The sequence below is a fragment of the Balaenoptera borealis genome (genome assembly GCF_965194805.1).
Source record: "Balaenoptera borealis genome assembly, chromosome: 16".
NCBI classification, from domain to species: Eukaryota; Metazoa; Chordata; class Mammalia; order Artiodactyla; family Balaenopteridae; genus Balaenoptera; species Balaenoptera borealis.
The window spans coordinates 832,512-1,107,844 of record NC_138872.1 but is presented as its reverse complement, the minus strand read 5'-3'; the positions used below and the strand labels follow the sequence as shown (position 1 = coordinate 1,107,844).

At 61.6% G+C, this 275,333-nt stretch overlaps 8 protein-coding genes and 1 long non-coding RNA gene across 32 annotated transcripts; 4 read left to right on the top strand and 5 right to left on the bottom strand.

Moving 5' to 3' along the window:
- Positions 1 to 77,657: 77,657 nt before the first annotated feature.
- On the bottom strand, positions 77,658 to 92,815 carry YTHDF1 (YTH N6-methyladenosine RNA binding protein F1). Of its 2 annotated transcripts, XM_082359734.1 has the most exons (6): positions 92,462 to 92,815; positions 92,169 to 92,193; positions 91,036 to 91,115; positions 82,025 to 83,545; positions 78,905 to 78,942; positions 77,658 to 78,508 (listed from the first exon to the last, which is right to left on the bottom strand). In XM_082359734.1, the coding sequence occupies exons 1-5, from the start codon at positions 92,486 to 92,488 to the stop codon at positions 78,916 to 78,918; spliced, it is 1,680 nt and encodes a 559-aa protein (XP_082215860.1). In that variant the 5' UTR covers positions 92,489 to 92,815; the 3' UTR covers positions 77,658 to 78,508; positions 78,905 to 78,915. The 2 variants fall into 2 exon arrangements, with proteins under 2 accessions (XP_082215860.1, XP_082215859.1); XM_082359733.1 differs by having other exon boundaries at positions 77,658 to 78,942; positions 92,462 to 92,813.
- LOC309613191 lies at positions 86,768 to 90,902 on the bottom strand. The gene is made up of 2 exons (XR_014235546.1): positions 90,696 to 90,902; positions 86,768 to 88,255 (listed from the first exon to the last, which is right to left on the bottom strand). It is a non-coding gene; the product is annotated as an uncharacterized lncRNA (long non-coding RNA).
- Positions 92,816 to 99,804: 6,989 nt separating the features above from the next.
- Positions 99,805 to 106,932, top strand: BIRC7 (baculoviral IAP repeat containing 7; the record flags this gene model as incomplete). Its single annotated transcript, XM_082362334.1, has 9 exons — positions 99,805 to 99,876; positions 100,363 to 100,516; positions 102,568 to 102,957; positions 103,641 to 104,035; positions 104,067 to 104,141; positions 104,247 to 104,292; positions 105,091 to 105,468; positions 105,576 to 105,647; positions 105,789 to 106,932. 9 exons carry the CDS (start codon positions 99,805 to 99,807, stop codon positions 106,052 to 106,054), a joined length of 1,848 nt encoding a protein of 615 aa, XP_082218460.1. The 3' UTR covers positions 106,055 to 106,932.
- Positions 106,933 to 109,295: 2,363 nt separating this feature from the next.
- On the bottom strand, positions 109,296 to 121,452 carry NKAIN4 (sodium/potassium transporting ATPase interacting 4; the record flags this gene model as incomplete). 2 transcript variants are annotated; one of them, XM_082362654.1, is made up of 6 exons in its annotated part: positions 109,296 to 109,389; positions 109,829 to 109,889; positions 113,567 to 113,761; positions 114,819 to 114,899; positions 115,859 to 115,996; positions 121,399 to 121,452. In XM_082362654.1, 6 exons carry the CDS (start codon positions 121,450 to 121,452, stop codon positions 109,358 to 109,360), a joined length of 561 nt encoding a protein of 186 aa, XP_082218780.1. In that variant the 3' UTR covers positions 109,296 to 109,357. The 2 variants fall into 2 exon arrangements, with proteins under 2 accessions (XP_082218780.1, XP_082218779.1); XM_082362653.1 differs by having other exon boundaries at positions 109,321 to 109,889.
- Positions 121,453 to 132,638: 11,186 nt separating this feature from the next.
- Positions 132,639 to 144,570, top strand: ARFGAP1 (ARF GTPase activating protein 1). 10 transcript variants are annotated; one of them, XM_082360081.1, is made up of 14 exons: positions 132,639 to 132,802; positions 135,568 to 135,631; positions 135,838 to 135,947; positions 136,132 to 136,303; positions 136,745 to 136,845; positions 137,618 to 137,704; positions 138,193 to 138,289; positions 139,095 to 139,151; positions 140,264 to 140,296; positions 141,006 to 141,035; positions 141,735 to 141,791; positions 142,297 to 142,356; positions 142,919 to 142,989; positions 143,975 to 144,570. In XM_082360081.1, the coding sequence occupies exons 2-14, from the start codon at positions 135,572 to 135,574 to the stop codon at positions 144,321 to 144,323; spliced, it is 1,284 nt and encodes a 427-aa protein (XP_082216207.1). In that variant the 5' UTR covers positions 132,639 to 132,802; positions 135,568 to 135,571; the 3' UTR covers positions 144,324 to 144,570. The 10 variants fall into 10 exon arrangements, with proteins under 10 accessions (XP_082216207.1, XP_082216209.1, XP_082216210.1 ...); XM_082360079.1 differs by having other exon boundaries at positions 132,640 to 132,802; positions 142,913 to 142,989; XM_082360083.1 differs by lacking the exon at positions 139,095 to 139,151 and having other exon boundaries at positions 142,913 to 142,989.
- Positions 144,571 to 148,521: 3,951 nt separating this feature from the next.
- On the top strand, positions 148,522 to 176,189 carry COL20A1 (collagen type XX alpha 1 chain). Its single transcript, XM_082359860.1, has 37 exons — positions 148,522 to 148,566; positions 149,580 to 149,671; positions 151,645 to 151,752; positions 156,402 to 156,545; positions 156,805 to 156,972; positions 157,245 to 157,367; positions 158,331 to 158,489; positions 158,826 to 158,945; positions 159,515 to 159,679; positions 160,329 to 160,493; positions 160,676 to 160,845; positions 161,085 to 161,214; positions 161,995 to 162,140; positions 162,239 to 162,362; positions 162,522 to 162,661; positions 163,136 to 163,265; positions 163,460 to 163,602; positions 163,755 to 163,887; positions 164,195 to 164,337; positions 164,536 to 164,665; positions 165,704 to 165,742; positions 166,396 to 166,534; positions 167,759 to 167,901; positions 168,078 to 168,187; positions 168,638 to 168,796; positions 168,885 to 168,962; positions 169,501 to 169,587; positions 170,287 to 170,340; positions 172,063 to 172,158; positions 172,357 to 172,410; positions 172,536 to 172,589; positions 172,886 to 172,939; positions 173,765 to 173,836; positions 174,242 to 174,277; positions 174,383 to 174,449; positions 174,639 to 174,785; positions 176,019 to 176,189. Exons 2-37 carry the CDS (start codon positions 149,590 to 149,592, stop codon positions 176,042 to 176,044), a joined length of 4,038 nt encoding a protein of 1,345 aa, XP_082215986.1. The 5' UTR covers positions 148,522 to 148,566; positions 149,580 to 149,589; the 3' UTR covers positions 176,045 to 176,189.
- A 2,069-nt stretch (positions 176,190 to 178,258) lies between these two features.
- On the bottom strand, positions 178,259 to 194,164 carry CHRNA4 (cholinergic receptor nicotinic alpha 4 subunit). Of its 3 annotated transcripts, none has more exons than XM_082360526.1 (7): positions 193,950 to 194,164; positions 192,329 to 192,480; positions 188,872 to 188,916; positions 188,677 to 188,786; positions 183,962 to 185,306; positions 181,158 to 181,241; positions 178,259 to 178,480 (listed from the first exon to the last, which is right to left on the bottom strand). In XM_082360526.1, exons 1-7 carry the CDS (start codon positions 194,029 to 194,031, stop codon positions 178,304 to 178,306), a joined length of 1,995 nt encoding a protein of 664 aa, XP_082216652.1. In that variant the 5' UTR covers positions 194,032 to 194,164; the 3' UTR covers positions 178,259 to 178,303. The 3 variants fall into 3 exon arrangements, with proteins under 3 accessions (XP_082216652.1, XP_082216654.1, XP_082216653.1); XM_082360528.1 differs by having other exon boundaries at positions 181,225 to 181,241; XM_082360527.1 differs by having other exon boundaries at positions 178,388 to 181,241.
- A 26,702-nt stretch (positions 194,165 to 220,866) lies between these two features.
- LOC309613348 (uncharacterized protein) lies at positions 220,867 to 221,854 on the top strand (the record flags this gene model as incomplete). The annotated part of the gene is made up of 2 exons (XM_082360078.1): positions 220,867 to 221,496; positions 221,579 to 221,854. 2 exons carry the CDS (start codon positions 220,867 to 220,869, stop codon positions 221,852 to 221,854), a joined length of 906 nt encoding a protein of 301 aa, XP_082216204.1.
- Positions 221,855 to 223,319: 1,465 nt separating this feature from the next.
- KCNQ2 (potassium voltage-gated channel subfamily Q member 2) lies at positions 223,320 to 271,843 on the bottom strand. Of its 11 annotated transcripts, none has more exons than XM_082360070.1 (18): positions 271,482 to 271,843; positions 256,937 to 257,027; positions 255,994 to 256,120; positions 255,529 to 255,704; positions 254,524 to 254,649; positions 250,010 to 250,120; positions 249,235 to 249,330; positions 243,576 to 243,670; positions 242,448 to 242,477; positions 238,991 to 239,059; positions 238,074 to 238,103; positions 233,953 to 234,006; positions 230,366 to 230,589; positions 229,830 to 229,935; positions 229,295 to 229,426; positions 227,164 to 227,271; positions 224,520 to 224,643; positions 223,320 to 224,054 (listed from the first exon to the last, which is right to left on the bottom strand). In XM_082360070.1, the coding sequence occupies exons 1-18, from the start codon at positions 271,775 to 271,777 to the stop codon at positions 223,323 to 223,325; spliced, it is 2,727 nt and encodes a 908-aa protein (XP_082216196.1). In that variant the 5' UTR covers positions 271,778 to 271,843; the 3' UTR covers positions 223,320 to 223,322. The 11 variants fall into 11 exon arrangements, with proteins under 11 accessions (XP_082216196.1, XP_082216193.1, XP_082216199.1 ...); XM_082360067.1 differs by having other exon boundaries at positions 229,830 to 229,938; positions 271,482 to 271,842; XM_082360073.1 differs by lacking the exon at positions 227,164 to 227,271 and having other exon boundaries at positions 229,830 to 229,938; positions 271,482 to 271,842.
- Positions 271,844 to 275,333: the final 3,490 nt, after the last annotated feature.

Below are 275,333 nucleotides of genomic sequence, written 5' to 3'. Positions count from 1 at the left end.
GGCCACTCTCCATCCTCCGTCTGTTCTCGATGCCAGAGCAGCCCTGGGAATGGAGGCTGCGGGAGAGCTGGGGCGGGAAGGGCAACTTAATGACAGCCTTCGCTTCACAGTCACACTTAGGTTTGTTTCCGGAAATAAATCCGCGCTCAGTGCAGTAACAGCAAATTATGTTTTCTCAGTTTTCTGCTTTACTCTAAAGAGAACAGATCATTATCTGATCGTCTGGTTCCAAACAAATGGTCACAGGGGAGGGAGGCCAGTGGAGGGAGCTCAGAGGAGCGATAAAAGACACCGTTATGATCAGACCCGGGGTCCAGGGTGAGCCGAGGGGCCCTGCTGGCCAAAGGCTGTTAGTGGGGTGCAGAAATCGCCCCCGTGGTGCAGGGCGCCATCTCAGGTCCCACCACGGCAGAGTTAAATTGATGCAGATGCTGGGAGCCATCGACCTGCCAGAAAGGATGAATGGGGGCCTGGGTGCCAGCAGTCGTGTTTCCAAAGTCACCCCTGCCCGCCGGTGCTGACCCGCTCGGGGCTCCTCCTCCTCTGCCTTGCCCAGGTGAGGGACAAAGGGTGGATTCAGAGCCAGGTTTCTGGAGGGAAACCATCTCCCCATCACACATGTGAGTCTCTGAGCAATTGGACACAGAGCCTGGCGCATCTGCTTTTCAGAATCCGTGCATTCACTAAGCCCCACGGGGACTGTCCACACCTTGCCGGTCCCGAGGGAGGCTGGAGGGTTACACCACAACCTGTTTCTCCAGCAACTGCAGTCCCAGTAGCGACCCAGGAGAAACGACAACACAGGTCCACGCGGAAGCTTGTAGATGTGCATTCATAGCAGCCTTACTCCCAGTGACCAAAATGGAAACAACCCAGAGGTCCATTAACGGATGAAGGATAAGCAAGATGTGGTCCATTCACGCAGTGGGACATGATTCAGCCGTAAAAAGGATGAAGCGCCGACACAGGCTACACGTGAATGAGCCTCGAAAACACGATGCTGATTTAAGGAAGCCAGACGCATACTGTAGGATCCCGTTGATGGGAAACGTCCAGAACAGGCACGTCTGGAGAGACAGGGACTGGATCAGCTCGCTTAGCGCTGGGGGAGGAGGGTGATCGCTAAAGAGTGCAGGTTTCCTTACTGGGGTGACGAAATGTTCTAAAGTCGACTGTGCTGATGGGTGCACAACCCTGTGAATGGACTAGAAGCCACTGAATCATCCGCTTGAAATGGATGAATTACACGATATGTGAATTATTATCTCGGTAAAGCTGTTGAAGAGGAAGGATTCAATCCTCTATAAAAGGACGAAAAGAAACTACAACCTCACCAGTTGTGGGGCTGCTGGGGGAGTCCTGGACCTGTGAGGGGCTCTGCACAGCACCGGGGGCTTGGAGTGAGCCCCCCTGAGGAGATCGGTCCCCTTGCTGGCCTGGAGGGGCTTTCGCTCTTATTAGGGGCTGGGCTCAGACCTCAGCCAGCATCCCTGGTCCCTCCCCTCCCCCCAAGGAGACCCCTGGCCCCTCCCCTCCTCCAAGGAGACCCCTGGCCCCTCCCCTCCCCCAAGGAGACCCCCTGGCCCCTCCCTCCCCCCAAGGAGACCCCCGGCCCCTCCCCTCCCCTCCTCCAAGGAGACCCCCGGCCCCTCCCCTCCCCCAAGGAGACCCCCTGGCCCCTCCCTCTCCCAAGGAGACCCCCGGCCCCTCCCCTCCCCTCCTCCAAGGAGACCCCCGGCCCCTCCCCTCCCCTCCTCCAAGGAGACCCCCTGGCCCCTCCCTCCCGCCCCCAAGGAGACCCCTGGCCCCTCCCCTCCCCCCAAGGAGACCCCTCTCGCCCCTCCCCCTCCCCCAAGAAGACACCTGGCCCTTTACTGGGGGGGCGGGCTTGGCGCCCTCCTCCTGGCAGCTTCCTCAGGTTTGGGGCTGACATCTGCTCCCTCCCATGAGACTGGCCTTGTAGCTCATCCTTCTGTGTCCAGCCCAGATGGAGGGAGGTATTGCCCAAGCTGGATGGACGGACGCTGCCTGTGTGCGCACACCTTGGGTCACAGTGGGTGTTGGGGTGAGGCCAAGGACCCCCACATAGAGAGGGCAGTCAGAGCGAGGAGGGCGGGATCAGAGAGGGTGGGCAGGGGTGCGGGGCCTCTCCACCGCGTCCCAGCCAGGGAGCGGCTTCCTCCTCTCCTGACCCAGGGACCGTCTGAGAGCCAAACTCCGAGGGTCACTGGACCCGGGGGGAGGGGTCTGCCTGGCCCAGCCCCCCATGGGGAAAGGGGTCCCACAACCACAGAGACTCCCTGACAGCAGGGTGGCAGCACCTCCAACACCCGCCAGAGGGAGGCCCCTCCCGCCCCCCCAGCTGGGCAGAGGCACTCAGACTCCGAAATCGAAAGCGTACTTGTTAAACCTGGCCTATAACTCATGATTAGATTTTAATTTCAATACACTTTGTTAAAAATAGATCGGCTCTCACCAAGAGCAGGGCCGCAGGAAGGGGCTTTACATGGCTCGTCCCTGGAATATGAATAGCATGGAAAATGTTATTAGAATAATTTTTCATCATGAATAATAAATTAATAGAAGAATTTGGTAGTGCCATGTGACACCCCGGGTAAGAGTGGGCTTTGTTTTAGCAGAGTGGGGAGAGGGATTGGGGGTGTTGGTGGAGGATGGGGCAGGCGTTATCAGGGTGAGGTATCTGTAGGGACGAGGGCCCCCAGACGCATCCTGGGTGGAGGATGGGCTTTGGGACCAAATCCTGTGGAGATTTTGAGCTGAATGAGTGAGGCCTGGACAGACCAGCTCGGCCAGGTCCTTATTTCCTCAGAAATGTTGGAAAGAGGGTACAATCCGGAAGTTCCAGTAACACACTAGCCTGTCAGGTGGGGCGCGTGTTTTATTCTTCTCCACACCCCCTGCAAGTTTCCCTAATGCTTTTTTTCCTCCTAGGCAAAAGTCAGGAATTTTTCAAGTCACCAAAGATCTGGAGAAATTGTTAGACTGAGCACAGGGGGCTAATGAAAGAACGAGGGTACATCTCTGGGGCCCAGGGGTCTCCTCGGCCCTCTTTGCTGCTCAGACACCTGAGGTCAGACCCTTGCCATACGGCCCACAGGACCCACACGACGGTAGGTCACAGGCACAAGCGTGCAGGGTCCTGCTGCTGAACCAGAGCCCAGGACAGAGAGTCTCACTGGCTCAGCCGGGGTGAGGTGTCCCCTCCTGGCCAGTCAGCTATGGCCAAGGCAGATGTGGATGTGGGTCTGACCTTGAAGATGGAAGTGGGATGTGGGGTAGACCATGAAAATGGAGGTGGAATGTGGGGTTGACCTTGAAGTTGGAGGTGGGATGTGGGGTTGGCCTTGGCTGCCGCTCAGACCTCCTGACACCCTCTCGGTTTGGGGCTGCAGGCTGGGCGGAAGGGGGCTCCGACAACGCATCTTTGTGGGAGCCCAGCTTCCATGGCATCTGTGAGCACATAATCGCTCGCGCAGACGCGCACGCGCCCAGCCCCGGCTTTATCCCGCCCTCTCTCTTCTATAGTGTCTTCCCCTGCAACTGACAATTAATGTTGCAAAGAACACGAAAAGGAGGGGAAATTACAGCAATTCATCAACTGAAATTATAGGTGTAGACACATGTCAGCAGTGGGAACAGTTTCTATCAAAATTAAAGTACTTAGAGATTTTCCTTAAATTTCAAATTATGCAAATCCCATTTCCCGAGCCGCTGCAGGATTACCCAGAAGCACCACACACGCAGTCGTGACTGCGGGTCCCTCCCTCCCCGCGGCTGCTCCCTGCCTGCCCAGCTCACGACTGGCCCAGAGACCAGGCCCGGGAACCGGGCGGGTCCTTCCGCGAGGAGGACCTGGGGCTCAGAGGCCAGCAGAGCTGCGCCAACAGGCGGGGTGGAAACAGGCGCTCACTTAGTCACCGTCCCTGCTAAGTGTTTACCCACCGTGTCGCGGCTGTCGACCGGGAGGGACGGTCACTGGGGCACCCGGCCACCTCCTTGCACTGTGGCCGGGGCAGGTCCAGGGCGGCTGCGAGCAGACGGGTCCAGGTTCTCGCTATGAGCCAGGCTCCTCCGGCTCAATGTGCCCAAGAGCCCCCCTGGAACCCGTGTTAGTATGCAGATTCTGATGCCAAAGGTCCAGTTCTGCATCTCTAACCAGCTCCCAGGGGATATGGCAGGATCTCCGAGGCGTGACCGTGGCCTGAGGTCCCTCAGGGCTGGGCTATCCCTGGAGACCCACACGAACTAGGCACTGCTGCTGCCTGTGACCTCAGCTGGCTGCCCCCACGGAGGGGGAGGCCGGACAACCTCGGCCCCGAGTTCTGGGGCCCAGTCTTTCCTGCCTGGGAACCAGGCGTTGCGGTTGTCTTCTGGCCGTTACCTCTGGGAGGCGGACGTGGTCCCGCAGCTCTGTCCCCAGGCCTCGGGCACTGTCACTTAATTTCAATGTAATTGATGTCGAATTGGGTACCCAGGTCCCCTGTGAAATGCCTAATGAATTCACCGTGATTAATGGTATTCCAAGTTCAGGACGGTGGCCAATCAGAGCCGCCACTCCTGACGAGGTTAAGCGGGCCAGGGACGCCCGCAGACCCAGGGGGAGCAGGGAGGGGCGTCTTGGACGGCACCAGCCCCAGCCTCTCTGCGGCCCCCAACCCACAGACCACATAATTAGCTGTTCTGCAGGGCAGGGAGCTGGGGGAGCAGGTTTCTCGTAAGTAGGAGAGTGAACGCGAGGAGGGGGAGGGAGATGGGGGCTTTGTGGGCAGGGCTGGGGGCCTGGCGGGGAAGAGGGGAGGGCTGGCCCCCCACTCCTGCTCCTGAGTCTAGGGCACTGAGCGCCTTGCTGCTTGCTGAGGCCCCAAACCCTCTAAAATAGAGATTCCTAGCTTTGGGGCCAGAGGGCAACGGTGTTTGACTTATGCTTTCAAAGACCCCGCCAGGGGTCAGACACCAGCGCGGCCACACAACCCTAGTCCAGCGCACCCCTGCTCTGGGCGGTGGGAGCCTGCCTCTTGGGGTCCCACCCTCCTCTTTGTTAGACCCCACCTCTCCATGGAGGGGCAGAGGGGGCGGAGGGTCAGTGGTCACAGTGGGTACCGGTGCTTGACGGAAACTTCTCCCTCAAGGACAGTGTGGCCGAGAAGTGAGGGGACCAAGGGGGCCTCCAGTGAAACCGTTTCCCAAAAGGCCACCCCCTGGTACCCCAGTGGGGACATGGAAGCAGAGCCACCCCACCAGGTGAACCCGGCACTGCCCATGACCCTCAGAGTAGCCGGAGAGGCTCCCCCGGATCCTGCGTGTGTCCTGCTCAGGCCCAGTTCACACTCCAGCACCACAGAGACCAAAGGGCCCACGGCCACGGCCAGCTCTGCCAGCCAGAATCACCCCCACCTGTGGGACCAGAATGTAGGAGGCGGATGGGCAGGTCCACCGCCGTGCCTGGCCCTGGATGGGAGGGGCTCTGGCTGAGACGCCCCCGGGTCTGCGTAACTCCTCACTCACGCCATTAGGGGCAGACAGGGGCTTGGGTCATAACGTTCGCTGACGATGTGAAATCTTACATGTGTCATAACTTGGAGCTCCTCCCCAAGATCAACTGGTCAGCAACTGCTGGGTGATGAGTCCCCCCAAACTCAGCAGCCCACACAGTAACTTATCGCTGCCGCGTGTCTGGGTGTGTGGGGGGGTGGTTCTCCTCCTGTTCCTCTTCCTCCTGCCGGGGGGCTTCACGGAGGTGGTGGGAGTACACAGGGTGGGTGGGCCCACCGCACATGCCGGTCCCCGGCTGCCCTTGGCCACAGCGAGTGTGTGGCGGCACCTCACCACGGTTCTAACCTGTGTTTCCAGATGAGCAGTGGGGCTCAGCACATATTCCCGTGTCCGTTGCCTCTTCCCTGAGTTCACATGTTTTGCCCATTTCTCTGATGGGTGGTCTGGCTCCTCCTGGCTTGTAGATGCTGGACATAAATCCTTTGTCAGATTTGTGTCGCAAATTTCTTCACCTCTGTGGTTTGTCTTTCACCCTCTTGGTGGACAGACCTTTTTTTTTAAAGATTTTTTTTTGATCTGGACCATTTTTAAAGTCTTTATTGAATTTGTTACAATATTGCTTCTGTTTTATGTTTTGATTTTTTGGCCTCGAGGAATGTGGGATCTTTGCTCCCTGACCAGGGCTTGAACCCGCACCCCCTACACTGGAAGGCGAAATCCCAACCACTGGACCACCAGGGAAGTCCCGAACAGACCTTCCTAAGTGTAAAGTTTTCAACCTTTCCCCTCCTTCTGTGTCCTGAGAAATCTCTTACCGCCTGAAGGCCATGAAGATATTCTTCTACATTTTATTTTGGAAGCCTTATCGTTTTGCTTTTTTCATTGAGATCAGCAACCTTCTAGAACTAATTTCTGTGTATGTTGTGAGGAGAGACCAGACTCTTATTCAATGCACAATCAGTACAGGGAAACGGCAGCCGATGGGGAGTGGGGTCTCTCTGCTCGCTCCTGAAAGACCCTCTCTCTTCCTAACTGGTCCTCCCTTGTCCTGGAAAACTAAACTGTGAATTCTTGGTAACAATAAATGTTAATGTCTCAGCTGAAGAGAAAACAGAGGTCCTGCCTGTCCAGGCTCGGGGGCTCCTCAGAGGAGGTGGCGGAGGCACCGGGATAGTTTTCTGGGTGACGGTGTGAAGCCCCAGGCCTTCGTCCCTGAAATGGGAAGAGCAGGGCAGCCTCGACCCCCACAGGCCGCCATGGGGATGAAAATACACAGTCGATGCCCAAATGCTCCGGCAACATTTGTTGGAAAGGCTCCTTCCTCTGCGAATTGCTTTTGCATCTTGTAAAAGATCGTGTGGGCATGTTTGTCTGGGCCTGTTTCTGGGCTCTGGGCTTTGCTGCCTTGGTCTGTTCATCTGTCGCTCCTCTGTCTCCATCACTGTAGCTGTGTAGCTGCTGAATTCCTGCTATTTTTCCATCCTCTTCAAGGTTGGTTTAGCCGTTCTAGGGCCTGTGCTTATTCGTATGGATTTGAGAGTAAGCTTGTCCATGTCTACAAAAACCTTGCTGTGATCTTGGTAGGAATTGCATTTTTTTTCCTTTTTTTTTTTTTTGGCCACACCACGCAGCATGCAGGATATTAGTTTCCCGACCAGGGATCGAAGCTGTGCCCCCTGCAGTGGAAGCACTGAGTCCTAACCACTGGACCGCCAGGGAATTCCCAGGAATTTCATTTTTAAAGCCACATATGAATTTGGGAAGAATTGATATCTTTACTATGTAAAGATGAATCTTCCAATCCATGAACATAGCTTGTCTATCCATTTATTTACATCTTCTCTGATTGCTTTCATCAGCATTTTATAGTTTTTAGTACACAAGTCCTGCACATGTTTCATTGTATTTACACTTAGTATTTCATTTCTTTTTTTTAGCAATTGTAAGTGGTACTTTATGTTTAATTTTGGTGTCCACGTGTTCTTTGATATTATGTAGATACACAAATGGTTTTATATGCTTATCTTTTATCCTGTGACCATGCTAGACTCACTTATTAGTTCTAGAGGGTTTTTTTTCTTTTGTGGGTTCCTTGGAATTTTTTACATAGACAATTTTGTCATCTACAAATAGGGACAGTTTTATTTCTTCCTTTCCAATTTGTATGCCTTTTATTTCTTTTTCATACCTTATTGCACTGGCTAGAACTTCTAGTACAATGTTGAACAAAAATGGTGAGAGTAGGCATCCTTGTCTAGTTCTTAACCTTAGAAGGAAAGTATTCCATATTCACCATTAAGCACAATTCTAGTTGTAGGTTTTGTTGTAGGTGCTCTTTATCAAGTTGAGGACATTTCCCTCCACTCCTACATTGCTGAGAGTTTTTATCATGAATATGTATAGAACTCAAATGCTTTTTCTTCATCAACACATATTATCATATGATTTTTCTCCATTAATCTGCTACATGGTAGACAACATTGATTTTAAAATGGTGAAAAAGTCTTGCACATCTGGAATAAATCATACTTGGTCATGGTCTATAATTCTTTTATACATTGCTGGAGTCAATTTAGTAATATTTTGCTGATATTTTTGTGCCTAAGTTATTGAGAGATATTGGTCTTTTTCTTTATTTGTTTTGTTTTGTTTGTTTGGTATTGTCTTTGGTTTTTTTTTTTTTTTTTAAATAGGATAGAAGCTTTTTTTTTTTTTTTAATTTTACACTTTATTTATTTATTTTTGGCTGTGTTGGGTCTTCGTTTCTGTGCATGGGCTTTCTCTAGTTGCGGCGAGTGGGGGCCACTCTTCATTGCAGTGCGCGGGCCTCTCACTGTCGTGGCCTCTCTTGTTGCGGAGCACAGGCTCCAGACGCACAGGCTCAGTAGTTGTGGCTCACGGGCCTAGTTGCTCCGTGGCATGTGGGATCTTCCCAGACCAGGGCTCGAACCCGTGTCCCCTGCATTGGCAGGCAGATTCTCAACCACTGCACCACCAGGGAAGCCCTCTTTGTCTGGTTTTATTATCAGAGTAACATTGGCCTTATAAAATGAGAAATATTTCTTCATCTTCTATTTTCTGAAAGAGAATATGTAAAATTGGTGTTCGTAGTCTTTAAATGTTTGGTAGAATTTTCCAGTGAAACCATCTGGATCTGCAGATTTCTTTTTTTAAGTAGCTTTTAAATTACAAATTCATCTTTGATGGTTATTGGACTATTCGGGCTGTCTATTTCATCTTGGTCGAGTTTTGGTAATTTAGTATTTTGGCCCATTTCTTTTAAGTTATCAAATTTATGAGCATAGAGTTGTCCGTAGTATTCCCTTATTTTCCTTTTAGCTGTGGATGGGTAGTGATATCCCATGTTTCATTCCCGATATTGTGATTTTGGTCCTCTCTCCTTTCGTCCGTGTCAGTCTTTTTAGAAGTTTATCAAATTTGTTGATTTTTTTTTTTTTTGAGTAAACAGCTTTTTGTTTTGTTGACCTTCTTTATCATTTTCCTGTTTTCAGTATCATTGGGTTCATTTCCTATCTTCCTTGTTTCCTTCATTTTGCTGACTTTGGGCTTATTTTGTGCCTCTTTTCTCTAGTATCTTGAGATGGAAACTCAGATAATTGGTTTGGTACCTTTTTTTCTCTTCTAATTTAAACTATAATTTTAGAGCTATGAATCACCCTCTCAGCAATGCTTTAGCTGCATCCCACACACTTTGATATGTAGCATTCTCATTAAATTCGTTTTAAAAATTGAGGTGAAATTCACATAACATAAAATTAACCATTTAAAAGTGAACATTCAACTAGCATTTAGTACATGCAAATATGCAACTACCACCACCACTATTTAGTTCCAAAACACTTTTATCAGAGCAAAAGAAAATTCTGTACCCATCAAGCAACCCATTCTCCCTTCCCCGAAGGCCCTGGCAACTACCAATCATCTCTCTGTCTCTATGGGTTTACCTATTCTGGATATTTCATATAAGTAGAATCATATAATATGTGATATTTTGTGTCTGCCTTCTTTCACTTAGCATAATGTTTTTGAGGTTCATCTTATAAAGTTACATATAACTTGCCTGTAAAACTTGGGTTTAGAGGTGTTGGGGGGAAATGATGGGGGTGAAGTTCAATTATTTATTTAATTTCTTTAATGGTAATTTGTCTGTTCATTACTCTTGCTATTTTTGAGTCAACTTTGCCATGGTTTTCCTAGTAAAATTACTTCGACATTTTCAAATTTACTGGCATAAAAATTCTCAGTGCAATTTATGGTTTTTAAAATCTCTAGTGCATCTGCAAAGTTCAATATCTTAATTTTTCTATCCTATTTTTAGCATCTCTCTCCCCACTCCCTTTTTTTCTGTCTGATCAGTTTTGGAGGAATCAGTTCTGGGATTTGCTGGTCTCTACTGCTTCATCAGTCAATTAATTTTGCCCTTATTTCCCTCCTTCTACTTTCTGTAGGTATGCTCTTTGGTCCTCCTTTGGCTTCTTTTTGCTGTACCTTCTTGCTGCACCTATGAACAAAAATCATAGGAGCTTCATGGTTTTAAAGTTAATGTTTTAATTTTCCTCTAGGATTTCCTCCTAAATGCATATGATTTTAGAGTACATTATTAAATTTCTGCATGTTTCTTTCTGCTGATTTCTAACTTAGTGACTGGATTTGACTCCCTCGTGGAAAGATTTTGAAAGGCAAGTTTTCCCAGAAATTTGGACTGTGAGTGTCTTAAAGATGGGCCAACCCAGCAATCTCACTACTGGGCATATACCCAGAGAAAACCAAAATTCAAAAAGACACATGCACCCCAATGTTCATTGCAGCACTATTTACAATAGCCAGGTCATGGAAGCAACCTAAATGCCCATCAACAGCCGAATGGATAAAGAAGATGTGGTACATATATACAATGGAATATTACTCAGCCATGAAAAGGAATGAAATTGGGTCATTTGTAGAGACGTGGATGGACCTAGAGACTGTCATACAGAGTGAAGTAAGTCAGAAAGAGAAAAACAAATATTGTATATTAATGCATATATATGGAATCTAGAAAAATGGTACAGATGAACTGGTTTGCAAGGCAGAAATAGAGACACAAATGTAGAGAACAAACGTATGGACACCAAGCGGGGAAAGCAGGGCTGGTGGGGGGGGGGATGAACTGGGAGATTGGGATTGACATATATACTCTAATATGTATAAAATAGATAACTAATAAAAACCTGCTGTATAAAAAATAAATTAATTAAATTAAATTAAAAAAAAAAAAAACGACCGGCCTGAGGGCACTCCCTGAAGGGTCAAGATGACAACCAACATTACAGTTTAGATTTTAAAACAATGCTTGTTAGTTTCAAATCTATAGAATACATGAAATCAGGCTAACAAAACCCTAGCATGTTGGGTTAGGCCGTCGGCACATAAGTGGGAACTTCTAAAGTTCCTGGAAACAGGTTCTCTCAGTGGTTTTCCTGGCCCCTTTTTGTCTTGTTTGCCTCTCTAACTGAGAGAGGGCATGTGGGCTCTGCTGCCACCGTTACCACAAACTTCAGATTGGCGGGAGCTAGATTAATGTGATTTCACTGTAAAAAGTTGACCTTGGGGACCAAAGGGCCAGTGTAAGCTCTGTAAATATATCTCTGTGGAGGTTGCATCGACCCGTCTCTCAGAGATGAGCCCTACCGAGAAGCAGCTGCACATCCAGCATTTTTGAAGTATTTTTGAAGCCTTGGGATCTAGCTATAGGCATCAGATGGGGGAGGCAGGTTAGGACATTTCTGTGCTAAAGCCAGTCTGCGCCATCGTGGCAGCCCAGGCTGAAGTCCTCCAAAGACGCCCCTGCAGCCCCCAGGCCAGGAGTCGGGGAGGCCACACCCCCGCCAGCTGGTGCCTCCTGGACTCCAGTCTTTGCCACAAACTGTGGCCTGGTCGGGAGCCTCTCTTGGGCAGTGATTCTCCACTTTGGTGGGTCACAGCCTCAGGCTGCAGACCGTCCAGAGGACGGTCTTTAGGGACCCTCCCACCCCTTGTTACGTAGAACACAAGACTCATAATTACACCCCTAACCCCACAGTTGAAGGAAGACCCACAGAGGCCTCGAATATAAAAGGGTTTTATAAATTTCAGAGCAATGAGCGAAAGAGAGATATTGTGGCCTAAGTCTTCAACCCCACAGAGCCCGAGATTCTGAAGGAATTGCTTTGGGCTCAGACACACCTGGGGAACCAGGCCAGATGTTGGCATCCCCAAGGCCTATCCTCTGTCTCTTGATTTCAAAGGTCCTGCTCCTGGGCCTCTGCCGTCGTGCCCTGTAGCCCAGCCCTGACCGCCCTGAGTGAGTTCATCCCGAGCTGGGCCTGAACACAGTGGAAGTCAGGGAGGCGCCTGGGTGCCTCAGCCTCCCTTCAGGGCCTCTCCTCCCGGCCCCTCGGGGCACACCTGCTCCCTCCCCTCCCGTGGAGAATGGTCCTGCCCTGGTGCCGTGGCAGCAACAACCTTGCCGGTGGGAGGTCTGGGCCAGGTGGGGGTGGGGAGTGCAGAGTAGGGAGAGGACCAGTGTGAGGGCGGCACAAAGGCCGTGGGGACAGCAGACCAGGCCCAGGACAGCCTGGAGGCCATGTGGACCTCGTCAAGGGAGAGGACAGACCGGTAAGTGGGTTCCCAGTGCAATGACGGTGCAGAGGTAAGGCAGCAGGGGTGGGGCCAGAGGGGAGAAGCCAGAGGGGGGTGGGTGTCTTGGGAGCTGTAGGGGGGTCTGGTGGGCGTTTGTGGCCATGAGTAACAATTGTTCCACCCCTAGAGTTTACTAACACTCCCCTGGGCACTGGCTCAGCAGGTCCTCAGCACCGTGCAGGTAGCCTAGTGACCCATTCCCCAGACAGCAGGACTGAGGCTGGAGGTCGGGTGAGGTGGCTGGTGCCAGCCTGCCGCCCCAGAATTTGAACCCTGGCTCTGACTCCAGCTGCTGTCCTGCTCTGCCCTTCCCCTTGGGGCCTTGCTGCTCAGGAGGAGACCTGGCTTCTCTGAAGTGGCCCTTCCCCAGGGGAGCCAGGCTCAAGATGGAGCTGAGAGCCCCCAGGCAGGTGCCCCCTGAGTCCAGGTGAGTGTAGCAAGGCCAGGATCAGGCAGAGCATCGGGGCGCCCGAGACATCCCTGCCGACGCCACTCTGTGCAATCTGAGTGGCCGGGAATTTACAAGTTTCCATCAGACTGGGGGATTGCAGGGGGCGGGGGGAGGTGTCTCACAAACTCTCAGAATAATTGTCCCAAATCTCTGCTTCCCTCTGCATGCAAACGGGCTGTGCCAATCTTTTTTTTTTGTCTTGTTTTACCCAAGATACACTTGACCTCAGAAAGCCTGTCACCCATCTGTCAGAGAGCCTTTAAAAAAGTAATTACCTGTGAACCTAAAACGGCTCTAAAAGATAGTCTTTAAAAAAAGTGATTGAGAGAGAGGTAGATTTAAGAATTTTAATGTAATTAGTGAGCTGGCAATTTCTAGGTGAATTTCTGCATCTCTTTCCAATGGAATTTTTCTTTTCTCTTTCTCTCATTTTTAGCAGTTAAAGCAAGGTGTCATGATCACCCTTGAGATATTTTTGTTTAGGATGGCCGGAACTCTCACACTGGAATAATGAGACTTTGGAACATAAAACTGCTTCTGAACAAAAAGTCAAACATAAAACTGCTTCTGAACAAAAGTCAAACAAATGAGGCGTTAGCACTCAAGAGGCATTGAGTGTGTCTTTAGGAAGCAGAATGGGAACGAAATTCAGCAGGTAGCACTAAACCCACACGCTCGTTTGCTGCCAGAAGCTCTGTCATCACAAGAGCACCAGCGGGGTGTGAAGTGGGGTTGGGGGTCTCTGGGTCCTTGTGTTCTGCTCCTGGCAGGAATCCAGGCATGTGACTGCCCAGAATTGACGCCTGGGACCTGCCTCTCGGTTTGGGTCCCCCAGAGACAGATGTACACATACAAGTGCACAGACACGCGTGCGCACACCGGCTGCTCCTGGCCCCCCGCGGCTGTGGAGAAAGGCCCTGACCAGAGAGAAACAGAGGAGGCAGGTGGGCTCAGCTGCAGCATGTGAGGGGGCGGCCCAGGGGAGGGGTGGAGCTGACTGCATCTGCTCTGCTTAGATCTAAACCCGCTGTGACATTTCCCAGTATTTGCAGTTTGGGGAGCACTTTTATGTATACAAAGTAGCCACTAAGTGAATAAATGGGACCTTGTTTCTCCTTCAGTAAATGCGAGCTGAGCTCCCAGGCAGAGGCAGACCCAGTTCCCTGCCCGCCCTCGGGGGACTCTGGTGTGTGACCTTTGTCCTAATGCGCCAGGGTGCTGTCAAGGGGGCCTGAGGCACCGGCTCTGACTGTCCCACAGTGCTGACAGAACCGGGAGTGAGAAGCAAATGATCTGCTTTGGTTTTGCACGTTATCATGAATTCTCCAAGCAAGACTCCCCAAACAGATGTCTAAGAGTTAAGGGTGAAGCTTTCAGTCGTAACGCCAGGTAGGAGGTCTTACTCAACATCTTGGCAGTGCCAGGTGGATAGAGCCCCCTCCCCTCACACGCACACACAGTCACGTATACTCACACACACAGACACACACCACCTGCGTGCATACGTACGGGCACATATACAAATGCGCATGCACACACACAGAGACGGCAGAGAGACAGTGGGTGGGTGGCTTAGGAGCAGAGGACACTGGTCTGGTCCCAACCCTCTTCAAAGGCACTGGGACCTCCCCAGGACTCAGCTTCTTCATCTGTGAAATGGGGTTGATGGTTCCTGCACAGCCTACATCTTGAGAAGACGATGAAAAATCAAATGAGACAACAGACAGGAAGATCCGTTTGAGGGTGAGAGCTCCTTCTGGGCTTAAGGACCCGTTACCAATGCAAGGTTGCTAATATTGTCCCCTGACCTGTGAGCTGAGGACAGCTGAGGCTGAAGCAGACCTTGGCGGACTTTGGGCAGGTGCGGGTAGGGGCAGTCGGTAGTGAAGTGACCCCCGGCTTGGGAGCATGCGTGCACGAGGCAGGTGCCGAGGCGCCCTCCCCAGGACAAGGTAAGACCCGGTCTTCACGGAGGTGCCAGAGTCAATGGCTTAGATGCAGAGCCCAAAGGCAGCTACCTAGTGCCTGGCCAGGTTGAAAATTACAGACAGGGTAGGAGGACACAGGGGTCCCCTTCTCCCCCACTCCTTCTCTCCCTAACGTCTTTAATCGGTGCCGGAAAAGGTAGCATGCTAAAACCGAGGGCTTCTCACAGGGAGGTCTCCTCTGCCACCGCCTGCTCAGGGAGAGCTTCCCAGCACCCAGGCCAAGCCGGGCACCCCGTCTATGCCCTCATCATACAGCATGTTTCCTCTTTGTGGCCCTTACAACAGGTGTAATCACACGTCCATTCATGTAATAATAGGAGGTCTGTCTGTCCCACTGGGTTGTGAGATCCACGGGGGTGGGGGCCAAGCCTGGGTTTCCTCTCACCTGAACCCCCCATGTGGCCCAGAGCCAGGAACAGAGTACAGCAGCACCCGACCTTCGGCCTTTTAGCCGCTTGCCTCTTGTTTCATGAAATGCAGTGAAATGCCAGTGCACACGTCTTCCAGTGGGAAAAAGTAATTTACAAGTTCCTTGGAGTTCACTGCAATGAAACCTACTGTCCACGTGAGCACACCCGTGAGCAGCCAGATGGCTGTGCCGGTAGCAGCCACAGAGCTGCGCAATTGCAGGGTTATGTCCTGGAGAGAGCACGGTCGGGGGTGGAGGGACACCCAAGGGTCCGGTGGGCAGAGGGCGGGAGTTGAGAGGCTCCATCCAGCACCTTGGACAGCGCCTGCCCTCACAGCTCCAGCGTCCGGGTTTGCTGTTTTCTTGGGGCCCCAGGATTAGGATGGGTTGATTGCACAAAGCCATGATGGACGTAGTTTCTCTGGGACCAGAGTGTCTGCTTTACCCCTCAAATCATCCCCCTGACTCAGAACAAGAGGCACGTTCTAGCCCCAGGTCACCGCCAGCTCCTCTGCTGTGTGATCTGAGGGGAGTGGGGGGGGGGGGTCTCCTCACCACACCTCGGGGCCACAGTTCCACCAGCAGGATGAAGTCAATCTTGTCGAGGGTCCTTAGGTATTACCTGCTCTGTGTTACTGGGTCACGTTCCAGCATCTTCTCTACTCCCTGGTCAGAGCCTCTGTTTTTGGCTGTTTCGACAGCCAAGAAGTGGTCTGTTACTCGCTCCTGTACCTCCAAGGGGGCACAGTGCTGGCACATGGTTGGAGCTATACAGAATCGTTGACTGGGTGAAAAGAACACGACTTTCTGGTCTCCTTCCTGTAACCTCGATTGTGCAGATGTCAACAGAAGTCAGTTTAAATGTGAAAAGAGAAAAGCAAACAAACCTAACAACTGTGGGCCCTCCACGGAGTCAGCACTTTGCCAAATGCAGGTGTCCTGAGAGGGGAATGGGGGCTTGTTTTCTGGGTCCGCCTCTCACCAGCTGGAGGGAGTGAACTCGGTGTGCGGTATCACCTTCGGCCGGCCCACTAGTGACGTGTGTGCCCGTGGCTCACAGGTGGCGTCCACAGCGTTCTACCAGCGGCTCACGGCGGCTGACGACTCTCAAGGGGAGAAGCAGCCCACTCGCCCCGGGGCCCCTAAGCTCTCAGGGGACATGAGATATCCCCACACCCAAGCTCCCCGAGTGGCCGCCCAGCGAGCACACGGATGGGAAGCAGGCTGTACCCTGCACACCTGAGCACCTGTGAGCTCCCTGTGGCCGCAGTAACAGGGACCACAGACTGGGGGCTTCAAACAGCACAGGTGTATCCCTCACAGTTCTGGAGGCCAGACTCCACAATCACCCTGTCGGCAGGGTCCGTTCCCTCTGGGCGCTCTGAGGGGACCCTGTCTCGTGCCCCTCCCGGCTCCTGGCGTCTCCTCCGTCCTTGGGGCTCCTGGGCCTGTAGGTGCCTCCCCCCATCTCTGCCTCCATCTTCCCGTGGACTTCTCATCTGAGTCTGTGTGTCTCAAGCCTCCCTCTGCCCATCTCTTAAAAGGACACCCGTCGCTGGGTTTGGGGTCCATCCTAAATCCAGGGTGATCTCATTTAGAAATCCATAACTTAATTACCTCTGCAAAGACCCCTTTCCCAAATAAGGTCCCATTCACAAGTTCTGGGGGTCAGGCCGTGGGCAAAGCTTTTAGGGGCCGCTGCTCAGCCCACCCCCTCCTGATGGCAGAGGGGCCCGGGAAGGGATGCAGGGACTTCTAGCCACTGGTTCCAGGCCGTGTGTTTGGGGGCCGCCTGCAAAAGGGGGACCCTGAGAGCCAGCCCCCGCCACTGAGCGCCTTCAGTAACCCTGGCCATGCTGTGGATGGAGCTTGTGGGCCTGGGCCTGGAGCCGCTGCCTCCCACAGGCAACGTGGAAAGTGGGATGGGCTCTGTCTGTCTCTCCATCCCGCTGTGTCTCTGTCTCTGTCTCCACCCCTGCCTCCCTCCGGCCCAGGACTGTGGCCCTGGCTTCCCGCCCTGCCCGGCAGCGCCATGTGCATCATTTCTCCCTGAGCTGAGCAGGGCCCGGGTCTCTGCATGGCGGGAGACTCCTTCTGTACCCTGCATTCAGCCGTCCTCTTCAGATTCACGTAGGGGTTTGTGGATAAGACCCCATCCCCCGCCCTTTCTCGTAATTATGCACTAGGTGATGGGGACAGGGGCGGCCCACTCCCAGGAGGAGATGCAAGGGGGCGGGCCTGCAGGGGGCATCCTCTGAGCGGCCCGCCTGCCCCTCCAGCCCCAGCTCCCCCTCGGAGCCCTCGCAGCCCGAGTACACGCACGCACGTGCACCATGTACACGCACGCACACACATGTCCTCCGTGCCGCACAGCTACTGGTCTGAGGCCCCCATCCTTCGGGAGGAGCTGTGTGTGGCAGGTGCCGGCAAAGCCAGGACTGGGGAGACCACCAGTGCCCCCCTGCCCACCTCCCCGTGCACACGCCCGGGCCTCGCCCCTCCGGGTCCAGCGCCAGGGGCTGGGGACAGCGGGGGGCGGAGCCGGCACGCCCTCTCGCCCTACGCCTACCCCGGCCGAAGATGCGCCTGGCGACGCCCAGGAGGCGCCTCCCGCGGCCAAGGGTCGAGGGGGCGTCCTCCTCGGCACCTGCTCCACCGCTGCCCTGAGCCCACCCTTCCATCCCCACAGTCTCTCTCTAAAAGCCCCTTCAGTAAACCAAGACCCCACACACGCCTGCAAAGCCGCTCCACAGCTGAGTCTGTAACTGCCGAGAATTAATTCGCTAATTTCAGCGAACCTGCATCCCTTTTGTCTCATATCAATTAACAGAGAATTAAAAAAGCAATCTCCTCGGTGACTCCTCTCTGGCAGACGAGGCCGCAGAGCTAACGAGGCGAGGCTGCCCTTCCCAGCTCCCCGCGGCCCTGCCCTCCGCGGTGCCTCCTGCGAACTCCGTCCTCTGGCAGGATGTCCCTGAGGCGAGGAGGCTCCGGGGGGGCAGTGCCGGCCCGGGGGGTCCCATCGGAGCCTCCAGTGGACACAGCCCCCCACACCAGCTCGGGGGCTTTGGAGGGTTGGCAGTGCAAAGCCCCCCCCTCATCCCGGGCCAGCCTGGCGAGCTCTTCCCTGCCCACCCCACCTTCCTCTTCCACTAGACGGGCGGCTTTGTGTGTCTTTCAGGAGGAGCTTCAATAGCAAAACCCGTGCACACACACGTGTTCACGCGCCTGCATGCACGTGCACATGCCCACACCAGGCATTTCACGTACTTGCACACAGGCGGAGGCACACGCACACGCAAGCACACACACGTGTACACACAAAGCCCCAGAGAGGCTGCTGGACCTGGTGCTGCTGGGGGATGGGTCGGGGGCGGGGTCCTACTTTTGGGGACCAGGCAGCTGTGATGTAACCGCTTTTCCTAGAACACGTTTGCAGGTGGATGGCTCTGAAGCGGTGACAGTGCTGGGGCTTTTCTGCAGGAAAGGACACGGGCGATCGGTGTGTGTTTACTATGTGAGGCGGGACTTGGGGGCAGCTGGGGAGGGACGTTTCTGGCCCCTCTGTTTAGCGCTCATGAGAACCGCGCTCATCAGCGCCCGGCCTAGAGAGGGAGCCCCTGCCCCGGGTGCCCCCCAACGCCCCACGCTGGCTGCAGACGATCTACGGCCCGAACGACTCCACCACCCGGAACCAAACTGTTCGGCTTGTGTTTCAGTGAAGCCACTGCCTCAGCCCATCACAGCAGACGCCTTCCGTCCGCATCTTCCCCAGAAAGTCAGCTGCGCTGGGAATGTCACCCAAAGTTGGGCGTTCAAATCGTGACACTTGTTAGAGTTTATTTCAACCACAACCCTTGATCCGATGCTAATTATGGGGCTGCTTCAGGCACCTCTGGAAGCCTGGAGAGGCTTCTACAGGGCACTGTCAGTGAGGGCCCAGGAGGGGGATCTGTGTGTCTGGTTGGGATGCAGGCCCCACCCCGGCCACTGCCACCCTCCCTCCTGTCGGTAGCAGCTGAGCGGATGTGTCCCCTGCCCCACCCCACACGGTGCTGGTGAGGACATCATGTCTGCAGAGATGCCATCAGGGCATGGACACATGGACCTTTGCCTGGAACAAAGGAGGGATGGCCACAGCGGGTGCAGGGAGCGCGGTCAGCCTAGGGGCCCTTCAAGGGAGGGGCTACTGTGCCCACCAGGACCCTGGCCAGGCTGGGAGGAGGGCCTGGTGGTCTCAGGTGGCACCAGGCCCAAGGCCAGGGGTCCGCCACCAAGGCTGGGAAGCCGCCCGGCTCAGGGGCCCTCACCCAGGAGGGGAGGTCATGCCGGCCAAGGCTGGTGCGGCCTCTGGATGGGCCTGGGTCTGCATCCCCCACCGGGTCCCCCTCACTTGTCGTGCACACTCACATGCACATGCACACATGTGCACCTGCACAGCCTCTGTGCCAGGTCGGGGGTGGGGACCCACCGACAGCTGGGCTGAGCTGCAAACCTTCCTCCAACTCCGGAGTCCCCGACCACAGCTCTCCATCCAAATGGGGGTCCTTTCTGATGGTTCTGCAGCTAGAATCAGCGTCTTTTCAAAAACAATCAGGACACATATTCTGGAATCTCGGCTTCCCGTCTGTGCCGGGCTCAGCCACCCACGCGGGCCCCCAGGTCTGGCTCAGACCCAACTCTGAACTCCACCCCTGCAGCTGGCTTCTTGTTCCAGGGTCTCAGGGGAAGCCGGGTGCTGCTATACGGACACACCACCCCAGGCGATGCGCTCACAGATTCGGGGCCAGAATCCAAAATCAGGGTGTTCCAGGGCTGCGCTCCCTCCGGGGGCTCCAGGGGAGAGTGCGCCCTGCCTCTCCCAGCTTCGGGGGGCTCCAGGCGTCCTGGGCTTGTGGCCACATCCCTCCCGTCTCTGGCTCCATCTTCACGTGGACTTTCCCCTGTGTGTCCCTCTGTCCTCTCCTGTCCTTATAAAGGCTGGATTTAGAGCCCAGACTAACACAGGATGGTCTCATCTCAAAATCCTTAACTAATCACTTCTGCAAAGGCCCTGTGTGAACAAGGTCACATTCTGAGGCTCTGGGTGGATGTGAACTTGTGGGAACCCTGTTCACCAGATGCTGAGGTCCTTGGCCGGCGCCCCCTTCACTGGCCTCACCGTCAGGCTCAGAGGAGACCCCACCTTCAACCTGGGACCCCTCCCCTCCAGACCAGCTACCCTGTCCCAGTTCAATTGAAATGTTGGAAAAACAGGAAATACTTCCCAGTAGAACCTACCCAAATACTGCACGGGATGTCCGTACACCCCGCCTCCTGTTGTTTCTCTGAAACTACCATTTGACCAGGTGCCCTGTATTTCACGGGCCGCCTTAGACTCGGCTGGCATCCTCGCTCACAGCAGATGCAGAACCTTCACCCAGAAACACAGAGACGAACACAGAGTGCTTTGTTCCGGCGGTGCCAGCTCCCTGCCTCCTGCGGCCCCTCCTGCGGCCCCTCCTCCCTCCCAGGCATTTCTGGCCCCTAATTCCACACTTATTTACGGTGGTGGCTGTCCCCAGGCCAAGGTCACATCTCCAACACTGGGATTTGGGCGAGCAGAGCTCGGCGCGTGAGCTCCGTATGGGGTGAATCACGGACCGGCTCGTGGGGAATCGGGCAGGCGGGCCAACCTCTCCCTGAGGATTTAAATCCTTCTCGGCCAAAAGGAAGGCAGAGCCTCATGGGGACACGTGGGCCTTGGCAATGACCGCTCGCGTCCACGAGCCAGGCACTGACGCAGTGGGTGGGTGCGGCCAGGACGCCCATGCTGTGGATGGACAGCTGGACAGACCTCAGACACTCCTTGGGCCCCACCAGCCACATGCCCCCGGCCTGGGCGGTCAGGGGCTCTGTCTGCAGCCCGCCAGCCCCTCCCGGCCGCCGGCCCTCCTCATCCTCGGGGACAGGGAAGGACGGGAACCCGACTCCAGGTGAGCCCGTCCCCGCACAGGGGTTCCCCCCGGCACCCCTCGGTCCTCTCCCCCGGCCGCTGTCCTTGCCTGTACGTGTCTCCCGGGGTTCGGGTGCTCTCAGCAGGCTGGGGATGTGCCTACCCGTCCTCGTCCCCTCCCGATGCTCGAGGAGCCCCCAGGGACCGGGTGGCCCGGATGGAGACGCCCCGTCGTCCCGTGCCAGCCCCCAGGTCCAAGGGGCCTCCACGAGGTAAAGGAGCGCTCTGCTCTGCGCGGGCGAACCTCGTCTCCCCAAGCTCAGCGCTCCGCCCGGCGACGCCCACTGCCGGCTGCATGCCCTCCGCCCAGCGCCGTCCACTCTCAGCGGCGCCACCTGTCCCCTCGCCGGCCCCGCCTGGCGGACAGGACAGTGCCGGGAGGAGGGGTGGCCGTCAGGGGCCCGTCCCCGCAGTCCTCCCGCCAGACAGACAGCGCCCAGGCCCCGGCTCTCCCCCAAGGCCAGGAGCCCCCGGAAGGAACGCCCTCGAGGGAGGGCGTCTTGCTCTCAGGGCCAGTGCGTGCCGACTGCCGAGAGAAGAGGGGGACGTGCTGGGGGGTGGGGTATCGCCCAGAAGGGCTGTAGCCAGCAGGTGGCACTGCCCCCCACCTCCACTGCCCCGAACCCCAGGCAGGGCCAGCCTCACTCTCAAGAGGTGAAAAATGGCATTTCCTCCCCACAGAGGGGGGCTGGGATGGATGACCACATGTGCCAGCGACCTGGGGTCGGGGCGGGGGGGGGGCATGCACACACATCCTCATCTCCATGTTCACTTGAACTCATTACCATAGTCTCACAACTCCATCTCCATAGTCCCATTTCCATATTCACGAGTCTCATCTCCATACTCACGTGTCCTCATTTCCATAGTCAGGTGTCCTCCTCTCCACAGTAACGAGGCCCATTTCCATATTCACGAGTCTCATCTCCATACTCACGTGTCCTCATTTCCATAGTCAGGTGTCCTCCTCTCCACAGTAACGAGGCCCATTTCCATATTCACGAGTCTCATCTCCATACTCACGTGTCCTCATTTCCATACTCAGGTGTCCTCATCTCCATAGTCACGTGTCCTCATCTCCATACTCAGGTGTCCTCATCTCCATAGTCACGTGTCCTCATCTCCATACTCAGGTGTCCTCATCTCCATAGTCACGAGTCCCTTTTCCATATTTATGCGTCCTCATGTCTATCTTCATTCATTCTCATCTCTGTATTTGTGAATCCCCATCTTCACGATACTCATCTCCATATTCACATGTCCTCATCTCCATAGTCAGGTGTCCTCCTCTCCATAGTCACGAGTCCCATTTCCATATTCATAAGTCTCATTTCCATACTCACATGTCCTCATCTCCATAGTCAGGAGTCCCATTTCCATATTTATGCGTCCTCATATCTATCTTCATTCATTCTCATCTCCATATTTGTGAATCCCATCTTAACGATACTCATCTCCATAGTCAGGTGTTCTCATCTCCATACTCATGTGTCCTCATCTCCATAGTCAGGTGTCCTCATCTCCATAGTCACGTGTCCTCATCTCCATAGTCAGGTGTCCTCATCTCCATACTCACGTGTCCTCATCTCCATAGTCAGGTGTCCTCATCTCCATACTCATGTGTCCTCATCTCCATAGTCAGGTGTCCTCATCTCCATACTCACGTGTCCTCATCTCCATAGTCACGAGTCCCATGTCCATATTCATGAGTCTCATTTCCATATTCATGTGTCTCATCTCCATACTCACGTGTCCTCATCTCCATAGTCACGTGTCCTCATCTCCATATTCACGAGTCTCATCTCCATACTCACGTGTCCTCATCTCCATAGTCACAAGTCCCATCTCCATATTCATGAGTCTCATCTCCATACTCACGTGTCCTCATCTCCATATTCACGTGTCCTCATCTCCATAGTCAGGTGTCCTCATCTCCATAGTCAGGTGTCCTCATCTCCATACTCACGTGTCCTCATCTCCATACTCATGTGTCCTCATCTCCATAGTCAGGTGTCCTCATCTCCATAGTCAGGTGTCCTCATCTCCATACTCACGTGTCCTCATCTCCATAGTCACGAGTCCCATGTCCATATTCATGAGTCTCATTTTCATATTCATGTGTCTCATCTCCATACTCACGTGTCCTCATCTCCATAGTCGCGTGTCCTCATCTCCATATTCACGAGTCTCATCTCCATACTCACGTGTCCTCATCTCCATAGTCACGAGTCCCATCTCCATATTCATGAGTCTCATCTCCATACTCACGTGTCCTCATCTCCATACTCACGTGTCCTCATCTCCATAGTCAGGTGTCCTCATCTCCATAGTCACATGTCCTCATCTCCATAGTCAGGTGTCCTCATCTCCATACTCAGGTGTCCTCATCTCCATATTCACATGTCCTCATCTCCATATTCACGAGTCTCATCTCCATACTCATGTGTCCTCATGTCCATAGTCACGAGTCCCAATTCCATATTTATGCATCTCATGCCTATCTTCATTCATTCTCATCTCCATATCTGTGAATCCCCATCTTCATATCCTCACCTCGCAGCTCAGAGCCAGACCCCCCAAACTGCCTCCTGCAGAATCGCTGTGGGGCCCCGTCTGCTTGCAGCTGGTCTGGGCCACACCACCAAATGCAGAGGCTGGGGGTGAGGTGCGGAGGGGATGCAGGACCCTGCTCAGGTCTGGGTTTCTTCCCCACATGGCATTATCAGCAAAAAGTCCTGGGAAATCCCGGAGGCTGTCCTGGAAGGGGAGGCCCACACAGCACCGAGGGGTGGGGGTGGGGCTCGGACAGGCTGGAGGGAGGCCTGACCACGTCCGCTTCGTTGCCCCTGAAATTACACAACACAGCCAAGGAGACAGGAGAGCCGTTGGCTGGAGGCCGCGGGGACGCGGCGGAAACCAGGGGCCGCGCGGGGAGGCCACGGTGGCGAGCCCGCCAGCCCACCAGGCTTGGGTGAGGTGAGGACAGAGGTGTGCCCTGAGCTGCAGCGCCCAGAGGGGCCTGAGCTCAGCTGCTTTGCCAGCGACTACGCCCTCTCTGTGCTTTACAAAGGGCCCTGAGTCCTGGACGGCAGCAGCTGGGTGGTTCCTGCAGGAGAGCAGGCGAGCCTCGCCTCGCACGGGCCCCACCTTCCTCAGTGGAGCCTGGGCTCCTTGTTCAAAAGCTGAGCTGAGTGGGAGGGCAGGGGCCCTTGGAGGCCACACGGTTAGCAGGGGCCCAGCGGTTCCCTCGGTGCCTCTGCGTCCGCAGACAGGACGCCGGGCCGCAGGCGCGTCCCCACGGGCCCTGGAGGTGGCTCCCTCACTCCACAAAGTCCTGGAAATGGAGTCTCCCTCGGTACTTTGCGTTTATAGACGTTGCCCCAGGATAAGATATGCAATTCTCTGAAATGAAGAAATTCAATCATTACCCTCTTCACCCAGGCCTCTTTGTGGTGGAAAGTTAGTTTTGCATTTAATGAAGACGAGCTCCGTCTGTAATGAGAATGCGATGAGGATGTAATTGAAAACGTAACAGAGGAAGAAGGAGCCCATGGCAAGTCTGGGGGGAGGAGTTAATGTTTGCCTTTTAAAATGCGTATAAAAAAGAGGCGGGGGCACCACCCCTACTGGGACAGATCTGATCGCCCAGGGCCCCGGGGGCACACTTACTGGATCCTCCTTGCCTCCTCGGGCCTGAGCATCAGAGGATGCTTGTCCCCCATCACAGACAGGTGAGGTAGGTGCCTCACCCACCCAAGGATCCTCAGCCAGTGGCCATGGGGCTGGAGGACCCTCAGGCAGCAGAAAGACAGAGGCAAAATGTTTCTGCCCAAACACCCAAACAAAACGGGGCGGGCAGGGCCACCAAGAGGGAACCTGCCCTAGGGCTTCCATGCCAGGGGCTGTGAGTCCTCAGGGAAGTGAGTGCAGTGAGAAGACGGAGAAGGGCAGACCTTGGGCGTGGCTGGCCAGATTCGAGCCAGCCGGCTTGTCACCAAGCCTCATTTTGCTGGCGAAAACGGCACAGGAACAATGGAGTATTATTCAGCGCTGAAAAGAAATGGAGGAACCTTAAATGCATATTACTAGCGAAAGAAGCCATCTGAAAAGGCTATAGGCTGATTCCAACTACATGATATTCTGGAAAAGACAAAACTATGGAGACAGTAGAAAAAAAAATGTCAGGGGTTGCCAGGGATTAGGGCGGAGGGAGGGATGTCCAAGTAGAACACAGGGGATTTTTAGGGCAATGAAACTACTCTGTGTGATACCATAATGGTGGATACAGGTCATCATACATTTGTCCAAACCCACAGAATGTACAACACCAAGAGGTAAACTGTAGACTTTAGTTAATGATCTATCGATATTGGCTCATCACTTGTAACAGCGTCCTGCACCAGTGCAAGATGTTAATGATGGGAAACTGCACAGGAGAAAGGGGGTTTGTGGGAACTCCTTGTACTTTCTGCTCAATTTTCTGTAAACCTAAAACTGCTCTCAAAAATAGTCTATTGATACAAATAAATTTAAAGCATAGGAGACATTGCATAAATGAATGAATGACTGACGGGCAGAATTCCCGTGTCGGGTGAGACAGAAGCTGATAGTGGGAGAGCAGGGCCCGAGACCCAGCCTGTTTCCCGCGGCTGCCTCTGAACTACACTCACTTCTGAACCATACAAACTGTGTTCCCAGCAAACAGCGAGGCCTGGGCTGCAGACGCTGCCATATCCTCGGAGAAATATGTGGTCAAGTGAAAAATTGGAGAAATTAGCAGATTTTCCACGTCCAAGATTCCAAACCCAGCAAAGCGCTCTGATGGCCGCCTCTGGGGAGCCCCTGGCCCCTCCAATCCAGCTCCACCTGGGAGGGGTCCTCCTAAAGGTTGCCTGTTGGTCTCCAAAGAATTCACAGTGGACCGAATCCACTAAAGAACAGCCTGCCAGCAGGCGAAGGTGACACCGCTTGGCTTGCCTTAATTTTTCACGACTTTATTGTGAAATTTCATGTTACAGATGAGTGTGTAAAAAGTATGTGCTTTTAAACTCTACTCAACTTTCTGTAATAACCTATATAGGAAAAGAATCTGAAAAAGAATGAATATATGCAAATGTATAACTGAATCACTTTGCTGTACACCTGAAACTAATACAACATTGGAAATCAACTGTACTCCAATAAATTTTTTTTTTTTTAAAGTATGCTTTTGGGACTTCCCTGGTGGTCCAGTGGTTAAGAATTGGTCTTGCAATGCAGGGGATGCCGGTTCAATCCCTGGTCGGGGAACTAAGATCCCACATGCCACAGAGCAACTAAGCCCGCCTGCCACAACCAGAGAGAAACCCGCGTGCCACAACCAGAGAGAAACCCGCGTGCCACAGAGAAAGATCCCACATGCCGCAGCTAAGGCCCGATGCAGCCAAAAAATTTTAAAAAAAGAAAAATATATTTTTTTAAGTTACACAAAGTATATGCTTTTAACTGCTTACAAATCTAACATTCAGGATCAGAATAAGACGTTGCCAGCCCTTGAGAAGCCCACATATGTCCCTCCCTCTTGACGGAATCTCCATCCCTGTTCTAAAATCATTGCTCCCCATTTTTTTTTCTCAATTTAAAAAATTGTGGTAAATACACACAACATAAAATTTACCATCTTAACCACTTTAAAGTACAGTTCAGTGATATCAATACGTTTATTTTGCCCCAGCCAACAACCATCTCCAGAACTTTTTCATCTTTTCAACAGAAACCATCCCCATTATTTAATGTCCCCATTAAACACTAATTCCCCCCCCCACCAGCCCCAGGCACCCACCTTCTACTTTCTGCCTCTTTGGATTTGACTCCTCTAGGGACCTCTGATAAGGGGAATCACACAGTGTTTCTCTTTTTGTGACTGGTTTATTTCACAGAGCATAACGTCCTCAAGTTTCATCCATGTTGTAGCCTGTGTCACAATTCCCTTCCTTTTTAAGGCTGAGTAATATTCCATTGTGTGGCTGGACCGCATTCTGTTTATCCATCATCTGTGGATGGACACTGGGCTGCCTCCACGTTTTAGCTCCTGTGACTAGAGCTACTGTGAACATGGGTGAGCAAATACCTGAGTCCCTGCTTTCAGTTCTTTTGAGTAAACACCCAGCAGTGGAATTGCTGGATTCCCAGTTTCTTTTATTCTTTTACCACATTTACAGGCTTCCTAAATAAAACATTTTAGAATCCTGCCTGTTTTTGGGTCTGTGAACGGAATCGCTCTCAGCATGTGGTTCTGGGCTTCTCTGTCTGCAGCGCCGATGCCTGGGGTGGGCTCCGGGGGCTCCCAGGACCTCCCTGTTGACTGGGTGGTCTGGGGTCTCGAGCCCACTGCCCGCTCCCCGGGTCTGGACACTCTTGGGTGCTTCGCGCTACCCGTGCACGGAGGGTACCTCTCGTCGGTTCATGGGCGTCTGGTCCTCCTCTGGGTCCGACGCCTGATCAAGTGTTTCGCCCCCTCCCCCGGGGACCCGTCTTTTTCTTACTGACCTGCAGTTCTCCATGTTCTGGGTTTGAGTTCTTTGGCCCTGAGCCAACTTTATGAGCAAGTTGGTTTTGGGGATGAAAACACATGGGCCTGCGTCAAGCAGGCGTAAAGCCAGGCATGTGCTGATCGGCAAACGAGAGGCACCGAAAACCTCCTGGTAAAAAAATGTGATGTTTTATGAATCACAAGGGTCTTCACTCTTTGGTGTCTCCTGATGAACAAAGTTATTCATTTTATTTATTTATTTTTGAATTTTTGAATTTTATTTTATTTTATTTTATTTTTTATACAGCAGGTTCTTATTAGTAATCCATTTTTTAATGTAGGCAATTTTGTCAGCCTTTTCACGTGTGGTTAATGTTTCGGGGATCTTGTTGAAGAAAATCTTGTGTCCCTACCCTGAGGTCATTAAGATGCTCTTCCACATCGTCTCTAAATGGTTTATAATTTCCCTCTTCATTTGGGTTTATCATCCACCCAGAGCTGATTTGTGTGTGAAGTAGGTGACTTTTTTTCCCCATGTGTGGGCACCAGTTTCAAATAATCCAACCTTTCTCCATAACCTGCCCCCTCTGGCTCACATACGCGTGTCCGGGGACCCACCGCGTCCTTCCCCGAGGGTCTGCCTGCCCGTCCCGGCACCAGCTCCTCCCCACGCTGTCCCTATGTCGCTTTCAAACGAGTCTTGTCACCTGCGAGAGCGAGAGCTCCCGCTCCTCGGCAAAGCCCAGGCTTTTCTGGGCGTTTTTGTCCTTCTGTATACAGTTTAGAATCAGCCTGTAAAATCAGTCGACCTGCCGCTCTCCCTCTTACGCACACAAACACACCTTCCCCCGTGGGATTTTTACTGGCATTGATTTGAATCTACAGATAAATCCAGGAAAACTGTCACCTTTACAAGGTTGATTCCCTCCAGTGTAGGTATGTGGTTTCTCTGCCCGTAGAGCTGGATTATCTTTAATTCCTCAATTAAAATGTTGTGGTGTTTTTGTTTTTGTTTTTGTTTTTGTTTTAAACATCTTTGTTGGAGTATAATTGCTTTACAATGTTGTGTTAGTTGCTGCTGTATAACAAAGTGAATCAGCTATACTATACATATATCCCCATATCCCCTCCCTCTTGCGTTTCCCTCCCACCCTCCCTATCCCACCCCTCTAGGTGGTCACAGAGCACAAAGTTGATCTCCCTGTGCTATGCAGCTGCTTCCCACTAGCTATCTGTTTTACATTTGGTAGTGTATATATGTCCATGCTACTCTCCCACTTCATCCCAGTTTACCCTTCCCCCTCCCCCCATCCTCAAGTCCATTCTCTACGTCTGCGTCTTTATTCCTGTCCTGCCCCTAGGTTCAACAGAACCATTTTATTTTTAGATTCCATATACATGTGTTAGCATATGGTATTTGTTTTTCTCTTTCTGACTTACTTCATTCTGTATGACAGACTCTAGGTCCATCCACCTCACTGCAAATAGCTCAATTTCATTTCTTTTTATGGCTGAGTAATATTCCATTGTGTATATGTGCCACATCTTCTTTATCCATTCATCTGTCTATACTACAAAGCTACAGTAATCAAGACAGTATGGTACTGGCACAAAAACAGAAATATAGATCAATGGAACAGGATAGAAAGCCCAGAGATAAACCCACGCACATATGGTCACCTTATCTCTGATAAAGGAGGCAAGAATATACAATGGAGAAAAGACAGCCTCTTCAATAAGTGGTGCTGGGAAAACTGGACAGCTACATGTAAAAGAATGAAATTAGAACATTTCCTAACACCATACACTAAAATGGCGTAGTGTTTTCCATAAGTGAATTACATTTGTTTGTTGTACTTATCCTGGTATCGTTTGTGTTTTGATGTTATGGTAAATGGTGCTTCTTACGTTCATTTTCTTCCTTTTTGTTGTCAGTGTATAAAAATATGGTTGATTTCTGTAGATCGTCTTGAACCCAGAAATCTTGCAAATTCTCTTGTTAGAGCTAATAATATCCACAGGTCCTGCTGGGTCTCTGCATGCACCGTCCACCCTCCCCCATAGTTGGTGTGGGTCTGAGAGCCTCTACACCTGGCTCCTGATGGCTCCACAAACTGTGTCGTGTCTGCTGCCCTTGGTCAGGTTGAGAAGGTTCCTTTCTCTTCCAGGTTTGCTGCGAGGCTTTTTAAATATAAGTGGATGCTTAATTTCTTTTTTTTTTAAAGATATATTCTTTTTTTAAAAGTTTTTTTTTAATTTTAATTTTAATTTTTTTATTTTTGGCTGCGTTGGGTCTTCGTTGCTACATGCGGGCTTTCTGTAGTTGTGGTGAGCGGGGGCTACTCTTCGTTGTGGTGCACGGGCTTCTCATTGCGGTGGCTTCTCTGGTTTTGGAGCACGGGCTCTAGGTGCACGGGCTTCAGTATTGTGGCATGCGGGCTCAGTAGTTGTGGCGCACGGGCTTAGTTGCTCCGCAGCATGTGGGATCCTCCCGGACCAGGGATCGAACCTGTGTCCTCTACATTGGCAGGCGGATTCTTAACCACTGTGCCACCAGGGAAGTCCCTGGATGTTTAATTTCATCAAATCTCTTCTGCATCTGTGGAAGGAGGAGACACCCCCTCGGCGCTGCGCTGTGGCAAGTCCCCGGACGGATTTCATCTAAAGTCTTACCAATGACCTGACGTCCCTTGAGGTCCCGCTGCTGCTGTCCTGACCGCACCTCAAGGCGCCGGGATGGACGCCCAGCGCAGAGGCCTGGCCCCGTCGGTCGGGGCTGCCGCACCCAAGCCCCCGGCTCTGGGTCCCGAATCCCAGGAGGAGGATGAACAGAGGAGATTCCACTCTTAAATCACAGCCACAGTCAAGCCTAGACACTGTCACGGCCACTCCAGGCCCCTTCCCTCCCCACGTGACCGCTCGGCCAGCAGGGCGGGGCCCGCGGGGGTGCAGGGCGTCTCACCCTGGGCTGGGCACCGCCGGGCTGGGGCCTCCCTTCCCCGTGGGCCCCTCCTTACCTCTGGGCCCACCGCAGCCTCTTTCATTGTCTGTGTTGAGATTTTCGGGTTAGGGGTGGAGATTACTGTCCCACCCGTGACATCATAATAGGCTGCTGTCCCCGAAAACAAAAGGCTTTCGAGATGGCAAGGAGACACGTCGTATTTATGTCGTCACCAACCAGACAGTAGTGGGGGGGGGGAGGGGAAGAAACATCTGTACATTGAGAGGAACAATAACAGCCGTCCTCGCTTCTCTGCTGAAGCTGAAATTACGCCCATGCAGCACAGAAAGGGTTTTTTGTGTGTGTGCAGGTGGGTTCATAAAAACCCATTGAAATGCAAAACGAAGACCCCCCCTCCCGCCCCCACCCGGAGAGAGGGGGCTCCTCCTCCAGGATGAGGACCCAGACACAGAAGAGGCTGCATTTCCCTCGATCTTCTTGGCCAGCGCAGGGTGGCTGTCAGCCCCCAAAAACCCAGGGGGGGGGGTCCACGTCATAAAAGTGCAGATGTGCCAGAACCTGAGCCCAGCCCAGGGGGCTTGGCGTCACTTCTGTCCAGTCCAGAGCTGAGTGGGAAGGCCCCCGGCCAGCTCCCTGGGACTCCGAGGGAGCCCCTCTCATCCCAAGCCCATGGAGGCCTTTGCCAGAGGTGATGAGTATCTGGCCGCAGAGGGGCCGCTCGGAGCCGGGACGGGTGACGCACAGGACGCGCTTGGGCCCGAGATTTCCACTCCAAGGAGGGATGGGTCTCCAGCACGACCCATGCCCAGGTGGGCTCGGCCCCGGGCTCCCCCGCAGGCGGGGGGCCTCTAAGCACGTGCTCGGCACCTTGTCTTGCTCAGTGCGAAACGGCAGTGTGTGCTGGCCGCTCACCACCTGGTGGCCGCCGCCCAAGCCAGCCTGTGGCCTCCCGCACAGGCCATCCTGCTGCAGCCCGGCCCTGCCTGCGGTCCCTGGTCCCTGAGGCCGGGGGACTCCGGGGACAGGTCTTTCAGGGGCCGCGCCGTCAGCGCTGACCCCAGGGTCACTGGCCCCCTCGGGTCCCCCTGGAGGACATTCCTTGGACACTGGACAGCACAGAGGCTGGAGTTGAAGCTTTGAAGCCAGAAAGGCCTGGTCACGATCCCAGGCGCATCTCTCCAGCCGGGCGCCCGGACACGCCGTGAACCCCCTGGGCTTGGCTCTCCTCCTCCAGGGAGGCAGGCAGGCAGCCTTGGCCAGCCAAGGGGGCGTTAAGGTGGCGTCTGGAAAGCTCACAGGCCTGAGAAAGGCCAGGCGTGCAGCCACCAGACTCTGACCCAGGAGGCTGTCGGACCAGCGCCCAGCAAGGCTGCAGCACGGCTGAGGAGGGACGCGGCTTGGATTTGGAGCCCGAGCGAGCCCCGGCAGCCCATGACCCCACCGTGCACCAGTCCCCGGGGCCGTCCGTCCCGGGCTCTCCACCGTCTGGTGAGGTTAGGGCAGCGGCACCAGCTCCATCCTGGACATGAGGACCTGGGCTGAACTCAGAGTCTGAAAACTCACTGAAAGCAACACATCTTCCTCCCAGGAAGGGCGGCCTCGATGCTGCCTCTGGGTCGAGGATTCATGGGTCCCCGGGGGGCGACCCATGACTCTGTGTGCAGATGAAACCCCCAGGGCTAAGTCCCGGGAGAGGGGAGACGAGGTTGGGGGGCTCCTGGGGGCCCCGGGGAGACCCCAGACAGGAGCTTCGCTGGGCCCTGGTGTGGTGGGCCTGGACTCAAGAGGACCTTCTGCCGGGGCCGGCCACATGCTGCCTCTGCTGGACCAGTGAGGGGGCGAGAATCGGGCAGGGGCTTCAGGGTAAGAAACCCATGAAGATGCAGCCCCTCAGCTCACATCAGGGTCCTGGGAAGCAGCTCCCTTCCTGCAGGCAGGCAGGAAGGCAGGAAGGCAGGCAGGGCCAGGAGGAGTCCCCCGCTTTCCCCCCACCCCGGCACCCCCCCCGGAAGTCTCCACGCCCTGGAGCCAGAGGCCGAGGACGCACTCGGGTGATGGAAAAGCCTAACCAGGACTTGAAAACATGAATCCAAGAGGCACAATTTAATTAGGTTAATAGTGAATTAAAACACTGTTGAATGGATTTTTCGGAAAAATCATTTTCTGAGTTCAAGATTGGTGGCTCTGGATCAGCCTAGTTGATTTTGGACTTGCTGATTTGGGATTTGAAGGGGAGTTTAGTTCCTTCCTAACAGACTGTGTCACGTCCAGAGCGACTTCCCCAAGGGGGGGCCCAGAGTCCCACAGCCTCTCCTGACCGCTGGTGGTCCGCCCCACCCGGAATGGTGCACAAAGCCAGGAGGCGAAGGGGGACCCGGTGGGCTGGGCTGGGGAGGTTATCGAAGGCTCAGCTGTCACTCACCAGACACCAGCCCGGGGTCACAACACACCTTCCCAGGGCCTGTGGGGAGGGCCTCCCCAAAACTGAACGCCACTGGGTCGTTAAATAAAAGCCAGTAAGACTCAAGAGAGAGAAACAGCACAAATCTTACTCCGATCAATTAATACAACTGAGCCAGGCTGGTACCTGGGACCCTTTGCTGGGACCCGGACCCTTTGCTGCAGGGCTGCAATGCTTGCACCTGGACACACCTCTCCCCAAGCAGCAAAATACAAGGAAACTATAAGGGACTAAAAATAACCACGTGCATGCGCAGTTGGGGCACATTCTGGACCCAAGAGATACAAAGAGACCAAAAAACCTAACTGCCACTTTTGAAGAGCCTAGAGCAAAAACAGGGTGTCGGAGAAAAGCAGGGTACTGCTCAGCGCCCTGCACTCAACACCACCTAAGGGGCGGGCAGACCACATAAGTCACCCCTCTGGCCCGAGCCCTGGACACACCCCTATCCTCACCCCATATAAGGAACCAGCCCGCCCCCCTCAGGGAGCGAGCAAGCAAGGGAACCTGTTGTTTGTTCTCCCTCCCCCCTGCTGCAGGAGGGGCCCCAGTAAAGCCTTGCCTGAACTTCTTGTCTGGCCTTTAGTCAATTTCCATTGCCTGGGGAAGGCCAAGAACCCTGGTCTGTAACACAACTAGAAAATAAAAATAGAAATTAAAACCCCCTAATTAATTTAACTTTTTAAGTCAGGAGAGGAAGACCAAAAACAAAGGGAGGATCCGACCGTGTCTCATGACCCCTCAGGCCCTGTTTGCGGCAGGGAGGCCTGAGGTCTAGTTTCTAGCCTGGAGACAAATGATTCCGTCTGGGTGACCCGCCCTCTGTTCCCGAACTGACTCTGAACCTGCAAGTCCCATGGGGCTGCCGGCTGTGCCCTCGTGAGGCTGGGACCACTCAGCCCAGGCACCCCATCTCTGCACACCTGATACCTGTCGTCCTGCTGACACCCCGTGAGGTGCAGGGTGCAGGAAATGCCACGTGAGTTGCAGAAACCGAAGCCGGCGGCCACGTCCACAGATCCCACGTGTGATGTATGTGACTCCTTGTTCTGAATAAAGTCAACAGAAATGACCTTACGTAAACTTTTAAAACAGCTTTTTTGAGAGATAACTCACATGCCCTACAGTTCATTCATTTATAGGGCACGATGCAAGGGTTTGGGTATAATCGCAGAACCATGCAGCCATCACCACAACCAATTTTAGGACATTTCATCACCCCAGAGAGAAGCCTTGCACTGCCCCCCCGCCTCACCCCAGCCACTTTGTCTTTATGAACTTTTGCCTGTTCTGCATGTTTCATATAAACAGAATCACACAACATGTGGTCTTTTGTGACTTGTTTGTTTCGCCAAACATCCTGTTTTCCAGGTTCTCCCACACTGTAGCCTGTGTCAGTGCTTCACTCCTTTGATGGCTGAATAACATACAATTGTATGGGTGGACCATTCATCACAGATGGACGCTGGCTACTGTGAATTGTGCTGCCGCAAACATTCAGGTTAAAGCTTTGGTGTGAAGGTATGCTTTCGTTTCTCTTGGACTTATACCCAACAGTGGAACCTTAGACCAGGGGTCCCCAACCCCCGGGCCGCGGACCGATAGTGGTCTGCAGCCTGTTAGGAACAGGGCCCACAGCAGGAGGTGAGCGGTGGGCGAGCGAGCGAAGCTTCACCTGGCGCTCCCCATCGCCCCCCATCGCCCCCCATCGCCCCCCATCTCCCACGTTACCACCTGAACCACCGCCCCACCCCAGTTCGTGGAGAAACTGCCTTCCATGAAACTGGTCCCTGGTGCCAAAACAGTTGGGGACCGCTGCCTTAGATCACATGGTAATTCCATGTTTAACAATTTTGAGGATGCACCAAACTTTTCCGAAGCAACTGCAGCATTTTATGTTCCCACCAGCTATGCACGAGGGGTTCGATTTCTCTTCCCACAGACTTTCATTGTTAAAAAGAAATTGTTTAAAGAAGAAAAAGAAAGCTCCACTCAGCGTGATAGAACACAACTGCACTTGGGAACCCTCTCTGGCACGGACCTCCGTGTGCTGACGTGTGCTGCAGATCTGAGAATACGAGCCTGATCACACAGGGAGGAGGGCCCAGAGGCCAGGAGGGGGTGACCGGCCATCTGGGTCCCCTCTACCCGGCTGCTCCTAGAGATATGCCGCGGGCACACCATGGAGATGTGGCAGCCACTGGCCTTCGCCAGCGCTGTTGGGCAGTCGTGTTCCAAATGTGGACGTGCCCCTGTGGCTGCGGCGTGCGTGGCTCCTGTGGGTGCCCACGTCGTTGGCAGCCACGCGTGCACGGTTGCCTCCGGCCTCCGCAGGCAACAGCCCTGCCGTGGGTTCCTGCTTCCTCCCTGTCGCCATCTCTTGGCCAAAAACGGCGGCGGGGGGGGCGGGGGAGGCAGGTGGCAAATGCAGGGGGTATTTTCAAATCTCAACGTTTTCTCATCCAATAGCCCAGCTTATATCACTAAACAAACTCATCTGAGAAAACAATTGACTTTGAACTGAGCAAGCCGCCAGCTGCTTCAGACCAGTTTGGGCGCGTGGATTCCAGGTTCCTGGGGAGACCCCGCCGGAGGCCCCAGTATTGACACCCTCAACATCCACAGATTCATCAGATACAACAGTCAAAATTAACAAAAAGACAATCTACAGACTGGGGGAAAATATTTGCAAATAGCCAACCAAGGATCATATCTGGAATATGTAAAGAACACTCAAACTTCAACAGTGAAAAACTAATAATCCAGATACAAAATGGGCCAAAGATGTGAAGAGACATTTCGGCAAAGAGGACACGTGGGTGGGAAACAAGCCCTGGCAGAGATGCTGGACGTCACACATTGTCAGGGAAACGCAAACTGAGCACACGACGGGCTATCACCGCACCCACCAGCAGGGCTACATCAGGAACACTGACAACACCAAGTGCTGGTGAGGGTGTGGAGAAGCTGGACCATCGCCCACTGCTGGGGGCAGGGCGGGGGGGGGATGGAAAATGAGCAGCCACCTGGGGAAAGCGCCAGGCTGTCCTACACTTACAGCCCAGCAACTGGCCTCCTGGGCTTATCCCAGAGCAATGGAGACCCATCCACACTTACCTGGACACACACCTTGACTTGCAATAGCCAAGCCAGGAAAACCCAAAATCTCCTGCAACAGGTGAAAGGCTAAACAGACGTTCAAACCAAACACAGCCAAACCGTGGACCAGCCTTGGCCGTAGGAAGCAGCAGCGACGAGGCAGCACGTGGACGGATCGCCCGGGCCCCAGCCCAAGGGAAGGAAGCCGGTCCCAGGTCACACGCAGTACACTTCCATTCATAGGACGTTCTTCACATGACAAACTACAGAGAACAGACTTGTGGCTGCAGGGGTGAGCGATACTGTGGGCGGGGTGACGGTAAAGGGCCACAGGAGGAAGACTCTGTGATGGCACAGACCTGCATCTGCGTGTCCAGGGATCCACACACGTGATGGACACAGGGGAATGGCCACATGCTTTGCGCCGGCTGTGATGTCGAGCTGCGTCACGTAACATGTTGTACTGTACGTGTTACAGGTGAGGATCTGCACGGATGGACCCCTCTGCACTGTCTGTGCCACTTCCTGTGAATCTATAATTATTTCAAAATAAAAAAAAATTTTTGTTTTGAGATGACAGCAGGCACTGCTTTGTTTCAGGTGAGTCGGACCCCGGGCCCGTTTCAGTGTGTGTTGTAAAATGGCTCGTGCTGCCCGTCATCTAGGCTCGCTGTGGTCTGGCAGCTGCTATTCCAGTATCGCTGCATCTCACATTCAAAGTTATGAAAAGCCCTCATTGTCATAACAGCATTTTTTAAATCTGTTTGCCTAGCAAGACAGCAACCAACTGCAATAGCCTTGGGGAGACAGGAGGGCAGGGAGACGATGTGGTATCAGCCGCCAGGGTTTCTAGATGTCCTCTTTACAAAACCACACAATTGATCCAAAATAGACCACAAATACGGGGGCGGGGCGCTCAGTCTGTGAGGCCGGGATCCGGTGCCAGGAGCTGTGCCCCCGTGGAAGACGAGCTAGTTAGCGGTGGCGGAACTGTTGTTCAAGAGAGTTGAATTAACACACCCTTGGCCACGCTGGTGCTTTTATCTCTGTCCGTCAGGGGTGCCAGGGCTCCACTGTCAGGGCACCACTTTGTGTGCGGAGGACAAACATTCTGGGAACTGAGTCGTTACCAACTTTTAAACCTACGTGTTCAGTCACTGGGGCTGAAGCATCATTATCTTGCCGGAGCAGCTGCTAGGATATTAACGAGCCACAGTGGGGACACATGGAATGGAATCAGCTCCCCGTGTTCCGGCAAATTGGCAGATTTCACTGGGAACCCTTTGCGGTGCGTCTCCACGAGGCTGTAGTTCACTCAGCTGATGCACGCACAGCGCAGGGCCAGCCGGGACCGCAGCCTTGGCCGTGGGCTGGAAGCAGGGTCCCTCCGAGGCCCTTCAGGTGCCCCGTCTGCCAGGTGCCCCCCCACCGGCTCCGGCAAAACTTTCCGAACGCCCACCTGGTCCTGGTCACTCCGATCCCCCAGCAGCTCCTTCCACTCAATAGTTCACTCCAGTACTTTTCCAGCACCCGCAATGTGCCAGGCGGGACCCAACCTCCCCGTCCCCAGCCCTACACCAGGAAGCCTGCACACGGCCGCAGAGCAGCACGACCCAGCCGGCCTCACCCAGGGACAGTGTCTGAGCTTGCGGACAGGCGAGGCTGGAGCCTGGGCCAGGCGGGAGGTGCCAAGGGGCTGACACGCAGAGCAGGCTCTATTGTTGGTTTCCTGTTTCACTGATTTCTATTCTTATCACTATTACTCTCTTCCTTCTACTTGCTTCCGGTTTAATTTGTGATTTTCCTCTAGTTTTAGGTGAAAACTTAAAATAATTGATTTTAGACATTTAGACCTTTCTGCTTTCCTACTCTAAGCATTTGAAGCTTCCCTTTGAGCACGACTTTAGCTGTGGCCCACAAACTCTGATAGGTTGCATTATTACTTCATTTCACTACAAATACTTTCTGGTTTCCTTCATGACTTCTCCTTGTCCCCATGGGAAATTTAGAAATTTATTGCTTCATTTCCAAATATTGAGGACTTTTCTGAATATCATGTAGATCTCTAATTCTACTGTAATAACAGACATACTCTTAAAGATTTCAATCTTTTAAAATGTAGCGAGGATGACTTTAACGTCCAGCATATGGTCTGTCTAGGTGAACGCTCCAAGTACTTGAATGCAGTAGTTTGGCATTGCGCCTATTCCTGCCAACTAGGTCAGGTTGGTTGGTGGTATTGTTCAAATCTCATCCACCATTACTAACTTTTTGTCTACTTACTCTAAGACTGAGAGAACGGTATTAAAATCTCCAATGATGATTGTGTTTTGTCCATTCCTCCCTTCAGTTACATTGATTTTGCATCACGTATTTGAAGTTCTGTTGTTAGGTGCCACACGTGTGTGATTTATGTCTTCCTGGTGAAAGGAGCGCCCTTCACTGTGAAATCGACCCTTTATCCCTGGTGACGCTCCTTGTCTGATGTTGATGCAGCCACACCTGCTTTCTTATGCTGAGTGCACTGCAAACACTTTCTTTCCTTTCACTTTCAGCCTCTCTGGTCTCTATATTAAAGTGCATCTCTTGTATTCAGCATGGAGTGGGGTCTTGCCTTTTTGATTCAATTTAATAATTTCTGCCTCTAAACTGGAGAGTTCAGTCCATTTACATTTAGTGTGAAGATGATATGGTTGGGTTTAAGTCTACCATCTTGTTATTTGTTTCCCTTTTGTTCTACATGTTTTTGAACCTATATTTCTATATGAATTACATCTGGTTTCATTTCCTTGCAGCCTGGAGAACTTTAATATTTCTTAGAGTTCATATATCCTGGCAACAGATTTTCTCAGCTTAAAAATAATCTCAAATGTCTTTATTTCACTCTCGTTTTTGAAGGATAATTTTCACTGAATATAGAATTCTTGATTGACAGGCTTTTTAAAAACTAAACAGTTTTAAGATAAATTGTTCCATTGTCTTCAGAAATCCATTATTTAAAATGAGAATCAGCTGTTGTTACCCTGTGATTATGTGTCCTTTTTCTCTGACTGCTTTTAAGATTTTCTCTTTATCTCTTGTTTGTAGTAGTTTAATTATGATGTGCCTAAGTTTGGTTTTCTTTGTATTTGTCCTATTTCTTATATCAATGGGTTGATATTTTTCACCAAACTTGGAAAATATTTCACCATTTCTTCTTCAAATATTTTTTATACTTTATTGTCTCTCTTCCCTTTTTGGGATAACAATTACATATTTATTAGACTACTTGATATGTCACTTCCATACCTTAGCATGTAACATACATTAGTCCCAGGGGTCACTGAGGCTCTGTTTGTCTTCTCTATGTTCTCCCAACTGGATAATTTCACTCGATCTGTCCTTGATCTTTTCTTCTGCAGTTTTTAATCTGTGGTTAAGCCCATCCAGTGAATGATCTTACAGTTTCCATTTCCCTGCTGAGATTTCCCATCAGTTTACTCATTATGTCCATGTTTTCAGTTGCATCCTTGAAAATATTTATAACAGCCACTTTAAAGTCCTTGTCTGCTCACTTCCAACATCTGGGTCATCTCAAGTTCTGTTTCCATTGACTACGTTTTTTTTTTTTTTCTTTTTTTTTTTTTGGTACTTCAACATATTCATGTTTAATTTTTTAAAAACTTTATTGAGATATGTCACATGCTGTACAATGTGTTCATTTAAAGTGTATAATTAGTGGTTTGTAGTATATTTACAGAGTCATGTAACCATCCTTACAATCAATTTAAGAACATGGTTTTCACCCCCAAAAAGAAACCCCACACCCTTTGGCAGTCCCCCCAATCCCCATCCCCAGCTGTAGGCAACCGCTAATCTACTTTCTGTCTCTGTGGATTTGCCTGTTCTGGATGTTTCATTTCAATGGAATCGCACAACAAGTGATTTTTTGTGTGTAGCCTTGTTCACTTAGCGTGATGTGTTCAAGGCTCATCCATGTTGTAGCGTGTGTCAGAGCTTCACCTGTTTCATGGCTAATATCCCATTGTGTGGATGTAATGCACGCACCCATCCATCCTCAGCTGACGGATTGGGGTTGCTGGGACTGCTTGGTTTGCTTCTTCCTTAGGGCAGGTCCTGTTTGGTTTCGTCCTTCATCCTGGGGTGGTGCCCTTACTGTGGGGCATGGCCAGTACTCCTAAGGCATGGCCTTCCTAGAGCTTCCGCTAAGTGCTGCAGGTGTTCGGCCACGTCACTTCACTCTGCCTGGCGGGAACTTAGGGCACCCCCAGCCCCTGTGTCCCTGGCACCTCCATTCAGCTCATGGCTGCACAATAGTCACGCTCTGCTGGACCCCATGGTCTCCCACTGAGCACAGGCAGCCCAGCCCTCAGCCAAGGACCATGAACCCAAGGCAGACACCTCTGCCCCCTCCCGCAGGGTCCTCCCCCCTCTGGTATCCTGTCCCGGCAGCTCCAGCCCCGACCTCTGCCTCCCCAGCCTGGCGTGACCTCTGAACACTATTTGGGCTCCACCTCTCCCTGACTTGACCCAGGCAGGACCAGGGACAGCCTGGCGCTCACCCGGTGCCTCTCCTCCCCAGGACTTCAGTCCTGGGCTGCCTGCTGCCCGAGCCTGAGGTCACTTGTCCCCAGATTCTGCCTGGTTCTCAGCGGGAGGGAGCGGCAGGAGGCAAGTCCAGGCCAGGGGTTTCTTCATGGCTGGATGCAGAGGCCACCCTAGACACTGTGGTTTAGCGTTTTCTCCAGGCCCCTGCCCAGCATGGTGATTCTGCTGTAAGTGGTCCTGAGACCACTTTGAGACATTCTGGTGCTTGACATTAACCTAGGACCTACTAAGAAGGTCAAGGAAATGCCACACATACATGGCCTTGTCCAACCCTCTCAGAACTCAAGATGAGGCTGGACCATCGCTGGCCAGATGAGGAGACTAGGGGTGACAAGATTAGGTCACATCTTCAGGGTCACATGGCTAGTGAGGCGTAAGAGGCAAGATGCCCCAGCCAGCCGGACCTCAGAGCCCACCCTCCTGTGCCACAGTGGGAGCGGCCACCCCTCCTGCCTTCGGCTGCATCTTCAATTTCAGGTCCCAACCTGTGGCCACATCTCAAGACGAGACTGCGCATTTCTGCACTTTTCCCGGAACCCACAGCCCAGCACTGAGGACCCAGTGTCAGCCTCTCCTTCCCCAGCCTCCGTGTGCTGGTATTTGCTGTAATTGCACTCATATTCTGTTTGGTAGAAACCAGGTCTGCGCGATCCCAAGCAACCAATGAGAATATTTAATTTGTGTGTTTTCCTGGCAGCCCTCCAGAGACTTGGAAATTGCCAGAATGACTCATTTTTTATCTCAGCCCCTCGACACTGTGCAAAGCCAGCACAGGACTGATTTGAGACACCATCACAGATCCACCCTTAGATTTTTGGTCCCAGGGAGACTCTCGGTCAGGTCCATGGCCAGGCTCAGGCACTGTGGTCAGCCCTGTTTGGTCAGCTCAGATGTGTCCATCCAGGTGGCTTGGCACCCACCAGGAGGCCTCGAGTCCCCCTTTGGCCAGAACGTCCCTCCAGACACGTGTGGAACAAACAAGCTGAACTGAAAAAGGCGTGAGCACAAGGGATGAAGAGAACCCGGCTATTTTGGAGCGGGGTGTTTCTGTAACAAGATGAGCAGTGAGAGGCCCCCCCCGAGGGTGGAGAGGGGAGAGCACAAGCGGGTGCAGATGGGTGGGAGGAGGAGGCTGGGCTCCCTTTGCCACGGGCTGAATCATGTCCCCCAAAAGTTCTGTTCAAGGCCTGAACCCCAGTGCCTGTGAGCGGGACCTTATTTTGAAATAGGGACTTTGCAGGTGTAAAAAGATGAGGCCACAGTGGAGGGGGTGGCCCTGAATCCAATGACTATTGTCCTTATAAGGAGGGGGGATTCAGAGACACACATGCAGTGGAAAACTCCACGTGAAGACAGAGGCAGAGACTTGAGGGATCTGGTCACAAGCCCAGGGACGCCTGGGCCACCAGAAGTTGGAAGAAGCAGGAAGGACCCTCCCCTGGAGCCTCCGGAGGAAGCGCGGCCCTGGGACACCTGGATTCCACTCCGGCCTCCAGGCTGTGAGAGAACAACTTTCTGCTGTTCTAAGCCAGCAGGGTCGTGGTGCTTTGCTGTGGCCGCCCCAGGGACTCACACCACGTCTAAACCAAGCCTCTGGGGGTCCCTCTGCGTCTGCTGAGGCGGGTTCTTCAGGGCAGACACCCGGGGGCCTCCGGGATCCTGCCTGTGCCCCGCCCGCCTCAGGGCTGCCACACCCCCGCCTGGCCCGTTTCTAGGGGCTCCTGCAGCATCCAGCTCTGGGCACCAGTGTAGGGGGGCAGGTGGCTCCCCCCACCACCCATCCGACCACATTGGCCAAGCACTGGGCAGCCCAGGGCACTCAGGGCACTCAGGGCACAGGGCGTGGCCACCCCTGCCCTCGAGGAGCATCACAGGCTGGGCAGCAAGGCCTGCCTGCTCCCTCCCTGCTTCCTTCCACCCACGTGGGCTCCATGCAAAGTCAAGTGTGTGGCCTCGTACCTGAGTCTCCAAGAAGGAGGGCGGCGAGGCCCTCTCTGCGCTCTGTGGGCGCCCAGCGAGCTGTTCGGGGGCGGGGGAGGGTGGGCGCTCCCAGTGGCCACGAGCCCTTGCTCCTCACAAGGCAGGTCTCCTGCTCCCTCAGGGCGGGGGGGGGGAGGGGGAACGGGGAGCTACGGGACCGCAGGGGTGCCGGGGCAAGGTGGGGAGCAGTCACTCGGCCCCCCCAGGGAGCACAGTCGGGTCCCCTCCAGGATCCAGTGGACACACTTGTGCCGAGAATTCACTGGCCTGATGGTTAGATCTAGGAGATTTCCAACCCTGCTGTGCACACGCACACACACACTCCTTCACATCTCGTGCACACGCGCACACACACACGCGCATCACATTTCTGGCTTCATTTCACGTGCGCCTCCCAGCCCCGCACAGGCGCCGGGCCTGCTGCCCCCCGCCCACCATGTCACATAGGCCCCCCCCGGCCCACCTCACAAGCTGGTCCCACCAAGCGCCCACCTGGTCAGCCTGGGCCGGTGCTGACCTCCCCAGCTTCATACCTCCTACCCTGAAGTCGGGGGGCCCGGAAGCGGGGGAGGAGACATCCTGTCCGAGGCTGAGGCTGAGGGCAGCTCTCTGGGCCTAACCTTGCTGGCCTGGGCTCCCTACAAGGGCCTGTGGGGCTCCACACAGAGCACCTGGGCAGGAGGGGGGAGGGGGGGCGGGGGCAGAGGGGGAGGGCTCCGCTCCTGCACACCCAGAGCAGCAGGTGGAACCTTCCAGAGCTGCTCTGCACACAGTTGAGCCTTTGGATTTGCAAACCCTGAGCCAGCTGGCCACCGGGAGAGGCTGACTGGGGTCCTGTTCTGTTCCCCCAGGAGACCGGGCAGGAACCTTGCAGGGCACATCCTTTCGGAGATGCTTGCGGCCCATTTGACATTTCCCGTGGTGTGTCCCCTCGTGTGTCGCCGTTATCCTCTGAGCCCCGGCCCCTCCCGCCCCCTCCCCAACCTGCAGCCCACCGGCCACCAGTCTCAGTGCAAATGCCGCGTCCTCAGGCAGCCAGCACGCTGGCTTCTGCACAACACCGTCGACCCCCAGACTCCGCCCCGGGGGGCTGTGCCGTCTCGCCTGTACCCACCGTGCCTAGGACGGGGCCCACACACAGCCGGCGCTCAATAAACGAGTGGCCTGGACCAGCCTTTCTAACCTTCCCTCCCGTCTGCAGGGCAGGGGTGGCCTTCCTGGACGGGGTTTATCTGTTAAAAGCCGAGCGGCCTCAGTGGACGACTCCTTCGCCCCGTGGCCGTGCTGATGTGCGTGGGGCTGGTGTGGCCGGCGGGGGCGTGGCCTCAGCCTATGTGGACCTGGGGACGTGGCTTTCAGGGTCTTTCTCCACTGGCTGGGGGTCGGGCTCTGCGGTGAGCACTACAAGCCCCCGGACCCCGGGGCAGGGGGTTGACACGCTTCCAAGAGACCAGAACAGGCGGGCGCAGAGGCCGGGCAAGGGGGCCACGGAGGGTCGTCCCACAGGGTGGGCCCTGCAACTGTCTGTGGAGTGGGCAGGGCCCGGGGGCAGGTGTGAACAGGTGCGGGGCACCCCCGACCCGGCTGGGCTGGGACGTGCCCGTGGCCTGGCTCAGGGAGCCACTGTGACTGCGGTCCCAGCAAAGGCTGTGCCCCTACTTTGCCTTGCAGGATGGAGAGGAAGCAAGAGTGCACACAGATGGGGCATCTCGGGTGCACCGCTGCCCAGAAGACGCTTTCAGAGTCAAGCCCGAGGCCCCCGCGCTCCCAGCAGGAGAAACAGACAGAAGCTCAGGGTGCTCGGCCCCCAGGCCCCGGAGAACACGGCTCCTCGGACGGTCTCGGGTGAGCCCGGTCTCTACCAGCATGGGGGAGGTGTGCTGGCACCCTGGTCACGCCCGCCCCCCGTCGGGACAGACAGCACATCACCCCAAGCAGCTCAGCCTAAGGACGGCTTTGAAGAGGAGCATTTATTTTTAGAGTGTGAACTCGATCACAGCGACGCTGGTAAATTGCAATAAAAACAGTGCAATCCCACCAGCAAACAGCCCACTTGGCAAAGTGTCAATTTGTTCAAAATAAAGTGCAAAATGATTTTTGTAATAACACTAGCTTCAAAGGTCAGTGAGACCAGCCGAGGGGCAACCCCAGCGCGAGATGACGGACGCACACCTCAGCTCCGCGGCTGCCAAGCTGCCAGGGCTTTGCCTCAGGATCCCCTGTCCAGACAGATGCCCCGGGGTAGGAGGCCGGGGCTGGGTACCTGGAGACAGAGAGTAGCTCTCAGGCCCTCCTCCCAGGAGATCCAGATGGCACCCTCTGGTTCGCACTGGGACTTTCAGTGTCGTCACAGTTAATAGGGATTAACGAGCAAGGCCTCCTGTGTGACCTGGATGTGCTTGGGCTTCAGATTGCGGCCAAACCAGAGAACTACAACCTGAACATGCCGCTAAGAGGGGACAAAGGCACAGAGAGGCTGAGGGACTTGTCTGCGGTCACACAGCCAGTGTGCAGGGAGCGGCCATCTGGCTCCAGAGCGGGTCACCACAGGAGAAAGCATGAGGGCCCTCCCCCGTGGCCTCTCGGTGGGGACAGCGGGCCCGTTTCAGCCCTCCTGAGCCCCCGGGAGCTCAAGCTCTGGGGCAGGTTGTCTGGGCCGCCCTTCGTGGGGCTGAAAGGGAGCAAAGCCTGCAGCATGGGGACACCTCTGTGCCCATGTCTCCTCCACCACTTGGCAGAAGTCGTGCTGTGGGCGGGGCTGGCACAGAGCCAGGCCAGGTGAGGCTGCCCCCCGCCGAAGGTGCCGCCCGTGCCCACCGAGGCTGAGGTCACCCACAACCTGGGGCCTTGTCCCCACTTCCAAACCCTCCTCCAGTGTGGGCCCCCTCGGCAGCCGCCCCCCAGGACACAGCCCCTCCTCGGGAGGCCTTTGATTCACCGCTGCGTCCGGGGCTTTTCCAGGTGGTCACCAGAGGAGCTTCGGCTCATGACCCAGGAAAGCGAGTTTCTAAGCAGCTCCTTCCTCCTCGGGGTGGGGGGCGGGGGCTGAGGTGGACCCCAGTTCCCTGAGCTGCCCCATCTGGGAGCTGAACGAGGCTTGTCCTGGGGAAGGAAACGCCTGCGTTCTCTGGTGGACGAGGGTGAGGGGCAAGGCACACTTGCTCTGTGACCGTGGGCCAGCCGCTCAGCCTCTCTGTGCCTCAGTCTCCTCCTGGACGGAGAGCAGCTTGCAGAAGAGGGCATGTGGCATCGAGCAGGAGAAGGTGGGTGCCGCTGGCCCGGCCGGAGTCAGGGCTGCTCCACAGACGTCCCCGCCCCCCTCCACCCCGGCCCCTTGGGGCCTCGCAGACGTGGTCCTCGCTGCAAGCGCTATTTCCAGGGCTGAATTTAGTCGAGACACTCACCCCATTTTGCTAATGGGTGAAACTCTGTCTCATTTTTATTAATAATGGTCAGCAATGTGTTTATTATCCACTTGTCCTCTGCCCGCTGGGACTTCGCTCACAAACTGATTTTCCTAAACTGTGACCCAAGATGCCACGCGTGGTGGGGTCTCTGCGCTTGACACCCCAGCAGAGGCGAGGCCACCGCGAGACCGAGAGCCAGCGATGATTTAACTGAATATTTTGCCTTTAATTACAATAAACTAATAAAGATTTCAGAGATGCTCTCATTTTAACAGAATGCAGAGTTATAATTGGTGTCCTATTTTAAGCAATGTAATTTCCCATGACCTGTTTTCTAAATTAACAGAGTAATAAAGGTGTGGGCTGTCGGGGGGCCGGACTCTGCAAAGGTGCCGGGCCTGCGGCCTCATTTAAAGGGGAGTCTCTTACTCATGTGTTTGCGTACAGAGAGGCTGAATTCGATAAATTTCTCTCCTATCCCATCCAAGGAGCCCCGGATTTTAAATCAAAGAAAATGAACAAGGAATCGTGAAGATCTATAAAATCACTACTGAAAGCCGTAACCCACGACAAATCTGTTTGAAATCCTTCTCGTTTCTGGAATGCCTGGCAGGGCACATGACAGGAGCTGGACCACCCTCCTAGGACCCTCTGGTACCTGAGGGGCACCAACCCACGAATAGAATGGGGTCGGGGTGTTGCTCTTCCAGGGAGACCTCCACACACAGGCCATGTCCCCTTGGCGCCCTGGACCACCAAAGATGGGAGGGAGGAAGGCGGGGGAGGGGCAGGAGTGTCGGGGGTGGGAGGTGGGGGGAGGGCATCACCTGCCCTCCTGTCTGCTCTTTGGCTGGTTGGCCTGTTCCTGTTTGGGCAGTGGGCAGCCCGTGGGGAAAGAGCCTGGCTGGACAGAAAAGCTTGGGGTGCTGGTGGGGGCAGGGAGTGTCCGGCCTCAGCTTCCCCATCTGTAAAATGGGGGGGGGGGAGCAGGACCACTGACTGGAAGACTGTAGTGAGGAAACAGGGGAAACAGCAAGTGAAGTGCCCCTTCTCCCCTTTCCCCTTCCTTCTCTCCTCCCCCTTCTCTCCCTCCCCCTTCCCCTTCTCCCCCTCCCCCTTCTCTCTCCTCCCCTCTCCCTCCCTTTCCCCTCTCTCTTCTTCTATTTGCTTAGAGGCCCAACTCCAGCCACCATCCAAGAGTCTATTCTTTCCCACAAAGCTCCAACCTCTGCTTTTAAACAAGGACAGAAGGCAGTTTCCAAATAACACATACAGAACAAAAAAAAACTTTTGAGAATGGCAGAAGAACAGAACACAACCCTCTCCCAAGTTCACATAAGAGACTAAAGGCAGCCCCAATTTCCTCGGAAATGGGAGACCAGTCAGTCTTCACTCACGGGCACCTTCACCCCGTCCCCTGCCCCCAGGACGGCCCAAGACCCACGGAAACTCCTCACCCGACCCCGAACGTCCTTGGGTGGGTAGAAAGGGACCCAGCCTGGAGCCGCAGGGGAAGTGGGGGAGGACCATCAGGGGCTCCTTGGGGGCAGTTCCACCCAGACCCATCCAAGGAATCAGAGGGGTCACCATTAACCCAGCGCCACCTGAGTGCCCTGCCAGCGGTCCCCACTTGGAGCAGGGAGAGAAGGCTCTTGGCGGACTCAACCCCAAGGCCACTCTGGAGAGGAGCCCAGCTGCTGCAGAGGCCTGGTCTGTGAGCCCCCGCAGATTTGGGGGCGCCGAGTTCCGCCCTGGGGATCCCTGGCTCCTGAGTGGCAGGACCCCCACCACCTCCCACCTGCAGCCCCTCACCTGTTCCACCTGCACAGGGAGGCGTGCGGGCTGGGAAAGCCACCGGGGTCCCGCTGGCTTCGGGGCAGGACTCCTGTGAGCCCCACCCTGATCCACAGCCCCAGCCTCTCCTCTGTCCTCCCTCACCCCCTACTGCTCCCCCCAGAACTGCGCAGCCAGACTCCGCTCCCTCCACAATGTCTCCCTCCCCACCCCAGCTACCAGCCCCTCCGGCCCCCTCCCCCGTGGTGACCAGCAGCTCTACTTACAGGGAAATCAGGGCTCAGCGGCTCCCAGCTGGCCGCCGCCCAGCCCCTGCCCCCGTCCCCTGACCTTGGGCACCGCTGTCTAAAGGGATGTCCTGGTTAATCCTGCTCTGAGCTGGATTAATTTCCAGAGATAAGGCCTCCGATTCGATTCACATGCAGCACCGTTTGTGGTGGTGGTCAGGTGAGTGTGGCCGCAGGGGAGCGGGAGTTATTAAGGGCAGACCAGCTCCCTGGGGACGGCTGGAATTACTGGCCGTCCACTCCCCTCGCCTGCTGGCCTCCAGCTGCTGGAAGGAGCGTCTCCGCAGCCGGCTGCCCACGGCGGGCGGCACCTGCCCCATCAGAGCCCAGTACGATGAGCTCCAGCCCCCGGAGCTGACCTCCCGGGCAGCTCTTTCCTGGGCCCTCCCCAGCGGCATTCGGAGCTCCTGACCCCTTGGTGGCTCACAGGACCATGAGTGACTCCCTTGCTGGGAGTGGTCAAGGGTCCTTCCACAGCCCCCCAGACCTCTTCCTGCCAGACCTCTGGTCAAGCAGCGGGCAATGGTGACCGAGAGAGCCTGGGATGACCCTGGGCTTCCAGCTGGGGGCCTGTGAGGTGAGAATCCTGCCTCCAGGGAAGTTCGTCTGGCTGGATAACAGACCAGCAACACGACCTCACAAAGAGAGGGGAAACCACGGAAAACGCATGGTGCAGATGGGACGAGAATAGTACGGCTGCTCTCTGGGTCCAGACACCCTCCCCCTGGGAGCTTGTCAGGCCTCAGGCCCCACCCCACCCCTTAATCCTGCAGGTGATTCCAGCGCAGGTTTAAGTGTGAGAAGCACTGCTGCCCTTGAGCCTTCCGGGGTGGCTGGCCTGGCTGGGGGCCCTGCAGGATGGGTAGGGCCATGGAGGAGGCAGCAGTGGCCCCTGAACTAGAGCACTGTCCAGGGCCTGAAGTTCCACCTCTCATGTCAGGACACTGGTGCAGCCGCTGCCTCATCATACTCCTCTTCAAAAGCAAGAAAACCCTCCCAGAAGGTGCCCACTCGCCTGGGTATCAGGGCATGTGCCCACCGCTGTTGCTTCTCCAGTTTAAAGAGGGCAGGGAACCATGTCCCCACTGAATCCCTAGCTCATATGCCCAGGCCTGGGGTTCAGCAGGTGCTCAGGGATCTCATGGATGGATGGATGGATGGATGGTGGATGGAGGGATAGGTGGGTGGGTGGGTGGATGGAGGGATAGGTGGGTGGGTGGGTGGATGGATGGATGGATGGATAGGTGGGTGGATGGTTGGATGGGTGGATGGATGGATGGTGGATGGATGGGTGGATGGATGGATGGATGGATAGGTGGGTGGATGGGTGGATGGGTGGATGGATAGATGGGTGGATGGATGGATGGATGATGGATGGATGGATGGATGGATGGTGGATGGATGGTGGATGGATGGTGGATGGATGGTGGATGGATGGTGGATGGATGGGTGGGTGGATGGATGGGTGGATGGATGGATGGATGGATGGATGGATGGTGGATGGATGGATGGGTGGGTGGATGGGTGGGTAGGTGACGAATTGATAGCTTTAGTTTCCAGAGAGTAAGAAAAAGATGACATTAAAATGCAAGATGAGCCCTCCTACACTGCCAATGGGAATGTAAAATGCAGCCACTTGGGAAAATGGTTTGGCAGTTCCTCAAAAAGCTAAACACAGAATTACCCTATAACCCAGCAATTCCATCCCTAAGTGTATATCCAAGAGAAAGGAATACATACATCCACACAAAAACCTGTCCACCAATGTTTATCGCAGCTTTATCCATAATGGCCAAAAGTGGAAACAACCCAAATGTCTATTACATTATGAATAAATAAAATGTGGTCTATCTATACAAAGGAATATTATTCTGCCATGAAAAGGAATGACACACGTTACAACAGGGATGAGGCCTGAAAACATCATGAGAAATGAAAGAAGCCAGACAAGATTCCACCTGTTGTATGATCTTACCTTTATGAAATAGCCAGAATAAGCAAATCCTGAGAGACAGAAAGTAGATTAGTGGTTGCCAGTGGCTGAGGTAATGGGGGGATGGAGAGTGAGTTGGGGTGCAGGGTTTATTTGGGGGGTGATAAAAGTGTTACAAAATGGACTATGGGTTATGGCTGCACAACTCTGTGAATACACTAAAAAGGGTTTAATTGTACACCTTAAGTGAGTGAATTGTAGGGTACATGAATTATATCTCAGTAAAGCTGTTATAAAAAAAGCAAGAAAGTCGGAATTTCCTGGTGGTCCAGTGGTTAGGACTCTGTGCTTCTACTGCAAGGGGCCTGGGTTCAATCCCTGGTCGGGGAAGTAAGATCTAGCAAGGCCTGTGGCACGGCCCCCCGACAAAAAAACCAAAAACAACACACACCAAGGAAGGGAGGGAGGGAGGAAGGGAGGGAGGAAGGAAAGAAAGGGTTAAACCACAAAAAGCCTGCTGGTAAAGCCCCATCCCTCTTCCTCCCCAGGGGGTTGGGCTTGAGTCAGCCCTGGAGGACCTGGGCTGGGTCTTGGGTCGAGGGCCACGTATGCGGCCAGCTCTGCAGTCACCATGCTGCTGGCCAGGCCCAACCTCTCGGCCACGTTGCCTCCTGCTGGGCTTTGTGTCTGGGCCCAGATCACCTAGTGTCCCAGAGGCCAGGATGAGGGGCACCATGTGTCCAGTCCCTGCAGGCCCTCCCCTGCCCTCCCAGGGGCTCACCAGCTGCAGGGCCCCGTGTGCCTCAGGTGGGTTCGCCCAGCCCTGGGGTGCAGCTACCTGGCCTGTGTGCTTCAGAAACGCTCACTGGGAGCTGGGCTCTGACCTCTGGTTAGAAACTGGACGGCCGGAGCCACAGACTGGCCGCTGGACGAATTTCCCCCAGGCCTGGAGGCCCCCTGGCCGCGGCTGTGTGGTTAGGGGGCTGGGAGTGAGCAGGCATCCAGTCTGGTCCCTGCCCCGTGGAATTCTGCCCTCGCCAAGGACGTCCCAGGTACCTAGGAGGGTCGGCTCACCAAGGCTGTAGTCTCCGTAGGGACACTGCCCCTCCCTGAAAGTGGGCGAGAGCAGTGCTGGGCAGAGGGGCTGCTGGACTGGTCCCTAGGGCTGGCGGGCAGGCCTGGGGCCCGGCCACCGGGCCAGATGCCAGAGGGTGCAGGGCGCAGCTGTGGGAGGCCGGAGGGGCTGGGAGCTTGCAGAGGCGCCTCCCAGGGCCCATGGAGATGCTCTCGGGTCAGAGGTTTGGCTGCGGCTGTGGAAATGCCCCCACTCTGAGCGGGGCGGCGGGAGGAGGTGGTGTCTCTCCCTGGAGGAGCAGGAGGAGGGAGGAGGCCTGGCGTCCTGGTGTCACACATCCCTCCCAGGTGCACTCGGGACCCATCGCCACAGGCACTCGGGACGGCTGCCCCCAAAGCGGGCCCCCTCAGCCTTGCACACAGACCCTCCCATACCTGCCAGGGGAGGACACAGTGGCAGCTACAGAGCCTGGAAAAGCCAGCCCCGCCCATCCCCCAAAGCCGATCTGCCCCAACGCCCGAGAGGTCAGGAAACTAAAGCCAGAGGAGGCTTGGGAGACGCCTGGCGAGCGGCTGTTGGGGTCCAGATCAGGACCCCGTCCTGGCTGCCAGGCCCCCAGCACAGGCCCTTGTGGTGGTGGACAGACGTGCCCACCTGCGGGTCCATGAGCAGCTCCAGCTCCCCTAGCCCAGGACGCACCTCCCACCACCCCGACGCCTCCAGGAAGACAGGCCCCGGCACTGGCCAGCGCCCACCGTGCGGGAGCCCCGCCCACAAAGCTCCTCTGCAGCAGCTTCTTCCCAACACACCTCGTTTCCATGGCGACGCGTCTGGGTCTTCGCTGCCTCGTCCCTCAGTGTCCCGGCATCACATGGTGAGGCCCGGCCGGGCACAGCAGGAGGAGTGTGTGAAGTGACCGCGAGCCACACCCTGAACACACCGGCCATGTGGGGACACCTGACCGCCAGGCAGGGGTCCCCTCCCAGGCTCCACAACAAGCCACGCGGGTCCGGGGTCACTGCTTCCTCCCTGGAGGCCTTTGGGGAACCGGACAGGCCGGGTGCCACGGCTGGCTCTACACAGCCTGTCTGGCCAGCTGCTGGCCTCCCTCCGTACTCCTGACCCTCCCAGGCCCCTCGTTCTCTCCTTAATCTCCAAACACCACAGAGGGTCTCCCCAGTGGAGCACACGATTCTCCATCCCCCACTTCCAGGAGAAGAGGTCTCCGTGCAGACCGTCCACCCGGTGTCCTGGGGGTGGCCCTCAGGCCAGGGAACCAGCACCCGGGGGCAGACGCTGGGCCCCCCAGGGAGACGTGCATTCCACATCAGCCCCCGGCACCCCTGGCACGATGGGGTCCTCTTGATGACTCCGGCAATCCCGGGCCCTTCCTGCCTGCCTTTGCTCACACTCCCCTCTCTGGACACCCTGCCCCAGCCTCGCCGAATCTCCTGGGCTCTCCGGGACACCCGGCCACCCGCACGCGCACAGCTGCTGCCGAATCCAGCTGCGCCCGTGACTGCGGGTCCCTGGGCTGCTCCCAGGGACCCAACCTCAACCCCCGAGGTTCCTGAGGAGGTTCTGGGGGCTGCCCTCCAAGGGCTTTTCAGTGGAGCCCACCCCCCTTCTGTCCAGCCCTCCTTCCTCCCCAGGGCGAGCCCCTCAATACCAGGAACCTGGGCTGACACCGTCCCCAGCTGATGGAAAACCCCGCATCCCGTCATCCCAGTACCTGCTCAGACGCCCTCCACCTGCTGACCTCGGCCACTGTCTGGACGAGAGCGCAGCCCCTGCCGCCAGGATGGGGGTCTCAGGACACACGGGGCGGGGTGGAGGGAGGATTCCCAGGCCGAGCGCCCCGCGGGAACTGACCTGGGGCCTCCCCCTGCCCCAAGAGGATCCCCACGTTAATCACACCTCCACTTAGTTCTCAGTCGGCGCAGAGGAAGCGGGCTCCATCGCGCCCCTCTGCTCCTCTGTCTGTACCCTGTGCGTCTCCTCCCGCCCATGTCCCACGTCCGGAACAACTGCTACCGGCCACCCAGGCCCCAGGGAGCAGGTCTGGCTTCCTCTCCTCAGATGGGCTGAGATCAAGTCACTGTGTAGCTTTTCACGGAGATGCGCTTTGCTGTGTGGAAGCCAGAGGGGGCTCAGCGCAGGCACAAACGATTCTACCTCCGCAGCTCACAGTGTGTCTGTATCAGCTGGCGCCACGGCCTCTGAGGGCACCCCAGACGCACACATGGCTGTTCACGCACATGCACTCACACACGCTACTCATGAGGAGACGGGCGTCAGAAATGTCTGCTCTGTGCACACACAGGGGCTTTTCTCTACTCTTCTGCTTGGTGATGCTGAGTAGATGTCAGGGGTTGGCTTTGGGTCCAATGCCTTTGGTTTCTCGATCCTAACGGGACACTGAGTTAACAGCAAAGAGTTAAATTCTCTGATGTCCTGAAATAAAGGAGACTTAACAAATCTCCAGAACGTTTGTTGCAACTTCTCACCCACCTCCACCCACGAGGAAAATGGTGACCTTCACCCACGTCTTTTTGGAAATTAGAACCAGCCTCCCACCCGCATCCCCTGTGGCCAGTGGGCCTGTTGAGCCCCCCTGGGCTGCCCGCTCCAGCCGTGCTCTCCCAGCCTGTCCGGGGCAGGGCAAACGGGACCCCGGATCCCAGACGACCCCTGCCAGGCCCCCACATTGGTCCTGCCCCGCAAGACACGCTCGTCCAGGGACATAACGTCGGGGGTGGGGAGACGGTGCTGCTGGCGGGCATCACCACAGCCAGCTTTGGGGACAAGCCCAGGACCCCTCGTGGTCTCAGATCTGGACTCTGAAACTTATCTAGGTGCCACTGCCAACTTCTCTGGTTTGAAATTCTCCTTAAGTCTTTTTTAAAAATATGTATTTATTTATTTTGGCTGCTCCGGGTCTTAGTTGCAGCACGCGGGCTCTTTGTTGCAGCATGTGGACTCTTAGTTGCAGCATGCATGCGGAATCTAGTTCCCCAACCAGCGATCGAACCCCAGTCCCCAGCGTTGGGAGCACGGAGTCTTACCCACTGGACCACCAGGGAAGTCCCTCCTTAAGTCTTTTTTAAGCAAAAATAAACGCTGACACCAATCAGAGAGGGCCTTCCCACCACTTTCTTCCCGTGGAGGGGACTGGCCAGGCGCTGGCACAGCCTCAGCTCCCCACAGCCTGGCAGTGACACCAGACCCCTCACACCACGGGTCCACCCCAGTGCCATGGGCCTGACAGGCAGTCCACAACGTGGCAGAAGCCCAGCATCATGGCGCTGGACAAGCCTTGCCATTGACATCAAATTTGCTTCACTGACCAAGAACCCAGGGGCTGAAGACAAGCCCTGGTCCCTTGGGTCCATTGGGTTTCGGGACCCTGGTTGGCGGGTGATGCAGCGGGCATCCAATGACGTCCCAGCTGGGCTGCAGTCTGTGTCCCCACCATCGTCCCCCCCAAGCAAGGGGCACTCCCAGCCTGGGCTCAGGCAGGCGAGCCAGGGCAGTTACGTGTGCCGGCCTAGCGTGGGTCTGGGGTCTGCCGCGGGGGGGGTGGGGGGGGTGACAGCTGTTTCCAGTTCCCTGCTTGCACACACGCTCACAGATATTTGCACACCTGTGTGCACACACCCGGCACAAAGACATTTCCACCCTTACCTTAGGGATCACCAGCTTGGGCCTGATGGAAAAAAGGGAAGAAGGGGTGACTTGCCAAGCAACAAGCCAGGGGTTGCCATGGCATCTCGGAGACCGCCGCCGGGCCAATCGGGGTGGAGTGCGGGCTGGCATCTGTCAGCAGGCGGAAGAGGCGTGTGTGGCAAGCACCGCACACATGCACGCATGCACAGGCGCATGAGGCTGAACGTAGACCGCGGGCCTGATGAGGACAGCGCACCTCATGAATATTCATCGGGCTGATGGATGCAAAGCCAATTAACCACTTGGCAGCTGGATTTTTCCGGGATGCACTGTTGGCCGCCTTGGGGCAGGCTCCGAGGGCTCGCCACCCAGAGGGGAGAGGTCCACGTGGTTAGACCCCTTCGCTCTTGCCAGACCTGGCCCTGACCCAGGGCATCCCAGCGGTCCTGAAGTCGGCCACCTGGTCCCCCAACAGGATTCAAATTCCCACCCAGGGGCCAAGCACAGCACAGTGGGCTTCCCAAAGGACGCGTCCAATTGTCCACTCCCTCCCTTACTCCATGATCTCTGATTGAGGCAGTGACAGAGCAGTGACCCCAGCCTTAGCCAGCCTCTCCAATGTCACCCCAGCCACTTCCCAGAGCCCCAGCTTCTGTCTCAGCCCAGGTCCCTAGAAAGCAGAGCCTGAGGCAAGGGTTACTGCAGAGGAAGTCTGTAGGGCGGGGCGGGGGTGTGTGAGGGGGGGGGGGCCATCCCCTCAGGGTGTGCTGCCCGGAATCCCAGCTGCACACCCCCAGGGCAAGGACTCCTCCAGAAAGTTTGCAAAGAGAAGCTGCCCCTTGAGCGGCCCGCAGAGGAGGGTGGGTCTGTGTGCCTGGTTCCCTCCCGTCTCCCTTTCCCTCTGGTCCAGGTCCACCCTTCAGGAGCCCACCCCATGCATTCATGTGTGCCCTCTGGGGTCACTGGGGAAGCCAGGGCCCTCCTGCTCCCAGAGTCTGGGCAAGCTGCCCCCTGAGCTCACCAGATGTATGGAGCCCTGAGTCCTGCCCACTGCCCCGTGGGCTCTGAGCACAGAGGTGACCCACCAGCCTGCACGCTCCTTCCCATCCTGCCCAGGCCCCAACCTAGGCCAGAGCAGAGGTGGGTGCCCAGCACAGAGGTGGGCAGGAACCCACCCACATTGGCTAAAGGGCAGCTCAAGGGCAAAGGTGGCATCCAGAGGAGGCAGGCGGAGGGGAGGCCAAATGCGCCCTCTGCCCGCCACCAAGACGGAGGAAGAGGTCTCTGTGGGCTCTCAGGACCGTCCACACCAGGGAGAGGACCTCAGGCTCACTCTGGGGCTGAGTCCTGACCTCCCCAGACCCGCCACAGGCCCTGAGGGGTCACTGCAGCCTCTGAGCTTCAGTTTTCTCAGCAAGAGAAACTCACAGGCCCTTCCAGTGTGGTCCTTACTGTGCCCGGTACAGAGAAGAGAAAACAGGCATGGCCTCCACAAATGCTCTACCTGAGCCCTACCTCGGCCTGACCTGAGCCCCCGCCTGAGCCCCGCCTGAGCCCCGCCTGAGCTGGGTACTCTGCTTGCCCCTTCCCCATCCGCTGTCCTGCTGCAGCCGGGAGGCTGACCACTTCTCTGCTCCTTGGCCGCTGGGCCTCCAGCTGGGTCCAGGTGGGACGAGAGGCAGGGCTACGGTGGCCCCAAGCCCCCCCTGCCTGCCTGCTTCCTCCACCTCAGCCCCTCCCTTGGCAGCTGCCCACTCCCTGCCCTCCCTTGACCCTCAGGCCAGGGCTGGTCGCAGCTCGTGCAGCTCTGAGTCCCCTCGGAAATCAGCCCTTCACCTCTGGTCCCACAGGGCCCGACCCCCAAGGTGGAGGCTCAGGTGGCCCCCTTCTGAGGAGCCCATCGTGGAGGGTGAGGAAGGTGCTGGCAGGCAGACACAACCACGAACCTGCCTCGAACACCGGGATCAAGGGGGCCCAAGGGCGGGCACCAGTCCTGCAGTGCTGGGGGCCAGCTGCCAGCAGGTGGGGGGCTGAGAGGGTGGGGCCCCAGCACAGGGGGGGCAGGGGGTGGGCCTGCTGGGGGTCGCACTGCAGAGGACGGTGGACAGGCTCAGCGATGGGGCGGGGCAGGTGGAGAGGGCAGGGGATGTGGAGCCCGGTCCCGGCCAGCACTGCAGGGGCAGAAGCCCCAGGCCGGGGGCGGGGGTGGGGAGGCGGCAGGAGACCTGGGCCCAGCAGCCCAGGGCAGAGCGGGGACTTCCTGAAGCACAGGGCAGGCAGCGGGCCAGAACTACGCCGAAGCCCGCAGACACCATCACTGTTGGACTGAGGTGGGCGAGGGCTACAGTCCTGGGGGACTCCCCAGGTGTGTGGAAACCCGCCCCTCGCCAACGATCCCCCGAGTTCCCACTGCCCAGAGTACGGGGTGTGAGGCCAGCGTTTTGGACAAGGCAGAAAGGTGCCTCTCACAAGCCCAGGGCTGGGGTCTGGAGGCCCTGGCGTGTGTCCCCACACCTCACGGCTGGCTGTGACTGTGCTTGTGCCCCTCTCACAGGAGGGTGGGCCAATGACCGGAGGGTCCCCTTCACAAGAGACCCGGTGCTGCTGGGTGGGTGAAAGCTCCCTGGCGACCTGGGCAGCACCTCGGACAGCTCCCTGCCCTGTGAGGAGCCCCTGCCCACCAGGGCTGGGCGCACCTTCTGGGGCTCCCGCTTCCCCTCCTGCCCCTGGGGGTCCATCAGGATCGCTGACGGAGGAGCCAGGTTAAGCCAGCATCCCTGGGGAGGGCCTGACTGGGGGAAGAAAGCCAGCCCCCCGCACCCTGGAGGCCACGTCTGGGGGTCCGAGGGCAGCGACCCCCTCACCCCCAGATGCTCCTGTCCTGAGGCTGCCAGGCCTCTGACGGCCCACATTCTGGGGCCTCCACAGGCCCACTTTTGGTCGCCTCCTTTCTCCACGCTCCTCGCCCAGTCCTAGTGGAAACCAGGCACTCTTAGATGAGGTGGGGCCTTCCAGATGGGAGGAAACGGGGTTCTGAGCCCAGCTTCCCAGGACCGTCTTCCTTCAAAAGTGTGTGTTGGGATTTCCCTGGTGGCGCAGTGGTTAAGAATCCGCCTGCCAATGCAGGGGACACGGGTTCGAGCCCTGGTCCAAGAAGATTCCACATGCCGCGGAGCAACTAAGCCCATGCACCACAACTACTAAGCCCGCACGCTTAGAGCCCGTGCTCCGCAGCAAGAGAAGCCACCACAATGAGAAGCCTGCGCACTGCAACGAAAAGTAGCCCCCGCTCGCAGCAACCAGAGAAAGGCTGCGCGCAGCAACGAAGACCCAACGCAGCCAAAAAACAAAAAAGTGTGTGCTGTCGTTAACACGTTACTTTACGAATGAAACATCTGCCGTATCCTCATCCTCCCTAAGCTCTCTCACACGGCCCCGGGGGCAGGGCCGTCACTGGCCCCATTTCTCAGCTGAGGACAGTGAGGCTCAGGGTGGCTCAGGAGCCCTTGGAGAGGAGGCCCCAGGGGGTCTCACTGAGGCCTGTCGACTTCGGAACCCACTCTCCAGCCACGAGGCCAGGGCCTGCCTGTGCGTGGACACCAGCAGAGATGACCGAGACTGTCCCCAGAAGAACTCAGCTGGGTCCTGACCCACTCGTGGAGGCTATGTCCCTCCCAAGGGGCCAAATTCCAGTGGGGTGGGGTAAGGAGCACTTAGGGGGCCGGGCTGGGGGCAAGGCCAGGCCCCTGCAGGAAGGACCCGGAAGGCGAATAGGTACCAGGAGAAGCGAACGCAGGGGTGGGGAGGAGGAAGAGGGGGCAGGGAGGGCAGGGTGGGTCTGGGAGCCCCTGGCAGCAGGGTCTGCCCAGGTCACCTGAAACGGGGGGCAGGCCCAGCGCCCTCACCTACCAGCACAGTCTCTCGCCCATTATGCCCAGGAAGGATTCCACTTTCAAGAACGATTTACAAGGGCTTCCCTGGTGGCGCAGTGGTTAAGAACCCTCCTGCCAATGCAGGGGACACGGGTGCAAGCCCTCGTCCGGGACGATCCCACATGCCGCGGAGCAACTAAGCCCGTGCGCCACAACTACTGAGCCTGCAGTCTAGAGCCCGCGAGCCACAACTACTGAGCCTGCATGTTACAACTACTGAAGCCCGCGTGCCTAGAGCCTGTGCTCTGCAACAATAGAAGCCACCACAATGAGAAGCCCGTGCACTGCAACGAAGAGTAGCCCCCGCTCACCACAACTAGAGAAAAGCCCGCACACAGCAACAAAGACCCAACGCAGCCAAAAATAAATAAATAAACATAAAAAAAACAAGAACGATTTACAAGAAAATATTTTTGAAAAAGCAAGTTCAGTGTGCCCTCATTCTCTCCATGCTGGCAGTGGTTTGGACTGCTTTCATTAACATTAGCCCGGCCCTGTCAGCAGGACGGGCCAGGGCCATCTCCGAGGGCAGAAACCCAGGCAGCTGAGGTGTGTACCAGGGAGGGCCCATTCTCCCCGAGAGCGGCAGTCCCCCAGAGGCGGGGGTCTGGGTACAGTGCGGGGAGATGGCCTGGGGTACAGCCCGCTCTGCCAGAGCCATGGGCTCAGGATCTGGGAGGACGGCGGGGGGGCGTGGTGAGAGCTGGGGGGTTGGGGCCCAAGAGGGCTTCACCCGGACGGGCAGCCACGCGGGCCCCAGGCATACCCCTCCATCCGTGTGGAGAACAGAGCACAGCTCCCCTCCCTGCCCTCTCCTCTACACCTCTGACCTATTTTCAGGCACGCAGGGATCTTCCGAATTCCTCCTTCCCACAGCCAGCGGGGTAAAACCTCAGAGGCCGGCCTTGGGGCGGGGGCAGGGCAGCTCCAAGGGGCAAGCGAAAATGGTCATCCAGGTCGGCCCCTGGAGGAGGCAGCGTCCGGGGGCAGGATGAGGGCCACCGGGGCCTCTTCTCTCTTTAAGGCAAAGCCCAGGAGTCTGAGTCAAAAGCCAACTGGGAGCCAGAGGCACAGAGCCCACCGATGCAGCACCCAGGCGGCCGCCCAGAACACAGAGCCCAGAAAAGGGGATGGGTGCATGCTGGAGGAGAAACAGCAAGTCTTAGCAGTCATTCACACCTGAGTGAGAATTACTGTCTAAGAAATTCCAAAGGAAGGTATAGGGAGAAAGAAAGCTTAAAAAGACAATGAAAAACAGAGCTGCACAAAGTGGTCCAAGCCTGTGCCACTCCGCCCCTGGTCACCACCAGACCTCCCTCTCTCCAAGCAAGATCTGGGTGGAAACAACCACAAGTTAGGAAGCGAAAGCCAATACTTGATGTGAGCCTCTCATGCAGAACCAGGAAAACCCGGCGTGGAGGCCCCTGCGGCCGCCATTCCACAGGCCTCCATGTCCCTGCACCACTGGGCCACCGAGACCCCCTTGCTGCTCTTCCTGGCCTCGTATCACCCCACCCACTCTTCTTATTTAAGTAACTGTGTTTTAGAAAGAGCTTTAGAACTCCACTATTAGTGGGAAATCACAATCACTTGCCTCAAATAAACATTCACCCTGAAACGCACACAAAGCCAAAGAGCCTCCTGGACGCCGCGCCTGCCCGTGGCCGGCGGAAGGCTCTGAGTGACGCGGTGATGGGTGCTCCGCACCAGCGGCCCCTCCTCCCCCCGCCGGCTGCCAGGACAGCCCTACCAAGTCAAGCCCAGGCCTCTTAGTGTGGCCCCTGGCCTCCCAGTCTGGGCAGCCCTGTCCACCTGGCCCCCTGTTTCCCCCAGCACGCTCTGCCCTCCTCCCCGGGCACACGGCCCAGGCTCAGGGTCTGTCCCTGCAGCACACCCCCTCCCCCAACCTCCACCACCCCTGTGAACCCTGGGCTCTCGTGTCCCACCCCCCCCCCCCCGCCCAGGGTAACTGGTCGGACAGGAGGGTCGATCATCCTGGGGACCACGGCTTGTCCTCCCCTCCCTCCCCTCCTCCCCTTCCCCTCCTCCCCCTCCCCTCCTCCCCCTCCCCTCCCAAGGCCTGGCAGGAGGTTCCACCTGTTTCTCCCAGCAAAGGACACTCCCTGTGACGCTGCCTCGCAGGTGGCAGGCAGCCCTGAAGAGGACGGAGGAAAGTGCTCCTGTCCCTAAGCGCCCCTCCGAGGACCCCCTTTCCTGCTGGAATCACTCAGAGGTGGAGGGAGGTGGAGGGGACAGAGGCAGCGGGGGCAGGAGGGAGGAGGCAGGGAAGGAAGAGAAATGGGGGGAGTGGGCGAGACGGTGCTGAGAGGGATGGAGACACACAGACTGTGGACCAAAGGGGAAGAATTCACCCGGAGGCCGAAGTACAGTGACTAGAAAGACACAGACGAGGGCAGAGACCTGGGCCCAAGGCAGGAGTGCCCACCAGGAGGCCACTCTGGTCCCTCCCGTGGCCGAGGCTGCCAGAGGCCCAGTTCTGGCCCTGCGGCCAGCCGAGGAGGGTCCTGCGGCTCCCGTCCGAGTCAAGCCATTGCAGTCTTCTGGAATCCCGGTCTGGGCCGGCTCTGGCTCCGGTGCTGCCGCCGGGGTGGACCCCTTGCTGGGGCCTCTCGGAGCCGAGGGAGAAGGGGGCACACAGGGGGGCCTGGGGCAGGGCTGCCACCCTCGCCTCTGTTGGGGGAGGGCTGCTCCTCCCCCTGGCTGAAGCGGAAGAGGCAGGGGTGCAGCAGAGCCCCACCACTGCGGACTTGGGATAAAGAGCCTTGGCCCTGGGCCGGGCGGACCTCACCCTACCTTCACCCTGCCTGGCTGAGGAGACAGCCAGGTGTGGCAGGGGTCCCATGGAGGGAGACCCCAGGGCCAAAGGGGTCCCTGCCCCCAGCTCTGCAAAGCCCAGGTTCCAGAAGGAAAGTTCCTCTAAGTGGGCATCCTAGCCCATGGGGTCCTGCATGCCTGGGTGGGCTGGGCCCCTGCAGCTGGGCAGGAGGGGCTCAGGGCTGTTAAGGGGGACTCTGCAGGCCCTGGAGGAACTCCAGGGAGACCGGCCCCCAGGCCTGCCCCTGGCCCGGCCTCCTGTGTGCTTTCTGGAGGGCAGCAGTGGGGGTAAGCCCTCGCCCTCTCCTTCCCAGGGGTAATTTGCTGGCACTAGACCCCTAGGCAGGGCAAGTGGGGGGCCAGCCTGGGTCCCCTCCCCACAACACGCCCTCTGGGACCCGGGCTGGGCCTGGGGGCAACGGGGGCTGCTCCACTGCCAGGATGTGGATGCGGGGGGCGTGGGGATCAGCCAGCCCAGGGGAGGGGCTGGGCCACCGTCGGGGGAGGGTGACCGGGTGGCTGAGGAGGCTCCTGGAACCTCAGGGAAGTCAGGCAGGGTTGCGTGGGGAACAAAAGGCCTGTTCCCGCCACTGGCCAGGCATCCGGCCGGCCGGAGCCCCGCACAGCAGGCCCTGCCTGAGACTCTGCGCTGGCCTCTGCGCTCCCTGACTGCCCAGATGCACCACTTACCTTGCCTCCTGGTGAACACCTGGCAGCGTCCAAGGCCCGACGACCCGCAGGAGAGCTGCACCTCTGGGCCTGCTGGGTCCTAGCTCACCAGTCCTTCCTTGCGGGGCTGGGCTAGCTGGGGCCGGGGAGGAGGGAGAAGGGGGTGGGAACTTGGGAGAGGGGCTGCAGCCTCATTTCCATGCCGGGCCCCTGAGCGCCCCCGCCCATTGTGCGCCTGGCCGGCTCACAATCACAGCCTTTGTGGTGGCCTTGCTCCCGCCCTCGCCCTCGCCCTCGCCCTCTGCACTCAGGCATGGCGGGTGTCCCAACCCCCCACCTACTTCAAAGGGTGAGGGGAGGAACTCCTCCCGTCAGGCGCCCTCCAAATCTAAGCCAAGAGACAGGAACAGAGACCTGAGCCTCTGCGCTTGTGGGGGTCTTGCCGTGTTTGCACTCCGGCCTCCCTCCCCCGAGTCATACGGGGAGAAGCCATAGGTCGGTGTCCTTGGAGCACGTGGGAGTGGAAGAGGCCCCAGAAGGGTCCCAGCTGGGTGGGGTGGAGCCCCTCTTCCCATGGCATCAGGCACCTGCTCTGTCAGTCTCTGAGCTGTGGGAGGAATGGGGGGAATGGGCAGGACCCGGGTGCTTTCCTCGGGGGATGTTGGCGGGACCTGGGCCTCGCTGCAGGAGCATGTCTGTGCCTGGGGGCCTCTGAGGTCCCTGGACCACCCAAGCTGGAGCTTGGAAGCTGTGGACCTTTTTGAGGGTACAGGGGGCCCAGAGCAGGGCTTGCCTTGGAGCCCTGGGCCCATGCCAGCAAACTGCTCCCCGTCCCTTGGGCTGAAGCTCTCAGCTCCCCCCCCCCCAGGCTACATCTGCCCTGCAGGCCCCTGCCACTGGCCTCCGGCCTCTCCCCACTCCCTTCAGGTCCCAAGACCCCGTCCTCCATTCCTCCCCCACCTTGGAGCGAGGACAGTGTCAAGGGTCAAGAGGCCAAGAGCCAGCGGTTCCCAGATGTGCCGTGGCCCCTCCCCTTTCTAGAGGAATGACAGGCCTCGCACCCAGGAAGGCGGGCAGTGTGACGAGGCAGCAGGAGCGGAAAAGGCGGGGGTTCTTCCCCGGTTTCTGTGGATTTGCTTAATCCCACGCTATTCGCAAGCTTTCACAGTGGCGGAGGGGAGGGGAGAGGAGGAGGAAGGGGGTCTCGGCCGCATCCCTCGCTCCCTCCTCCCCGCCCCCGCCCCGCGAAGCCACCTGACCCATCTCCAAGTTGCCGGCCCAGGCTCGCGGGGCCTTTGTGCGTGCGTGCGGAGGCGGCTGGCCAGAACCCGGAGCCCTGAGCCACCGGCCGCGCCACCTCCCTGCGCCCTTCGCTCGGAGCCGGGGAGCCCCTGCCCCCATCCGTGGAGCTGGCAAATAAATGAATCCACAAACACAAATTCTCGGTGTGCTGGGTGGAAGCGGCAGCGTGGGCAGCGGCGGAGAGAAGGTTCGGGTGCAGCTGGGCTGGGGTTTGGTGAGGCTGGGCCGGGGCCCGAGGAGCCGCGGGGAGCACACATCCAAACGGGGGCCTGGCAGCAGTAAGTTGACTTTTATGGAAGCTTCAAAGGATTCAGGGCCACCAAGAAGGTCCTCACCGGGCTGGCACAGAAGGGCGGGCAGGGCAGAGGCTGCAGGTGTTCTCTCTTTCCCACCCAGCACCCACCCCCATGCCCAGGGAGGCCCTTCCTCCCGAGGGCCAGAGCTTGCTGGGAATGGAGGAAGGGGCGAGGCTCGGGCCCCGTGGGGACTCAGGATCCCAAGAGCAAATGCCGCAGGCTGTCCTGGGGATGCGCAGAAAGCCGGTCTGATCCAAGGCGAGGGGCGCAACCCCCCACCTGACCCGCCTGGGGAGAGATCTGCTCAGCAGGGAGGGGAGCAGGCCTGCAAGGGGCGGGATCCTCCCCTGGCCCTGGGTGGGGTCAGCGCGGTACGAAAGGGGATCCAAAGAAAGATTTGGGGTCTGTAAACCTGAGGAGCCCTCCCCCATAGAATGCAGACAAGCTCTAGAGAGCTGGAAGCCAGAGCCGTGCTGGACCTATCCACGAAGCCAAGGGTGGGGGGCAGGCGTGGGCCGCGACCCTTCGAGGGTGAGGACAGGAGTGGGGCCAGAAAAGTCCAGAGACGAGGCGGGAGAAGAGAGACTGGGGTTCAGGGTTCGGTTTCAACACCATGGACAGCGGCCCCCGCCTCTGTGGGGACCCGCCCCAGTCGCATTAGAGGCTGCAGGCGAACTGCCAGCTGGCCCACCTGCCCCGCCCTCCACCCCACCAGCCAGCGTCAGGCCTGGGCCCGGCTGTGGCTGTGAACCCGGCAGGCTTGGGATCTTACTGGGCGCTGGGCTGGGGGAGGTGAAGTTCAGCGTCCCTGCAGACAAGCAGGGGTTTTTCGCACCCCATGCAAGGGAGAAGGGCCACTCCTGACACCAGCAAAGGGCAAGGAACTGCAGCTGGGAAGCCTCCTAGGGAGGGCGGTCCTGGTGGGTTGAGGACCCACGGGGGTTGAGGGCAGAGCTTCTCCTAGTGCCACCCCCTTCCCAGTCGGCTTTGCTTCCCCAGGGCTCCCGCAGTGCTGGAGTGGGCCCAGAGGGAGGAACAGGACCGTATTCGCAAGGTGGGAGGGTCAGCGGGGTCTGCTCTGAGGGCAGATGGCGCAGGGGCTGGGTGGGCCTGGAGGGAAGGAGAGGGGACGGAGGCCTGCTGGCCTGGCCGGGCCTGCGGCTCCCTCGTCCTCTACACGGGAACAAAGGCCCGCGGGGGAGGCCTGAGGCGGTCTGGCTTAGGGAAGCCACTGGTCCTTGGCCCCAGTGGGACAATCAGTCTCAGCCCTCAGAAGGACTCCGAGGAGAGGGCCGAGCTCGGAGTCAGGCCGTGGGCCAGGATGGAGAACACCCACCCCAGTCAGGACACAGCGAGAAGGGCGCGCTTCGGTGGGGTGGCTACCTCCGTCCTCCAGATAACCGCCCAGTGGCCCGCGGCAAGTCCCCTTCCTTCCTCCGGGGGCTCGAGGGGCTGGGAGAGTGACGGTGCGGAGCAGGCGGGGAGCGTGTGACGGGGAGCGAACCGCGGGCTCGAACCTGCGGCGCAGGCCGAGTGCGGGGGTGCGTCTGCGGGCGAGACTAGGCTGCGCGCAGCTGAGGCGTGGCTGGTGGGTGTCAGGGTGCGCTCCGAGGGGCTGCGGCCGGTGGGCTGCAGGGGGAGCGTTCGCGTGGGTGCGGGAGGGGCGCGGGAGGGGTTGGCGTGCGTGTGTGAGAGAGGCGTTCCCGGGGGCAGACGTGTGGCCTTGGGGCGCCAGGGACGGTCGAGGGCGCTCGAGGGCGGCGTCCGTGTGAGCGGAGGAGCGCGCGGGGCGCGACGCGGCGAGAGTCCGCGGGAGGCACCGGGCGCGCAGTGCGTGTGTGCGCGTGTGCGCGGCGCGCGTGCCCCCGCAGTTCTCAAGGACACCTCGCGGAGGCGGCGGCGGAGCCGGTGTCCGGGTGACGTCACCGCGCGCCCCAGTGATAATCGCCCGGTGCCCGAGCCGGGCGCGGATACGCGCGGAGGCGGCGGCGGCGGCGGCGGCGGGCGGGGGACAGTCGCTCCCGGGCCGGCGCCGGCGAGCAGGAGCTGGGCACCCGCCGCGCGCTGAGCCCGAGGACAGTCGGCTCCCAACCGGCCCGCAGCGCTCGGGGACTTACTCGGCTCCTTTGGTGGCGTCCCCGCGCCCTCCTCCGCCCCGGGCAGCGGCGCGCGGGGCCCGAGGAGGAGGTGGAGGCGACGGCTGCAGCTCCCGCCCTGGACGGGTAACTGTGCTCAGGGCCGGGGCGGGGCGGGTCCCGCGAGCGGCTTCTCCGGGTCTCCCCGGCTTTCTCTCCACCAACAGCTCTCGCGGTTCCCGGCGCGTGGGCAGGGTGAGCTCGCTGGGCTGTGAAAAGAAACTGGCTTTCATTTCTGAGCATCGAGATTCTTTTTTTTAACCGCTTTCGTAGCGCGCTCGCGGGTCGGGCCGGGGAGGGGGGTACAGCGGGGGAGGCAGCTGCGGAGAAGCTCGCGCTGCGCTGTCGGAGCGGGCTCCGCGCCTCTCGGCGGCCCGCGGCAGGCGGCCGGGCGCGCACACGCTCGCTCACCCCTCGCCTCCAGCGCCTCCTCGCCGCGATGCCTCGGTGTGCCAGGTTCCGCCCGAGGGGCTTGCTTGGGCCCCCTCCCCGCTGCGAAAGGGGAAGAAGAGTGGGCTCTTCAGAGTTGGGGGCGGATCCGGGCTGGAGTCCGAGGAGAAACCGTCGGCGTGGCGCAGCGCCCCCGCCCCGCGCGCCCCGTGGCGAAGACGCCGGAGCGTTCGCGCCCTTCGGGCGAGGATCCCACGCGAGCGGGAGCCGCTGCCCCGACCCCGGCCCGGCCGCTCGCCGCCCGCCGCAGCCCTGAGGGCCCCTCTGCGTGTTCACAGCGGACCTTGATTTAATGTCTATACAATTAAGGCACGCGGTGAATGCCAAGAGAGGCGCCTCTGCCGCTCCTTTCTCATGGAAATGGCCCGCGAGCCCGGCCGGCGCGGTGCCCCTCCCGCGGGAGGAAGGCGAGCCGGCCCCCGGCGGCCCCTCGCGCCGCGAACAAATCCGGCGAACAATGCGCCCGCCCAGAGGGCGGCCCAGCTGCCGGGCCGGGGACCTGGCCGCGGGACACAAAGGGACCCGCACGCCGCGGGCGTCGCGGGGCGGGTGGGGGCGACCGCGGGGGAAGCCTGCGGCCCGGACGAGGCTGCGGCCACGTGTGTCCTCAGCACGGAGCGCCCAGAGGGCGGCGGGGACCGGGAGACAAAGGGAGGGTCCGCGGGGGGCGGCGGAATGGGAGGTGGGCGCCGGCGGCGGTGGTGGGGGACGCCTTGCGCGGGGGAGTTGGCCGCCGCGCGAGCTGGGTTTAGGGAAGTCGCGCCACCCGGCGGGCAGGTCGGAGCGCTGTCCGCGGTGCTGGCGGTGGGTGGCCCCACGGGACAGGAGCTCCGCGAGCGCGGGGCCAACAATGTCCCGAGGGCCACTCGCCCCAACCGCGGTGCGCCGGGCAGTTGCCATGGCTACGACGGAGGGGGTGGGGTAAGGCCTGAGGTCACTGCAAAGTCTGTCCTTCCTCAGTCCGCTGGGCCGCGGGGGGGGGGGGGGTGGCCCTCTCTGAGCTCCTGGAACTGCCCCTGTGCCTCGAGGACAAGGGTCAAAATGGGGAAGGGGGACGCGTTTACACCCAGGGCTAGGGTCCAAACAAGGGCAAGTAGATGTGCCTGACCACATCGTGCCCCAATCCTCCTCTGGACTATGCAGGACGGAGGCACGTGAGGCTCCGCAGCCCAGGGGAGAAGGCAAATCCCTCCCCCACCATCTGCAGCCGCAGTGACACCCACTCAGGTTTGCTGCAGGCATTTTTTTTCTGTCCTCGGAGCCAGCGCCACCTGCTGGCACCCTGGCCGGCACTCCCCCCGGGCTCCTTCTGTCCCCCTCTCACCCACCAGGCTCCATCCCCCCCCCCATCCCGACAGCATCTTGGGTCACCCTTGGGGCAGTCGGGCCTCTCTGACCAGGTCAGTGTGCCCTGCTTCCCCTCCAGCAAGCCCCCAGCCCTGACTCTGCAGCTGCATCCTTTCCTCTTAACTGGGATGAGGATGAGCCCCTCTGGCCAGGCTCCAAGCCTGGGCAGGGGCCTTAGTCTCCCTTATTCTCCCAGCCCTCGGGCCCCAGGCAGGGAGCAGAAAATCAGCACAAAAGGAACCACTTGGGTTTCCGGCTGTGGGCCCTCAATGCCCACCCCCTCCTGCAGCTGCAGGGCAAGGGCACCTGCCTCCCCCTCCCCCTCAGCTCAGCCCTCCAACCCCTCCCTGAGACGTGGGCTGCAGGCACAAGCAGAAGCCAAGGGCCTCCATCTGCCACCCCACCCCACATCGGGGTCACTGCAGAGCCCGAGGACAGAGTCCTCCAATCTCCTGCCCCCTGGAGGACAGGGGAGGCCAGAGAGCCGCAGCCCGACCATGGCGCAGCAAGGCTGGCCCCTTCTCCTTCCTTCCCCTGTGAGGGGGTGCAAACAGCGCCCCCAGGGGCACCTCTGGTCAAGGGGGGCAGGAGGAGCCCAGCAGGGGCCCCAGGGTCACTCTGGGCAGCCCTGGGTCTGGGTGTCCCCGCTGGGTGTGGACGGAGGTGGCCCTCGTCCCGTCTGAGCTTTCTCCAGGGGCCGGGCCAGCAGCACGGACCTTCTCTCCGAGGGCAGGGGGCCTCTGCACCCTGGCTCTCTGGACCAGGAATGGGGCTGGGCTCTGTGCTTGTCCACTTCCCTTCCTGAGGACTTGGCTCCTGACTGGAAGGGACCTTCCAAGTGGATAGCCAGGCGGGGGTTGGGGGACACCTAGGGTGGAGGAACAGCCCTCAGCACGTTTCCCAGGCTGGTCAGCCTCCCGTGGGAGTCCCTGGGAAGAAGCTGGGGGCTCTTCCCCCCTAGAACCCTCCCCCAAAGGAGGCCTGAGGTCACAGGTCACAGTCCCCCTAAGCCCCAGCCCCATCCAGCAGGTCCATGGCGCTGCGGGGTTCTCAGCGTCTCCACTGGGCTGGCGCCGCCGGGGCTGGGCTACAGCTGGATGACAGCCGCAGTGCAGGGAGGGCCCCGTGCCGCAGGACAGAGTCCAGACCTCAGGGCTGAGCCCAAACCTGCGCCCTGCATCCACCAGAGCCCTGCATGTCCGCGCTCGACCTCCCTCCTCACATGCCCACACACGGACCCCCAACCCCACTCCCAGGGAAGGGCTGGGCCCCCACAGGTCCTGGCCCACAGGACACTCCCTCTGGAGGTGCCAGGGAGTCATCCTGGGGACGGCCAGCCCTGGTGAGCACTCAGCACATGCCCTGAGATGGGGCTGGGTACCAAGCTGGGGTCCAGCCCAGCGCTCTCCAGCAGGGAGCACCCCCAGTGTGAGGCCAGAGTGGGGGACACCAGCAGACGGCAAGGGACGCCCCCCCCCCCGGGCCTGCCCAAGGAGCCAGCCCTGCGGAGAGAAATTCTCTGCTCTGAGTAAAACCGAATAAGCAGCAAGGCTGGTGCCACCTGCCTACAACCTCCTCCAAACACCCCCGGAGCCCCCAGCACTGCCCAATCCATCCGATGCGGCAGAAGAGGGAGGCACTGCAGGGCCGGGCAGCGGTCAGCTCAGGCCGGGACAGTCACCCCCCCCCCCATGACCTTGCCTCTTGGGCAGGGCGCCCTCAGGTCTAGGCCCGAAGCAGGCCTCCGACCAGCGCGGAGATGAGGAGCCAGGCTCTCGGCCGTCCCCCCAGCCGCCTCCCGGCCCGGCTCATGAGCCCGCACACTGGTGGTGGGCAACCCAGAGAGCGCAGCTCCTTGGCAGCCCCGCCTTCACCCCTGGGCCCCCAGCAGCCGGGTAGGGTGCAGGGTAATGACAGCTGGGGGGCAGTAACAGTCAAGAAGTGGAAGTGGTAAAGTGCGGCTCCCCCAGCTTGCCAGTGGGGAGAGGGGATGGTGAGGGGTCTGCCTCTGTGTGGGGTCCCCATTCCAGTGGGACTAAGAAGGTGGTGGGGTCTTCTCACGCACACCCCCAGCCTCATCCCCTCCACACCCCGCGGGGCTGCAAAGCAGAGGTCGTGGAATGGGGGAGCCAGAGCCCCCGCACTCGGCCCACCTCCCTCCTCAGCTTCACGTCCGTTTCTCTGCACAAAGAGCACGCACAGAACACGTGCATCTCCCAGGGGTAAACGAGACAGGCAGCCGTGGGGAACCTCGGCTCGGCTGACCCCCCAGCCCAGAGCTGGGGCCACGCTTCGGGGGGAGCACGGCCAGGTACCTCCCATCCCACCAACATTCCTACAGCCGTCCTTGTCCCCACACCGGGACACGCGCAGACTACCCGGCTCCCTCATGGGCGTCAGCAGCCCAGACAAGAATGGTCACAGAGATGGGCACACACCCGCCCTCCCCAACTCCACTCCTCACCCCAGCTGGCCGGCTGGTCCCCAAACACTCACCACCCAGGGAGCTTGCAGCAGGAAGGCCGGGGCAGGAATCACCCCTGTGCTGGGGAACAAAAGCCAGAAATGATTCTGATGAGGCCCCTCTACAAGCCATTTCTGCAGAGACTCTGATGGGTGTGAGGACAGCTGAGCCCTGTCCCCATGGCCAGGGGTTGGAAATTGAGGGAGATGGAAACGCACAGCCCCTCTGACAGATAACAGGACTCTGCTTACAGGGGCTCCAGGCCCCATCTCAGGTCCTCAGCCCCATTCAGCAGGTCCTTTCAGGCTGCCCCAAAAAGCCTGTGGGCTCCCTGATTCCCCACCCCAGGGTCACCACCTGGTGCGGGACACCACTCTGGACCTAGAGTCCAGCAGACTTGGCATTCCAGCCTCACCAGGAGCCCCAGATACTCGGGGAGGGCACCTGGGCTGTCCTGGGGTGTGACCACCCTGGACCCTCCTGTTCAGAGCCCCAAGCTGGGACCAAGACCCGTGAGCAGCCCCGGGGAAGTCCTGTGAGCAGTGTGCACCCCACAGGAACGATAACCAGCAGGACCAGGCTTCGGACACCCCCAGCCCCGGGCCGTGCCCTGCTGCGGCTCAGAGAGCACAGAGGGTCAACGCTCCGCAGTGGGCACTGGCTCTGCGGGCCAGGTGGGCTGCTCCACAAAGCACACACAGAGTTCTCCACTTGTACGCCAGTGTAGACCTGGGTCTGCTCCTGGCCCCCTGCAGGTGCTGGGACTCACCACATGAGGGCACCTCAGAGCCACTGCAGGATTCTGCTCTGGGGGCAGCGGGGGGAACCTGGATGCTCTTCATTCACTGAACAAGCATTTCTGAGCCCGTTGTAGGGACCAGGCCACAAGTGCCGCCAAGGTCTGGGGTGGGACCCTGATGGGCAGAGAGGGAACCTGGCTGGAACTGAGTCTGGAACAGAGCAGGAGCCTCTTGTAAACAGCAGGCAGGAAGGTGGGCCCCCTCCACCATCGGTCATGACCAGTCTCAGGCCTCACTCAATTCTTTCACCTCTCTGTGCCTCGGTTTCCTCATCTGTGGCTGAAGAGTGAGCTCACACATTCACCCAGTAAATGTGATCATCATCAACATCACCTCCATCATCATCACCATCACCACCACCATCATCATCATCACTATCATCACCACCATCATCACCACCACCACCACCATCATCGTCAACATCACCTCCATCATCATCACCATCATCATCACCATCACCACCACCATAATCATCATCACCTCCATCATCATCACCATCATCATCACCATCACCACCACCACCATCACCATCACCACCATCATCACCATCATCATCACCATCATCATCACCATCACCACCATCATCATCATCATCATCACCATCATCACCACCATCATCATCATCACCTCCATCATCATCACCATCACCATCATCATAATCATCACCATCATCACCACCATCATCATCAACATCACCTCCATCATCATCACCATCATCACCACCATCATCAACATCACCTCCATCATCATCACCATCATCATCATCATCATCACCATCACCATCACCACCACCATCATCATCATCATCACCATTGTCATCTCCACTATCATCATCATCAATATCAGCAACGGCAGCACCATCATTACCATCATGGACCTCACAGGATGAGGTCACTAAACTCCCTCTGGCTTGTCCTGTTTTCAGTCCTCTGAAGCAGTGGGGGTGGGCAAGCGGAATGAAGAGGATGCAGACCCACTGAAACTGTGGCCGCCCACAGGTCACGCAGAAGACCCATGTGCTCCTAGGAGGGCGGCCACATACTGAGGACTCAGGAAAGGCGTCGATGGGGTGACGCGAACAGCTGAGAGTTGAGTGGTGAAGTGTGGGGCTCTCAGTGACAACTGGGTGTGACGCTCAGGGCTCCGACCCCACATACGACAGCTCTCACCAGGCCATGGAGGCCTCCGCCATCACTGCCCAGTCAGCCCTAGACCCAGTTGACCCTTGGACAGTCTCCAGTGTCCTTTCCCCACCATCTTTCAAAAAGTCAGGGAAGGGGACTTCCCTGATGGTTCAGTGGTAAAGAATCCGCCTTCCAATGCAGGGGACGCGGGTTTGATCCCTGGTCAGGGAACTAAGATCCCACAAGCCATGGGGCAACTAAGCCCGCGCACCACAGGTAGAGAACCCACGCGCCCTGGAGCCTGCGTGCCACAACTAGAGAGAGAAAAAAAAACCCTCATGCCACAACTAGAGAGAAGCCCGCACGCTGCAACTAAGACCCAACGCAGCCAAAAAAATAAGGAAAAAAAAAATGTCGGGGAGACCCCTGTCCTGGCACCCGAATCGCATCGCCCAACCACTTTGCACCCAGAGAAGCACAGATCCCCCAGAAGCACGCAGTCCTGCCTCCTGGTTTAGAAGGCACTGTGGCCATCCCTCTCAGAGCCCACTTGTACAAAGTTCGGAGATGATGTCCCAAGAGCCCACAGAAGGCCCATTCCCAGATAAACCCCACTTTCCCCACATGCAGAGCACCTACGCCCAGATGGAGGGTCAGGTAGGATTCCTCCCAAGGGGCCCTTGCCCGTCTTGAACCATTATCATCTTTACAACTAACCGTCAGTGTTATGGGGCCCATGTGTAAGTGTAGGTGTGTGGATTTGTATGTGTTCATGTATGTGTGTAATGGGTTACATATGTGCACACCATCAGGCATATGTGTTTGCTCACGTGCACATCTGTGTTTTTATGTATGTTACTGTGCGTGTGTGTGTGCGCGCAGAGCACAGAGGGCAGCTTGAGGGTTGGGAAGCAGCAGGGCCTTTTGGACTCCCAGCTGCTCTAAATGGAAAGCCCTCCCCCACCCCTCCCCAAATAGCCCTTCCGGCCTCAGCTCCGTCCTAACCGCCCCAAGGGCAGGCGTCCCAGGGCACAGGCGCTCCTGGCCGTCATTTCCTTACTCCCCCCCACCCCCCACTCCCCTGCAGCTGGGGGTCCCTCACCGGCAGCCAGAGAGGCCGGGACCAGGACCCGTCCCATGGTCCAGGGCTGCCGAAGGTCTGTCCACCTTCCTCTCCTGCCACGCCCCACCCCATCCCAGCATCCACCAGGCCACGCCCCTCCACAGCCAGTGCCAGAAAAACCGTGACCCAAGGCGAGAGCGAAGCCAGCTCCGTGCCATCCCCTCCTGGGACCCCCGGCCGCCAGGTACGGGGTGGATCGGGCCAGCCCTGAGCTTCGCTTCCGTCACACTGCCCACGAGTAAGGCACCGGCGGGGACTGTGCCAGGAAGGCCGGGCGGGGCAGTGTGTCTTCTGGCAGCACCCGCATTTACCCCCCACCAACCCACCAGCGCCCCCGCCTCCTGTGCAGCTGGGACCCCTCGTCTGGTCCACACCAGCCTCTTCCTTCCGCCAGCCTGCTCGCCCTCTGAATGTGCTCTGTGACCCCCGGGGGTCTCGTCCCCCTGCAGGCCCAGGGGCCCACTGTGGCAGGGACTGTGTCAACAAGCCCTGTCCCTTTGAAAGAGGCCAGTGACCAGAGCTCCAGAGGCTGACCGAGTTCCAGGTTCCAGTGACTGCAGGGCTTGGGGACGGTGGGAGGCCCTGGGGACCTGCACGAAAGGACACGTCCACTCCACGCGGTGACGGGCTTCAGGTGTCTGCACCAGGCCTGCACTTGGGCAGGAAGGAACACTGACATCGCCAGGGGGAGGTGACCAGGGCAAAGGGTGCCATTCGGCAAAAAAAAAAAAGGGGGCGAACCACAGGCCCCGGCCACTCCCTGGAAACTGTCCTCTGGTGGGACTGTCCCAGGGCTCAGGCATGAAGCACGGACCCCGTCCTACCTGGGCCACGTCAGAACCTTTGCCGACAGCTGTCTTCACACTGCGGGTGGGGAGAGGCCGTCCAGCCCCTGCCACCGCGGTGGGGCGCAGAGGGCAGTCGTTACTCAGGACCACTCGGATGCCAGGCCTCCCGCAGAGCTGGCAGCCAGTCTCACGTGAGCAAGGAGACACCGCAGTTCATCCCACCAGCGGGACAGGCCCTGCTGAACGCCTGCTGGCCCAGCCCTGGACCCCTGCCCCTGCCTCTGCCGGAGGGCGTCCCACCCCCTGCAGCGGCCCTGGGACTAAACCCACTTCCGCTCCCCTGGGCTACTGCCCTGAGCTTCCTGGCCACCAAGCGCCTGGCCCCGGTGCTCCTGGTGCACCGGCCCTGGACAGCAATCGCCAGAGGAGGCCACCGAGGGGCCAGCCACCCAGGGGCCTCGGCGGAAGGAGCTGGAGGGGTCAGATCGACCCTGGGGCCTCCTCACCAGGTCGGCAGAGAGCAGGAGGAGGGGAGGCTGAGCATGACCTCGAGGCTTCCTCCACAGGGAGGCTTGGCCGGGAAGCAACACCCCCCAAGATGCTGTCAAGCACACTGTCGTGTTGATTACCGAACTGGGCCCCGCGGCCTCCACTCACTGGAGCCTGATGCGCTGCAGACAAACACGTGTGGTCACCTGCTGAGAGCTCCGTACAGACCTCACACGGGGCAGCGCACACGCACGCAACATGTGCACACACACATGTACTCAGCACACACCTTTACATACACATGCGCGCATATACCGCACATACGTACACACACACAACCACACATGCACGCACACACCTACACACACAACACATACCTACAAATGCACAGGCACGCATATACAACACACAGGCACACGTGCAACCCTACATGCACATACGACACATACACACGCTACACGCAACACACACCTACATACACAGACAATACATACCTATATACGTAGACACACACACACCCCTCCATACCCACATATACAACACACATGCACACATCTACACATATAACACATGCACAAACCTATATATACACATACAAGAGACACACCTACATATACACTTGTACAACACACCCATGCACACACACCCATGCACACACAGCAAGCAAATGATCAAGGAAATGGGGCAAAATGCTAGCAACAAGCAACTCTGGGTGAAAGGTATTCTCTGTTCTATTCCTCTTCTCACAGCTTTTCTGTAAATCTGACATTATTTCCAAATTAAAAGTTTGAAAACAAAGAATGTGGCTTCCTCACCAGCCCCCACCCCCATCCTAGCCCCCTGGAATATGCCTCTGTGAGCAGCTTTCCCCGACCTGGGACCAGGGTCCCCTCTCGCGGCACCCGGTACCCTCCCCATCTCCAGGCGCCTAAGCCCTGTCCCAAGGGGGTGTCAGGTCCCCCCAAAATAGCAAAGGGGAGTGAGGCCCTCCCAGGCCCACGGAGCAGCTCCGCCCAGGGACCCGGATGTTCTGGGGGCTCATCAAGCCCACCCTCCTGACCTCTCGACCTAGACTGAGAAATGGTACTTGCTCCCCCCTCAGTCTCTCCCACTGAGACGGGGGCCAGGCTGGCCACCCTGCCGACACTTCCTGCAGGCCCTGGGGACGCCAAGGCCACCACTAACCCAACCCAAGCAAACCGTCTGAGACAGAGAGAGGGCTCGGGGTCTCCTCCTGCCGGATGGAGGTGGCAGCAGAACCGACACCTGGGGGGTGGGAGGGGTGCTTCCGGGGCTGGACGCCGCCTCCGGCCACTTCTCGTCCGGAGCACTGCGCCCTGGGTCCCTGGCCTGGCTGGGCCCCTGCCGGGGAGAGCCCCTCCCCCTCAACCTATGGAAGCCCCTAATTTCCAAGCCAGTTAAGCAGGGCTGAGGTGACACGGCCCTCCCCATGTCACCTCACCCTGTCACCATGTCAAGCAGGGGTCGGCCACCAGCCCCTCATCTCTCTTCCCCTCCCAGACTCCGGCGGGGCAGAGGGCAGCCTGGTCACATGAGCAACCACCACCCGCACTGCCAGCCTGCAAGAGCCCAGAGCCGCCCTGCACCTGGAGGGGTATTCCTGCGCCTCCCGGCTCTGCACCTGCCGGGACCCTCGCCGGGAGCCTCGCCCTGTGTCACCACGGGGGCCAGCAGGTCGGGCCCCTGTCTGGTCGCTCCCAGAGCTGCCCTCATGAAGGCCGCCGTCAGGGGTGAAGCCACGGCCCCCGGGTGGGTGCTGAGGCTGCGTCTGGGCGGCACCTACCCTGGACCCGCTGCCTGGCGAGGAGGGGTCCAAGTTACTACCTGGCGCATGGCTGTTCCCTTCCCCCTTCCCCTGCACCCTCCTCTGGGGGCCTTTCCAGTACTGGAAGACGTGGTCCACTGGGTGATCGCTCAGCTTGAAAAGGTTCCCCGGGTGACTCATCCCGTCACCGGAGTAAAGACGCGGTTCAGGACAACTGCTCAAATTCCTTTTACAACACACTGGTTTCGAAAAAAGTTGAGCGTGCAAAGCTCAAAAGCGACTCCAGGATGCGGGAGAAACCAGCGCGCGGGGCGTGTAGGGGAGGCTGGGGAGGGGGAGCAGGAGTGGTCTGCACACCAGGCTGAGGAGCCCAAGCGAGGGACTCCGCCGGCGGCCACGGCGTTCGCTGGTGGGACACGAGGGCCCGGCGCCCTGACGAGAACCTGCTCCTGGGCCTTGGCTCAGGCTGCTGTCGTGCCCGATGAGCCCCCCCGCCCCCCGCGTTTCCTGGATGGCAAGGGACCCGAGGCACAGGGCCCACTGAAGTAGGAGCCACAAGCCACTGGCAGGCCAAGCCCGCCTCTGTCCGGGCCTCCCTGTCACTGGACAGTTTAAACGCCCGGTGCGCAAGAGCCGCCCACGGGCCAGCCCGTGAGGACGCGGTCTGCAGTCACACCCTCCAAGGAAACCTCTGGAGCCGGAGGGACGTGTGGAGCACGCTGGGCGGACAGAAGCCACCGCAGAGCTAAGACTCCCCGCGGGGGTCTTCTGGGTGGGCTGACCGGCTGGGTTTCGGGGGAGGGCAGACAAGCAGCAGCACTTTGTAAGCGAGACGTGACGCGAGGTCCCCGCTGACCCTTCCACACCGCGACCTGCGCAGCTTTCCCTCCTCGGGAACGTTCAGGCCCGAGTGCCCGCAAAGCCAGCAGGGCGGCCGCCCTCTGCCCCAGGGCTGGTGCGAGCCGGCAGCGTCGGGGGACACCTTGGGAGCCTGCGCCGTTCAAGGAGCAGGCGCACAGGCCGGCTGGTGGCTGATCCTGGCACGGCCTCTGCCGCCGACTCGCAGGAAGAGGCAGGGCACCCTGTCACGGCACTGCCGTCAGCGCGTCACCCACCGACCACGTGACGAGGCGGGAGCCACCTGCTCTTTGAGGCCACCCGACGACCAAGCACACGTGAGAAACGGCTGGCACACATGGCAGACACGCACGGGCCTCTGGAAGTGACCCTTTTAACCAGCTCCGCAAGTGAAACGTTAACCGGTAAAACGGGGTGAAGAACGAAGTGACCGCAGACTTGCTAAATAGGTATTGTTTATTAAGGCTTGTATTCTCCTAGAGGAAGTTATCCGATGTCGTCTGTGACTCCGTACGGGCAGTTAACAGTTCAGAGAAAGTGACACGTTCTAAATACAAGTCTAGATAAAACGGCTTAAACTGTAACTCGGAGGGCCTGACGAGTACAGTTTTCAGAAAGCACCTGCGCTCCGCACGGGAGGCCTCTGCCCGGCTCGTGTGCGGGGCGCCAGGCAGGCGTGCACACCAATTTCACGCTCCGACTCAAACTCCCGTGGCGAGTGCTTCGGAGGCCCCTCGTTCCACAAGACACGACAGCAAATTCAGTTTCTGAACGGTTTTCTGTTGTTTTGCTTTTTTGTACCCATTCATCAGGAAAAGAACTAGACACACGCGCTGGAATTTACAACCGGTGGCACATCATCCACCACGCCGCCGGGACTACCAGACCCCAGGTTTAAAGCTTAGCGTTACTGGCAGAGACACGTGCAACGGCCTTAGGGCTCTCCAGCGAAGAAGAGGGGGAGCGAACGGCCTGCACACCACGAGGAAGGCCTCCACACCCGGGCCGGTGGTCACCGCCTGAACAGAAGCAGAGCAGCCGCTGGGAGCGCGTGGCGGTGGAAGGCCCGTGTTCCAAGGAAACAGCAGGTTCACCGAACTGGGAGACTGAAATTTATCCTTCCGTCCAGTAGAAATCAAAGGGGCAGATTAGCGTCTCAGACAGGTAACAGGTGAAACGGCAAAGCAGCCGGACAAGGTGGTCATCAGCCTGTTGACTTCGGCATCTTGGAGGGAAGCATTTGAACAGAACACGCTGAATGCCAGATGACTCGTGGTTTCTTATGCTCGCTATTAAAGCAAAGGGGGTGAGAGACAAGAAGTCTCATATAAAGATATTAAATGACTGTGAATATAAGAACATAATTTTCACCAAAAATAATAATAATAATAATAAATCTTTGGGATGGATTAGGTTTTTGTCTTTAAGGATACTTATATTTCACATTAGGTCAGTGTGATTGATAAGCTGACGAAAACATAGTCTTTTATTAGTGAGTTCTACAATACTATAATACATAGAAAAAATACAAACAAATGCAGGTCATCTGGGCAAAAATAAACTACAAAGAACGTAAAGATGCGAGCAGTCGAGCCCGGCACGAGGCCAGCCAGAGCCGACGCCAAGAGACAGCACCAAGCACACACTCTCCAACCGCGCCAGCCCCACGTCTGACAGTACAGAACCTGCTTCGTCCTCACTGCTTGTTTCGATTCTGCCGTTCCTGTAAAAAGAGAAAAGAAGCTTAACACAGTGAGCGAACGTGTCGCGCAGACAAATTCTCTCCAGGTCGAGGTGCTGTGGCCAGATCTGGACCCTGCTCCCTGCAGGGGCCACCGCCCAAGACAGTTCCGAGCTTCGGGGTCCTGGCCACACGGAATGGGCGCCTGATAACCGCCTGACGTGGTGGCCACCTGGGCAGGGAAGGCTCCCCTGGCCAGTTTATTTCCTCCCACCAAGAGGACCACCTTTCCCAAAGTGTGTGACAAGCCTGTGACCCACAGCTCCGTCCCTCCCCACGGCTGCCTGCCTGCCGGAAGCCATCTAGGCCTCTCCTTACGATTCAGCTGAGACATGGAAAAGTCCCCCTCCTCCTGCCCCCCTCAACCAGGACGCAGCTGGTAAAGGACACTGCTGGACAGGGGCTGGTCGATGACGCAACTCCCGAACATTCGGGATCACGACAAGTGTAAAGTACAACGCGAGCAAAACCCCCTCTTTTGCTAGAAACGAACCGCGTGTGTCTTGAGGTTCATAAGACGCCGATTCCCCCACATCCTCCGGGCCGTCACCAGGGCAGGGCAACACTCAGGAGCACCTGCGGTGCTTTTCAAACCGTCTCACCGTCCTGAAAAGCCCCAGAGCACGTGGGTGAGCCGGCCGGGCTGGGTGGGTGGATGGCCGCAGCTCCAAGAATTAACACTGCCTCCCCACCCTGCACTCTGACCTGGAAGGATTAGGAGCTCTGTGTTCTGCAGCCTCCGAGAAGGACCACAGCTACCGCCCCTCCTGGAGAGCAATGCAAGCCTCTCTTTCCAGTTCCAAGTGGCTGCGGCTGGAGTGGTGCCGACGAGGGTGGGCACCTCCCAAAGCCCCGACTCCCTTCAACCATTACAAGGACCACCACCCGAGACGGTGACCGGCCTCTTCTCACAGCAAACCCAACAGAGGCGGCGCACTCCTAACCCTGTCTCTGCCCGGTTTTCCACTGAGCTGCCGTGCCTGTGCAGAGCTGACCCTGGACCGTGGCCAGTCCAGTCGTATGAGGAACTCTTCAGCTTGACTCCCACTGTCACTTAAAACCTGCACTATTTTAAGCGCCCTAAGGAGTGGCTGTTTCTACATTTAATACCCAGAGGCCTGCAGGGCTGGGTCTGACCCAGCTGCCACAGGACTTGGTGCTTCCCTAAGGAGCCAGCTGGCTTTCAGATGGACGGCGGAGGTGCAGGCCAGCCAGCACTCCTGCAGAACGGCAAGTGCATCTTACCTTTCAACACGACGTGTTTCTAAGCGTCATGATCATTTCAAAGCAATGGAGTCAAACTCCAGCTGATAAACAAAAGGACTTCTTGAGAGTCCCCAGGGCGGCCTTCTTGGTGACGGTAGCCTCGCCAGCAAGCTCAGGGTTTTAAGGGAGCTGCTCCCAAACTCATCTCAGTACACGTCTTTCTTAAGGACACACCCAACTCCTGCATGGAAAGCAGTGCCAGCTGCCGACTCCAGAATGAACCCTGGAGACAAGCATCCTGGTGGAAGTTTCTGGGGCCAAGTTGAGACCCACCCCCACTCCTCTACAGCCCAGCGAGCTTGAGAGAGGCCACCAGGACAGCAAGAGGTCGGGCTTCCAGAATATGAATTAATGGAACACTGACTCCTGTGGACAAAGGCTTTCAGCCCAGCTGGCTCGCGCACCTTTCCTCGCAGGCGCTCACCTGCTTCTGGAGCATTCGCTGCCCCAGGGGGAGGGAGGAGCAGCCCGGGGAAGCCTCACAGCGAAGCCGACAAAGCGACAGAGGACACCCCGGCCGAGCCCCCTGCAGTAACACCTGGAAGCCTCGGCCCCGAGGGTCTGAGGGAGGGCTGCTCCTTCCTCCGCCCGTTCCTGACGTGCCAGCACCATCACGAGCAAGTTCTAGGCCACCAGCACCTTCAAACACCCACCGGGGCGGGGCAGAAGTTCACCCCTCAGCTCATCACAACCAGCAGAACCCCGGGCCACAGCACCTAAGACGCCACACACGCAGAGCCGGCGCCCAGTCACCAGGGACGTCAAGTCTCGTGAGCATGATCTCCGTCCTGTCCCCGCAAATCCAGCAACTCAGCGTTTCATTTTATACCCAATTTCGCAGCAACTGGAAACAAGCCCTTCTCCTTTCCGCCCAAGAGTGAGAGTGGGACCAACCTGCTTTCAAAGTTCTGCAAACTGTGAGCTGTTAGTTTTGTACAACTTTAAAACTGCTACCAGCACTGTGTTCTCTGTACATCCCGTTTACAAGCCTTTCTGCTGGAAAACACTCAGGACACTGAACTTCCCAGATGGGTAACGCTTTTTTTTTCTAATACAGAGGACTAAACAGGGGTTGAAAACCCATCTATCATCAACTGACATTTCATGAAAGAAAGAACATTTTAACACCAAAAAAGCAGAAAGAATCTCAGGATGAACTCTCTTGAACAAAGTGGCTTTGCCAAGTGTGTCACAATGTCCTTATTTTTCCCATTTCCGGGCCAACTGACGGGTCTCTGAGCCCTGATCTCCTACAGCGCAGACTCACTCCGTGGGCTGTCACAGGAGGTTGGGACCCACTCAGAGACCCACCCAAGGGTTTTCGCTGTGACTCCAGATGCACACATTTCAGTTATGAACCGCCTGCATTCCAACCTCTCCCTCCCCCTGCCCTTCTACTAGACGAGCAAACTCAGGTTTCCAGAAACTGCAGGATATTGGGTTTTCGAGAGAGAAATAAGCAGCGACCCCTAGACCAGAGCGTCCCCACTGCTGAGGGCAACGCCCAGGGAGGCCCTCGGTGGGGACATCTGCCCCAGCAGCCTCGCCTGCCCACCCCGGGGCCACAGAACATTATTTCTAAGTGCTCCTGGCTGGACAAAGACGAGGAAGCGCTGTTCTAGAGAACACCATGCTTCACAAAGAGAAGAGGAGCAAGTTACCCGCAGCTCCTTTACAGGAGTGTGTGCACCAGTGTTTCTTAACAACTGGAAAAGGACCCCGGGTTCTGGGGTGACGACCACTGAAACGTCCCCCGTCCCTGCCAGCGACCCACCCCACCCCCGGGACCCAGACTCACCTTGCGCACCACCTCCTCCTCCTCCTGGCGCTTCTCGTAGTGCGAGAAGTCGTCGAAGATGGAGGTGGTGTGCTTGTACGAGGCGATGATCCTCAGCACTTGCTTCGCCTTCTCCAGGGGCACCTCCTGGGTGTCACGGGAGTTGGTGACCGGCTTGTTGTCATTGTTCTCCAGCCGGATGTGCCGGAGCTGGTTGTTGGGCACGTCCTTGACGAAGATCCACTTCACGTCGAACTTGCCCTTCCACTTGTCCTGGGACCAGACCCCGGCGCTGGTGCCGTAGTCCACGGGTGACTTCATCTCAGCCACCCCGCAGAAGTGGCCGCTGCCGTTGACGCTGAAGAGCAGGTAGACGGGCCCCTTGCTGCCGAGGGCGCGGAAGGCGCTGTCCAGGCGCCGGTTGCCGTGCTCCGTGCTGCACCAGAGGGAGTACTTGATGGAGCGGTGCACGTCATCCTCCGAGTAGCTCTTGATGATGAACACGCGCCCGCTCTTCAGGTTCCAGTCAAACTCCCTGGGGTTGTAGCTGTGGGCGGCTTTCAGTTTTTCTAGGACAGGGTGGGACTCCGGGCTCAGGGCGGCGCTGGGCTGGGCGCTCCCGGGAGAGTTACTGTCGCCGCTGGTCCCCCCGCTCTGCCCGAACGCCGTGCTTCTGTTGCGAGGGGCGACCCAGCGGGTCTGGGGCGGCTGCTGGGGGCCCGGATGCTGTGCTGGGGCCAGAGGGGGAGGCTGGGCGGGAAGGGGCTGCACGGCCGGGTGGGGCTGGGGGGCCGCCTGGGGGGCCGGCTGGGGCTGCGGAGCCGGGGCCTTGGGCACGGGCCCCTTGTTGTCCCAGGTGCCAATGTCCATGTTATGCTTTATGGGCGGAGGAGGCAGCGCGCCCCCGACGGCGGGCCCGCTCTTCGCCTTCATCTTCGGCTGCAGTTTGGCGGGCTTGCTGGCGATGGCCGCCCACGAGGTCGGCTTCGACACCGGCATGGTCACGTTCGTCCCGCCGTTGCCGGAAAGGATGCCCGTCATCGCCACGCTGCTGACGACTGACCCCACCGTCTTGACTGCAGAGGTGGTGACATCCCCGATCTTCAGGCCCACCATGCCCTGCTCCAGGCTGTTCATTCCAGGGGCCTTGTTGAGGGTGTCGCTGTGAAAGCCCGTCTGTCCGTCCACGATCGTGCCGCCCAGGGAGCTCGGCGGGTAGGTGTAGCTGTTCCCGTAAGCTGAACTCTGAGCCTGCTGCCCCTGGGACCCACTCGTCCCCCAGGCCGAGAAGGCGGGGTTTTCGGGAAAAAAATTAAACCTGTGCTGATAGATGTTGCTCCCCAGGCCCCCGGGCTGCCCAAAAACAGCATCGTGCATAAAATGATGGTCTCCGTTACTGAGCTGTCCGTAGGTGGTGAGGTATGGGATTGGAGGATCCCCTCCGGTAGACCATGGCGCCTCATTGAGGGAATAGGGAAATCCGATGGATGGTGGGTAATAGCTGGACAGGTAGGGGTCGGCCATTGAGGGGTAACTGTTACTCTGCGGAAACAAGCACGTGATGAGTTAGTCGTGCCCCGACACGGAGGAGGCGCTGCCACGTCAAGCGCGCCTACTTCAGCGCGGGCTGGTGGGGAACGGGCCTGTGCAGCACCGGCTCCCCTCCCAGGGGGCCCAGCCAGGACAGAGAGGGCGACGCCCAGACGCCACTCCAAACACAAAGGGTCCCTTGCAACTGATCTGGATTCAAGTTAGGCGACAGCAATCTTCTCAGCAAGCCCTCCACTGCACCCTGAAGAGTGACCCACTTCAAGGAACTCAGCCTGAGGAACAGGTCTCTGTCCCACTGGCAATAATGCTTACGCAGGACACTGACAGCACGGGCTGCACAGCGCCAAGTGAGAAAGCTTTAAAGAGGCAGCAGACACTTCCAACAGCAGCCACGCACTCAGGGCTACAGGCTTGCTGATGACTCACCTGGATGGCCCCCAGGACTCCCGCCCCGCCCCTACCCGAGCCCAAAGGGGTCTGGCCCCCTCAGTCCCCACCGTTTCCTGGGGCTCTCAGAGGGGAGCTGGCTACGGCGGGGAGACCCTTACTGAGAACGTGCCTCCGTGTGATGGCCGGAACCCCTGGGAGGAGTTTAAGTAGCTGCAGGGCCTCCCCTTCGAGGTGGGGGGCGGGGGGGGGGGAGTCTCAGGAAAGCTGCCCAGGGCCGGGTTTAGACCTGGGGTCAGCAGTTCTGGGAAGACGTCTCCTTGGAGAGAGACTCACCCAGGGGTCCTGGTCAGAACCGGGCCCGAGAGCGGAAAGGCTGTGAAGGAAAAGCAAGAGCGGGGGCAAACGTGGAGTTCTCTGGTCCGATTTCTGCATAGCTCTCCCAAGTAACCAGAAAGTTCTACAAGCAGAGTGGCGGCTGGAGACCTCCTCCCCCAGCCCGCACCTGTCGTCCAGTCAGAGGACCCGCTGCCCTGGCCGGCAGAGGGTGGCTGGTGTCCCAGGTGACTGGAGGAGGCTCTGCTTCACTGGAATGAGAACAGGGAGTACCTCTGTGGAACCCTCAGAAGTCCCCGTGGAGGACAGGCCAGTTCCTCAGCACATCCCGGCCCAGCACGTGATGGTGCTGACCCAGGTACCCTCTGCCGGTCTCCACTGCCACCTCCTCCCTCCCTGTCCCATCCTAGGATTCTTGGGGCTTCAGGAATCACGTCTCCTTCCTGCTGGCTGCTCCACTTGACGGCAGACTATTCCAGAATCGCTTTTTAAATGTAGTAATAACTGCTAGCCTGTCAACACAAATCCTTGAGATTCTCAGGAGGTAGAAAACGCCGCCAGACGAGTGGCCGTTGTCAGCGCTCTGAGTGCAGGGGAGCCGCCTGAGCCACTGCCCTGCAAAGGGTCTCCGTGACTCCGGCCCCCGCATTGCAGCCCCCCAGCCCCGCCTCCCTGCTTGCCTCCACCCACCCTGTGCCCGCGGGAGGGGCTGCTCTGAGGAGAGTAAGTCCCTGGGAGGCCAGGGTGGCGGACTTGCCCAGCGAGGTGGCGCAGCCCCAGCGGTGGAAGCCTCCAGCCTCTGACCTCGGCGCCCACCGGCGCCTCAACAGCACAATGGGGACAAGCCTTCTGAAGGGAGGCCAGCACTCCCCTCCCGCATCAGCTGGGCACCCACCTCGGCAGTGCCGGGTCCACATCAACGCGTCCTCCCTCGCACACAAGGACCGCCCTCGGGAGAAGAGAGGACCCAAGGGCTGCGTGGCCTCCGAACCACATAGCCACGAATCCAACCGGAGCCACGGGAGCACGGCCACGGAACACCGAGCCCACGGGGCCAGCACCTCACTTCTGACCCGCACTTCAGCCTTAAGCACAACAGGACTTCACTTAGAACATGAGACCACACGTACTATGTTAACCATGGCACGTCCCTCAAGTCCACCCCAATCTCACTATTGATGGAGAAGCCCAACACCCTGGTCACACAGACCCCATCGTGCAGATGGGCAGTCCTCAGCCACCCCCAGCCAGGACTGTCCAGGGAAGAGGAAGCGAGCCAGCCGGCACCCCTGAATCCTTCACCCAGCCACACGCAGGACCAAGGCGGAGGCAGCCCCGGGAGGACTCCGACCTCTCCTCCCGCAACGTGTCAGTGCAGGCAGGTCACTGTGGGGAGAGCACCAGTGAGGCTGCAGCTCTTTACTGGAAAACCGTGAAGTAACCTGGGCTGCAGCTCTCCCTTGAACACTTAAAATTCATACAACAAAAGGAACGAAGACGCCTCACTTCAAGCTCACAGGGGAAGAAGCTGTGGTTTACTAAGAAGATGCCGCGTGCCACCCGCACCGCCATCCCCTGGCTCCGAGCTGGCCCTGGCCGAGCCCTCCCGACGTCGTCTGTCCCCACCAGGCCGCGCGGTGCACGGCAGGCTGCGTGCAGTGACCTCCGGTGCTGGGAACTGAATCCATTTTCATCCCCATCTTACTGCCAACCCGTCTCCTACCACATCTGCCGGGTCTCCTTCCAAACTCCAAGAGTGAAGCACCGGGGTAACAGGCAAAGCTGCCAGGAACAGCAGGAGAACCCGTGGGGCCTTCCCTGCTGCGGTCCGCATCCCCCCGCGCCGCCCCACCACCAGGGCTCCAGGCCCGCTGTCCGCAGTGCTCGGGCTGACTGTCCCAGCCCTGAGTCACAGCGAAACTGAACTGTGCCACTCCGAGAGCTGGGACACAAGGCCGCCAGTGGTGCCGCAGGGTTCGGGCGCTGCTCGAGCTCACACCCAGCCCCTCAGAAGCCCGCCCAGCCGCGGCCTCAGGCTCTTCAGACACCACGCTCCCCAGCTGCGCTCCTGCGACAGCAAACATGCCATCTACTTAGTTAGCTGTGCAGCCCAGGTCAAGAGGCCCAAGTTCACCCGCCAGGGACGTGGGTGCAGAAACCAAAGGGATGACGACAAATCACGCACTTTCTCTCAGTGCATTAATACTTCTGCGCAGAGGTATCGCGGGGCTAGTCAAAGGAGCAGCATAGAACAAACTCTTTTAAGGACGACGCAGATAAAACCACGCCCCCCGAAGACCACTTTCATGTGTGACATGTGTAACTATAGTCTTTGTATAACTCAGGGACTCAAGAAAGGGAGGCTGACAGGTCTCCAAGGCAGAATTAGTCTAGTGACAGTAGAAAAGACACCCCCAAATGTTGGACTTTTAGGGCGCCTCCTTGTGACCAAGTCAAAAGCAATAAACAAAATGGGCACTCCAAACAAAATAAACTCAAATAGTCGTGACAGTTACCCCTAGATGACTTTCTTTGAAAAACCAAACAGTAAAACACGATAAACCCATAAACCTATTCTACAATTAAGTTTTTTATATTTAAAACAAAACTTAACCAGTCTTATAAAAAATCCTCATGCCCAATGACCAGAACCACCTACTTGAAAGTTGGAACGTTTGATTCCTATATCCATTTTTCTGAGAAGTTCTGAAATTACTCAAATGCTTTAGGTTTCACAAACAATAAAGTGACTCAGCCATTACAGTGACCATGAAGGGAGACTGGAGGGAGAGAGAGAAAGGCCAAGGCTTCAGAAGCCCAAGGCACGCGGGGCACCTCGTATGTTGAGAAGCGTTTACGTGGGGGATGCAGGGGCTGGAATGAACTATGCAAGAGGGGAGGTACCAAGGGCAATTGTGAAAGCAGTGACAAAGTGACCTAGGGCTGAGGGCAGGCCCCCCCACGCCCACGGCTCCTGGGGAAAATCCTGGGGTGCGGCTGGCCGCTCGCTTTTCCTGGGCTTCAGGCTGCAGGTCAGGTCAGAGGAGACCACGGCTTCCGACACCCACACAATTTCTGCGCTTGTCTCCCGCCTTGAGGTGCGCGGCTCTGAGCAGCTTCACAGCAGTGAGCAGCGTGTCCCGATGCCACTCGGCAGCACCGTGTCTGAAGGACGCCCCCGGCTCCCAGACGCAGCCACAGGCAACCAGTGCCCGTGACCAAGTGCTCCCGCTGAGCCCCGCCCAGGCCCCCGGAGCCACCGTGGAGCAGCAGGAAGCCGCGGGCTGAGCTCCCCCAGGCTCTCTGCATGCGGCAGGCGCCGCGAGAAGGCGTCGATGCGTCCAGCTTTGTGCCGCTGGGTGAAAAGCCCACCCAAAACCTGACAGAAACCCTGGGTGACAGCTGAGCACCATTTTCAAGGAAGGAGCCTTCAGGGTGGCCAGACAGGAGCTTCTTGCCAAGAGAGCAGAGAGGCATACGTGTCAGCTCGAGCACGCAAGACAGACGGCATGTGAGAGACAGTGGACACAAGGTCTCGGGGAGATGCCACACTGACCCTCAAGTGGCGGAACACGCCCCAGCACTGCAGGCGGCTCTGCCCACCTCTCATTAGAGGACTCGACCAACAGCACAGCTTAAGCCAACTACAAATGATCAGCCCTAGGACCTGAAACGAGTAAATTTATACAACATTCCTAAAAGCTGAATGCTTCTCATTACACTTAGAACACAGCTGAATTATTAAAGAGGAAAAACGAAAAAGGTGACTTTTCTCCTTTCTGTCTACGTCGGACGTGACCGGGCACGCTGACAAGGCTGCCGACAACTGAGCGCCTGAGTGTAGACGCAGAATCCCCGCAACCCCTCCGTCCACACGCTCGGCCTGGCAGTCGGCCAGCAGCACCCACACCAAACTCAGAGGCACTGTCTCCAAAACTCTGAGCAGGAACTTTCTGGGTCCTGGCAGTCTTTCCTTACCTTTCAGAGAAAAAAACAGAGAACCAGAAAGCAGGCAGGCCCTTAGGAGGGCGAAGGCAGGACAATCCAGCAGCATCAGAGCCCCACCCAGAGCCCTGCACCCTCGCCCCTGGGCCCCCACCACCCCCCGTGCTTTCTCTCCCCCATCATGTCCAAAAAGCTGACTGAAGTGTACTTCAAGTCACAGAAGGGGATCCAGAGGTGCTACGTAAGCATGCTCCGGGGCGCCGCAAGGAAGGAAAACACGCCAGGAGCAGGGTCCCCAGGCCTTTCTGAGGGAAGCAGCACCCACCCCGAGCAAAGCAGTCCTGTTAGAGTGCGGCACCCGTCAACTAACTGAAAGGCACGCTTTCAAATACTTTCCAAGTCATCCGAAGCATTAAGGCTTCACAAATCAGAACACCATAGTGTCTCCAACTGGCTACTACCAACCACAGCTGGGTTAAGAAAAGGTAAGAAAGCAGCCCAGGGCTGACGGATATGCCCCCGACCTCCACGGCGGCGACGGCGCCACAGGTGCGCACGCATACCAGGGAAAGGCCACATATAAAACCGTCCTCTTTAAACACGGGCAGTTCACCTCACGTCAACAACACCTCAGTAGAGGCTAAGCGCACAGACAGGAAGTGTGCGCTCACTGCTTCCTGCCACACCAATCTCCGCTCCGGCTTCCTCACTAGCAGTCTGGGCTGGACGTCTCGGCAGAGTCCACATCTAGAGGCAGTGACAATCTCAAGGGACTCTTGACTGGCTCACAGCCCATGTGAAGAAATGAGTGGCAAACACAGGACCAAAGGACCCCGCTGCACACTTGGGTGAGAGGTACCGACCCTCAGTCCACAGCCTGGCTCTGCCACCAGGCACAGCAGAGCCTCTCTGGCCTTCAGGGTCCTCATCCGTACGACGAAAAGGCCGGGAAAACTAGGATCTAAGAGCCCACCCGTGTTGCACGCTTCCTACACTCTGCAACAACTGGGCAGGGGCTTCCCTGGTGGCGCAGTGGTTGAGAATCTGCCTGCCAATGCAGGGGACACAGGTTCGAGCCCTGGTCTGGGAAGATCCCACATGCCGCGGAGCAACTAGGCCCGTGAGCCGCAAGTACTGAGCCTGCGCGTCTGGAGCCTGTGCTCCGCAACAAGAGAGGCCGCGACAGTGAGAGGCCCGCGCACCGCGATGAAGAGTGGCCCCCACTCGCCGCAACTAGAGAAAGCCCATGCACGGAAAAGAAGACCCAACACAGCCAAAAATAAATAAATAAACAAATGAATGAATAAATAAAAACACAATTGGGCATTTCTGGAAGGTCTGTTCTCAATTAAGAGTTTTCTCAATAAATTCACTCTTAAGTGATGTGCTGATTAATCATCTTGCTGACAAGTACACATTTTAACACACAGGATGAAGAGGCTATTTTAAGGCTGTCCACTGATAGCACCAACCCACCACGGTCCTTCCACACGGCTTCTCCAGCGTGAGCCAGCTGGGACTACTCCACTGACTTCAGAGAGTCATCTACTCCATTTTTAAAGACATGCTCCTGAGTAACAAAAGCTCCTACCTTATGAAAAAATATTTCAAGTGAAGCAACTCCCTCCCTTTAACTTTTGGTTAAAATCAATACATAACACTGCTAAAACAAATCATGTAAGAGAAATAAATAAGTCCACTTAACTTCCTGCCATCACCTCTGGCTGAAAGCCCATCACCGAGCAGTCCCTTGTCCTGCCCAGAGGAGGGGTGGGCCCTCAGGGGGCCCCTCTGAACAGGGTCTCTCAGGCTCCTCAGCTGCTGACTTGCCAAGTGCAGCAGGAGGAGAAGAATGGAGAAAAGTTCTAAGACGTTCTACAGAAGGGCAGACTAGTTTCATTCCACAGGGAAGAGGCAGGGCCTGATTTTGCTCTAAAGCAAACATACACTGCGCATTTTAAAAGCGGCAGATCTTTTGCTTAAATCTCAACTCCAACTAGCCCAGTGGTTTTATCCAGGACAATTTAACCCCCCAGCAGACGTGTGCTGGGTATTTTTGGTTGTTATGCGGAGGGTGGTACGCATATACTAATGACATCTCACGGATGAAAGCCAGGGAGGCTGCTCAACATCCTACAGTGCCCCCCCAAACAGAGAGTGTTTCTGTCCACAATCCCCTTAGTGCCAAAGCTGAGAAAGCCTGCAACACCTGAGAGAACAGGGGGCTACAACTCACTCAGGTACCGCCTGGAGCTCTTTGGGCACCATCTAGTCTCACCCTCCCCACAACTCTATCAGGAGCCACCTCTCCCAACTGTCCTAAGAAAAGGAAGCAAGCACAGAGAGGGCAAGCCATCGAAGAAGTGTCACAGTCAGCAGTGGTGTGAAGACCCTAAGGCCGGAGCCTCACTCGAGTCCCGCTGTAGCTGCTCCCAGACCAAAACTCCAACCACCCAGAGCTAAAAAAAGTCACCGGAAAACTTCAAAGAACTATGCGCACCGCACTCTGTCTAACGCAGGGCAGCACTCACCCACCAGCGCCGAGGCCGCGAGCATCCCGCGTGCCTGCCAGGCGCGTGGGGCGCCACTTCCTCCAGAGAGAAAACCAGCTTCCCCGCACTCAGGCCCCACCTTCAACGTGAAGCTGCTCTTCAACACAAGCCTTTCTCAGCCTCCTCCTTTATTTCTAGTACTTTATAGTCTGCTTCTCTGTTGTTTAGGATGATAAAGTCAGAAATACGCTCATAAAGGTTTATTACAAACCTCAGTCAAGATAAATGTAAAAATGTTAAAGAAAAAAAAGATAAACTCACCTGGTTTGACTGTCCTGAAAGGTAGGGCTCAAAGTCATTGTCATGAACTGTATCCTTCTGATGCAAAGAACCATTTTGTACTAGAATGAGAAGTTGCAAAATATTACCTTTGAATTTTTTAAAAATTATTTTTAATCACAGAAATTAAAAATAGTCAAGTTTATACCCATCAACTCCTACTAGAAATCACTTTTACTTAAAAAAGGGCACAGACATTACAGAACTGATACTTACACAACTAATTAGAAAGCTGATGCAAAACTTTCAATAACTTAGGTTACGTTTCTGATAAAAATTAATTGTACTTTGATAGATGTTGACAAAATAGAGGTGCAGACAAAATAATGCAAGGAACTCGTAACCAGGTTTTAGTAAAGATGATGTGGTCTGAGATCTATGTCTGCCAGACAGAGGACGGTGCTTCCCGAAGCCTGGCTACGTGGGCAGCAAAGCTGGGAAGCCTGCAACTGAACGACGCTTCTTAACTGTTATCTGGCTGTGCTCTTATTTTCCACTGTCACCACGCTCAGCCAGGAAAGGAAGGGAAAGGTAAATAAGTGCTGGGCCTTCTCCAATCTCAAAACATGATAACCGTATTTGGTTACACCCGAGTAACACAAACACTAGTTCAAAACAGTCTTTGGAGTAAACATGAAGCGTCACCCGTTCTCCCAAGACGGAGTTTTGGGGGTGGACCCCAAGCCAGAGTATCCCAAGAGGCTCAAAATACACGGGCTTTACGACTGGGGTAAGGCGCCAGCGTACAGGGCCAAGGGCCAGCGGCCGCCCCAGGGCCAGTCCCACACCTGGGGCCGCAGACAGGCAGGTCGCTCGGCCCCGGGCCTCCTTCCCTTCCCCCACCCCAATCAACCAGCCTGCCGTGGGAGGGAGAGATGGAGTTACTCTCACCACCGATTTGCTTGTTTCTCCTTGAAAACTCCTTGTTGCCGACCTGTTACGTCTCCCCCAATATCACAGCCTAAAGTTTCATCTCCCCGAAGAGGAGGGAGAAAAACTCCCGCGGTTCTGGCTGCCGCTTCCAAGACCTCTCCTCCCCCCACACGCGCGCCCGGCTCTCGGCGAGCGCCGCCCCCTCCGCTCCCGGCCCGCACCACCATCCGGACTTCGCTCACCTTTATTATCTTGTCCTTTTGTTCTCTGCTTCGCCGCAGGCCCAGACGCGCGAGCGGACAGCACCAGGGAAGAGGGGAACAAAGTTACCCATGAGAACCCCTCCCGGCGGGCGGCGCGCTCCGGCCCCAACGGGCCCGCGGTCCCGGGCGACGTCGGCCCGGCCCCGCGACGCCGACCCCCGCGACCCCGACCCGGGCCCCGCGACCCCGGCCCCCGCGACCCCGAGTTCCCGCTCCGCGAGCGGCCCCCGCGACGCCGGCACCCGGCCCCGCGACCCCGGCCCCACCGCTACCTGGGGGTCCACGCTGGTGGCCGACATGCTTCATGAACAGCCGGCGCGGTGCGGGGCCGGGGCGCCCGCCGGCTCGGGCCTCCCCGCGAGGCCGGGCCTGTCACCCGCGCTCTCGCAGCCCCGGGCCCGCCGCCTCCTCCCCGGGCGCCGGCCGGGCGGCGGCGGCGGTGGCTGGGCGCGCGGGCCGCTCGCGGGCGGGCGCGGGACGGGACGCACTGACGAGGCGCAGACTCCAATGGCGGCAGCGGCGGCGGCAGCAGCTGCAGCGGCGGCGACAGCAGCGGCGACTACGGTGGCGGCGGCGGCAGCGGGGACGAGGCTGCGCGACGTCAGCGAACGCGGGGCAGGCCGGGAGGTCGACGAGCCGCCACGCGCCGCGCCTGCGCGTCGCCGCCCGGCGGGACGGATCTCACGCCCGGGTCCCAGTCTCGCGCGGCAGGGCGGGGCGAGCCTGGGCCGTCACATGGGCGTGTCCAGTGGCGCCGCGGGGACCGCCCCGCAGGTGTGCATCTGTCGGACCTCGCGCCCGCAGCCGCAGCGGGGGCGGTGATGCTGCGGCCTCGTGGCGCGTGCAGGCGCAGACTGGCGCAGGTTGTGAGCCTGGTGGCACCCCCGCGCTGGTTCTTCAGATGTGAAGAAGCTTCAGCCAGCGAGTGCGGCCACCCACCGAAAGCCACTTATAGCCAGGCTGCAGTCCACTCTACCCCGAAGCTCGCCCCTAAACGCCCCTCCAACAGCCCTCGGAGGGGCGCCCAGGCCCTGAGCTTTGCGGTCCTCGGGGCAGCTCCTCCTGCGCTTCTGCAGCCTCCGTCCCCGCGGAGCCTTGGACTCGAGGTTCCCCGAGGGTGCTGCTGTGTGAGCACTCTCTTGGGTCTCCAAGGGGCTCCCCAGTTTATAATCATAGTTGCATGTTAGATTCTTGACCACAGGGAGGAAAAGAGTTCAGCCCTGCACATTGCCCTAGTCCAGGACCTGCTAGGGGCCTTTTGGTCTCTCCTCAGAGATGGACAGCCCCTTCCTGGCTCCACCTTCCTGCAGGGAGACCACTTCTCTCTCCCCACTCACTCCCAGCCCACCCCACACCAGGCCCCCAGCCTGGTTGCCCCTTCGGCCACTCCCCAACATGGCTTCCGGGTGGGTCCCTTTTCTTCTTTTCTGGCTCTGGCAGGTGTAACATCTTCGCAAGGCCCAGATCTGCTGAATGTTGAAGGCCTGGAATGCTGGCTCTCTGCCTCTGTCAACACATGGCCTTCTCCCTGTGTTCTGCCTCTGAGTCTTCCTCTGCTTATAAAGACACCATCATTGGATTTAGGGCCGCCCTAATCCAGTATGACCTCATCTTAACTTCATTCTATCTACAGAGATCCTATTTTCAAATAAGGTCACATTCACAGGTATCCTTTGGACAGGAATCTGGGGGGACACTATTCAACCAGTACAGGGATCACAAATAATGGCAACTGAAAAATTTGGAGGCGAGTTACAGGGGCTGAGCGGTGGAAGGAGTGGCCCCGGAAACCAGAGGCCTGCGGAGGTATGGCCACACCGGCCTGCTGGCCAGGGAAGGGGCAGGCAGGATCTGATAGCCACCACCTGGGCCCACCCCGGGCTGCCATCCTGCCAGCTGGGAAATATGGCAGTGGTCCTCACTGATCTCAGGGAGAGGGGGGTGTGAGGGCCGCTCAGAGCAGGAAGCATAGGCCCCCGGAGGCCCAAGGTGGGGACTCTGTGGGCCCAGCACAAGGGGCTGAGGCTCCCAGACCAGCCCTGGGGAAGCCTTTCCTCTGCCAGGCCTGAGGACACAGGAAGGGTGGAGTCACGGAGTCTGGAGCTGAGCTTCCTGTTACTGCAGAGGGTCACTGCCATGGTCCGGCCGTGAAGGGAGTGGGAGAAACTGCCCCGGCTCCTGGCACAGGGAGGGGGTGTGGGGCACTCAAGTGACGCTGGTCAGCTCAGGCTTTGGAACAGCACGGGGACTTCTGAGGCAGGGGCTGCCCGGCCCCGGGTCTGTGCTGGGACCAACAGGCTCTCCCCGCTGCCCAGAGCACTCCGCTCCTGCCCTCCCCCACCTGACCCCGGTCACCCTTCAGCTTTGGGGAGGAGCCAAGTCCATGCAGGCACATAGCTCAGGGGTCGCCTGTCAGGTGTGTCCAGTGGCAGAGGAAGCCCACCCCATCCGGGTCCTTCCACCCTCAGGCACCCCCTCCCTGCCGTACACAGCTGGGGTGGGATCGTCTAAACATTTCCAGCATTGATTTAAAGAGGTTTGATTTTCTATTTGTTTCACAGGCACGTAAGCACGTGGTGAAAAACCTCATCTAGGACTTCCCCAGCAGTCCAGTGGTTAGGACTCAGCACTTTCACTGCCATGGCCCCGGGTTCTATCCCTGGTCGGGGAACTAAGATCCCAGGAGCCACGCGGCGCGGCCAAAAAACAAACAAACAAACCAAGAGCACCTCATCTACGTACTGAAAGGTACAAGGTGGGAGGCAGAAGGTCCTTCCCAGGCTGTGCCAGCCTTGCTGGCCCTGATGCACATGTACATCTGTGCAGGGACACCTAGAGGGAGGTTCCCGCAGGCAGATCACTGGGTCAGAGGGCACGCACATTGGCCACCTGCATGATGTTAGATCTGGCAGGTCACCCCCAAGAGAGGCCTCTGGATTCACCGGCAAGGAGACCTTCTGCCGAGCTGGGGGTGGGGCTTAAAGGGTGCTGGCCCTGAGTTCAGGTGACCACCTGGCTGGAGCAAACTGCCCCCTGGGGGTTGGACAGGGCTCACCCAACAGCTGGCCTCCAGGGGCCTGCACACAAAGACACCTGGCCACCCGAGGGGTGATCGAGGTGCTCGTGCTGGCGTCAGCCACTCCCCGGTCCCTTTCTCACCTGAACTCTCGGGGCTCATCCCTAATCAATGGCCTCCTTCCAGAAACCACCCTCTCTGCACTTTCTCTGGAGCTGCTTCATACCCCACAAACCTGCTCACGTTCTCGGGCTCTTCCTGCGCCCCAGCTCAGGAGTAACCTTGACGTGCCTCCTATAATTTACAGCACTTTACAGTTTTGAAATTGCCTCTCTTAAGTGTCTCATTGGGTCCCTAATTCCGTAAGTGTTAACCGAGCACGACTATGTGCCCTGCACGTGTGGGCTTCTGGGGGTACAGGCGGTCCCTGCCCCACAGAGCCCCTGAGGTGGGGGGATGCTTCACAGCCTGCAAAGTGCTGATTGCTTGATCGTTCATTGAGGGGAAGGCTCAAGGGCAGAGGATGCGCCTCATGCTGCCCCACGACCCAGAGGGGAGAGAGATGGGGGTAAACGGGGCACCTTGGATCAGAGCTCCGATGGAGCCAGGAGGGATGCCAGCCTGACCTGGGGAAGGCCTCTGGGGCCCATCCCAGAACTGAGGCTCAGGACAGGCAGACCCTCACCAGCTAGGCCTGGGAGCCAGGGCGCAGAGCTGACTGCCCACCCACTGGAAGAGGAGCTCCCGCAGCCCGGGCCATGCCTGTGTCCACTGCTGGGTGCTGGGAAGACAGCTTGGTGTAGGGGAGGTGAACCATCTAACAGGTAGAGAGCAAACTGGTGAGATAGAAGCAGCTCTGGGTTCCTGGAGCTGGTAAGCCTCCCAGAAGGTAAAGCTTGCCCAGGCTGCACAGCTAGTCTAGGGCCGGCTGGAGGCACCCCTGGGCCCTGCCGCTTCCCTGGGGCCCCTGCAGCCCCCCCCCGGCCCGTGCCGGTCATGCCCGTCAGCTCCCACCCTGCTTTTCCGGGAGCTGCACTTGTGGTGTCTGAGTTCCACTTGGTCAAGGGCACCTTTGGCCTCAGCAGCAAACAACCATCTGTCCCCAGAGACAGTGCCAGGTGGTTTGGGGCCCGGATGTCTCACAGCTGTGGGAGCGGGACGCACCCTGCTGGGTGGTTGATACAACAGCAGGGATTGAGTTGCTCTGCAGCTTCGTCCAACTCAGGGGGCATCGACCTTGGCAGTGAGAGGATGCAGGTGAGCTCCCGGCCCAGCGGGGCCGCCACAGTGCAGGGTGAAAACCTGGGGCCTTGTTCCAGAAGCAGGAAGAGGCCTTGCCTCCCTTTCCTCCGCATCTTTCTCTGACCTGTGGTGGCGGTTATTATTTATTATTTGCTCTTTAATGTCAGGGGGCTCCCACAGAGGAACACAGACTGTCGTAGACCCCTGGGGCCCATCCCTGTCAATCAATGTTCCTCTGTGTTCACCCCTAGACCCCTGCTGGGGCAAGGGTCAGTGATGGTCACTGGCTGGGGGACAGGGGAGTGGGCGGCCAAGAATCGGTCCTAGGGGAAGGGATATTGGGAGGCCCCAAATCCCTGCCACGTGCCCCTTTGTCCCATTGGACAGCACTTTACAAAACGTACATTCAAAGACGAAGTATTAAGAATGTCGAGATGGTGACCACAGAGCTTTAACCGCCAAGCACCAGCTCACCTCAGTGCGGATTGAATGCCGTGAGGCCCCAGGACACCACAAGGACTCTCCGCTAGAGGTCCACAAAGATCGGGGACCACAGCAGCCAGTGTGGCCACAAAACGGGGGGGCGGCACTAGGAGAAGGAGCAGAGGGGCCAGTGTGACAAGACTGTGCAAGATGTATCAAGGGCTGCACGTGGCCTGGAAAGGGAGGGGCCTTGATGGCTGGGCCGGGTGCCTGGGGAGGGTAGGTGGGTGGGGCGGGAATGAGGGTGAGCAGGGCCAGCCCTGGAGAGGGGACCGGCACCAGGAGGGGTCCTGGGGGCAGGTAAGGAGAATGGCGCCGGACAGCACAGCCCTCCTGTGGGAGGAGGGGAGCCCAGGGCCGGCAGCGACTGTCCTGGGACAGGAAAGGCTCTCTGCACGGCTCGCCTGCTGTCTCTTTGCATGCCAGCATCATCCCCCTCTGTCTGGTGACACGTCCTGCTAAACTCTGGCTGGGGTGGGCGCCTCACCTGGCCCACTCAGAGCCTGTGAGCCGCAGCCCAGGACAGCAGCTGGGTCCCCAGGGGTGCGATGCTTCCCGGGCCGCTGAGCTGTGAGTGCAGGAGCTGTTGGTGGCCACTCAGTGGACATTGTGGACCTTGCGGGTCTGAGACCAGAAGGCCACTGCTCAGCCTTCCCGCCTTCCCCTTCCCCGGGCCGTAATTCCCGTCTGCCCCCGCGCCTCCCAGCTCAGCGTCGAGGGGCACCTGGGCTTGGGGAAGGGGCAGGAAGGAGTCAGGCTAGCTGTGCTGAATCCTCTTCGGGGACCAGCCAATCATCCTGCCGGGCCTGGGGCCATGCATGCACAGGAAGCCATCTGATCTAACAAGGCCAGGTGATGCAGACTGGGGTGCAAAGGCAGCCCGGAAGCTGTGGTCCAGGCTGTGGTCCAGGCAGCCCCGAAGCTGTGGTCCAGACAACTGCACGCAGGCGGCTCCAGCCTCAGCCAGCGGGGAGACGCCCAGGAGGGGGCCGGCCGCTCTGGTGCTCACTTTCCCCGCGCGCCCCCTTCTGGCCTCTTGCGGCTCTGCCCTCGGCTCCGGTCACAAGCCCGGAGCCAGAGCCTGGCCCAGCTGCTGGGGGTCCGCAGGCTCCAAGGCCCCCAGCAGGGGTGCCCACAGCGAGGACCCTCAGGAGCACACCCAACATCGGCGCCTTGCCCACCCCCTCTGGCTGCTTCCTACAGTGACCCCCAAATAAAGCTCTTCCACTCCAGTCTTGGTTTCAGGGTCAGCTCTGGGGGCCCCACTCCAGCCTCAGGGGTGGAGGTGGCATAGTATAGAACATCCTTCTCTAAGGGTGAATTTAAAAAGCCATCCTTTCCCTCTTCCTCCGCCCCTCTCGCTCTCCTTTCCACAGATCTTTATGATACTCTGGCCCAGGCACCGTTCTAGGCTCTAAGGACCCCACCCCCAGAACCGCAGCAGACATGGCGCCCCCCAGCCCGCGTGACCGCCTGGGTCTGTCTGTGCTGACCCAGCCCAAAGGCAGTGCCGGTCGCACCCAGCTTGTACTTGTCTGACTTCCGCTGGTGGCTGGAAGGACGGGTCCTCGTCATCTTCAGCAAGTGGGGTCCCAGGTGGAGCTCGGGCCACCAGGCAGGGTCTGTCTGCAGAGGCTCTGGGAGGATGTCTCTGTGGACAGGGCAGGGAGCCGGCGCTGAGGGTAGGGTTGGGGGGTGGATCCCAGCCCCAGGTGCTCTGCCCCGCCCTCCCCAGGCCCTCAGCCCGCGCCTGCTCTGCTGTGCTCACCTGGCGCCCTGTGGTCACCTGGAGTCCTTGCTCTGCGGACACAGGTCGGTGTGTCCCCGTGCCAGCCAGGTTCCCAGACCCCTGGGTGGGGCGCTCGTGGAGCTCTTTTCTCAGCTAGAAGAGAGGTGGGGGTGTGGGATGGAGGGGGGCCCTACTCCCCTGTCCCAGAGGAGTCTGTGGTGCCCCCAGGCCTGGGCAGCAGGCCCAGCGTCTGAGCACTGAGCCTCCTGGAAACTCAAGAGCCGGCAGGGAGACCTGAGGCCCGCACCGGACCAGAGCTTGGCGAGCACCCCTCCCCCGCTGTGTGTGGACTCAGGTCTGGGCCTCAGAAGTCTCATTCCAGGGGAACAAGTCCAGCGGGTCTAGCCACCTGCCCAGGTGGCCCTGGCCCCGCCATCCTGAAGGAAAGCCAGAGCTCCTTCGAATGGCTGCACACACAGCTTCCATGTAAGAATTTTCTCCGGGGAGTGTGGCTCTGGGGGAGGCGGGACCTGTGATCATGCTGGTCCGGCCCCCCACCGCTCTTGTCCTGCCTTCACGGGCCAGGCCCCATCATGGTGTGGTAGGGGAGGGAGCCCTCAATTTGAGGATATTCCTGTCCAACCCCAGCTGGTTCTGAATCTTTTCGGGAGAGTGGGGATCTGGTCCGAATCCAGGAGCAAATTGTATGGGGTCCTGGGTCGTCTTTGGGCTCCTGTCTTTAAACGGATTGGGGTGACCTGGAGGCCTCTACCTGCCATCTCCATCTGGCATCGTCTCACCTGGGGAGATTTCATTGTAAAGACTCACAGCGAAGGTGGGTCAAGGTGAGCCATCGGAGGCATCGACAGATATTTGTTCACGATTAAAAACTGACATACAAACAACAACAGCAACAAAAACCTGGTATGTGCCCATTAAAAAAAAAAAAACTGGCGCATAACATTAAGTGAGGAAAATGGGCAAATAGCAAATACACAGAGCACGTTTGGAAGGAAACAGTAAAATAGTAAGAGCAGTGCTTCTCAGTGGAGGGAAGGCTGATGGCTTTTTTCAGTTGCTTCTTTTGAAATAATTATAGATTTGCAGAGAGTTGCAAAGAAATCTGTGAGGCTCCAGTGAGCTCCATGCCCAAGCAGCTGTCGGGCAAGGTCGGTTCTGGAAAACTGGCCCTGGTGCTGCCAGAGCTGGTTCAGATGGTGACTTTTACTTTCTTTATGTTTTCAGTATTCTTGAAGTTTCTGGAATAAGCATATGATAGTTATTTTTAGCTCCTGATTTCTTTTTATTTAACTGTATAAGTAAGACACAAATAATTCCTTGTGTCAAGAATTTCAGCCATGGCTACAGACAAGCACAGAGGCCGAGGCAGGTCCTCCTCCGAGATGCCCACGGCTCTGTGGGTGATCCTCCAGCCCCTCCTCTGTGCAGCCACACGCTTGGATGTGCTCGCAGAAATACCTGCTTCCAGGTGGGGGGGGGGACGGGGCGGGGCTCCGTCAGCTCAGGCACCCGCCCTCCTTCACGGTGAGGCTCCACCACGGGGTGGGGTGGCGCCTGGAGGACGCGTGTTTGGAATTTCCAGAAGTGAGGGAGCCTGCTTCTCCCCTCCCCACCCCCGAGCTTCAGGATCCGAGGGGACAGACCTCAGATGTGCCCCCAGGGGACACCGCCCCTGCTGCCAGGGCCACCTGAGCGGGTCCTCTGAGTCAGCCAGCCCCCAGGCCCAGAGGATTCAGAGCAAACCTGGGGGCTGCGGTTTCCCTCCTGAGATCGGAGCAGCTGGAGACCCAGTACCCGGGGACCCTTGTCCTCCTCCCCGGCCACCAAAGGGTGCGGGTAGGGCAGGGCAGAGGGCCGTCCCCGGAGAAACCTACTGAAGGGGCCCCGGGACAAACCTACTGAAGGGGCCCCGGGACGGGCACACCTGCCGTTTGTTGGAGTGGCAGAGGTCACGGTATTTCCGCACAGGGTGGGGAGCCGGAGAAGAGAGGGCAAGGGCCGGGAATCCCAAGGCGGCTCACTGGGAGGTCCCAGCTGGGGCCCATCCGTCTCCACCTGCCCCCAGGACCCTCTCCTGGGAGACCCGGCCTTCCAGTTGCCCGAGCGCCCCTCGCCCAGTGGCCCCTGCAGCCCAGGACAGGCAGCTGCGGCTCAGGAGCCTGGGAGGGGCACAGACGACCGGCCACACCCTTTACCAGGCTTTCCTGCAGGGAACCAGGTGGCTCCAGGCCTCTGCCGGGAGAGGACTCCATGGGACCCTGGCCGTGTGGGGCAGAGGGCCAGTGCAGCCAGGATGTCAAAGGGGTCTCCCTGGGGGCGAGACTGCACCCCACTCCCAGGACTGGGGCATGGGCCTGGGCTCCAGGCTCCTCGCTCTGTGCCGGGCTCGTGCAGCTCCATGGGGGGGTGGGAGGAGGGCCGCTGGGGGGACATGGGGGCTCCAGGCCCGGGTGGGGCCCCCCTCTGCCCATCCCCCTTTGTGACCCTCACTGGGCCTGCCTGGCCCTGGGGCCGGTGAGCCCCTCCCCCCCACTCTTGGCAGGGTCCCCACTGAGCCTGTTCCCCTTGGCTCTGCTCTTGGGAGCAGCAAGGAGGTTTGCACTCTGGGGAGGGGCTCTGGGGGCAGGCCACCCCGTCCAGTCTTCCTCTTCGTCCCTTCCCCCCCAGAGCCCTTCTGTCTTAGGGACCCCGCTCTGCCCACTGGGGTTACAGCCCTCCACCCCCTTCCCTAACTGTTGGGTTTGGGGGCGCTGGGGCCCCTGGGCTCGGGCTGATTGGCAGACCTGTGGCTGTGACCAGGCTTGAGGGCAGCCTGTCCAGGGAAGGGGGCACCCACATGGCCAGGGGCTCGGGCTGGGGCCCCCCAGACCAGGAGCCAGGGCACCCTGGGCTGGTTGGGCTGCACACGTAGCAAGGAGGGGGTGGCAGGGGGTCCGGACCTGGGGAGGGGGGCCAGCTCTAGGCACCTGATGAAGCCGCAGGACTAGCCTGACACGGCAGGTACAGGGAGCTGGAATTGTGGACGTGCCCCACACATCCCCGGTGTCTGGGTTACAGCGCCTCAGGGGGTCTAGTTCAAGTGGGAAGATCGACCTCACCACATGTGGCTCCACCTTCTGGGCCCCTGGGACGCTGAGGCCGAGGGAGGGGACAGAATCTTCAAGGCCGGAGGGCAGGAGCTGCTCCAGGGCCTGCTGAGGGCCTCCGGCTCCCGCCCAGCTGGACACCGGGATGACTCAAGCCCCTTTCAGCTCCAGGGTTCAGAGCGCGAGAACATCCAGGGAAACCAGTCCAGGGCATAGGCCCAGCCCTTCACTACGCACCCCTGCATCCTCGGCTGACCCATGTCATCCCTGCAGAGGGAGCTGCCCTCCCCCTGCCGGGCAGCACTGACTGTGTAGTTTAGATCACCTGGAACCTTCTGCTTTCAGAGGACCCCTGGCACGCTGCCCAGGAGCTCGGAGCTGACGGAGGGCATGACCCCCCCTCCCCCCCCCCACCAAGGTCCCAGAGCCAGTACCAGCCCTCTGCTGCCTTGGGTGGGTCTCCATGCTCCGGCCCCTCACCTCGTGCCAAGGGACCCCGCCGTCCCCTGTAGAGCAGAGTGAGAGCCGCAGCCCTCACAGTGGCCCCGGAGCCCTGTGACACTCCCGCTGCAGCGAGCATGTGACACAGGCTGCCGCGCTGGCCCCTTCCAGAAAGTGGCGGGCCCCAGCGGCCCCCACCCCCAGTCCCCTGGCTGCCCCCCCACCCGGGGCATCTGGGGGGCAGGACCATGCCTGCCCAGCCACTGTTGTCCCCAGGCAGGGCCCAGGGGTCAGGAGCCCTGGGGAGGCTGGCTGGGCATATTCCAGAACCGGCTGCCCAGGGGCCCATCCCTGCCACAGAGCTTGTCACGGCTGCTGTCTTCTCTATGGGGCCCGAGGACGGGACCAAGTGCTGGTGCTGTGGCCTGGAGCCCAGCCGCTGTGCAGCGGGCGGCCACCCCACTTGGGGGCACCACCGACCCCACTCTCCGTGCGGCCACCTTCGGGGCCAGTGCCCCGACAGGGCCCTGTCCTGGGGAGGCCGGGACCACATGGACGGGCAGATCCTGGGCCAGCTGCGCCCCCTGGCAGAGGAGGAGGAGGAAGATGGGGCCGGGGACGCCCCATCCGCGAGGCCCGCCTTCCCGGGGATGGGCTCTGAGGAGCTGCGGCTGGCCTCCTTCTACGACTGGCCGCTGAGCACCGTGGTGCCGCCGGAGCTGCTGGCCGCCGCTGGCTTCTTCCACACCGGTGAGTCCCAGGGGCCTGGGCTGGGGGGACGGTGGTGGGACGGGGGAGCCAGGAGGGGGGGGCATGGGGGCATCTGCAGGGCCCCCGGGAGTCCAGGGACAGGCTTTTGGAGGGTTGGTAGTGGAATGTGCCTGTAGCAGCCCCTCATCTGTGCTCTCTGCACCAAATCTGTTGATCGTAGGGGGTGAGGCAGGGGTGAGGGCCTCGGGGGTAGAGAGATGAGGGTCCGCATCCCCCAGTGGAGTCGTGAGCCCCTAAAACCAAGCCTGACAGCAGACAGTTCCCCTTCTTTCCATCACTGGGAATCCATCCTGAGGAGGGGGCACCTGGGGCAGAGGTGCAGGGTGGGAGGCACCAGGGCTCTGCCCCCACATTTCCATACATACTGTGGACGCCCCCTGCATCCCTTTCCCCAACATGCACCTCAATCCTGGCAAGTACCCAGACATCGTTACCCTTATTCCACTGTCGAGAAAATGGGGTACACGTGAATTCTGAGGAGAACGCTGGGCAAAGGGGTGGCAGAGGCCAGTGGGAGCCTCCAAGGCTCACAAGCAACTCCAGAGAGCCCCTGCCCCAGAAGGAAAGGCCACCTGGGAGCGCCCAGCCCTAGCCCTGGGGGACACACCAGGCCGTGCAAGGGGCCAGGCGTGGTGAGGACCAGTGTCTTGGCCCCCTCCCAGGCCAGCAGGACAAGGTGAGGTGCTTCTTCTGCTACGGGGGTCTGCAGAGCTGGGAGCAAGGCGACGACCCCTGGACTGAGCATGCCAGGTGGTTCCCCAGGTACGGGCTCCGCGGGCCAGCCTCCCTTCCCCAGTCCCGGGGCTGTCGAGTCTCAGGGACCGGGGTGGGGGGGACTCTCTGGGGACGGCGCTTCTGCTCTTTCTCCCTTGATGTTCAAGAGTCTGTCTCCAAAACAGCTTCCCAGCAAGCGCCCACCACCCCGGAGCCCCAGCTGCCCCCGCAGGGGCGGTGGGGGAAGCGGGGGCCGAAGGCACGACCCTGGCCCAAGGGGTCCACGGGGCCGGACCTGGCCAGTGCGGGGGGTCCTCTGACAGCCCCAGCCCACCGCCCACGGGGCTTCTGAACCCGCTTTCCTCAGGTGTGAGTTCCTGCTCCGGACAAAAGGAAGGGACTTTGTCTGCAGGATCCAGGAGTCTTGCTGCCGCGTGCCGGGCTCCTGGGTGAGCCCTGCCTGCCCTAGGGCTCTGGGGGGTGGGTGGTGAGGGTCCCCCCGGCCCCTGCTCCTCCGCCTACTCGGGGCACAGGTATTCTCTGGCTCCTTCCAGGACCGTTCAGAGGAACCAGAAGACGCAGGTCCCGCCACGCCCTCAGGTGAGCCGGGACACGCAGCCTGAGCTTGGCTCCCTGGGGCGCCTCCCCCCTGCACCATGGCCGGGCCGTTGGGTATCCCCCCTACAGGACATTAGGGAGAGTGAAGGGTGCTGCCTGGGCTTGCTTCACGGGGGGCTTCACACAGGCACTGCGTGTGTGTCCGGGGCTCCAGGGAGGCCAAAGCCATCCCCTGCTACCCCTGAGCTGGCCGCTGCGCGCACAGCCAACCCTGAGGCTGGCACAGGGGTCTGGGGGGGGAGAGGCTGCCGTGCACCGGGCAGCCTCTGCCGGGGCGGCAGCCAACCACGCCCGAGAGCCGAGCGGCCGCCATCCCCAGCCCAGAGGGGCCGGCGGCGCGGAGCTCTGCTCTCCATCAGTGCCGGGCGGGGGGTGGGCGGGCGCAGGGTCTGAGGGGCTCCAGGGTTCAGGTCCCGGCTGTGCTCTCTGAGCATCAGTGCCATGAGCTGTGCAATGGGGCTGGTGCCAGCCTCGACTGGGATTAAACAGGGGTCTGTGTGTCGCCCCGGGAGCAGCGCCTGGCACATAGTCGGGTTCTGTCCGTGGCTGCTTTGGTGATCAGGTTTCCATCTTCCCGGTGTGGCGGCACCTCTGACACAGGCCCTGGGAACACAGCCCTGACTTGGACATGGATGGAGTGGCTGTGATGGCCACAGGGGCCCTTGTGTTGAGGTGGCCCTGGTGACGTGCCACAGTGGCGGGCCGCTGCCTCTCTGCCGGGACCCCGAGGCCCTGGCCCCTGCCTGCCCTCGGTCCAGCCCCCCTCGCCCTGCCTTGCAGATGTCGGGGGCGGCCAGGAGCGGCCCGCGTGCACCCAGTGCCCAGCAGTGCAGGCCGTGCTCCGGATGGGCTTCGGGCGGGGCCAGGTGCAAGGGCTGCTGCAGCGTAAGTACCGCCAGGTGGTGCCGACCGGCGTGTCCACGTCGCAGCTGGTGGCCGACCTGCTCCAGGAAGAGGACGGGGGCCGGGCAGCAGGGGCCGGAGGTACCTCCACCTCTCTGGACACCGCCCACCTCTCCCTGCTCATTGCCTCCGGGCACAGCCTTCCCTCGCCGCCCCCAGGGGCCCGGCCCACAGCGTCCAGGGCCACGGCGCGAGGGGCTGGATGGGCCGAGCGCCCTGGTGGAGAGCAGGCTCTGGGATCCTGGCGCACCGTGGGTGAGGGAGCGGGCTGGCACTAGGGCTCACCTGTGGCCTGCTGTCTCTGGGCCAGGCCTCGTGTCCCCTGGGGACCTGGGCCTCACCCCTGTTCTACCCGCCCACAGCTCCTGTCCCCCCAGGGCCCGAGCTGCCCACGCCCAGCAGAGAGGTCCAGGTGGAAGGCGCCAGGGAGGCAGGTGAGGGAGAGGGCCCACCTGGGGTGGGGGCGGGGCTGGCGCTCCTGCATCCCGCGGTGGGGGGCGGGCACCCCCGGTCTGGCCCGCCCTCCCATCGGCCAGTACAGTGGGTGGAGGTCAGGGTGTGGGGTGATGTCACAGGTCCGCGCTGTGGAGACCCAGACGGAGCCCGGGCCGAGAGGGTGCCGGTGGCTCTCGAGGCCCCCGGAGCCCGGGACGCGGATGCGGAGGAGCAGCTGCAGCGCCTGCGGGAGGAGCGGACGTGCAGGGTGTGCTTGGACCGCACCGTGGCCGTCGTCTTCGTGCCCTGTGGTCACCTGGCCTGTGCCGAGTGTGCGCCCAGCCTGCAGCTGTGCCCCATCTGCAGGGCCCCCATCCGCAGCTGCGTGCGCACCTTCCTGTCTTAGGCCAGGTGAGCATTCAGCCCGGACGGCGACCACAGGCACAGCGGCTCCCGGGATCCTGTTGCAGGGCCACCTGCAGGAACCAGCCGCAGCGGAAGGCAGCACTTCTTACTCTTCCTTCTCCCTGGTCCTGGCAGACATTGCTAATCAACCCCAGCACTTCTTACTCCTCCTCCTCCCTGGTCCTGGCAGACATTGTTAATCAACCCCATCCCTTCCCTTGGTGCTCAGATATTTGCTCTGAATCCTTCTCAACGCAGCACCCTGGGGGGCCACTACCACTCTGCTTGAGCGCATCTCCGCCTTGGTTTTCCTAGTGGTCAAGGGGGGTAATTCCTCCTGTCCAGCCGGGCATACACGGCAGCAGCCAGGCCAAGGGGAGGACGTCTTTGGAGGCATGTGAAGAAATGCACGATGCCCTCGTTAGGAGAAAGCGCTGGGGTCTGCCTGAGCATAAGACCCCGATGGGGATCTCAGCCCGGGATCTGAGGCCTGGTGGAAATGCATGGTGGGTGGGGGAGGGGTGCGTGACCCTCCAATGCTCATGTGGGGCAGGAGCCGTGGCCTTCTCAGGGTTCCCAAGGGCTCTGAGCCCCAAGGTCCCTCCAAGAATCCTCCGGGGGTAGAAGTGGCAGGGAAGGGAACTCCCTGGGGGCTGAGGGTCCCCAGCCGGGGGGAGAAGCCGACTGGAGCTGCCGCTTCGGCCCTCCTCCCCAGCAGGAGCTGTGAGCACCGGCCCCACGTGGGCACCCACTCGGTGGCTTGCTGAGCACGGCTGAGCTCGCATCCAGCACTGACCAGTCCAGCGTGGAAGATGGAGCTGCAGGCGGCTTGGCGTGCGGGGTGGGAGCCATCTTCCCTGTGTGCGGGTGCTTTGGAAGAGTCAAAATAAAGTGCGGGTTTTCCCCAGATGGTGCACAGCAGCCTCTGTTCCAGAACCACCAGCCCCCTCTCCACCGCCTTCCCCAAACGTCTGTCCCCCCCCCGCCTCGCCCCCCCCCACCCCCACCCCCGCCTCGCCTCACCAGTACGGCAGCACGGCCGGCGGCCAGGCCCATTCCAGGCCATTCCCACCACCCCTTCCCCTTCCGCCTTTCCCTTGTCCTTATCTTTTCAGCATTTTAAGGACTTTTAGAATGGACTAGCTTTGGGCTGCTTCTGAAACTGAACTTGTAATTGTCCACCAAGGTCCTGCATGGTAGGGAAGGTGGTCTGGAGGGCAGGTTCCTTTCTATCCTCTACTTGTGGGCACCTTGGGATGCACTAGGACTATTGCATCCCGGCGGCTCGAACAGTGCCCTCTGCTTGTCACCAGGAAGCCCTTGCCTTGTGGGCTCCTGGGCAAGCCCAGCCCTCACCCGGGGGTCCCACTGGCCGCAGCACCTGGGGCCCTAACCCTAACTCCCACCGCGCTCAGGTGGAGGTCACCATGGGCTCACTGGACCCTCGTGGTGGGGTCACTCTTTCCCTGTCTCGTAGGCCCCTTGGCCACCCCCCCCCCCGCCCCAGCATGGGTGTGTGCAGCCCCTGGGGGTCTGGCTGCCCTGGGGAGGGCATCTGAGGGACGGGGCTCCTTGGCCAGCAGCCCCAGGCCTGCTGCAGACGGAGTGCATTCCCAGCGCTACCGGAGGCCAGGGGTGAGGTTTTCTCTCGTGTCATTTTTTTTTTTTAGAAAAAGGAAACAACAAACTCTTTAGAAGTTGCAGCCGTCCCCGGCCTGGCGCTGGCCCCGCCGCCCTGGCTCACGTCCAGTCACCAGACCCTGGGGGCGCCTGCAGGGCCACGGGGGCAGGAAGGTCCGCTGCCTGGAGGCTCCTCACCGTCCGCGTGGGTCACCGAAGCTGGAGGTCGTGGGGGGGGGGCTGCCCTGCCCTGGCTCAGGGGTCTGAGCAAGGCCTCTCCCCCATCACGGGAGCTGGACACCTCCTACCTCTGATGGCCCTTAGCTGACGTGGGGCCTCACTTATAGGGTAGAAGGGTTGCGGGGCTACCAAAAGGGCCAGAGTCCCCAGGGATGGCCGCAGGTGGGGCCCTGAAGGGCAGGCTTGACTCTGAGGGCCTGGGTGAGATGGAGGAAGCACAGCTCTACCAGGAGAAGGACCACCGCCACCTCTGCTGACCCCGACTTTCAGGATTCCATGTGGGCCAGGGCCCGTGGCAAAGGCCGCTTCGGAGGAGGGGGGCCAGTGGCCCAGGCACCCCCACTGAGGCCTGGGGTGGTCAGGGCCGTGGACACTGCTTTTCAAGAGGGAAAAAGTCTGATCCTCCAAAGGTAGGAAGCCAACTCCTCAAATTTCCTGCCACCGTGAGACCCAGAAAATCGCCCTATCGCTCTCCTGGGTGGCGGCCTCTCAGTGTCCCCTCAGCCCCGACTCCCACAGGCTCTGCTGGGCACGGGGGCAGAGCCTCTGCGCCCCACACCTGGCCCAGAGCCGGCACGGAGCAAGTGCGAAAGTGGGGGATGGACAGACAGATGGATGATGGATGGACAGGCAGACAGACGCCTGGTGAGGTTTCCCCAAGGAGAGGAGCCTGGCGGCTACGCTACCCGGATCGGCCAGGCCAGCGGGGCCGGCTCTGCGGCCATGCTTACAGGCATGCCTGCTCGAACGAGAGGCTGGAAGGCTTTTCACTGACATGGCAGAGAGGAAGTGGGTCAGATCCACCAATGAAGTCAACTGAAAGAAACCAAGACCCAAATAAAACAAACCCAAACAATGGACAGGACGGCAGAGTGGAGAACGTTCCCAAGTGCAAACACTCAGGCGGTGACGCAGAGGTGGGAGGGGCCGCGGGCCGCCCAGACTGGAGAGCAGAGGGTGAATTCCCGCTGGGTGCAAAGCTTCAAAGGATGCTGGCGTTCTCAGCGGGGGGCTGCCCCGTGCCCTGCCGGGCTGTCCCAATCACAGCGCCTCAAAGCTGTGTCTGCACAGCACATGGGCAGCCGGGGCTTGCTGGGCAAAGCTAACGCGTTTCTGAACCCCAGGGCTGGCTCCCGTCCTAAAACGTTTTAACGTAACCAATACAGGAAGCCCCTTCTGTTTCCTCCCAGCCGGCTGTGGGCTGAGCGATGGTTTGGGGCCACCCAGCACCAGGACCGAGGGTAGCTGGGGGCTGGTCCAGGACTGAGTCTGGTCTCTGAAGGACACGTGGGCCGCCTACCCCACGGCCACCTGACCTCTGGGAACAGAGGCTCTGAATTCTGATTCAGATCCCAGGGAAGGTTCTGCCCACAGGAGCTGTGGGCCCCCTGGGTGCGCCCAGCCCCGGCTTACCCTGGCGAGACCCCGTCAGAGCCTGGGGTGGTCAGGGCTGGCGAGGGCACCCGAGTGTTGATGCTGCAAATCAGAGGAAAAGTCAAGAGGGCTCACGGGAGGGGGATGTGCGAACTCCCCTCAGATGCGTCCCCGCTAGCACTGGGCCTGAAGGTGGGCCAGTTCCCAGCTGCAAGGGGGCACGGGGTGGGGGGACTTTCCTCTGTAGGTCAGAGCTCAGCCTTCCGCCTGTGACACCTGTGGGGATCGCTGGGGGCAGACCCGCAGCACAGGAGCCCTCAGACTGGAGGAGCTGGGGGTGCACTGACCCCTGGTGCCCACAGCCCAGGGCCTCCCCTGTCTCTGCTCAGGCCAGGACCTCCGTGGCACGGGGACCCATTTAAGAGGCCAGGTCTCAGGCCTCTGTGGCCAGCCCTCAGCTTCTCTTTCCCTCCCCCACTGCCTGATGGGGCCAGCAGGTCACTAACAGCATTCTGTGGGAGGCTGGTGGTCGCACACTTACAGCTGTCCTCCTCCTCGGTGACAACGCTGACCACGCGGCAGGCACAGACGAAGCCCACGAGCTGAAAGACATGGAGAGGTCACTGAGGGTGAGGCCCCGGGAGCCACTGAAGCATCATCGTGGGACGTGGGCCCCAGCGCGTCCTAACCACGCAGCCACTGCCCCTCCTGGCCTCGGTGTCCTTGTCTGTAACACTGATCAAGGGGAGTGATCTGCCAGCCTCCTTAGCTCTGGAGTTCCAGGCGGCGTCCACTCCCCAGTGGGGCTGACCAAGCCCCTGCTTGAAGGGGGGATGAGATGCAGAGAGAAGCCCTGGGAGACACATGACTGCAGCCCGGAGGTCCCCCATGCTGACCGTGCCCCCACAGGCTGACACCCCTGTCACAGCCAAGCCATCCTCCCCAGCACCTCTCGCTGTAAGCAGACAACTGCCAGGTTTCTCCCCCTTGGGAAGCCATGGTAGAGAAGCTTCGAGCCAGCCAAGCTCATGGTTTGTGTGGCAGTGCAGGGCAGACAGACCGAGGACTTGGTGCAGCGGGCAATTCTGGGCAGAGTGGACGGGGCTGGCTGGAGTTGAGGGCTTGGCCTGGCAGACGTTCATTAGCCAGGCTCCTCAGAGGGTGCTCGGACTTCAGGGCAAAGAGGACAGGCCTGCATTAAACCCCCACAGACGCCCGGGCGCCGGGGCCACTGCAGCAGAAAGGGCTCCAGCTGAGACGGGGCAAGGCCGGCACTGCCCACAGCCCGGGTGATGGTAAGCACGGGGGAGGGGGGAGTTACTCCATGCATGGTGTTTACTGCATCCTCTTTGATGAGAACGAGGGGCCCAGCCCTGACCCTCTGCTGGGGCTGACAGACAATGCACAGGGCGCCCGGAGTGGGCAGCAAAATGCATCTTGAAGCCACAGGGTCCCGTGGAAGGCCCACAGCCCCGTGTGCTCGCAGGACCCCTGGAGGGGCAGCCCCGCCCCAGCTCATCCGGGAGGGGCACCTCTTCCACAGAAGCTGGAAACCTGAGAGGTGGCCCAGGACTGCGAAGTCATGCCCTCTGGCCTCTCTCTGCCCTGTAGGTCAGCCCTGCATCCTCTGGGGCATCGCCTATTGTCTTTGGTCCCCCCCATAGCAAGCAGTGGTCTCGACCCCGAGGACATAGCACAGAGTGAGGTTCCAGTAGTGGTGGGTCAGAGGTGCCCCACCTGCCCCCGCAGGCGCTCCCTCCACATTCCCCACCCTGCATGGTGTGGCCGGTGTCCACCAGCGCCCTCCAGCTTGGGGTGGCCCATGGGGAGCCCAGCAGGAAACTGGAGGGAGGGGGGAGGGGAGAAGAAGGGCTCGTACCCCCCAGCCCCTTCTCTGCCAGCACAACTCCCCCCCCCACCTCCCTTCAGGCCGGGGTGCCGACAGCTCAGCCACGAGCCCCAGGGGAGGGGGACATCCCGTGGGGTCCCCGACGTGGCACCTATGCTTAGAACAGCCCCTTCACCTGCCCCCGGGAATTAACCTAAGCCGAGTGCATCATCACTGGCTGGGGCCCTGACTGATCCGGGGAATAAGCAGAAAAGATGTTTCATGGGGGGAACCTGCCATGGAGGAGCTGCAGCGGGTCTTCTGAGAGAGGGTGGTGGGGTCTGTCTGTGGGGCAACCACAGCCGGGGGTCGGGGGCAGGGGACAGGAAGCCAGCCAGCGGTGCAGCTTCAGGGGCAAAGGGCCACGGGAAGGAGAGACTGGCCTTCCATCAGCAGTGGCAAGACCTCAGGGGGGTTACTTTCACCAAAGAACAAGCCCAACAGCCTCCCTTGACGCCCCATATGCCTTGAAGGAGGAGATGGAGCTGGAAGGGCTCAGAAGCCCGTCCTGCCAGGCTGCAGGTCAGGGGCCTCCTCTGTGCCGGTCTCCTTGCCATTGAAAGGCAAACCTGAGCCGCCTCCCAACGCCCGAGAGCTGGCCAAGGTGCTGAAAACTCCTCCGCAGCCCTGCTCCTCCGCGGTGGGCGGGGCGCTGGGGGAGGCCGCCCCGCCTGCCACACCTCTGCCCGCCCACCGCCCCTCCCATGCCCGCTCGGGATCCGGCCCAGCTCCTCCGCGAGGCTCTCAGACCTGCCCGCCCCGCCCCCCAGCACTGGCCGACTGTGCAGGCAAGGGTCTGCTGCTCCTGGACCCTCAAAAGCAATCAGCAGAGGGCTGACTGGTATCTAGAAGCCGGCGTTCCACTGAAGACCTACTGTATAACACAGGGAACTCTACTCGATATTGTGTAATAACCCATACGGGAAAAGAATCTGAAAAAGAATGGATATATGTATACATATAACTGAACCACTTTGCTCTACACCTAAAACTGACACAGTGTTGTAAGTCAAATATACCCCAATATAAAATAAAAATTATATTAAAAAAAAACCCCATCCCTGGGGATGAAGGATAAAAGTGAGGGGTCTCTTGTCTCTGCCATCACGCGCAGTCAGAAACGCCCAGGAGAATCTTCCTTTGTTCTTTTCCGGCTTCCTTCCTGTTGCCTTTTCACAGATTCTGTACGTGATTTCAGAAGCTCTGACCTGTATCCTTGGCAAGCGGTTCTTTCTCCTTTCGAGGAACGCACCCAGGTTCCCAAGTATTTTAGGAAAACCAGAGCCCTCTTTTTGCCTCAGTGAATGAGCCACGGTGGGAGAGAGAATGTCCCAGCACCCGAGGGACGGGCAGCACCCAGACGCCCGAAGTCTGGATTTCTGCAGGACCTGTGGGAGCAGGAGGGGAGGGAGCCCTGGGAGCTCGAGAGGCACCCGGCCTGTCACGTTTGTTCTGCCAGGGAAGGCCCTAGACCTGGCATTCAGTTTCCAATGTCAGCTGTTGGCGCAGAGCGTCCGTGCTATAAACCCAGCATCCCCCCCACCCCCGGACACGGTGCTGTTGGCCTGCGTGCACCCAAGCAGTCAGGTCAGACCTCCAGGTCTGACCAGCGCCCTCCAGTGGCCGCACCCGTCCTGCCCAAGCCCTGGAGTCAGCCGGGGCGGCCAGGCACTGGCCCAGCCCGCTCCGGCCCTTCCCGTCTGACCACTTCTCTGGAGCTGCAGACAAAATACCCCATGCTCGACTAAGTTTGAATTTCAGATACAGAATGAAACCATTTTTAGTATAAGTATGTCCCAAACATGGCATGGAACACGCTTACACTAAAACTTGCTGTTTATCTGAAATTCAAATTTCACTGGGCATCCTGTATTTTTACTCGCGGAAGCTACACCCCTCTCTATGCCGCAGGAGCAGAAAGAGGCCAGCGTGCAGGCCAGGCTGCGTCTCCCCCGCCCCGGCCCCCACAGTCAGATTGTCGGGTACGGAAACAGACCCTGTGACTTGGAGGAGGTTGTGGAGGAGCTCCCCAGGGCCCCTCCCCTGCCACGCTGCCGCCGGGGGGGGGGTGGGACTGCAGGAGCCTTCACCTTGATCCCCCTCACGGAGGGTCCTACCCGCCCACCCGACCCCACTGCATCATCAGAAGCTTCAGGTTCTGTCCCCTCGGTTCATCCTCACGCCAGCCCTGGGGTTGGAATTGGTTCTGAGCCCACTTTGCGGAGCAGGTGGCCCAGGCCACACAGGTGGGGGTGGGGGTGCGGTTCCTTAACCTCTCGGCAGGGATGGTGTGAAGAGGACCTCCTCTGCCTCCACAGGAAAGGCTGAGACCTGGTCCCACAGCAGGATGAGCCCCTCCCCCTGCCCCGACCTCCCCTCCCCCGCACTCACCGCCACCAGGATCTGCAGGGCGCTGTGCAGGGCCTCCACGTAGCCATGCTCCAGGGTGCAGCCGATGCCTGGCACCAGGGCCTGGCTGTCCGGGGGACCCAGGCTGGCCGCCGGCTCCTTGTGCACGCAGCCCGGGCCATGCTCATGCCACCAGGAGTGGTGCCGGGAGAGGCTGAAGGTCAGGAGCCCGCTGTCCTGGGGGAGGGGTGGGGATGGGGGGACCAGGTCAGCACCAGGGACAGAGCCAAACCCCACCCACTGCATCCCAGATGGGCTCCCTGAGAAGGGCAAGGGGTACTCCGCCCTCCCGCCTCCCATGCCCCGGCCCCTTGGGCTCCAGCCATCGGGAGCAGGGGTCACCAAGGCCCTCCCAGTCATTCCCTTGCAGGGAAGGCCTCCCTGTGCTTGCCATGGGCCCCCGGCTCACGCCCCGTCCTCCAGGAAGGCCTCCCCGCCCAGGACAGACCCCCAGGACACACTCTAACGGTGCCCTGGGCCCCTCCTTTGCGTCTCAGGCCAACGCTGCCATTTCAGGTGTGTCTGAACTAACCTCTGTCTCCCCCACTGCTGCCCAGGTGTGGTCCCAGGAAGCAGGGGCCATCTGCCCCACTGCCCACCCGTGCCACCCCACTCCTGGCTCTTAGACTCCCCTCTGAGCTTTGGGCAAAGATGAAATAAAGTGCTTTGTGTGAAGTGCCTGAATCAGCTGCATAGGCAGGCTTTGCTCACACTGATGCTCCCAGCAGAACATGCCTTGGATGAGGTGTCCCCTCCCCTGCAGGGGGGACCTGGGGACTTTATCAGCGTTTGAAGGAGCAGCCCAGAGGGTGGGCAGGAGGACGGCATCCCCTCTGCCTGGCCGCCCCGGCGGTGTTCCCACCTGCACCCTTCTGCAAAGGCTGGTCTCTGCTCCGGCTCCCCAGCCCTGACTCTCCTTCCAGGTGCTGCCCAGGTTCCAGGCCCCCTCCTCCAGGAAGCCTTCCCTGGTGCATCTACTCCCAGCTGGAGACCACCTGCCAACCAATGCCCACAGCCCCTCATCCATCCATCAGATCACTGATCTTTCCCCAAAACTTTACTGAGTCGCTGCTATGGGCCGGGACTCTTCAGGGTGTGAGGGACAGAACCATGAACAGACCCAGCCTCTGCCACCATTGGGGAGCCGCGCGATAAACAAGCAAACGCCTCCAGTGCCCCCGGGCCCTCGCCAAGATCCCCTCCGTTTGCGTGAATTTCCCATGACTTAACTCACCTTTGAGAGGCCCCCCACTTCCAAGTAGAAGCAGATAATGAAGACGTTCCAGGTGACCCAGGCGGCCGCCCACACTGCGTACTGTGGAGACAAGAGAGGGCGGGGGAGGGGGTGGGGGGAGGGAATGTAACTTTGCATCTCCCCCTTGGAGGACAAGGCCTCTGCAGGGTGGGGGGCTCTGCTCCCTAAGTCTGGAGCCCAGGATGCTCCGTTTGGAGGAGGGCGCCCCTGAGCCCACCGGGAAGAGGTCCCACACTGTGCCAAAAGGGTGACAGGTCTCCTGCCCCCGCGGGGCCGGGGAACACCTAGGAGATGGGGAACAGCAGGCAGGAGGGAGCCAGCACAGAGCACACTTTCCGAGCTTGGTGTCCTGGCCCAGAGGTGCCCGTGGCCCATGCCACATGAACCAATGATGAGCAAGGGCAGAGCACCCCCAAAATCCACCCCGAAGATCGCCCCCGAGAGCTGCCTGCAGCGGGGAGGGCTGCCAGCTGGCACCTGCTTTCGTCAAGTTTTACTGAGACGCAGCCCCGCCCATTGTGCGGCACTGCTCAGGCTGTGTCTGGGCCATGACAGGGCTGAGTACCTTCCACGAGACTGTGGGGCCTTTACAGGAGGGTTTGCTGCAAACCTGATCCAGACCAATTATTTTGATCTGCACTGAACGAAAATGCTACTCTGCTCAGAGCAAAACTTTCTGCACATTGTTTGAGCTTCTCCAGAGGCAGGACGGTCAGGGGCACGGGACCACGGGCAGGGAGGGGGTGCTGAGACACGCTGGGTTCCAATTCCGCCTCGGGCCCCTGGCAGGTGCTCTGCAGCTCAGTTTCCCAGAAGCAACCCTGAAGCCACAATTTCCAGGTCAGAACTCAGATGTCCAGGCTGTGGGAAGGTCTGAGCCTGGGGGTCTGTGCGGCTGAGATCCGGGCCTTTCCAGGTTTTCTGATGGCTTCCAGGACAGTACTGTCACTGAAGCCCCCCATGCCGGTCATCCCGGCCCCCCTGCCCTCAGGAGAAGGGCCGGAGCAGAGCGGACTCACCACCACGATGTAGCGAGGCCGGTACTGGATGGTGCCAAAGAGCCCCAGGATGACCACAACAATGTGGGTGAAGGTGGCCAGGATGGGTGCCCACTGGTAGCCCAGGAAGTCGAACACCTGCCGCTCCAGGGCGGTGACCTAGGAGCAGGGCAGGCGTGTGAGGGGCGGCGGACCCCTAGGAGCCCCAGGTCCCGCTCCTGCCTGATCACCACCATCCAGCGCCCACTGCGGTCTCGGCTCTTCAACAAAAATCTCCAAACAAGTCGACGGGCCTGGAAGCATCACCATTGGGGTGCCCCTCCTGGAACAAGCCCCCGCCCTCAGCTTCCTCACCTGCAGAACGGGAACACGGGGGCTGCTCTAACTTCGGGGGCTGCAGGGCCAAACAGCAAACGTGGGGCAGGAAGGTCAAGTGGGACACTGGGCTCCTTGGGCCCCCAGATCAGCACCCTCCCCGTCTGCGGGGCTCTCTCACCGCTTTGGGGCCTCTCCTTCCAGGACGTTCCCACCCCCCGCTCTGTGGACGCCAGCCCTGCAGGCTTGGCCGACAGAGGACCAACGCCAGGGAATCAGATATGCCTAAGAAACCTGCCGTTTTATACGCAGGGGAGACGGACCAGATCTGAGCTTGGTCGTGACTTCAGAAAGCATTCCGTCATTCACTCATTCATTCCCTCACACATTCATTCACTCATCATGTTTGTGGGGCTGAGCTCATCACCAGGAGAAAGTACGACCAAAGCCACTGCACCCCAGATGCCATCCCATCTGTGTTCATGGCAAGGAAGGTGCGGCGAACAAGGGCAGAGAGGACCAGCACATCCCAGAAGGACGGTGGCAGAGAAAGGACAGCAAATCAGCACGGCCCGTGGCTGCACTCCACAATGTCCCCGTGGGCCCACTGTGTGTCCAGCACTCATTGCCACTGGGAGGGCTGCAGAGGCGAGAGAGCCATCTGGACCCAGAGCAGGTGGGGTCGGGGGCCGTCCGCTGAGCCCTGGGGTGGGGAGGACTCCGAAGGGTGGAGGAGGGAGGGGAGCCCCTCCCCGCAGGCAGCCTCAGGCGGGCACTGGAGAAGCCAGACTTCTCACAGCCGGGTGGGCAAGGTCACTGCATGCCCCTCCTCAGGACTGGATGGGCTGAGGCCAGCAGCAGCGGGGCTGGGGCAGAGGGGAGTGGGCGGGACGGGGCAGCGAGGGGTAGCCTCCCTCCCACGTGGCCCCCGGCACTGAAGGACAGAGCCCAGCCAGGTGAGCCTTTGTGAACTGGCCCTGTGGTCACCAGGCCTGCTGGCCACAGAAGCCCCTACTGCAGCCAGGGTGCTTGGCCCTCCCCTGACCCCCTCCTCTCCGCTGCTCCAGGCCTGTGTCCTGGAGCCGTCACGGGACCCCCGCCAGCCCCCAGGAAACAGCTGCTGTGGTGCGTCCTGGGCACTGCCCAGCCACTGCGGTTGGTCCGGACCAGGTAACAGCTATTTCCAAGAGGTGTCGGGGAGGCGGCATTCCAAGCATGTCCTGCACGGGGCTGGGGTCTGCCCTAGAAGACAGCTGGAGTGGGGAGTGGGGAGGCGAGAGCAGACCCACAACAGGGCATCATATCAGGCAATTTCCAGCGGGATGGCGTCCCGCAGCAGAGTGGCCAGACAGGACCCCCAGGGAGAGGCGCCAGAATGCTCTTCCCCGACAGGAGGAAGCACACAGTAGGTACAGAGCCACGGCACAGAGTGGAGACCTTGGCAGTGAACTGGGCCAGCTTCAGGGCACGAGGGTGAGCAGTCAATAAGCCCCCTCCGCAGTCCGCTGGACTGTGTCCAGGGAAGCCTGTCCCCTGGCAGGTGGGCGCCAGCAGCCCCCCCAGGCCTTTGGGGACACCCCACTTCAGGGATGCCCACGCCCTTTAGACAAAGTCTGAGCTCCACGCGTGGGCTCGGGCCCTGCCATCCGCCCCTCCCCCCCAACAGACCCTCACTGCCGCGTCCCCGAGACCCCGCATCTCTCAACTCCCGGAGCCACACTCCTGCCTCACCTGGGTCCTCCGCGTGCAGTTGTCTCTGCGGGAGCCCCACCACACGCACTTCTCCCCAGGTGCCTCGCATTCTCACACGCCCGCGACTCAGTCCACTCCGTGTCAATGTCAGCAGCGCTGACCCGGGGCAGCAGGAGGGTCTGTCTGGCCGTCTGTCTACAGATGTCGCCTGGGCTAGGCCAGTGCCTAGCCCCGAACGAGCCTCCTCGCCCATCAGGGCTCAATTGCCGCATCTCGGCGTGGCCCCCGGTGCCCAGAGGAGGCCTGCACGTTGAAGCTCCTCAATTACACAGATTTTGGGCAAGGAGACAGGCATCTGAGGGCAGAGGGCCTGCCTCTGCTGCCTCACGAGAGCCCGGCCCCGCCTGACTGGGCAGCCGCGGGCTGGTGGACTCGACCCCACGCTGGCAGTCTCCACGGAGGACAGCCACGTAGACCCTTGGCCGCAGAAGAGGGCAGGGAGGGTGGGTGGGCCAAGGTCCGAGGCGGTGCAAAAGGAGGGGGAGGGGCCACGCGTGAACGGCCTACACTGTGGTGGGAAGCTCCGCGGAGCAGGGAAGAAGAGACGCACATCCACACGCACACACGAGCACACACGTGCACACACACGCACGCACATGCACACACGCACACACATGCACACACTCACACTCACACACGAGCACACACGAGCACACATGTGCACACACTCACACGCACACGAGCACACACGCACACGCACACAGCCCTCGGGGCAGAGCTGGCCAACAGCACCTGTTCTAGACACAGAATGAAATTTCAGTCTTAGCCCCAGGCCTCCCCTATGGTGCCCAGAAGCCCCTGACCAATGGGCAGGGACGGCTGCCCTGCTTGAACTCCCCCGGGGTGCCATGCACGGGGCGGGGAGGCGGAGTGAGGGTGCCCCAGATCCCCTTCCTACCCCACCCCCACCCATCACCGGCTGCCGGCACGGTCCTGTGAGGCCCAGACTCAGGGCCAGCCTGGCTGTGCATCTCTGCTGAAGTCTCTCCAAGTCTGAGGGCGGCCCCCAGGGTCTGCTTGCCAGAGAGACTCCGCAGCTGGCGGGGTGGCCAGCACGGGTGGGGCTGGTGGGCGCGTCTTTCGTTTCTAAGCCAAGGTACCGGAAGGCTCAGCTCTCCGCAGTGCCCCCGTGGCCTGCTCACTGGTCCCAAACCCCTCGCTGGGCCCTGGCTCCCATCAGAGCCAGGACCCAGCCTGGGAAAGGGCCTCAGGGTGCTGCAGCTGGCTCAGAGCGGGCAAAGGTCACGCTATTCTTCAGGGAGAAGGCTCTGAGATGTTCAGGCCTTTGTTCCATAGTTGGGTAACAAGAAAACTCTCACGCTTGTCAAAAAGAGAAAAGAAAGCAGAGGACTCCCCACACGGCTTCCCCCTCGGCTCCCTCGCCCCGCCCCCCACAGTGACCAGAGCGGTGGGCGGCATCAAACCTCTTCCTACTCCGCTGCCCCCTGCACCCGGCAGAGGAGGGACAGGTGCACGGCCGGGACAGAAGGCCTTTTGCAGCTGTCCGCTGCCCTTAGCTGTGGCCACTGGCCGCATGGGGACACAGCTCCGTCCCGGGCCTAGGGCTCGCCTGGCTGAGACTAAAGAGTCTGCAGGAAGCCCCCATCCAGGGGAACCCTGCTGCCCTCAAGCCTAGATAGCCCTTCCCCCACAGCTGCAGCCAGACCTCCAGAGGCCTGTGGTGGGCCCTGTGTACCGTCCACCAGAAGACACTGAGTGACACCGCTGCTCCAAGGCCCGGGATAGCTCCCTATGGCCAGTGGAACAGCCCCTGGGCCCTCACGCCTTCTGCAGGCCCGGGCTCTCTCTCAGCCATATCTGTCCAGCAGAACCCCCAGACCGCCCACCTTCCTCCTCAATCCCTGCCAGCCCTGCCCCTCGCTGCCACAGCACTGAGCCTGCCCCACAGGGAAGCTCCAGCAGCTCCTTCCTTCCTCCAGGTGGGCCTGTGTATCTCTGCCCGCTGCCAGCCTGGACAGAAGTCCTGCCCCCAGACAAAGGACAGGACCCGCATCCGTGCATGGCCGTGGGTGCAGGAGGACTTCCTGCTCACAGCCTCTTTTTTTTTTTTTTTAATAGTTACCAGGCATTGCCCTAATTGCTTTTTTATTTATTTATTTATTTATTTTTGGCTGTGTTGGGTCTTTGTTGCTGCGCGCAGGCTTTCTCTAGTTGCAGCGAGCGGGGGCACTCTTTGTTGTGGTGTGTGGGCCTCTCATTGCGGTGGCTTCCCTTGTTGCGGAGCACGGGCTCCAGACGCGCAGGCTCAGTAGTTGTGGCTCACGGGCTTCGTTGCTCCACGGCATGCGGGATCTTCCCAGACCAGAGCTCGAACCCGTGTCCCCTGCGTTGGCAAGTGGATTCCTAACCACTGAGCCACCAGGGAAGCCCCTCACAGCCTCTTTGAAGCAAGCCCCTTCCTCCTCCGTGGCCCTCTAGCTCCAGAGAAAGCACCCTGCCAGCTGAGCTACGAGCACACCCAGGGATCTTGGACAAAGCAGCATTTCCCTTTTAAGACCAGAGACCCAGGGGCTCACCAGCATCTCCTCCCCAGCCCAGGGGCCTCCACCTTTGTTTAGCGCCCTCCCCTTAGGCAGCAGGAGCTCCTGAAGCTCCAAAGGCAGAACTGAAACTTGGCAGAGGGATGCTCAAGTCCTCCAACAAAGCTCTGCATCCAGAGGGCCCGGACACAAAAGACAGGGAAGCACAGCCCTGTGCACAGGCTCAACCCTCTTCTCCGCTCCAGACTCTCAAGGCCAGGGCAAAGGGGAGGGGCCTCCTCCTCCAGCTCGGGGGCGTCAGGGGTGGGCACGGCGGGGCTCACACACCCCTACACAGACACACAGGCAGACATGCAGACAGACACACACTCCCAAATTCACAAGCACCCTGGCCGCCAGGGGCTGTCAGGTCTCAGAAACTGGACTCCGCGGCTCACTCATTGCCTAGTGCTGCCTTCGGAAAGGGAGCACACACAAACACACACACACACACACGCACACACCCTCGCAACGCTCCTTGCGCGCGCACCCGGGGCCACACATACCTTCCGACACGCGTGGACACCGCGCGCAGCGGCGCCCCTTCCCCGCCGCGCCCACGGGACTTGGAGATCGCGGGGCCCGGCGCTCCCGCGGGGAGGGTTTTGTTCCGCGACAGGCACTTCCAGCGGCTCCCCAGTACCCGCCCCGTCGCTCCGGACCCCGCGGCCGCCCCGCACTGCGCCCGCAGCCCGAACTCCGCGCGCGCACACACGGCGGGGCGCGCCGGGGCGCACGGAGGGGCCGTAGGGGTCGCACATAGGGCGCTGGCTTCCCACCCCACCCGGACGGCGGGGAACTTCGGCCGCAGAAGCGCGCGGGTCCGAGCCATGCCCAATCGGGAGCCGCCAGAGGCTATCGCGGACCCAGTGGGCAGGGCTGAGTGTGGGGGACGGCGTCCGGCTCCCCCAGTGCGCTGGGACTACCGGGCCCGAGGAGGGGGTCGCCGCTCACCAGCTGGAAAGTGCAGAGGAAGATGAGCGCGCAGCGGCCGGAGCAGCAGCCCATGGTTCCGGCCCGGCCCGCGGGCGCCGCCTCTGCGAGTCTGGACCAGGTGCCACCAGCGCGCGGGAAGCCCGGCGCCTGGGCCCGCAGCCCCCGCCCTGCACTTCCCCCCATTCCCGCCCCCCCAGCCCCCGGCCCCGGCCCCGCCCCACTCTGCAGCGTCCCTCCCCCCCATTGCCGGGCTCCGCCCTGCCCGGCCCGCGATCCCAGGTCCCCGAAGTCCCTGCGCCCCTCCCTTCGCCCCCCGCTGCAGCCCCGGCCCCGCCCCACAGACTCGAGATCGCGGCCGGCCAGTTCCCACCCCGAAGCCCCAGCCAGTCCTCTGTCCCGCCCTGCTCGGCAGCCCCGGGTCCCCCAGCCCAGCCCCGTCCCTCCGAGTAACAGCTGCGCAGCGTCTCTCTCCCTCTCCAGCCCGACTCGCAGCCGCTGGGGGCTTGGGCCAGCTGGGGAGGGGGCGCGGGACCCCTTCTTAAAGGGGCGATGGCGCGGCTTGTCAGGCGGTGTGGAGCTGGAGGGGCCGCGCGGTGGCCCCAGGACAGACCCGGAGCTGCTGCAGACCTGCCCCATAGAGTCCAGGATAACCCCCAGGATATCCTACCCCCGACCCCGCACCCCGCACCTCCTGCGCTTGCCCCGGGCTCTCTCTCGTGTGACCCACCCACCCAACCTCCTTCCTAATGGGGCCCCAGGCGCACTCCATCCCTGAGGCATCCTGGACTAGGTCAGGAGCGCAGAGTTCCCCCTGCTGGGGGTGAGGACTCCGGAGTAGGAGGAGGGGCGGACGAGCCTACCAGGAGCTCACCTGCCCAGGCACTGCGGAGGGGCGGGGCAGGGGGCGGGTCCTGCAGGCCAGGCCAGGGTCAGGCCTGAGGGGGAGGGTCCCTGGGAGACCCTGGGTCATAGGCAGCCTTGGGGCACGGGACCTGTGCTTGGTGGAGGGAGGACTAGATGAAGACCTCCATGCGCAGAGGTGTGGAGGTGGCACTGAGCAAGACGTAGGGCAGATGGTGGGAGCGAGGCAGGTAAGGTGGGGGCCAGAGCTGTGGGCACAGGCTGGGTTGGGCTTTACCCCACTGCTCATAGGGAGTCGCTGGGTTCTATATCAGGGTGAGCCATGGTCAGGTGAGTCTCGTGCTGGGATGCAGGCTGTGGCCCTGGTCAAACCCCGGGGGGAGCAGGACCCAAACAGAGTGGCCAGTGAGGGGCAGCCCAGCACGTGGCACTTCAGCCTTGGGCCGCGGGTCTTGGCTCCAGCAGTCCAGAACCAGAGGGTCCCAGCCCCGTGGTGACAGAGCGCCTCGTGACTAAGCAGCACCTCCAGGCAAGGGCACTTGCAGAGAGGTTGCTGGACATTGGGTCCTTGGAGCTCTGGCCGCCCCATCATCACCAGCCCCCTTCCCAGAGGAGGGACCTGAGACCAATTTCCCAAGGCAACCTCCATTCCTGACTCCACTCATGTGAGTTCACAAACTACCCAGAGTTTTCCCCTACGTGATTTTGGTTCCCCCGCATGCATTTGCCCACCTGTGCCAGGATGCATGGGCAATGGCTGTCACCGCGCTGTGTGCAGACAGAAGCCAGACAAGCACCTGAAAAGAGAAAAGCCATTCAGAACCACGAGAGACCACTTGACACCCACCAGGTTGGCTGGAATCCACAGACAGACACAGCAGGTGCTGGCCAGGACTCAGAGAAACCGGAGCCTGCACACCCTGCCGGTGGGGGCTAAAACGGTGCAGCCGCCATGGAAAACAGTGCGGCAGGTCCTCAGAGGTTAAATACGAAGTTACCATGGGACCCAGCAGTTCTACTCCTAGATATTTACCCAAAAGAAACCAAAATGTCCACACAAGTATTTCAGTGGCATTATTTATAAGGGCCCAGAGTGGAAACAACCCAAGCATCCCTGAATGGATGGATACATTTTAACATGTGGTCCAGCCATACAATGGAGTGTATCCAGCTATAACAAGGTATCTAGTTACTGATACCTGCTGTGCCAGGAACAAACATTGAAAACATTATGCCGGGTGAAATAAGTCGTTGCAGGCCAGCCTCTCCTCCTCTTCAAAGCTGACGCCAGGTGGGGGTGGAACGGGGCTAGCCTCCCCTGCTGGCACCTCCTGGAGGCCTCCTGGGCATCACCCGTTCCAGAAGGACGGGTCCTGGCGGAGGGGTCAGGGGTCAACCAGAGCCGATCGAACACTGACCTGACGTGTGGGGCTCTGCACAGGGTCAATGGCGTCTGTACACCTGGGGCATGCACGCTGTGTGGCCAGGAGGGACCCCCGGGTGCAGAGCCACCCATTTTACAGATGACAAGGCTATGACTCTCCCTAGGTCCCCTCTGGACTGTGAGATTTTACGTAACACTGTACTTCATATTCCTTCTGGCTGAGGGTTACGGTTCTTGGAAGCTGAATGTTGCCAATTCTGCATTTTACATAGACCCCCAGATGGAACTCAGTGATCAGAGGCCCCCTTGCCTGAGCCAGATCGGGGCAGCAGGAGACTGCAGTGCCATGTGAGTCATGAGCAGAGAAGAGAGGTGGGCTATCTCCAGGCCCCCAGCAGGCCGTCCCAGGAGCTGGGGGACAGACGGCAGCCTGACACCTGGGCAACGCTGCCGGGTCACCAAGGTGAGGCCGGGAACGTCCACACTGCCCACAGCTGAGCACAGACAGCGAATCTGGAGGAAAGCCTGCCCCTGGGGTCTGCGGGCCGAGGTGGCACGGTCGGGGGAGGTGCCCCTGGTTTCCAGAGGGTGAAAGCTGGACGCTCCGAGTGTGGGACTGAGTCTTCCTGGGGGAAGAGCAGTCTCGCCCAGAGAAGGCCTCCAGGCAATTTGCTGTGGCAGCTGTAAGTTTACTACAAACTGGGTGGGGGGTGGGAAGCTTAAAACAGCAGAAATTTATTCTCTCCCAGTTCTGGAGGCCAGAAGTCCAAACTCAAGGTGTCGGCAGGGTCACGTTCCCTCTGAAGGCTCCAGGGCGGGACCCATCCTTGAGCCCAGCTCTCATGGCCCAGGCGTCCCTGGGCTTGTGGCACATCACTCACATCTCTGCCTCCATCTTCACACGGCCTTTTCCTCTGTCTGTCCCTCCTCTTCTGTCTCTTGTAAGGACACATTGCGGCCTCACCCAGGTAATCCAGGAGAATCTCATGTGAGATCCTTAACTCAATCCCTGCCAAGACCCTTTTCCCAAATAAGGTCCTGTTCACAGGTTCCAGGCAGTAGGGACGTATCCTCCGGAGGCCACCATTCAGCACTACACTTGGAGAGGCCAGATTGAGGTTTTGGGGGGCCCCCTGCACCCGTCTGCCACCCCCATCCACCCTGCAGAGCTCAGCCCTCCCTGTGGCAGAAACAACAGCCGGCCTCGGGGCCTGTGAGGGGTCAGCTCACAGAGGGGCTAGAGGAATTTCAGCTCTGTCAAAACCTCTCGCCGGGGCTTCCCTGGTGGTGCAGTGGTTGGGAGTCTGCCTGCCAATGCAGGGGACACGGGTTCGAGTCCTGGTCTGGGAGGATCCCACATGCCGCGGAGCAACTGGGCCCGTGAGCCACAACTACTGAGCCTGCGTGTCTGGAGCCTGTGCTCCGCAACAAGAGAGGCCGCGATAGTGAGAGGCCCGCGCACCGCAATGAAGAATGGCCCCCGCTTGCCACAACTAGAGAGGGCCCTCGCACAGAAGCGAAGACCCAATACAGCCATAAATAAATAAATAAATAAATTTTAAAAATTAAAAAAAAAAAAAAACCTCTCGCCGTCTCTGTTCACCCAGAGCGACAGAAACTGCCATGTGCACAGATGTTTTCAGATGAGTCTGGGAGAAATTTCTAACTATCACCAAACACTCCCAGAAAGATAGTGGCTGAGCCCCAGAACTGCATGGGGTGGGGGGCCTGACCCCTTAATCCGGACCAGATAAAAGGCAGCCCAACGGGAGGCACTGTTGATCCTGTCCTTCCTTTGAAAGAGCAACAGAGCTGGGCAACCTGCAGATGCAAAGGACGGAGAGCGGCCTCAGGCTCCCCGGGGTGCCTGACACAGGCGCAAACTCCCGCGGCCCAGGGGGAGGCCCCGCGTGCAGACACCCCACTGGGTCTCCCAGACGGGCCACAGACCCTGTGAGGGTGCCCGTCGTCAGGCTGGGGTACAGACGAGGCATTAAATCCAGGAGCCCTTCTGCGGGCCTTTGAGAGCTGGAAGCGCTGGGCGGGAGGAGACGGCTCGCTGCCGGGACCCAGACACGGCCCAGGTGTTGTCTCTGGCCCGTCCACCGGCGCGTCGGCCCGGGCCTCCTGAGACCCGGTCCAGGAGAGCCCAGAGGGCGCATCCGCAGCTCTCACTGGGACCTCGTCATCACTCTCAGCGGTTCAGGGATTAAAGAGGAAAGCGGGGTAGCGGGCGGAGTTGCTTAAACATTTGGCTCATTAAGCAAACTGGAAACAAAGGAGAAGGGAAGCTGGTCTGCAGGCCTGCGTGTGTCCTCTGCTGAGGTCAGCGGCTGCCCCCTGCCTGGCTCTGGGTTCTCGCTCTCCCTCTGTCTCTGTCTCTCTCTCGATGGAGGGCTGGCATGGGGTACGATCCCCGAGTGGCAAAGGACCGCCACATCAAGCCACGTTTACCGAGTCCCCAGGAAGGACTCCTGGGCTTTGGGAGCAAAGGGAACGGCAGGTGACAGACTCTTCCAGCCCTGCTGACAGCCCCTCCGCCACTCCCGAAGGCTGTGCTTCTGTCTTCGCGCAGGTGGGGGTGGGGTGTGAAGTGACCAGGAGCCCAGGGCCCCTCCCGGGGCCCAGAAGCCGCACCTCCTTTCACCTCCCTCGACGTCACGGGGACCGTGGGGGAGTAGCGATGATGATCCCGCTTCACAGCTTCACAGAGGCTGAGGCTCCGCCAGGTCCAGAGACCCGGTCGCCCGCAGCTCAAGGCGAGACTGGGTCCAGGTCTGGGTAAGTCCAGAGCCAGGGCGCGGGGGCAGGGGCTTTGGGAGGAGCAGCAGAGGGAGCCGGGGGCAGGATCGCAGCACAGTGGCTCCCCTTGCCCTGTGATTTCACAGCTGGCAGGTGCCTGGGAGGTAAGAGCGCGGGATGAGGGATGCTGTGGGCCCCCCGGGGCCACAGGCTCTCAGGCCTCCTGGCTGGCCGACCAGGAGCGCTCAGCCCAAAACGTGACTGGCTGCGTTTGTGGTCCTTCAAGGTCTGATTTCCAACCGCCCGGCCCCCCCTCCCCCTTCCGCCCCACCCTCACACCCCCCCGTCGTGTTGGCCTTGGGGTCAGTGTGTCAGTGGCTGTTCCCAGTTGCCTCCCACCCCCTGGCCGGCCCTTCTCAGCCTCCCCGTGGCGCCAGGTCCTGTGTCCACCGAAACCCCTCTTCCCTCCTGCCTCCAGGCCGAGTTCCTGCCTCTCCGGAGAGACGATCCGCCTGTCCACCTACATGCATTCCCTCCCTCCTTCTAGCAGCAGCTCCCCCGAAGAGAAGAGGAGACAGGCAGAGCCCCACCCAGGCATCCCCAGTGTTCGTACCATGCTGGCTGGGCTCATGCTGGGCCCCGGGGACACAGAGGGGAGCCACAAAATGCCCACCTCAACCTCGGCCACAAGGAGAGCTCACCTGACCCTCAGACTTCTGTTTGGGGTCCTTGCAGTCCTGGGAACCTGCCTCCCCTCTGGGGCTCCAGGGCTGGAGCTCGGGGCTTAGATGCCACAGATCAGCACATTCCATCCCCTTGGCCTGTTATTGGTTTAGAAGTGGACACATGACCGAAGCTAGTGAATCTTGGGCTTTTAGCTGGGATGTGAACAGGGAGCTTACAGCCTTAGGAGCTGCATTTTGGGACCTTCGGATGAAAATGGAACAGCAGAGCAAAGATACAGAGAGAAACCTGGCTCTCAGTGATATTGTTGAGCTGCTGGATCAAGCCTCACCTGAAAGCCAACTTACCACTGGAATTTTCACCACATGAGCCAATAACATCCCTTTGTTGTTTAAGCCATGTGGGGTTGGGTTTTCTGTCTCTAACAACTAGAATCTGGATAGGCATGGGAGGGGCTAAGGCAGGGGGTGTGTGGGTCTTTCTGTCATAGCCCCGGGATCTGAGCCCTCAGGCCTGCAGTCTGAGAAGCTGGCCCTGTCTCAATACATTCCTGGCCGTGACTCGTTAGCCCGTGTGACCGAGTGTCATTCGGCACAGCTGCAAGTTCCTGGGTGTTTTAGGAGGAACGACAGCTCTGGTTCAGGAGCAGTTGTGCTCCGTAGTGATGCACGGCCTCGTGAATTAGCAGGACCACATTCTGACATTCCTTCCATTTCCTTCATCCTGGGGCCCAGTTCTTCCTGTGCGTCATTTAGAGGCAGCAACGGGGGTCAGATGGGGCTGAGGCTGACCAGGCCTTTCTCCGTGTGGGGCCGAGTCCCCTCACCTGGCAAGCCAGAGGCCAGGAGTGTCACAGCCTCAGCCTGAGCCAGCCCCACGCCCTTCTATCAGCTGCAGGACGGAGCCACTTCAGGGAGGCCCTGGCCATGGAAGGTGATCACTGGAGGACAGAAACGGGCAGGGTGCAGACACGGGGGATGTCCACCGGCCAATGTGCGTGCGCTCAGCTCCAGCACCGTTAAGGCAATGAAAACCATGGCAGCAGTGACAACACGTGTGTTCATGGCGTGGCAGAGACAAGCTGCCAGTAACACTCAGCCGCGAGGGGTCGTAAGAAACGGGCACACTCGCATCAGGGCGTTTGGTACAAAGTCTCTGGGAACGATCTGGTCGAATCCACCAGAGCTTACCCAGCACGTCCACTTTGAGAGTCTACACCATGTGAGCATTTCTGAGTGCACCCTACAGGCCCACACCTGAGGGGGTGCATCTTGTGGTAGGGGACCCAGGGGGCATTGCGGCACCCTCTGTGCGCCAGAGCCCGGCATCGGGACCAACGCTGACCAGCAGGGGCCCCTCCATCTCTTTGATTTCCTGCATCAGGAAAGGCACACGCTATTGGGGAACGAAAAACAGGAGGTCAGTGATAGGAACTAAGGATTTCATGTCCCTTTATTTCTGTGGGCTTCCAAGGACCCGTCGTGAGGGCTGGCACCCAGGAGGGGCTCAATTCCTCCCTCGGATCTGGCTCAAAAGTCTGCCTCAGCAGCACCTGAGCCCACACCGGGCCCTGCAGCACTGCTCCCCTCAGAAGGTCAGCCCTTCCCTTCATCACAGATGCTCCAGTGCCACCCGGGTCCATCTGGTCCTCTTCCCACCAGCACCCAGCAAACAGTCGGCTCCATCCGCATCGCTGGGACAGAGCGAATGATCCTGACCTCGAGCCCTCCTGCTGGGAAACTGGGGCTGTTTCCATGTACCTGAGACCCTGTCAGCCTCAAGGTGGGTCTAACTGCTCCCTGGAGCCCCGTGGGGGCTGGGTGGCATAGGCATATCCCTTAAACACTGGGAGAAACACCACTGCCCCCGAGCTGAGTCCAATATGGGAGAGATTTCAAGAGGAGTTAAGAGTCCAGAGGGAGACCGACGGCTCTGGCGACATCCATGGCCAGCGTCCACCTCTCCAGGCGGCCCTGGAGCGCTGGCCAGTCAATGGGATTAGATAGTCATTTCAAGATGCCCCCAAGGTCCTGCCATGCCCCAGGCTCCTGGAGGCCCACAGAATGGCTGATCTTTAAATATAGGCAGTGAGACTTCCTGAGAGCCACCCTCCCAGGCAGGGAAGGAGCCTTGTCCTCACGGGGCCCCACATGGCCCCTCCTCAGCCCACACTGGTTTCAGGAACACAGACCTGTGGGCCATGCCCGGGGTGCGGGGTGGAGCAGTGCTCCTGGGGGCGAGGCGGACACAGCCCTGGCTTCATTTCTACCCGCGCGCAGCTCCGGACGAGCGCTGCTGGGGTGCCTCTGGGGTCTGAGTAGCCTGGGCCCGCGTCTGTGTGCTACTGCCACTGGCCGGGGCCAGGGCGGTCTCTCCGACTCCAAGCTGCAGCCTCTGCCGCTGTGCAAAGTGGGTATGGCAGACCCTGCTTCTCTGGGAAGCCCTGTGGGCGGCACCTCTTCTGGGGCACACCCCAAAGCCACACCTGTTGTCTCTGTGTGTGTGGGGGACTCAGTACAATGACCTTGAGCCTAACGAGCCTTAAGGCACAGACCACACATGCAATACCATGCGCACATGTATACACACACGCACCACTCACATGCACACTGCACACGTGTGCAAACCCAAACATGCTCACAGATGTGTACACTTACATACATGTACACACATGGCCCTCACCAGTCCTGCGTAGCTGCAGCTGTTTCTTTAGGCTCTGCCACCCCTGATGGCAGCTGGCTGGACCCCCGGGACCTGGCTGTGAGACCCTGACAGGGTCACGGTTGACCAGTGCTCACGGCCCAACCCAATTTCTCCGTCACTTGCACATGTTTGGAGTGAAACTGACCTTTGAGACTGGTGCTGGGTCATATCAGAGGACACAACTGCGCCCCCAGTGGACGCTCGCCCCACATGCCCTCCTTCTACTCTGAGGAAGATGTTACATAGGCTGGGTACCAACCTCGGCTCCACCACTTACTGCCTTTTCGACCTGGGGCAAATTGCTTACTTGTTCTGCGCCTCTGTTTCTTCACCTGAACAACAGGTTCACATCGGAAAGAGCTGCACTGCTGTGCAGTTTACACAAGATCTTCCTTATCAAGCCCAGGGCCTGACTTCTGGCAAGCGGGCAGGAAGTGTGGGCCCCTGGCCTGGAAGGGGAATTGGGGTCCTCCTTTCACAGACGGGGAAATTGAGTCCAGGAGGCAGCAGTGATGTGTCCCAGGTCCCACGGTGACTTCACAGGTGAACTTGTGTGGCCCAGGCCAGCCCCAGCCTTGCGTAGCCATTTATGCTGAGGTTTTCATATTGCTGCCCTCGTATTCCCTTCAGTTATATTCATATCATATCGAGAGCTTCAGCAGCCCTGGGGAGGAAACCACAAAGATGATCACGTTACTCTAACTGGAAATTAATGTACTGCCAGCAGTTCTAGAAGAAAAACAAATTATCTAAATATTTCAGGTGGGGTAATAAAATATTTCCAGCTTGCAGCTGCATGTTCTGCTCCGTTCATCACTTCAATGCCCAGATTGACCCTCTGTTACTTGGTCACTGAGCCAGCCTTGAGATGGCAGAGAGAGGCAGGGGCACCACGGATGCTGTGAGGAGGCAGGCTTGCCCTGTCCTTGCAACGGCCACCTCCCTGCTCTTGGCTCTGGGGACGAGCGTAGCCCCAGGCCTCCAGAGCCAGGGGTGGAGTAGGGGTTGACCTTTCAGCTTTATGATCAGAAAACTGAAAGTTCAGCCTCTGCTCGTTGTTTGCACTAGCCAGCGCCAAATGTTGGCTTCCGCTGTGCCCTCTCAGGGACCGCCTTCCCTTTTCCTCTCCTCCCTTTCAACATCCTTCATAGCCCGCTTCCTCCAGGGAGCCCACGTAAGAAATCCAGCACGTGGCCCTTGCTCTCTGAACCTGTGGAACCCACACAGTCCCAGCCCCAGGGTCTCGTGCCGAAATCTACACCGTCTCACATTGTCCCTGGGTAGACCCTATGGGTGCCCCGTGCACATCACCTCAGTCCTCTTGTTTCTGTGACGCCAGTGGCTTCTCACTGCAAGCCCTGCTGGCTCCTTCCTGAGGGCTTCCCCTGGCTGCACGAGGTGCTCATGCTAAGCTAGGCGCAGGGTGGGCTGGAAGGGCCAGGAAGCTAAGATAATCCTCCAGGGCAGCTTTCAACCAGCAATGGAGGGAAATGCAAATGAGATAACCCAGCGTACCCGCCAGACACTGGCGCTCTCACACTGCTGGTGGGGTGTGAGATGGTACAGCCATTTTGGAAGACTGCTTCACAATTTCTTATGAAGTTCAACATACACCTCCCCGATCACCCAGCAACTTAACTTCTAGGTAATTATGCAAAAAAAATGTTAAAATATACCCATGTGAATTTCGGGGCAGCTTTATTCACAATACCCAAGACTCAGAAATGACTCCACTGTCCAACATGTGAATGGATAAACAAAGAGTTATATTCATTTAACGGAATAGTATTCAGCAATAAAAAGGAATGAAGTGCTGACATGCTACGACACGGATGAACCTTGAAAACATTATGCTAAGTGAAAGAAGCCATTCAAAAGAGTACTTATTGCATGATTCTATTTATATGACGTTCTAAAACAGGCAAATTAAGAAATGGGGATAAAAGTAAGAACAGTGGTTGCCTGTGATGGAAATGTTCTACAATTGATCATGGTGGAGGTTACATTGGAGTATGCATTTCTCAAAACTCATTGAACGTAAATTATTGAATGTAAATTATACCTCAGTACAAATGTTCATACTTGATCACTCCAAAAGTTACATAGATCAGTGAAGAATATGTGGAATACACATAAGAGCACAGAGTAAAAACAAAACCAAAAATCACTTGCAGTTGCACTCCCCAGAGATCATCCTTCTGGACAGTTTTCTTTCCACAGTCATATTTCCCATATTTGGGATTCTACTATTCACACTGCTTTGCAGCCTGCTTGCAACGTCTCCAGCTGCCCTCCGTGCCCACTCCCTACCCTTCTCCACCTCAGACTGCACCGGTGGGCCCGGCCAGTGGGAGGCAAAATCGGGAGACCAGAGGGTGAGAGGCCAGAGAGGCCGGTATTTATTCCTGTGGCTTCTTCTACTAGGTCACCTTGGGCTGGCCATGCCCTCAACAAAAGATGACAGCTCCTCTTGGGCAGCGGCCCTGAGGACACTGCCCTGCCCGAGTCCGGGAACCCCTCCTTCCTCCTTTTCCTTGGAGTCTGCTGACGTCACAGCTCTGCTGCTCCAGGCCTGGGTTCCCGCAGAATTCCTGCGGTGCCCTAAACCCGCGCATCCCCTCCTAACCAGCCCCCTTGTGAGTAAACGCCCATGAATCGTTCTAATTTGAGCAGGCCATCAGTTTCCCGTCTGATCCTGACGGCGCACCGCTGGTGAGCACGGCTGTCGGTCCCCAGGCTATCGCGGTCCCCGCTGGACTAGCAGCTCTGACACAGCAGCCCGGAGGAGGACGCGTCCCCATAGCGACGGGGTGAGGCAGCGCTTCCGGCCAAGCAGGCAGGGAGGAAGGCCCGCCCCCGCCGGCCCGTCCCCAGCTTCCCGTGAGGCCTTGCGAGGCGCGACGTAGCCGGAAGCGGGTGGCGGTGGGGTGGGTGGCCGGCGCTTGTCCTCGGTGAGGTTCGCGGCGCGGCCGACCCCGGCCAGGACCCCGGCCCTGACCCCGGCCTGACCCGGCCCGACCCGGCGCGCAGGATCGAGCCCTCTGCCCGGTAAGCGCGCGGCAGAGGCCCCGAGGCCCCGAGGCCCCGGCTCCCCTCGGGCTGGTCCACGACCCCTCCCGGCGGCCGCCTCCGCCCAGACCCCCACCCGCCCCGAGGCCGCTGTCCGCAGGACCTGGAAGCGCCCACCCCGCCCTCCCCCGGCCACCCCGGGGCTGGTCCACGGGCCCCCGGCCGTCCCCCCTCCTCTGGCCGCCCCCGCCTGGACCCACACCCCCCCGCAGCTCGCCCCCGGCCCCCAGCCTTCTTTCCTCTGAGGCTGTCACGGGCCGCTGCCCACCAACACCCCCTCCGTGGGGCGAGCCGGCCCTGCCCCGTCCCTTCCTTCGGAACCAGGAGCTGGTTTGGACACAGGGTCCCGTCAGGCCGGGTCTGAGTTCTGAAGGGGCTTCCACTCCTAAGAAGGAAGGGTCCTCCCCCTCGGTGTTGGAGAGGCCGGTATAATCGGAAATGGCAGCCTCACCCTTGGCGGCCGTGGGTGATCGTCTTGGGGGAGGGAGAGGAAACCAAGAAGGGACTTTGGAATTCTCTGTCAGCGGCCGTGCGTTTAGGTAGAAGAACTGTGCTTCTCGTCTGCCCTGTTAAACAGCTTCATCGCTGACCACCCATGTGAGAGTTAATTGTGTCATTTAGTGCAGGCCTAAGGGCTCCGCCATCCTCTGTATCTGTGCCAGGTGGGGCTGTGATAATGGCCCAGGGGATAATTAGCGTTTAAGTTGGCTTTGGCATCCCTTCCTGGGACCACACCCTGCAGAAGTTCAGAAGTAATGGTGTTTTAAGGTGAGAAACGGTTGTTCTTCGGCGTAGGTGCTTCGGGGGCCTCAGGTGGTTTCTGAGAAAGCTGAGCAGGATTTCTGCCCGTCGCCTGTGTAACAGCCCCAAGCGGTGTCCCTAAGTCATCCCTTTTCATCTCAGACATTGAGGAAGTCCCAACTTAAGGAACAGCGTTCTGCCGTCTGTCAAGTGGCTTCTTCCGTAAACTGAGAAGTGTTATTTGGTTCACCGTTTACTGAGGCCACGTTCACTTGCAGAGAGCTATGTTTGGTTTCAAGCATTAATGCAGGAGTTCTTGGATTATTTTTCAAGACGAACTATAGTTTTGAAAGTTAGGAAGTATTTGTTTTTTATGTATTAAAGTTAGCATTTCACAGAAGTAAAGGATTCTCACGTCCAAAACAAGTTCCTTTTAAATCCGAGCCAAGTCATTTACTTTCCACGTATTTTCCTTGCAGTAGTTCTGCAGACGCTCTCTCTGCCTTCTTTTACACGGTAAGAAATTCAGGGCAGGCTCACCCCAGTTCTGACTTTTGTTTGCCTGGGTTCTGTTGGCCAGAACGGGAGCCTCTGGGCAGGCACAGTTCTCTGGAAAGAGCTCCCAGGGGCCACCCATTTCTGCCTTCGCTCTGTGGGTGACTGGAGCTCAGCGTTAGGACAGGGTCCCACCTGGATGGGTCGGGCCGGGTGCTGGGTGCTGGGCAGGATTGTGGGTTCAGGTGTTTGCCTTCGAGACCGTCATGCACAGCACAGAGAAATACAGAGCAGAAAGGCGCCTCTGGCGAGCCCTTGGCTTTGTTTCCCTCGTTACAGAAAGCAGACATTTGTCTCCTAACCTCAGCTGGCTCAGAAGTGGGCGTTGTGGGCGTTAGGCATTCCGGGGCTCAGGATTCAGGAGGCCTGGGTGTGGGGAGAGGCAGGGTCCCCTTGGGGAGTAACCGAAGGTGACTGCCGCCCCTGGGATTTTCCCGCTGAAGCATCGGCAGGGAAGCTGGTCGGAGCAGTCCCTCACAGACAGCGGGGTGCAGGGTCGGAGGCTGGAGACACCACCCGCAGCCCAGGTGGCCCTTAAGCGGCCCGTGTGTCCTGAGAGGACACATGCTGCCGGGGGAGCCGGAGGGACAGCCTGCAGGTCCTGGTCACAAGGGAAGGGCCAGCCTGAGACTCAGGCTGGGCATCCATGGGGTTACTTTACTGCCGACACCACGCTGGGCTCCCTCCCCATCCCCCGCCTGAAACTTACCGGGCCACCTGTTGAACTTGAACTTTGCCGAAGCTAGGAGATCTATCAAGAGGTAAATGGGTTTTCTCTTCAGCCCAGGCTGTGTGGCTGCTGTTCCCCGGCAGTGCCCCCCTGAGGCGCGGTGGCAGGTCTGCTGGCCCATAGGCCCCTGTCCTTGCCCTGCTGTGGCCATGCTGTCTGTCACCTCCATCCTTCAGATGGTCCCAGGGAGGCCAGCCTCTTCCCGTGTCACTCGGGGCCACCGCTTCCGCCCCAGGCCAGGAGCCTCCCTGCGCTGGTAGGAAGGTAGAGGGGCTGCGGGGGCCGAGAATGTGGGGCTCCCTGTCTTCGGATACTGTCAGCCCAAGTCTGGCGTGTCGCCCTGAAAAGGGGAAATGAGATTTAACAGCCAGTCTGAGCACGTTTTGTGAAGACCACCCCTTGCTGTGAACTTCACCAGAAGACCGATGTTTTTATAAATCGCGTGGTCTTGATGGTACGTGATGAGCGGCCTCCAGTAACTGCGCGTTGCCCCCAATAATCCCGCTGCGGTTGGCCCGGGAGCGTCCGGACTGATCTCGGCTTTTCTTAGCACGTGGAGAGCAGGTTCCTGCAGTAAGTAGCCCTGTTGCCCTGCAGCTTCCAAGCAGCCTCGCGGAATTTCTTGAAGTCATACTTTGTAGTGTGTTTGCACCAAAGGTTGATCTTCTTGTGAAGTGACCTATTTGGAAGTTGAAAAGTTTGTTTTTCTCTTTCACAGCGCCATGGCCAGCCCAAGAACCAGGAAAGTTCTTAAGGAAGTTCGGGTGCAAGATGAAAACAATGTAAGTGTGCGCTTTTCCTTGACACTTGGCTTAGGTTTCGGGGTCCTCTCAGAGCTGCTCGCGGCCTCAGAGTCCTCCCTCCCTGTCACCGTTGGCCTCCCAGCCAGCCTCCCTCTGCCCCCTCTCGGGGCCCCCCATTGGGTCTTCGGGGTCCCTGGGCCCTGCCCTGCCCCGCCCCGGGTGAGTCGCCTGGGCGCTTTTCGCAGGTGTGTTTTGAGTGCGGCGCCTTCAACCCTCAGTGGGTGAGCGTGACCTACGGCATCTGGATCTGCCTGGAGTGCTCAGGGAAGCACCGCGGGCTCGGGGTGCATCTCAGGTCAGTGCCCTTTGCTCCTGGCCTGCCACCTGGCGGGTGACGGGAAGGTGCGGGCCACCTCACAGGCCAGCTCCTACCCCCTCCGGTGCTCTGGCACAGGAGGTGCATGTGTCTAGTTCGAGTCTGTTTGGGGTGGGCTCTTGGATGCTGGTACTGGTGGCGAGGTCGGCCCTCTGGTGTGTAGCTTTGTCCGTTCCGTCACTATGGACAAGTGGAAGGACGCGGAGCTGGAGAAGATGAAGGCCGGCGGGAACGCTAAGTTCCGGGAGTTCCTGGAGTGTCAAGAGGATTACGACCCCTGCTGGTCCCTGCAGGAGAAGTACAGCAGCAAGGCCGCCGCCCTCTTCAGGGACAAGGTGAGGACAGGCCGCCCGGCCGTGTGCAGGCTGCTTTGTGGGTTCAGGTGTTCAGTAAGCGCTGAACATCGGCTGCTGTAGTGGTTCCAGGAGCTGAGATCTCCTGCGGGTTCTGACACGACACGGAGGCCACGTGCAGTCCACACACAGACAGGACGCGTGGCCCCAGCTCGCCCCACCCAAGGGGAAGCAGGTGGCCTGTGGTTAGGAGGGCTGAGGGATGGGCCCTCCTCGCAGCCTCTGGGGAGTGCTGCATCCATTCGGGGGGTTCAGAGGGGGCCCGGGCGCCACACTGACCAAGAGCTTGCTCACTCTGCCCATCGTGAGAGCCAGTCTCGGTGTCGGCACCCGCAGAGCCCCGGCCCGTGGCAGCTGAGCCCAAGGGGCCGTGTGGGGGGCAGGCGGCATCCTCGCTGCCTGACACCCGGGCTCCCTCTGCAGGTGGCCGCTCTGGCCGAAGGCAGGGAATGGTCTCTGGAGTCATCGCCCGCCCAGACCTGGACCCCACCGCAGCCCAAGACGCTGCGGTCCTCTGCCCACCGGTAGCTACTCGTCTGGCCTGCGGGCCGGGCTCTGGGCCGGGTTTGCCCGGCTCTGACCTTAACTGTGGCTCAGGGTCCCTGTGCTGTTGTGGTAACAGCTCCGGTTGTGAGCCGTTTCTGAAAGTCAGTGGGAAAAACAACTTTTTAAGTTACAATTCAAACTTTTAGTAGAAATTCAACCAGTAAAGGTACGTCTGAAGTAGAAGCACCATTCCCCGTTCCTCAGATCTGTGCCTACAGCACACGGCATCTCTGTAGGACCCAGTGCTGTGTACGTCTCCTGTCCTGCCTGAGGGCTGCCCACGTCCCCAGGGTGACCCATCCCCCTGGCGGGCATCCTGTGTCCTCTTGTGGGTTGGAGGCTGGTGTTCCGGGGTGACCGGTCTCAGAGAGAGCTCCCTGTTGACACCAGGGGTGCCTAGTGGCCCTCCCCTCCTCCTCCCCCTTGTGTGGCGAGATTCCGGTCGGAAGGGCTCCAGACCCCTGCCGAGCGCTTGCTTTGGCCTCGACCCCTGCGGCCTCCCTGCAGGCGTGGGCAGGCGTGGGCAGGCGTGGAGCTGCTGTGGCCCCCCCTCCCCACCAGGCTGCAGCGCCCCCCCTGCCTCTTGCCGGCTTCAGCCGCTGAGCCTAAGCCTGGGCCACCCTGCTCCAAGCTTTGGAGGAGCCGGGTGTGATCAGGTGGGCGTGACGGCACCTCCCAGAGACCCCCGTGGTCCTGTGGGCGTGTGCCCACCCCCTGTCGGCCTCTCTGACTTCTCACCCTCCATTGCAGAGCCTCTGGCCAGCTGCGGAACTCCACCACCTCCGCGGACAAAGCTTTTGAAGACTGGCTGAACGATGACCTTGGCTCCTATCAAGGGTAAGGCCCCCGGAGGGCTCGGGGAAGCTGGGGGAGGCCCAGGCAGACCTGGCCCCCGGGGGTTTGGCCCCTGCGAGGGTCTGGGGAGGCTGCTGTCCATGTCTGCAAGGGGTGCAGAGTCGGCAGGCCTCCTGCGGTGCTGTCTGGCAGCCCAGGTTCGGGTGGGGGGCTCGAGTGGAGAGAAAACCACTTAGAGAAAGTCACTGCTAAGAATGCTTGGGAGCAGAAAGGACGTGTTTCCTTCCTGGAGCCTGCGCGACCTGTGCTCGAGCCTGTCCCACTCCCTGCAGTGACCGGCTGTCGCTTTGGGTCTCGCCAGGTCCTCTGGCAGGTGCAGCAGGAGGGCCTCATCCCACGAACAGAGGAGAGCCTGACCCCACACTGGGGTGTGGGAGCCGCACGTCCTCCGGGGTGCCCGTCCCAGGTCTGGGCACCTCCGCACCCCCAGCTGTCGGGAGCAGCAGGGCTGTTGCTTGTGTCCCCGCCAGGGCCCAGGAGAACCGCTACGTGGGGTTTGGGAACACGGTACCGCCTCCGAAGAGGGAAGACGACTTCCTCAACAGCGCCATGTCGTCCCTGTACTCGGTGAGGACGCCCGTCCTGCCCGTCCCCCGCCCCCCAGGGGCCTCCCGGAGCCTGGAGCCTGGCTGTCCTGGGATCGTGCGCTGGCCCATCTCACAGAGGCCCCCCTCCCTTTCCTTCACTGACGTCCTTTTCTTAAAGCGCCGCTTACGGTGTTTAATCCCACGCGTATTTTGTCGTTTGTTTCCTTTGGCGACAAGACGCGTCCCTCAGATTGAGCAAGGCTCGTTTCCTCTGAGCGGAGCCCGCCTGGCCGCCCGCTCCTGGCGGAGCCTGCCAAGCACGTGGGTTCTGGGCCAGGGCTGCCCCGGGGAAGAAAGGGCTGTCGGCCTGGCCCGCCGTGCGGGAGCCGGCTCTCCGGAAGCGCCTCCCAGGCTGTAGTGTTTGTGTCTCCGTGTCACCCCGCCCGCCACGGGGAAGAGGCCGCATGCACTTGTCTTCTCAGTTCCTCGCGAGGGTCCCTCCGCGTCTCCCTCAGGAGGAACAGGCTGAGTTGGGATTTAAATGAAGAATTTCTATTTCCAAATTGCTTTCATCTATCTTGGAGGCTTAGGGGAAACAACCTTGGACTTAGAGGAAGGAGGACAGCTTTCGGTGGCCCCAGCGCCCCGTGGTCTGTCTGGAGGGGCGGCGGGGCGCTTCGGGGGAAGGCGTGTCTCCAGGGAGCCGGGCCGGGAGCTGCCTCCGGGGCCCCGGCTGCGTCCTTCCCGCAGAACGTGGGTGCGAGGCGGCCGGCGCGAGTCCGAGGAGCACCCCCTGGTGGCCACGCGTGGAGCCACCGTGTGGCTTCTGTGTCACTTCCTTTCAGGGCTGGAGCAGTTTCGCCACTGGAGCAAGCAGGTTTGCCTCAGCAGCTAAGGAGGGTGTAAGTAGCCTGTCCCGTCACGCGGCCGCGCAGGCCAGGTGGCTCTGGGAGACCAGGGGGTCCTGACGGGGCTCAGGCCACGCGTCCATCTGCCCTGAGGGGCTTTCGGCGAGCGGCCTCTCGCCCTGGCGAATCCTCCAGGCCCCACGGACGTTCTTTGCTGTGGCAGCTGGTGGTGTACCGGCCAGAGCGGAGCTGCCTGCAGGGCCTGGGCTGACCCCAGGAGGGGGTGCCGGCGGGGTGTCAGGGTGTCCCAGGTTCCCTGCCTCCCCCTCCCCCTGGCCCCAGCAAAGCCTCGGGTTTCTGGGTCTCCAGGGTATAGACCGCCCGAGTTTCCTCTTGCCCTCGCCTGCTCCTGGGCTCGAGACGAGGCAGGATTTGGGGGTTCTGTCAGGACAGGTAGATGGGTCGTGGGCATGTGCTCGGCTCCTGGCGGCAACCGGGTGGGAGCCAGGTAGGAAGGGACCGGCCAGAGGTGTGTGCGAGGATTCGGGCCTGGCGGGGAGACCGTGCCGTGGTGGTGACAGGAAAGCCCAGAGCAGGGACGAGAGGCTGCCTGTCAGGCTGACCCAGAGCACAGAGGCCTGGAGAGGCCAGGCCAGGAGTTTCTGAGGGCCAGAGCCCGGGGAGGAGCCTGGCGCTGGGGCACCAGCGCTTTGCCACGTGGCCTCTGCTGATTCTCTCCGGGGCTTTGCGGGGCTGCGGTGGGGATCCAGGCCTTTCCCTCTTATTATGAGAGCGGCTGGGGTGCTGGGCAGAGGTGAGAGGTGTGACCAGACTGCGCGCGGCAGGGAGGGGGAGCGCTCGCTGGAGAGGGACCTGCCCCACCTGTGGGCCCGTGGGCGGCCTGTACGCCCTGCGTTCCAGAGCGGGGAGGTCGGTGTCAGCTCTGCTCCCTCATCCTGGGTGCCCCTCCCCTGACGGCCCCCCTCCAGGGGAAGCGGGTGTGGTGGGCAGCTTTGCGGGGCCCCTTAGAGCTGCTGTGGGGTGAGCACCAGTGCCTCGCGGCCGTCAGGAGACCAGCACGGGTGTCTGGGCCCCAAGGACATGCAGCCCTGGTGGCCAGCGTCAGGCGGCTGACCAGAAAGCCCTCTTTCTGTGTTTCCTTTCAGGCGACAAAGTTTGGATCCCAGGCAAGTCAAAAGGTAACAAAGGAAGCCTCTGCATTCGTGCTCTCAAGGTTTCTAGGCTGGTCGCCTGCTTCGTGCCCCGTGCTCGGGGGAAGGGCGCTTCCGCGGGCAACTCGGGCGCTGACAGGCCCGTGCGTGCATTTGCCTCCCAGGCTCACGTGTCCATGTGCCACTTTGGGCGCCTGCGGGTTAGCAGGTGGAGGAGGCTTAGATCCTGCCCCGTCCCTGGTAGCCGGGCAGCCATAGGCCCCTGTGCCCTTCGCCTCGTGGGGAAGGAGGCTCTGTGCCATGTCTGGGCAACCGCACACCGGAGGCCCAGCGCCCCCCAGGGGACCGGGGTCTGCATCCTGTGGCAACAGCATGCCTCTGTCCCTGGTTAGCGCCCTCCCTTCTCGCGGGCGGCATCTCGGGCCCTGGTGTTCGTCTTTTTCTCACACCTTGGCTGGCAGCCCCGGCGGTCCCGGCGTGGTGCCGGGCCGTCCAAGGAGCCTCTGGGGCCACGCGGGCCCCCTCACGCCTCGAGGGCTGATCTCTCTGAGCCCCCGTCTCAACTCCCTAACTGCTTGCTCCTACCGTGCTGGAAAGATCCCAGGCGGGAGGTGCCGGGTCTAGCGAGCGTGCGGCGCCCACGGGACCCTGTCCTGGTTGTTGCCGAACACCGCTCCCACCGCCTCGCTCTCTCTCCCACCCCCACCCCCCGTCTCCCCATGCTGTCTGGGTAAAGTTCTGGGGTTCCAAGCAGCAGCCAGAGCTGGTAAGGCCGCATCCGTGCTCGTGCATGCCGCCCCCCACTTGTGTGTCCGGCGCGTGCCCTGCTCCGGGTGGTCCGCGCTGCGGCCCGCATGTCGGCTCCCTGTCCTCACGCTCAGAGCTGCTCCCCAGCCCGACGGGCTCCTGCGTGGCCCGTCCACGGCGCTCGGGCGTCCACGTCACAGGCAGGAGGCGCGGGATCCAGAACCCGAGGCTGCTGCTGTGGGGGTGCTGGGGAGTCCTGTGCCAGGCGCGAGGGCCCTGCTCCGTGGTTGCCTCCCCTCTGTCCTGCCTGCCCCCCACCTGAGCTGCTGGCCTGGGCGCGCTCCCCGGCTCCATCCCCTTCTGTCCGAACTCCTGCGGGGCCCCTGGAGGGCAGCTGGGGCTTGGGATCCACCCGTCTGTGTCGGGGGGCTGCCAGGGGCTGTTCTCCTGGGATGGATCCTGTGGGCTCCGATGGGGAGAGCCTGATGGTGGCCACCGGGTGGGGTGGACTTCCAAGAGCTTGCGGCTGTCCCGAGTCCCTTCCCAGGGCGCGTAGGCCGGGGCAGCGGTCTCCCGCCTCTGCGACAGCGTGGCGCATCGGGTGCTGGTGGGCTGCTCGCCGTCTGCGGCCTTCTCTCCGCGGGCAGAGCTCGCAGTCCTGGGGTGAACGTGCTGCCGCGTACGCGGCTTTTTCTCATCGCGTCTTTCCTTCCAACAGGCGTCAGAGTTGGGCCACAGTCTGAACGAGGGTGTCCTCAAACCTGCCCAGGAGAAGGTAACGCGGGGACTCCGGTACTCGGCTGCGTACGGCTCCCGTGGGCCTCGTTCGGGGGGCAGGTGGTGCTGGGAGGCTCTGTTCGGGCTTCAGGCTCCCGTGCTCACGCCCTGCGGCCTCATGCGTGCGCTGCGCCTGTGGCTCTCGTCCCGCAGCCCAGCAAGGCCTGGCCTTGTACTCTGCTCCCGCGGGGCTGGGTGTGCGCCCGGCCCCTCGCCCCGGAGGAGGCCAGGGCGGCGAGAGAAGCTCCCAGTGGTGGGGGGCGTGCGGGTTGCGGCCAGTGCCAGCCTGTGCTCGGGAGACTGCGGGGGGAGGGTCCGAGCGAGACCGCGAGACCGGCCCGGGCTGCAGTGTGGTCGGCTTGCTCCTCCCCTTCGCTTCTGGGGAGGGGGCGACGCGGCGCGGAGGCAGGTCCCCTGACAGGTGTCGGTGGGCATTGTCCTTTGTCCGTAATGGGCAGCGGGGCACCTGCCAAGGCTATGACGATGCTGTTTCGATCCACCAGGTGAAGGAGGGAAAGATTTTTGATGATGTGTCCAGTGGGTTCTCTGAGTTGGCGGCCAAGGTAGGGAAGCCCCGCCTGGCAGGCGGGCTCGGCTGAAAGCGTCTCCATATTCCAAGGAGCCCGGAACCGCGAGCAGGAAGGGCCGGGCGCTTCATGCCCCGTACGGCTTCTTGGCCCGAGGGGCCTGTAGGACGTGAGGAGGGTCAGGTAGACGCTCCGGTGCCGACAGCTTGAGGAATATGGAAACAGCTTGACAGGCGCCCGTCACAGCCGCTAACCTGTTGCTTCTTTTCTTTCTGCCCTTGTCTTGCTGCTGCCGACCTCCCCTGGTGAGTGCGCTGGGGGCGGCCGTCTTCTCTGCCTTAGCGCCGCTGGGGGCGGGGCGGAGGGGTGGGTTGGCGTTTGTCCTGCTTCCCACCCAGGAGCTTCTCCGCTGAGCTCCTGGGGCCACAGCCTCTGCGTCCACACAGCGGGCATCCCGCTGTCCCTGGCAGAGCCTGCCCGGGGCGAACCGGCCCGAGCCCCGTGGTGTCACCGTGTTCCTAAGCTTCACCCAGGTCTCCCAACTCTGCACTTGGCGTCAGAGCCCAGGCTGAGCGCCTCCATCTCCTTCCAGGTCCAGGGAGTTGGTAGCAGGGGATGGAGGGACGTCACCACCTTTTTTTCTGGGAGAGCGGAGGACCCGTTGGACAGGTATACCGGCCCCCCTTCCCGAAGTGGGCCCCCTTCCGTGGCATTCTCCCCTGGGGTCTCTGGGAGGCAGGTGTGTCTCCCCCAGGGGCTCAGGGGTCACAGTGCAGAAACCCCTGGAGCCCTGGGGGTGCAGAGAGGCACGTCGGCCCCCTGACCTCTTGACCTGAAGCCCTGCCTTCGACCTCGTGGGAGCTGCCACCATCAAGGGCTGGGGAGGGAGAGAGTCTCAGCCTCGCCTCTGTGGGACAGGCTGAGGGAGAGGGGGTGCGGCTGGGCTCTGACCCACCTCCCAGGACCCCGGAGCACTCAGGGCTCCCGCCCGGGCCTTTCTGCTGCGAGCCCAGACTGGTCAGCCTTCTTCTCTGACCCCAGGTGGGACCCTGGGGATCTGGTGGGGGGATGGATGGTCTCGGGCCGGGCCCGGAGCAGCGGCCACTCCGGCCGTGGCGCGTGCTGTCCGTCTGCCCGAGGCTGGGCGCGTTTCCCGCGCTCACGGGCGGGATGCCTCAGCGCTTCCCCCACGGCGCGCTGTCCGCTGTGCTCAGTGGTGCGACTGCGGTTTGGGTGAGGGACTCCACGGTGCAGAGAAGGGTCTGGGGTTTTTTTCCCCTTAATCGCTGCAGGAAACCAGCGCTTTACATTTTCCTTCAAAACATCCTGCGTTTGGGTGGGACTGGCGGAGAGTGGGCTCTGGTGGCAGGAGACCTGAGTCCCTCCCGCGGGTTCCACGGCCTCAGCTCCATGGCGGAGCCGCCCTGAGACTGGGTTTCTCTGCCCTAGAGCGAGAACAGTGGCTCTGGGACCCTGAGTGGCACTGGCTGAGCGCCCTGGTTGGGGATGGGGCTCTGGCTGGGGACTTGGACTCGGCCTTGAACCCCGTTCTCTGGGGAGGAGCCTGGGGAAGACCCGGTGGCTCAGGGCCATGACGGTGACCTTCTGGACCTTCTGGTTCTGGGAGCCGCTCAGAGACCGCTCTCTGTCCCAGAGCCCCGGAGGGCCGGAGCTGTCAGAACAGCGGCGGGGACAGCTCCCACGGCACCACCGACCGGAACTTCTGGGAGACCTTTGGGAGCACCGACTCTGCTAGGGCCCACAGGTCCCCGAGCGGCAACAGCTGGACGTGTGCGGACCCCTCAGCCGACAAGAGGAGCTCGGACGGCTGGGACGCGTGGGGCTCGGGCCCCGCGTCTGCGTCCAGCAACAGGGACGGCGACGACATGGGTGGTGGGGAGGCCTGGGGGCGCGGGGCGGAGGGCAGGACCAGGGCCAGGGCCGTCAAGGAGGCGGCACCGCCGGCCGCCGTGGACGACGGCTGGGACAACCAGGACTGGTAGGGCGCAGCGGCCACGCCACCTCCTCGCTCCTTCCTTTCCACCCAAGAAGCACTGGCTGCGCGGGAAGACAGCCTCGGCCGGGACCCCAGGGGTGTGTGCCTCCCTGTCCCCGCTCTCCGGGGCCCCGGGCCGGGCGCTGTCGAAGGAAGGGCTCCCTGCTGCTGCGGGGGCCGGCCACACCCAGCCCCTTCCCCCAGTGCGCTCGGTAATAAACGCCTCCCCAGCGGCGCACGCGGCTGCCCAGTGACCGTGACTGAGGTCTGTCTCCTTGAAGCAACTTTCACTTCCTGGTCGCTCTCGTTCTTTCTTCCTTTGGAAGAGATTGCCTGGCGTTTGAGAGCCGCCACCTGCCCCCTGCCCCCTGCCCCCTGCCCTCCGCTCCCCAGTCCGTCTCTGCACCGGTGCTGGCCTGCATCCGCCCGACCCGAGCACCGCCTTCCTGGCCTTGCCGTCACCCTAGAGCCCGTCATCAGCTTGGGGGGTCGTGCAGTGATCGTGGCCCCTCCTCCAGCCTCCTGCACTGTGGTTTGGATCTCACTGTCGCCCGAGCTCACTTGACTTTGACGGCTGTGTGCCGGCCACCCCGTTCTTATGGTCCGGCGCTGACAACCACGTGACATGACGCCGTGCTCGGTCCTCTGTCCCCGCACTCGTTTCTGCCGGCCCTCAGGCCGGTCAGCCGGGCTTCCCCAGGCCTCCTGTATGATTTGTGTGCGACGTCCCTGCTGCCTGCCCCGCGGGACGGGCCCTCCCCGTGTGGACAGCCGGATTGCAGTGGCTCGTGTGGCAGGTCTGCAGCACGTCCCTGAGTGGGGAGTGGCAGCCCTGCCACCCACAGTTCTCCCTAAGGAAGACACCCACGGGGGACGGGACACCCAGTGGCCAGCACCTGTGCCTTTGGCTGACCCTGGAGGCCTGTCACTGAGCCAGTAGTCTGCCACGCTCGGATCTGAGGCCAGAGATCAGGCTCAGGGTGATGAGAAGACCCAGGTCAGCCCAAGAGCCAGGGTCAAACGTGGTCTGCCAGCCCGGGACCAGGTGTCCCAGCACAGAGGCGTTCAGGAGGGCCAGCCAGGTGTGAGGTGTGGGTCCTCACCGGGGCTGGTGGGCTGCACTGCAGGCGGCCCTCGGGTCAGCACCGGGCCGGACAGCGGGGTGCGGTCTGTCCTGACACTCCGGTTTCCGTGCTGGAACCCCAGCCTGTTGGGATCGGGACTCCGGGATCCTGCCCCAGCCCTGAAGGCTTCGGGGGCACTTCGTTCCTGTCGATTCTGGTCCAGGAGGCCATGTTCAGCTGGAGTAAGTTGCCCTCTGCCCGGGAGCCCCCCGCGCTGACGCGCGTGGCCCTGAGGCTGACTGGCCTGAGATGAGCTCTGCTCTCAGGCATCGCGTCGGAACACTAGGTGGGTGGCCCGAGACCCCTTGCGGGCAAAGGACAGGCACCCCTGCTGTTCTGCAGGTCTGTTCGCTGGACCCAGGACGGTGCCAGGCCCTCTCCTCCCGGCTGGGTTGGCAGCGAGGGCCTGAGCATCCAGCTCCCTTGCCGCACACGGGGGCATCCGCGGCGGCACCCTCGTTCCGGGGAGAAAAGTCCCCGGTTGGGTGTCTGCCTGGGAGGGCAGTTCTGTAAGGACAGTCCGACACTCCCCTGGCTCTGGGTAGACTTGGGGCTGCCAGCTGGCGGTCAGCCAGCCTCCGTCACCCTGAAACCGCCTGACCGAAGGCACCTGTGGCCGCCACGCGGGGCGAACTGGAGGCTCCGGGCTGGAGCTGTGTCTTCTGGGTGGTTCTGTGCTGTCCTGTCGCAGGGCGGCGCTTTGGGCAGGGGGGCCCCGGGGTGAAGGCAGTCGGGTGTGGGTGTGGAGGCGGGTCGGGCAGCCAGGGCGCCGTGTAGGGCGGTGCCGGAGCCTGTTCTCAGCTGAGCCCCGGTCGTGCTGAGCACGCGGGGCCTCTGCTTCTCCGGACAGCACACCCGTCGGCCGTGAACCTGCCCTCGGCCCCCTGGCCGCTGCGTGCTGTCCTCCCCAGACTCCGGCTCCAGGAAGCCAGGCCGGTCCACCAGCCGAGGCCTGGCCAGCCTCTGTCACCCGTCTGCCCCAGACCTCCTGGCCAAGACACCACGACTGAGCAGCAGACGCCTAAAGGCAGCCCCCTCGCCCAGCTTAGCTTCCTTTTCCAGCGCTTTCGCGGGTGACCCGCACTACTACCCAGTCCAACCATCGCGCCCGCCGGATGCTGGCAGCCCTCCTGGGACCCCACGCCCTGAGCCGGGCCTGGCAGGAAGCTGGGGAGTAGGGCTTCTTGGGCATGTCTGGGGGCTTTCTGGGTGCTGGGGGTCCTGCCCTCTGCACCTCCCCAAGGGGCCGAGGAGGCTCTGCTCAGCACTGAGGGCCGGCTTCCCAAGCGGTCAGGGCTGGGGCTCCTGGGGCCACCTCCCCACTGCTGGGGCCAGGGGAAGTGGGGCCTTTGCTCGGGGTCCCCACCTGCACGCTAGAGTGAGGGCCGTGACGGCTGTGCAGCTTCCAGAAGGCCGGCAGGACTTGCCCAGCAGGGGCCAGCCTGGCTCTGTCCTGCCCTTTCTGAGCTGTGACCGTGGGCAGCTTGTGCCCTGACTGAGCCCGGACGCTGCTAGGTGGGCTGCGAGGCCGTGGGCCTCAGGGGCGTGGAGCACCTGCCAGGTGCAGGGACTCCTGGGCGGGCACGTGGGTCGGGGGGCTGCACGGAGTCCAGCCAAGAGCGCTCAGGACCTACTGGCTTGCGAGCGTGGAGAGTGGCGCCTTGGTGGGCTGCGTGAGCGTGCACACGCATGTTCCGAGCGCCTGTGAGCTGTGGACGTGGACAGACACGTGTGTGCCAGTGTTTGTGTGTCTGCGGCCACCAGGCCAGGCGCCCTCTGCCGGCCTCCACTCGGGACTGCAGGCCTGCCTGCGCCCCCCAGCGCCAGCACCCAGCGCGGGGCATTCCCCAGCACTGCAGCCGCCGGCGTCCAGCCATGGGTCCGCAGGCGTGGGCGGCTGGCTCCCAGGCCACGGCAGGTCTCAGAACTGCCTTCGCCTCGGGTCCTCAGGCCCCTCCCTGCTGCAGGAGCACCAGCCGCAGGGCAGGACTGGAGGCTAGGAGGGGCTCTGAGCGACCTGGGTCGGGGCCGGGAGCTGGCTGGATCCTGCAGCGCCTGCCCAGTGGCTGGGGGTCGGGAGGGGGACGGGAGCCTCCAGGGGCGTTGGGAAGGGCCCCACCCCTCCAGCAGCATCCAGCCCCCGACCTTTGGCCTCTCCCAGTCTCCAGCGAATGTCGACTGGCCTCTGCCGGCCAGCAGCCCGAGGGGCCTGTGCTGCACCCACCTCCCCCAGAGCACCTCTGCCTCTGGAAACTGAGCCCAGAACGGGGGGCTAGAGCCGCCCTGGCAGCCTCAGAGCAGCTGGGGGGAGGGGGCCGGTCCGGTCCAGGTAGGGGTAGGGTGGTTCTGGGGGGTGAGTCCCAGGGTCCAGTAGGGGTTGGGTGCTTGGGGCCCAGGCTGGGCGCCCCCCCACCCCGACCCCGCAAGCCCCGGTTACCGGGCCCAGCCTGCGGGGAACCTAGTCGGTTGGGGTGGGGCCTTCGGGGTGGGCGGGGAGGGCTGGGGGAGGGGCTGTGCTAGACTGGCCCTCGCGACTGCGGAGGGTTGTAGAGAAGGGGCAGGTGCGGAGGAGGCTTGGGGGGCGGGGCACTGGAGAGGGACCCATGAGTGGCTTGGGTTTGGGGTCACGGGTGTTGGGGCACGATGCTGGACAAGTGGGGAGGTTGTGAGGCTGGCGTGACCCTGGGGTCCGGGTGCTGCTCCAGGCTGCCAGAGATCCCCATGCCCGTCACCTACAGCTTGGCGCGCAGGGCCACACGTGGTGACCTTGGTCCCTCAGGTGCCTGCCTCGTGGGCCTCTTTGGAACAGACCATGTGGAGTGAGGGATGAAGGTGTTTGGCCCCTTGGTGCCTTGGATCCCACCCTGTGGTGCGATGGGGTCCTTTACACTGGGACCTGTGTCCCCCACGCTTGGAGAGACATCCTGGGCAGCAGATGGGAAGAGTGGAGAGCTGAGAAGGGGGGCCAGGGGAGGGGTCAAGCCGCGGGGTGGGCGGGGGGCGGGCCGGGGCAGTGACGTCGGAGGAAAGGGGGCCTCATAAGCCACAGCCTCCCTGTGGATGCAGCAGGACCAGGGTAGATGGCAGCGCGCGGGACAGAGGGACGCTGCGCTGGGACGGGAGCAGGTTGGTGACTCGCCTCAGGGCCAGGTGGACAGGGAGGGGCCACCAGGGGATGCACCCAGGTCTGTGATCTGAGGATGACTTTGCCCTTCCAGAGAGATCGGGGGTGGGGAGCTGAGCTCCTTGCGGGGGCGGGCGCAGCAGGACCGGATGCACAGTGTTGGGCTGGGGAGGGGGCCTGGCCCCCCAGGGTCACGGGGGGAGGAGGGCAGGCGCGGCGGCGGAGTCCTGTTCACAGCCTTGAATTCTGTGGGGAGGGGAGGGGCCTGGCTTGGGACGTGGGGTGCCCGGATAACCTGTGCCTCGCCCTCTGGCCCATCTGCAGCCCCGAGGCCCCCGAGCTCCGCTGCCCTGGGTGTGTCTGGGCCGGGGGTGGCCGGAGGCCTGAGGTCCTGCACTGCCAGCAGAGGCCCAGAGGCAGCTGCCCAGGACCCAAGCCCACCTTTGGGGCTCCCCCCACCTCACTGAGAGGCCAGCTCTGGAGCCAGGGGTGCTGGTTGTCCTGGGTGGCCGGTCCTCAGCCAGGACACGCCCCTCCTGGGGCCAGCAGGGGAAGCGGCACAGCTGGGGTCCCGCTCCAGAAGGGGTCCCGGTCCCAGCTCTGATGCCGCATTAGGGCTGTGGGCAGGGCCGCCCCCCACCTGGCCTTGGTTTCCTCCCCAGACCCCTTGGCCCTGACAGTGGCCACCCCAGGCTGGTCTAATGACAAGTGAGTGACCAGAGCAGCGGCCAGGCCCCGAGCTGGCCTAGCTGGCCTGTGGAGAATGTCCCGAGGGCGGGATGCAGAGGGTGCAGGTGGGCAGACGGAGGGCAGCTGACCTCCTGATCCAGGAAGCTCCCCCAGGCCTGTGGGACGCTGGCCCCTGGGGACAGGAGGGCAAGTGGCTGGAGGCCTCCGGGTATGGGCTCAGCCCCAGGCCTACACAGGCGCGGACAAAGAAGCTCTGACTTCGAGGTCAGGAGGGGACAGAGGGACAGACGGACAGATGGCTGAGTGGCCTCTCCTCCTCCCGCAGGCCACGCACCATGAGCGTCCGTGTGTGCCCCCACCTCGGGGTCGGCCTCTGGCTGTGGCTGGGTGTCACCCTGGGACTCGGCCAGGGACAAGGTGAGGACACGGGTGTGGGCTTCCTGTGGCCCCTGCCTGCCCCCCACCCCAGGCCATACCTGCCCAGGGCACAGGTCCCCCGAGGGACCAGCCTCCCTCTGGCCCTGAGCCCCCAGCAGCTGCTGTTCTGGGGGGACAGGTGCTAAGGGGGCAGAGACGGGAAGAGGGGACAGCTTTGCCCACTGTGTCGCCCTCAGCTGTGGCTTGACCTCGCAGTCTTTCCATTTATTTGGGCTTTTTTTGTCTTCCGGTTGTGTTTTTTTTTTTTAACAGTTATTAACACACTGGGTGTGCATTTAATTCCCTCTTATATTAATGGTTTTTTCCATCATTCCCCAGACGCCTTTTCAATGTGAAAATTTCAAACAGCAGAATCTAGAGTAAAAAGTGATACCCCCGCCCCCCAGGAGAGCCCAAGATGCTGCCTCCAGCAGGTCCCTGCTCATTTAAGCTCCTTTAAGGCACACGTCACATCAGCCCCCTGCCCCCTGCGGTAGCACCTTGGGCGGCTACACCCCATCCAGTGAGGGGACGCTTCCGCTCCCTACTGGACGTTCACGGTGTGTCCCTTTCAGGGTAACGCTGGTCGCTGTATCCTTTGTAACACCCCAAACCCGTAGGGGAGGGCTGCATAGATGGACCCTGGGAGGTGGTGTCCGCGTCCCAGGGGCCGCTCCGGTCACCCCCGCCGGCCACATCCCTGGCGTGCACCCAGCTCCCACGGGTGATGAAGGGGCAGGAGACCGCCGAGGCCTGGCCTTGTCGGGGGCGGCAGGGGCGCATCGTGTGGCCACCCAGCCCGGAGCCCCGGCTCTGCTAAGCGCCTTCTTACTGGTGGTGCATCTTCCTGGTTCTACTTTTCCACGCAGGTGGTCAGGGACCTCTGTCCCTGGGGCTCTGACAGGATCACCCTGAGGGGGCCAAGTCGCTAAGGGACCCCCACAGACACTTGAGTCCAGACAGCACGAGGTCCCCGCAGGCTCTGGGTAGACGGGGGAGGGCTGGGGTGGGGCGGGGCCCCACGTCCACACTGCCCTTCCCCGAGGGTGGCCCCGTGGGGGGTGCCCCTGGGTCGGTGCTGGCTCCCAGGCGCCCCACCAAGGTCATGACCTGCAGACTCAGAAGGCAGCTGGGCATGGCCCCCAACATGCCAGGGGCGCAGGGAGACAGAGGCTCTTCATGAGCTGGGCTTCCTGCTCACAAGGGGCTTTTCAAAGCCCCCGCTCCTGAGACATTCCTGCCTTTCAGCCCAGGCTCCAGGGATCAGCGGGGCCCATCCGGCGACCCGGCTCAGCTGCTCCCCGCTCTTAAGCGATCATTGTGTCTGCCGTGGGCTCCCCCCAGCCCTGCCCTTCCCCTGTGCCCCAGCACTGAGGGGGACGGCCAGAGGAAGCCCATCTCTGTCCCCACTTTCCAAAAATAGTCGCCTCCGCCAACGAGCTCCCGGAAGCTCGGAGGTCAGGCTGTGCCTGAGGGCTGAGACCTCTGCTACCCCGTCCTCCTCCCACCCCAGGGCACCCCCCATCCAGGGCACCCCACCCTCATGGGCTGTGTGAACCTAGTGGTGACCTTGGGGCCTGCAGCTGTGCAGCTGCGTCTCCCGCTGCGGGGACTCGGCGGGGACATCCGGGCGGGCGGGCAGCTGCTGTGCTGGCTCAGTGCCTGCGTTTCCGGTGGGGCAGTTATGGCCACTCCGGGAGGCTGGCCTCACTCCACAGGGGCGGGGGCCTCCCTGGACAGAAGTCTGCCCTCCCGGGAGCTGCCAGGCGGCCCCGGCGCCTCAGACCCCCAGGGACCCGGTCCTCCTTCAGCCCCGGGTGGGGCCTCTTCTCGAGCTCCCCCAGGTGGGACTGGGCCCCCTCTGACCCTTAATGGGGCTCCAGCCTCCTCGGACCCTGAGGACGGGGCCCCCACAGCTGGTTGGGGTGGTTGCCAAGGGGCAATCCTGACCACCCGTCCTGCCTTCCCAGCAGGCGGCCGCCTGAGGCTGGCGGTGCTGCCTGAGGACCGGCTGCAGATGAAGTGGAGGGAGTCGGAGGGGAGCAGCCTCGGCTACCTGGTGCAGGTGAAGCCCAGGGCAGGTAGGGGCCCGCGCCTCCCCTCTGCGCGCACTGACGGTGACCACGGTCAGCATGGCGGTCGCTGTGCCCGGCTCCTCGCGACTCTGCCTCCCTCCTCCCCGTCTGCCCCGCTGACACGGGGAAGCTGTGGCAGGAGAGCAGGGCCCCTGAAGTCCCCACCGCGGTATCCCGCGCCTGGCACACGCAGAAGGCGCTCAGTCACTTGGAAGAAACAAGGACCCTCCTCAAGCTTAGCGCTCTTAGCGCTCTGCCAGTGCCCAGCGCCAGGGCAGACTCACGGTATCAGAGCGCGTCTCACAGGAGGGCGGGCGGCAGAGACGCCTGGCAACCCAACACAAACCTCCAGATGGGATGAGGGCTGCAAGTGTTAAAGCCTTTCAAAAGTTGAGGTTTGACACGCAGACGAGCCCACAATCGTGGGTGTGTGATTGCAGAATTGGTACATGCGTGATGCAAAGGCAAACCTGGAGCTCACTCCCAGGGTGAGGAGAGGCCCCTCCCGGTCTCCACCCCCTCTGCTCCCAAGAAGAACCCCCTTGTTGACTTGACTGTGGTTTTCTACTATTTCAACTAAGCCAAATTTATTTACCTTATTTTTCACATCTTTTTTATCTTTGCTGATTTTGTGTGCGTCTACTTATCCCATTAGTTACTGAGAGAAGTATTTTAAATCCCCCACCATGACTATACGTATGTCTTTCTGTGGTTTCTCACTAATCTTTGTTTTATACATTGAGGTTTTGATATTAGGTGCATACAAATTCAGAATTATCATATCTTCCTAGTAGATTGAACCTTTTTTGTTATGAACTAGTCTCATTATCTCTGTGGTTGCAGTCTTTCCTTATAGTCTCCTTTTTGTGAGATCAGTATTGGTCCGCCAGGAAGCGTTTGCACTGAAAACCTTTTCCCATTCATTTACTCAATTTTTCTTTAGCCTTTCATTTTAGATGCATCTTCTAAGAAGCATAGAATTTGTATTGTTTTTATGTTACAATCTTTGTCTTCTAATTGAAACGTTTTTCCACTTACATTTCGTGAAGTTACTGATATATTTGGGTTTAAATCTACTATCTTCCTACTTGTTTTCTTTTTGTTACACTATAATTTTTTCCTCTCCTTTCTTGTCTTTTTGTGGAACTGAATTTTTATGGAAAATTTAAAACACATGCAGAAGAAGAGAGCGTGATGTAATGAAGCCTCATGTTCCCAGAATTTAGCTTCAACAATTATCAACATACAGCCACTATTGTTCCATGTCTCTCTCTCCAACCCCTTCCTTATAGTGTATTATCGTAAAGCAAATCTCAGATGTTATATAATTCTGTCTATAAATATTTCAGTATGTTTCTCTAAAAGGAAGGACCAAAAAATAACTCTGGTACCACTGGCATGCCTAAAAAGTAAAAATATTTCAGAACCATCAGTAAATAATTTGTTGTGTTAAAAACCTTCCAGCTTGCCTGATAAACATCTTCTGCAGTTGACTTCTTTGCACTGGGGTCCCAACAGAGTCCTGACACTGTGCTCTCCCCACGTCTCAGGTCATGTTCCAGCCAGAACAGTTTCCTCTCCCCTCCTTTCCCTTGACACTTATTTGTTGAAGAAAGAAGATCGTTTGTCCGCCAGAACTTCCAACATTCTTTGTTCTGCTGATGGCATCCCCGTGGTGCCACTTTTATTGCTCCCGTACCCCCGTCTGTCCTGAAGATTGACAGGTCCCAGAGGTTTGGTCAGATTGAGGTTTGATTATCTTTTGTTGACAACCATCCTGTATAAGTGGTTCTGTGTCACTCCTGCTGCACCACAGCTGGAGGTCCACAGTGTCTAGGGTGTCTTTTATGTGTGTGAAGTTAAGATTGATGGGTAGGTGGGGGAGGATTGAACACTGTTTATCATCCCATATCCCCCTCTGCTTAGTAGTTACGTATCCCTTTACTCCTGCAGTGATCACCCAGAGACCACCGTGCCATCCATAACTTACCAACGTGTAGCATCCGTGACGGCTACGTTACCTTTCCCCACACTGCAGCAGCACAGCTACATTGATCCCTTTTTCATGCATGTTGATTCTATATCCATATTAAATCTCATAAAGCATTTTCATTTGCGTAGTGTATAAATTCAACATGAATTTGGACCAGCTCACATGTTTACTCTTTCATTGTTCTCTTTTCCTTCCAGCATGTCTGGGGTTATTTTTCTCCTGCCTGAAAATGTTTCCTTTAGTAAGAGTCTGCTGGTTGCACATTCTGTGTTTTGGGGGGTTTTGTTTGTTTGTCTGAAAATGTCTTTATTCCACCTTCATTCTTGAGGGATATTATTGCTGGGTATAGAATTTCAAGTTGGAACTTCCCTTCAGCACTTTGAAGACTCCTTTGAATGTCTCTCGGTTTCTGTTGTTTTTCTTGAGAATTCAGTTATCAACCCAGTTGCTGCCGTAATGTCTTTTTCTTTTTCCTGGCTGCTTTTAAGACTTTTTCCTCTGTTTGGATTCTCAGCACATTTAATCTGATGTTTGTGGGTGTGGGTCTCTTTTCTCCTGCTTCAGATTCATAGGACTTCTCAAATCGGTGCCTACTGTTTTACAGTTTCGGGAAGTTCTTTAGCTGTATCTCCTCAAACATTGCTTGTGCCCCATTCTCTCTCTGCATCTGTGCCTTTTACTCTTCTATATTTTCAATCCCTTTATCTCTCCGTGCTTAACTTTGTGTTTTTTATTCTGACTGATCTTCCACCATTTATCTCTTCATTTTTGTGTAACAACCTGTTAGGTCATTCTTTGAATTTCTAACATCATGTTTTGTGTTTTTCTTTTTTTTTTTTAATTAAATTTATTTATTTACTCATTCTTGGCTGCATTGGGTCTTCGCTGCTGTGCACAGGCTTTCTCTAGTTGCGGCCAGCGGGGGCTACTCTTCGTTGTGGTAGGCAGGCTTCTCAATGCGTTGGCTTCTCTTGTTGCAGAGCACGGGCTCTAGGTGCACAGGCTTCAGTAGTTGTGGCACGCAGACTCAGTACTTGTGGCTCATGGGCTCTAGAGTGCAGACTCAGTAGTTGTGACACACAGGCTTAGTTGCTCCACGGCATGTGGCATCTTCCCACACCAGGGCTCGAACCCGTGTCCTCTGCGTTGGCAGGTGGATTCTTAACCACTGCGCCACCAGGGAAGTCCCTGTGTTTCTTCATTTGGAAATTTCCGTTCGGTTTTTGCATTCAAGAATTCCTTTTTTTATTTTTTTATGGTTTGATATCTGAATTCATAGGCTCGTCTTTTAAATTTTCAAACTAGTTAGCATAGTTATTTTAAAGTCTCATGACTCCATTATCTGGGAAATCTGTGGCTCTCCTTCTGTTGTCCAACGTTTCTCTTAACATTCAATCACATTGTCCTGCTCCTTCGCATATCCGGTTATTTTTTACTGCATACCACACGTTGTGACAACTTATAGAAATAATTTATGGCCTTTGATAACATTGCCTTCCTTCAGAAACAATTTATGCTTGTTTCTGACAGATAGAGATGTGAACTAGCAGTTTGGGGTCATCTTCACTCCATTTTAGAAGTTAAGATTATTTGAAGTTGGGCTTCAGTCCTTTCAAGAGCCAGTCTATCTTCACGAACCCTTGCTCCTGGGTGGAGCTCTTCAGGGTCTCAACCCAAAGCATGGGGGGGGGGCGGTCACATGCCAAGGACTCACTTCCTCAAAGGGCCTGCCTGTACATCCCTCCCCTGTGCAGGCGGACCCAGGAACCCAACAGACCTGGGTTTAAATCCTGGTTCTACCACTGAGTAACTGTGTGACTCGGTTTTCCCATCTACAAAATGGGGGGATGGTTTTGTGAAAATTATGCAGCTTGAGTCATACGAAGCACCAACACCCTCGCCCTCCCGGCCTGTCCCACCTCCCCACATGGGGCTGGACCCAGGCTGGGGGCCGTCCGCCCCGCAAGACGATGGACGATGGGGCAGGCGTGCGGGTCCATCCTCCGTTATCCCCTTTCTAGCACCTGAGACCCAAGAACCGCCAGGTGCTTCCTGACCTCTGACTGCAGTCTCTCCAGTCGGTTCCACGACTGCCTCCCCTGAGAGATTGGCAGTGTCCCCTTTGGAATCATTTCTTTTTTTTAGTCAGACTCACAGAGTCACAGTGGGACATGTTTGCAGGTTCGCTGTTGTGTGCCGTCCAGCCCCCTGCGCACGGGCGGGTGGGGCCTCTCTCTTTGTGCAGCCCCCATCTTCACACCTTCATGCTGTCCCCAGGGCTGTTGTGCTGGGCACCTGGAGGGTTTATGGGTCCTCCCTCTGGGGAGGATAAGTCCTTCTGGGGAAGCTTTGTAAAGGCATATTATTTTGCTGCCACAGAGATACATTCTTTCTCCATCTGTTACCCGGGAGTGCAGGCCCCTCCCATCAGGTCCTGGAGAGAGCAACGAAGACCTCTCCCCTTCTTCCCTCCCCAGCCCCAAGGGGAGGAGCTGTGGGAGGGGGAGGAGGAGGCGCCTGCAGGATTTTGCCACTCCCTGACCTACCTGCAGGCACACGCAGGACACAGTGGGCACAGCACACCTGCACGCACAGGTGCACACATGCGTGCACACATCATCCACCTCGGCGGGCTCGACAGCTCTCCCCACCCCCACCCCAGGGGACCTGGAGCAGGAGGTGATGCTGAGTACCAAGACCCCCGAGGCCACGGTGGGGGGCCTGAGCCCCTCCAAAGGCTACACCCTGCAGATCTTCGCGCTCACGGGCTCAGGGAATGTCCTGCTGGCTCGGAGGGAGTTTGTGAGTAAGTCCCTCGGGGGTGCATGTGTGCAGAGGAGGCTGGAGCTGAGCCCTGGCAGCCCCTCGACTGGGAGCCCCAGGCCTGGGTTTCAGTCCTGGCAGCCGCCCGGGAGCCTTGCTTGTACCTGATGCCCCTGCCTGCCTCCCAGGAGGCTGGGGCCCCGTGGAGCCTGGACGTACCCTCGCGGGGAGGCTTTGTGTGCAGCCCCAGGCCTCTCTTCCCTCCCTGGGTGGTCCTGACAGCCCCTCGCGTCTCTCTGCAGTCAAAGATCTGAAGAGTAACTCTGTGAACAGGAGCAGCCGGAGGCCACCGGGGGCGGCCCCGGAGCCCACCCCCTCCCGTGTGGGGAGCCCAGGCCTCGAGCCCCCCGTGGCCTCGGCCCCAAGCCAAGACCTGCCCACGCGTGGTGGTGGGTCCAAGCCGGGGGACGGTAAGTGCCTGGGAGGAGGAGCGGTCTTCAGCTTCCCGCGGTTCCTCTCCGTGCGGCCAGGAAGTGCTTCATGCATCTGACCTCACGCTCTCTAGCTTCGCTCAGGCTTGGCTGCCACGCTCCTGGGTTCACTAAATCCCCTGGGGCAGGTCATCTGCTGGGGGTGTCCTTGGGGCCCCAGTGCCTGGTCCCACCACCCTGAGCCCTCTCAGGAGTCCCCCAGCCTGAGTGTGGCTGGTGAGAGGTGACACAGCTGTGACCTCCCCCCCCAGGAGTACCTGGTGAGGAGCAGCCCCCACCCAGGCGCCCTGAGAGGGAGACCCCTGCTCAGCGCACCCGAGACCTGGAAGGGCAGAACCACGCCAGGGCCTCGGCTGGAGGGAGACGGAAGCCAGGTAAGACGGCCAGTGTGCCAGCCTCTGCAGGCCAGCGGGATGGGACCACAGCGCCGCATTTCCCACGAGGCCCTGCAGGCAGGGCTGTGCCTCCCCCATCAGACCCGAGATGTCTCTGATTTTGTTTCTCCCATGAGACTTGGAATGGAAGAAAGTACCTCCTTCCTTAGCCTCACGTGGGGTCCTGGGGTCCGGGCCCCCTGCTGTCTCCCAGTGGACTTGGGGTCTCACAAGATGGTCTCCCCCACAATGCAGGGCCTTGAGGCCAGGGCCTGCCTCCTCCATTTGGGGGGGTGTCTCACCACACCTACCCTGCCCGGGAGCCTCAGGTGGGGTCTGGCCCTGGCTCTGGGGCTTGGCCTGGAGGCACTGTCTGTGCAAAACTCAGGGAGCCCCAGATCGAGGGATGTTGCTTTGTCTCCAAAGAGCTCTTGGGTCCTTAGGACAAGCCCCTCACCAAACGGTGAGGGCTCAGCCCAGAGCTGGCAGCATGGGCCGCTGCCTGGAGCTGTCTGTGGTGCTGACCCACCGACCCCGGTTGGCACCCCGTTGGGCAGCCTCTGCCCGCTGGGCCCGGGTGTCGTGTCGGCCGGACGAGGAAGGTGGAACCCCCCCTTCCCCCGCCATAGACAATCGCACAGTGACCAGCACTGCCAAGGCCGATGGAGGGCAGAGGTGCCAGAGCGGCTGGATGTCCTATGAAGCCTCTCTGGGGGGGCTCGGAGGGCCTGGGATGATGCGCTGACGTTCAAGTGGGGATTTCTAAGTCTGGGGAGACCCTAGTGCCTGTCCCCCAACACTCGGCTGCCCACCTTGTTTGAGGCCAGAGTCCTGTGGCTCCCCACCCTCTACCTGCCCCAGGAGAGGAGATCCGGGGGCTGCAGCAGCCTCCGGGGCAGTTCAGGGTCCTGCAGCAGCAGCGGGCCTCGCCCAGCGCCTCGCCTCCCTCCCCGCCTTCCCCAGCCGGACCCCAGTTCCGCTGCACGTCCCCCACACCCGTGGACATGATCTTCCTGGTGGACGGGTCCTGGAGTATTGGTCACAGTCACTTCCAGCAGGTCAAAGACTTCCTGGCCAGCATCATTGAGCCCTTTGAAATCGGGCCAGACAAAGTCCAAGTAGGTGGGTCCCAGCCCTGCCCTGCGCCCCACCCGGGGTGGTCCTCACAATTCCTGCCAGCTCCCAGCACAGGCGATGCTTGGAAAAGGGAGTGGGAATTGGGGAAGGAGACACACAGCCACTGGGAACTAAGGCTAAGTTCCCACCTGGCCAGGCAGGGGTGGGGTCCCCACCTGCCCTGGAGGGACAGCCGGCTCCTGGGGGCACGCTGTGTGGAAAGCGAGGCTTTGCAAATGTGCCTCCCCGGTGACCCGGGCGAGGCTGTGTGTGTCCTGCCCGCCTGCTGTGTGCCCACCCCTCCCAGCCTGACTCAGCACAGCGGGGACCCCTCCCTTCCAGGCCTGACTCAGTACAGCGGGGACCCCCAGACCGAGTGGGACCTGAATGCCTTTGGCACCAAGGAGGAGGTGCTGGCCGCCGTGCGTGGCCTCCGCTACAGAGGGGGAAACACGTTCACAGGTCTGCCTGGCCCCGGCCCCACCCTCAGGGTCCATTCAGGTCTGGTCCCGAGGTCGGCCTCCCTCGCATCCTCCCAGATTTGGGAACGTGTGTTCTGAACCACGCCTGAGAGCTGTGTATTCACGCCTTTGCAAAGGACAGGTCCACCTCGTTCATCCACGGTGAACGTGGTGTGTTGGGCAGTCCTGCTGAAACCGAGACTCCTCTGGTCGGTAGAGGCCCCTGGGAGGGCCCACCAGTGGCTTGGGGGGCCCCTGCCAGTAGCAGCCCCCCTCAGGGGGTCTCCCCCGGCAGACCCCTCCCGCCCCCCCGCAACTCCCCTCCCTGTCTCCCGTCCTGGGGCCTTGCTGCTCTTGAGCAGGCAGCAGGGTGCGGGGCGCCGGCCCCTGGGTCTCTGGGTGCCTTTGAGGGAAGGAGACGGGGCGTCCCTGCCCTCCGGGCCCCTGCAGCCTGAAGGGGCCAGGACCGGCCTGGTGGGCAAAGCAGGGGGCCAGCGGCTGGCGGAGCCATCGCGAGCGGGCAGGGAGGGCGCTTGGAGCTGCCAGCACTTTATTCTCACCGCGCCCAAGGCCTGGCCCTGACCCACGTGCTGGAGCAGAACCTGAAGCCCGTGGCGGGTCTCCGTCCGGAGGCGGCCAAGCTGGTGATTCTGGTGACGGACGGCAAGTCCCAGGACGATGCCCGCACTGCTGGCCGCATGCTGAAGGGTCTGGGCGTCGACGTCTTTGCCGTGGGTGAGCAGCCCCCGGGCTCTCAGGGGCAATCCTCACAGCGGGTGGCTCCCACGCCCCCCGCACTGCCCCCCGGGCTGCAGGTCTTGTGGCCTCTGAGCCCAGCCCGCTGTCTGCGAGTGGGGAGGACAAGTCCCTGCTTGAGGCAGCCACGTGAGCCGGCGTGGGCGGCACGGCCGCTCTCTAATGAAGTGTCTGTAGACGTCTCCGTGCCCCCTCCTGTCTGCACGGGCCCTGTGCATGGCCCGGAGGCCTTGCTCTGCTCCCTTAACTGGCCAGTCATTAACTCTGTCCCTTGGGAAGGAAACTCCAGCCTTGGGGGCAGGGATTCCTGGAAGCAGAGACCGTCCTCGGTGCCTGACCCCAGCCCCAGGGTGTGCAAGACGCCGAGGAAAGCACACTGACCTCCCTCCTGGCCCCAAACCCCACAGAGACCCAGGCAGGCATGGCACAGCCTGAGAGGGACCTCCGGGTGTCTAGCCCCACCTTCACACCAGCCCGGCTCTCGCGGGGGCCCGGCCGGGTGACCCCTTCTGGGGCCTGTGGAGTCGTGGGTCTGTGGCTTGGGAAGGAGCCTCTGCCGGCCGGATGCCTGGCAGGGGCCCAGCGGCCCTGGCTGCACGACGGGCAGCTCACCCCCACCCCGTGGCAGGCGTGAAGGACGCGGATGGCGCTGAGCTGAGGCTGCTGGCGTCCCCGCCTCTGGACATCACCGTCCACAGCGTGCAGGACTTCCCGCGGCTCGGCCCGCTGGCCGGCCTGCTCAGCCGCCTCGTCTGCCAGAAGGTCCAGGGCGGGCGCCTGCGCGGGGGCCCAGGTGAGCGAGCAGGGCGTGGCACAAGGGCAGCGGCACCCGTGCTTGGCCGCAGCCCCACCAGGGCCCGCCCACGCGGTTCTCGGGGCTCTGAGGATACCTGGGGAAGCCCTGTCCTTCCCGGAAGTGGCCCCCAGGGGCGCAGGCAGAGCCACCGTCGCCAGCCGCCCCCTCCCGTCCCACAGTTACACCGGCCGCAGCCGCTCCGGCCCTGGACCCCCTTTCCGCTCCCACCGGCCTGGTCCTGAGCCGAGTGACCTCCTCCAGCATCCACCTGTCCTGGACCCCAGCCCCGCGGCCACCCCTCAAGTACCTGATCGTGTTGCGGCCTTCTAAGGGCGGCGCCCCCAGGGAGGTGAGAGGGGCCCCCCCTCACGCAGGCAGGGCTGGAGTCGGGCCCACACGTGACAAAGCCAACGTGGAGGAAGAAGAGTGGCAGGGGCGGGGGGCTACCAAACCGCAGCCCCTTGCCCCTGCGGGTGGCCCAGACCTGGCCAGGGACGCAGCCGCGCAGGGAGCGAGGGTCAACCCAGCCCTCCCCAGCCCGCGCCCCTGCCCCCCACCCTGCCCACTCTGTCTTGGCTCCTGTTCCAGGTGGCGGTGGAGGCGCCCACCTCGTCGGCAGAGCTGCACAACCTGACCTCCAGCACGGAGTACCTGGTCTCCGTGTTCCCCGTCCACAAGGCCGGCGTCGGTGAGGGCCTGCGGGGCCTGGTGACCACAGGTGGGCGAGGCGGGACCCGGGCTCAGGGTTGTACGGGCTGCCCCCACCTGCAGCCTCCCCCCGGAGCCTGGCACCGGAGCAGTCTTAACCCGGGGGGGGTACACCCCCGGCGTGTGACCGAGGCCGAGCCACTGGGCCTCTCTGACCCTCAGTGTGCTCTTCTGAGCACAAGTGATGTCATTTGTGTCATCACCCCAGTCTTGGCTGGGACCCATTACTGTTGCTGCCCACCCTCTTCGTGGAGCCTCCGCCCCGTCCAGCCTGCAGGCCCCCAGGGACTGCGTGAGCCGCCCCCCAGCAGGTTTATTGAGATACACCCTACGACTCACCCATTTACAGTGTACAAGTCAGTGGTTTCCGTTTGTCCCAGCATCGCGCACCCACACCTTAGCAGTCACCCCCAATCCTCCCCTTCCCCACGGCCCCTGCCGACCCCTAATCTGCTTTCTGTCTCTGGGGTTTGCCATTCCTGGACCCTCCATGTAAATGGGACCACACAGCATGTGGCCCTCTTAACCCGGAGGCCACAGACCTCCCACCCTCAGGGCAAGTGGCCTTAAGTGAAACCCGCAGAGTGGCCCAGGGCGAAGTCGGGACAGGGACTTCAGTTGTCTGCCCCCCCCGCCCCCCCCACCGGGTTGGTCTTCCCCGCTCTGTGTCTCCATCCAGACACACCTGGCCTGCCCTTCCTGAGACCCTTTGTCCCGCTGGTTTATGGGTCTGAATTCTGCCTGTGCTGCGTTTCTAAAGCCCCCCTCACGCCCGCCCCGTCTCCCCCAGCGCCCCTGCCCCCGCCCCAGGCGCTGACCCTGGCCGCAGTGACGCCCAGAACCATCCGCCTCACCTGGCAGCCCTCGGCAGGGGCCACCCGGTACCTGGTGCAGTGCTCGCCCACCTCCCCCAGGGGCAAGGAGGAGGGGAGAGAGGTGCGGGGCAGAGGGGGAGGGGAGGCGGAGGAGCCAGCCTGGGGCAGAGCACAGCCTGGGGCAGAGCACAGGCAGGGGCCAGCGTGAGCGTCCCGCAGGTGCGGGTGGGGCAGCCGGAGGTGCTGCTGGACGGCCTGGCCCCAGGCAGGGATTACGAGGTGTGGGTGCGGAGCCTGCGAGGGGCAGAGACCAGCGAGGCCCAGAGCATCCGCGCCAGGACCTGTGAGTGCCCCGCCCCCAGGCTACTGCCCACCCCGGCTCCCCACAACTTGCACGGGTGGGGGAGCCCGACCCCATCCGGTAGCCCCACCGGCCCTGGCCATCGCCCGCCGTTCCCCCGTACGTGTGGGGCGGTCCCTGAGGCCTTGGTGTGCCCTGCAGCCGCCCCGGCCCCCCCCAGACACCTGAGCTTCTCGGACGTGAGCCACGACTCGGCCCGAGTGTCCTGGGAGGGCACCGCGAGGCCGGTGCGCCTGTTCAGGGTCAGCTACGTCTCGAGCAAGAGCGGCCACTCGGGACAGGTGAGGCCAGGCCCTGCCCGGGGCCCGATGTCCTGGGCTGTCCAGGGGCATGAGTCGTCCACGGGGACCCAGTGCCCTCAGCCTCCCCCAATGGGCACCCTGCGTTCAGGGTCGGTGGGTGTGGCCGGGTCTCCCCAGGCACAGCCTCAGCCGGTACAGGGGGAGTGGAGGGCACCTGACACCATCCCGGCCCTTGTGGGCCCCTGGGGGCGGCAGATGTGAAGCAAAGAATCATACAAACCCTCGTGCGTGACAGCTGTGACGGGCTGTGCTGGAGGCGCATGGCGTCACGAGAGGCGAAAACGCGGCTCGTTGGGCAGGCTGGTGGGCAAGACCCCACCCCGGTGCCGTGGATCCTGCACCCCATCCGCATCTCCCCAGTCTGCGGGTGGTCACGGGGCAGGCCTGGGTCTCCCTCTGGTGGGGGCTGCCCCCTCCCCAGCTGCCCGTGTCCCCACCACCACCCGCCTGCAGACGGAGGCTCCTGGGAACGCCACCTCGGCCACTCTGGGCCCCCTCTCCTCCTCCACCACCTACACGGTCCGCGTCACCTGCCTCTACCCTGGGGGCAGCTCCTCCACACTGACTGGCCGCCTGACCACACGTGAGTGTCCCCAGGCTGCTTCCCTCAGCTCCCCTGGACAGTTCAGATCAACACAGCTGCTCGGTGTCTGCTCTGTGCAGCACCAAGCCAGGTGAGGGCGGGTACCTGGACAGGTGTGACAGTGGGCCCTGCGGGCACTGTGCGTAAAGACTTGGGGCCCCTCTGCCACCCCAGCCTCAGTCTCCCTCTTCCAGGGAAAGTCCCCAGCCCGAGCCAGCTGTCGGTGACAGAGCTGCCTGGGGACGAAGTCCAGCTGGAGTGGGTGGCCGCAGTGGCGTCCGGTGTGCTTGTCTACCAGATCACGTGGACACCCCTGGGAGAGGGGAAGGCCCATAAGGTGTGGGGGGAGAGGACCTTCCCCACCCCAGTTCCCGGGGTTCAGACCCCCATGCTGCACCCTGGGGACATCGGCCTGCATGTGGCCCGGCCCGGGCCCCAACGTGTGGACACAGCTCCACGGGGTGGACACCCGGTCCCTCCTCTCCACAGATCTCCGTCCCGGGGAACCTGGGCACGGCCGTCCTGTCCGGCCTGGGGAGGCACTCGGAGTATGAGATCACCATCCTGGCCTACTACAGGGACGGGGCCCGCAGTGACCCCGTGTCCCTCCGCTACACCCCCCGTAGGTGACCCCTGCTCTGCTCCAGACCCCCCGATCTGTGGGCCCCCGACAGGCAGTCCCTCGAGTCCCTGACCCTGCAGCTGGACCACTTGGGTCCTGAGCCGTCCAGGCAGGCATCCCTGGGATGGCCGAGGGTCCAAGTCACCTGGTGTGACACAGTGCCCAAGACGGTCCTGGAGCTGGCCTGGTGGCCCTGTCTCGGCCGAGGCCACTGGGCAGCGTGGCGGGGCCGTGGAGTGGCAGACGTGGTGCAGAGCGGGGGGCGTGCTGCCATCTGAGGCCCCCCCGCCCCTTGTTCCCCCCGCAGTCAGCTGGAGCCCACCCTCCAACCTGGCCCTGGCCTCGGAGTCGCCCAACAGCCTGCGGGTCAGCTGGACGCCCCCGAGTGGCCACGTCCTCCACTACCAGCTCTCCTACGCACTGGCCTCAGGCTCGGGACCCGAGAAGTCGGTGGGTCTCCCTGGAGCCGGGAAGCCATCACCCCTCGTGGGCCCCCGGGTCCTGGGCCTTGGGAGAGACACGTCCCACCCTGCCTGTTAAGGGGGCCACTCTTCCATGGCAGGACCCACAGGGAGCTGAGATGCCTAAATGAGCAAAGACGCTCAGGTGACCATCTCCCCGCCCCCCCCACCCCCACCCCCGCCCCAGATCTCCATTCCAGGACCCAGAAGCCATGTGACTCTCCCTGACCTGCTGGCGGCCACCAAGTACCGGGTCCTGGTCTCAGCCGTCTACGGAGCAGGGAAGAGTGTGGCAGTGTCTGCCACGGGCCGGACGGGTGAGTGGGCACTAAGACCCCCAGGCCCCAGCAGACCCCAGCCGGGCCCAGGACCCTGGCAGGTCCCCGGGAGCCAGGACGTGTGGGCCCTGTCACTCCCGGACGCACCCGGCACTGCAGAGCTTAGCGGAAGGAGATCGGGTCTTCACGCAAGACCGTCCTCGGTGTAGAATGCCAACCGCTACCCCAAGGGTTAAGGCCACTGCAGTCCAGCTGAATGCGTGCAGGCTGACGCGGAGGGGATCGCGGCTGTGGCCTGGCCTGCAGGTGCCCACGGCTGGGGAGCGGCTGGTGTTCTCCTGGATCTGCGTCTGGGAGGCGCAGGGCAGACGTCCAGCCTGCAGGAGCAGGAAGCCGGACGCAGACCACAGACGGGGCGGCTGCAGCAGAGCCCAGGGCCCACGCCAGGCTGGCCCCACCCTCGGGGTATCGGTTGTCCCTGGGGTCCCACCACCTGCCGGCCAGGACCCGGCTGAGAGGAGTCTTTTGTTTTGTTTTGCTGCTTTTCTTGGACAATCAGATGCTCGGAGTAGAAGGCCCTCAGAGGCCAGTTAGCCGACCGCCCCAGCTTCCCTCTGTGTCCCCTCCATGGGGTTGCCTGCTTTTGACTTGAATACCTCTGGGGACGAGGGCCTCACTATCTGAGGCTCAGCACCCTTCCTGTTTTTTGAGGGGGGAGCCGCTTCCCGCCCTGAGGGTCCCAGTTTCTGCATGCGCTCGCCCGTGAGCGCTCCCGAACGCCCACGTAGTGCCTGGCAGTGGGGCAGGCCTGCACAGCTGGGTCCCAGGATGGCGGTGCCCTGGGCACGTCCTCACACCCAGGCATCTCCCTGGCCCTGCCGCCTGGGGCACATCACCTCTCGGGTGCAGCCCCCAGGGGGAGCACCCAGCCGGGCGCTGTCTTCCTTGGGGTGGAACCTGAGGCAGCAGGACGCTGTCCCTGTCCCATCCCCGTCCCTGAGGCGTGGGGACCACAGGGCATGGTGTCCGGCCACGAGGGGCCCCTCCCCACTGACCCTGACCGCTGTCACCTCTCAGCAGCCTGCCCGGCCCTCCACCCGGATGGCTCCCTCCCAGGTAGGTCCCCCCACCCTGTGTGGCGGCTGCTCCCCACCAGCCCCTAGCCGCCCCTCCTCCTCTGGGTCCTTGTCGGGGGGGGGGGTGGCCTGGGACTGGGGTCAGGCAATGCTGGAGGCCCGGGTCCCGCGTGGCCTCCGTGAGCCTCTGCTGACCAGGAACTGGGCGGGCGAGGGGCTGAGCCAGGGTGCCTGGCATCGCATCTTTACTGCTGTGGGTCTGAGACAGCCAGAGGGAAGGCTGACACGTGGGCCCCCATGGTCAGGGAGATCTGCCAGGTCGGGGCGGTGGGGTCAGGCTGCAGGCGGGGGCCCAGCTTGGGGCTGGGTCTCCCGCGGGATGTCCAGCGAGCTTCTCAGCCCCAGCTGCAGGGCTGGCGAGTGGGGATGGGGATGGGGCTGGGATGGGCGGGGGTCCGAGCACTGAGGGTCGCAGGGAGGCGAGGGCTGTGGGCAACAGAAGGGGCGGGACGGTGCTGCTTGCGTGTCCTTCCCCAGGTCAGGATGGAGGGAAGGGGGAGGAACAGGCCCCTGAAGGCCTGCGTCTCCCTCCCTGCCTCTGCTGCCTCCTCTCACCCGACACCTGGTTTTCTACTCTGCCTCCTGCCCCCCACCTCCCCTCCCGTCTCTGTCCCTCGCGCCCCACCTCCCCAGGCTTTGACCTGATGGCAGCCTTCGGGCTGGTGGAGAAGGAATACGCCTCTATCCGTGGCGTGGCCATGGAGCCCTCGGCCTTTGGTCCCACCAGGACCTTCACGCTCTTCAAGGATGCTCAGCTGACCCGCCGGGCCAGGTCAGGGCGGTGTGGGCCTGGGAGAAGGAGGGCACCCTGGGGGGGTCGTGGGAGGGGGAGTCCCCCAGGCCCAGCAGCTCCACCCCAGAGCCAGCCAGAGAGACTCCCGGGGGGACGTGGGCTCCGGGAATCCGAGTTCCACAGATTAATAAATCTCTTGTGGGCGGAATGAGGCCACGGTTGGGGGCGGGTCCTTCTCCCCATGTGGCCCAGGGATTGACCAAACTTGCAGACTTCTGGGCGGGGGCCACCAAATTTGTCTCCCTGAGTACTCCTGCCTTCCTTGTGCTTTAATTTGATTCTGCAAATATCCGGGGTTTGTAAGAAACCACTGCTTTGTGACTCACCACGATCAAGGCTTGTGATGACCTCCTAGGTCTAATAGTCACCCCACTTTGTATATGGAGGTGTCTTCAATCACTCATTGGAAATTCCACATGCACAGCGTAATTTTTCTTAAGTTAAAATGTTTTACATTGCAAAGGTAAATCACGTGCTTTATAATAGAAATTTGAGAAATACAAAATGCAACCCTGGGGCTGCTGAGTGGAAGGGGCTCCTCCCTGGGTCAGGAAGGCTCCCCAGGAGGTGGCAGAGAGTAGGAGAGAATGGGAGAGGGGAGGGCACTCAGGAAAAGGAGCAGCACATGCCAAGGCCCTGGGGTTGGTTTGCTTAAAGAATTGCAGCAAGGAGGCTGGGCTGTGTCTTCCAGGCCCTTGGTTATCCCAAGAGCAAAGGAAGGGCAAATAGGGAGGCTGCAGGCCATTAGGAGCAATTTTATTGGGTGACTCAAGACCCTGTTCCCTGCCCCTCCCCACCGCTGAGCACCAGGGCGGGCATGGCACCAGCACAGACCCCAGCTGCCCACCCAGTCGGAGCAGCTCCCGAGGGCAGAGCTGCCTCTGGGCTTGTGGGCTCCTGGCCCAGGAGACAGGCTCGGAGACTTTGCTGGGAGCCCTCGACCTGCACCCTCCCCACCCACGCAGAGACCCTGAAGAACGATCATCGTGGACACTGGCCGTGGTCCCTGCTGGGCCTTGGCGGAGCTGTTCCCACTGAAACCTGACAGGCCCGGGAGGGGAGTTCTGCCCCTGACACTCCCCGCGTTACTCACGGGGAAGCCGAGGCAGGAGAGGCCCAGCCTGGCCCCGAGGACTCCACTCTGCGGTCCCGGGGGTCCGGCCTCCTCTCAGGCCTGCGGTCGCCCCTCCTGTGTCCCCACAGCGACGTCCACCCGGCCAGCGTCCCCCCGGAACACACAGTCGTCTTCCTCCTGCGCCTGCTCCCCGAGACGCCCCGCAAGGCCTTCGCACTGTGGCAGGTGGCGGCCGAGGACTTCCAGCCCATCCTGGGGGTCCTGCTGGACGGTCAGTTGGAGGGGAGCGGTGGGCCCAGGTCACTCCTCAAAGGCAGGGGCCACTGACGCAGCACAGCCTCTGAGGCTTTGCACACCCATCACGGCCCCCACTCTGCCGTTCCACTCCGGGTGGGTGCTCCCGCCTCTCGCCTGGGGGTCTCACGTGCTCCTTGCCCTGCCCCCCAGCCAGCAGAAAGTCGTTGACCTACTTCAACCGTGACCCCAGGGCCACCTTGCAGGAGGTCACCTTCGACCTGCCCGAAGTGAGGAGGATATTCTTTGGGAGCTTCCACAAGGTCCTGGAAGGTCCAGGAAGGACCAGAGCATGTGCCTCCCTGCCTAAGACCCTCCTGGCTCCCAAGTTCTGGGACAGACCCCCCACGGGGCTCTGCAGGACACAGGCTGCCCACCCCCCATCACCATGGCTCCCCCTCTGCTCCTGTGGTCCCCTCTACCCTGGACGTCCTTACCTTAATTTGGGTCAAAGAGCATCCAGCCCTTTTTCCTGCGTCCCGCAAGTCCCTGGGAGGGGCTGCGCGGGATGTCATTTGGTCCATTTCACAGAAGGGAAACTGAGGCCCCGAGAGGGGGGGGGGGGTCTCACGAGACTTGGGGTGGAGTCAGGATCCTGACCCCAGGCCCCAGGGGATGGTCACCTGCCCCTCCCCGCTCTGGCCCTGGCCTGTGGGCGTGGAAGGGAGCCCTTCTTGGCCCGGCGCCACGGGAGACCTCCTGGTGTCTCCCAGGTGCACGTAGCCGTGGGCCGCTCCAAGGTCAGGCTCTACGTGGACTGCCGGAAGGTGGCCGAGAAGCCCATTGGGGAGGCCGGCAGCCTGCCCACCACCGGCTTCGTCACGCTGGGGAGACTGGCCAAGGCCCGGGGCCCCCGGAGCAGCTCAGCCTCGGTGAGCCGGACAACCCGGGGCTGGCGGACCGCCTCCCACCCCCTGACCCACCTGCGCCCGGCCGACCTGCCCCTCCCCCCACCTGCAGTTCCAGCTCCAGATGCTACAGATTGTGTGCAGTGACTCCTGGGCAGAGGAGGACAGGTGCTGCGAGCTCCCGGCTTCGGTAGGCGGGCAAGTGCCCACTGAGGGCAAAAGAGTCTGAGGGTAGACTGGCCATCCAGGTCATTGCCGCTCTGGGAGAAATCCAGACAGCCTTCCTGGAGGAGGTGGCCCCCGGGGCTAGAGCCGGAGCTCAGGGCGGCTGGATGTGTGTCCTGGAGGCCCTGAGGCAAGGCAGGCTGGAGCAGGCCTGGAAGCCCCCAGCCCTAGGGGTGGCTGCTTCCATGTACTCAGGGCCACTGCCCTTTTCTGTGGGCACAGTTGTGGGCAGGGGTCCTCACCAACTCCCCTGGGTGCCCACATTGGGCTTGGCCATGCTGGCGGCCTGCAAGGGAGTGAGAGAGGGAGTCCTGTTGGGGGCTTGTGCCAGGCAGCTGGGGGGGTGGGCACCCAGGACCAGGTCCTCCCCCCTCCCCCCCAGCCTCCCAGGGGTGGGTTTGGAGGCTCCCTGGACCCTGGTGTCCGTGGATACCCTGAGCTCTAGGGTCGAACAAGAACTGAGGAAAGGGTCCATTTAATGGTGGGGGTCTCCTTTCTCCCAGAAGGATGGAGAGACCTGCCCTGCCTTCCCTTCTGCCTGTGCACGTTCCTCGCAGACCCCTGGGCCCCCGGGCCCCCAAGGACCTCCTGTGAGTCCAGCAGCTCCTCCCTGGTGTGACCAGGGACTCCTGGCGACATCTTGCTGCCAGTGGCGATGAGGGTGGCGCCCCCCATGCCCCAGCAGCCGTCCCTAGGCCCACCACGCAGATGGGATAGACCTCACGAGCGTCCTGGCTGCCTTGTCCGCCCCTCGGCCCACGCGTCCCCTCCTGCAAGCCCCGTCCTCCCGACGGCCGCCCTCTCCCGAGCAGGCCCCTCCCTGGTGTCGGGGCCACACTTCCCCGCTGGGGTGGGGGTCCGGGCCCAGCAGTCTGCAGCGCCGCGCTGGTCCCTGGCCACAAGTCGCAGCCACGCAGACAGCCTCTGTCCTGGGCGCTCTGGGCTGTAGGGTAGCCCTGAGAGGCCTTTCCCCAGGCCTCCAAGGAGGCGGCTCCAGGCCTGGGCCCTGCTGTGGGGCAGGTCCAGACCCTCTGGCCGCCTGAGGCTACAGGACCCGTTCTAGCTGGTGGTCCACAGACCTCACCAGGGAGGGGCCAGGGCTGGAACCCAGACCCGCCTGAGCCCGTGAGCGCGGTAACCAGTTGGCTGTGGGAGGGCAGGGTGGGCCAGGACGCCCTCGCCCCCGGAGTCCCTTCTTCTTCTCCCCCTGAAGGTGGGGACTGGAGTCCAGGGCACTGCTGGGCGGGCCAGTGTGCAGCCCGGCCTCAGCCTTGCTTGTGCCTCTGCAGGGCCACCCCGGGAGGGATGGAGTCCCAGGAGAGCAGGGCTTCCCAGGGCCCAGGGTGAGTTGTGAGGCGTCCTGGGGGGGTGGGTGCAGAACTGAGCCCCCCGCAGCCCAACCCCAGGCGGGAGCAGGGCCCCCCAACTGGGCTGCGGTGCCCTCTCCGTGGGGCCCCAGCCTGGGGACCACGTGATGGGCGTTCTTGGGCGTCTGGCCAGGACGTGTGTCCTCGGCCCTCAAGTGCGTTTCTCTCACCAGCGGCTCCACCGGCTTTGAAAGTTGCTGGTATTTTCTTGTTGGACGCATGGCCTCCAGCCCCAGCTCCACTGGCTTATGTCTTCTTCTTCGCTCGTGGGGCTCTAGGTTTAACGGAAACACCTGTGCCCTGAGTTGTGACTAGTTTACCCTGTTGTTGTCTTTTGACCTGGTTTTCCATACGTGTCTCCAGGCAGATTTTAGAATCACCTTTGTCTAGGCGACTGCATGGGTCTGTCTCTACGGCCCCTGACCTTTGCACCGTGTTTAAAGGCCTCCCTCAATCTGAGAGGGCCCACCTGCTCACGGTCCCTCCTAGTGCTTCTAGCGCCTTCCGACACAGAACGTGCTTCCTCCTGCCTCCCCAGACCACTGCCCCGCCGGTCCTCCCACGTGTTGGGTAGCCGGCCCCCGCCAATTTCAGATGCAGCCTAACCGCATCACGACTTTCCACGGACTCCAGAGTCCAAACGGCTGCCTCAGACACGGATCCTGGTGTCCAGCTCCACCATCAGGTTCCCCAAATCCTCTGTCCTGTGTAGGATTTTTGTGCCCCATTTATTATTCAGTTATCTTATTTGCAATAGTTTTTTTATTTTCAGATGGTTTTCTTGGAATTTCCTGGTTTAAATTTACATCACCTGTGAAAAATCACTTCACTGACTGATTTTTATTACACTCGTTTATTTTTATTTTTATTTTTCTCATTTATTTGTCTGGTATGGTGACACTCCAGAGTTTGTCAAAGAACCGCAGTGATAGAAGATGTCCTCATCTTGACTTCACAGAAATGCTTCTAGTGTTTGCCGGTTGAGTGGGGGGCTGGCCTGGGAGCTGAGACAGATACATTTTGCCACGTGCTAGTCAAATCCTACCCTTATTTTATTAGGAGATTTTAAAAATCAAGAATGGGCGTTAAATAAGATTTAGTGCCTCATCAGCTGCTGTGGACGCAAACAAATCATTTTTCTTCTTGACGCTATTAGTTTGGTGAATGATTTAATCTCTCCCAAATTCTGAACTACTCCTGTTCCCGTTAAAAGCCGGCATGGTCACCGAGCACTCACTGCCCATTTAATGGGCTGCAGGCTTCTGTGCGCTCAGGTTTTATTTAGGATTTTCGCATTGATATTCACAAATGGGAATGCCTGTGGTTTTCTTTATAGAGTTTGGTGCATTGATATGCATGACTCACATGATTATTTGAAAGCAGTCTTTTTTTTTTTAAACCGCAAATCAAGCAGTTTAAGTGGCGTTAGTGTCATCTGTCCCTTAGAGGTTTGGTAGAATGTTCTGGTGTCTGGGGTTCAGAGCTCTGTGCTGGCCCATCCAGAGCCGGCCCAGCTCCTGGCTATACAGTGGGGTCATAGCAGGACCCCTCCCTCCCAGAGTGCTCTGCGAGGGTGACGATGCCTGTGATGGGCCTGGGTCTGGAGACCATGGGCCGGCGGGAGGGCGGGATTGAAGGAGGGGCCGCAGGAGGGGCCGCATGTCTTCTCAGCCCCACCACACACACCCGTGTCTCCAGGGAGAGCCTGGGCCACCCGGACAGATGGGACCCGAGGGTCCTGGAGGTCAGCAGGGGTCACCAGGCACCCAGGGCCGAACCATCCAGGGACCCGTGGTAGGTGTTGCCTACCCCCCAGCACCCACCCCCTGCCCCTCTCCCCTTGCCCTCCCTCCCTCCCCTCCCCCCGCCCCTCTCCTCTCGCACTCCCTCCCACCCCCCGCTCCCCTCACCCTCCCTCCCACCACCCCCCGCCCACCCCCACCCCCAGCCCCTCTCCCCTCACCTTCCCGCCCATCCATCTTCCACCTCCAGGGTCCACCAGGGGTCAAAGGAGAGAAAGGGGATCATGGACGCCCCGGCTTGCAGGTAGTGGGTCAGACCACACTCGGAGCACAAGTGCTGTGTGCTCAGGACGGGGGTCTGGGGACAGGGCCTCCCCCTCCGGGTCGGACCTCAGCCCAGCCTGGCTGGCTGCCTCTGTTCTATTCCAGGGCCACCCCGGCCTCCAGGGCACCCCTGGGAAGGTTGGCGTCCAGGGACCAAAGGTGGGAGAGGATCCTGGCTGGGAGGGTCTGGAGATGGAGGCTGTGGTGGGGCTTCCTTCTCTGCCCCCCACCCACCTCCCCCACATCCTGCCCCCGCCGGGGCCTGGCTGGTGGGAGGGGAGCGTCAGCCCACACAGACTGGGGCATGAGTGGCCACTGCCCGGGGCGGGGGCAGGCCCTGGGATGGACCAGCCTCAGCCCGGCACAAGCACGTACCCCCCACAGCGGTGGGTTTTGGGGGTCACTGTGGGAGGGGCACCTGCCTCTGCCCCGCCCACCCCTTCCTTTGCCCTCAGGGAATGAGAGGCCTGGAGGGGACTGCTGGCCTGCCCGGACCCCCTGGCCCTCGGGTGCGTATCGCCTCCTGCGTGAGCCCCCAACACCGCTCAGCCCCCCGGGCCTCCCCAGGTTTCTTGGGGCTGAGCTGAACAGTGACCGGGGAGGCCTCTCCGCCCCGGGCTGGGGCCTTCTGGGCGGCGGCAGCGCTGGGCTGGGCGCACGAGAGCCCTGATCCCAGGAGCGCAGCAGCCGCGCCCCCCGGCCCCCCTCCCCCCTCCCCCCTCCCCGCTCCCCGCTCCCCGCACCAGGCAGGTTGGTAGGAAACGCCGCCATTCCACACGGCAGGAAGGTGCCTGGGGTCAGGCTCCCTTCTCCCTCTCCACCTCCAGAAACCCCCACCCCCCGGGGCCCAGGCCGCCCTGCTGGAGGGCTGGGGGCACCGCCGCTCACTCAGAAGCACCTTCCCTCCCAGCCTGGTGTTCCCGGAGGTCAGAGCAGAGCTCAGAGGCTGGGAGCTGCTCTGAGTGGGGGGTCCGGGGCCGGCAGCCCAGACCCGGCCAGGATCTCCCAGGGGTCAGCCTCGCTGGGTTCCTGGAAGGCCGAACTGCCCCTCCTGCAAGAGGCCCCCCCCCAGGGGGGCCCGTCCTGCGATCACATCCGGACCACTGGGACGCGGGCGGGGACGTATTAGTGCAGAACTAGCGCCAACGGTCGGGGCGTGCGGGGGGGCTGCCTGGGCGCGGGGTGGGTAGGAGGCACAGCCTGCAGGAGGCTGGGGACAAGCTAAGGGGTCCCCTTAGCTTGTCTTAGCTTGCTCTTGGTCCAGGGCAGGCGGGACTGGAGGGAGGGGCCACCGCAGGAGAGCTGCAGCCAAACCAGAACCCCTGCCTTTGCAGGGCTTCCAGGGCACGGCGGGGGCCAGAGGCAGCAGCGGGGAGCGAGGACCCCCGGGGGCTGTGGGGCCCACGGTAAGCCCCTCCCTACCCAGCCCACCCGCCCGACAGCAAGGGGGGTCACGTGTGCAGACTTGTCCCCGCTGACCGCTCGGGGTGCCCTGCGACTGGCACGTTTGTAGAGCGAGTCTGGCACAAAGCTCGCAGCAGAGAGAGCCCAGGCTGCCCCCTGCCCAGCCCAACACAGACAAGGTGGGGGGCAGGTGAGGGGACGTGGGCTCTGGGGGCCGGGGAGGGGCAGACCTAGGCCTGCAGGCTGGGTGGGGCCTGGGGGCAGGGAAGCTCCCCCTCGCAGCGGGAGAGGTGGGTCCTTGTCCTCTGGGGACTCCTGGGATGAGTCCTGCACGAAGCTTTCGGTTGGGGGGCGCGGTGGGCGGGTGGCCACGGGGTCCAGATGCTTCTCCTTTTCCTCCCGCTCAGGGGCTGCCAGGGCCCAAGGGGGAGCGAGGAGAGAAGGTGAGTGAGGGGAGTCTGGGGTCCGGGCCGTTCCTGGGGAAGCACAGGGAGGCACTGACTCGCGCTGCTCGATCCGCTGGCCACGTGGCCCGTCCTCCCTTGCAGGGCGAGCCACAGTCCTTGGCCACCATCTACCAGCTCGTGGGCCAGGCCTGCGAGTCCGCCATCCTGAGTGAGTGGCCCAGCCTCCCGTGAGGACCCCAGAGCCTCCGTCTTCACCCAGGAGGGAAGGGACGCCCGGGGCCCAGTCATTAGCGAACCCAGCCTTGCGGCCCTTCTCCCGGGCCACGTGCCTCGGAGCAAGACAGGGAGCAAGGGACGGTCTCCCTGCCCTGCCCCCTCTGACTGTCCTCCCCCACAGCGCACGTGCTGAAGCTCCACGCCTGCACCCGCGAGAGCACCCGGCCCCCCATGCCCATCTTGGAGGCCCCCAGGGCCTTCGGCACGCGCAGCGAGGCCCGGCTCCCTGGAGAAGGGGGGCACGGTGGCCCCCGCCCTGAGGACAGAGGTACTGGCCCCCGTGGGGAAGGGTCTCCCCCAGTCCTGGGGCTGGTGGCTCTGTGTGGCCCTCCTCCCCCAGGTGATGGGTGGGGAGACAGGCCCCCTGAACCCACACAGAACTGGGGCTGCCTGGGGCCCTCGAAACAGCCCCTTCCCCAACCTCCCAGCAAGCCTGAGCTTAGGGCCCCCTCCCCACCCTCTGGTCCCCTCCCTCCCATCCCTGATCTGTCCCCCTCTCCTTGGCTGCCACAGCGGGAGGCTTGGTCCAGTGACCTTGCTGTAATGAGTCCATCCACCTGACTGGGGCTGCGGCAGTGTTCACAGCTCAGATGCTGAGACGGATGGAGAAGGTGATGAGGGGAGATGGAGCTCATGGCCTCGATGGGGAGGAAGGAGACGGGTGGGGGTGGGATGTGGCGGCTGGGAGGACAGTTCTGCGCCGAGGGCGGGGGCCGGGACGGGGATGGGCGGGGAAGGGATCCCCCCGACTGCAGCCACCACAGTCCCCCAGACATTGCCTTTGCCGTAAGTGCCCCCCGTTTGTACCTGCCGTCCAAAGCTGGCAGGCGCTGTCGTGATGCCCACCCCAGCCCCCTCCCCCGTCCCCACCGCGCACTAAACCCCGGCCTCTGAGACAACGATCAGTGCCTGTTTGAGGTCAGGGACCCCCGACCCTAAGCTTTCAGCCTCAACCTGAAGGCTGGACCCGCTGCCCCCAGGACCCACCTTCCCCAGGTCAGCATAGGACCCTCAAGAAAGGAAAGCACTGCCACCTCCACCCCTTGGTCTGGCACATCCCTCCTTCCCCTCGGCTGAGCCTGGAGCCCTCAGTCAGACAGGCAGCCTGGGCCGCAGGGAGGAGCGGTGGGGGGCTGGGAGCAGCGGGGAAAGTCGTGCAGGTGCCAGAGAAGCAACTGGGGTGGGCGCAGTGGGGCGTGGGGGGGACCTCGGGGGAGCCAGCAGGACTGAGGTGGGTGCGGGAGACCGAAGCTGGCCCAGTGGGAACTCAGGGAGGCCCTGATGGGGGTCAGCACCACAGTGGACACCTGGCCAGGCTGGCTGACCGGGTCAGGGGCCCAAGGGGGCGGCGCCCTGAGGAGCGGGTTTGTGCAGACGGCTCGGGGTCCAGCCGGGACCCGGGGGCATGGTCCACGCGGCCGCGCAGGCTGGGCGTTGCTTCCCGACGGGTGCCAGCTGTCCACTGCCTCCCCCAGACCCGCCCACCCTTTCCTCCCGCCAGGACGGTCCTCCTGCTGCCCCGAGTGAGCCCGAACGTCCCCCTACCGGATCCCGGACACCGAGCGCAGCTGGAGAAGAGGGTCTGGAGGTGGAAGGAGAGGAGGCAGAGGCCGGGCCTGGGAACCTTTCCTCTGTGCGCTTCCTGTTCAGATAAACCACGTGTACTTGTCAAGGGAGGTGCTGCTCATTGGCGGGGCCCCACGTCCGCCAATCCGCCACATCCATCTGGGGGTGGAGTCCCAGATTCCCCACCCCCGTCTCTCGGAGAGGAGCCGCCATCCATCCTCGGCCTCAGGGACCCCCCACCATGGTCTCCCTGTTACCCTGGGGCTCGCCCCCCGCTTCCTGTGAGGCCACTGCAGCCCCCAGGCCCCGGTGCCCCCGGCCGGCCCCTCCAGAGCTCAGGCCCCGCTCAGGGGGTCTCAGCCTCGGCTGCACTCTGAGTCCGCGGGGTGGGGGTGGGCTTGCAGAACGCTGGCGGGGCTGCCCCAGGCCCAGCCAGGGCCTCCCCGCCTCCCTAGTAGCGGCCCCTCCTCTAGAGTCGTAAAGTCTGGCTCAGCCCCCATGTGCTCAGGCCTCATGGGACCCCAACCTGCTGGCCCCTTGCCTCGTCACTGCCCCGCACACCTCCCCCTCCCTCTGACCAGCCTGGACGCCACAGTCTGTGCCGTGACCGCTCCCACTGGCTCCGCATCCACCGGGGAAGCTCGCCAGCCAGCCGTGGGCCCCGGGGCCAAGCAGTTCCCTGAACACCGGGAAGAATTGGGGGCGGGGCCGGTGAAGGCTCCGAGGTGACACTGGGGCAGAGACAGGACAGAGTGGGAGGAGGAGACCGTGGAACGTTCGGGCAGGGGCACCGCCCGTGAGCAGCCTGGGGCCGGGCCTGACCCAGAAACGGCAGGAGGACAGAGCGAGCTGAGCACAGGCCAGGGAGGGGTCAGCCCGCGGACCGGGGAGCGGGGCAGGGGCTGCGGGAAGGGGTTTGGGTTTTGTCCTCAGAGCGACCGGAAGCCCCGGGGTTCTGAGCAGGGGCTGCCGTGACCTGGCGTCTGTGTGAACGACCTGTAGATGAGAGTGCAGGTGGCCAGGTGGGGGGGGATGCCCACTGGCATGGAGGTGGCTGGACTGGGGAGGTGATGGCTTGGAAGGGGTGGGCGGGGGCTGAGCCCTGGGCGAGGTGGGGTCCAGGGACCCAAGAGCAGCCAGGTGGTGGGGGGAGGGGCTGGGTGGGTTGGCGAGAGTGGGGTTCACGGGGGCAGAGTGTGGGTGCCGCCATCTCAGAACGGCAGTGAAACAGACTGGGCTCGTCCCAGGACTGAGTCCCTCGCGTCTCCAAGGCTGGGTGGGGAGGGCCGGGGGCAGCAGGAGGAGGGGGTGCACGCTGCCAGGGACCACCTGTCAGGATGCAGCCGGCAAGGGGCAGAGGAGGAGGCTCCAGAGCCGGGGGACGCCTGCTCAGGAGGCAGGTGACGCCCCCGCAGGAAGGGCGAGATGGGCAGGAGTGGGCACCGGCCCCTGCCGGCCACATTGTCCAGTAGCATCGCCGCTGGCCCTTTATGGTTTGAGCTGCCTCGAGGGCTGACATGAAGCCGTCACAGGACAGTAAACGTCCCTCCCAAATCTCCCCCCACCCCCGCGCATGCGCACATACACACACGCATGTGTGCATCTCCCCCTGTAGGCACACGCGCTCCCGCACATTCACACGCGCTGCGCTGCTCCCGGGTTTGGGAGGTGAGTTAACGGGAAACGCGACATATGAGCCGCATGACCGCCGAGCAGGTCTCGGGAGTTGAAGGAGAATGCGGGTCCCCTTTCGTCCATTAATTTAAAATTACAGTATCTTCAAAGACGGAAGGACGGGTAGTAATAACATGGAGCTGAAATGAACAGGTGCGAGGAAACATGGCGTGGGAAACAAAAGGAGAAATAAAGTCGGTGAGGCAGGCTCAGTAATTACGGGCCCAACTTCAGACAGGCCGTGGGATCCGAGGGAGAGAAGCCACCCAGGGGCTCGGGGGAGGATAAAAATGGAAAAAGCGTTGCATCCTCATGAGGGGCTCCAAGAAGAAACAGGAAGTCAATGGAGGGGGCAGAATGTTGAAATAAGTACTTTTTAAAGATTTGAGAATTAGAGGAGGATTTAAGATCCCAGATGGAAAGTCACAGAGGGCGAAATGGGACTGACTTTTAAAACATACCCTTAGATTCACTGATGCAAAAAAACAAAGACGGTGGGGGAATTCTTTAAACGCTTTTCTACAAAAAGACAAGAGTCACTCTACGTCAAAAGGTGGGGGGAAATGACCTCAGAATGTTGAAGGGAAAAGGCTCGAATTTCATGCCCAGCAGAATTATTACTGAAACGAACGGGGTGAAAATACATTCTGAGGCCCACAAAGTCTGAGAAGGCAGGTCACACGTCACACGGGATCCTCTTCGAAATCCGGTTGGTGGAGTTTTCTGCAGAAAGGGAAAGTAACCAGCACTTAGGCCCGATACACGGAAAATCCCAGGTAAGTAAAAACCCTAGTGACGTTCGCCATTCACGGAATCGTCAAGCCTTCCCCAGACCATCACATCGGTGGCAACCTAGACTAGATTCCAGGCTGTTCCAGAATCCCTGAGGGCAGCCGAGGTGCTTGCTTTCTTTGGAGGTGGGAGGCATGATGGAGACAGTTTTCACATCAACTTGTTAAGCTCTTGAAAAATACCAACACTCTTTAAGTTAGGAGCAGCCGCCAGCAGGGAAAACACTGAACATATAACCTCCAAGATTAGCCAACTAGATCAAGTTTTTCTTCTATGTAGGGGGATAGAATACATGCAAACAGAAAAATAAGAGAGACGGCCTAACCATATCCCAGTGTAGCAGAAATTGCAACAAAGAGCGGGGAGTTTAACTCTTCAAAAGATTGCATTAAAAGACAAGATACAGCTTTCTACTTCTAGCCGTGATGGAGTAACCCATACTGGACCAAAAACCATTAAAAAGCACAGAAAATATATGAGGAAACTGTTTTTAGGCATTTTAATATAGAAGGGTCAGTGTTTCAACAAATGGTGCTGAAACAACCCTCTCCCGAGTGTGTGAGGCCCCCAAGGTGTCAAAACATCACAAGACACAGAAAATGAAACACAGTCAACACTAAGAGAAAGAAGGAGGACACCCAGCGGGACCTGCACACAGCGGCTTGAGTCAGAATGACCGGACAGAGGCCAGCACAGGTGACGGAGACACAGACTTGCTTTAGTTTATTCGGACAGAAAAACACCACTTAGCAACTAACGACAAAACTGTTTATGGATGGAGACACAGCCATGGTGGGTGTTGACCGCACCACACCGGGTGGAAGAACAGGACAGAAAGGCTGAGAACGGGGGGGTTCCACTCATACCAAGGTCAGGGACAGGCAGAGACCACCTCTGGTGAGGAAATTAGAGCCATAACTGCCACGGGGGCACAGGCTGGAAGGGGCTGGAGGGGGCTCTGGTGGATGGGGGCCTTGGGGTTGAATCTAGTAAAACTCACTGATCTGAGGGCTTAAGACCAGGCATTTTGTCATAGGTAAATTTCATGTCAATCAAAACAAACAAAACAAAAACCCTAGAGGCAAATACTCCAAAATAGTGGTCATGGTTAATTTGGTGGGAATGTGGGTGATCTATTCTGTGTGCGGATTTTCTGACTTGTGTTTGGGTCTCAAAAAACAGAAAAAGCGGAAACCAGAAAGGGGAAGCATCCCCATCCCTGGGGCTCCTGCGCTCTCCCGACCCAGAAAAGAGCATCTGCAGCTGGGCACCCCCAGGGCTCCCCACAGCTGCCCCATATCTGGCGCTGGATCCGCTTACGTAAGGAGGATTGAGGCGCTGACATCTGAGATCTGCGTCCCGGCTGCATCCTCGGGGGCCTGGCCCTCCCCCCTTCCGCCGCCCGGTCCTGGGTCCTGGTGAACACCCACCCGGGCTCTCCCCCAGCATCCTGGGATTGGTGCCCCAATGGCCCCAGGAGGCAGGTGCCGATCCGAGATGGGCAGATGGGGTCTGGATGTCCAGGGGGCCGTCCCGAGCTTCACAGGCGGCGGGGTGGGCACCTCCCCCCACCACCTCGGGCAGGGCAGCCCCCGCATGGTGTGAGGTGGGGCTCCTGGGCTGGGGGGAGGCCTGTGGAGGGTCCCCTCCACCCCCTCGATGTTTCTCAGGGGCTCCACCCCCAGGGACCACACTCCAGAGGGTCTCCAAGTCGGCCAGATGGGCTCTCCTCGGGTCCCCCCAGGTCACCATGGCTACTGTGTCAGGGAAGTCCTACCTGTGTCTATGCCCCAGAGGGGTCCCCGGGCTGTGAGCAGAGGGGAACCCACGGGAGGTGTTGGGGAGCCCGACCTGGGTCCTGAACGTGGCTCCGGGTCCCTCACAAAGTACCAGGGCCCACGGGGGTCTGGGGGCATCACAGGCCCCTGTGAAGTGCTGGCCCGAGACCCCCGGCATCCCTGGAAGGCAGACATCTGGACTCCCTGGGGCTGAGGATCCCTCACCCGAGGGGGACCTGCCACTAGATTCTCCTCCGAGCAGGACCACGTCTCATCACTCCATCCCCAAGGCCCCTCAGGCACAAAATCTGGGTTTTCGTTAGTTTACCCAGAACAGACCAAAATAAAATCCCTGCTTGGACCCTCCCCTGGCAAATGAGGTTCGAATGTTTGCTGACGCCTCTGGGGTCAGGGAGAGCAGGTCTGAGGACCCACGGGTGCCCCAGGCCCGGGTGGGAGAGGCAGCCAGGTCCGGCTCAGTGCCTGGGCCTCGGGGATCCCACGGGGACGAGGGGCTTTCGGGGCTGAGAGGGGCTGAGCGTGGCCGAGGGGCGTGGCCCTGGGACAGTCGGGGCGGCTGGGACATTTGCCAACAGCGGTCAGACGTGCGTCCTGGCGGGAGGCCATCATGTCACCATGCTCCGGATACACCGCCCTGCAGATAGACAGGCGTTCACCAGCCGCCCGGGCAGGTCCCCAGGAGGCAGCTTCCAAGGCCGTCTCACAGCAGACAGATGACGGGGGGCAATCTGGTGAGTGGCGTGACCGCATGGAGCGCGGGGAGCCCCCTAGATCATGCCGGCCAGCCAGGGCGGCAGGAAGAGGCCCACCGTCCCCAGCAGGCAGACGAGGATGAACACCCAGAGGAAGATGCGGTCGATGACCATGGCCACGTACTTCCAGTCCTGCCTCACCTGCGGACAGACACACCCGGTCATGCGCGGCCGCACCCTCAGGCCTCACGCAGCGCCAGCCTTCTAGAAGCTCTGTTCCTATCCTTGCCCCAAGGTCACCAAGGTCACAGGCACACCTGTACTGGGGTGAGGGGTGGACAGGGGCCACAGAGAAACGGCTTGTGCAGCTGAAGTCTGGGCTCAGGAGCAGTGGGCTGCAGGGTCAGTGCCCTCTACGGGGGGTGGACAGCAGAGCCACTGCAGGGGACAGGGGCCAGCAGGGTGGCCCCCCGACTTCACCTGCCTGAGCTCCAAGAAGGTAGTGATGCCTCTGGAGGAACGCCAGGGTCCGCGCTGTGTCACGGCGTAACGTGCTCTGGGTTTGCTAAAGCTGGCGGCGCCGTGGGGACCAGCCAGTACACCCCCATTTGCAGGTGGGCAAGTGAGGCCCAGGGAGGGGGCACCCACAGCCCCTTGGCTGTGCGGGGCAAGAGCCAGGAGCAACCTGAGTAATGGGGCCTGGCCTCCAACAAAAAGCCCAGGGCAGGCTCCACGGTGGACGGCGTCCCAAGAGTGACAGCTGAGTCCCAACTGCCCTCCACTCCTGCCCCTGCCGCGGGGCGGCACTCACGGCCGGCTGCCCACGTGGCTCGAGCCCCTCATGGGTCAGTGGGTCTCTCAGCTCTGTCCCTAAAGCCCCTTGAGGGTGAGGGTCACATGTGAAGGTGGGCACAGCCCTGAGCTGCGAGCAGGCTCTGAGCCGGGCAGCTGCCGGGGCAGAGGGCTCCTCGGAAGGGCAAGGGGGGCACCCCGGGCTCTAAGTGGGAAACGCGCTGGGTGCACCACCTGCGGTCGCTCCCTTGGACCCGACGAGGAAGGTGGCTGCACCATCCCGTCTGCAGGTGGGACCCCGAGGCCCAGGGCGGCGCAGGACGGGCCGTGGTTACACGTCCACACTGGGCGAGCAGGTCCCGGCCTCCACCTGGTGCGACCCCAGGGCAAAGGCTCAGGGAGACCACAGGCGGGTCCTGGGTGGGCAGCTGCCAGCCCCTGAGTGACCAGAAAGGATGCGGCCCCCAGGCTCAGGCCAGCCAGACGCTAGCGGGACTGATAGGCCCGGGCAAGGCGGGGTCATCACACCCCCGTTGTGGGGCCGTCAAGGGAAAGAAGGCTTTTCACTGCTGTTTTGTGCTCTGATGTTTAAAGTAATCAGAGGCGTCCTGATAGTTTTAAGCCAAAGCTGAAAGAGCCGTGTTTATTCTCAGGAAACCAGAGCAAATGGGGTCACTATAAGCGAGGCATCGCCAGGACCCTCTGTTCCAGGAAGCAGCCCCGCGGCGCGCGCCTCCGCGCTGCCTTTCAAACCGCCCCTCCTCCCAGGATGAAATGCTCGCAGACAAAGCTGCCCCAGCCCCGATCTCAGGCTGGTTCCTGTGAAGTCGCTTTGCTCCCCAGAGCCCGGGGACGACGCCCGGAACCAGAACCAGGTCGCCACAGCCAGGCCCGCGACGCTGGTGGAGGGGTCTGGGGACGAGGGGCCGGCCCTGCGCTGAGGACCGTTGGGCCTCCGAGATCCTGGGGACACTTCAAAGGCGTCGGTCTCTGCTCAGCAGGCCCTCAAGCCCGCGCCAGAGCCAGAGCTCCTCTTGTCTCAAGAGCTGGCTGTAAGACGGAACCTTCCAGAAACCCCCAGGTGGCCTCACAGCCCCTTGGGATTCAGGGGGATGACTGGAAGACCGGCTCCCTGCTGGAGGTGGGGTTTAGCCACGGGACAGACGGTCCCCAGGGATCACGCATGTCCAGGAAACGACCACGGGCCATTCCCAAGGAAGCAAAGGGACCAGGAGGTTCCTGGAGCCAACGGCAGTGTCACACCCGCCCCCGGGTCCAGGGAGGGGACAGCAGTGTCACGCCCGCACCCGGGGTCCATGTCACGGGCAAGAAGAAGCTAATGCGGGGCAAGGTCACTGCGGCATAACCGATGCCCAGGTTGAGCAGCCGGTAATGACCAGGCCGACTGACCAGTGCCCTCCCCCTGCCCGCCTGTCTCTGCCCATGCCCTGAACTGGGGCTCGGCCGCCAGCCTGGACCCACCCTCACAAGCACCCACGACGTGGCCAGTGGAGCCTGAGCCTCGGGGAGCAGCCCCACTGCCGCCCCCCACCAACTCCACGGGACCCTGAGTCTCGGCTATGTCTGAGCACCCGCCCTGCCCACCCGGACCCCAGGCGCCCTCTCCCCAGCTGGGCACAGGGGCGCCGGCCAGAGAGGCAGGGCTGTGTCCCAGGCCTGAATTCTCCTCTCCCCCCGCCAGGCCGCTGAGGCCACTCAGCCCCCTCCTCTCTCCTCTCAGCCCCTCTCACCCCAACCCCAGGGCCCAGACACCCCCCAGTCCTTCTCCGGGAGCCCTTGGCGGGGTGGGGGGCGCTTGAGGTCAGGGGAGGCGCTCACCAGCTACAGATAGTGCTGGCAGCCCCACCCCCGCCTGCAGGCTCCCTGCGCCCTGAAGCCCAAAGGGGGTGCCCGAGATCCACTCTGCTCTCCGCCAGCCACTCAGTCACCGCAGGGACCCCTGCTGGTCTCGGAGGCTTGGGGCAGAGGGAGCAGACAGTGGGGGGGGGGGCCTCCAAGCTGAGCAGCCGGCTCTGGGGCCTGGTTTCTGGGTCTTTCACCGGCCACCCCCGCCTTCAGAGTGGACAGGGCAGCGGGGCCCATCTGACACGGCTGCGGCGGGGACTTACCGAGAAGTCCATGTCTTCCGCCTTCAGGTGGTCTGCAATGTACTGGACACCCTCAACCGCCCGCGCCAGAGCTGGCGACAGGGGCAGGGGTGGCGCTCCGGTGCCGGGGGCCTTGAGCGCGGCATTCGGTGCCTCCGCCTCCTTCCTGCACTTGCATTTGCAGGGGGAGGCCTGGTCTGGGGGCGGAAGCTCGGCCGAGGGGGCCGTGGTCAGCGAGGCAGGGGAGCCGTCCGCCGGGCGGTCGGCTGGGGAGGCGGCCTCTTCTCGGGGCACGCAGTACTGGATGCTCTGGGACCGGCACCTCACACCACCCTCTGCCACTTCGCTGGGGCCGGACACGTGCTGGACGCTCAGGGACCGGGCCTTGGCGAGCCCTGGTGGGCGGCAGGGCCCGGGCGAGGGGCAGGGACTGGCCTTCTCGGCCTCTGAGGGCTGCAGAGCAGAGGCCTGGTCCGAGGGCGACGTGCAGGCCGGCTGGGGCTTGCCCGGCTGGTCCGGGCCGCAGGACGGGGTCGGGGTCGGGGACGGGGCGGGGCCCCTACTCCTGAGCTCGGGCTCCCCCCGGGGCTCCGGCCAGAAGCGCGGGGCCCCGGCCGCCTTGTGCACGGACTCGATGAGCCGCCGGCAGTTGTCCTTGACCACGGACGGCCGCTTCATGAAGAGCAGGCGCGGCACGACGTCCAGGAAGACGCGGCGGACCCAGGCGGGCATGGTGTGCGTGCGCGGGGAGCGGTGGTGCACGTTGAGCGTGAAGACCGCGATGATGATGGAGAGCGTGACGAAGATCATGGTGAAGAGCAGGTACTCGCCGATGAGCGGGATGACCAGCGAGGTGGACGGGATGATCTCGGTGATGAGCAGCAGGAAGACGGTGAGCGAGAGCAGCACAGAGATGCAGAGCGTGATCTTCTCGCCGCACTCGGAGGGCAGGTAGAAGACGAGCACCGTGAGGCAGGAGATGAGCAGGCAGGGGATGATGAGGTTGACGGTGTAGAAGAGCGGCAGGCGCCGGATGACGAAGGCGTACGTGATGTCCGGGTACACCTCCGCGCAGCACTCGTACTTGCGCGTGTTGTAGGTGCCCACGGCGTCCACGATGACCCACTCGCCGCTCTCCCAGAAGTCCAGCTGGTCCACGCGGCTGTGCATGCTCACCAGGTCGATCTTGGCCTTGTCATAGGTCCAGGACCCGAACTTCATGGTGCAGTTCTGCTGGTCGAAGGGGAAGAACGTGACGTCGATGCTGCAGGAGCTCTTGTAGATGGCTGGGGGTGTCCACTGCACCCGCCCGTCGTGAAAGAGGTGGGCCTTGGTCAGGTGGGTGACGGCAAAGTCCCCGTCCGCGCTGGGTGGGAGAGAGAGGTGGTGGGCGAGGTGCCCAGCACCCGCGGCCCGGAAGCTCTCTTCCCCCCGCCCGCCGTACGCGCCCCCACTCCGCAGTGGCCTTGCCCGGAGGGGGCAGCCCTGGGCTCGTGGCTCGCCCGCCCGCCTCGCTGTCACCCCTACCCTGGGGGCGACGCTCCGTGGAGACCGTCTCAGCGGCCCACACCGCGCCTGACGCCCAAGCTTGATGGTGGTGACGACCGTGATTATTTGCGGCTGGAAAGGCCGTCCACGGCACATCGGGGGCCCCAGGCACACAGGGGGCCCCTGGGTAGCACGCAGAGCACCTCGTCCCCTGCGGTCACCCCAGACCTGGGCAGAAGCCGGACCTCCGGCCACCTTCTCCTGCTCCAGACCGGTGTTTTCTCCCCATTGACCCCCCCCCCCCAGACTTAGAGGCAGGACCCGCCTTCCTGCACAGGTGAGGAGTCCAAGGCCCAACGAGGCAAAGACCAGTCTGGGCCCACCCCGAGCAGGACGGGGACTCCAGCGTCACATCCCAGGCCCTCAGCCCTCCTGCCTCTCCCTCGGCCTTGGGGTGCCCTGTCCACAGACCGGGGCGGGCGACAGAGCGAGGGGCTGCTGTCCCAGCCCTTCTCCTCGTGGGCAGAGTGCCCAGCCTGCAGCCCTGGCCCTGGGCCTCCCAGACAGTGACGTCCACCTCGGTTTTCTCCACCAAAGGCACCCATGGCGGGATGGGGGGCACACTGACACCATGAGAGGTGAGGCAGCCGGCCGTGGGGACACAGGGACACCTGCTCATGGCCCCCCGAGAGCCCTTCTTGCCCCCAGAGTCAGCCACTCTCTCCTCTGCAGCTGGAAGCATCCGGTCCCCAGTCTGGGTCCTGAGTGGGTGCCACCTGGGCCTCGGGGGCCCCTCTGTCGGCCTGTTTCCCCACAAGGCCTGAGCTGCCCACGCTGACCGTGCGTGGTGCCCACAGGCCTGAGCTGCCCACGCTGACCGTGCGTGGTGCCCACAGGCCTGAGCTGCCCACGCTGACCGTGCGTGGTGCCCACAGGCCTGGGCTGCCCACGCTGACCGTGCGTGGTGCCCACAGGCAGGTTGAGGCGGCAGCCGTTCCCCCAGCCCCTCCAGCAGCCCTGCCACTTCGGCTCTGAAACGCTGATGGGAGACCTCGCCTCCTCCCCCCAGGACACCCCCCAGACAGCTGGCCCCAGGACTGAGGGGCACCGGACGCTAGTCACCAAGCCCGTGTCTTCACACTCGTGTGCTGAGGGCACGTCGGCCCCGGCCAGGTCCTCAGAGGGCCTAGGGCTCTGCACGTGGGACCCGGCGCCTAGTGCAGCCCCAGGAAGGAGCAGGGCACGCTGTCGCTACCCGTCACCGCTGCCCGACGTCCCGCCCTTCCCCCATAGCTGGCTCCTGTGCCCGAGGGACAAAGCACCACCCAACGGGGCCGTGCCCCCAGCAAGCCCAGGGGTGTGGACAGCGGGACCGCGGGACCACGCACACGGAGAAGAGGCGCCCGACCCGGCTGGTCCCGTTCCTGCTCCAGGCCGCAGACGCCCAACCACGTGAGACCCTCTGCCTGACAGGCCGACGCAGGGGAGCCCCCAGTGGGTGGCGTGGCCTCACGTGCACGCCCTCCAACCTTGAAGGGGTGCCCCGAAGCTATCAGAAAAGCACCCCCCCAACCCTGCCCCTCGCCCAGCAGCCTGTGCTGACCGCTCGGCCTCACTCAATGCACACGGCCCTGGCCGCCAGCTACCCGCTGCCCCTGGAAACAGGCCTCCTCAGTGGCCGTCCGGCCAGCATCAGCCACCAGCTCTGGGGTCTGTCCTCACCCACGCCCAGCCCCATCCAGAGAGGGCCTCGGTGCCGATCTCCATTCCCAAGAGAAGCTGGAGGTCCATCCCGCTACCTCCCATGGGTCTTGGTAAGGAGGCCAGAAAGAGAGGGGCCTTGGGTGGCGGCCCCACTCTCCCGGGCTGCCGTCCCCGGGGCTGTACGGCTCCCAGAGCAGTCCTGACGATGCTCCCCTGGGCGCCAGAGTTCTGACCCTGGTACCTATGTTCTGGATCAAAGAGCCACTCAGGCGTATTCCGTGCTAGGTCCCAGCGGTGCAGGGGGCTGGGGCGGCTGAGCGTGGACCCCGGGGGACCGGGCGGCTGGAGAGCTCCAGGGTGCAGGATCAGACCGGGCAGCTCGCAGAGGGAGAGCGGAGAGCCTGCCGCGCCTTCCGTCACCGCGCGGCCCCCCTTAATCCAGCCCCGAAAACCATCTCCTCCACGTGCGGCCGCTCACCCGCTGCCGTTACTGGAATCACTTAAGCTGCAAGAGGAGCCCAATCGTTCATAATCAAATAGCAGCATTTTGTAGGTCAGGCCTAACCCTGGGGGCCCAGGAGGGCTTTTGTGCAGAAGCACTGGGGTCTTGGGAGGGCAGGGGGCTGTGGGCAGATGGCTGGGACCAGAGGGGACCAAGTGCTTCCATTTGCTGTAGCTGTAAGTGCTGTGGAACTGCCGCCACCCAGGCCCGAGTCTGGATCTGCCAGTGTGGATTCAGCTCAGGGTGAGCTGGCCTGGCAATGACACAGCAGGGACACGGGGACGCGGGAGGGCACCAGGCTGCCTCGAGGTCAGGGACACCTCGAAGATCCCGGGAAAGGACAAGTTCAAGGACGCCAGCCCTCTGGAGCCCACCGTCGGCCACCGCCGTGCCCATAACACCCTGGTCCCCCAGCACAGAAACACCCTCCAAGAGATCAGATTCCAGAGCCAGGGACACACGGCCCAGACAGAGGCTTTGTTTGCTTGCGTGTGATTAGCGGGGTTTGGGGAGACTGCGGGCACAGATGGAGGGGCAGGAGGAGGGCGGGGGTGGAGGCAGCGAGCCGGGATGGGCAGGCCGTCCTGGGGCTTCCTCCCCTACACCTCCCGACCTTTGTTCCCGGACGCGGTCAGCTGCGTGGGCAGGGCCCACTGTCCCCGGACAGGGACTGACTCTGGAAGGGACTCCAGCCCGAGGGGGAGCAGCTGCAGGGCCTGCAGTCATCCAGGGAGGAGCTCAGACCCCTTCCCGGCCCGTGAGTGACCGAGGCCCCTGCCCCAGCCTGGGCGGGGACGGAGCCCCAGGCGCCACTGCTGCCCCCAGGACCCCGTCTCCTTGCCACTCTGCCCGCTGATGGGCCTGCCCCCCACACCCCAGGCCTCAACACCCTCCTTTACTCACTCTTCCTCCTTCCGAGCCTGCCCTCAGCCCAGACACGCCGCCTGCCTCTTGCTCACGCCGGCCTTGGAAGAGCGGCCTGGCCGGAGCACGGCTGGACCCGGGCACCTGCCACCCTGCCGGCTAAGAACCCCGGGCTCACTTGTTGTACAGGACGATGTCCGGCCGCCAGATGAGCTCAGAGGGGATGCGGATGGAGGTCACGTTCTCGTAGTCAGCGGGGTCCCAGCGCAGCTTATAGTCATGCCACTCCTGGGGGAAGCGAGGGGGGGGCGGTGAGGGGGAGGGGCGGGGGCAGGGAGGGGCGGGGGGGCGGTGGGGGCTCCCTCCCACTCACCTGCTTCACCCACACGTTCGTCGTCATCATCTGGTTCTTCTCATCCTAGGGCACAAACGAGAAGAAGGCAGGTTGTGATGCCCTCGGGTTCAGGACACGTCTCTCTGGCCGAGACTCCTTACCCGAAAGGATGGGCCAGGGCTGAACGTGGGGAGTGGGTGATCTCAGGAGGGAGTGAGCGCCTTGTCCCTGGAGGCAGCCACGCCCAGGATGGCAGGCCCGCAGGGGACTCAGGGCCAGAAGGAAAGTGAGGACAACGTTCAGCTGACTTCCCCGGTGGCCGGGCCCGGCCCACCTCCAGCTACCCAAGGGTCTGCGGGAGAGGGAGACGGCGCCCCTTCCCAGGCGGCCGTGCTGGCCCTGCCCACCGGCATTGCTCCACCCCGGCTGGCGGGGCAGCGCCCTGCGGATGGGCTCCAGGTGACCTGGCACCTGCCCCTCCTGCTGCCCACTCACTGGCCAAACTGCCCCCCAGGGCCTGAGCCTCAGGACCTGCAGGTGAGGGGCTAAGACAGGTGAGGTGGGAGCAGGAGACCCGGCAGGCTCCTCCCCGGGTCACTGAGTGGCCACCTGTCCAGGTGAGAAGGGCCGGACCACACGCGCTGTGAGCTCCCTTCCGGCCTCTGCACCTCCCCGACTTCACAGCCCTCCCGGGTTCACGGACGGGCCGTCAGGTCCAGCACAGGCTGGAGGCCTCTGGAGAAGACCGCCAGGCTCCGTGCAGGGACGTAGGGGTCCTCACACCCCACTCTGAACCAACGTCCAGGGACCACGGCCACACCCAGCCCACTCAGAGGGCAGCTGGGCTTGGGGGCTGGCTCCTTGCCCAAAGTTTGGGGCAGGGCACTCAGCAGCTGACGGGGGGTCCCCTCAGAGAGCAGGGAGCCCATGGGGACCAGAGAGGCAGGGGCTCTTTCCCTGGGGGAAGAGGGAGTGGACACGGGACACAGGGTGTGGGGAGCAGCACCTGAACCAGCCTCCTCCCCCTTCCTGATGGCCCAAGCTTTGCCCCCACTTTCTGATGGCCCAAGCTTTGCCCCCACTTTCTGATGGCCCAAGCTTTGCCCCCACTTTCTGATGGCCCAAGCTTTGACCCCACTTTCTGATGGCCCAAGCTTTGCCCCCACTTTCTGATGGTCCAAGCTTTGCCCCCACTTTCTGATGGCCCAAGCGTTGTCCCCACTTTCTGATGGCCCAAGCGTTGCCCCCACTTTCTGATGGCCCAAGCTTTGCCCCCATCTGCCCCAGACCAGGGACACACAGGCCGTTAGGACGACTGCTGAGGCCAAAGAAACCAAGGGTGGTCAAGCAAGCAAAGTGCCCAGGGCCGGGGGTGGGGGCTGGTGTCCCTGGGAGCCTCCCCTCCTGCTTCCCCCAGGGGACAAGCCCCCATCAGCCAGGCCACAGGAGGGGACCACATCTCCTGCGGCCCAGGCACTGCCCTTGGTCCTGCTCTCTCTCGGGGCCACCTGGGACAGGCTGCCAGAGGACACTGAGGATTAAGTGTGACGTGAGTGGGGCCCGGACACCACGTCCAACGACCTCGACCTTGGCAGTGCAGTCCTGCGGTGCGGCCCCCATCACCACGTCCCTGCCCTTCCCTCCTGGGGACAGCCTGCCGGGCTCTGCCCCATCCCCCGCCCCCAGGCTCAGAACAAGCTTCCAGGTGGCAGGGCCTGGCCTCCTCCCCTTCATGCCAGCCGCCCCCCCAACGCAGCTGTCCCCCCAGGCACCCGTTTGAGGTGCCCTCTGTACATTCCAGCCCCTGCAACGTCAGCCCGGGGCCCAGAAGCACCCAGGAATTCCCCAGCTTCCTCTGCAGGCGTGAACTCACACACACAAGCACTCTGCACCGGGTCACAGACCTGCAGCAAACACACGAGCCCCACAAACAGTGGGGCAGGGAGGCGGCCCCTTCCACAAACGGCCAGCACCCAGGATGGGCAAGGACGTCTTGTCAGCACACACGTGTGTGCAGGAGTGCCCTTGGCCAGCGTGGCTGCAGACAGCAGAGCCTGGGAGCCGCTCCTGTCCTGCCTGGTGCTGCCACGGGGCCTCGAGTGGGTCCCTCGCTGGTGTCTCGGAGCTGGTGTGCTACAGGCTGTCTCTCCTGGGCAAACCGGGGAGAAGCGGTGATGGGGGGCGGATGCTGCGATGTGGCAGGGCGGTGGATGAGGCAGCCCCAGGAGCTCAGGTAGGGGGACAGGCCGCGGTGCAGCCGACCCAGAACATGAAGCCACAGCCACCACTGGGAACAGCATTTGCAAATGCAGTGCGTCGGGACCCCTGCCATCCTGAGTTGCCTTCTGGCTGCACCCCAGCCAGGAGTACTTTACAGGAAGCATTTAAGGCCTGGTTCCAGGAGGTCTGAGGGCACAGGCCAGGACAGGGGGACTGACCGGGTCTCTCTACTGATGGGGTCCAAGCACGGCCCTTTCTGTCCATGTGAATGTGGCTACCGCCCCTCCCACCTCCCAGAGCCCCTTGGATGTTGCCGGCTCAGCCCCAGATGGAGCTGTCACACTCATTCCATTTCACAGGTGAGAAAACCAGGGCCCTGAGGGTCACCCAACACACCTGGCATGAGCCAGGAACCAGGGCCTCCAGACTCCAAAACTGGCGGCTCCCCCCCTCACGCAGCCCACTTGGGGTTGGGGTCTCGGCAGGGGCGTGGGGTGGGCACTTGGAGAGATCTACAGCCTCCTGCAGCTGCACAAGTTCCAGCTCCCTCTGTGGAACCAGAGCTGGCTGGAGACCCCAGCCCAAACCCAGCCGGCCTTGGACCTCCTCGTGGCCAGCAAACCAGGCTCCCAGAGGCCCCCTCCCTGCCAGGCCAGAGCCCACCCTCCAAGGCCCTTGGGACCCTGCCCCAGGCTGTGCAGCTACCACCCAGTCAGACCCACAGGACGGGCTCCCACCCCAAATGGACGCCCCAGCCCCTCCAGAGCCGTGGCTACTTGGAGGCTGGACCCCCGGCCTCCTCCCAGCAGCTGCCTTGGTCCCCAACCAGGAAGGGAAACACATCTGAACCAGGTGGAGATCAGGGTGCTGCCAGGGTGCCGCACGGCCTCACCCCATCCCACGCAGTAGCACGACTTACACAAAAGCCCTAAACTCTGCCACTGGCCCCACAGAGGTACTTCCTGCTCTCTGCCTCTGAAGATGACAGCCCGGACCCCCTGCTGCAAATCTGGCCCTTTGAGCTTCTCTACATGGAAAGGGAGAAAAGGGCAGGGCTTGGGGGTGTCGCACAGAACCTGCCTTGCCTCCCGGCTTGCTTAGCCTGTGTGCTGGGCTAAGGCGGGGCTGGGGCACACTCCATGTGCAGCTCTGATGCAGCCCTCCCAGCTCATCCAGCCCCCCTGCCCCCGCCAGCCCCGGGGCCCCCTCCAGGCCAGCCCCTCCCAGACACGGGTGCTCCCTTCAGGTCACTGCCCCCCCACCCCCCATCACCTACCACGTCAATGAGCTGTGCGATAGACAGGCCGAAGTGGACGAGAACTACATCCGAGATGTTGGCCACAGGCCGGGACCACTTGTTGTAGCCAGAGAAGAGTTTCTTCAGCAGCCGTTCCTCCGCGTGGGCCCGGGTCTCCACGTGACTGCTCACTGCGGGGACCAGCAGGCGTGCGGCTCAGGGGCAGGGGATGCTGGCCGTCCAGGATGCCCCCTTGGGCCTCCTGCCAGGCCGTGCTCAGCACCTGGGCTCCCTTCCAGCTTCTCACAGCACGTCCCTCCTACCTCAGGGCCTTTGCACGTGCTGTTCTATTTCCAGCTGCAGTTTCTCCCCTACCTCCTGGGTCTGTAAGGGGGTCTGTAACTTCCTCAGGGAAGCCTTCCTAGCATGGTGCCCCTCACCATGAAAGTAGATAACTGGTATGATAAGTGCTGATTTGGAAGTGTCCCCGTCAGACCATGACTGGGGGAGGGAGGGACTGTATCTCTAGCTACTAGCAGAGTCCTGAGAACCTTGCCTCAAAGTACAAGGTGGGGGTAACCACAGGACAGGAGCGGGCAGAGGGCAGCGGGAGCATACCCAGGAAGGGAGATGGAGAAAGGAGAGTGAGGGTGCAGCCACCGAGAGCCTGTTTCCTTTGGCTGTGGCATCCGCAAGCAATCACCCAAGAAAAATACGTGCTTTGACGTGTAAGGGGTACTTTAAGTGCAAACCCCGACAATGAACCTGGCACCCTGTGTTCTTGGACGGACACACAGCCTGCCCTCGATGACCAGGTCTGGAGTGAGCCTGGGGAGGGGACCCCTCATTCAGCTCTGCCCATCGGCTAATCTGTGGTCTGAGGGCTTCCCTGCCACTCCTGGGCGACTTCGCTGGGACCACTGCATGGGGGGGGGCGGGGGTTTGAGGAGGGGAACGGGAGACCCCTGCTGCTCTGCTCCTCTCAGCTCGGTCCTGCTCCCCTGTGAGTCACGGATGGACATTAGGAGGGCATTCACAAGTACCCCCGGGATCAGTCCTAGACGCCCAGGACCCTTCACTCCCAGCCCAGAGCCCCAGCCTGGTCCCTCTGACAGCAAGGTGTAGCCCCCTCCTCACTGGGGAGGCCAGAGAATTACACTCCACTCACCCCTGAAATAGCAAGGTGGCTTCCCAGGGAACGGGGAGCGGGGGGGCTAGAACTTCCCCTGTCCCAGTGGGCCTGGGGGAGCAGAAGAGGTTTGGGTGGGGCCCTGCCAAGGGCAGAGGCCACCCCTCTGATTCCCCAAACCCCGGTGCAGGGGGGAGGTGGGCAGGCACCATGCAGTCTGCAAGGAAATTTGGCACAATGGATAAATGGGTGTGGGGGAGGGGGGAGATGGACCGCGCCTCTCTCCATCCAAGTTGGAGCTTCTGGGTCCAGCTCTTGAAACAGCATTCCCCTCACCCACCCAAACCCTGCCTGGCTCAGCCCTCGCCGAAGGACAGCCTTTTGCGTCTGGAGTGGGGGGTGGGGGTAGCCTCCGCGGCTGCCCCGTTGCGCGCACCCGCGGCTTGGGATCGCTCCCTTCCTCTGGCTCCGGAGGTCCGAGGCCGCCCTGAACCGGGCGAAAGGGGGTCCTTCCAGCGCCCCGAAACTTACCAGGCAAGAAGCCGGCCCCCAGCAGCAGCAGCAGCGGCGGCAGCAGCGGCGGCGGCGGCGCCCCCGGGCCCCCGAGCTCCATGGCGCACCGAGCGGGCTCTAGATGCGGGCGGCTCCCGGACCCGCCGCGCCCCTGCTCCGAGCTCCGCGCGAGCCCAACTTCATGCCCCCCGCGCCGCGCGGGCAGCTCCGTCCGCCGGGCCTGGTTCGGCGCTTCTCCCGCGGGGCTCGGCGGCGGCTACCGCGCCGGGAGCGCGGGGCTGTGGGCTCAGCGGCGCGGCCCCGCCCGGACCTGCCCGCCTCCAGCCGGCGAGGAGGAGGGGGAGGAGGGAAAGGAGGAGGGAGCGGGAAGGAGGGCGAGGATCGGAGGGGAGAAGGAGGGGGAACGGACCGCGAGCCGAGAGGGGGCGCGGAGGCTGCGCTCTGCCCGCGCAGGGCCAAAGTTTCCTTCGACCTCCTGGGGCTGGGGACGTGCCCGAGCCACGAGTGGGGGCCCGGTAGTCACTGCGTGCGTCTGGGGAATCCCTGCGCGGTCTGGTTCGCGGACCACGAGACACTGACCCCCTCCTCGTCCCCAGCCCAGCGCCTCCGACGCCTGCCCGGAGGGAGGACGCGCACCCAGGGTCTCCGGGCGCCAGGAGGGGAGCCCCGCACGGATCTGGTTAACTTCGTCACCCCCGCCCCGCTCTGCAGTTTGGAAATCACAGGTCTTCCCCAACCAGGCGCTCAGGATAGAGTCCACCCCCTATCAGCCTGTCCCTGGCGGACCGGGAAGCGGGAGCCTCGGCCCCGCGGCCCACCCTTCGGGGGCGGGAGGACCCTAACGCCCCCGCCCCAGGCGAAGCCTCCTCTTGCTGCCTCCAGGTCCGGCCTGGGCCGGGGTCCGCCGCCCCCCGCTCTGCGCGGCCTGCGAGTGGGGGGCCTGCGCCGGCGTGAGGGCAGCCCCCATCCCACGCGCGGTGGGCAGCGGCTGAGGGGCGGCCGCGGACCTGGGCCCAGGTGCCCGGAGAACAGACCCTTGGCGCCCCCGGACTAGTCGAACAATGTCGGCCGCAACCGAGATGCCCGGGCAGCGTGCTGGACGACCCGGCAGGGGCTCCGCCCTCAGGTGGGTCGAGGTGGCAGCAGGTGCTCGGAGGAGGGGCCAGGAGGGGCCGCTTTGTGCGGCGGAACCACAGTCTGCGGCGCACACACTCGTCGCCCCTCCGCAGAAACGCGAGCCCCGTAGCCATCCCTGTTCGCCGTGCGCCGGGGGCTCTGCGGGGGTGGTGGGGGGAGAACCCAGCCCCCAAACCAAGACTTCGGGTCCCGGGATGGAGGCAGAGAAGGAGGGGCTGGAGCTGCCCCCGCGCTCCTCCTGAGTCGGCGCCCCGCCCTTGAGGGGGCTGAACGCGGGTCCCGAGCCCCTCGTCCCCGCCCCTCGCAGGCGATGCTCTCGGCAAGTAACAGGCTTGGTCCCAAGGCAGCAGCTTCCATCAGCGAAGGCCCCTGCCCCTCCGCATCCCCCCACTCCCGCCCCCTCCCAGCTGGTCTCCCCTGTCTCCACTCTTTCTCCTCATCTCCCTCCTCGCCCATCTCCCTTTCCCCTCCCCCATCGCCTCTGCCCCTCCCCCAGCTCTCACGCACTCTGGTCCCAGGTTGAGCTCATCACACCTCCCACAACTGCTCTGAGGCCTCCAGGGCTCCCCTCTAGGGAGCTGTCTATCCACTCTGGCTGGTGCCTATAAATAGAGCTTTCCAAAAGCTTGGCCCTGAGCAGTGGCCAGTCTCAACAGTGACGGTCGCCCTCACCCTGCCCATGGGCTTCCTAGATGCTGGCCCAAGCCATGGAGGCACGGCTCCCACAGCATCCCTATGAGGCAGGCTCTTTGGTTACCTGTGTGTCCCGGTGAGGAAATGCGCAGACAGAGGAGTTACCCCGCGTGCCAAGGTGATGCAGTCACTACCGGGGTTCCAAGCAGGCCCTCCAGCTTCAGGGTCTGCACCCTGGCCCCCCCGGCCTCAGGCACAGCATGTCCCAGGGCTGGCCTGTGCCCCTACAGACTGCAGCTCCCCACGGTCTGCCCTGCCCTCTGCGCGACCTCCTGGGCTGCCAGCCCCGGCGCACAGCCCGCCCCGGGCCAGCCCACCGACTCGCTCGGAGCCTGCTCTGGTTTGTGGCCTACTTCTACTGGCAAGCCCCCTCTTACCCTTTCCTCCCTCTCAGCCCCCACCCCCAGTGCAAACCCTGGGTTCCTCTCACACCCTTAGGCCCCTTCCCCGAGCCAGCTCTGCACCAGGAACCAGAAGGTTCTCTAAGGTGAAGAGTTGCACTGAACCAGGAGCTGGGGAACAGGCCCGGCCGATGGCTGACTGCGTGCAGGGGGGTGAGGAGGGCAAACCCCGACCCCCGCCTCTCCTGGACCACTCCCCACACGCAGCAGAGCACTCGGCCACACAAGGTTCAGAACCTGCGAAGCGCCCCCTCACAGAGAAGGGACGGTGGGCGTGACGGGGGGATGAGCCCTGGTGACTCCCGGCTGGGTTCTTTGTCCGTCCCTGCTCCGTGCTGTCCCAGGACAGAAGGTGCCTTGCTCAACGACCTTCTCTTGGTGGTAGAGGCCAACCATGCTCCAGGTCCCTCTGAAATCTCCTCTAACCATCTCAGCACCGCTGGGAAGCAGGGGTTCCCTCATTTGGCAGCCTAGGAAGGTGAGGTATGGACGGGGTTTGTCCGGCTGAAAAGGCGAGATTGTCTTGTCCCATCCCCCTGTGGCACTCCCCACGCCTTTCGGGATGGGGATGCTTCCTCAAGCCTCTGCCTTTAGGCTCGTCTCTCGGAACTCATGAAATCTGGGTGCTCCTGAGAATGTTAGGCCGAAGTCAGAGGAGAGAGGGTGATCTGGCCCAATCTGTGAAGGCTTCCTGGAGGAAGGGGCACCCAGGAATGCAGCCCTGGGGACTGTGGACATCCACTCATAGCCATGCACAGGGAATCACCTGGGAGTTTGCTTAAGTTCCAGACTCTGGCACCCCACCCTCAGAGGGTACTCAGCCTGGGCCGAGGCCCCCATCTCCATCTGCTGACAACCATCTCCAGGCAACCCTGATGCAGGAGGCCTCGGACTTTAAGAGCTGATTTGGCCCAAGGACTTGGGCAGAAGATCTGGCCAGGCCCCCACCCAGCCTGGCATCCTGGCCTGGGCCAGGTGCTGGCATCGCCCGGTGGCTGAGGCTGAACAGGGAGAGAGGCCTGGGCTCTCGGCAGGAGCCTGCAGCTGCTCGCAGCCAGGTCAGCCCTGCGTCCCTTCCCTGCACCTGGGCCCGCTCACGCAGTTGAGAAGGTGGGCTTTAATGGCCATTCCCACGGGTGAGCCCAGCCAGAGAGCCCAGCCGCGGCCAGCAGGCCCATCCCTCCTGGAGCTCGAGGCCAGACTGGGGTTAGCACGGTGCTTGGGGCCCTGGTGGACCCAGAGGGGCACCGCATGCACACGTTCACACACATCTGTCCAACCTTGTTTGGCTTTCCCCACAGATTTGCTAATGCAGCAAGATTAATCGGGCCTAACGCATTACTTTGCACAGCCCTCCCTCCCCACCTGCGCCCGGCCGGGAAGCACTCATTGCAGGAAGCTACTCATCATCTAGTCTTGTCGTGGGAGCTGAATTAGTGCTTACTCCAGGCCGCCAGGCCCCTCCCTCCCGCCGCTCCTGAAACTGCTGTTTCAGAGGAAAGGAAAACCCCCAGTTCATACACGAATGAAACCGACTTTGGGGAACAGGTGCCTCCGTGTCCCTGCGTCCTGGAGCCTTTGTGGCAGGAATGGTGCCCTTTGAGCTGATCCCGGGTGGGGGCCAAGAGGAGGAAGGATGTGGAGCAGGCCCCCGAAGACCCCTCCCCACACGCTCCCCCGGCCAATGCCAGGCCACTGGCTAACGTGAAAAGCCTTCTCTGCAGAAACGGCCTTCCCCTCTCCCTCTGCTGCCCTCTCCACCCTCCACCCTGTCCCAAGGACATTGCCATGGTAACCAGTTGTTGGCATAAACGGGGACTGGAATTAAAGGTGGGACTTAGGTTGGGTCGGGGGCCGAGGGAGGCAGGAGGGCGGGCCTGGGAGGCGACAGGGCGGGCGGGGGGACGGGGGGAGGGGGCCGTGGGCAGCAGGACCCACGTGAGCCCAAGGGTGACGCTGTGAGCTCACCGGGCCAGGAGGAGGTGTCCTGCCTGTACACCCACGCCACTGGGGGACTTCCTCCTCCAGCCCTTCAGCCAGGCCCAGCCACAGGGGAGGGGTGGCTGACGGGCCCCCTCCAGTCCCCTCCCAGGCCCGCCCTCCTGCTTCCCGCAGCCCCTGACCCAGCCACGCAGGCCCTTTAAGACCCAAGCACCCCTGAGAGGGGCCACGTGAAAAGCCCGGTGCTCCCGAGTACATGGACTGTGGGGATGAGCTTCTCGCCCCCCCACTTCTCGCCCCCCACTTCTGCCCCGTGGCCATGCTTCGCCTCTCTTCCTAGTACCCTTCACCCCCCAGATGTCACATCTGTCGGCCCCTCCCCTGCCCCCACCCCCACCAATAATGGAGGATTCAGGCTTTGCACACATACCCGGCACTTAGTAGGGCTGGTAAACATGTTGAATGCATGGATGGATGGATGAGTGGGTGAGTGGGTGCCTGGCAAGAGAGCATAAGGGAGGCTGGGTCCAGAGGGGGCCCCTGTTGCGTCACACGTCAACCCCACCCTGGCTGAACCCCACACACTCAGGCTGAGAGGATCCAGGTGTTTGGGGCAGGTGCTACCCAGGAGGGAGGGATGGTGACCACGTTGGGCCAGGCAGGAGTAAGGATGCTGGGATCTGGGGAGGGTTCAGAGACTGTCTGTTTCTTCCTCATCCTTTCCCCATCATCTGTCAGGCTTGGATCTGAAGTGAATCTAGTGGCCTCACCTCCCTGGGGCCTCGCAGGCCACCCTGCCCTCCCTCAGTTCAGAGATCGCGCCCACCCTCCGAAGCAGCCCCCGCAGCCAGTCCTGCAGTGGGATCTCCACACACACACACAGGGGACCACACCCCACCAGAGCCCCACGTGGGCCCTGGCACCATCTCTCGGGGGCTGTTAGGAAGATCCTGGCCTGGCCTGGGATCGAGTCTCTCGGTGGGAGCCCTGGTCCAGCACACATACGGTGAGGCCCCGAGGGAGGGGCACCGTGTCCAGCCCCCAGGTCACTCTGACTGCTACATGGAAACACATATCCATGCTCCTGGGCCAGAGGCCTCCCCGACACGTCCCCCAGGCCCCTGCAGCCTCCCAGCTCTCAGCACCATGGACAGCGCCACACCCCACCCCACCCCCCCCACCCCTGCCGCCCCCCCCACACACCCCTCCAGCCTCAGTCGTGACCAAATGCCTTCCCTGGGGCTCCTGGGAGAAAGCCCATATTTGAGTCTCTCTCTTTGCCCATTTCTTTCAGCAAAAGTTTTGAAAGCCATCAAGTGCAGGAGGAATGTGAGAATCGGGGCCGTTTCTCCAAAGGGGACACGCCGTCATTTTCCTCCACTCGCAGGTGGGTCCAACCAGGCCTCTTAGAGAGATGCCCTTGCTGACCAGCCAGAGGCCACATCGACGCTGGGACAAGGGGTGGGAGAGAGGGGAGAGGGCAGCTGAGAGGCCTCGAAATCACTGAACGTTCTCCTTGCAAGGAGAAGTGGACAGTACCACAGAGGAAGTCAAGACCTGGCCTTCCCCGAGACACCAGCCCGTCCTCCTGCAGGCTCTGGATTTAAGCCGCGAGCCCGAGCTGTGCTGTGCCAGGATCAGGGCCTGCTGCCCCAGCAGGTTTTCTCGTTCCCTGTGTCCGTGACGTCCCACAGCCCTGGCCTGGAGGGTTGTGCTGTCCGGAACCAGACATGCCGACAGGTGCCCTTCCTGCCAGGGCTCCGCAGGGCCCCTTCTCCCTCTGAGCCAATCTGGCAGGGGCTCAGCCCCACTCCCCCACCTTCAGGGGCCCCGCTGCCATAGCCGGGATTCCTGTGAGCTGGACTTTGTCCTACGACACCTTGCAGCGTCTTTTCAGACGGTATCGATCCGCCTTTGGCCGGCCTCCAGTTTCACAGCTCCGCGTGCCTCTGCCTCCCACCCCACCCCCACCTGCCTCTCTGCTAAGTAGTTAATTATCTATAAACACGCTCCAGAGGAGGGCGAAGCGCTCTGCAGGGTGAGGAAGCAGCTGGGCATGAATGGGATCCCTGGCCCTCGCGTCTGCTCCAAGTGTTCTGTGGACCCAGCAAGCGTGGCGGGGGGTTTGACGGCCCCTGCCGGCTGGCACCTCTCTGAACCTCCGTTTCCCCAGCTGTTAAGTGGGGATGGCAACAGTCCCGCTCATGGGGCCGTCGTGAGTTGGGGGGGGGGGGGGCGGGTCGGCCGGGCACTTGGTATCTGGCTCCGTGTCTGGCTGGTGCTGAACGCTTGCTGCTGCCGCTGAAATGACCATTAAACAGGAACCGCCCGGCAGTCGCCCTTTTGCTCTCAAGCGAAGGCCTCTGCGCCGACAGCTAAGAGCTGGAAGCCCGACACAACTCAGGCGCCTTCAGAGGCCAGACAGGGGGCCCACGGGCCAGGCCAGGTGCGGCGCAGACCCAGGGCCTTCTCCTTGCCACCTGTGGGCCCTGCCGCCTGCCCTGGAGGCTGCAGAGCGTCCCAGGGGCACTGTGCCCAAGGACCCCCACGCAGGGCTTCGTGCCCCACGGCCTAACCCAGGACCGGAACGGCACGTGTCTGGACACCTGCCGGCCCTGCCACCCCTGAGGCAGCGAGTCCGGCTCTTCGTGAAGAATTACGTTCTGACAGCCCGCAGCACAGAAAAGCCCTTTGTCCCAGCCAGCTGGCCACCTGCTAATGAGTCCCAGCCTGGAGGATCGTGCGGCTCCCGCCTGGGGGGCAGAGGGTCACAGCATCCCTCAGAGGAGGGGGCGGGGGCGGGCCACGCTGAACGGCTGTGCATGAGGACGGAGGGCAGGCCCAGTGGGGCTTCGTGACCCTCCGAGGGGAGCCCTGAGTCCTCCTGGAAGGTTCTCTTCTTTCTCCTTTGCCTCCAAGTCACCTTGTCCTCTCTTGGGCCCTGAACCTGGCCCTGCAGTTCCAGACGGCGCTCTGCCTGGGGTGGGAGACCCCACCGCCTGCCAGGCTCCGCTGGGCCAGTGCGAGTGCCACGTCGGGGCTCCTCCTGCATGTGAGGCCTGGACCCCAAGCTGCCGCTCCTGTTTGGGTTCCCACCATGTCTAGTGCGACCCCACACGTGTGTCCCCAGGGCCCCCTCGGGACCTGCCCTCTGTGAGCACAGCAGAGTGTGTGCTCTGGGCCTAGCCCCAAATCGCTGGTTGAGGGTGTCCCATCACCCCCTCCAGATCCTGAGCCCCTCGAGGCAGGCAGCTGCCAGGTCGTCCTGGAAGAGGCACTGGGCAGGCCACGGGCACGTCCTGCCCAGACCAGTCTTGTCCACTGCCCAGGGACCTCCAAGGCGTGGAGGGACCCCTCCTGGGGGTGGAAATCAGAACTTGGTCCTCAGAAACTGGCCCCACCAGCCCCGAGGGAGGGGAGAACGGCCGCGTTCATGCCTCCTGCTGGCCCCCGGGCTTGACCAGCCAGGCCAGGGGAGGGGGGCTGTTCCTTGTGGACCTGGGGCAGAGCGAAGGCCCCTCCCCCGATTGTCACCTCCACCCCTGGGCATGTGCCCTGGTGGCCCCATGTGTGTGATCCAGGAGACCCAGACCCAGACCCGATCCTGCCCCTCTGGCCACAGGCCTCAGGCAACCCCCCGTCAACTCAGCCTCCCCACCTGTAAAGCGGGGCACTGCCCCTCATTTCCCAGGCTGCTCTTAACCAAGGGAAGCTCCTCGCTACAGTGGACGCCAGGCTGGGGTGTCAGCGTGTCTGCCCCAGATGCCAGCCCTGAGGTTGGCCCCCCGCCCGCCAACTGAGGCCACCTGCACTTCGTCATCGTCCCAGGTTCCTTGGGAAGCAACACAGTTGGGGCCCCTTGGGCCGGGGTGGACCCTCCCTGCTGGACCTTCTAGGCCAGTTTCCTGGGGGCCGGAGTTCCCACAAACACAGGCTGGCAAAGGCGGCTGGCCTCCCCCACCAGCGATGAAAACAGAGTCGGCAGCAGAGACCAGGCGGAGGGTCCCGGGAAGGCTGCACAGCTCCTGCGGGGTGGGGCCTCTCTGTGGCCTGCTGGCTGAGGCCCAGCACAGAAGTCAGGAGAGGAAGCCCGTGCATCTCCACCCAAAGCGGAGGATCAGCTGCAGGCCCAGAGGCCAACGACCCTGGAGGCCACAGGCCGCTTCCTGGGCGAGTTTGCTTAGGCAGCTCGTGTGACAGCTGCACGCCATCTTCCCAGACAGCCTTCCGTGGGCCTGGGCCTGGCCTGCTCTGCCCACTTCCACCCCCATCTCTGTGCCCAGCTGTCCTGCCCAGGAGGGGACTCAGCAGGAAAGGCAGACCACCGACATGCACAGCCTGCCCGAATCGGGGGTGGGGGTGTGGTGGGTGGGCGCCCACAATGGGAACTCAGGTCCCCAGGCCCAGCAGCCGATAGCAGAGCACGGAAGCTTCCTCGGCCAGTGACTGGATTTTTAAATCAGCACGTTCCCCAGGCAGCGGGCAGCGGGCAGCGGGCGGGGCCCTCGTCTTCAGCATCCTCCGCGTCCTCCGCGTCCTCCAGCCAGCACCGGGCCCCTGAGATTCCGAGGCCGCTCACACACCACGGCCTGCAGCTCAGGAACCGTCAGCAAGCCGAGGCGCTGCTCCCTGCCCGCCCCCACCGTGGATCGCATCCTCAGTGGGACCCCTGAGTGGATGAGATACCCCCAAACTAGGTCCTGGGGGCCCCGCTGGACCCCAGGCCACAGAGCCCAGCACCACCTGCTCTGTCCAGGTTCATGGACGCAAGGGGGTCCAGCTGGGCCCTCAGGCTCTCAGCCTCCGTCCCTTCCTGGAAGGGAACGCCGGACGTTCAGCCTCAGGGAGCTGGGATCCAGGCCAGGGGAGGTGCCGTGGAAGGAGGAGAGGGAGCTTATTGATTTGTCCTTATTGATCCCGTGTCGGTATCTGTCCTTGGTCCTGCCTGGGGGCGGGGGTTGGGGGGGAACGCTACTCCTTTGGGTTTCTGAGCCCATCATTTTAGGGAGGGGGCTTGAGGGGGGAGAAAGGGGGCCCCTTTGCAGGGTGGGGTGCTTTTCTATTTCCGGCATGTTCTAACGTTTGTTGTACCAGATGGATGGTCACTGCATCTGGGGTGGCATTATTATTCTGCCACTCACACGATGACAAAGCTGAGGTCATCCGGCCAAGGAAAGGGCCCGGCCGCGGGACCCCAGCATCACAGCTCCACGCCCCCACTTCCCAGCCCGACCTCCGGTCCCCGGTCCCCCGAGCCTCGTGCTGCCCCCACCCACCTTCCTCCTTGAGATGAGATGCGCCCAGAGCTGGAGGCTCAGGAGGGCCCGTAAACCCGGCTCTGCTCCTGTTGACAAAGACACGTCTGCAAATAGCTCCTGGCGGCCGAAAACCAGGAGGGCAGGAGCTGGCACAGCCGAGCCGCAGGGCCTCAGCTACTTGGGCAAGGCTAGAGCTCCCCTTGCAGGCTCCCATCCCTCTGACTTCCTGCTCCCCCTCCGCAGTTTCTTTCCTCTTCCTTCCAGCCCAGCGAGACAAGGTGGGGGTGGGGGGCTGCCTCGACCACTCCCAGCCCGGGCCGGCCAGTATCTGTGCGGGCTGTCCCAGAGCCAGCACCCCACCCCATTCCAGCTCGCTCGCTCTCCAAAGCGATTGACATGTCCCTGGCCTGTTCTCAGGGAGGCCCTGGACCTTGTCCCAGTCCCGGGTGGAGATGATTACCCTGACGTCCGTCGCAGAGTTTAAGTGCGTTCTCCTGGCACTGGAAACACAGATTTGGTTGTGGCGAGCTGGGGTGGTGGGGGCATCGTCCCCTCCTCGGCTCAGCCTCCCCGGGAGGGCCGTTTCCTCCACCGAGGGGCTGGGGGCTCCTCACCAGGCAGAACCTGCTGTTGCGGGCCCTCCCTGCTGCCACGGCTGCAGGCTCCCTGCGGGGCGGGGGTCCGGGACACGGGTTGGCGGCGCGCAGGGGTCCGGGACACGGGTTGGCGGCGCGCGGGGGTCCGGGACACGGGTTGGCGGCGGGCGGGGGTCCGGGACACGGGTTGGCGGCGGGCGGGGGTCCGGGACACGGGTTGGCGGCGCGCGGGGGTCCGGGACACGGGTTGGCGGCGGGCGGGGGTCCGGGACACGGGTTGGCGGCGCGCGGGGGTCCGGGACACGGGTTGGCGGCGGGCGGGACAGGAAGGGGTGCTGGGGAGCCGGGCCCTGACGCTCCCCACCTTTGCGGAGGTGCCGCAGAGCGTTTGCAAGTTTGGAAGCTGCCATGGTGAGCGCTGGGTCTCACTCAGAGCACGGCTCGCATCTCTGTAAAATCAGCGTCACAGGCACCGCAGACCTGGCTGCGCAGCCGGACGGACGGCAGGACCCTCCGAACAGGCTGCCCTCTGGCCTCCAGGGACCGAGGTGGGGCCGTGGCCCTGCAAACACCCCGTTCGACCCAGCAAACACCTCCCCAGACGTGGGCGGCCCCGCAGGAAACCGGAACCGGCAGGCCCATCACCCCTGCCCTCGGACGGAGCTTCAATCCAGGAGGGTCTCGAGGACAGAGGGACGGGGAACCTGGGACCACGTTGCCCCCGTTCCCGGGCCCAAGGGGACCCCAGGGATCTGCCAGGGTCCTCTCTCGCCTCCATGTGTACAGTGCGAGGTTCTAGAAGGTTCTAGCTGGGCCCTTCCCTGCTCGCCTGCCCACGCCCCCGCCAACGCCTGGCTGCTTCCTGTCATTCGGGTCCTGGATGAAAGGCCACCTACCAGAAGGCCTCCCGACGTCCCTCTCAGAGGATGGGGTCCCTGCCAACCCTCCCCCGGGACGGGGCCTGGTGTGTGGTTCAGGGCGGAGGACTGGGGACGAGGGGTCTGTGGCAGCGGGACCCCAGCGGGCGGCTGTGGCCATGGCTCGGGCCAGGTTGGGGGGCGGCCTGGGCTGCCCGGTCACGGCGCCCACTTTGGGGCCCTTCCAGCCCAGGAGGGCGGTCAGACAGCCGTCATCCAACCTCCTCCCGCCGTGGGCCCACCCGGCAGCCCCCCAGTGCCTCGTTGGTCACCTTCACAAAGTAACCAGGAGGGCAGGCCTCGGGGTGAAGGGAGCCCGGGAGCCTCCCCTCCAGGCCGCCCCCAGCCAGGCCTCAGCCGGCTGCACTTCTCCCACCTGCCTCTCCCCTGGGGTCCCTGCGTCCCAGGCCCGGCTCAGACAGACAGGTGGGTGGGCGCTGCAGGCCGCTGTGTTTCCAGCACAGGACGGAAGGCCGGCTCCTGGGCCTCAGCCCGCAGACCACTCATGGGCCGGAGGTGGAGCCCTGGAGACGCAGATTTAAAGAAAACTCCCGGGGTGGCACTAAGGGAGAGCCGCTGGTGCCACAGCCGAGAGCACCGTCCACGGGGCCCAGGTTCGAGTCCAGCCCTCAGCAAGCGGTAACCGGCCTGAGCCTCCCTTTCCTCTTCGGCAGCTGGGGCTGAAAGTCGTACTTACCCCTTGAATCACCGTGCACACTGCAGCCGGGGCCCCACACAGGGTCCTGCTGTCCAGCCAGCACCACCCACGATGGGAACTGACCTTGGGGAGGCTGGACACGGGAGAAGGGCTTGCCCAAGAAAGGCACAGCAGAGGGACCTGGGGCCCTGGCTGGCCTGGGGGTGTCTCTGCAGGGCCGCAGCCCCCAGAGCTTACAAACCATGGCCTGAGCACAAAGGGGGCCCTCCCGCTTCTCCGCAGACCACCATGGCCCTGACCAGGTGCCTTCGGGGGCCTGCCCCTTTAAGCAGAGGAGAGCTGCCAAGGACACTTGCCTTCTGAAAGAGGGAGGTGGGCGGGCTGAGGGCAGGTGGCGGTGGTGTAGAGGGGCTCCACCGGCCCGACTCACCCACCCTCAGCCACGCTCACCCACCGGCAATCCTGCAGGATGTCACCAGGCTGTTCCTGAGGAGGTGGGTTCTCCGCTTGCGACCTGTGGGCTGAGCTGCCGTGGCGAGACCCTCCGCCCGAGGGGCCTCCCTGTCCTAACTGCAGCCGCAGCAGGACGGCAACCTGCTCGCCGGGCGCTTGCCAGGGACTCGCGTGGACCAGGGTGCCTCGGGACCCACCACGGAGCTGTGCCCGGGCAGGACCCCTCCCCACTGACCTCTTGAACTCTGGGACAAGCTGGTGGGGGCTTTGATGGGGGCAAATAAGCACCTTGAGGCCCAGCCGGTGGACCCTGGCCCATGACTTCGGCCCACGTAGCCCCCTGCGGGGGAGGGGGTGGAGCCTGGCTCCTGGACGGCCCAGGTCTTCCGCGCTGGGCCTGGCTGGCAGTCGGGACACCCACACCTCTCCAGCCCAGCTGTCTGCCCGGCGCTCCACGCGCATGGCCACGGCTCTGTCTGCGCACCCAAACCAGGGAGAAGACAGAATGGCCTGAGCTCTGCGACCGACTTTGCTGGGAGGTTTTCAGATAAACAGGCGCCTGGCGCCAGGCGTGGACCAGGCTGAGTGATCCCACGTGTGGGAGTTTCTCGTCCATCCCAGAAGCTTCTCGCTCGCCCAGGAGGACACACTTCCCGACCCACCTCCTCCGAGGTCTCTGGGCTTGGAAACTCATTCATCTTTCAGTACCTCATCGCAGACCCTCCGGGCCCATCCCCAGCCCATAGCTCGCAGCGTGTTTCCATAGCAACATGCAGGTGCCTCTGTTGGTCGCATCTCATTGGACTGTGAGCCCTTTGAAGGCGGGACCCTGAGCTGGCTGATGAGAGTGGGGCTGGGGCACCGTGACCCTGAATGAGTGAGCGCGGCGAGGGAGCACGGGCTCCCCTACCTCCAGCCTGTCCAGGACCTCGTCCAGCCAGAGCCATCTTGAAGATGGGACGCTGAGGCCCAGAGAGAGGAAACCTCCCCTTTCACTACAGTGCGGGGGTGGGGCAGGGGTCATGCTGTCCAGGGACAACCACGCCCCCTTCTAGGAAGCCCACCAGGAGACAGAAGTCACCAATGAGAAGGGTCCAATCTCTCACATCCCTGGGAGAGGAAGGCCAGTAGCTGGACCCCCGCGTGGGGTGCCGGGTGGGCCCTGTCCGTCCCTGGCCTCCTTGTCCAGGGACTCAAGGCCAGCAGGCAGGCCCGTCATCTGCTGCTTCGAGCCTAGGGGAGGCTGAGGATAAACGGGGGGCGGGGGACGGCCTCCCGCCTCTGCTGAGGGCAGCAGCCCCATGCCAGGAACGCTTCCGGAGCAGCAGGTTTTCTGTCTGGTGGGCTTTCCCCCTCATAGCCAGGCGCCCAGTCTTCCAGCCTCCACCCAGCAGAGGCCCAGGGCCCAGCAGAGGGGCTGAGCCGTGGGGAGGAGCAAATCTCAGCAGAGGGGCCGCCGGGTCCTGCGAGGGGCGGGCACAGCCGCAGTCCAGCCCGTGCCCTTCGTCCTGTTGAGCAGACGAACTTGGCAACTGATAACGCGCCTCAGTGGCCCGTTGGGGCTCTTTCCTCAGGGCATTTGAATAACGGGTATCATTTCAAACACACACACGTCCTACATTTCAATCTTTGATACTAAAGTCATCTCTGATGCAAATTTCTCAGCCCACAGAAATTGCTGGAATTTGCCTGAGTTGGGAATAAAAACTGGAAGCATGGGTCCTTCCGTAACCCCAGGCCCAGGACACACAGGAACTGATGGGATGGTGGCCCACTGGACGTGAAATGCCGTATTCTTGGGTCACCATGTGCTGAGTGTCAGACTCATTTGAGTCTGGGGGGTCAGCCTCCTTTCCCTGCTGGCCCCTGACATTCAACAGAGAAAGAAGGGAAAGGTGGGCGTTTAGACTTGACCCCAGAAGTCGGAGCGTCTGGCCTGGCCTGGTCCCCATGGACGTTTCAGCTCAGAGAGACAGAGGGGGAGCTGCTGGCGCCTCCCAGCCACCCGCCCTCACCTCCTGCATGAGCCCCCTTCCTTCCAAGCCGGGCTGCCTTTCAGTTTTCAGTCTGGGGAGCCCGGGGAGGGAAGGACCTGCTGGTGGGGGGTGGAGCACGTCTTGGTGGAGGATAGTGGGGCAGGGGCTCCCCGAGGGGAAGGCTGACCTGGAGAGCGCCCTCTGTGATGGGACCCCAGGGCACCCTGCATCACCTCCTTCCTCCCAAGCTGTGGTTTAAGTGGAAGTCAGTTTCACGTTGGGGAAGAAGATGGATTTCCCCACGAGGCTCTCGGGGCTTGCACCCCCCTCTGGAAAAAGGCAGCTGCGGATGCAGTTCACTGCCGAGGAGCCGGACGCCCCCCACCCCCCGCCCCAGGCTGCTGGCAGGAGACCCTAACCCAGCCCACCCCAGGGCCCCGAGCAGCGCCAAGCCCCTCACAGAGCTGGGAGAGCGGGTGCCGGGCAGCACCACCTGTTCGACGGCATCCAGGGTATTGGCGGGGGGCTCCCCAATTTGATCCCTAACGTGGGGCTCCAGCGCCCCAGGTGTTCTATGCCCTTGTGCTGGGGAGCATGTGTCGGGCAGAGTCGGTGGGACCCTTGGAAAGAAAGATGAATAAACCAGAGATCGGGGCCCTCCTGGCCTTTTCAAGTCGGGAGGGCTGCCCACCCCCTGGGACTGAGGCTCCCACCTGGTCCGGGCTCAGGCCCTGCTCGCAGGGGGAGGGCAGCACGGGCCCCCCCCATCAGAAGACCCTGGTCCTGCCGGCCCTGGGTGACACGGGGAAGAGGGCGCTGGGAAGGACCAGGAATCCCTCGTCTGCCCCCAGGGAAGGCAATCCCCCACCGTGAGGGGCTCCAGCACCCGAGAGACCCCTGCATTCCAAGCCCTGTCTCCCAGGTTGTGTGGGCAAATGGGCTTGTGCAGCTGGACCCCTGCCTCATGCCACGGCGTGAGCTGTCACCCAGGTAGACCCCTCCCACCGAGACAGTCGGTCTGCCCTTGACCCGGCGCCCGCCCTTCAGGAGAGGGTCTTGCGGCGGAAGACACCCCCACCCGCGGCCCAGCTGTCCAGGGGGCCAGGCACCCTCCCCCGACCCCGGGGGAGCAGGTGGGTGACAGGCAGGCCTCAGAGCTGTGACACACCTGCGGTTTCCGCGTCACCGGCCCTGTCACCTGCAGGGCTGTCTGACGAACAGAAGCCTCTCTCGGCCAAATTTTTTTAAAGGGCACATAAAATATTTGCCTGATCCCTTCTGGCTGCCTGAAGAAAATGATTCATTTTCATGTCCTCAGCAGCCACGCCCCCTTTGACCCTGGGACACAGACCCAGCAAACTGTTTTCCGAGGCACCTGCCTGGCCAGGGGCCCCAGCCTCGGTGCCCACCCCGCAAATTTAATTTTTCATTTCCCCCAGGGAGCCCCGGCTCCCCCCACATGCTCGCGGGCGACGTGTCCCCACGGGACACCGCAGGCACGGCCTCACACCTGGACGCTGCTCCTTCCCTGGGCTGCAGGGCGGGTATGACCAGAGCCTCACCCACCACCTGGGTGCTGAGGATTCGCCAAGAACCCTCTGTGTAGCTCCGAGGAGGCAGGTGTCCTCTGACTCAGGGGCCAAAGAGATCTGAGTCTGGGAGCCCCTTTCCCAGCACCTGTCCTTGTGGGGTGCACCGTCTGTAAACCCACTGGTCCATCCCAGCCCCTGGGGAAACCAAGCACACCCAGAATTCACAGGTGCCGCGTTGCAGGAACCACCACAGGAGGGGACCCGTCTCCAGGATGCCCCGGGACGGTCTGCGTGAGCCAGCATTGCTCTGGGATCCTATTTACTGCGGAGCCAGGTCCAAGGTCTGTTATGTAATAAGTGAGCACCAGCCAGGGCCGGGGGTTGGGGTGTGGGGAGCTGAACACGAAGTGGCTCATTGAGCCCCTCCTGTTTGCCCCGGTGTCCCACCTGCGGCCACCACCTTCCCCTCTGGCACCTTCAGAGCCACCGTGAGAGACTGCCTGTGATCGTATCAAACTGAAACCAGTAACAGGCACCGTCAACCAGCTCAATCGAATTGACGTTTCCAGAACAGCAGCAGACACGTGGCACTCACCAAGAAATGCCGTATTCTGGGTCATAAAACAAACCCCAGCCAATCCTAAAGGATAGAAATCGTACAAAGTGCAGCCTCAGAACATAAGGGGCTCAAACTAGAAATCAAAACAGAATGATGTGTGGAAAACCCCACAAATATTTGGAAATTAAACAGCACACCCCCAAATAACCCACAGAAAAGGAAGTCTCACAGGAAATTTGAAAATATTAAACTAAAACAAAAATGCAAAAAAAATTTATGGGAGGCAGGTAAAGCAGGGCTTAGAGGGAAATTTATAGTTAAATGCTTATATTAGAAAAGAAGAGAGGTTTAAATAAGTAACCTAAGCTTCTCCCTAAAGAAACTAAAAAGGGAAGAGAAGATTAACCCTAAAGAAAGCAGAAGGGGGCTTCCCTGGTGGCGCAGTGGTTGAGAATCCGCCTGCCAATGCAGGGGACACGGGTTCGAGCCCTGGTCCGGGAAGATCCCACATGCTGTGGAGCAACTAGGCCCGTGAGCCGCAAGTACTGAGCCTGCGCGTCTGGAGCCTGTGCTCCGCAACAAGAGAGGCCGCGACGGTGAGAGGCCCGCGCACCGCAATGAAGAGTGGCCCCCGCTCGCCGCAACTAGAGAAAGCCCTCGCACAGAAACGAAGACCCAACACAGCCATAAATTAATTAATTAAAAAAAAAATAAAAGAAAGCAGAAGGAAGGAAAAAATAAAGATTAAAGCTGAAATCCATGAAATCGAAAACAGAAAAACAATAAAGTTCTTCAAACCAGAATCTGTTTCTTTGAAAAAGGCAACAAAACTGCTAAACCTTTAGACAACTCGTCAATCAAAAAAGGGAGTAAGAAGACACGAATTACTAACATCAGGGAGGCCGGCAGGGAGCGGGGGCGCCACTGTCGATGCCACGGTGATTAAAAGTGCTACGGGAGGGGATGCTACGTATATTCAATAACTTAGACGAAACGGAACAATTGCCTGAAAGACACCAACCACCAATGCTGGGTCTCAAAGACGCGGAGCCGGAACGGTCCTGCACATGTCTAAAGACATTGAACTTGAGGTTAAAGCCTTCCAACAAAGAAAACTCCAGGCCCACAGGGTTTCTCTGGTAAATTCTAACAAATAGGTGAGAAGTAATAATGCCAGTGTTACACAATCACTTTCAGAAGGAGAGGACACACTCCTGTCCGTTTCCCCGATGAGCTCGAAACCCAGGATGTTGCAGGACGGTTCGTCGTCATATGCACCCAGCCACAGACGGAGAGAATAATATTGATACATCACACCACTTAGGGCTCAACCCAGGATGCAAGGCTGGTTCAGGGCTCAGAAAGTATTTGGTGTAATTCAACGTATTAACAGACCAAAGAAGAAAAACCCTATGATCATCTCAATAGATGCGGAGAAAACATTTGGCAAAATTCGGCATCCACTCCTGATGAGAAGCTTCCGCTGACTAAGAAGAGACCCGCTGTCCACGCCGTCTCCACGCCATTAGCATTGCACAAACCCTGTCTCCGAGAAGGGAGACAGCAGGCACCCCGCCACTCTCCCCCTGTGCCCCTGGGGGCCACACCCCTGTGCCAAGGATCCGTGTCCCTTGCCCTGTGATCTTGTGTTTGTCTATCTGTGGCTGCACAACAAATGACCCCGAACCTAGCGGCTTCAAACAACGGTACCCACGTATTATCTCCCACGGCTTCTGAAGACCAGGGAGGGATCTGGACAGGTCACAGAGGGGACAAAGTTCTGGGCCTCCGCCAGGGGCTGGGAGTGTCACCTGCAAGCTGGCGTTGGCACTAGCTGTCGGCCAGGACACCCCCACGTGTGTCCCTGGTGGCCTTGGCTGGATTCCAGAAGTGAGGGTCCCCTGAGAGAGGAGCCCGTGGGGTGTGTGCTGTGGCCACCACTAGGAGACACCCTGCCTGGTCCGTTTGTCCTGTGAACACCCATGACGCCAGCACCTTCCCCACTCTGGGCGTTTTCAGTACAGCGGGAGCCACAGGGATGCCGCCGGGGGTCCCCGGGCTCCGAGAGTCCTGGTGGGGAGCATCTGGGGTGGGGATCCAGACCAGTCCCTGGATGGGTGGGAGGCCCTCCTCCTCTCCGACAGGGACCCCATCCCCGTGGAGGCCACAGCCTGGGGTGCCCATCGGCGGCGCCCGGGGAGGCCGCTCGGGTTCCCTCCAGCCTGGGGGTGGGTCTTCCCCTCACAGAAGGAGGGCGCAGGTGTCTGCCCCACCGTTTCTGCCTCCCGTCCTGTTTCTGGAGGGCCAGGCAGGGGCCCCAGGGGTCTGAGGCCCCCCGCCGCCCCCCAGCTGGCTCACTCTGCTGTCCTCAAGCTCTGAGGCTTTCCGGGAACCAACCTCTCAGACCCCATGGACCCGCTTCTTCCGGAAGCCAGCCTGTCACCCCCAGGGTGGCTCTCTGAGAGCTCAGGGGAGGTATGCCCACGGGCAGAGGCACTCAGCCCACTCTGCCGTGTCCCCGTGGGGGCCTCCTGTGCCCCCGTCTCCCCCGGCACCTCCGGCCAGGCTGCCTAGCTTCTCTGAGCCTCAGGTTTTTCGCGTAAATAGGGAGGAGGCTCTGAACGCAGGCCAAGCGGCAAATGGAGGACAAACTCCCGGCAGGGGAACTTGTCCTGGGAGAGGAGGGACGGGCGCTGGGCCGGGCTCCCAGGTCAGCCTTAGGGTGGGAGGCACTGGGCTCTCAACAGGGGGCTCCGTCAGGCCCACTCCCCCCTGCAAAGCCGTCATCGGCCCTGCTCTGCGCGCCCACCTACACCTCTCTCCTTAGGCAGCCCTCTCCCTCCCTGCCCCAACCCCATCAGAAGCCTGGGGAGAGGCAAGGCTGCGGGTCACAGGCCCCATCCCCCTGGGCCCTTGTCTACAAACAGGCGAACTTTCCCGCCCGGGGTTGGCGGTCACCCGTTCCCGGGTGCAGGCACAGCAGAATCCGGGAGAGTGGGCAGGGGTGGGGCACGTGAGGCACGGGTGCTGCAGGGAGTGTGCACCTCGGCTGGTTGGGCGCCGAGGGGATACCCACGAGTGCGGGCGCTGCGGTGGGAAGGACAGAGCCACACCCGACCTAAGGCAGGGGATGCGGACTTGGGAGGAGCAGGTGTGATGGGCTTTGCCAGGGAAGGCGGCGCCGGGACCAGGGCCCACCGGGGACCCGTATGGGGGAGTCTGCCTTGGAGCGTGGCCGGGGGTCAGGGTGGGCAGCCATGTCCTGAGGTCAAGGTGGGGGCAGGGCCTGGGTGGAGGATGGGGGCCCCAGGTGCCCCGCAGCACCAGGTCTGCGCCTAGGTGGCCGGGGCCCCCAGGGTGGGGTGGACAGCAGATGGTGGTGCGGGCAGCCAGGAGGATTCAACCTCTGCGCCAGCCACGGGGAGGAAGTTAACAGAAACGATTCCAATGCAAATGTCAAACCCACCCCGCGATGAAAAATTAGCAGCTCTGAATGTCAAGGAGGGAGTCCCAGCTCCAGCTGTCTGGCTCCAGTGGGCGGGGCGGATGGGGCTGAGCTATTTTCTCCAGCTCCTGGGCTGGGGGCCAAGGGAAGAGGCGGCTGGATCGGGGCCACTGTTGGGTGCAGACTGGCCACTGGACTGTCGGAGCGCCCACTGTCCCCTCAGCACCCCCAGTCCAGCAGGTCCCTGAGGGGCTCAGGGGCGGGGCCGTGCCTTCTCCCCTGCCTCTCCACAGTGCAGAGAACAAAGGACGCATTCAGTAGGTGCTCCATAGATGCTCTTGGCCACGTGGTCTCTGGCTCTAGTGAGCATGAGTCCTGCACCCAGCTCCCTCTCTGTCCACTGGCCTGTGGCAGCCCCGGGCAGGTCTCACCCAGGGTCTCTCCAGGCAGGAGGCGAGGGTCCCAAACTGCCCCTGGGCTCACTGCTCCCAGCCCGGCCCGGTCTCAAGGCCATCCACAAAGACCGACAGGCATTTTCCGCCTACAAGTGTCTGAGAAGAACAAGCCACGTGCCAGCATCACCAGCTAGACCTCCCTCTGCACGTGCAGAAGTAAAATGCCAATTGCTTGAGCTAAACCGTTTCATCTTAAATTGAAAAAGAAATGATAGTTTTGCATCCTGTAAAAGCAGATGATGGCTGCTATGGGGCAGGGTTTCCTGAGGACCCAGCTGTGCCCGGATTTCAGGACTTTCCTGGCGTCTAACCCCAGCGGGTCTTCAGGGACTCAGGTCCGCAGGCTCAAGGAGCTGGCCCTGGAGAGACGGGAGGGCCTCAGGAGAAGGGGCCCATGGAGAGGAGGATGGGGGGACGGAGGGGCTGAACGCCACCCCCGGGATGCAAGTCCACGCGAGGGAGGGGCACTGGTGCAGGGCAGCGCAGAGGCCACGAGGAGGAAGCAGGAGCGGAGGTGGCCCCCGGAAGGACCAGAGGGGAGGGGAATGGGGGGAGGGGAGGGGTGGGCTGTGCACGGAGAGAAGCACGACCCTTGCGTGCTGCGGGGACGGGCAGAGCCCCCCGGGGAAGGCCCCAGTGTGGGGAGGAAGGGTTTGGACTTTTCCCTGCAGGCACTGGGGAGCCACGGAAGGCTTCAGAGCAGAATGGTGCCCAGGTCAAAGGGAGCAGAGTACAGAAGCATGGAGGGAGGAGCCCGGGGCTGGGCTGCAGGAGGGGCGAGGCGGGCCAGGCAGAGGGGTCGCAGGGGAGAAAAGCAGGACTCGGTGAGGTAGGAACGCCTCTGCTCACACACACAGAAGCTTCCAGGCCTGCCCTCTGCCGGGAGAAGCGAGAATGTGCAGTTTCTGAGCCCGCAGCGGGTTGGGCGGGTGTGGACAGCTGGTTTCCCGTAAACCCCCATGCTTGCGTTTGAGGTGCGGTCTGGGGGCTCCTGAAACACCAGGCAGTGACTCGGGCTGGGTCCCTGCTCAGTGAACCCTCTGCCCTGCCCGTGAAAGCTCCGAATTTTGCAGCGGGGCCCCGGGTGGAGAGCTGGACGGGGCAGTGCCACCTCCAACCTACCCGGGTGTCACCAGAGCCCAGAGCCCTGACCTGCAGGGCCAGCCTCGCGGATGTAATAAAGTTTGCAGACAAGCCCAGCGCCCCTGCCTGCCTCTTGCGCTCCTGGCACGGGTCTGAGCTGAGCTGTGTTAGGAGAAGGTCAGGGAGATTTGCTCCATCAGCTTCCGGAAAGGGAGACGGTAACAACAGAGGCCTTGCTCCGGGCAGCAGTTCCAGTGACAGGAGATGGCTCCACCTGGCACCGGCCAGCCCTGTGCCCGAGCCCCCACCCCGCGTTCCAGCTCCTTGCAGGGGCGGTCCCCAGCACCGGACATCATCGGCTGGGCCCCCGGAGGGTCGAGGGTCAAGGTTTGCCCCAGGGCCTGCTGCACCCAGAGCCCATCAGGATTGCTAACCCAGGGTTGGATTGGGCTCCGCCTTGAGACAAATGTGTCCTACAAGCCAGTGAGGGCAGCCCGCGACCACCCCACTGAGCTGTCTGACCTCTGACCTCACGCGCACAGTGGCACTTCTGTCCGTAACGTCTGTGCTTCAGCAGCTGTCATGAAAGGTCAGGCTTCACAGGTGGTGTCCACCATCTGGGTTTCAGACTCCATGAGCCCAAGGCCTGTGTCTGCCTCATTCTGGTCGCTGCTCCTGGGGACCGACGCTAACCTGTTCATGAATGAATGAATGAGTGAATGAATGAAGGGCACCACTCCCAGAGAAGCCTTTGGGCCTGTCCTGGGCGGAGCCGGGCCAATTCCGAGGACATCCCCCTCGTGGCCCTGGGACCCCGTGGGCTGCAGGCTCGAGGGTCCAGGCGGGGCTGGGGCTGCGTGAGCCCCCAGGTTGCAGAGCAGTGGAAGGAGCTGGACCGCAGACACTGGGCAAGTGGATGGACGCGGGGACCCAGGCCGAGGGGCTTGGAGCGAGCAGCTCCTCCTGCTGTCCTGAGGCCCAGCTAGCGTCCCAGCCCCTTCCCCTCCAGCCCACCCTCCGCAGGAGCCCGCACAGCACGAGCCCTCCTCTGACCCCTCAGGCCCTTCCCGAGGCGCCACAGAGCCCAGGGCCAGGCCTGGGGACGTCCGTCCAGCAGAAGCCACCAGGCAGCCTTTCCAAGCCGAGCACCGACCTCAGAGTTGATGGGTCCCTGGGAGCAGCAGGGCTGCCCCAGGTGGGCTCCAGGTCCCCGTCCTCCGGGTGAGTGCTGCCACCTAGTGGCATCTGGATGCGGCGGCCCTGGGGCCCAGGAAGGGCCAGAGGGGGCGTCCTTCCTGGAGGGGCTTAGAGGCGGGCAGCGGCCTCGCACCCCTGGGGGTTGGCATTCCCCGCCAGCCTCCCGCCAGCCCGCCCCTGCCCACAGCGCCTGTCTGCCACGTGTCCTGTCACTCCGTGACCACAGCCCCGTCTGATGCCCCCAGGCCAGCACTCACATGCTGGATCCCCTGCCCCGTTCACCCGTGGCACTCAGAGGCACCCCACGAGCTCATCAGCCATCTGGGAATGCACCACGGCGGGGGGGACATCATCTCCCTGCCCCCAGGCAGGTGGAAGGGGCAGGACATGGCGGGCGTGGTGGGGAGATTTCAGGATGGGAGAGGGGCCAGCGGACGAGACGTGCCCAAGTGGCCCTGTGGCAGCAGGCACCCATCATGCCCCTGGGCCAGCACCTCTGGGAGGGAGAGCTCGGCCTCCCGGGTCTGCCATGACGCCTCATCTCTGGAACCCTCCGCCCTTTGGCTCTAGCAGACGGGCAAGGACGTGGCAGGACCCTGGTTGGTGCTCCGGGTGGACAGAGGTGAACCCAGCAGACGACCCCGGGCCTGCAGGCAGAAGCCCGGCTGCACCAGGAGCCCAGCTCTCCCCAAGGACGCCCCAGCCCAGAACTTTCTGGAAGCCTTGCAGCCCAGAGGCCTCTGGTGGGTGGCCTGGGCCTGCCAGGCCCCTCCCTAAGCCCCTGCTGCAGGCCAGGTTGCCTGGGAAGAGGCTGCGGGGCAGCAGTCCAGGCCCGGTCACTGCCTCTCGGGGTCCTGTCCTGCCGAGCTGCTCTTCCCACTCAGCTGACCCCCGGGAGGCCCGGGGAGGGGGCCAGTGGGGTGGAAAGTTCCAGAAGGCAGTGGGCAGCAGAGCTACACACACACAGGCTCAGCTCACCACCGCGTCTCAGACCCACCCGCAGCCGGGCCCTCGCTGCAGCCCTCTGGGTGGGAGATGCGATGGCCTCGCCCACCACCCTCCAGCCCCTCCCCCCGCTGGAGAGAAGGTATGGGCGCATGACCGAGCAGGTGCCACGCCCAGCAGGAGGGGCTCCGAGGACATCGGAGCCCAAGCCGGGCACCAGCAGCGAGTTCTGGGTCTCCACCCACCGTGCAGACCCACGTGCGCGGAGCCCAAGCCCGAGAACAGGGCCCCGCGCACGGGCACCCACCCACCATTTCCTGAGGGCCCCAAGCTGGAAGGTCCGGTCCCAGGGCCCCTGCCGTCCCAGTGGTGGAGAGAAGGGCCAGGTGGGGAGCGCGACGGACTCAGGCCCCAGGCCCAGCTCCGTGAGCGTGGGTTTCTGTTGTGTAAGCCACTGGCTTGTGGTCCTTCATTAAGGACCTCAGCAGTGCCCAGCGCCCTCACCCTGGAGGGCGGAACCCTGCGTGAGCCCTGCCACAGGCCAGCAGCCCCGAGACGCAAGGAAAGAGACCACACACTGTCCAGGTTGAATCACTGTGTTTTACTAAGTGCACAGGTCCACTGGGCATCCAAACTCGTCCCCGTGGCGGTAGAGCTTTCCAGAACTTTCCACATGCGTCCCTGCCGCCAGATTCCACACCTACAGTCCCCCGGCAGACCCGCGCTGGGCCCTCCTGGCGGCACAAGTGTCAACCTGACAGTGAGTGGAGTGAGAATCTCGGCTGGTCCATAGAAAACTAGAGTTCTTTCCCTGGGCGTCTGTCCCTAGAAAACGGACGGCGCACACGTCACCTGTCACGGGGCGGAGTGTGACACATCCAGGAGAAGAGGCCCGGCTGTGCTGCAGGGACTTGAGTGAGACGGTGCTCATCAGTACCGAAGGCATCATGACATATTCTTTGGAGCATGAACATGAACAAAAGTGCAAAGACAGCCAAAGCAACAGCGCAGATGGGGGGCTGCAGCCGCCTTGGGGCCGGAGGGCGATGGCTGTGAGGACGGCGTGGGATGGGGGCACAGGGACCCCCGGGCGGGCGGGTGGGCTGGGCCCCTGCAGGAGTGATGACGTGAGGCCCGCCACCCGCTCTGCACTTGCTATGGACGTGGTCCTGCAGACCCTGAACGGAGATAGGCAGCGGGGTCCTGTGTTGGTGCCTGGAGGAGGCCAAGGGGGCAGGGGGTGACCTTGGTGAATTTTCATCAACGTGCATTAAGGCAACAACTTCATGAAACCCAGTCAGAGCTGGACGTGCGGCGTTTGGCAAAGTCCACGCACCCACCTGGAAATCCCAGGACCGAGGACCACCCCCAGGAGGGTCCCCTCCTCTCCTGGCACCTGATCTGCCCGTCCCGAGGGTGCCTCTGGACAGGGCCATCCAGCCACCCCTCTGTCGGGCGGGGGCACCCATGCAAGTGTCCAAGACAAGAGACCACCCAACTCCTCCTCTGACCCAGAGGGGTCTCTCCCCCGTAGAGCATCTCTTTCTCACGCTCTCTACCGGCTTCATAAGCTCCCCTCCCTCCAGCGTCCCCTCCTCTGGCATCTGCCGCCAGCCCCCACCCCTCACAAGACAGCAGAATCCAGCCAACTGTGGACCCCACTCACGCGGGGCAGGTCCCAGGGACTACAGTATCCGGGCCTGGGCAGCAGCTCTCCCAGATCCCTTGGAGAGAAGGCAGGCATGAGCCCCTGATCCCAGCACACCGCCTCCTTCAAGAAGCCCTCCCTAGTTGTCTCTCCCACTTGGCACTTGGTGGCGAGCGGCCCCACTGGAGTCTGCCCCGGGGGCAGGAACGCAGGAGGCAGCTGTCCTGGGACAGCCATGCAGGCTCCTCTGGGCACCACAAGCAGGCAGCCCAGCCCCGCGGGGCCTCACCCAGCACCCCTGCCCCACACCGAACATCCGTATATCCAAGCAGGCGGCCTGGAGGTCTGCTCAGGGGTCTCAGAGAGCAGGGCTGTCCACACCACTGCTGAGGACAGTGAGGACCACGCGGGACAGCATTGGCCAGGGAAGGGAGTGTTTGATTGGGAACCAGTGTGCACTGGGGATTATGGGGTCACAAAGCCCCTCCTGTTGCTCAGAACTCCCTGGGCGCGAGGTGCACCAAACCCTCCAGGTGGGTCCTCACTGCCAGACCCGCCCTCTTCACACCTTGTTTATTCAAGGGTCTGGCATGGGGGCAGAACCGATCTTGACTTTGCAGCAGGAAATCCGGGCCAGATGCCTCCACGAGCGCCCAGCACCTTCTTTACATTTGGGGCGAGTGCGAAACAGTACAAACAAGGTTCCTACAGAGGCCTCCCCGCAGCCTCCACCTTTCAGGGCTTCGGAAGCATCCAGAGACGTCCCAGGGCCTCGTTCTGTCCACAAACAGCATGGACGGGGGGGTCTGCCTCACGGGGCGGGGAGCAGGAGAAAACAGGACGCTTTCCCCTCTCTCTCCCATGTTTACGTCTCAGATCAGTGACCACCGGGGGACAAGCCCAGGGAACGGAGAAGTTAAAACAAACCAACGTGTGAAAGCTGTGAGGAACTGCCTAGCCGGTGCCTCTGCTCCGGGCTGGACGTGGTGATTACAGGTCAGTTGCTGGCTCTTCGTTCTAACCAGGGGGGCCCCTCGTGATGTGGACTCACAGGCAAGTACCCCCAAAGGAGGGTGGGGCCGCTGTGGTCTCCCATGGGGAAGCGCCAGGAAGCCAGGCCCGGAAGGGAGCCCCCTGCCACCTGGCTGAGGTCCCTCCATCCTCCAGGAGAGCCACAGCTCACGCTGTCACGTGGACAGAAGAAGGGGATGTTGGACCGGAGAAGGGAGAGGGTGCCGGGGCCGGGCCACATGGCTAAGGAGGGCAGGGGGAGGCGCCAGAGCCCCCGCGTCACAGCTGGACGCCCACGGATGCCAGGACCTCCTTGGCCCAGCCAAGCTATCTTGGCCTCTGGCTGACCCGACATCCTGGACAGCCTCCAGGGCAGCTGAGGAGGAGGAGGGGGCAGGTGGGACCTGGATGGGCTCGAGTGGACCGTCTCCGGTGCTGCCCAGAGGCCTGGGACAGCTGGAACCCCGAGCCAGGGGTCAACGTCCCAGGACCGTCTGCAACTCCAGAGTCGTTCATTCCTCTGACTTAAAGCAGGCAGAGACACAGAGCCAGACGAGGTGTCTGTGCACGTGGGTGTGTATGAGTGTGTGCGTGGGGGTGTGTGCACGTGTGGCGGGGGGGTGAGAACACATGTGCATGACTCTGTGTGCCGGCATGTGTGCATGCGTGAGTGCGTGTGTGCTGCACGTTCACAGGCGTGAGTGTGAGCACAGGCGTGTGTCAGGGGCTGGGGGGCGGTGCGTGCTCTAGTAACTAAAATGCTTGTCCTGGGAAACATTCGCCACACCTGCTGAGGAGCAGGGCGGGTCCTCAGGCACAGTCACACACGCGCGCCCAGGAAGCACGCCGACTTCCCAAAGCGCCCAGCCTCTTTCCTTCTACACCTCCTGAAGGTGGGGACCCCGGGGCAGTGGACGGACGCCAGGAGGGTCACGCACTGCTCGGGCCGGGGTCTGGGGGCCCCTGAGAAGGAGTCTCTACCCCATCATCTCCCAAAACTGCACCCCCAGACCGTCCCTCAAGCAGAGACATGGGTCTCCTGTCTTCCAAGGGGCCGGGATTTCACAGAGGAGACGTCACAGCCCCCTTGCTAAGTGCAGCACGTCGACAGTCTAGCCTCAACCCCTCCTGCCGCAACCTCGGAGACCCTCCCAGCAGTGGCCTTGGTGCCCGCGTCTGGCTCAGCAGCTCTGGGGACAAGAGGTATGTCTGGGCTGGCACCTCCCATCACCAGGGGCCCACGGCACAGGGAGCGTGTGGGACAGGACACGAAACTCTCTCCAGTGGCCAACGGCCCCTCCTAGTAGGGCCGGGCACCCACGCCCACCAAGATCCGACAGGGGAGGGTCCCTGCTGCTGGCGGCCTGAATCTGACTCTCCCAGGGCCAGAGAGCAGGGGCTGGGGCTGGGCAGGAAGTGGACGTGCTTGGCCCAGGGGCCTGCAGCTGGGGCCTCCCTCTCCCGGAGCAGGAGGGCGAAGGGGGCTCAGACCTCACGCAGAGGAGCGGCCGCTTGCCGGGGCCCCTTCAAGCCAGCCACACCAAGCACACGCGTGTCCACACTGGGAGGGGCTCTTCTCACCACTGAGGGTCTGAGGTGGAGACACATTGCCTTCGAGAACAAGAGGGGGCGGAGCGGGCAGAGGGGGCCAGGGGGCCGCGTGGAAGGTTCCACGTCCAACCCCTCCCAGGAGGCCGGAAGAGAGGGGGTGCGGAGTGGACACGCCGGGCGGAGGGGGCCAGGGGGGCCGCAAGGAAGGTTCCACGCCCAACCCCTCCCGGGAGGCCGGAAGAGAGGGATGTCCTCGTGCTGCGGCCCTGAGCACAGACCACGGTTTCCGACTCCGAGCCTGGGTCCTCCTGCACTGGGCCCAGCCCACCCTCCAGCCGCCTGGCCAGCAGCCCCCGCAGAGAGGTGCGCTCGGGTGGGACCCTGGGTGTCCCGGCGAGGGCGGGGGCCACGCGCAGAGGCTGCTGCAGACCCTGCTCCCCAGAGATCTCAGAGCGTCAGGACCCTGACAGCCAGGGGCACGTGATGCTGCTTTCAAAGTCCTTCCCGGAGAGCAAGCGGATTCCCTCACCGACCAGGACAGACACACGCGTGCTGAGGAGACAGTGAGGCTCTCCTTGAACCTCGTGTTTCTGGGCAAGTCGCTGTGTGGGGGGCTCAGCGGGCCCAGCCCTGGTGCACAGGTCACTGCCTCAGAGGGCGCTAGGGGCCCAGGCTTGCTGTCCCGTCACCCCAAATGCCAGAGGCCCCCGTGCACTGACAGCTGGGGGCCCAGGACAGGGTCCGCTCCGCCTCCTGGGGTTGGAATCCCAGCTCAAAGCTGCTGCCCCACAGACCCCGGTGCCTGGGACAGGAATGATGGGGGCCACTGCTTCCCAGGATACAGGGTGGGGATGGGCGTCTCTGACCCCAGGACACCAAGAGGTCACAGCCAAGGGGCCGGTCAGTGGAGGGGAGCAGGTGGGGGACGGTGAGCTCTGCGGGGACAGGAGAGACACCTACAAGACAGCGCTGCCTTCGTCTCTGGGTGGCGCGGGTTGCGCTACTGAAGATGTCCCCAGTGGCTGCGGCACTGTCCAGCCCGGGGCCCATCAGGGGCCGATGGGGGGCAGGCGAGGCAGGGTCCCCAGAGGACAGCGTGCACGCCTGCTCACCACGACCCGCCCGGCCCAGGGCCCCAGAGCACAAGGCCAGCCTGGGGCAGCGCCCCGGCCGCCCAGCACCTCTCCCCGCAGGCAGGTCCGTATCGCAGGGCTGGCCACAGCCTGGCGACCAGCACCCGGCCAGGGCAGGGGGGAGAGGACACGGGGCACACCTGCCATCCTCCACATCTGGAAGGGACCCCAAGAACCCCCTTCCAGGTGCCTGTGGGGCGGGCCCCTCCCCCCAGGAGCCGAGTTCGGGAGGCCCGAGGGTTGCTCTGCTCTGGGGTGGTCCCAAGCCCCGCCACCCTGCCCCCTCCAGGCCAGGGTACTGGACTCGGGCGGCTCCCATCACAGGACACTGAGAACCCACGGGAAAGAGGGCGACACTGACCAGCAGCTCTGGGCGGGCACCCAAGACAGATGGGGCAGGACAGGAACGGGGGGCGGAGACAAGCCACACCCGAGGGGCCAGCCAGCGCCCACCCAGGCCTCAAGGCCGCTGAGCCTCACGAGACAGGCCTGGCCCTCGCTGCCACCCTCACCCGGCCCTGCTCCCAGCCCACGCCCCGACCCAGCCGCCAGGGGCCCGTCCTCAGCCTCGACCCCGGCCTCCGTCACGCGCAGGCCAACAGTCTGCAGAGCCCACAGAGCGGGCACGGCCAGCCTGGCTGTCCCTCGCTGGGAGAGAACTTCCGCCGACCTTCCGCGCGAGAGGCCGAGGGCGCGGCTGCCCAGCACCCCACACGGGCGCCCGCGCCGCGCCGAGCAAAGGGCCCGGAGGGCCCGCCTCGAGACCGGGAGGCCAGGAGTCGGGGCAGGCCGGCGGGCGGCCTCACTTCCGGGGCCCGGCCCAGCCCATGTCGCCGAAGGGGCCCTCGCCCGTGGCAGAGCGCGGCGGGGGCCCGCACGGGGTGCAGAGGTCCGAGTCCGTGTCCGACTCGCCCTCCGCGATGTAGGGCCTGACTTTGGCACACGGTGCGACGGCGGCGTAGCAGCTGCCGAGGGCGTCCAGGTTCTCCTTGGACTGGGAGATGCTGAAGCCACTGAAGGAGCGCTCGAGCTCCTCGTGGTCCACGGACGGGATGGAGATGGACGTGTCGCTGTCCCGCAGGGCGCCCTCGTGGGGCCTGCAGGCCGGGGCGTCCTCCGACCTCAGGAACTCCGTGCTGGCCCGGTGGCCCCCGCTGTAGGCGGACAGGGACCGCTCGTGGGCGGGTGGCGGCGGGATGCGCACCAGCGAGCCGTGGTCCCCCACGGGTGAGGTGCCGTGGCCCTGGCGCGGGTGGCACTGCTGCTGCCACGAGGTGGAGGGCGGGCACTGGGCGGGCGGCGCGGCTGGAGGTGCCGAGAAGTTCTTCTGGCCCATGGAGCTGGCGGAGCGGATGAGCTTGATGATGCAGCCGTTCCTGCCGCCATGGTCCCGGCTGTCCTCGGGGCTGTGGTATGGCGGCGCCGGCTCTGGCTCCTTGGCCCCGAAGTAGGCCTCGGTCTCCGTCGGGGGGACGCCCATGCGCTGCGTGTAGATGTTCACCAGGAAATCCAGCTTCTTCTCCATGGACAGGACCTGCAGGAGGGGCTGCTGGGCCACGCTGGGCTGCTCCCCGGAGGGGGGGCCCTGGGTGCTCCCCAGAGGGGGTGGGGAAACGGGCCCTGCTCCCCGGAGTGGGGGGCGGCCCAGGATGTTTCCCACAGAGGTGCAGAAGCAATGGAGGGCAGACCCCCCGCCACAGCAGCTCAGCCTCTGACCCCGCCCGTCAGTGTGTGTGGCCTCAGGAGACTTCAAAGCATGGACCCTCCTGCTTGTCTGGGCCGCCCTGTGTCCGCTGTGGGTTCACCCCTTAGAGCAAACTCCACAGAGGGAAAGAACTGGCCATTCCTTTCCTCAGCTCCCGTCAGGGAAGTGCCCCAGGCCCGGGGGGGCGCTCCTGGGGGCCCAGGGTCCCAAAACAGCAGCCCTCCCTCCCCCCAAAACTCAAGCTCCCTCCCACAGTGTCCGTGCCGACGCCCCAGGACCCCCAGCCTCTCCCACCTGCTTCTCCACCTTCCCCAGCCGTCCCATCATGCTGGGGTCCTCGGGCAGCTCCGCCTCAGCCGGGCCCTTGCCTCGGTCTTTGTCTGCTATCGCCGGGCCACGCCCCACGATTTGGTCCACTCTGCCGGGAAGAGACCCCGTCCCCAGCGTGAGTTCAGGTGGGATCGGCGGAGCCCGTGGGCCTCTCCTCCTGGGCCAGGCCGCAGCCGCCAGATCCAGGCTCCGGGCTGAGTCCAGAGCCGACCGGGGGGCAGCGAGGAACCAGGACAGATGGACCCTGGGCGCCTGGTCCTTGTCCTGCTCTCCGCCGCCCCCGGGGCCTGTCCCCCGACCATTCCATTCCAGTGGGGCTGGCACATTAGCAAGGGGTAAAGAGAAGGGAGTTGGGGCCAAGCACCCCTCAGCTCCCCCGCCCCCACCCCCGAGCTCTGCTCCTGGATAACGTGCCACTGTGGCCCCTGCCCACCCGGGGTCTGGAGGGGACGGAGTTAAACGTCTGCAGCGGGAACCACAGAAGCAGGGGGGACGTGAGGACTTCGCGCCATGCGCCAGACGGGGGAGGGGACACAGACCAACACAGGAAACCACAACGCACAACCAGAGGAGGGGACAGACAGAGCCACTGGCAACCAGAGAGGGGGTCCGTGTGTGCTCGTGCGTGGGCACGTGTGTGCTGACTGTGCGTGCCTGTGCGTGCACTTGTGTGAGTGTGTGTGGGCCTGTGTGTGCGCACGCACGTGGGAGATGCAGAACGCAGCTGAGGTGACCTCAAACGAGGCCATCGATCACGAGTGCCAACAAGAGGGGAAGGAGGCCTCCTTCAGGGACGGGGGGGCTTCTGCTTGACCCATGCGGCATCCCCTGTCCCCTGTGCTGAACAGGAAGGGCCACTGAGGGGCTCGGAAGGGACCTTGGGAGTAGCAGGGTGGGCGCCCGACACTCTGAGCCCCAGAAGTGCAGCCACATGGACGCTGGCAAAGGCACCAGGGCCAGGGTGCAGCTGGGCGGGACGGCCACCCAGGCACAGGCCACACAGCCCCGCCGCTTCTCTGGAGCCTCATGCATGAAGTGTGCCACCCAAGCTCCCGAGTGGGGAGGGGCGCCGGCTCCTACCCCCCCAAGCAGCGCCACGGGGGCTGCCGGCCTGCTCGGCTGCCGTCCTCACCCACAGGGCCGCCCTAACTGCCTGTCGGGGCTCAGGGTGGTCTGTCCTTTCTGTCACAGGAAGCAGGAGGGGATCAGGCTTGCGTCGGCCACGGGGCGTCATGCTTGATCATGCGGTGGCAGGGCGGACGTGGGGCCCTCGGGCTCCACGCAGACGCCAGTGGGGGCAGAGCGGGAGGAGGGTTCTCTGGTGTTCCAGGCATCTACACAGTCCAGGCACGGGCACGCAGCGCCTTCACCCCTGCCACATGACGGGCCGCCCTCCTGGCCGCTCCCCTGGGAGCCTTGGCCCAGGGTCGGCCTGGAGCTGCCCCCGGTGGGTCTTCCGTGGAGCCTGTGCCACCCCCTCCCCTGGGCCTCAGGCTGAGGAGTCGGGCTTAACCCCTGTCCTCCTGGCTCCTTCTCTGTGGGCATCTGGCTGCAGTGGTCCGGGAGGCCTGCGGGGTTCCAAGGGCTGGCAGGGCCTTCCCAGACCGTGGCTCCGAACACCCAGCCCCTGTGCCCTGCAGCAATGCCCAGGAGGGTGGGCTTCTGTCTCAGGGTGCAGCTTCCTTGGGGCTGGAGGACACGGGCAGAGCAGGGGCCGCGGCAAACACTGTCTGGGCTGCTCTGCTCCCCCGGAAATTCCTCTCTCGTGGGAGAGCCGCCAGGCTGAGATGCGCAGCACACACTGGCCCTCGGCCTCACGCACAGAAACCCTGGCACACAGGGGTCAGGCACCCCCAGTCGCTCCAATGGCCCAGCTGCCAGCATCCCTGCCGGCCTCCGGGACGCCCCTGAGCCCCTCTGCCCGCTCGGCCGGGCGTGTCTGCCCTCACCCCACATCCTTGCCCTGGGCTCTGCTCTCCCAGACCTGCCAGGGGGGCGGGTCACAGCCATCATCTCCATAGTCCAGGGGAGCAGGAAGGCTCCGAAGTCTGAATTCATCACCAACGAGCCTGCTTCTGCTGACTCACCACCTCACTGCCCGCCCCCCACTCTGCCCGTTGGCTGGGACCGTCTTCTTCAATAACCCCGACCATGGTGAAAACTGGAAAGAGAGCCACCAAAGCTCTGGGGACTCCCTGGGGGCTGGGCTCCCGCCAGGACCCTCTCAGTCCACACAGCAGCCCAGGTCGACCCACCGGCAGGTGGTGGCGGGGGTCTGGGTCGGTGCTGGGGCAGGGCCCCACGTCTGAACACACCTGATCCTTGGGGGGCTGGCCGCCCTCTTCTACCCAGGGAGCCCCCACCCCCCGCGGATGCCACACAGGTGTCGGTGGAAAGGAGCCCCCCGACAGCCTCCGCAGGACCCCGCCAAGAGGAGCAGCTCAAGGGCACCCCACCCAGCCCGCCAGGGCCTGCAGAGGACGTCGCTTTGTCAGGGACAGAGAAGGAGCCCCTCCGTCCCGCGGAGCAGAGCGGGTGCTGCCGTCGTGTGGCTGGAGCGAAGGGGGCTGGCCATTCCAGAAACAGGCGGGACGCTCGGCATCCTGACCTAGGTGAGTACTGGGGTGACTCTCTCGGAGGGGCCGTGGGTCCTTTGGTGGGGTACTTCTTGTGCCGGGGAGTTGAAGGGGGTGGGGGGCCCACAATCATATCTATCCTGGCGAGTAAACAAGAAAAGAGACACCAGGAAAATGCATCGTGAAGCAACATGAAAGGGGAGGCAGCCGGAAACTTGCAGAGACAGAATGCACGACCCGCTGAGAGCAGCCGTGACCTTTCTTACAAACGGGACACAGGGACACCGCGCTCCCGTGACCTCAGATGTGGTCAAACGAGCACTGGGGGAGGCCACGAGCTCGCGGCGCCCCGTCTGCCCGGGCAAGGGTGCACGTGCAAGGACACGTGGCAGCTGGCAGCAAAGTGCCAAAGGGCCCCAGGAAAGACACCAAGGCCCTGCCAGCAAGCGACAGACGTCTGGCTCCCGCGGGGGTCGGTTTGTCTCGTCTGTTTTCCAGACAGAAAGGGAGGGAGAGGGGACGGTCTAGGACAGAAGAGCCTCGTGAACAAACACCGCTGCCGTGAGCGGAGGTGGGCCAGCCATCGAGACCCGGGGAGGCCTCTCACGCACACACATGTGCTCACACCTGCACACACACGTGGACACATGCACGCTCACACACATGTACACACCCGCAAGTTTGCACGCACGGGCACACGTTTACATACTCATGTATACACGTGCACGCTCTCACACGTTATTTACATGTGCACAACTGCACGCACATTTGCGCAGACACACAGGTCTACTCGATGCTCCAGGAGGACGCTGGGCAGTGGGCCTCCCGGCCTGAGCCTGGGGACAGAAAGGGGTTGTCCTCTGGCCTCACCCAACGGGAGCAGCTGGAGGCCCAGAGGGGCCCCTCCCCTGGGACGCTGAGTAGGACGGGGAGATGCCACCTGCCACGGGGCCGGGATCCGGGCTGACCCCAGGACTGCCCCCACCATCCAGACCCCCCACCCAGGCTTCCGGGCCAGAGAACTGGCAGCCGCCTCATTGCAGGGGCCCTGGCCGGGAGGGCTTGACCAGCGGGAAGGTGGGGTCCGTTCTGGGAGAGACCCACGGCAGCCACGGGCCTCCTCACGGGCACCAGACACACGTGTGTGCACCCGCCCGTCTGTGTATGGATGGCGCGTGCCTGTGAGCACACACGTACTAGGCGTGCGTGTGTCGGTCCTACAGGACACACACGTGAGCACAAGCCTTAGAGCACGGCTATGTGTGTGCACATGTGTGCTGGCACACGTGGGCATGTGGGAGCGGACATGGGTCTGTGTGTGTGCACGTCCTGGATCCTTGCTGTGTCTGTACACACGTGTGTACAGCTGACTCCTGGGTGAGCAAGCCAGTGCTCACGTGGGGCCAGAGATGGCAGCGCCAGCGTGTGCCCGGCCACGGCCCGCCAGGCACATGTCCAGCCCCACTGCCTGCTCCGGCCGTGGGAATCCCTCTGTGCGGTGGGGAGGGGGGACCAGCCCCTCTGTTCTGGAGGAAGAGGTACCACGTGGCCTAACTGCTGCCTGATGGGCCCACGGAAAGCTGCACCTTCACCTCTCAACAGAACTAACTTCTCTCCCCAACACACACGGGTACACATGGGCAACATACGTGCATGGACACATGACACACATGGCACAGCACACACAGACACACGCATGCACCCACACGTTTGCCAAAACGTGTTGCACCCGTGTGCGCACATGCACATGCATGCACTTGTACACATACACGTGTGTACACACGTGCACCTGAGGCCTGAACACATGCAAGTACACACGTGCATTCACACATGTGCATATGCACGCTCGTGTGTGCACACAACACATACACGCTTGCCCATCGCAGCACGGGCAGGAGGGAAGAGAGAGACCACAGAAAGGTTAAAAACAGACCACACAAAGACATGGCAGAAAGCCCACACGGGGCCGGCGTGGGGCCGGAGAGGAAGGGCCCAGATGTGGCAGCTAGCAGGGCCGGCCGCTGCGTCCACAGCGCGTCGCCGCCCCACCTCTGGCAGGAGTGTGCAGCTGCGCCGCGCCCGTCCCCAGCCCGCACCCGGCTTTGGCCCAGGGGACCCAGCCCCCCGCCCCCGGGGCCAGGCAGGCAGGGGAGGTGCTCTTGCCTGGACTGCAGGTTTTTGATGCGGGACAGCATGTCCAGGTGGCCAGCCGAGTACTGCTCAATCACGTCCATCACATCGTAGGGCCGTAGGCTCTCCTTGAACTTGCGCTTGGACACCAGGAACCGCATGACACTGGAGGGGGTGGTCAGGAGGCTGTGAGCCCTGGGCAGAGACCACCGAAGGCAGCCCCCCAACGTCCACCTGCCTTGGGCCGCCCAGCATCTCCGAGAATGTCTGCTGGATGACTTGGCCCTGTCATCTGGGCCACCCACCTGTCTCGTACCCCAGCCACCCTTGGGCCCCACTGCGCAGAGGACCCTTGTCCACCCGGGAACCCCTGTGCAGTGGCAGCTCCCAGCCGTCCACTAACAGCCTTGGGCACCCGGCACCTGGGACAGCAGGTGCCTTGCGAGCCGCGGGGGCCGGACTGAAGGGGTGTCGCCGTGAGGCATCCCTCCCGAGCGCGTGCCCTCACTCCGGCCCCCCAAGGCCCCGCGTCCGTGGACGGCTGTGAGGGAGCCCGCCGGGTCCTCACCACACGGCCCGGATGCTGACTTTGAGGCCCGGGGTCAGATCCTCCGTCACAAACTCGCAGTTGCAGCTCTTGTTGTCGTCCACAATGTCCTCCCCTGGGAGACTTGCTTCTGGGTGGAAGGACACAGCCCGTGAGGGGCCGGGCCACCCCCGGGATGGAGGGGGCCTAGTGCTCCGGCCCCGCAGCGCACGCGTGTCCGAGGGGACCTCCGCCGGGCGCACCCACACTCCAGCCCGCCCCCCGTCCTGCTTTCCCAGCCTGCTCCCCTCCACTGTGCTCCTCAGGGAGCGGCCACCACGAGGGTGTAAGAGGGCATCCCTGTGCACAGACAGAAGGACAAAGTGGGCTACGTGCACACGGAGTACTCGGGGAACGTCAGCCGTAAAAGCAGCGACGCGCCGGCACCAGCTCCACGGGTGAGCCTGGAAAACACGGAGCTCAGCGAGCAGAGCCCGACGTGGGAGGACAAGCACGTGTGGCCCCATCGCATGGAGCTCTGGGACAGCAAACCCCCACCCGAGGGCTGCCCGACCTACCTTCCGAGTTCTGCCGGGAAGCGGCGCCCCTGGCCCGGAAGGCCTGCCGTGCGCGGCCGCGCTCCCCGAAGCTCCAGCTCTTGGGCACCTTGCTCGGACTGTCTTCCAGGCTCTGGTCGGCGCTGGGCGACCGCCGGACGGTCTGGGCCTGAGGGGACCCCTTGCCCTTGGCAGCCACGCCGCGGGGGCTGGAGAAGACACGGTCTTTCAAACTGACCTTCTGACTGCTCCCGCGAGAACCGACAGACGGACAGACACACAGAAAGACAGCAAGAGAGGTCACTCTGCAAAGAACACTCGCTCCCGCTGGCTCCTGGCGGGTGGACGGGGTGCCCTGGCCGTGGGATGGAGCACGGGCCGGGACGGGAGGGTCGCTAGGGTGAGTGGGGACAGGTCAGCTCCACCACAGGCCCCCCGGGGCCCGCTCAGCGCTCAGCCTGGCTGGGGAGTGGTCAGTGGACTCTGAAATCACCTTCAGCTACCACCAAAAGGTGCCTGAGACCTCGCTACACTGTCAGCCAGGGCTCCCTCTTCAAACGCCCTGGGCGATGACGGCTGTTCCCTGGGCACCTCCTGAGGGCCCCCGGCCACTCCAGCAGTTACCGTGCCTGCCCCTCCACCCCCGTAACTGCCCCGGGTCAGGAGGGTGAGGTCTGCAGCTGACCCCCGGGCCCCTCGGCCGAACCCCAGGGAGCTGCCTGGCGAAACAGGTCGGGGGGAGGGGGAGCACGGAGGGCCAGGGTCTGCCCACCTCCCCTCCACCCAGGGCGGCACAGGCTCCACCCCCACCAGGACACGTCCGGGCACAGAACGTCCACACTTCCGGAGGGATGATACGGGCGCCGGCCGAGCCCCGGCCCAAGGCCACAGAGAGGGGGCAACCACGGCCGTCCAGCCACAGCCCCGTGAGGGTCTTCGGGCCTCGTTGCCCCGTCTCCCGGTAACCATGGAGACGGGTCTGACACCCCACGTTTGTTGGTTCTAACACCCTCCAGGCAGCAGGCAGGAGACAAGGGCGGTCTCTGGTCAGGGTGAGGTCAGGCCCGGGGCCAGGCGGCCACTCATTTCCTCCCGTGGACAGTTTCCACCATCTGCCCAGGAGGAGAGCGAGGCCCCCATGAACCGTGGACCCACTCACGCGACCACGCTCAGGGGCCACACTCAGAACCGCCCGAGGGGCCTCTGCTGTCGCTGGGAAGCCTCCACCACCAGCTAATCCCTCAGACAGCGCCAGCCCCACCGCAGATGGCCCAGGTCAGCTGCTTCCATCGGCCCGAGGGGGACCCACAGCAGAGACACGTCGTCAGACGGCGCACAAGTGACCCCCCATGGACAAGAGCCAGCCCGCACGTGGCGGCCCAGGTCGGTGCCCCCGCCCCGCCCCCCCCAGGCAGCTAAGGCCATCTGCGCTAGTTCTCGGGCCCGAGGCACGGAGCTCACTCAGAGGGGTGGCTCCTCCAGAGACCCTGGGTGTCCCGTGTCCCCATGAACACAGGAGCCGGGGTGTCTGCTTGCTCAGGACGCTGGCCCCAAGCCTGTAACCGCTGCGCCCGGCACGAGGCCAAGACAGGGCTGGGGGACCGAGGGGCAGCCAGAGCCAGGCTACGGGGGCTGCTACGAAGATACCCCTCTCCTTCCTTCGTTCCCGAAGGAGACCACCAGCTGGTCCAGGGAGACCGTGAAACAAGGGCCCCACCAAGCCAGGACTGCTGGGGACCCCCGCTGGACCTGCTGTCCCGTGCACAACAGGGACCCCCAGAACTCGGGCCCACGCGGCTGACCGCGATGACAGAGCCTTGCCTGGCCTTGGCCCGGCCCTGCGTCCCCGGCTCTCAGCCTGCTCCGAGCGGGGAGGGGTGCCCTGCTGGAGGAGGCCACGGGTGGCTGTCTGGACTTCCACGGTCATCACAGCTCAGGGCTCCCAGGCACACAGCCCCCAGACACCCCACGCCTGCCTCAACTCCAGATGCCCGAACGCCGACGGTCCTGCAGGTGTCGAGAGAGACCCTCCCTCACCTCACAAGCCAAGGACAGAAGCACACGCAGCATGGGGCCCTGGCAGCCTGCCCCCAGGGAAGGAGCACAAGGCCAGCCCACCCTCCGAGTGGGAGGGCATTTACAAGGGGCCAGGGGGCAAGCTCAGGACGGTCTGGGAGAGGAAGCGAGGCCCGGCCTCTCCTCCCCTGCCTGCCACCCTCCCCAGGGCAAAACTCCCAACAGGTGAAGCCAGCCATCAACAGGGACAGGCGAGCGGGGGCCCCGGCTGAGCTCGGCTGCACCCTGGTCTGCCCGGCCGGCCGGGGCCCAGCTCAGCGGGGAAGGAGCCGGCATCCAGAGAGAACCGCCCGGCCCACAGCTGGACTGCGGATGCCCAGGGAAGGCGGCGGTGGTGGGGAGATGAAGTGACGTCCGTGAGACGCACACAGCAGGGCCAAGTGAGGCCTGGGCTCCTGGCCCGGCCGTGGGCACCTCTGGCCCTTCTGGTTCCCAAGCAGCCTGAGCACAGCCCCAGACCCGACCGGCCAGCCTGTGGCCAGAAGCACCCTGGACACCAGCTCCGGGCAAGCAGGACGGCTTCTGCCGGGGCCCCACATCTCCCCTCCTGGGGCGGCAAAAGCCTCCCCCACGGTGCCCTACGTCGGGAACACACAGGCAGCACGGGCAGGTGGGGGCAGGCGACCCTCCGGGCCCCTCTCGAGGGCGAGGAGGATTCCGAGCATGCACGGATGCAGATGTGCAAGCATGCCGCCGCCCTGGAGCCCCGAGCCTGCTGCCCGGCCCCTCCCCATGCCCGCCGCTCGGCACCCCTGCTTCCAGGGCCGTCACGGACCACATGCACACGATGACCGGTGAGTGCAGCTGCCAGCACCTGCAGGGCCGCACGGGGCAGGGAGGGGCGGGCAGGAGGGGGCCCCAGAGCAAGCAAGGGGACAGACGCTTCCACACCCCCGAGAGCAGAGAGGGGACAGAGAGAGGAAACGTGCCGGCAGTCAGGGAGCCCACGGGGCAAAGATCGGGCGGCCTTTCACCGACCCGCTTCCAGCCTGCCCTAAACCAGGCCTGCACGTGGGAGGGGGAGCCGTGGACCTCTGGCTTTCCGGTGTGTCTGGTGTGCCAGGACCGCGGGGAGCGGGCACACACACACGACAGAGCTGCCTCCCGGTGGGCGGGCGGGCTCCGGGTTGAGGGCAGCGGCCCTCCCGTGCGTAGTAGAGGTGCTAGATGGATGAGCCGTGGAGCAAAGGCTCGTGGGAGAGCAATCAGGCCCCTGAAGGCGCCCTTTCTGGTTTTCAGAGCCCCTGGCCGGCCCCCCTCCTGCTTGGAGCACAGCATCATTTGGCATGGGGAGAAGGAAAAGGGGTCAGCTCCACGGCCACCGTCACCCAGGCGGTCGTCTGGAGTCAGAGGGGGCCGAGGGCTCCACCAAGGGGCCGGGAGGCGAGCTGCCAATCTGAATCGGGGCCTGGGGGGCCGGGCGGGCGCCAGCCTCTCCCTGGCGCATCTAGAACCTCTAATAAGCAGAGTGCTTGGAGCGGGAGGGGGCAAGAGCCGTGCAGCAATGGCCGCCCGAGCGGCGTGTCTGGTACCTAGCGCGTCCTGGGCAGCATCCCCACAGGGGCTCTGTGCGCCGTCTGCCTTTACTGGAAATGAGGAGAGGACAGTTAGTCCCGGGGGCGCCGGCGGCCGGACGCGACCAGAGGGAGCCCGGGCCGCGCGCGCGGGCAGGAGGCGCAGGGACACGAGGCCCCGGCCCCCCGGGGCGGCTCTGTGCTCAAGCCGCACCCGCTACAGAGATCGCGTCTCAGCGAGAAGAACGAGGGAGCCGCGCGTAAAGTCCTCCGCCGGCCTGGAAAAAAAGTGGTCCCTATTTTTGGAGAAAAAAAAAAAAATTCCCTGTTTTTTCCTCCAAAAATACCTTTTCCTTCCAGCGTCAGTTTGGGGCCACATCTTTCAAAAGATGTATTATTTTTTTGCTACGTTCATGCCAACAACAACAAAAAATAATACATGGGCTGAGGCTGTGCTGGTTCCAGAGGGCCAGGATCCCAGAAAGCTCACGTCTTCAGAGGAAAAACGTGCAAGTTTGGCTGCACAAACCAACCCAGCCAGCGGCCCGATCCGAAGTGGCCTCGGTTTACCCAGAAGGCAGTGGCTGCCCCTCCCTGGAGGGGAGCTAAGGAGAAGGGGGCTTGGGGCTCCTGGACGTGAAAGGGCCGCCAAGGTCGGACCTGGGGTGAAGTCCACCCCGTGCTGAGGGCAGAGACGGACCTGCGGGCGGCTCTTCAGGAAACGCTGCCCGTGGTCACCCTGCCCAAGCACCTCCCCAAAGGCCCAAGACTCAGCGCTGCACTAGAACCTGAAAACTTTTAAGCAAAAATGAAAAGAACCAGCAAGAACTTCAAGAAACCCTTCACTTCCCTGGGGCCTCGCTCTCTGCCCCCACCTTTGTAGCTGTTGCTGCTGAGACAGTGGTTCTCAAACTCTGTACCTGAGGAACCCAGACGCGGCCAACGGTCTTGACCCACAAGTGTTCAGTGTCCACACGTTCACTTAAACACCGACGGCACCTGCCAGTGTCCGGACAAGGATCTCCCCGCTAAACGCCGGCAAGCCAAGGTCAAGTTTCCTCGAGGAACCCTCGCTCGGCTGGCCCGGCCTCGCCCTCCGCGGAGCCCCCTGCGAGCGTGCGTGCCTCCCCAGCGGGACCTTCCCCAGTCGCTTCGGGTTGTAGGACAAAACTAACCAGAGGTCGACCCCGGGCGGAGGGAGCTGGGGTCCAGCTGTCCACCGAGCGCACCCACACGGGGGCAGACCTCCCCAGGACTTGGACCCCCCGCCCAGCAGGGGCCCCTCAAATTCAGGGCAAACATGCTCTTCCAGGGTGCACCCCCGAGGCAGCCACGGTCCCACCAGGGCCTGCAGGACAGATAAGGACCCTAAAGACCAGGACCCCCATGGCCAGCTCCCCCCAGGGGTCCCCAGGCCTGCACACAGGACCCGCCCCGCCCCACCTGGAGGCTCCTCCCCTGGGAAAGAGGACCAAGCGGGGCGGCGTCTTTGCCCTCCGCCTTGACCAGCTTTGCTGCCTTCAAACCTCCCAGCAGTCGCCTGCCCACAGCCCAGCACCGCCAAACCCACCGTCTCCTAGGCGACCGCCCCACGCCTGGCTCCCAAGCGGGGAAGGCTCTCTAACCGCAGTGACTATCCTTAATGTTAACGAAAATATAAACAGTCTCACATGGCCAGCAGCTCCTGCACGAGACAGCGCAGCCTGAGAGCGGGACAAGAGCGGGGGGGGGGGGGCTGCTGGTGGCCTGGCCCCCCCGAGCACTGCCCCTCTGCTTCGGGGGGGTGAGGAGCCCCAACTCCAGCCCATTGCCTCTGGGTTCCAGGCTGGTGCTGGGGTTTCCTGCCCACAGCAGCCAAGTGGAGCTTCACCCCATCAGAACTGCCGGCAGGCAAGCCCGGGGGGCCCGGGCTCGAGAGGGTGGAAGAGGCGCCCACGGACACTCACCAAGACCAGACTGGACAGACACGCACCCGAACACGGCACACTGCCCCCCGCGACGAAGAGGGGGGCCACGGGACAGGGGCAAAGCGGCTGGGGCACAGGGGTTCCTCCAGGCACGGGAGGGGCGGGGGCAGTCAGAAATGGGGTGGGTCAAAGGGCAGGTCAGAGCCACACCCAGAGCAGCACAGCCCGAGACCCCCGTCTGCCCCGCCCCCAGCCCCACGCCTTGGTCTGACGCCCACACAGCCACGGGGCGCGTCCCCATCCTGAGCCGGGACCGGGGGTCTCACGGCAGCTGAGGGAGGGTCCCTGCGTCCACCCCGTCCACCTGCGCTTTACGGGACAGGGTCCCCTCACCAGGCAGCCCAGGGACAGGCCCACTCTGCCGTGGGTCCAGTGGCAGGATCATTTCCTGCAGACCTGCTATGCACTGGGTGCTACAAAGGGGCTCATGGCTGCTCCAGTCAGGGAACAGAAATGCCACCTGTTACCTGGCTGACAGGTGTGCATCCAGGAGAGGCAGGCCCTCTGTCCCAGGGCCTCAGCCCGGGGCCCCCAGGGGAAGCTGCTGGGTCACAGGCAGGGACACACGGACACAAGGGGAGGGAGGGAGGAGCAGGAAGCGGGGGGGCGGGGGGGTAGCCACAGAACGTGCCGGAGAGCCGGGGGGCTCCCGCGTATCCTCACCTTGAGTCCTGCTTTCAGGGTCAGCCACCTCATCCCCAAAGACAGAGCAGACGTGAAAGGGGCCCGAGAAGGGCAGTGACATGATTAAAGGCACTTGGGGGGCAGGCAAGATTTTCCAGATTGGGGGAGGGAGGGCAGGAGAGGAGAGAGAGAGAGAGAGAGGCTGAGACGAAAATTGTCGGGAGAGGAGATAAAGCAGGGCGACGAGCACAGGAAGCCGCGTCAGGCCAGAGGGGCCGGACGGGTGGGCGGGCCGCGCTGAGGGCCAGAGAGGCGCCCACCCTGGCAGAGCCAAGGGCAGCCGCGCCGCCCCCCCGGCCTCAGGGTCCCGGGGCTCCCGGAAGGGGCAGATGGCAGCACCGACAGGATCCCACAAAGCACGCGAGGCCCTGCTGCACGCCCCTCCCAGCCCGCCCTGACCACAGCCCCGCGTCGGGCCCGCCTCGCTCCCAGCCTGCCCAGGTCACTGCCTGGGCCGAACCCACGCTGGTCCAGGTCTGCCGCTCTTCGGGCTGCTTCCGGGCAAAAGCGCTGCCCACCTTTCCAAGCCTAGGCCCCAGCTGACATCCCCCTCTGGGGGCTTGGGGGTGGGGACACGTGCCCCCTTCCGATGGACGCCGAGGGTGGGCTCAGCCCAACGCCTCCCCAGCCGGGCAGCCAGCCGAGCCGCCTTTGATCCCGGAGGGCACTAATGTGGGCAGGCAGCGTCTCTGGCCCACGGCCTCGGGGACAGGGCTCCCTCCGCAGGTGTAGACGGGGCGCCGGGGGACCCTGAGCTCAGAGGTACACAGCGATACACAGACGGGCTGGAGGTCACCAACTTGAACGTTGTGAATTGATCTGGATTTTTTTCTCAACACTAGGAAAACAGCAGGGTGCTATCGTCCCTCCTCTGCCCCCAGCAGAAGTCATCCCTGGGAGTCCCCGTTCGGGGTCCCAGTCTCGAACTCGCCTAAAGCAAACAGAACCGCAGGGGCCTGGACAGACCCAGGGAGGGGGAGACCGGTCCTCACCGAGGGTTGTGAAGCAGGGCAGGGGACCCTGCCCCAAAGGGGACCCTCTCCCACTCCTCCAGAAACCTTCCACAAACCAAGACCTGACAGGGGTGATGCGAAGACCCCTCCTCAGAGCTGCCCCTCCTCCCACCGTCTGACCCTGACCTGCAATGTCGGGGGGACACCCCGTGGGAGTGTCCACCTGGGTCGCCCTCGGCTCAGAACAGCCCAGGCCCTGTGCTGGAGCTGGTAGGACTGCTCCCCCAGAAGCCCCCCGCGTCCGGTCCGAGGGGCTACAGTCACGGGAGGGCAGGAGCTGCCCCTCAGCTGCCGAGCAGGCCCGGGGCCTGGGAGGGGGCGTGGACCCAGGAAGCGTGATTTAAGGGCCCACATCGCCAGCAGGCAGGGGTCCACCCTCAGCAGCACACAGGAGCATGCACAGCCCCGAGGCAGCCCGCGCTCCCCGAGGACACACAGGGCAGGCGCGGAGGCAGCGGGAGAAGGTGGCACTGACCTTGGGGATGGCTCCGGCTGGGGCTCCTTCCTGCAAACAGAAGCACAGGCCTGTTCGCGGCCGGCCCTCCGGCCAACCCCGTGCAGAGCCCAGCTGACCCCCCCACGCTCCCACAGGTCGGGGGCTGCGTGTGCTGGGGCAGGAACAGCCCGCCCACCCCGAGAGCCCCCTGGGGGCCGGAGGAGGCGGGTCCCAGGGGACAGGGAATCCGGAAGGGGTCACGAGAAGTTCTGAGGCTGCGGTTGCTACCGCCCCGTGTTTATGGACACGCGCTTTCATCAGAATCGCCAACATTAACAGACTGTCAGAGAGGAAGCTCCTCCACAGCCGACGCTCAGGGCAGCTGAGGCCCTGCACTTCATCACACCCACGAAGACTTTTCCAGGTGAGGTCACGTTCACAGGTTCCAGGGCATGGATGTGTCTTTGCGGGGCAGGCGGGGGGGCACCATTCAACCTGCTCCAGCCGCTCCGCCCACTGAGAGCCCCTCCGTGTCGGCAAACAGGCCTGGTCACAGGCACCCTCCCCTGCCCTCTCCTGCGGCCCAGCCCGCCCCCTCCGCACGCCCCTCCCCGCGTCGAGCGCTTGAGGAGCCGCAGGGTTTGCGACTGGGAGAACCAGCAGGTGCCACCGCGTGTGTCCACCCGACGCTCCAGGGACATGCCGGGTCGGACTCTTCTTCCCGCCCGAGGCCAGAGCGCCAGCCTCCCGGCCCCACGTGGAGCTCCCCTCTCTGCGCCCACCCCGCAACCGGCCGCCCTCAGGATGGGAGCCGAGACCGGGGTCAGCAAAAGCGGAAAACCACCAGCGTCTCCGGGTCCCACGGCAGCCCGGCCACCAGCATCCTGCAGCTGCCAGCGCCTTGCCAAGCCCAGAGACGCCGTGCCCCGGGCGCCAGCCCAGGCGCCCCCGCTCACCTGAAGGTGAGTCCAGACTTGCTCTTGAGGTTTCGAAGCAGCTCTAGCTGGTTGAGCGGCGGGATCAGTCTGCGGCAGGAGGACAGGAGAGTGGGCCCCCGCCCGCCAGAGCCCCAGGGGCCCTCAGCCCAGCTCTCACGAGCACCCGCGTCTCACACGGGGACACGGGCTGTGGCCCGTCACAGGCAGAGAGGGGAGGAGCGCACGGCGGCGGCAGACCCCGGGGAGCCCGGGCCTCCACCTCTGGGGCTGGGCCACTGTCTTCATCTCTGGGCTCCCTCGCCCCGGGGACCCCAGCCCTGGGAGTGCACGGGGCCCAGGCCATCGCTAGAGGGGATGCCCACGTGGAGCCGGTCCTGCAGGGAGGACGGGGGGCTCCCGCCCCTCCCCCTTCCCAATCCCTGAACACCCCCAGGGGAAGCACAGTTGCAAACCCAGCCCCCAACCTAGTGGGGCTCCCAGACCCCTCTCTGCAGAGCCACTCTCCCTGCCAAGGCTGAGCGGGGCCGAGGTCACAGGAAAGGACTGTGCCGGGCAGAGCCCACAGGGCCGCAAGCGGGCCTCCTGCACGGCTGGCCTGGCCCTGCTCCGAGCCCCTCCTCCCAGACGCACTCACACCTACCAGGACAGCCGCACGCCAGGCCCGCCTGCCGGCCCAGCATTCAGTGCCGCGGCCACCGGCCAGGGAGCCGAGAGGTGAACAGTCCCCATGGGATGCCAGGCAGGGGTTTGTATACCTGGGAGGTTCCTGCGGAAGCCCAGGCCTCCCACCTCCAGCTGCAGGAGACTCACCCGAGACACAAGTCCCCACAATGTCTGGGGACACTTCTGTCCCCCACCCCACCCCACTCTCCACCCTCCTCGCGGATCCTGGCCACCTTCGGCCCTCACACAGCTTCCACGCCATCAGTGACCCTGCGTGTTTCCAGGCACTGGCCTCTCTTTCCTGACTCAGCCCCCACCTGCTGTGACAACTCCGCCTGCTCTCTGACACCCCTCCTACCCTGTGACACCCCACCTGCTCTGTGACAACCCACCTGCCCTGTGACACCCCACCTGCCCTGTGACACCCACTGTCTGTGACACCCCTCCTACCCTGTGACACCCCACCTGCTCTGTGACAACCCACCTGCCCTGTGACACCCCACCTGCTCTGTGACACCCACTGTCTGTGACACCCCTCCTACCCTGTGACACCCCACCTGCTCTGTGACAACCCACCTGCCCTGTGACACCCCACCTGCCCTGTGACACCCACTGTCTGTGACATCCCCACCTGCCCTGTGACTCCCCACCTGCTATGTGATACCCCACTATCTGTGACATCCCCACCTGCCCTGTGACACCCCACCTGCTTGGTGACACCCCTCCTACCCTGTGACTTCCCACCTGCTCTGTGATACCCCACTGTCTGTGACATCCCCACCTGCCCTGTGACACCCCCCACTCAGCCCCAGCCCCCAAACCCAGTCCTGAGCCTCAGGCCTTCTTGACCCTGGGGACCCCTGTCCCTCCTGGGCACCTGTGTCCGAACCATCCTGGGCACCCTCACCGGGTCCACAGCACCACCACCCGCCACACACACAGCCCTGGCTCCAGCCCTCACCCGCTCCTGTCCCCTCCCTCATCACCCCCCCACCGTGTCCTCCTCTCCCTGGGTGCCCGCCCTCCTCGTGTGATGCCCCTGCACCCACGGCCCCGCCCCGCCCCGCCCACCTGCCAGTCCGGCTTTGCTCTGGTCCCTCCCGACGCCTCCTCTACCCAGCCACGCCCCCTAGCGCCCATGCGAGTGCCCCCTCCGCCGGGCCTGCCCCAGTCACTGCCATCTCCAGGGCCCGCAGGGGCGGCCCCGCCCCTCTCTTCCTTCTGCAGCCCAAGCCCGGCCAGGCCTGGACCTTGGGAACGCTAGCCCTCTCTGTCCCCCTCCCCACTCCCCCTCCAGGTCTCTCCTGTCCTCGTAGGTCCTGACCAAGCAGGAGGCCTGCGCAGTCAGTTCGGCTCACGCCATGGGCGCAGCAGAGCCCCAGGACTGGACACCGGGACAGAGCTGGCCTCCCCACCCCCTTGGCCACCCACCACGGGGCCTGGAACAGAGACCCTGGGCGGCTGGCCCCACTCGGCCGCCACACACGCAGGTCCAGGGTAGGGGCACGCAGTTAGGACGCCATGCCTTGGACACACAGAGGCAGGGGACAGAACACGGACGGGCGGGGCCGCGGACAGGGACGTGCAGGCACCACACACGTGAGGGCCACGCCCACACAGCCCCAGTCGTGGAGGACGAGGGTGCAGCGGGCGATGGGCGTGGGGGACACATCGGGGGGCATCCCCAGGAGCGAGCAGCGGCTACTCTGGGGTCAGACGCCTCCGGAGGACGAGGCCAGCCCCCCGGCCCGGGGTGGGGATGGGGTGCTTCCACAGACGTCGGGGGGTGGGGGGCTGCTGGAGAAGATGGACCGAGGGGGCCACCGGGTCTGGGAGGAGCCTGTCGGGCTCTGAAGCAGGGTCCCCCCAACTGCCCGGCAGCCTGGAGCCCCAGAGGTCCAGGGCCAGCAGACGGGAAGGATGCTGTGCCCACTGCCACCTCCGCCTCTGAGTGAAGCCCCTGGGGCCCGTGGCCAACGGTGAAAGGCAGGCACTGCTGGGGCGGACATGCCGAGGGGTCAGGACCCTCCCGCCCCTGGAGCCTGGCCCTACACTGCCCAGCACGGCACCCTCTTCCCTCCTGGGAGCGGAGGGGTTAACTTTCTAACACGGTTCCCACGCAGGGCGCCACGGGAGGATGAGAGACCGCCCCCCGCCCCGGCTCTGCAGGGCGCAGCACGGTGCCACCACTCTGAGGGGAAGGACAGGGCCTACAAAGGCACCTGGCCCCGGGCATGGGGGTCCTCGTGGAGCAGTTCAGCGCCCCCGTCTGGGCACGGGGCCCCAGACTGAAAGTGCAGCAGGAAGAGAGCCGTCCGGGGCAGACACGGTCAGTGGGGCCACACGGATGGACCGCAGGCCCCCTCTGCCCAGGGCCTCACGTCTCCCTCTCGCTGCAGTGAGAAGACTCGGGGCGGCGGGCGGAGGCAGAGAGGGAGACCCCAAGCCCAGAGCTGCCTTCCAGGACCGGGGGCGGCTGGCTGGGGTGCCCCCGAGCTGGGATGGCTGATGCCCCGTCTCCACCACCTCTGCATTGGGAGTAAGTGGGGCCCGTGGGGCGGGACCCCAGCCACTGAGACAAGGCAGGAAGCAGGACAAGGAACGGAGGACACCTGGACAGACAGACCCAGCGCGAGAAAGCAGCTGGTGGGGAGGGGGCGGTCGGGAGGGGGAGCCCGGGCAGCGAGGAGGGCGCACGTGGCTCCAGGCGGGGGCCACAGGCTGGGCGGGGTGGGCTCGGGGTGGCCCCGGAACAGTCCCCAACAGAACAGAACCACACCACACCACACGCTTTCCGCCCATGCAGTCCTACCTGGAGGCCCCGTAGGTTTGAGTTTGCGAGCTTTTTCAAGTGTTTTCACACACACACAAAGGGAAAGGAATGAAAGATTTTAAAAGAACGGGATAAGAAAAAGAAAATGAAAAAAAATAGTCCAGGAAAGTGGGGGAAACAACAGAACAAAGAAAATTAGCACGAGGGTCAGTCCTGCCTCGGCCGGAGGGCTGAGGGCGCAGTGCCTTCAGCATTTCCGGGAAGCGGGTGGCACCAGGCCCCCACCACCCCGAAGCTGAGCGTCCCCGAAAGTGCCAGTGGGACGGTGCTGGAGGAGGGAGCGGGCAGATCCCGAGAGAGGCAGGTGGCAGGTGGGGACCCGCAGGAGGACCCTGCCCCAGGGAGAGGGCTCCGTGGGTGGACACCCCCAGGGGCAGGTAAGGGGACTCCTCGGGCTGAGAGGCCCCAGGGCTCAGCGTCAGCCCCTAGCGGGGAGGGCGGGCTGGCAGGGCAGCGCCCAGCCCAGGGGCACCTGACCTGCATGGACGCTGGCCAGCCCTCGCCCTTCTCACCTCAGACCTCGTTCTAAGCCAGAGCCTGGCACAGACAAACCCCGGGGGGCACAAGCAGTGCCTGGAAAGCCGCCTGCTGACCACGCAGCCCCCCAGGGAGGGCTCCCCGGCCCCCTCCTCTCCCCCTCAGGGCGCCTGGGGGTGTCTGGGCTTTGTCCTGTGGGGACCTCGCTGTGGGGTCTGGGGTGCTCTCCTTCCTTGAGCAGAGACTCTTGCCCTCGCTGGGGGTCAGGGGGTCAAGGCTATCCTTTTGCTTCGAAACGCGGGGCCCCCTGGAGGGGCTGCGGTCCCCGGAACCAGCTGGCATTTACCTCCGCAAACTCTGGGGGGCTGTCGTCACAAGGTTTACACACTACGCACCTGACAGCAAGGACACTAAGCAGGGGGCGGAATGAAGGTGAAAAATAAAAGCCGCAAACTATAAAACAGAGAACAAAATTAATAAAATAATCACGCACGATTCCTTTTTGAAAAGTACATACATTTTAAAGAAAAAGAAACAAAAAATAATCAAAATGATGAACGACAACCGAAAATGGGGTTTAAGAACAAAGGGGGCTGCGCACAGGCGGTGCTGGGGAGGTGCGGGAGGTACCTGTACATGGGGACGGTCACCGTGCGCTCATAGTACTGCCACGTGGAGTGCAGGTCCGTGCGTGACAGGTTGGTGGCGTAGAACCTCCAGGCGGACTGCGGGGAGGACAGGACGTCAGCTGGGCACTAAGGGGCCCCACCGGCCTCCCCCAGGGCCTCGCCCCTGCACATCCCCGTGCACCCGGCGAGTCTGCAGGGAGCTTCGGTGCTTTCCTTCCATCTGTCCTACCTGACGCTTGGAAGCCGTCACCCGGCATCGTGGTCACCTTCCTTCCCTCCCCGGGGGACGGGGTGGAGGGCAGAGCCAGGAACAGCCCTCATCCTCCCCACTTTGAGACTGAGCCCCTGCCAGGCGCGGGCCTGCCCTGTACACCAACCTCGACCCGGCCTGGGCTTCTGCTCCTCACTCTTTTTGTTAACTGGGGTAAAATACACATTGACTAAAATTCACCACTTTAAAGTGTGCAATTAACTGGCGCTGAGTCCATTCCCATTGCTGTGCAACTGTCCCCTCCAGCCAACCCCACATTTTTACCACCTCAAAAACAAGCGCCCCCAACCCACCAGCGTGGCTCCCCGCCCCCTCCTGCCCCCGGCCTGCCACCCCCAATCTGCATCAGTCCCTGTGGCTTTCCCTACTCCAGGCACTTTGTAGCGATGGAATCGTAGCGCGTGGCCTTCTGTGTCTGGCCTCCTTCATTTAGCACATTCTCAAGGCCCATCCCTGCTGGAGCCTGCGTCCGGGCCTCGTTCTTTTTAAGGCTGAGCAATATTCAAGCGTATGGATGGACCACATCTGTGTATCCTTTCACCCACCGAGGGACATCTGAGCTGTCTCCACCTTTCAGCTTCTGTGAATAGTGCTGCTACAAACACCTGTGTGAAGCTTTTTGGCTGAACACCTGTTTTCAATTCTGTTGGGTGTATACCTAGGAGTGGGATTCCTGGGTCATGTGATATGTTTAACTTTTTGAGGAACCACCAAACTGTTTTCTACAGTGGCTGCACCATTTCACATCCCCCCAGCAACGTACGAGGATTCTGATTTCGCCACATCCTCATCAACACTTTTTCTTTTCATTTTAGCCGTCCTGGTGGATGTGAAGTGCTTTTGATTTGCATTTCCTTCATGAAGAATGATGCTGAACATCTTTTAATGCTATTAGCCATCTGTGTATCTTCTTCAGGGAGATGTCTACTTAAATCCTCTGCCCATTTCTTAATTGGGTTGTGTGTCTGTCTGTTGTTCAGCTGTATGAGTCCTTCATATATTTTGGGTACCAGACCCGTATCAGATATATGATTTGCAAATATTTTCTCCCATTCTGTGGGTTGTCTTTTCGCTCTCTAAAGAGACACTATGAATAGTGTCCTTTAACGTACAAAAGTTTTTAATTTTGCTAAAGTCTTATTTATTTCTTCTTTTATTGCTTGTGCTTTTGGTGTCATATCTAAGAAACCAAAGTCATAGAGATTTACATCCATAATTTCATCTAAGAATTTTAGTTTTAGCTCTTATATTAGGTTTTTAATCCATTTGGAGTTAATTTTGTATTGGTGTGAGGTAAAGGTCAAACTTCACTCCTTTAAACATGGGTATCCAGTATCCCAGAACCACCGTCAAAGAGACTGTCCTTTCCTCATTGGATAGATGTGGCACCCAACTATCGAGACTTGTTTTGGCCCAACCCATGGCCTATCCTGGGGAATGTTCCACGTGCACTTGAGAAGGATGTGTTCTCTGTGGTTGGTGACACATGTCTAATGACAGATGTCTGCAGGTCTAGCTGGGTCGTGGTTTGTTCAAGTCCTCTGTCTCCTAAGGATCTTTTGTCTGGTTTTTCTAACCATTTTTTTTTTTAACTTTTGGGGTTTTATTTATTTATTTATTTATTTATTTATTTATTTATTTATCTACGGCTGTGTTGGGTCTTCGTTTCTGTGCGAGGGCCCTCTCCAGTTGTGGCAAGTGGGGGCCACTCCTCACCGCGGTGTGCGGGCCTCTCACCATCGCGGCCTCTCCCGTTGCGGAGCACAAGCTCCAGACGCGCAGACTTAGCAATTGTGGCTCACGGGCCTAGCTGCTCCGTGGCATGTGGGATCCTCCCAGACCAGGGCTCGAACCCGTGTCCCCTGCATCGACAGGCAGATTCTCAACCACTGCGCCACCAGGGAAGCCCCCTCCATTTTTTTTTAATGTATTTATTTTTGGCTGCATTGGGTCTTCGTTGCTGCCTGCGGGCTTTCTCTAGTTGCGGCGAGCAGGAGCTACTCTTCATTGTGGTGTGTGGGCTTCTCATTGCGGTGGCTTCTCTTTGTTGTGGAGCACGGGCTCTAAGCGCATGGGCTTCAGTAGTAGTGGCATGCAGGCTCAGTAGTTCTGGCTCGTGGGCTCTAGAGCGCAGGCTCAGTAGCTGTGATGCACGGGCTTAGTTGCTCCGCGGCATGTGGGATCTTCCCAGACCAGGGCTCAGACCCATGTCCCCTGCACTGGCAGGTGAATTCTTAACCACTGTGCCACCAGGGAAGTACCTTTCTACCCATTTTGAAAGTGGGGTATTGAATTCTCCAGGTATTACTGTAGAAATGTCTATTTCATCCTTTAATTCTGTCAGTTTTTGCTTCATATATTTTTAGGACTCTGTTGTTAGTATATAAATGTTTATGATTGTTAATCATCTTTATAAATTGACTCTTATCAATACATAACAGCCTTCTTTTTCTTGACTTGTCTATTTTGTCTGATACAAGTGTGGCCAACCCGGCTCTAGGTCACTGTTTGCATGGAATATCTTTTTTCATTCTTTCACTTTCAGTGTATTGTCGTCTTTGGATCTAGTATACTTGAATAGATTTTTAATCCATTCCTCCAATCTCTACCTTTTAATTGGGGAGTTTAATCCATTTACATTTAAAGTAATTACTTATAAGGAAGGACTTGCTTCTGCTGTTTTTTTGTTTCTCAATTCCTCCATTATTGCCTTCTGTAGAGTTTCATTTTTTTCTAGTTATTACTGAGTCCCTTCTCGTTTCCTTTTCTGGTATTTTTTAGTTGTTTTCTTAAAGGCTACCCTGGGATTATGATTAATTCCATCTTAAATTTATAACAATCTAGTTTGAATTAACACCAACTCAGCTTCAATAGTGAACAGAGACTCTGCTCTTGTGTGGTCCGCCCCCTTTATGTTGTAACTGTTACAAATTACACCCTCTACAGTGTGCACCCAGATATACAGATTTATGATTATTGCTTTATGCCTTTGTTTTTAACTCATATAAGGGAAAAAATGAGTTACAAATCAAAAATATACTACTACTCGCTTTCATGTTTACCTGTGTAGTTAACTTTACCAGTGTCTGTGTGGCTTGAGTTACTGCCCAGGGTCCTTTCACTTCTGTCTGAAGAGCCCTCCTCAGCATTTCCTGTACAGCAGGTCTATTAGCTACAAACTCCCTCAGCTTTTGTTTTTATGGGAATGCTGTGATTTCTCTTTTGAAGCATAATTTTGCCAGACCAGAATTCTGGGTCAACAGTTTTTTCTTTGCAGACTTTAAACACGTCATCCCACTGCCTTCTGGTCCCCATGGTTTCTGATGAGAAATCGGCAGTTACCCTCACGGAGGACCCTTGGGCACCAAGAGTCCTTTCTCTCCTGCTGCTTCCAAGACCCCCCCTTGTCTGTGGGCTTCAACAGTTTGATCATAATGAGTCCTGGTGTGAATCTCTTTGACTTTACACTACTTGGAGGTACAGATTCACGTCTTTCATCAAATCTGGGAAGTTTTCAGCCTTATTTTTTCAGGTATTCTTTTTGCCCAACCCCTCTTCTCTTTCTGGGACTCCCATTATGCAAATATTGGTACATTAAACAGTATCCCACAGGTCTCATGGGCTCTGCTCATTTTTCTTCCTTTGTTCTCTTTCTGCTCCTCAGACTGGGTGACTTCAACTCACCTGTCTTCAAGTCTGCGATTCTTCCTTCTGCCTGCTCAGATCTGCTGCTGAACCCTCTATTGAATTTTTCATTTCAGTTATTGTACTCTTCAGCTCCAGAATTTCTATCTGTTTCCTTTATATTATTTCTATCTCTATGGACATTCTCTATTTGGTGAGACATCATTCTTCTGATTTCCTTTAGTTCATTTCCATGGATTCCTTTAGTCTTTTGTGCATATTTAAACAGCTAATTGAAAGTCTTTGTCTAGTAAATCAAACATCAGGGCTTCTTCAGGGATAGTTTCTATTAATTTTTTTTTTCCTGTGACTGGATCATGCTTCCTTGTTTCTTCGCATGCCTCACAATTTTTTGTTGAAAACTAGACATTTTGAGTATTGTAATGTGGTACCTCTGGAAGTCAGATTCCTCCCCATCCCCGGAGTTTGTTGCTGCTGCTTGTTGTTGATTGTAGTAGTTTGTTAAGTGACTTTTCTAAGCTATTCCGTAAACGCTGTATTCTTTGTTGTGTGTGGTCACTGAAGTCTCTGTTCCCTTAGCTCAGTGGTCAGATGGTGACTTGAAAGACGTTCCCTTAAACCCAAAGAACCAAAGAGGAAACAAATGCTCTCAGCCTCTGCAGACCAGCCCTGTGTTGGGGCACTCCTCCAACATCTGAGAAGGTCACTTACAGCTCTGCCTTAGCCATCACTTCCTGCTTGCATGGAGTCTAAAGATCAGCCTGAGGTGAGCAATTAGCGTCTCCTCCAGTCACTTCTGAGCCTGCGCCCAGCACTGGGCATGTGTGTGCCTCCTAGATCCCCCAGTGTATGGGGGTCCTTCCCAAGCCCTAATTCTTCCACGTCTCCTTCCCAAACCTCCGAGCTTCTCGGAGAGGAGGGGCAGAGGGTAGGTGCTGCGTGTTCAGGCCATGCTCCTTCGCTGTGCCACTCAAACCTCTGAACCACACGTAGTGCTGTGACTTTATTGTCAATAGTGGGTGGGACTGGGGGGCATTTTTGTTCTTCTTCACACTCTTTTGCATTTAAAAGAAGTAGCCATTTGAAGTTCTTATGGTGAAAGACACATGCATACATACATACACAAAAGTAGGCTGCACCCAGGGGAAGACCACACCTTTAAAAAAGAAATGCACTTGAGGGGCCAGGGCAGTGTCCAGCCAGCAGTAAAGGCCAGTCAACTCCAAAGGTCCGCTGGGTCCCCTGGGCTTTGGGAGGGGCTGCAGGAACGCTGGGCCCATCGGGCAGCCTGTGCTCGGGCCCACACTCTCAGGATGGCTCATGAAGCACTACTGGAGGCCGAGTGGCCGCTGTGACCCCCAGCGATGGGGTGGGCAGTGTGAGCTGGGGCAGCACAGACTTCGCTCTGGCACCTATCTGCGTGGGGATCTCTGAACCCTGATTCCACAAGTGCAGGATGGGTGTCAGCGCTGTGAAGGGACACCTCGGGGGCACCTGTGACAGCCTGGCCCAGGACCCAGGGCATACAGAGCGCTGGCCAGCACCCGCCTTGCTGCTGCCTGTGCTGTAGCTGCCAGACAGCTGCGGGCATCTAAGCTGGTTCTCAGCACAGACTCGAATCCCCCAACAGGGAGACAGATGCCAAGCAGGGCTCCACTCCAACACCGTGGGCCCAGGCCAGGGGCTCTGCCGGTCTACGTGGAGGTCCACGCGGCACTCCCTGTGGGGGGCCACCTGGACTCACCTGGATCAGGCCTGCTGCAGGGTTCCGCCTCTTCTCAAAGTGCTTCTGACGGTGCTGCTCTTGAACCTTCAGGGCAAAGCCAGACCCCAAAATGCCCTGCAAGTCACTGGGGTCAGACGATGCCCCAGGGACCACAGCCCCACACTGAGCTCCTCAGGGTCGGACCACGTCCGGGGGACCGCACCCCCACCCCACCCTTGCCTGCACACTTCTGGCTCCACCTTCCTGCGTCCTCAGCCCCCAATGCCAGGAGACAGGCTGGGGGAAAGACTTGGATTTGGGGTGAAGGGAGCTTCAGGCTTCCAGGAGCCTGGCGGGGCCCACTCTGAACACATCTGGGCCCAGAGATTAATCCTCCTCCCCGATTTGTCCACACTGGAGTGAGTGCAGGTGTGTGGCCGGGGTCACAGAGAAGGGCCACCGGGAGGACAGCATCGCCAGCCCCGCCCCCGCAGCTGCGGGTAGAGGGTTAACAGGGCCCTTGCCTCTTCTGAAGGAGACCTGACGGGGCTGTGTCACCGTACAGCACCGCTCCTGGTCACAAGGACCCGACTGGCCAATCCCGCAAGGCTGGGAGGCACTGACAGGGACCCGCAGACACGGGTCAGAAGGTACAGCCTGGGGCGGCAGGTTGTGGAGGCTGCCACGTCCACTCCTGGGGCCTGTGGACCTGCTGGGAGCCCTGCCCCCGCCCCACGTGGCCCCGAGGGCAGCTGTGGTCACCAGGGGAGCCCAGACCCCGTCCCCAGCAAAGGCAGGAAGGGGCACGACTCACAGCAGGAAGAGCAAAGAAGGAGACGCCGATGAGGGTGAAAGTTGCTGCCAGGAGCCTCCCGTTCCAGGTCTGGGGGTACTTGTCCCCGTAGCCAATGGTCGTCAGGGTGATCTGCGGACAGCAGGCCCCATCGCTCAGCCAGGCCGGACAGTGGCCGCCTGGAGGCCAGGGACCTGAGCCGGACCCTCCTCCTGAGGCCTCAGGGCAGCTGGACAAACCGCCCCCCCCCAAGCCACGCCGCCCTCCCAGGGCCCGAGAGGCCAGGGTCACTGTTGGCCGCCCTTCCCCCTCAACAATCACAACCAAACTCCGAGCCTCTGCTCCTTCCCTATGTGCTGGGCGGGGGGGTCAGGCTCTGCTCTCATTTCACACCCAGCCAGGAGCCAGGAGGCTAGGAGAGAGCCAGGGGCCTGAGAGGTGACAGTGCTGAGGGACCCTCCAGGGACGCGGAGAGGGTCGCGTGGGGCCCTTCGGAGGGAGGCTTGTAAGCTGAGGCCAGGAGAGCGGGAGGGGCCGGGGGTGGGGCTGGAGGAGGCGACAGGAGGGGAGAGACTGGAGAAGGAAAAGGCCCCTCCCCAGGGTGTGGCAGGCAGGGCCTTGGAGGCGCTGGGGGAGCCAAGCGTTTGTGTTTAGAATTGCTCTGCGGCCGGGGAGTGGGCAGGGAGGAAGTGGGGCCCGGACGGGCCTTCCCGGGAGCCCAAATGGAGGGGGCCATTTTCAGGTAGCTCCCACAAAACCCGCCAAAGTGGAGACTCAGGCCTGATGTGCAGGACCACCAAGGCCACACACAGAGGCAGGCACGGAGGCTCAAGACAGACCACATTGCTGGCTGGGCTGGGAGGCGGGCCCAGGAGGGCCCTGAGAGGGGGGGGGTCTTAGCCAAACCGCGGGAGGGGCCGAGGTGTGAGCAGGAGCGGGGGCTGGGGGCATCGGCGGCCCTGGCCGGGCAACGGAGAGCAGCAGACCTTCCTCATTGGGGGACCCGGACAGCAGGGTCAACTGGCCCACGCGCCACAGGCACGGACACCTCTCCACCCACCCACCGTCCACCCTGGGAATCCATCCCCCCGACTCTGGGGTCATGCAGAGAGTCCACCCAAAGCCCACTGTACAGTCTGAGAAAAGTCTGCAAAACGGGGCTGAATAATCATGGCTTCGCCAGCAGGGACTTCTGTGCCCGTCACCTGCGAAATCACAGCCAAGGCATTCGGGCCTGCGTAGAAGGTTCTGGGAAGGCGCCAGCGAGCTGGGCGCAGGTAACAAGGAGCTGGGTGGAATGAGAAGGACACTCGCTTCTCACCAGAAACCTCCCGGTGATTGGGCTCCTCTATTCGACTGCTTTCAACAGAAACTAAACACATTTTAAAGACGTAAAATACTTAAAATCACGCCCCCCTCCCAAAACTCGGCAGCGCGACAGGAAAGGCTGTGAAAGGACACAAGCCGAGGGCGAGGGCAGCGAACCGGGCGAGACGGAGGCCGATGCGGGCCTGACTCAGGGCCAGGAGGTGGGGAGAAACCCAAGGGCTCTCGGGGCTCAAGGAGAGGCCCCCAGACCTGGCGCTGATGCAGGCGCAGGGCGCGCAGGGCAGGACGGCGAGTCTGTGCCAGGGCGCCTGCACCCGCCCCAGGACCGCAGACCCATGTCCTCCCAACACCGGCGATCACCGGGGCAGCGAGAGGGCAGGACGGCGAGTCTGTGCCAGGGCGCCTGCACCCGCCCCAGGACCGCAGGCCCATGTCCTCCCAACACCGGCGATCACTGGGGCAGCGAGAGGGCAGGACGGCGAGTCTGTGCCAGGGCGCCTGCACCCGCCCCAGGACCGCAGACCCATGTCCTCCCAACACCGGCGATCACCGGGGCAGCGAGAGGGCAGGACGGCGAGTCTGTGCCAGGGCGCCTGCACCCGCCCCAGGACTGCAGACCCATGTCCTCCCAACACCGGCGATCACCGGGGCAGCGAGAGGGCAGGACGGCGAGTCTGTGCCAGGGCGCCTGCACCCGCCCCAGGACCGCAGACCCATGTCCTCCCAACACCGGCGATCACTGGGGCAGCGAGAGGGGAGGACGGCGAGTCTGTGCCAGGGCGCCTACACCCGCCCCAGGACCGCAGACCCATGTCCTCCCAACACCGGCGATCACTGGGGCAGCGAGAGGGGAGACCCTTCCCCTCCTGCCCACCCACCAGCAGCCGGGCCTGTATGCCCCATGCCTGGCCCTACTCTTGGGACCCCAGAGCTGGTCAGAAAGCCTCCAACGGGGCAAAGACTTCCTAAAAATTCCGTTATCCCTGCACAGAGAGAAGAAAGTGTATCCATAAAACAAAGAGTCTTGAAAACGAGACCCAAATCACACAGGGTCAGGTGGAAGACACCTCCCAGGATGTAGGCAAAGAGATGAGGAATCCAGATAGGACACGTTCCACGGTCCAGCGGTCTCACCAGCGGCCTCGGAGCCCCGGGAAGGAGGGAAGGAGGAAGCTGTAGACTTTGAAGCCGCAAAGGGCACCAGCCTCCTGGAAGGAAGCCCCCCCCCCACAGGGCCCACGTTCCAGAAGAGCGTCAGGGAGGGAGGGGCCCGGCCGCCAGCGGGACCGTGGAATTGGGGCACCTTCAGACACACGCGTCTCACAAACTTCCTCCCTCAGAAGACTGTGACCTCCAAACCAAGGGCAGACTGGGGGTGGTGCCGGGAGACTCGGCACCTGGGGGCCCAGCATTCGGGGGGCCCAGCCCTCAGGGGTCAGCGTTCATGGCCAGCGTTCGGGGGGCTGGCTTGAGCACGCTGCAGTGGGGGGACTCGCCCGACGCCAGTGAGGCCCCTCCGAGGGCCCCCGGCCCACAGAGCAGAAGAAAGGGGGGGCTCGGGCAGGACGCTTTCCAAGAATGACAGGGACACGGAGGGGGCTAATCGCACCCTATCACAACACAAGGTGAGCCTCTGAAGTCTAAAGTCACAGGGGAGGGAACTCCCTGGCGGTCCAGCGGTTACAACTCAGCGCTCTCACTGCCGAGGGCCTGGGTTCAACCCCTGCTCGGGGGACTAAGATCCCGAAAGCCGCGAGGCACGGCCTAAAATAAAATAAAAATAAAGCTCACAGAGGAAATCCTGGTGGTGTAGGTGGGGAATACGCAGAAGGGTTCCCCCGTCTTCTGGGGGGGGGGCACCACAAGGTGGGGGATGGGAGTGGGGGCACGTTTTCACTGTAACACTCAGGCACTATTGGGCGTGTTTAAGATTTTGATTCAATTCTTAAAGATGGGGAGGCCCCCCCGGAGGGCCTGGGCAGGGCAGGCCAAGAGAGCGGCGAGACCCGGGCTGTCCGGTCAGAGGCTGGGCGCTCAGCGGCTGTGGGCCCTGATGCGCGGCTCCCGGTGCCCGGGCCTCAGCTCCCCTCTCCCGCCGAGCCCCGCACCCCCAGGCTCCCGATCACCCTGCTTCCCACGTGGTCGGTAGAGGGACACAGACTCCGGGCCTCGTGGCAATTAATACAATAACTACAAGTAAATTGCTCTCTGGCTTAAAGGCCAGGTGAAAGCAGGCATCCCTCTTGCCAGCGACTGGATTTGCAGCATCTGCCCGAGGTCACGTGGTCCTCGTTTTCGGAACTGGGTCTGGGGTCCCAGGAGACAACGGACTCTAACGTCCCACACCCACGGGACCCTCCACACGACCCCCGGCCCAGTGCCCCCAGGCTGAGTGTCCAGTACCCCCAGGAAGAGCTCGCAAAGGAGGGCACTCTGGCCCCCCTGCCTGGGGACATCCATGGCAACGGGGAGGAGGAGCCAGGCCAAGGTCCATTCAGCCACTGGGGCCGAGGCCCGCGGGGCCCAGCCTGGTCTCCAGAGGGCACACTTGGAGAACGCGGGGCATCACCACTCAGAGCAGGAGGGGCCCTGCAGAGGGGGGCCCAGGAAGGCTTTTCTCAGAAGAGGCCACTTGCACCCGGTGACAGGAGAGTGGCCCTCGAGGGGCTCAGGAGGTGGGTGGCCGTGAGCATGGGCTGAAAATCCACCAGCTCCGGACCCACCCTGGGCGGGGGCAGCCTAGGACGTTAAGCTGGGAGAGCCAGGGCGTCCATTTCCCCTTTTTCAAACTCTCCTGCCCATCAATAGGACCGCAGGACCCGCCTGCCCCCATCACAGAGGTCACACAGGTGGTCAGTGAGGAAGGAGGGAAGGTGACTGGCCATGGCTGGGCACAGGCTCCCTGGGCCCAGGCCTCTCTCCACCCCACACAGACCAGCGCGTTCCCTGCCCCCACCCCGCCTGGGCCGCCACGTCCACGTGGCATCACAGTCAGCAGTGGCCAGCAGGAGGCCCCAGAGAGACGTCTCTGGCCAGGCCAGCCAGGGAGAGCCGTGCGTCTCCTGTCCAGGCCCAGGGGTCAGGGGCGCATCCTGGAGTGGGGAGCGGGGGAGGGCAGACAATGCGCAGGAGGGACCCCAAGGAAGGCCACACCCGGTGAGCGTGTCCTCAGTGAAGGGGAGGGGCCCCAGCGGCCGGGCACTCACCAGGCCCCACCAGAGCGCGTCTGCGTAGGTATCAAAGTGATCGTTCTCTCCCTTCTCCGCCAAGTACACCAGAAACGAGGCCAGGATGAGGCAGAGGAAGCCGATGTACCAGGCAGTGACCAGCTCCTGAAAGAGGCCCATCACAGCCGCTGGGCCAGCGTCCAGCCCGACTCACCCCCGGGAGCAGGAGGCCCCGCCTGCCTGGAGGTTTGCTGGGCGCTGCATCCCCCGGGCTTCAGCGGGTGGGTGCCCCTCCCGAGAGCCGGCCGCAGAGCCCCAGCAGCCCCGAGCCCGGGGCAGGCGGGAGGCGGAGCGCGTCTTCCATTTCCAGCCCTGGGTGGTCCCACACCTATGCACCTCACCCCTGGAGGACGGTGGGTAGGGACGGCTCAGTGCTGCATCCACCCAGGAAGGGAGTGTCCCCAGGCGGCCGCCAGCCAGTCAGGCTGGAGAATCTTGGGCCTGCTGGGACCCTGCCCCAACTTCCCTGAGCCTGGGGGAGACACCCCGACTGGCTGCCCTTCCTGGGGGACCACCACCCTCTCTGTCCTGCCAGCCAAGCCCCAGCCTCCGGGCTCAGACAGGAAGGGTAGTGGGGAAGGGACTCTTGGGCCAATAAGCCCACCCACAAGAGGACGGCCTCCTGGCAGAGCCTGGCAGGGCGGGGTCTGGGCGGGCAGGGCCCCTGGCAACACAGGGACGGGATCTGGACGGGACATGGGGCCGCAGCCACCTTGCGGGTCCCACGGCCAGCGGCCACCACAAGCCTCAGCCTAAACGGGCAGGAGCCTGGGGGTTGGGGGGCAGTGGGTACCGATCCAGCACAGCCACCCAACCAAGGAGCGAGCCGGCTCCGGGGGGGCCCAGAGGGACCGGGCCTGGCAGACAAGCTGGAGAGAAGAGGAAGATGGTCAAGTCATGGGAAGACGCCCAGAAGAAACGAGGGGCTGGGTCCTGCCTGGCCGGACCTCCTGGCCCCAGCCAGCCAGCCCGGCGCCGGCTCACCTTGCTGTGCGCGTAGACCACGGAGCCCAGCAGCTTCCAGGTGCCGCCCCGCCGGTCCATACGGATCATGCGCAGGATCTGCAGGAAGCGGAGGCTCCGGAGCGCCGACGTGGCGAAGACGTTGCCCTGGGAGCCGGCGGCCAGCACGGCGATGGACGCAATGAGCACCATGATGTCTGTGGGAGACAGCGGAGGAGCTCGGGGCGGCCCCCGCCGCGGAGGGGCAGCCCCCCGCCAGGGCCCCGGGAGGACGGACAGACGGACGCGCACAAAGTGCCGGCGTGGGCCTGGCTCCACTGTCCGCCCAGCCCAGCCCTGCCCTGGGCACGGCCGCCCGACACCTCATCGCCCTGCACTCAGGCCACAATAACCACGGGCTCTGACGCCAAGAGGGCAGGTGACCAGAAACTTCCAGAAGGAGCCGATCCTACAGTCCTGCCTGCCCCCACCTGCACCGGGTCTCACCGATCACACAGAAGGGCTTCCGCGCAAACTTGAGCCGCCCCCTCCAGCCGCGGTACCGGCAGCAGCAGCCGGCGGCCCAGATCCGCACGAAGTACTCCACGCCGAACACCACGATGGTCACGATTTCCTGCAGGGGAAGCCACACCTGAGCCACTGCTGGCTCAGCTGGTGGGGGGGGAGGGGAGAGTGCTGTGTAGCTGGTGTGGGAGTGGGGACCCCGTCCTGTGCAGCTGGTGTGGGAGTGGGGACCCCGTCCTGTGTAGCTGGTGTGGGAGTCAGGACACAGAGGGCAGAGCCGATGGAGGGTCTCAGGTAACTGCCAAGGGGGTGGGGCTCCCATGCCCGGGGCAGCCCCAGGACACAGCGCAGGGCGGGCAGGGGCGGAGGGCTCCCCAGAGGTGCGTCTGGAGGCGGCATCAGCTCCCCTGTGGCCCCGTACCTCCATCACCAACAGCAACACAGAAATTACCTGTGGTTGCCATGGCGCCTGCCCCAACCTATCACGGGGTTGCTGTGAGCTTCACAACCCCCAGCCCACGCCCACATCTGCCAGGGAACACCCCACACTCTGAGGTGGAGGGGGCCCCCGGGGTCCTCAGGCTCTGGTGAGAACAGAAGGCGGGAAGGGGGGTGGGGACAGTGGGGGGGCTCTCAGGCACTGTGACGACACAGGGAGGGGCCCGCCTAGGCTGGAGGGTAACAGGGTGCCGGGGGTGTTCGGGGGAGGGGCGGGTGGGCGCTGAGGATGCGGCAGTATCACCGTCAGGAGGGGAGGCTGGGAGGGACCCAAGGGCTACCAGGAAGAGCAGGGGCCCTGGGTGCCAGGAGGACGGGGGTCCCTGCCGGTGGCGTCTGGGAGATCAGACCAACGGGACCGGGGACAGGCTGCCGCCCACGGGCTCCGCCACCATCAGGCCCGTCTGCGCCGACCTACGGGACCCACCAGGATGTAGAGCGCGCCCTCCGAGCTCTTCTCGTACTCCTTGATGGTGGAGAACACAGACAGCACGAGGCAGGAGAAGACCAGCAGGAACCTGGGGGCCGGAGCAGAGGGCGGTCAGCCAGGCCGGGCACCCAGCCGGCGCGGGAAGGCACAGGGCAGAGCAGCGGGCACGGGCAGCCCAGGGCTCCACAGTGATGACTGGGCCCAGCTGCTCTCCAGGATGCCCACCGTGCTCCCCCCGCCAACGTCCAACGTCCCTCTCAGAGGGACCACTAACGGGGGACAGCGCCTTCTGGGCCCCTGGGCAAACAAGAAATGAGCGAGCCGCACAGCCCGCGCCCACGCAGGGCACCCCGTATGCGGTCACCCCTCTCCTCATCCACAGCTGTTTCCTCGCCAGGCCCCGAAGTAGACACTCCCTGTCTCCCGGTTCACACCAGCCTCACACACACCGTCCCAGCGCCCTTGGCCGCCGGACCTGTGTCTGCAGGCGGTGCTGGCGGGGGCACTAACGGAGCCGGGGGCTGATGGGCAGCAGGTGTCCAGCCAGAGCGGACAGGGTGGGGCTGGGGTCCCAGGGAGCAGAGCCCCCGAGGGCTGAGGACAGGGTCCAGGCCTCCTGAGGCACAGGGCACCTGGTACGGGAAGCTGGGCGGGGACCGCACACCACGCCCCTCCCACTTCATCACCACTGGGACACCCCCATCACCCCAGGGAGTCGAGACCACCATCCTCCGTGGTAGTGGTGGAGGAGGGGAGGTGAGACCCTTCAGAGCCAAAGCCACGTGGTCCAGCCTCAGCTGGGCCACAGTGACAGTGACTCGGGCCCTACCCTGCCCAGCCCAGCCCAGCCTGCGTCACTGAGCGGCGGCCCTGCCCATGTGCCCCAGAGGCCTGACAACCGGGCCCAGAGAGGCGCAGACCCGCTTCCACATGCGGCCCCTCCCCAGAGTGTGGCCCCGAGGATGTCTCCAGATGCACCCCCAGCTCCAGGGCAGAGGCGCTACGGACGGATAACGGAGGCCGCTGGCGCAGACAAAACGCACGCGGGGAAACGGTCACGTTTCAAAACCTCAATTAATTTCCTTTGCTCATTAGCCAATTTATTCAATTAGCTGAGCCCTGGGGGAAAAAATGTCCAGATGTCTCATGTGCCTCATACTCATAATTCTCTGCCTGCGGTGGGAAGGAGCCCACGTGCCCAGAGAGAATCTGCCAGGGTCAGAGGAGATCCCAGGGTGGTGAGTCAGGACCCCGGGGCCTGGGCGGTGGGAGAGACTGGCAGGACCCCCATCTCAGATGGGGCACCTGGACGCAGCTCAGCTCAGCACTGGGCGCAGGAGCCGGGGGGCGCATAACATGGCGGGCTTCCCTGAGGAGGTGTCCACAACACTGCAGGATGAAGAGCTGGTGGGGCCAACAGAGAAGGGAAAGTGTTCCTGGCAGAGGGAATGGCAAGTGGAGTGGCGCCAGGTGGGGGGGCGGGGGGAGAGGGGGAGACAGTGTGTCCAGGACCCGGCAGCGGGCAGGTCTGACCAGACTGGAGATCGGGGCCCCGGGATGCCTGACGCCATCGTCACCTGTCAGGGAGACTGAGTCCAGGGCTGCGCCCACGAAGGCCAGCTCCTCATGCTGTATAAAAACATTCCTCTAAAGAAAAACAGGAAAGACCCAGGTCCCAAGGTGACCAGGCCCTCTCAGCCCCGCCTCCCCAGGGCGCTCTGACCAGCATCTCGGAACCTTCCAGAATGGCCAGGGCACGCTGCACGAAGCACAGCCCTTCCCAGCAGGCAGCGGGAGCCCCACCAGCAGTTCAGGAGTCAAACCTGCGGCCCAAGCTGGGAACCTCCCCAGCGGCCCCGCCCCAGGAAGTGCCAGCGGCATTCCAAGTTTTGTTTTTGATGTTTTGGCACAGATGGCCACAGATGGCACCGCCTGGGGTGTGCAGGGGATGCAGCAGGATGGACACTCCAGAAAGAGGCCAGCACACCCACATAACAAGGAGGAAGGAGAGGCGGGCAGCAGACTCCCACGGGCAGCGGGCACCCCAGCCATGCCTCCAGGTGCAGGCAGGGCCCCCGCAGATCAAGAGAGGGACAACTCCAAAGGGCAGTGATGTTCCCCACCCCTCGGCCACTCACAGGCAGCCATGATGGGGAAAAGGCACTTACTTCCAGGTCCCCTCTTGTCTGCGGGTAACCCTGTGACCGGCGACCACCCCTGCCCAGAACACAGCCGCATCCCGGGCCCAGAGACCTCTGAAGCCCACACCCGTCCCGCAAGGCTGGAGGGAGCTCCGCCTCCGGCCTCGTGGTCCCCGGCACGGCATCCTCCATTACAGGAGACACTTCCCTGGGGCCCAGCCGCGGGGAGCCGGGGGGTGGGGGAGCCAGCCCTCCCACAGGACGACGCAGGTGATCACCCCCAGCCCTGAGGCCCATCGCGGGGTCGCCCGCTGCAGTTATGCTGGGGCCCTGGGCACCAGAGCGTCCTGGAGACCCTGGGGAATCTGAGCCAGGCAGGGGCCTTCCTTCCCAAAGACCTCTCTTGCCTCGGTGACCTGGGTTCTGGCTCCTGGCAGGCTCATGGGAGCTGGCAGCTGTGGATCAAAGGGACCCCCCCTCCTCCCCTCTCCTCCTTTGGAGAGGCACTGGGGAGGTGCAGGGTGGACGCCGCCAGCACCACTGGGAGGCCCCGGTAGGCAAGCTGTGTGCTGAGCACTGACCCCCCAGGCCCCAGAGGACGTGGTGGCTAGTAGCTGCGTCCGCTTCCTCCCCAGATGGGACCGGTGAGCAGTTCCACCCGCCCACAGGCTGGGAGACGCGTCCCCCTGCTGCAAGGTTCAGCTCAATGGCCAGCACCATCCTGTACATCTCCCCAACACCGGGGCCGAGGCCCCAGGGCCCTGGGGGAGGGGAGTTCTCTCGCCCTCCAGCCTGGGAACTGTCCAGGCTGCAGGAAAAGAAAGGAGGGGAGGCAGGAGGTGGCTCCAAAGGCAGAACATGGTGGCTAATTATGATAATGAATTCAACGTCAGGATGCTTCCCTGGCAGCGGTTGCCAAGGAGATGAGCAGCTCAAGCAGCTGGTCCCCAGCCCCAGATTCCAGGGGCTGTGACGGGGGTCAGGCGGAGGGGCAGGGCAGCCAGGGACCTCAGACCTTGCTCAGCTGGGCAGGGGGGAGGTAGGCCACCCGGAAAGTGAGCGACAGAACCACATCCCAGATGCACACCCAGGCCTGCGCCCCCCAGTTCACGAGTGGCCAAAAGGTGGGCTTGACCCCAGCACTGCAGGATCCACAGCAGCAGGACAGACCTCAGTCAGACATCAGGAGGGACTTCCATAGCCTGAGCTCTGGGCAGAGATGGACCCCTCTTTTGAAACAGGTGGAGGCACGGCAGGGTCCTGAGTGTAGGGATTTTGACGCATGGAGAGACAGGGCAGGCGGGAGGTGACGGGAGGGACTGAGGGTGGTGGAGGCTTGGGCATCGGCCAGGGGAGCCCCCCAGTCAAGGCCTGACAACACCCCTCGAGGCGGTCAGCCCACCCACAGCCGTGCCACAGGTCCTGGGTGCACACGTGTGCGTTGTGCCTGCCCCGCCATCTCAGGAGGGGCAGCCCCCACCTCCAGAGGGAGACCCCACTGCTTTCGGCTCTCCCCTCCCACCCCAGCCCCCCCATCTGACTGTAGGGAATATTTCTTTTCCGGAAAACGTGACAAAGCCTCTGCCACCTCATTCCCACGTCTGGTTTCCACTGTTGGGAGGGCACCAGGGTGGGTGCCATGGTGCTGGCCCACAGCCCAGACTCCCTCGCTCCCTTCCAAGACTAAGTTGGGAGATGACTGGGATTATTCATCTCATTTTACATATTTAGTGAAATACACCTTTTATAAGCGAATGGCAGGGTTGGGAGGAAGGGAAGTCGTGTTATCAGCACCCCACTTGCTCACCCCCAGCCCCTGGCTGGCAGAGCCGGGAGAGGAGGATGGGGAGGGGTCCCTGACATCAAGCACCACCCCCCAGGCTACAATTCAGCTAGGCACCAGGCAGGCGACAACCCAGCGGATTGGAAGAAGATGCTCATCCGTTTTACAGATGAGAAAACAGAGGCTGTGAGGCAGCTCACCGTGGCCGCGCGGGGCCGAGCCTGAGCACCGCTTCCACTGGTGGGGTCTCCCCAGAATAATGTCCATCCCGATAAGGCCGGGTGGCCCGGGAGCCCAGGGGAGGTCGGGGGGAGGAGCTGCCAGCGTGAGGCCCGAGCTCCCGCACCGGGTCCCCGGGGAACCTCCCGCTGCCTCGTCCATCAGGACTGCAGTTGGCGCTGCAGCCCGGAATCTAATTTCACCCCTAATGAACTGCTCTGCCTCCACTACCTGGTGCCACTGCCAGTCTCTGGGGGGCAGGAAGCCCGGACTCCTGACGGCTGCTCCGGGCGCAAACCAGACGCGAGGAATCGCTCTGAGATCCCGCCACGGCCGGAGGGAGCGGGAGGCCGTGTGCAGACCCTACCCTGGAAACGAGGCCCGCCCACCCAGGCCCACTGCAGTTCCGCCAGGCCCTGTCTGAGCCTGCTGACGGGAGAATGGAAGGTTCTCGGAAGCACCCACCCGAGCCTGGGCCATAGGGGGTGAAGCAGGCGGGCACTCAGGACCCCCGTACGCGGCAAGTAAGTGCTCAGTAAACGCCCCAGACCTTACAGGCCCCAACCCAGGAAGTCCCAGATCCTGGGAAGGTCCGGCTCCGGCCTTGGCATTTGAGGCCTCCCTTGAATTAAGTTAAATTGAATAATTGCACATTCTGTGGATTTCACCTCAATTAAAGAAAAAAAGAGAAACAGGCCAGGTTGTCAGGGACTGAAGCAGAGGGTAAAGCCCATCCGCCCGTCTGTGCCCAGGCAAGCCCTCCCCACCTGTGCCTCAGCTTCCCTCTGCGTCCGCACAGATGTGGGTGGGAGAGCCCACCCCTCTGCCCACACTGCTCCCCGCACCCCCCGCCGGCAGGGGACCTGACCCCATCCTTTAAGGAAGGACACTGCTCTGAGGCCTCTTGGGGGGCAAGGAGGGCCCCAGCCTCCCCTTGGGACGCCTTAGCATGCACACGTGGGGAGCAGGCAACCGCTGGCTGGGTGATTTCCTGAGCTGTGGGGCGGGGGTCCCCCTCCAGGTGTGTTTTCTTCCATGGTCCACACTGAGCTCTTCTGTCCTTGTAAGTCCTGGTCTCCCCCGGCCCCGGCTCATTCTGGGGGTCCCCGTCCTGGGGTGCGTCCCCCAGGCCTGCCACACACACCCCCAGCGCAGCCACCTTTGGGGTCCCTCGAGTGCCGGGCTCTGTCCAGGGAGCTGGCCTGACGAAACAGTCACCGTGTCTGACTCCGGCCCTGCGGGTCCCGTAGCCCCACCACATGGAAGCCTGCGCAGGAGAGGGGTGAGGAGGGGAGGGGTCCCCCGAGGGAGGCACTGCCGTGGACAGGCCTCTGAGGTCAGGACCCAGGGCAAATACCATCTTTTGGGGGAGAGGTGCTCCTCCCCCCACGAGGGGTCAGTTTGGACCACCCCCGGCATCTGACATCCCCTTCGTGAGCACAGGACCCCATGCAGGTGCTCAGGGTACCCCCACACCAGGGACCCTCACAGACCCGCCTCCCCAGGTCGACAGCACGGCCAGGCCTGCTCCCCCGGACTCTTCCTGAACACCCTCCAAGCGGCTCTCGGGCTGGCCCACTCCCCCCGTGCCCCACGGCTCATAGCTCAGTGGTCTCCTAAAAACACTCCTGGTGTTCTGCCGGCCTCCATTTGCACACCTCCAGCGACAGCAACGGAGGGCTCAGCCATGGGCAGGACCTCGTTTTAACAAGCCCCCTCCTGGACGAGCCCTGGTCCTGACCCCGGGGGGCCACCAGGCATGTGCTTGCCTGGGGTCCTTCTCCAGGCCAGAGGCGCTGTCTGCTCCCCAGCCGTAAGCCACCGAGGGCGTAGGGTGAGGGTTCAGTGACAGGGCCACCTCATTCTCCCCCGACCCCAGGGGCACCAGCAGCCCTGACGACAGAGACAAAGCCCAGCACGCGTCCAGCAGAGACTTGTCTGATTCCACGGGAAAATCCCCACCACACACGGTTAGCACAGAGGAGGATGACAGAGCCTGAATCCGATCTCCTTTAAGAAACGCAGAGACAGGCACAGATGCTCGGAAGTAAGTCGGGAAAGACAAACGCTCCTCCTCAGGTTTTCTGCATCTCCTCCGTTTCCTACGGTGGACGTGTGTAACTTTCATAGTCAGAAAAGATAAGGGACCATAACCAGGTGTTTCTCTAAGAGGCCGCCAGCCCCTCTCGCTCAGACCGCGCAGTGCTGTCTGCCCACCGCCTGGCCTGGAACACTGGATTTCCGTCCACACGATATTAATTCAGCTCTCGGCTAATCACACCACACAAATCGGAGAGGACCGTCTTGGAGAACATTAACCAAGGAGGAAAGAGCTCTGTGAGCACAAAAGGCCGAATCGGGAGACGGAAGCAAGTGGTCCAGATGAGGGGTGGCCGGGCGCCTGCCCCAAGAGCCCCTTCCCCAGGCCAGCCAGTGGTGGGCAAATTTCCCCACTTTCCATGGTCCTGCACGGAGCTCACTTGGAGAGACGACCGTGGGCTCGTGATCAGGACCGTGGCCAGCGCCCTACACGCCAGTCCTGCATCGGCTCACCCTGGTCACCCCTGCCAGAGGCTGAGCTCCAAATGCTCTCACTTCCTGTTCCTCCGGGTGAAAGTCGGAACCCCAGGTCGGGCCCTGCCCTCCTCCTGGAGGGCCCATCCCGGTGCTGCCACCACATCCCACATCAAGGCTTGGTCTCTGGGGAGAACAGACTTATAAACGCCAGTGGACCAGCCAGGCCCTGCTCAGAGCCCTGCTCCCCGGAACAGAAATAGATCAGCAGGTGCTCACCCAGGCTCCTCCCACTTCCACATCCCACTGCCCCCCCCGCCCCCGCTTCCTCCCCCAAAGCCTGGAATCCCAGGAGGAACTGGCCTTTTCCTCAGACAAACCCTTCAAAGATTTTTTTCCAAGCCTAAATGTAAAAGCAAACCCAAAAGTTCTAAGCTCTCTAGTCAGGTCAAGACTGAGGCCCCAGGGAAGGAAGGGGCGGACCAGACAGGACCTGGAGGAGGGAGGGGCCTGGGCGGGGGCACACGCAGCAGACAGCCAGGAACAACCTGGGAGCTGAGACCTGTCACCACAACAGACGATTAAGGGATCTCTGGAGACGCTGTTTCCAATGACTCCGAGTAGGACTTTCTGGAACAAATGCGGTTCTGTACATTTACAGAATTATTCCAGGGCCCTTCCCTGGTGGCGCAGTGGCTGAGACTCTGTGGTCCCAATGCAGGGGGCCCGGGTTCGGTCCCTGGCCAGGGAACTAGATCCCACATGCACGCTGCAACTAAGAGTTCGCAACTAAGGAGCCCACATGCTGCGACTAAGACCCAGCACAACCAAATAAATAAATATTTTTAAAAAATTATTCCGGGTAATCTGAAAAAATTAAAGACCTAATTTTACTCAAGCTGGGTAGCTGGCAGAGTCTAAGGACGCTCAGCTCTGAGTACATCCTGGAGACGAAGGTCAGACTCAGGGCTGGCGGCTGGAACACACCCACCCTCACGTCTCAACCAAGTGGAGCCAACACGGCCTCTGCAAGGAGCTGCCGGAAAAGGCCTGCCCGCTCCAGCGTGCCCTCCCTTTGGCCGATCCCAGCTGCTGGGCAGTGGGACCAAGGCTCTGGGCAGCTGGTGGCCGAGAAGAAGCGAGAGCCCCCTCGTGGGTGGGTACCTCCCCAGACCAGGGGTCTCCCCACTGTCCTTGGGGCTGCTGGAGAAGGCACAGCCCTCACCCAGCCTCTGCCGGCCTTGAGCGCTGCTGGCCCCGCTCACCAGCGTGCGTTTGGGTCCGTTACTCAGCCCGGCTCTCCTCCGCCCCACCCTGCAGCGTCATGACACCTGGTATAAGTCCTGCTGCTGTCCCTGTTCTCCCTTCGGCAGGCACCATCCTGCCCGTTCCCCGGGGAACCCCCTTTGCATGACGGAACCCTCACTTGCCGAACCCAGGCCTTCACAATAGGGAACTCTGAGGCCTGCATCCCCCGGGGCTCTGGCTGGGCTGTGGATGAAGCCACCCAAACGCACTAGGGCAAACTGAGGAATGTGGGCCCTGCAGCCCCCACTGGGAGGCACACAGGCCCCAGAGCTGCCCACCCAGGGGCTCCAAGACCCAGGCATCCCCAGCCCTGCTTCCTCCTGGATGAATTAAAAGCTTGGTGCAGCCCAGCTTCAAACAACAAAGACCAGCCCTCTTCCTAACTCCAGACCGTTTGCAAAACAGCCCCTGGACCACCTCCCTCCAACTCTGGCCATGGCTGTCTTAATTCACACGAGGAACAGACAGGCTTTAGAAATAGTCCTCTCTCTGCCCTGACCCCCTCCTGCACGCACCCACCTCACCAAGAGGGGTTTTGGGGGTTCACCGCCGCCCCACCAGCTGCCAGGGGAGCAAGCTGAGAGCGGTCATCGGGCCACGGCCGCCTGCAGAAAAGTGGAAAGAGGGCCTGGGGGGCCGGGGGCAGCTTCGTCAAACCCTCCCCTCAGCATGGAAGGCAGAGTCCCTGGGGGACAACCTCGGGGCTGCACGCCCCTCTTCTTTCCACCAAGCGGGCCCGGGCTTGCTGGCCGGGTGCCCCACAGCTGGGAGGGAACGGCATGGCACAGGTGAGGCCCGTTTCCCGACGCCGCAGAGCTGTCGGCAAACCGCTGTTGGAAAGCGCAGCAGGCACCAGCCTTCAGAAGGGAGTGGCCGTGCCAGAAGGAGCCTCCCATGCTCCGGGGCAGCGCCGTCTGGAGGTGGGCTCAGCCTGGCGGCCCACGTGACGCTAAGTCACCACACGACAGCTTAGGAGGGGGTGCAGCTCAGCAGGACGCAGCCCATGTGGAAACCTGAGGTCCCCTTTACGGTCTGGGGGTCCATTGGTACAACCCGCTTGCAATGGTCCTTTCCAAGCCAAAACCGTTCTGGCCTCCATGCTTGGAGGTTCAGGGTGCTGAGACCCTTCAGCCGTGGAAGGAAGACCTCTCCCAATACCCGGGCAGCTGTAGAACAGTGAGGTCCTTTAGGAAAACAGCCAGTCCTCCTGGACAAACGCAGCTTCAGACGGGGGCCCCGTGTCTAATCACGCGGCCATGTTCACAGCAGCCCCAAACGCCTCCATCCAGGCCCAGCCACTGGCCGATGGGACTGAGAACGTACCCGGGCCGCGCAGAGGGCGGACGGCCCAGGGTGCTGTCCCAGACGCGCCAACCTCCCTCCGCCTGGTCTTCCTCCTTGCTGAGTGACAAACAACGCGGCCAGGACCCCATGAATGTCACACGCTCCGAGCACTGTGCTGAGTGATTCACAGGAGACGAGCACAGAGCTGTGTCCCCACGTCCCAGAGGAGGGGACACAGGGCCCTCAGGCCAGGAGCGGCAGTGCAGGCCGGATCCCCGCCAGGCCCACCCAGAGCCCACGGTCCCCACGGCTTGCCATCCTCTGCCCACACGCGCCCTCTGAACCATCACCGGTTATAACCTCACACCACACCTGACGGGGGCGTGGGGGTGACGAGGTGACGTCTGTGACTGAGGCACGTACCCGGCGATTTCCACGCAGGGAAGATCCTCCATTTACACTCGAGAACGTTTCAAATGACCCGCCTACGAGGTAAGCCAGGCAGCACGGTTTATAATGAGGCTATCGGACACAGGCCAATGTCTCTCACAAGCCTTGCCTCAGGAAGGGGCAGAAGCCTCCAGCCCAGGGCCCACCCAGCATCGCGAGCCCCAGGCCTGGCCCCCAGCCCCACCCCTCCCGTCCACCGCAAGGAGAGGAACGGCAGGCCCGGAACGCCCGCAGCACGTCCCTGCCCGTCCTTTGCGGACGGAGGCTCGGCCCTCCGCGGGGTCCCCCACCGCCACCCTGGCCCTCAGCACCTTCCATGAAAGGCCCCAGAGAACTCTTGGTCCTCTGGACCCTGTTCCTCCTCCGGGGCATTCAGAACGCAGCTTCCGGGGGTGGGGGCAGCCGGGTGGGCTCACCAGGACGGACTCAGGACACCTTGTGAGCAATGCCTAGAAGCAGACGCCGGGCCTCATCGCGGGCAAGCAGGAGCGCAGAGATTAACACAGCCTAGGATTCATTTACTGACGAAAACGAGTCGGGAAGAACCCCTCCCCCCCAGACACTCTCTCCACCACCAGACTCGGGCTTCGCTCTTGGAAACAATCCCGTCTCTTCACAATCATTCCGGGTTTAGGTGTTTTCAGAGGCGGTGCCCACGTCGAAGACTCCGTAGAGACTAGTTTCAATGTTTGACTTGCACTGGTTTCTAACAAAACAGAGATTTTTCTTTGTTCTGATCTGTGAAACTGTCATGAACGGAGCTTCCTACGGACCCCATTACCTTGAGGACACAGACCGTTTGCGGGGATTCACGACAGTGTAATTAGACACCGTGATTAAGAAACACTTCATTGTCTTATTGTGGGTGAGAAATCCTACAAGGAGGCCTGAGGTCTCCAGACAGCCGGCCGGGGACGGTCTGCTGAGCCCTGGTTTCCCTGGAAACCACAACCCTCCTATCGTTTTCACCTTTGGGGAAATTTCCATAAGATTCTCCAACTCTTCAATCAATAGACATTTCCTCCCCAGGATTGCAGCGAGGTCTGGGAGCTGAAAGAAGCTGAGAATACAGCCATTCAGACCCCAGTCTCCTCTCAGAAGCAGACACCCTGGCCACTTGCTCTGGGCCCCCCCATGCCCCCCAATGCAGTCACACCGAGGAAAAGAGAGGCCAGCACGTGGGCCCACACTTGCCCACCCGAGGGCGGACAGGTGAGAGGGGGCAGCGGGCGGCCTGCCCGTGACCAAATGTGGAACCCCACTTGGGTTATCCGAGGCCACGCAAGGGACTGCAGCAGGGCCCTGAGGCCCCAGGCCCCCATCCCGCTGCCCCCAGCCACAGGCCCCGAAACGTCGGAGGCCCCCCGAGACCCACCTGGACGCCATCCGAGGACGGAGGGGGCTCGCTGGACCAGCCCGAGAGAAGGCAGCTCACAAAAGTGAGCCGCTCAGGCGAGCCCCGGCCTCCAGGGCCCAGTCCCTGCCCTGCAGTCACCGGCATGTTCCATCCCGCCTATTTCAAACACAGTCTCACCTGGCAACTCCAAGTGGCTTTTGGATGTTGGAAAAGTCAACCGATCTGCACCCCAAGCTCCCATCACTGGGCAGAGACCCCTTCTGTCCGGCGTGAGTGGGGCAACTCAGGAACTCGACCATCTCAGCCTCGGTTTCCTCACCAGTGAAAATGGGGCCACAAAGTGAGAAACCCCTGAGACCAGCAGACAGCGGGCCGGCCCAGAAGACGTGCGGTTCCCCTCCCCTCCTAACTTGAGCCTCGGGGAGATCCCCCCACCCCCCCACCATGATGGAGCAGCTGCCACTCCCACCCGAGAGGGCAGGGGGCAGCGTGCCCAACCCAGGCTCTCAAAGGACCCCCGAGGGCTTGCCTGAAGCAGATGAGTAGCCCCTGGGGCCTCACTGGCCTGGACACGCATCCCTGAAGTGGTTTGGGGCCTTTTCTGTGGCTCACACCCCCTCTGAGAAGCTCATGAAAACTCTAGACCGTAGCTAGAAAATCCTCTCATGTAAAGACGCCCTGCTCTAGGGGTGCACAGACCCTCGGAGCCCCGAGACCTGCCTAGGGGTGTGAAGGGCAGGCAATGGGGAGCTGAGATGCACCCCTTCCCCACCCCACACGGCCCAGCTCCTCGCAACAGGGCCCCCACTCACTGCGGACGACACCAGCCTGCCCGCCCAGAATCCCAGCCAGATCTGGGTGAGGAGTCATGCGGGGCGGGGACCTGCCCAAGCGGGGACTGCTCTCTCTCTCTCTCCAGCCGGAGCAGAGGAATGGACCCTGCAAGGGCCTCGGGGCTGGGAGGGGTGGCCCGGGCGGGCTCCCCTCAGCTGGTCCGGGATCCCCCCTGACTCAGGGAAGCCTCCCGCCCCCAGAAGTGCTTGTGGAGCCGCTCACAGGCAGAAGCGGTGATGGCGATGGCTCCAGGCCCAGAGGCACGTCCGTGAAGACAGCCCCTTCCGCAAAGGGCGGGGGGCACCTGGCCTGATGCCCACCAAGCCCGGGGGCCAGAGGGCGGCCGCCTCCCTCCCCACCTCTGACAACCGGAGGGCTCAGCACACCTCCGCCTTCCAGAAGCCAGGCTTTGGTGGCAAAAGGCAGAGGAAGGTGGCCCAGGACGGCAGCCCTGCCCCAGCCCTGGGACTACTCCCTGCCCCCATCGGCCCCCCCCAGGCCCAGCTCAGGAGGGGCTTGAGCTGGTTTAATCAACAAACCAAACAGACGAGGGCCAGTCCCCTGCTAGGGGGCGGGGGGTGCACAGGGGAGGCCGCACCACTGGGGACCAGCATGGGGACAGTGAAGGCCTCCTGAGTCCAGTGGGCTGGGCCCCAAGGATGGGCTGGGCCTGGGGACAGCTAGTGAATGCAGGCCCAGGGACCCGGGGGGGGACAGAGATGTCACCGTTCAGGAGCACCCCCGGGCAGCACCGGGAGAGTGGAGACCCCACGCGGTAGCCTCCACAGTGCCCTGGGGGCAGGGGCAGCTGTGCCCCATTCACTACCCCTGGACCCGCACACACTGCAGGCCCACCTGTCCCGACTCGGGCACTCCCGCGGGGCGGGCAACGCAGACCCACGCCCGAGAGCAGCTGCCTGGCCCCAGTCCCCACGCTCTGCTCCCAGGTCTGGAGGCTGCAGCTTCCAGGACGCAGGACGCACAGAGGGGCCGGCCACTTCAGGCCTGGGCAGGGAGAGGCCACACAGAGGGGACCCGGGAAGTGCTGCCGGCGGGGACCTTCGTGCCCAAAGCACAGCAAACCCTCCAGCAGCCGCACCACACGTCAGACAGGAGTGGGGGCACCGCTGGGCTGTGCCCACACACCAGAGGTCACCTCGGGCCAGGACCTGGCTGACCAGAGCTGGCCCCCGCCCGGCAGAGAGAGGAGGCACGGGGCTCTTCCAAGGAGGAAGAGCGCACCTGGGCATGTCCGCCCCGGGAAGAGCCAGGTCACCTCCCTGGGGCAGGTGGGGGCTGACACAGTGCCAGGGGAGCCTCTGCCTCTTGGGACTCCCGGGGTGGCTCAGCGCTGGGGCTGGGGACAGTGGCCAGGAGGCCTCCAGGGCTGTGGTGACCCCCAGGACACCTACCCCTCCAGCAGCTTGGCATTTCCTCCCAGGGTCTTCTCCCCCACCCACAGAGGGTCCGTCCAGAGCACACGCTCACAGGTCACAGGCACACTCACGGGCACACACCCCCTCATCCCAGGTGGGCACTTGGTCGGAGATGGTTTCCCAGAATCCACCCCTCACTCCCATCCCCAAATGCCTCTTTCTCACAAAATGGCCGAGTCCCGGGCCCAGTCTAGCTGGGATGGGAGAGAGCGCCTGTAGGCTCAGAGGCCGTGCTCGCCACCAGCACGGGCGCGCGCGCACACACACACACGCCACACGCTCGAACACCCGTGTGCACACAATGCCGGCCTGTGGCCACCAGCCCTGCCTCAGGAGCCAGGAGTTCCCTAAACAATGGGCCCAGGGACACCGACAGCCCTCCCAGGGCCAGGGCTGGCGGCCCCAGGATGGTGGCACCCCTCTTCCTGGGGGTCCACTCTGCAGTAAAGGGGGTCTGGAGCCCAGAATGCGCACAGGGGCGTCAGGCCTGCACCTGCTCCTCCAGCTAGCAGCTGCAGAGGGGCTCAGGGCTGTGCTGGGTGGAGGGGCGGGTGGGGCGACGCAGGCCAGGCCAGGGGTGGGTGCAGGCACCACGGGGCAGGACAGCCAACTAACTGCCCTCAGCCTACGGCTGGGGGAGGAGAGTAATGATGGGACCCCTCTGCCATTTCAGCACCCCAGAAGCTCACCCTAGAAGGAGAGTGAGCGGCTTGGGGGGATGGGGAAGGGTTGGCCAGCCCCTCCCCCCATTTCCCCTTCTTTGAGGGAACCCATCTAGAGGGGGCCCTCTAGGAGTCCAGATCCAGTGACAGGACGGGCAGCGCCGCCCTCCCTCCCTGGTCGGCCCTTTGTTCAGTGCAGTGGCCGTGGGGAGGGGCCTCTCAGGGCTGAGGAGGGGAGGCTGGGGCGCTGCACATCTCCCCATCCTGCGGGGGAGGGACTGATGCAACCCAACCAGGCCGCTGGAGGGCGCGGGAGGGGGACAGGCGCCCCCACCCCGACCCCAGAACTCCTTCCAACCAGATGTCTCCAAAATCGCTCTCCAGCCTCTGCCCTTCGCTTGAACCGAGGGACCCCAGGCACACGGTGTGACCGACGCGGGCGCTCGGACACACACGGAGGCCCTCGTAGCCCGCAGCTGCGCGCCCACGGGCCGCCAGCGGCCGATCGCCCGGGTGCGTCGCGACCCGCGCCCGCCGCCCGGGTGGGCACTCACACGTAGGCGTGGTAGATGAAAGCCCAGCCGCGCGGCCGCTCCAACACGTTGTAGAGGAAATTCTGCAGCTTGCGGTAGAAGGCGTTGCGCTTGGGGGGCTTCCCGGCGCCCGCGCCGCCCGCGCGCGGCTTACTCAGGATGCTGCCGCGCTTGGGGGCCTCGGAGCCGGCGATGAGCAGCGCGCCGTCTCGGGTGGAGTCGGGCGCGCCGGGGTCCAGCCCCACGAAGCCCACCTTGAGCTTCTTCTCCCCGCTCGGGCCAGGGTACACGCCGCCGTTGCGAGACTTCTGCACCATGGTGCCGGGCGGCGCCCGGGCGGGCGCGGGCTCAGCGGGGGCGGCGCGCGGGGGGCGGCGCGGGCCCGAGCCCAGTTCCCCGGCCCGGGAGCCGCATGGCCGAGGCGGAGGCGGCGGCGGCGGCGGCGGCGGCTCCGCGCTCCTGTCGGGCCCGCGGGGACGCTGCGGCCCCCGCGCTCCGCGCGCGCCTGGGCGCCTGGCCCGCGGCCGCGCCGGCTCCGCCCGCCGCCTCGCCCCGCCCCCCCCCCTCCGTTAACTCCTGCGCCGCCGCCCCGGCCGCGGGAGGGAAGGGGAGGGGAGGAGGGGGAAGAAAGAGGAGGGAGGATCGGGCTGCGCCACCCCACCGACCTCTTCCCGCTCCTCCGGCCACGTGTGCCCTGACGAGGGAATCCGGCCCCTTGGTCCCCTCTGGGTGGGCAGGACCAGGCAAGCACACGCCTGAGCAGAGACCCCAGCTCTCCCTGGGATCCCCAGGCGGTGCGGTGCCAGGGCCTGGCCCCAGCTGAATTCTTACCTTGGAGCGGGGGAGGCCAGGCTCTCTGTTAGAAGGCCCAGCCCCCCGGGACCTTATGCTCCTGGCCTCTAGATGGACCAGGCATGAGGACGCTTTAGACCCCAGGCCCTTGGCTGTGCAGGGAGGCCTCTGCGGAGACTTCCTTCCTAAGAGGTAGCCTGAACTGGGCCTTGGAGAGGACGTCCCGAGAGGGAGACAGCTGGGGAAAGGCGGGGGTTTGCAGAGGATTCCTGGCAGGAAGAGGAGCAAGGGGGGTCAGGAAGCTCAGACCTGAGAGACACCCCGGGGAGCCTTGAAGTCCCCCAAGGGGCCTGGGATTTGTTCTGTAGACCCCAAAGAGGCCTGAGGCAGGGGCAGGGGGTTGGAGAGTGGGCAAGACCTAGGCCTCAGGCCAGTGGGGACGCTGGTGCCACAGTCCAGGACAAAGGAGGGCAGGCTCTGGACACAGATGGCAGGATGTCCCCTTGGCGGGGAGTGGGCAGAATTGGCCTCCCCTAGCCATGGGTGTCCTGGGGGGTCACTCTGGAACCTGCTGCTGGAAGCCCAAAGGGCTCATTCCTCAGCCCCTGAGGGGCCCCTGCACACTCGATGCTGTCAGCTCCTCACCATGCCCCCTCCGGACCCCCCATCTGCACACCTAGGATGGTGTTGGCTTCAGGGGCCCCTCCTGACTACACCCAGACCCCTCCCACGTTCACCCGGCATCGTGGGATCTACCAAGCGAAAGGCCCTGTTTAGTAGCTGGTGCTGCCCTCACCGGTAACTCGGCTGCTGATGCAGGACCCCTGGCGCCAGGTCAGCTGTGTTGTTTGCCCTTTGGGTTCCAAAGGCGCTGGCCTGGTTTTGTTTTTTTTCAGTTGGGCAGAAAACATAATGGACAATGCAGGCACAGGGCTAAGTCATCTAGAATGTTGGGGAGAGTGCAGCACATGCCACACCCACACCTGTGCTCGCAGGTGCATCCCAGGGGCCACATCCCTGACCCCCACCTCCCTGCCTCCACGCCTGGCCACTAGCTACAATCACCAGCGTTAGGTGGGTTCTCCCCCGCTGAGCCCAGGCTGAGGGAGGAGAAGGAGGGCCTGGATTACGAAAGGGAAGAAGGGACCACTGCGTCCCGCGCGCACTGGGTCTGCACGGGGGTGGCGTCTGGGGGACACTCATGCTCAGTCCTCAGAAACTGGGCGAAACACCTGTGACTCAGACGTGCAGACTCCACGAGGGCTGGGCCACCCCCTCCTGCTGAGGGAGGCCTCCCAGACCCCGGGATGCCACCTGGGCTGGGCATGGTCCCTCCCTGGGGGAGCCCCTCCCCAGAGTTGTATGGGAGAGCAACGTGAGCCCATTGTTGGTGTGGTTCACCGAGGATGAAGGTGTCACCTTTGCAGGGGCATTGAGACAGCAGCGAGATTTGGGCTCGGCGTTCCAGGACACTGAGCGAGAAGAAAGGAGGGTACGTCCCTGAGGTCCGAGGGGCCCCTGGCTGCCTTCGTGATCTCCTGGGGGAGGCGGTGCTGAGAGGGAGCCCCCACCGGGCTGGAAGGGGACTGGGCTCGGTTGCAGGCATCCCCCACCTCCCCGAGCCCCTGCTCACTTGTCTACAGTGGCGTTGGCACCAAGAGCTTCACCGCATCTCTTGGAGGTTCTGGAAGGCGAACACCGCATCAAGGTTGGAAAACCTCTGCTTCCTCTGTTTAGGGTGTCCTTTCCGTGATCATTTGTGTTTTCAGTTTTGTGTCTTGCACACCATGGGCTGTGCACTGTCGTCGGCAGTCTGGTCACCAGTGCCCCCACCCCTGCCACCTAGGCAACAGTCAATCAGAGTGAAGCACATGCAGGGGACAGGAATTCCATTTATTTAAAAATAGATGGGAAAAGCTTTTTCATCTTTGCCAAGACTGCTCTGACGGGATCCAGAGAAGGGGAGTGGAAAAATTCGGATGCACTCAATGCCCAGCCCCAGTTTGGGGAGAAAGCTTTCACCGGGACTCTGGGGCAGCCGCTGCCCACGCCGGGCGCTGTCCTTTCAGCACCACCCCGAACCTTCTGAGCCCAGCACGATCTTCTTTTGCCCTCTCCCCTGGCCTCCTCCTCCTGTCCCCCACATCACCGGCTACACTGAGCTGTCATATCAGAGGCCAGCTCAGAGTCTCACCCCCTGCCCCCCAGTACTCCAGTGTGTTCCCTTCCTGTGGGGGAGCTCACCACGCAGGGCTGTGACCTTGCTTCCCGGCCCGGCTCCCCTGCCTTTGGGTGCATCTCACTCACCGTCGTGTCCCCCAGAGCCTGGCCCAGATGAGGCCCACGCTGCGAGGTCAGGGGATGTCACAGCGGCTGGTGTCGGAGGCCACACGGAAGCGCATCTGGATCATCCCCTCTTTGGGAACCTTCATGGTGACCCTTCCCAGGGCTCAGACCATGGGCTCAGCATTTCCCGGGAACCCGCTTCTCCACAAGCCCGGGGGTTGTGACTCTAGCTTCACAACAGACAGACGGTGGAGCCAGAAGACTTCAGAGCACAGGGGAGCGAGTGGAGAGGACGCAGGCTTCCCCTGGCCGTCCGTCCCGTCCGTCCGAGGGCCATCAGCAGAAAGGTCCTGCAGGCCGTCCCCGGGGGAGGTGGCTCCGGCACCCTGCTGTGGGATCCCTTTTTGTTCAGCCCCGTCTGATGCTTTGTTGACACCTGCGGTCACCAAAAAGATACTTACACCCCAGTGTTCAGCCATGCTTAAGTTCATGGCCAGTGACCACGCGGACATGGGGGGCAGACCCTGAAAAGCAGAGTTTCCTGTTTCACCACCACCCCATTTCCTCCCCGTAGAAAAGAAGCAAGCTCCTTCCCCAGCCACAGCGCCTTCAGAAAAACAGATGGTCCCACAGAGGCCCAGAGGGAAAACTCCACCAGGCCAAGAAACAAGACTTAATTTGGGGAAATGAGAAGAGACAGGTTCTCAGTCACATAACCTGGGTCAGGGCTGTTGTCGTCTTAGTGCTGTGATTTGGGCAACAGGAAGCGCCTACCCAGACAGAAAGTCCCACCCC

What these genes read in the sequence shown, in the direction of transcription:
- YTHDF1 (XM_082359734.1), bottom strand. Translation starts at nt 92,488, where the DNA reads ATGTCGGCCACCAGCGTGGACCCCCAG. An exon ending in TTTCAGGACAGTCAAACCAG is followed by an intron (nt 83,546 to 91,035) that starts GTGAGTTTATCT and finishes TTGTTTCCGCAG; the next exon opens with AGTAACAGTTACCCCTCAAT. An exon ending in AGGAGGAGGTGGTGCGCAAG is followed by an intron (nt 78,943 to 82,024) that starts GTGAGTCTGGGT and finishes CTCTTTTTACAG; the next exon opens with GAACGGCAGAATCGAAACAA.
- ARFGAP1 (XM_082360079.1), top strand. Translation starts at nt 135,572, where the DNA reads ATGGCCAGCCCAAGAACCAGGAAAGTTCTTAAGGAAGTTCGGGTGCAA. An exon ending in CCTCAGCAGCTAAGGAGGGT is followed by an intron (nt 139,152 to 140,263) that starts GTAAGTAGCCTG and finishes GTTTCCTTTCAG; the next exon opens with GCGACAAAGTTTGGATCCCA. An exon ending in CCAAGCAGCAGCCAGAGCTG is followed by an intron (nt 141,036 to 141,734) that starts GTAAGGCCGCAT and finishes TCCTTCCAACAG; the next exon opens with GCGTCAGAGTTGGGCCACAG.
- COL20A1 (XM_082359860.1), top strand. Translation starts at nt 149,590, where the DNA reads ATGAGCGTCCGTGTGTGCCCCCACCTCGGGGTCGGCCTCTGGCTGTGG. An exon ending in AGGGGGAAACACGTTCACAG is followed by an intron (nt 158,946 to 159,514) that starts GTCTGCCTGGCC and finishes ACCGCGCCCAAG; the next exon opens with GCCTGGCCCTGACCCACGTG. An exon ending in GTCTGCCACGGGCCGGACGG is followed by an intron (nt 164,666 to 165,703) that starts GTGAGTGGGCAC and finishes GTCACCTCTCAG; the next exon opens with CAGCCTGCCCGGCCCTCCAC.
- CHRNA4 (XM_082360526.1), bottom strand. Translation starts at nt 194,031, where the DNA reads ATGGAGCTCGGGGGCCCGGGGGCGCCGCCGCCGCCGCTGCTGCCGCCG. An exon ending in GACATCGTCCTGTACAACAA is followed by an intron (nt 185,307 to 188,676) that starts GTGAGCCCGGGG and finishes TCTCCCACCCAG; the next exon opens with CGCGGACGGGGACTTTGCCG. An exon ending in CGGAAGACATGGACTTCTCG is followed by an intron (nt 181,242 to 183,961) that starts GTAAGTCCCCGC and finishes GTCTGTCCGCAG; the next exon opens with GTGAGGCAGGACTGGAAGTA.
- KCNQ2 (XM_082360067.1), bottom strand. Translation starts at nt 271,777, where the DNA reads ATGGTGCAGAAGTCTCGCAACGGCGGCGTGTACCCTGGCCCGAGCGGG. An exon ending in GTGACCGTCCCCATGTACAG is followed by an intron (nt 242,478 to 243,575) that starts GTACCTCCCGCA and finishes CACTTGAAAAAG; the next exon opens with CTCGCAAACTCAAACCTACG. An exon ending in CAGCCGGAGCCATCCCCAAG is followed by an intron (nt 234,007 to 238,073) that starts GTCAGTGCCACC and finishes CCTCATTTCCAG; the next exon opens with TAAAGGCAGACGGCGCACAG.